Source organism: Eptesicus fuscus, chromosome 15 (genome assembly GCF_027574615.1).
Source record: "Eptesicus fuscus isolate TK198812 chromosome 15, DD_ASM_mEF_20220401, whole genome shotgun sequence".
Lineage (NCBI taxonomy): Eukaryota > Metazoa > Chordata > Mammalia > Chiroptera > Vespertilionidae > Eptesicus > Eptesicus fuscus.
This window is the reverse complement of record NC_072487.1, coordinates 54246509-54534866: the sequence shown is the minus strand read 5'-3', so window position 1 is coordinate 54534866 and position 288358 is coordinate 54246509. Positions and strand designations below refer to the sequence as shown.

General features: G+C 40.7%; 4 protein-coding genes and 1 non-coding gene across 12 annotated transcripts; 2 read left to right on the top strand and 3 right to left on the bottom strand.

Moving 5' to 3' along the window:
* Positions 1–18424: 18424 nt before the first annotated feature.
* On the bottom strand, positions 18425–41250 carry MSANTD3 (Myb/SANT DNA binding domain containing 3). Its single transcript, XM_054727479.1, has 3 exons — positions 41138–41250; positions 27880–28330; positions 18425–19841 (listed from the first exon to the last, which is right to left on the bottom strand). Exons 2-3 carry the CDS (start codon positions 28295–28297, stop codon positions 19432–19434), a joined length of 828 nt encoding a protein of 275 aa, XP_054583454.1. The 5' UTR covers positions 28298–28330; positions 41138–41250; the 3' UTR covers positions 18425–19431.
* A 20092-nt stretch (positions 41251–61342) lies between these two features.
* On the top strand, positions 61343–91460 carry TEX10 (testis expressed 10). 3 transcript variants are annotated; one of them, XM_054727475.1, is made up of 16 exons: positions 61343–61502; positions 65131–65319; positions 67089–67328; positions 67617–67801; positions 68182–68425; positions 71688–71800; positions 72474–72712; positions 73680–73815; positions 75325–75500; positions 76844–77021; positions 81011–81099; positions 83181–83314; positions 86993–87073; positions 88923–89104; positions 90015–90225; positions 91310–91460. In XM_054727475.1, the coding sequence occupies exons 2-16, from the start codon at positions 65140–65142 to the stop codon at positions 91448–91450; spliced, it is 2529 nt and encodes an 842-aa protein (XP_054583450.1). In that variant the 5' UTR covers positions 61343–61502; positions 65131–65139; the 3' UTR covers positions 91451–91460. The 3 variants fall into 3 exon arrangements, with proteins under 3 accessions (XP_054583450.1, XP_054583449.1, XP_054583451.1); XM_054727474.1 differs by having other exon boundaries at positions 67089–67801; XM_054727476.1 differs by lacking the exons at positions 90015–90225; positions 91310–91460 and having other exon boundaries at positions 67089–67801; positions 86993–87062; positions 88923–89034.
* A 45-nt stretch (positions 91461–91505) lies between these two features.
* INVS (inversin) lies at positions 91506–218390 on the bottom strand. Its single transcript, XM_054727480.1, is given in 18 exon segments — positions 91506–93097; positions 93099–93186; positions 95886–95960; positions 96716–96945; positions 106477–107194; positions 110499–110767; positions 122723–122935; positions 134857–134963; positions 136913–137142; positions 137561–137716; positions 143494–143665; positions 145551–145660; positions 148165–148345; positions 149168–149335; positions 152829–153002; positions 203076–203242; positions 214534–214663; positions 218117–218390. Coding segments are annotated over 17 exon segments (3231 nt in total). The 5' UTR covers positions 214640–214663; positions 218117–218390; the 3' UTR covers positions 91506–93030.
* Positions 218391–218512: 122 nt separating this feature from the next.
* Positions 218513–281036, top strand: ERP44 (endoplasmic reticulum protein 44). 6 transcript variants are annotated; one of them, XM_008141861.3, is made up of 12 exons: positions 218515–218757; positions 247532–247604; positions 249230–249269; positions 253446–253561; positions 259532–259716; positions 260961–261076; positions 261777–261834; positions 263407–263523; positions 266989–267100; positions 267995–268136; positions 278772–278874; positions 280819–281036. In XM_008141861.3, the coding sequence occupies exons 1-12, from the start codon at positions 218701–218703 to the stop codon at positions 280918–280920; spliced, it is 1221 nt and encodes a 406-aa protein (XP_008140083.1). In that variant the 5' UTR covers positions 218515–218700; the 3' UTR covers positions 280921–281036. The 6 variants fall into 6 exon arrangements, with proteins under 6 accessions (XP_054583694.1, XP_008140083.1, XP_054583692.1 ...); XM_054727719.1 differs by lacking the exon at positions 278772–278874 and having other exon boundaries at positions 218513–218757; positions 280819–280911; XM_054727717.1 differs by lacking the exons at positions 249230–249269; positions 253446–253561 and having other exon boundaries at positions 218516–218757.
* Positions 281037–284803: 3767 nt separating this feature from the next.
* On the bottom strand, positions 284804–284938 carry LOC114231750 (small nucleolar RNA SNORA20). Its single transcript, XR_003617747.1, has one exon. It is a non-coding gene; the product is annotated as a small nucleolar RNA SNORA20 (small nucleolar RNA).
* Between the last annotated feature and the right edge of the window lie 3420 nt (positions 284939–288358).

Here is a 288358-nt window from a genome sequence, read left to right as displayed (position 1 = left end):
TCAGGTATGATCCAGGTTCCTCACTGCTCAACTACAGCTGAGGGCTCCTCCCCAGTCCCCTCCTTCAGCAGCTTCTCTGGTAAACTTGACCTTCCCTGTGCTTCTTTCCTGCCCTACTATCTTGGTTCTCCCAGCCTCAGTATTCTGCCTTTCATTTGACTGCTAACCATAGCCCAGGCAGAAATACTAAGGGGAGATGATTCTTCTTTTTTTTTTTTTTTAATCCTCATCCAAGGATATTTTTCCATTGATTTTTACAGAGAGGAAGAGAGAGGGAAAGACAGAGAGAAATATCGATGTGAGAGAAACACATCGATTGGTTGCCTCCTACACGAGCCTGACCAGGGCCCAGGCTGGGGAGGAGCCTACAACTTAGGTAGGTGCCCTTGACCAGAGAATCCGGGACCCTTGGGTCTGCAGGCCGACGCTCTATCCACTGAGCCAAACCAGCTAGGGTGAGATGATTCTTAAATAAAAAGCAAAAACTCTGTAGCCATAAATGAAAAATTAATTTACACCTGCATCTTTCTACAAATTAGGTAAGAAAAATTCAACACAGATTCAAAAGTTTTCAAATTGAAAAGGACTCTACTTCAGAAACAGGATTTCTCTGACTTCCAGTCTCAGAGAGGAAAAAAGGTCTTAGTGGTCATCTAACACGACCCCCATCACATGCTTTAATATCAGTAACACCACAATGTCAGAGAGCAAAGAGTGAGGAACTTGCTACATAAAATCACCTCAGAGTGTTTTAAAGAATGTAGATTTCTGAACATCACTCCAGACATCCTGGGGGAAATTCAAGTCTCCCTTATGGATATTAGAGTTCTATAAGTAACTCAGCTGCACTGCCACTTTGGAAACCCCGGGCCTAACCTTGATCAGCCAGTTATTGTTGCTCTTTTACTAACAACCTCAAAATGTCAGCCTCGTGTCACAATAAACATTCATTTTTTATAGACCTGGGTGTTGACTAATCTAGGCTAGGGTTGGCTGAATGGCCCTGCTTCAAGCTGATTGAGCTCTGATCTGCTCCAGTATTATTCATTTTGGGGCCTGGCTGAAGGCGTAGCAACTATCCAGGAGGAATTATTCTCTTTATTTTGTTAATTTCATTTTCCAATGACAGTTGACATTCAGTATCATTCTGTATTATTTTCAGGTGTATAGCATAATGGTTAGACAATCATATACCTTACTAAGTGATCCCTCCAATATTTCAAGTATCCACCTGGCACCATATATAGCTGCTTACAATATTATTGACTATATTCCCTATGCTATATTTTATTTTATTTTTTTGATCCTCACCCGATGATACTTTTCCATTGATTTTTAGAGAGAGGGAAAGACAGAGAGAAATATTGATGTGAGAGAAACACATCGATTGGTTGCCTCCTGCACATGCCCTGACCAGGGCCCAGGCCAGTGAGGGGCCTGCAACTGAGGTACCTGACCAGAATCCAACCCGGGACCCTTCAGTCTGTAGGCCGACGCTCTATCCACTGAGCCAAACTGGCTAGGGCTATTTTTATATCCTCATGACTGTTTTGTAACTACCGATCTGTACTTCTTAATCCCTTCACCTTTTTCACCCAGCCCCCCCCCCCCCAATCCTCTTCCCTCTGGCAACCATCAGACTGTTCTCTGCATCTATGAGTCTGTTTCTCTGCATCTATGAGTCTGTTTCTATTTTGTTTGTTTATTTTGTCCTTTAGATTCCACATGTAAGTGAAATCAGATGGTATTTGTCGTTCTCTGTCTGACTTATTTCACTTAGCATAATATCCTCTAGGACCATCAAGGGAAAATCTTCTTATGGAGATGGCATTGGTCCAAGGGCACATGCCCACTGTAAAAGTACTTTTCACACCTCTGCTTGTACATGTCTGCTAACATCCCACTGGCTGAGGCAAGTCTCATAGCTGAGCTCAAAGACAAGGGGTAGGAAAGTCTATTCTTCTTAAGGAAGTGAGTGACAGTGAATACACAATTTTTTTAACAATCTATCTGAAAGAAATCCTATAACTGAACACTATTATTTTTTTTAATATGTTTTATTGATTTTTTACAGAGAGGAAGGGAGAGGGATAGAGAGCTAGAAACATCGATGAGAGAGAAACATCAATCAGCTGCCTCCTGCACACCCCCCACCGGGGACGTGCCCGCAACCAAGGTACATGCCCTTGACCGGAATCGAACCTGGGATCCTTCAGTCCGCAGGCTGATGCTCCATCCACTGAGCCAAACCGGTTTCGGCTTGAACACTATTATGTATGCTCTGCAGAATGTTTTCAGTTCCAAGTAACAGAAAACGTAAACCAAATTGAACCAGAGATTGGCTCAGCTTTTTTTTTTTAAACCAGAAGTAGTATCCTCTCCTATGAGTTGGTTTTTGTCCTCAACAAAGCTCTGCTCATGGAAAACACTGCATTCCTTCAAGAAATCTTTGTGAGCATCCACTTCACTGCATGCTAGGCACCACAGGGGTCTCTGGGGGCCAGAGACAGCCCTGCCTCAATGGGAGGAGAGCGGGGATGTGGCAGGTGGGAGAAGGGAAATCTAAAAATTAACAACTACAGCTCAGTGTGCTAAACGATAAAGCAAAATGGAGCAGTGTGTGTGTGTGTGTGTGTGTGTGTGTGTGTGTGTGTGTGTGTTTGGGGATGTAGGAGGGAAGAGTAAATGGCAAATCCTAAGTCACACTCCCAGCCCAGACAAAAGTCTGGCTTTTTTGGGCCTCCTGCTGAAGGGTTTTGCGGCATAATGGAGCCCTGATGCACAGTAATGAGGCAATCTGGGCCTGACAAATTGGCCCCCGTAGGAGCAAGTCACAGCACTTGAGCTCCATCAGGAACATCGGAATGATTCATGGTGCAGCGCTGGAGCAAGCCTGGGACTGGCCTCCGGCCCAGCTCGAGATATTGGACCTCACTTTCTAGAGAGAAGTGTCTTTAAAAAATTTGTTCAGTAATTTTTTAAATATATTTTTATTGATTTCAGAGAGGAAGGGAGAGGGGAGAGAGAGAGAGAGAAACATCAATGAGAGATAGAAACATCAGTGGTGGGCAAACTCATTAGTCAACAGAGCCAAATATCAACAGCACAACGATTGAAATTTCTTTTGAGAGCCAAATTTTTTAAACTTAAACTTCTTCTAACGCCACTTCTTCAAAATAGACTCGCCCAGGCCGTGGTATTTTGTGGAAGAGCCACACTTGAGGGGCCAAAGAGCCACATGTGGCTCGCGAGCTGCAGTTTGCCGACCACGGAGATAGAATCATTGATCAGCTGCTTCCTGTGCGCCCCCTACTGGAGATCGAGCCCGCAACCTGGGCATGTGCCCTTGACTGGAATCGAACCCGGGACCCTTCAGCCCTCAGGCTGATGCTCTATCCACGGAGCCCATCCAGCTAGGACAGTAATTTTTTTTATTGAAGGCCTATTCCTGGTCCCTGAAAATACAATGATGAGACTAACAGACTTGGTCCATGGTCCTTATGAAGTTTACAGTCAAATATTAAACAATTACACCAATAAAAGTCAAACTGCAACAATGTGGATAAATGCTATGAAGGGGAAGGTCAGAGGGTTTACCTGTTAGACCGGCACAGATCAGAAGGGTGAGTAGAACTTCACCAAGTGAAGAGAACGTGTTTCAGGCAGAGGCAACATCATAAGCAAAGGGCCTGTGAGTATAAGGATCTGAGTGCAGGCCAGTCCAATAAGGACAGAGAGCAAGGTCAACTTGTTTTAAATTTCGTTTATTGATCCAACAAATACTTACTGAGCACCAACTAGGATCTGGGCACTGTTCTAGATGCAGAGAAAGAGCAGTGAACAAAACAAAGACCCTGCTTCTCATAGAACTTTTAGTCTAGTAAGGGGGACCCCATCATCGTAATATTGGTGAGAGAGAATACTTGTTGGATCGAGCCATAATAATAGCAGTTATAATTTACTGAAGACCTGCTACATCCCAGGTACTGCTGGGCACTTCGTATTTGTTGTCACTAATCTTCCCACCCATCCCATTGGTAGGTATTATTTCCATTTTATAAATGAGGAGACGGAGATGCGTAAGAGTAAGTGACCTGCCCAAACCACAAAGCCAGGAAGTTGGAGTTACCTGGCTCCATCTGACCTCAAAGCCCCACCACATCACTAGCATGAACAGGTGGAGAAGCGTCATGACCCGATACAAGACGGAGCCAAGATTGGCATCACTAAGACTGCAGCCACCAAGGAGTGTGCTCGGGCCATCCTGAGCATCCCGAGCCCCCTGCCAATGTAGCAGGCGGCTGTCGCGGAGGCTTCTGTGCCTGCACCCAGGGACTGCTGTGATCGCATTGCTTATAATTACAACTCCAGTTGAAGGCACTGTCATTGCTACCCACATCCCCTTAATGGCCCTCAATTACATCGATGCACAGAAGCCAAGGAGCCAAGGATCACCAATATCTAAACAGGAAGTGCTGTGGGAACCCGGAGAGGTAGCCTCGCTCTGCCTGGAGGAGAGTAGGCTTCACCACTGTCGGTTTGAAACACTTAGCACCCAAACAGTCCCCGTGAGTGGGTGGCGAGACCGAGGAGGCATGTCTGGGTTTTTCCTACAGGTCTTGTCATCTGATTGTTCAGTATCGCTCTGAATACAGAATGAAGATATTTCTCCATCGTTCAGCAAATGGAAATTTTCAGCTGCAATCCAAGATTTCTCCAAGGGTTTAACTCATAAAGGATTATACCAAAGAAATAGTTTTTCTGACAAAGCTAATCAGACAGGAATGGTTAGAGGTACTGCATAATAATTAAGAGTGTAAGCGCTGGAACTGAACCATCTGGTTGTGCATCTGAACTCTGCCACTTGCCAGCTCTGTGACCTTGGACAAGTTATTCAACTTCTCTCCGCCTCAGCCCCATAGTCTGTAACATTGGAGCTAAAATCTGTACCCGCTTCAGAGGGTTGTTGTAAGGATAAAATGGGTCTGTATAAGTAAAGTGCTTAGAACCATGTTAAGTACATTGTAAGTGTACTCAATAAATAATTGGCTAGAAAGAATAGTGGCACAGTAAGCACATTATAAGCGTTAGCTATTATTAGTAGCAGTGGCCATTAACTGCATATATACGCGAGGCTAAGAGCTCCACGTGGCTTATCTAATTAATGCTCCCAAAAACCTAGTGGGGAAGGTGCTGTTATTATCCTCACTCGGTAGATGAGAAAAGTGAGGTTGGGAGAGGTTAAGGTAACTTGTCAGAGGTTACATAGCGAGTGGACAGCAGGACTGGGACTCACATTGAGGTCTCTCTGACTCCAAAGCTTATGGTCCAAAACAAAACCTAAGGACTGAAAGTCAGCAGTCAAAAGAGTTCATCTGAGCTGTCTGGCTACTAGAGACGCCTGCAGGAGGGCAGCCTGGTGCTGGCAGGGACAGCCGAACGACTGGGAAGAAAAGTGGTGACAAAGAGCCAGGTGGGTCAAAGGGAAGGACACCAGGTTACAGCCAGGAGCCTAGAAACTTGAGCCTGGCACCCACTGAGCTAAGAATTATGAAAGAGAGAGAAAGCAAGAAGCTAAGTACATGGAGGAATTGGAGTGAGTCAAATGGAGCTAAATAATTATATTTTACTACTGCATGTGTTTAAATATGTCAGCTTGCCTCTGTATGTATACATATGTATCGAACATATGTCCTTTGCCTGTATGTGTACATATGTAGTGAGTGTATCAGCTTGCCTTGGTACATATGCATAAGTGCCAAGCATATGTCAATTTGCATTCTGTGTACATATGTAAGAAATGAGTATGTATCAGGTTGCCTCTGTGAGAGCATGCATGCATGCATATTTGAGTGTGACAGCTGGGCCCTGTGTTTGTACATGCACACTTACATAGGTGTACCCATGCACATATTACGGTAAATAGCCACTCATCTGTACAGTACATGTGAACTTGAATCGTGACAGCTGTTTTCTAACGCTTCTCCCCTGGCTCCCAGTTGAAAAGTATTCCCTACACAGTCTGATGGCCTCAGGACTCAACTGCAGGGTTAATACCATTAGACTCGGCACTTAGTCTGGGTTCCTAATTAAACAAGTTGTAAAACAGACCACATTCTGATACTGTTCCTCTCAACACAGAGCAGTCGCGGTATGACTTAGAGCAGCTGTAGCAGTGGTGGCTTCAACAACAATGGAGCAGGGGTCAGGGCAGGGCACGGAGAGCGCTGACAGCAGCACCACCATTCATCCAACATTTATCTAACAAGCATTTATGTCCCGTGCCAGGCAACCATGTTTGGCAGTGAGGATGGAAAGGTGAACAATAGACACAGTGTCTGTCCTACAGTCTACCAGGAAGTCAGACTTTAAACAACCATTTACAGCTGTGAAGGGTTTTATGAAGGATGTGTGAACGCATCAGACAGGGACCCCCTAAGGTACCAGGGGCTGGGAGGTATTAAGGAAACTTCCCCCAAAGAAGTGATATTTAGCCTGGCCGGTGTGGCTCAGTGGTTGAGCATCGACCTATGAACTAGGAGGTCATGATTCGATTCCCATTCAGGGCATGTGCCCAGGTTGCAGGCTCAATCCCCAGTGTGGGGTGTGCAGGAGGCAGCCGATCAGTGATTCTCTCTCATCATTGATGTTTCTATCTCTCTCTCCCTCTCCCTTCTTCTCTGAAATCAATAAAAAAAAATTTTTTTTTAAAGAAAGAACTGATATTTAAACTAAGGCTAAAAGACTAATGAAGAGTTAGAAGCGGGTAAAGAAGGAACAGTATTCTATAAAGTTCCACATGTAAAAATGAAATAAAGAGTAGGGCAAGAAACAGAGGTAAAGCATCTGGGGCTGATCCCTAGTGAGTGAGGAGGCGAATCACACAAAGAAGGAAGTTGGAGACCCCCCGGAAATAAGGGCTGGTCACACAGGGCCTTTTAAGCCAGAATCCAGATTCAGACTTGAGCCTAAGATTATAAACAAGGTACAACCCTGCTCAGAATTGTGTTTTCAAAAGATCACTTGGTTAAATGTGTGAACTATAAGGTATGTTAATTATATTTCAATTAAGCTATTTTTAAAAAAACACTTGGGCTGCAGTGTGCAAAATGGACTAGAAAGGCAAAACATACCCAAGAAACCCGTGGAAGAGCTTTGGCAGTGGACTAGGTGAGTGATGATTGTGGCTCTGACTAGGGAAGATGGGGACAAGTCAATAAATTAGATTAAGAAGCTAAAATCAATAGAATTTGGTGACTGACTGGGAGGTGAGGGAGAGAAAGTGTCAAGCCAGGGCTATTCCTTGGTCAGCGGCACTTGCTAAAATATCCATCTTTGGAGAAAAAGCAGGTTTGGAGAGAGGATAATCAGTTCAGTTATAGGCATGAGTTTGAGGGGCCAGTGAAGTATCTGTACTGATCTGTCCCGCAGCAGTTGGATTTTAAGTCTGGTGGACTATAAGTGTAGGAGTCATCAGAGGATAAATTAATTGAAGTCATGGAAGTGGGCGTGATGACTTAATGAGATACCATAATATTAGAAGAGAAGAGGGCCTAGGCTGAAGCCCTGAGGAGCTCCAGTGGAGGGAACAATGAAAGAACCACCAGAAAATAGGAGGAAAACCAAGGAACAAAAGTCTTTCAAAAAGCAGGACATGGTCAATTGGTCAGATGCTGCTGAGAGGTCAAGCAAGATAATTACTGAATATGTCCAATGCATACAGTCACTTGAAGTCATCGGTGATCTTAGCCAGAGCCATTTGGTAAAGTGGTTGGGGCAGAATCCAGATTAGGGTTTACTGAGACATGAGTAGGAAGTGGGAATTGGAGACAGAATGTTTAGACAGCCTGGCTGTGAAGAGAAGAGAAACAAAGCTAGAGGTGACTATGGTTAGATGAGACTGTAACATTTTCAGGGGAGTGGGAGAGAGTTGATTACACAACACAGATAAAAGATAATTATCAGTAGTATAAGACATGAAGGGGTGAAATTCAAAGCACAGATGGAGGGACTAATTTTTTAGAGAAGACATTTTCTTCTTTGTAATAAAAGGGAAGGTAGAGAGAATGAAAGCTGATGCAGGTGGTTTTGAGGAAATTCTTGAATCCTGGCTTCTATGTTCTAGAGCAGTGGTCGGCAAACTGCGGCGCGCGAGCCACATGCGGCTCTTTGGCCCCTTGAGTGTGGCTCTTCCACAAAATACCACGTGCGGGCACGCTCATACAGTGCAACTGAAACTTCGTGGCCCATGCGCAGAAGTCGGTTTTCGGCTCTCAAAAGAAATTTCAATCGTTGTACTGTTGATATTTGGCTCTGTTGACTAATGAGTTTGCCGACCACTGTTCTAGAGAAAGGGCAGTAGAGTCAGGTGGGGGTAGTGAGGGGAGAGGGGGAGTGGCTGCATCAAAAGGTAGCTTAAGGTAGCTTTGATGCCACTATAATCGTCATCAGCCCCCTCTTAGCCTTTCCACCCCAATCTTCATCATCATCTTTTTTTTAAAATATATTTTATTGATTTTTCACAGAGAGGAAGGGAGAGGGATAGAGAGCTAGAAACATCGATGAGAGAGAGACATTGACCAGCTGCCTCCTGCACACCCCTCACCGGGGGATGTGCCCGCAACCAATGTACATGCCCTTGACCGGAATCGAACCTGGGACCCTACAGTCCGCAGACCGACGCTTTATCCACTGAGCCAAACCGGTTTCGGCTTCATCATCATCTTTGATGTAGGCAATTGCTTCCTCAATCTTATATAAAAAGTTACTTTTTAAAAAAATGATTTATAACATGCAATGTATATAACAGATACCACTTTCGACCAGATTACTGCCCCAAATCCCTATTACACAGAAATACATAGAAATTTTGGGTCAGATTTGAGAAGGGTGGAAAAAATTGAAGTGGTCATTGATGATAAGGGGAGCGAACGCGTGTGATTTCCCTTAGGAGCGCTCAGGAGAGATGGGTAGCACCGGTGACAGAAACTAGGTAGAGAAGCAACCTGGAGCAGGGGTGCTGAAGGAAGTCAGGAGCCTTCTTTCTCAGGTGAGCATTCATCCGCATTGGAGAAAACACTGCCCTTCCTACCACTCACCTCCAGCAAAGGAATTCTAAAGGGGATGATCTCTTCAGAAATTCGGGCAAAGCGGAGCCTTTGCTTTCTGAGTAGCCAGCGTGAGGTGAGGTGACCTGAATTCAGATGTTCTCACATCTGGCATACCTTTTTTTTTTCCATCTGAATCCTGGCAAATGGCAAAGGTTGATGTAATCATTTTGCAATCCCCGTGAAATAACTGAGTAATGGATGATCATCAATGGATGCTAAGACCGTTGTATGAAAGGTTGTTAGGGAAAAGGATATTCACAGTCTTAAAGTATTACTCCACAGACAATCTATTAACTATGAGTGAAAGGAAATAGCTTTATAATGGAGAGATCTAGCCTATATAGCCTTCACCAGGTGATCAAATGTAGCCTCACCAATGGTGGGGCAGCCTTTGCGCACGTAGCTCCCAAAATGATGTAATGAGAGGTAGGTGACATTATCTACATGATAGTTTTGCCAAAGGAGTTTAACCCGAATCTAATCACAAGGAGGCAATAAAATAAATCCAGAATGTCGGGTGCACTGACAAGGGCTGAACTAAAAAGAAATTGAATGTCATGAAAGACAAAAAAAAAATGAGAGAGGCTTGTCCTAGATTAAGTCAGACTAAAGAGACAAGACAAGCAAACGCAATAAGCCTGGATTGGATCCAAGTACATACAAAGCAATAAAGGCATTCCTAAGACAACTGAAGAAATTTGATGTAGACTACATATAGCTGATATTATTGTTGATGTTCTTTTTCTTAGGTGTCATAATGGGATTGTGATAATGTAGGAGAATGTGCTTAGTGCATGCACACTGAAGAATTTAGAGGTGAAGTGTCATACTGTCTGCAACTTTCAAGTGGTTGAAAGAGAAGAGAGAGAAAAGCAGAATGTTAACAACTGGTATATCCAGATGAAAAAAACAAAACATGAAAACAAAACTCGATGCAGTCTATTTCTTCAATACTTGAAACTTTTTTTTTTTGCCATGACCTTGGATCACTTTAGGCCTATAAGCATAAACTGTCCTTAATGTGCTAAATTAGATTGAAATCTTTAAAAGCATCATAGCAAGAAAATCGTTCTGCAAAGCTTTTCAACATAAAAGAACTTCTAATTGTGTAGCAGTGTAAGTGAGGATATGGTAAAGTGGGAGAGAAAGCCGTGAAATAATAAGAGGAGCTTTCCTGGAAGTCAGAAAAATCTTTGCATCCAGCACTTCACCACTGGAGATGTCAACTTCCTGTCTGCAGCGTGGAGCTAATGGTATCCCTTTCATGAGCCTGCTGTACAGGTTCAGGAGAAGCAGGATATGAAAGGCTTTATAAACTGGAAACAGGAATGCAAGTGAAGCGATTCTTGTTGTAAGACCATGGTGATGTCCTATTAGCAGTGATTCCCAAACTTTGATACCTGACAAGCAACTGGGAAGCTTGGTAAAAGTGTAGATTCCTGTCCTGCCCTCAGAGGTTCTGATTCAGTAGGTCTGGGTAGGGGCCCATTATTTGCCTTGAGAAAGCACCCCCGATTCTCTGGTGCAAGGGATCTGAAACCACACCCAGAGAGCTGCCCTGGAGATCACTGTGATCTAAAATCCTTGCTACTCAACGTGTGGCCCATGATGGTTAAATGCAAAATCTGGCTCCACCCCAGACCTACGGAATCAGAATCTGTGCTTATAACAACACTAGCGGCCTGGTGCATGAAAATTCATGCACGGGAGGGGAGTCCCTCAGCCCAGCCTGCCCCCTCTCACAGTCCGGGAGCCCTCAGGGGTGGGAGGCAACCCAGCCATCAGAGGAAGGAGACACCCCCATCACACCTCTGCTGCTGCCACTGTCGGCAGCACAAGCCTCAGCCGGCCCTGGTTACCTGAGCCTCAGGTGGTCCTGGGCGGCTGGGCAGCAGCCATCCGAGGCTTGCCTCCACCTAGGGCCAGCCCTGGGTGGCTGGGGAGCTGAGGGCAGGTCCGGCCGCACCGTACGCCTGCCACCCCCCCCCCAGGCGGGGCTGAAAGGACTGGGGGACTCTGGTGGGGCTAAGGGGACTGGGCGCCACCATCTTGTGGCTATGGGCACCACCATCTTTGTGACGGCGTGATGGTAAATTTGCATATTCCCTCTTTATTAGATAGGATGCCCAGGTGATTCCTTTGCACAGTTACAATACTGGAGAAACACTAATCTAAATGGCAAGACTGATGGATGACTTCTCCTTTTTGTCTTGGTCACTGATTCCCCGTCTGCTCTCAGACAGATTCGGGGTACCACCTTTGCCATTGCTGACATCTTCAACATCACTCATCTCTTCCCTCTGCTTCTCTTTGTTTCTGGCTCCACAGTCCTAACATGTCTTGATAAACATAACCAGACAAAGTGCTTATTTCCTTCCATACCTTTAACTGGCTAACCCCGTGGTCGGCAAACTGCGGCTCGCGAGCCACATGCGGCTCTTTGGCCCCTTGAGTGTGGCTTTTCCACAAAATACCACGGCCTGGGCGAGTCTATTTTGAAGAAGTGGCGTTAGAAGAAGTTTAAGTTTAAAAAATTCGGCTCTCAAAAGAAATTTCAATCGTTGTACTATTGATATTTGGCTCTGTTGACTAATGAGTTTGCCGACCACTGGGCTAACCAAAGCATACTGGGATCTAAATCTAGCTAAGTATGCTTTTTTATTTTTTATTGTGGTGAAATAACATAAAATTTACCATTTTACTTTTTTAGGTGTAAAGTTCAGTGACATTAAATACATTCATATTGTTATGCAATCGTCTCCAGAACTTTCGGTGTGTGATTTTGAATGTCACTTAACCTCTCTAAGCTTCATTTTATTATATTTAATACATGGATAATATTACCTACTCCTGCAGAGTACTTTAAGAATTAAGTAAAATAATATACAAATGTGCCTAGGACCCACAGACAATGTTCAATCAATGCTAACTTCCTTCCTCCCTCACATGTGAAGTAGGTTTTTAGACAGCCCTGGAAGTTTATAACAAATACCATCTACTGGAGTCCACTGATGAGTATTTTAAAAGCATATTCAAAAATGTACATATTCTGGGCACAGTATTGCCTTAGAACAGAGCAATTTATAAAGTAGAAGTATTCTATATTCTGCAGAATCGGGCAATTTGAAACAGATAAGTAAACAGCAGCCACTTACATTTTGTTGGGAAAATTATATTTTGGAAAACAACAACCCTTTTGTGCCCATTATATAGGAATTCTTTATAAACATCATTATACTCATATCAATGAATTTCATAAATGGTGCTTTCAACCTTGGGGCGGATCCACTTGGATAAAGCATTTGAATTCCATTTCTGTATACATTATTTTTTTTAAGAATTTTTTTATTGATTTCAGAGAGAGAAAGGGAGTGATAGAAAAATCAATGATGAAAAAAAATCATTGATTGGCTATCACCTGCATGCCACCTACTGGGGATTGAGCCTGCAACCCAGGCATGTGCCCTGACCAGGAATCAAACCATGACCTCCTGGTTCATGGGTTGATGCTCAACCACTGAGCCACACCAGCCAGGCAGTATACATTATCTTTTAAAGAGAATGTGAAATTGAAAACTTGGGTTACATTATGTAACTTTAGCTTCAGAATTAGACTATTTAAAATAGGTGAAGGGATGCCCTAGCTGGTTTGGCTCAGTGGATACAGCATCAGCCTGCAGACTGAGAGGTCCCTGGTTCAATTCTGGCCAGGGGCACATGCCCGGGGTTGCAGGCTCAATCCGGGGCATGCAGGAGGCAGCCAATCAATGATTCTCGCTCATCATTGATGTTTCTATCTCTCTCTCCCTCTCCCTTCCTCTCCGAAATCAATAAAAATATATTTAAAATAAAATAGGTGAAGGGAATTTAAATATCCTCTCTTCCAACACTTTTATTTTACAAACGAGGAAATCAAGTTAATATCCAGAGAGATGTAGCAAATTGTCCTCAATCACATGGTGAGTTACTGGCAAAGCTGGGACCACAGCCCAGGTTCCAGGAATGTTTCCTGATGTCATATGACCTTGAAGAATGGGTGACACTTCAGCAGCATCGATGATGAGATGGGGTTGTAGAGAAGCTGAGAGCACTCCGGGTAGAGGGATCAATAAGAATTTCACAGAGCCCGGTTCTGAAACCAAGAGACCGATGAGTATGTTTGGGGAGGGTCGCAGAGTGGGGAGGCTGGAAAGAGAGATTAGGATGAAGGTTTGTGATGGGAGAAGAGGGTCTTGGACTCCATTTCTTGGTCCTCCACTAGTTCCCTTCCCACTTGTGATACTGTGGTAGATTTGATTATTGTGCAAAAATATTCACCTCCTTATCTTACCTTCTTAGGAGGAGTCTACTTCTCTCCCCTGGACTTTGGGCTCAGGTATCAGACTTGCCTTGGCCAAGGAGATATTAGCAGGTTATACCACTGAAATTTGAGCTGTGCTTCCACAGCTGGGCTTGCCCTCTTGCACTTCTGCTGTCACAATGAGGAGCTTCCCTAGAGAGCTTCTACCCCTTTATCCTGGGGCTCCGAGTGACCACATGAGAGTAGATCCTCCCCAGCTACCCACCAGATTTCCCAATCACTGAGTGACTAGAGTGACCCCTCTCCAGTCCTGTAGAAAGTATAATACCAGCCCATCAAAGAAACTTCTGAGACTCAAAGATAAGAATCTAGATCCCTATGTAGCTTACCAGCACAGTACCAGCCTCTGAACTTCCTTCTTGGTTATTCTGGAAGTTGAATCAGATGAAGGGATAGAAGAGGAACTGGAATCTGCTATCACAAGTATCCTTTTGATTAAAACTAATCCATTTTAAGTAACAGAATTTGGAATTTTCTCCCCAACAAACCCATTCCAATGAGTGGTAACAGTGAGAGAAGCCTTCGCACACAATCTGGGGATCTGGATAATGTAGAAATAGAAGTTTCCCATCTAATAATGATAAACTGCACTGTTAGGTTAATACTCAGCTTGCAAAGCCAGCAATTACATTGTGTAATACAAGTTCAATAAATGTATGCTTTAAAAAATCTTATGCAAATCACCATTCTATAAATTGAACCTCATGCTAAATGCACCAAAAGGCTATTTAAGGAAATGCCATGTTGAAATTTTTCACAAATAATCACACTCTTGTATCTGCTATGGAATTCTTCTATCCTGGGTGTTCCTAAACCATGGCACACCCGGGTACTTCCCGCACAGGGCAGCATTTCTGCAGGAGGGCATCCATATCACAATGACAACAATAATGTTAAAATGCTTTACATCACTCTTTATTTCAAAAGTGTTTTGCTAACAGACTAATCTTCACAACATTCAAGGGAGGTAGATAAGTATTACACCACTTTCACAGATGGAAAAACTGAGGCAGAGATTAGTCAATTGTGTTGAAGGGCGTGATGTATGGCACAATTAGGAAAAGAATGTGTTGTAGTCACGGATCCTTGGCGACCTCTCCCATGACTTGTGAATACCACCGACACAGACGCAGCGGGTGCAGCCTGGAAGCACGTCATTGGTAGTTGGGCCAGTTTAAGGCTATACTTCACCTCGCTGACACCGGATGTTGCCTGCTGTCCTTCAGCAAGTTATTTCCCTCACACGCATTTTCACACGACTACATCTCTAAAACAGGGAGGAGTGGGAACGCTGTAGGTACAGACAGAGGGGTTGGAGAAACAGGGCTGGGAAGGAGGAAAGGAGAAGAAAAAACAAACATCTCCAAGTGAGGGCAAGAACGAACAGGACCAGCTGGGAAGTGGCCCAACAGAAAGGGAGGCCACGGCAGAAAAGGAGTGTCATTCCATTCGAAAAGCCCAGACATCCAGAAATGCTATTGAAAGGGTAATTCTTAGCAATGGCATTACAGAGCCACTCTTCCTGGCTTTGCCAAATATAATTATCGGGTCCTTCTGACATTCCCAGGAGGCAGGAGAACCACTCCTTTCCCCTGGTCCAGACCAAGTGCTGATGTGATTGATCTGACACCGCGGAGGCTGCTGACAACTCAAATGCACTCTCTCACTATGCCACCCCGCTTCCTCTGTTCTCTTTAAAAAAAAAAAAAAAGCCAATGCGTTTAGGGGCTGCAACAAGCATACGTGGGGAATAACAACCCCTCTCAGTCAGTGCTCCTTTATACAACATGGGACATTTTTTTTAAAAATGAGATTTATAGATACCATCTGTCTAGAAAATAACTAAAGCTCAAGGTAAAGAAATCATCTTTTCTGATCTTTCTAGTATGAAGTCATTATAAGAGAAGGGGACTGACACACCACCGGCTGCAATGGAGCTGATGATGGCAGAGGCAGTACCGAATGAGTGGGGTGACAAGGACCCAGTAGGGAGGGGCTAACGTGTCAGATGCACAGGCAGCTGAAGAGGCGGAAATCAGAGCACAGAGGTGACAGCCAAAGAAATGAGAGGAGATGCCAGTGTTTGAGGCAATGCAATAGTTTGTGCATAGGTCTCTCTTGAGATGGGTCAAAGCCAGAAATGCATCCTTTCTTCATTTCAAGAGGCAGCATCATTATTTTTTAAAATATATTTTTATTGATTTCAGAGAGGAAGGGAGAGGGAGAGAGATATAGAAACATCAATGATGAAAATCATTAATTGGCTGCCTCCTGCACGCCCCCTACTGGGGATCAAGCCCACAACCCGGGCATGTGCCCTTGACCAGAATCGAACCGGGGACCCTTCAGTCTGCAGGCCGATGCTCTATCCACTGAGCCAAACCAGCTAGGGCAAGCGTCATTCTTTCAGGCATCTAGCTTTAAACTTTATCGCTCTTCCCCAACAAAAGCAATCAACTGCCAATCCTGTCTGATTCCACTTCTGCAATGCCCTTCGAATTGGTCTCCCTCACTTTCTCTACAGCCTCCTCTGGGTCCTCCTATCATCTCATCCTAACCAGGACCAAACCCTCTTACCTCATCTCACAGATCCCAGTCTCCTCTAACCTCAGTCCGTCTTCTAATCTGCCTCCTGGAGCACAACCTAGGAACTGGGAGGTCACGGTTTGATTCCTGGTCAATGTGGGGCATGCAGGAGGCAGCCGATCAATGATTCTCATCATTGATGTTTCTGTTTCTCTCTTCCTCTTCCTTCCTCTCTGAAATCAGTAACAATATTTTTAAAAAATAAAATGAATTGGGATTAACCTGTTCTTGAATAGAAACACTACAAGTACCCTGTAACGTGACCTGGCTCTCAAAATATAACAAATCCACTATATAGCTTTGAGGGATGGGGCAGGGGCGGGTAGGTGGGACTATTTATTTATTTATTTTTGAGTCAAGAGACCTGGAACTGAGGTTCTGCTTTGCCATTCACTAGCTATGGGCCTGGTGCCAGGTGGTTCTTCTCTGAGCATTTCTTCCTCACTTCTGCATGACCTCACAGGATATGAACTCCACTCCAATGTTTCTCAATCCCCAATTATACATCATAGCCCCCTAAAAAGCTGACAAAAACTATAGCAGACCAGGCCCCAACCCAAGTCAACTGAATCAGAATCCTCCAGTAGCAGGACCCAGTGGGATTAATTATTTATAAAATACCGTTTCTAATGCATAGCCAAGGTTGAAAACTACTGTTAGAAACTCATAAATACCACTAATGGTAGAGCAAGGGGCTTTAGGCTGCTGACTCAATTATCCTTGATTTGCTCAGTTAGGAATTAGTTGGATGCTTTTATAGTTCCATTATGTGTGTGAGCATTTTCTTGTGTCCTACATTGTTGTTTGTGTGCTTAAGTGGTCAATTCTGAGCAAATAATACCCAGCACACTGTGTACACAAAAATGTACCTAACCCCAATTTTTTTTTTTAGAATAAATAAAAACATCTTCGGGTCCTCTAAAACTTTGCTACCGAGAAGGGTGGTGACCAGATAAGTCACCTGAGATAACCTGGGAGCTTGTAAGAAACGCAAAATCTCAGGTCCAGCTGCAGAATCTGCGTATTAACAAGATTTCCAGATGGACAGGTGAAGCAAAGGCAAATTTTTCTCATTCCACACCTGTGCTCCCAAGGGGGCGGGAGGGCATGGAAAGTCAAGTTCTGTCTCTCGTAAACTATTGAAGTTTGGGCCTTGATCCAGATGCTTCTTCACAAAAAGGTCCATTTGGTAAAAACGAAGTTACGAACACAGATCCTTTCTTTTGAAGAAGACTAGTCTTCACAGAGATCCTTTAAATCATCTATTCCTTTAAGAGATTTAAAATATGATCATGACCAGTCCGGCTGGCATGGCTCAGTGGTTGAGCATTGACCTATAAACCAGGAGGTCATGGTTCGATCCCTGGTCAGGGCACATGCCTGGGTTGTGGGCTGGATCCCCAGGAGGGGGCATGCAGGAGGAGGCAGCCGATCAATGATTCCCTCTCATCGTTGATGTGTTGTTGTTTTTTTTCTCTCTCTCCCTCCCTTCCTCTCTGAAATCAATACAAATATATTTTAAAAAAAATAAAAAATGATAATGTATAAATTGAATTGATACCCATTTGTTTCATGCAGTTCATAAATAACAAGGATTTGTGTACCTTACTGAACGTAAGGTCCCTACAGACCCAAATTCCAAAATTATGAGGGAGGGAAGCTTAGCCAATGCACTGAACTATTGGCCCATGCCCTGGGATAATTATGATGTTAGCAGTACCCATCTAAAACTGGGCAGCCCAGCCTCTAGTCAAGGAGTTGTAGCAAATTCTAAACCTTATCTAGAGCAACTCCCTTGCTTTATGGAGAGGAACGACCAGGGTCAAGGGTGAAAAGGAGTTACCCAAGGTCCCAGAGCACTTGAGGCAGAACCAAGCTCAGAATGCAGGCCCTGACTCCTAGTCCTACACTCCCTCTACCGCCTCTGCATACCTCCCCAACCCATGGCCTTGAAATCTCATCCTCAGAAGTTGCCGACCAGCCTTGCCTGTCACTTCCCTTCTGTGTCCAGCTACTGCTGTGTCCAGCTCTCAGGGCTGTTTTTAACACTAGGCTACAGGAGAAGCCATATCACACAGCTCAACCAAAATATCCATTTATCAATCCATCTTTCCAAATAAGTTGATAATGGATTTCTTAAAAGCCCGATGCTAACTGTGTAATGTAAACTATATAGCATTGCTATTAGCTAGCACCAGGAGCACCCTGAGGGAAGGGTCCTTAGGTGGCTAAAGATTAGAAACAAGGGCAACCATTAACTCAACAGTACAACGTAGGGAGGAAACTACAGAGGGAAGGCCAAACCTGGCACACAGTGGGGCAGGCAGCACCTTTGAAGAACATACACAGTGTGACTATAAAATTGCAAGTCTTTTCTTTTTAATAAAACAAACATGACAGAATGTAGAAATCTAAACGAAATTTCTCCCTCAAAGTAGCTACATTCTTAGTTCCAACAGTGCTCCCTTTGTTGGCGACATTATTTGAACTCCTCTTTGGGGAAAGACCTTAAAAAGTAAAAGGCAGTGGAGGAGCCACATCAGGAAATATCCTTCCACATGTTGGGCTGTTTAAGATCAGAAAGTCACCCAGCTGGCGTGGCTCCGTGGTTGTTCACTGACCTCTTAAACAGGAGGTCAGGGTTCGATTTCTGGTCATGACATATGCCGGAGTGGCGGGCTTGATCCCCAGTGGGGGGCCTGTGGGAGGTGGCCGATCAACGATTCTCTCCCATCATTGGGGTTTCTATCTTCCCCTCCCTCTCCCTTCCTCTCTGAAGTCAATAAAAATATATTTAAAAATAAAATAAAATCATACGATAAAATCAGAAAGTCCACACTCAGAGGATACGACTGAAAAATGAACGAGGTGCTGCAGCTCTCATGGAGGTTCCCTAAAGACCTCTAGCAAGTACTGAGCGACAGCTTCCCCACTTGGAGAGACGGGGGTGCCTCCTGGGACAGCCACGTTCAATGGGAGGGCATCACTGGGACAGAAAAGTTCTGCTGTCTAGTAAAAAAAAAAAGAAAAGAAGAAAGAAAGAAATCAGCCACACTCCTTTATAGTCTCACTTGCATTGGATTTTTAAAAAAATACAACACTCACACTTGGTTCTTGTATGAATTCTAATTAGGAGACAATACATTCAGAATGATAGCACTCATAGTGATAATGTTCTGAAGACTCTAACAGCTTCTTTGCCACGGAAGGGGTACAGAGGGTGCAGCTGTTCACCTGAACGTATTCTTAAATAAGTGACTACTACCACTCTACGTTTCCTAGTTGTAGCTGTTACAGGTTACTGACCGCAAGTTCATGTTCCAGACTTCCTTTGCCAATACAGATCAAAACCGCGAGGGAGCCACCCTCACAGTCTTAGGGTGAATTGGGAAAGGGCCGGTTAAATGAGGAAACAGGCCACTCCTTGGTAAAAGTTTGTAGTTTTCTTTCCCAATACATCTTCTTTTTATTGAGAACTTCCATTTTTATCCTGTGTTCCTCCTCTGCCATCTCACACTCTCGCTCTATCTGCTGGATTTTGGCCACATGCACCTCATTCATTTGTATCAGCTGCAGTTGTAAGATGGACATTTGTTGATGGTGTTCTTCCTCATGCATCTTTTTTAAAGCACCTTCCTGAGAGGTTTTGCTCCTGTAGTTTTTATTGGCTGTTATTCTGACAGCTGAACACGAGGGTTCAGGTTGAGAGGTCCCCTCACATACTGGAAAATGTATGAACTCTTTCTCATCATCGCACAGTTCTCTATTTGAAACAGCAAATGATTCTGAAAAACAGTAGCAGAAAACATATGTTCAAAGATTTTACAGGCAGAGAGTAAATCATCCTATTTCAAAGTCAGGGTCCCCCAGTACAGGCTGTATCTGAAATAGCATCTGCTTTGGCCTGCCTGTCTACACGCACCCTTGCCACACCTGACTTTTTAAAAACCCATAAATCCAAAGCAATTTTCCCTTAAGAAGTAATAATAAGGTGTTTCATCATGTCATTTCCAGGACTGCAGACTATGGGAACTGGGTCAGAGACTAATCAAGAATCGATGATCTTGTTATGTTGATGTAAGTTCTAAACGGAAGTGCGCACAACTCCGAAAGAGCAGAAGGCCACAGTACAAGGCCAACAGCGGGTTGTGAGCTTGAGTTCTCCCTCAGTCTGATCTCCTTTGCTCACTTTCTCATCCAGCCATGAACACATGTTCCAAGTCCACAAGGGTGTCATCGCTCTCTTTCCTGGGTAGTTATCTCAGAAATGTTCCTTCTTGCAAAATGAGCCTGTCCTCCCTGGCTTAGCTTCCTTCAATCTGTATCTGGCAGTTACCTCTAACACTGCCGCCCGGGGGTAAGTATTCAGATCCAAAGACCCTTGTCATTGTTCCGCTTAGGTAACCTCTCCCTAGCACTTGACATACTTTTTGAAATGTTTTCCCCTCTATTAGCTCCTGAACCATCACCCCCTCCTAAATTTTCTACAGCATCCTCACTGACTGCTTCTTCTCAAGTCTCCTTTCGGGGCTCAGACTCTTGCTCCACCCACCTCTAACCTTTTAATACTCCCCCGAGGTTCTTCTCTTTGGTTGTTTTCAATCTACCCTAAGCAACCCTTATAATCTGGTTCTAACCTTCCTTTATCTTCTTTCCTTACTCTTCAAAATATCCTGTGCACCCTTCAATTACCACAAACTACTCACATTCTTAAAGGCCATGCTTTTCTTCACTATTCTGACTCACTGTTCCTTCAACCTGAAGTTGGACTATCTGTCCCCCCAACTCACTCAAACACACACTCTTACGCCATTCTCCCTTTTTCAACCTCCCCCCAACTCCTACGTCCCTCGGGATCAATGCCACCTGCTCTGAGAACCCTGAGCTCTCTCCTTTCCCTACACTTACTCTTCTGTTACAGCACTGAACACACACAGGGTGGGGCAAAAGGAGGTTTACAGTTGTTCATATGGAAAATAATACAATAATTATTAAAGACTAATACAAGAATAAAGTCTGTGTTTTGCATACCCTGTACTGGTATTATTTTGGGACCATGCTTTATTCATGTCTTTTATCACTGAGACCAATGACTTTACCTGGTACACAGTGGGTACCTGGTAAATATTTACTGTCTGAAGCCTTGAACAAAAGGGGGGAAAAGCATATGATACAAAATTATGCCATTTTCGGTGGTGCCACGTTGACACCACTATTTTTATAGGGCAGGGACATTAGTAGGAATTAGGGAGTTTCAGTAAGGAAACCACTAACCCATGGAGTCTTCCCAAGGCTTTCTTGGGAAGTTTTACACTTTCAATAATGAGAACTGTCTCCTTGGAGAAAAATACTATCTATTTATTCACAAGAGTTGATTACATTATTATGTCCACGCCGTTATTCCAGAGGATGGGATGCTGTGCATGTTAATGGCTAGTGGGAGAAACCTAACCCATAATACTCTGTTAGTAAAAGGAAAATGGCTACTGTTTAAATCATTTCACTCCAAGGGGTTGGGTAACAAGCATAACTAGTCCCTAATTAAGGTTAAAGAAAAGGTAAAAATTTTACTTTTGAAAGAGAAGGTTAAAAAGAGTACTTCTAGCCGGCTGGTGTGGCTCATCGGTTGAGCGTCGGCCTATGAACCAGGCGGTCACTGGCAATTTGATTCCCAGTCAGCACACATGCCCGGGTCCGGGCTTGATCCCCAATGGGGAGCGTGCAGGAGGCAGCCAATCACTGATTCTCTCTCATCATTGACGTTTCTATCTCTCTCTCCCTCATCCTTCTTCTCTGAAATCAATATATATATTTTTTAAAGGAATATTTCTATATCATCAAGAGATAATGAAAATGTCTCCCTAGGACTCTTTCCCAAGTCCAATGGCCCCAGCCTCCACCAGATGTCCTTCCTTCATGTTGCCACTGCCTTCCTGAGCCTATGTCTGGCAGAGCACTTGTTAAAGCTGAAGGTTTAACTAGAAATACTTTGAACAAAGAGACTAGCTTTTATTCATCCTCATAAAGAAGCCAGCACAGGGCCCAATACACTGCTGGGCCTGTACGAAATGTGTGTGGGATGAACTGGCTCCAACACAGCACAGCTAGGTGGAAAGAGCCGAGGCTCAGGACAAAGCAATGGGACACACTTAACACTAAGAATAGGTCCCTCAGATATGAGCATCAACTGTGAAGAGGATTACCTCATCCGTTTCCTTTCTAGTCTTAGATCTGAAAGTACCTTCTTTGAAGACTGGACACAGATATTTTTTGGTACCTTTAGCCTCTTTTCTCTTTGATTTCATTCCAGAGGATACTCCTGAGTTTATGCCCTCACAATCACTTCTCTCTCCCAATATCTAAATGCTCATTTTTATCACAACAATTCTAGGCTTTAGGGAGGTGATGATGATGATGATGATGATGATGATGACGACGACGACAGCAGCTACTATTTTCAGGCATTATGCTAGTGTTTTACAGGCATTACCTCATTTAATCCTTACAACAACCCACTGAAGGAGGTATTATTACAGAACATCAAACACAACATCCAAAGCGGCTAGTTGAAAGAACCAGGATTCCAATCCAGATCTTCACCATTCCAAAATCCAAGGTCAACTAGCACAACACCTAGCCTCTCAGTACTTCACTTGCTCAGCTGATCACTTTCGTATCTTAAAATGCAGCCTCCGCACTGTATTCACTACAAAATTACCTATTATTAAGAATGTAGATGTAAAAAAAAAAAAAAAAAAAGAATGTAGATGTATATTCCAAATTTTGATCTCCAAATTTCTCTCTAGAGCTGTGAACATGAAAGACAGTATGTTCGTGTCTGGGAGCACGGAAATGACTGTAACAACAATCCTTTTTTAGTTTAAATGTGTGCTAACATACATATTTTAAAGAAAAAAGAAAGCCAGGCCTCTTGAGAAGACTCTAGCAGGAGCGGGGGCCTAAAACTAGAGAAGCCTGATGAAGTAGTTAATTAACTCTCACACAAATATTAGCTCCCATGAATGGAAGCTAGTGTTCAGATGGGGAGAATCTTTTCTTAATTGGAAAAAGACTACCCTGGGAATGGCAAACACACACCATGTAATCTCTCTCCCAGGTAAAACAAAGCCACCCGAAGCAGAAAACAACTCAATCTTGTGCAAAATGGATATGAAGGCCTAAGGGCTTTCCTGGGACCAGAGAACACAGTCAAGGGAGCGTTCTTTCATTTGGGCAACTCGGGTAAATTTAATATCAGCAGGAAAAGCCTACTATGGCAGTAAAAGAATGGGAAGGAAACTGTGTTCAGGCCAAACACCAGCTCTTCTCAACAGAACAAAGGAAACAGGACTGACTGGGAGGATCCTATCTAATAAAAGGGTAATATGCAAAATAACCATCACTCCATCACAAATATGGCGGCACCCATAGCCACAAGATGGCAGCCCCCAGTCCTCTCAGCCCCGCCAGAATCCCCCAGTCCCAGGGGGAGGTGGCCGCTAGGAGCGGGCATCATGAGCGGCCTGGCGGAATGCTTGCTTCATCACCGCAGCGACGAGGCAAGCATTCTGCGCCTGGCCACGGATGGGCCTCTGGGCAGCAGGCGCAGAGCGGCCAGGCCCCGCAGAGAGGTACTGGCTCACGGATTTGTGCACAGGGCTACTAGTGAATAAATAAAAGGTGATAGATGCACAATATACAATATTATGCATCAACTAAGAAGACAAATTAGACTGACATGCTGCAATGGGAATGGATCTTAAAAACATTATTCTAAGAGAAAAATGTCAAGAAAATGGTATCTATAGCACAATTTCTAATCTATTTAAGTGAGAAAAAAATACGTGCACAAAACAGCAATGCATGCTTTCAAGAACATGTGAGAGAACACACAATCACATTAGAATGATGAAGGGATAGGAGAAGAGAAGGAAAGTGCTGAATGGTGAATAAATATATAAGTAACACAAAAAGTGGGCTTTTCCCAGACCAGTGATGCCGGTGTGCCATGAGTGGCAATATAATCCAGTCCCCTATACTTGAGTTCTCACCCCAGAAGAACAAAGTTGGATTAAATAGTGATAATAGTAGAATTGATTAAGGAATGTTTTTGTGTTAATTACAGCTTTGAGTACCCATGTCTGCATTATTCAAATATAGCTTTATAATAAATAACAGCATATGAAATTAACTATAAGTTCTCTTAAAGATATCTAAATACTATCTGAAAGCTTAGTTTGCTTAAATATATTTGACATTTGTCATCCTACCTCCTGACCACTTCCAGAAAATTTTGTGGTTTCCCTTAGTTTGTTCTGCAAACATGTTCCCCAAAGATAATCTCACTTATCTTAAAATGGAAGATAAGTATCAAAGCCAAATTATCAAATATAAATCTACAGAATACAAAGTGTGTTTTAACATATTTAAGGGGAGAACACGGGTTTTTTGAAAATACATTCATAAGTGTTAAACTTACATTTTAAAATGACTGAGTTCAAATACAGATGTACATTCAAGAAAGTCATTGACAAAGCTAATACTATCCTGGGTACAGTGATCAAGATGACAAAAGTGAAATTATCTCACACACAAAATATTGTTGGAGGGAGGCCTCTAGTGGAATACTGTAAGGCTCCATCCTGGTTAATAAAGTCCCACAATTCTCTGAGTGCCTAATTCTGCAACAGGTATTCTGCAATGTGCTAGAACAGTGCTGTCCTATAGAAATAGAAGCTACCTATGTGATTTTAAATTCTCATACCACATTAAAGAAGTAAAAGGAGGTGAAACTAATTATAGTAACATATTTTAAGTCCCACATTTCTAAAATATTATCATTTCAACATGTAATTGATATAAAAATTATTAGTAAGAGATTTTACATTCTTTTTTTATATATATACTAAGTCTTCAAGATACAGGGTGTATATTTACAGCATGTCTCAATTTGGTCTACACCTATTTCAAGGGCTTACTAGCCTCATGTGACTTATAACTATTGTATTGGACAGCACAGTGTGAGAGATAAAGTAAAACACATACATACGCACGCGTGAGCACACATACACACACTCCAGGTGTCAAAATACACGTGATGTAATGAGAGTCATAACCCTATTGCATATTTTCAACCTTTTTCCCACAAGAACCCAGAAGGAATGATTGACAAGTTCAGCTTTCTTTTTATTTCCTAAAAGTAAATTAAATGTAAACTGAGTTGGGTAACACCAAAGCTGTTTTAATGTATAGAAAGAGTTCCAGTACCTTATCTACTTGTGTTAACGGATTACTTTGGACACACTCCCCAACTAACAAAGCACCATAGTTCTCTACCATACTACAAATTTGACCTGGATATAGGAATAGGTAACATTTGCCTATATTTTAATAATCACTAGCAAAATGAGAAGTCTCATGTGCCATAAATGTACAAACATCCAATTTAATATCAATCTCTTTTACAAGTTGGTGTCTAGCAAATATCATGACAGGAAGGACATTGAGAGTCCATATTTATCCCCTTCTTGCTGGAAACCTATAAATTGTGTTTATGAATACATGAATTATATCATTTTCTCCAAAAAGAAAGAGGAAAATACTTATGAACTTTCTAGATCCTACCCTAGAATTTGGAAATGGGGGAATGAGACTGTCCTCTTAGAACCACCCTTGAAATCAATACACAATAATACAGATCAAAGATTTGCAAAGTGAACTAGCAGCAGTCCACACCAGCACCTTCCTAGGTAACATCTCCCAGGGGACATAGACAATTTGAAAAGTAGCCCTGCTATTCACCTCCTCCCCTCCCACCCCAGCACCAGTCCCTTCACTGCCTCCAAGGCCAGCAAGATGGAGAGTAGCTGGCTGAAGCTGCAAACATGTCCAAAACAAGGACACTGCCTATTAGCAGTGGGCCGATCCCTACAGAAGCAGCAACGAGAAGGGGCAAAACAGAGAGCGGACGGGTGTCCACATGAACACTGTTTGCTGGAAGGGACTGTGGCTTAGGACTCAAGAATCAAAATTCAGACACAGGGCTCCTACACTGGAAAATGATGCATCATGCGCATGACATTAACCACCGTGTTTGCCAAACTGGCTCCCTGGACTTAACCTTGGTCAGATGATCAGCAAGCAAACTTCTTTAAAATATACATATTATATATATATATATATGTGTGTGTGTGTGTGTGTGTGTGTGTGTGTATGTGTATATGTGTGTGTATATATATATATATATATATATATATATATGTAATATATATTTTATTGATTTTTTTACAGAGAGGAAGGGAGAGGGATAGAGTTAGAAACATTGATGAGAGAGAAGCATCAATCAACTGCCTCCTGCACACCCCCTACTGGGGATGTGCCCGCAACCAAGATACATTCCTCTGACAGGAATCAAACCTGGGACCCTTCAGTCCCCAGGCCGATGCTCTGTCCAGTGAGCCAAACTGGCTAGGGCTAAAATATATTTTTATTGATTTCAGAGAGGAAGGGAGAGGGATGGAACATCAATGATTAGAGAGAATCATTGATCAGCTGCCTCCTGCACGTCCCCTTACAGGGGATTGAGCCCGCAACCTAGGCATATGCCTTTGACTGGAATTGAACCCAAGACCCTTCAGTCCGCAAGCCAATGCTCTATCCACTGAGCCAGCTAGGGCAGCAAGCAAACTTTTGATTGTAACTTAAGTTCCCAGGATAATCTGCCTATGGGGGGCGGGGGGGAGGCCGGGAGAGTGCTAATTGAAACGTGTTATTCAGTTCACTTGGTTATTATCTTTTTCTCCCTACACGGATAACACTCTGACTTTTAATTAACTAGTCCCTCAGAGCTCAAACTACTCTGGGGACACTAATAAGTGAATTTCTCATCCTGCAAGCCACAAATCAGATGTTCCTGTTGCTGGGTCTTTAGTGCACCCTATGAGCAACCTTCTGATCTTCCCAGAAATTATTAAGTGTGTCTTGTGCAAAGTGCAATGGATCTTCATGTAAACTAGCCATTCTTATCTTAAAAGAGGCAGGAATTATTGCATTCTCTCACTCTCTTCTTGCCTGGAGACATTTCAATAGCCCCTTAATTCCAACCTTTTAAAGCTATGACATACTATTATTACTTCCTTGATTATATGACATCTTTTCCTTCCTGAAGAATTCTATATAACCAACTTATCTTTTCAACGAAAGTATATTAAAAAGAAAATAATTTTTCCCAGAATTCCTCAAGTTACCAGGAGTGCCACAAACCAAAACTGTAGATCACAATATAATGGTGGGTGGAAATGCTGTTTTTTAATCTGGGTGAATGCTAAATGGGTATTTACTCTATTAGTCTCACAACTTGTGTTAAGTCTGAAATAGTTCACTCTTTTACTAGTAATGTGGCCTTTTGCATGACTTCATACAGTGCTTTGCACATTATTGGTCCTCCAGAAACACTTCTTTGGGGGGAAAAAAAAGATTGAATGAATGAAATATACCTTCGAACAAATCCACTTCATTATATTTGAAACAGGTTGAGATAAGCAACTAAAGTACTACACACTATATTGGTGTAGCCCCTTCTTTTTCCTTATTCTTAAGTAATAATAGCGATAAGAGAGATAGTACAAGGATATAAACAAGTACTCCTGGTTTTATGTACTATGTGACTTGAATGTTCTACGTACACGGGAGACTTTGAATGGGGAAACTCAGGTTTGGTGTGCAAGTTTCTTTTTTATCAAGTCCCCTAGAATTCAGGATTTTAAAATGCACACGGCGGACAGGTCCCCAGTGAGAACATGCAAGCCGAGCTCAGGGCCATACCTTGGGCGGCGGCATCAGGGTGGTACTCGGCCTCTTCCTCGGGAGGGCTCTGCAGGAAGTAGAGCTGCTCGGGCAGCATGCTGGCGATCTTCTCCTTCCCCAGGACGTGGCTGCTCAGAAGCGGGCTGACGCTCCGTTTCACCTTCTCTCTCCTTTCATGGGCCATAATTTTTTTCGTCCGGGCCTTGATGTTCTCCCAGCACTTCTTCAGCTGTTTGAAATCCCGCAGGGACACGCTCGGCTGAGAGTTGTACTCGTGGGCGAGCGCCTGCCAGGTCCGTTGCTTGAGGGCAATAGTTCGCGCATCACTTTTCTTACATTCCAGCACATACTTGTACTTTTCGACCAACGCAAGCAGGATGCTCTTTTCCAATTCTGAGAAGTATTTGGCAGGTTTTATAATTTCGTTGTTTTGCATTTTCCACTCTGTTTCTCCTGGCCGTTAGCTATCCTGTAAAGGGAAGTAGGAAACAATCATTACGAATGCCAGGAATAAAAATGTCAGCAAATCACTTTATGTAAAGCTAATCCCTGCTTTGATCCCCTTGTCTGAAACACAGCACTCCTTTCTTTTCTGCTAATGTTGACTTAGGACGGTCTCAGGAAAACAGAAGTTTACGAGGAGTGGGGTTTTACTTCACAGATGTTCGCATAGGTCCTGTGTTGGAGGTCTTGGCCATTCTGAGAATATCAGCAGAAAAATACAAGTTGGACATCCTTTATGGAACTTCAATATGGAACTCTAATCTGTTAATGTATCTATTTCCTACATCATGTGAGGACACTGATTACTCCCCGAATTCAGAATGTTAGGCAGCTTTCCAACTAAACAGCTTTCTCAACGTTTTGTCACAGCTGAAGACCGAGAAGCCACTGTGCAACCAAAAATAAGAGATCATGTAAACACTATCAAGATTTCAGAATCACCAAGAAATCACCCGAAACACCTGACATTTCCATCACTGTGTCTGTGACCTGGGATACAGCCAAGCTCCTAGGGGAACCTCAGGTTCTTCATCCTTAAAATGAGGGCTTGGAGTCTGTGATCCTTAAAGTCTAAAAGCCATGTTTAAAAGTGTACAATCCTATGTAAATAATTTATATCATTCCAGAGGTGAAAGGGCCGGGCACTTAGAGATTGAGCCTAATACCTCTCTTTTCTTTCTTTCTTTTTTTTCCCTGGACATTTCATACAAATGGAATCATACAATAGGAGGTCTTTTGTGACTGGCTTCTTTCACTTAGCACAGTGATTTTCAACCTTTTTCATCTCATGACACACATAAACTAATTACTAAAATTCTGTGGCACACCAAAAAATGTATTTTTTGACAACCTGACAGGCATTGGTATAATTTTTATTTCTTTAACTCTGGACAGCTCTTGTTGTGTTGGCTGTTGTCATTTTTTAAATTTGATCAGCTAAGGGAAAAGCGATCCATGCCCCTGACTAAATAGTTAGGTATTGCATGTTTTAAAAATTCTTGTAGCACACCGGTTGAAAATCACTGACTTAACATAATGTATTCAATGTATATCTACCCTGTAGCATGTATCAACACTTCATTCCTTTTTACTGCCAAATGATATTATGGATATAGCACATCTTATTTATCCATCTATCCATTAATGAATTTTTATTAAGATATAATTGATATAAAACATTTATTATTTTCAGGTGTACAACATAATGATTCGATATATAGAGAGCAAAATCACCACAATAAGTCTAGTTGACATCCATTAAACCACATAGCCACAATTTTTTCCTTATAATGAGAACTTTGAAGATCTACTCTCTTAGCAACTTTCAAATAACCAATACAGTATTACTAATGATAATCACCATGCTGTACATTTCATGCCTAGGACTTAACTATTTTATAACTGGAAGTTTGTACCTTTTGACCACCTTCACCCATTTTTCCTATTCTCTACCTCTTGCCTCTGGCAACCGCCAATCTGTTCTCTGTATCTATGAATTTGTTCCTTTTTAAAGATTCCACATACAAGTGAGATTACACATTGTCTTCCTCTGTTTGACTTATTTCACTTAGCATAATTCCCTCAAGGCCAGTCCATGTTGCCACAAATGGCATAATTTCCTTTTTTTGTAGCTGAATAATATTTCATTATATATTTATACACTGAGTGGCCAGATTATTATGATCTCTGAACGCATAATAATCTGGCCACTCAGTGTATATCCTATATAATAAAAGGCTAATATGCAAATTGTCCCCTCGACCAGGAGTTCGACCAGCAGGCAGGCTGGCCAACCGCCCATGTCCCCTCCCCCTGGCCAGGCTGGCCGGACTCCACCCATGCACAAATTCATGCACCAGGCCTCTAATATATATACATACATATATATATATATACTAGAGGCCCAGTGCTTGATTGAATCAGAAATGGAGAGATCTAGATACATGTCAATAGTAGCTTGGCCCTCTGGTCTTGGGCAAAACTAAATGAGGGGAAATTTATCTTTGCAGATGCATCCCTGCACCCCTAAATTCCCAGGCCTTCAATTATATTGCTCTACTGTTCCTACAATTACCTAATCCAGGCTCCTTCTTCCCCAAAGACCCAGAATTAATTTTTTGCCTTCATCAATATTCCTGCTTCCTGTAAATCAGTGTTCCCCAAACTGAAATTTATTAACACACATCTCCTACATCTCTTCACTATCATCTCTCTCCACCAAGATGTTTATGACTAACTTTACTTTCTATAGTTTTTATTAGGAAATCAGTAAGTTTACGGAATGTTCTTAAACAGCTCCCAGAGCAGATTCTGATCTGATCCCCCATCCCAACTCCTCTGCCCCAAGATGTCAAAATGCCTACTTTTCCTCATGCACGCACACTTTTTTGTTTTTGTTTTTAATATATTTTTATTGATTTTAGAGAGGAAGGGAGAGGGAGAGATAGAAACATCAATGATGAGAGAGAATCATTGATAGGCTGCTTCCTGCAAGCCCCCACTAGGGATTGAGCTCACAACCCAGGCATGTACCCTTGACTGGAATCAAACCCAGGACCCTTCAGTCCGCAGGCTGATGCTCTATCCACTGAGCCAAACAAGCTAGGGCCCACACTTTTTAAGAATCACTGTTCTAAGGATTGAGACTCTGATTCACAAATGAAAAAGTTATTGTTCCCTATTGTGTTCTATTATATGTAATGTTATTTATATTTTTATAAATATATGACATATATTTATAAATATATTTCATATATATAACTTTTTCTTTATTTCTTCAAGATAAGTCCCTAGGGGAGGAATGGTTGCCACAAAAGATGCAAACACTGAAGACTTTTGTTACATCACCATCTGTCCTCCAGAAATGGTGTACCGATTTACATTCCTACTATTAACACACGAGCATGTCTGTTTCCACACTTCATTTACTCTTGCTGTTAACATTTTTTAAAAATCTGTGCCAACTGTGGAGGTGAAAAGTGTCACTTCATTGTTTAATGATATATGAATTCCAGTTCTGAGGCAAATGAGTCACACTCTGAACAAAGTCCCTGTTATACTTGGTGGAATTCAAACTACAAGCAATTTAATTCTTCCTCACAATGTGCGCAGTACCACTAGCTGCCACCAGGTGGCGGTGGGCTCATGGGGGGGGAGTCTAAATTCGCAAAAGATCTTGCCCTAAGTGTGGCCAGTTGAGTCTCTAACAACTGTAATAACAGCAGATAACTTTTATTGAACCTTACAAGGTGAGTTAGACCCTACACTAAGTGTTTAATATGCAGTATATCATGTAATCCTCCCCCAAATAGCTCCTGAGAGCATCATTTGTTACATTATAATCTTTTCTGTTAAAAAAGCAACTTTATTAAAGTACCAGAAGAAATTATACAACTGCTCTCAAAAGCAAATACTCAGAATTGCCAACACCTGGGGACCATTAATAGCCTGTTAACTAAGCTGTTATTTAATCACCAGCTAAGTAAATCCAGAGTTACCAATTTACTTTGCTTAATTTTGTAGAACAGCAGGCCTTCCGGGACCATGTGGTTGCAGTCTACAGGACTATAAAGGGATTCTGGTGTGAGCCAGTGTACCCCAAAAGCCCCTATGGATTCCCAGCAACCTCGGAAGTAGGCTGTTTATCCCCACTAACCAATTATATTTCCCAGATCAGAAAAGTGAGGTTCGGTGACTAGCTGGTAGTCACACAAATAGTAAGTAGAAGAACCAGGATTCCAACCCAGGTCTTACTCCAATGTCCTTACCGCCCTCTGCTCTGCTTAGCTTTCTCCTTTCAGACCTGGTGACCACCTCTAGTGCCTTTGCTCAAATTACATGTCGAATTGCAGAACAATCTAACTGTCATCAGAGGAAGGTCCCGAGGTAGAGCAACTTTAGGGGGAGCTGTGCCTGCTTCTGTCTGGCTCCATTTGGTGGCTCTTCCTCTCCTCTCTCCATCCATCACCTCACCCCTCTATGTCTCACACCTGGGGCCCTTAGCCCCTCACTCCCCACCCCCACCCAGGTGTACCTCTCTCACTCCAACCCAAGCTCTGAAATAATTTCTGCTGTTGATCTGGTAAGAATGTATGTCTGAAAAATAACTGTAGGTATAATATGGAGCTTTAAAATGGTCCACCCCTCAAGGGGATGCTGGCATTCTGCTTGAGCATCTGACTGACAGTCCTAAGTAAACAAGCACTTCCCAAAAGAGATCTCCAGCCGAAGCTTATCAATAGAAACTTCAAGGCTAGAAAGCACATTCTAGATTACAGCTACTCGGCAACGTCCATAATGGGTTATAGATGACAACATAACAATCCTTCCCTGCTGTGTCCGCTTTTATGAGAGAGAGAGAGAGACGGGCCTTACTTGTGCCCCAAATCTGCTCAGTTCAGATCATTTTTTCTGTCTGCGGTTCTTCTAGACAGAGTGCTACCCGTTCCCACGCGTGGCTGTAGTCCAACAAGTCCAATGACCCTCATACAGTGGGCCTTCGGCAAACATGTAATGAATGACTACATTCTGATATGGGCGTAAAATGGCCTACTAGGCACAAGATGGGTATCATGCATGATAAAACAGTCAGTACACTAAAAGCTGCATTAAAATAAAAATGGTCAAATAAAATAGCAAAATCTAAATGCAATGGAAGTTCCCTGTGGGCTAGGCAAAGACCCATAGACAGGACTAAATAAAAGAACACAATCCCAATATGATAAAAGAACAAAAAGGAAAGAATCAGCACAATTCCCAAAACGCTAACATTGGTTGTAATAAGTACATTTAATATCCACCTAATACAAAAATGTATCAAACATTTGTAAACCCCCCTGCCCCCCCAAATTCATATGTTGAAGCCCTAACCCCCATCCATGGTGGCTGTATTTGGAGACTGGGCCTCTAAGGAAGTGCTTACAGTTAAATGAGGTCATAAGGCTGGTTGGAGATTAGTGCTCTTATGAGAAGAGACACCCCAGGGCTCAGAAAGTGGGCATGTGAGCACACAGAGAGATGCCAGCCCCTACAAGCCCAAAGAAGAGGCCTCAGAAGAAAGTCTGCCTTGCAAGCACCTTGATCACGGAGTTTATAGCCTCCAGAACAGTGAGAGATACACCAAGCCTGTGCTATTTTGTTATGGCAGCCCTAGCTGACTAATACAATATCTACTGATATTTGAAGTCCACAAAGGGTCAAACTAAGTCCCAAAATTCGAGCAAAGCCTAGAGAAACTTGGCCAGATTTTACTTCTGCTTCCCTTCCTGGAAAAGGGTGTTCTCTGAAATCAACATTCCGAACTGGAACCAGGACTAAAGATCTGTGGGATCGAGGCCTCGGGCAGATGTGAGGTCATCGGTGAACTACTGCTTTTAAAGTAAAGGGAATGGCCGAAACCGGTTTGGCTCAGTGGATAGAGCGTCGGCCTGCAGACTGAAGGGTCCCAGGTTCGATTCCGGTCAAGGGCATGTACCTTGGTTGCAGGCACATCCCCAGTAGGGAGTGTGCAGGAGGCAACTGATCGATGTTTCTAACTCTCTATCCCTCTTCTTTCCTCTCTGTGAAAAATCAATAAAATATATTTTTAAAAAAAATAAAGTAAAGGGAATGAATTAAACCAAAGAACTGGATGCGGAAAACCTGGGCTCAAATCCCGACTCCAGCATTCACGGAGCTGTGTGATTCTGGGCAAGTCAATTAACTTGCAGATCTTCATCTGTAAGATGAGACGTATGCCCCCTGCTCTGCCTTACTCTCTGCACAGATGCCCTGCAATGGGAGTAAAGAACAAGCACAGACTAGAGCTTCCAAAAATGTAGTTCTTTCTGCCCCTCCCATCCATATTAAACTGCCGACAGCTGGGCAATTATCTTGAGTTTCATCTCAAGAGTAACTGTCTTCCTCTTCTTCTCACCAGAAGTAGGAGACACAGATAGACATTTTTGTAGACATGATGGAATGTCAAAACACAAAATGCAATATCCAAAAAAATGCTGGCAACACAGTACGCTGTAGACTATCGGTGGCTTACCGTCGTGATTGCATGGCTGACAGGAGCCACTGCTCCCTGCCGCTGCCCAGCATCACGAGAGAGGAACATGTTGCAGATCACTAGCCCAGGAAAAGATCAAAATTCAAAATCCCCAGTACAGTTTCTACTGAGTGAACATCGCTTTTGCACCATCATAAAGTAAAAATAAAAATACTTATTGTACACTTTTACTTATTGACTGTATACTCAAATACTTATTGACTCTTTTATTCCATAGACGCACAATTCAACAACTATGTAAGGAACTCCTGCCAGAGGCTCAGTTCCTTCCTCAAATATGTGGGAGACATAAAGACAAGCTGAACCCTATAGCCTGGAAGGAGCGCTGGCATGCATAAACTGCTGACTGGCACACTGAAACAGACATCAGAATAGGGGACAAAGCATACTGGGTGTTCAGAGGAGGAAAGGAGTTATTTGCATTCCTCATGAACAAGTGGACATTTGAGCTAGATCTCATAAGAAGGTATAGGATATGAACAGAGAGATTTGACGGAGATCATTGAGGTAAATAATTGCTAAGAAAGGGCCTGGACTCCGAGTGGTGATAATGGAAAGAAAGAGGTGCACACCAGAGACTATTTCAAAGCAAGAAGTGACCGGGACACGTGTGTCCACACTAGGGTGAGAGATCAAGAGAAAGCAGAGGGAAAGGACACACGAGGATGAACTGAGCATGTGCAGACATCAGAGAGGGGACTGGACTGAGACTCCTTAAGATGGAGGAGATCCTAGCCCAGTGGTCGGCAAACTCATTAGTCAACAGAGCCAAATATCAACAGTACAACGATTGAAATTTCTTCTGAGAGCCGAAAACCGACTTCTGCCATGGGCCACGAAGTTTCCATCGCACTGTACGTGCACGCCCGCACGTGGTATTTTGTGGAAGAGCCACGCTCAAGGGGCCAAAGAGCCGCATGTGGCTCGTGAGCCACAGTTTGCCGAACACTGTCCTAGCCAATGCAGACATAATACAACACAGCGGACTGTGGATGGGCTAGAGCAGTGGTTCTCAACCTGTGGGTCGCGAACCACTAGCAGGGTCGCCTAAGACCATCGGAAAACAGATGTTTACATTACGATTCATTAACAGTAGCAAAATTACAGTTATGAAGTAGCAACGAAAATAATTTTATGGTTGGGGGTCACCACAACATGAGGGTCGCGGCATTAGGAAGGTTGAGAACCACTGGGCGAGAGGCGAGGCAGTGTGATAAGCAGTGATAGATGTGCCTAGGCACACTCCTCCAGGATTGGGGGGATCTAGAAATAGAACCATAATTCCTACTAGACTGGATTGGCATTAGAATTATCACTAGCACAGAGCAGGGCAAAGACTGAAAGGAGGAAAGTCTACAAAAATAGCAGGTGGACGGCAGGAAATGTGGCACCCATCCCCTGAGGGGAAGCCTGGCCACAGGTTATGGGTGATCAACTCGCTCTGAAGAGGTGAAAGGCTATTTCCGATCCTGGTCTACGGACTCTGTATCCTGACCACCTTTGGTGGGGACCAACATTGATCCTAACATGCTAAAACTAAAAAGGGACCTCAGTCCAATCCTCTCACTTTACAGATGGGGAAACTGAGGCTCAGAGCAAAACAGGGGGCTTCCAGGGCCCTAGTGACCGAGGAGGGCCTAAATTCATTTTAACCCCTGCCCCCTCCCTTCCCCTCTGGAAGCCTTTCCCCGCCATCCCATTGAAAACTCGAGGGCACTGCTCTCAATTCCAACACTCATTCTGTGAGGGTAGGCAAGTCCCCTTTCCTCCCTGACGGCCAACTCCTCCTCTCTACATTGTCAAGTTAGAGAAAGTGTTCTCTAAAGTCCGATCGACTGCTGGCCGTCCCGTCCATGTTAGCATTGCCGCAACATCGGTCTTTCTGCTACCTAATGTCCACATCTATGCCTAACATGCATAGATGCTATTTTCTGATTATTTATGAGGCAAGTGGAGCTACTGGCCAATGAAAGAGAACACTGCAACAGGATAAAGTTATAGACCATTTAAGGCCCATACCCAGCCTCTGCAGGTTAAGGAGCTCCAGGTGAAACGTCTAAAGCAAGTGATCGGGTTCTCTTGTTCATTCCTGTCACCCTTGAAGAGGGCCTGGTGCACAGTAGGCACTCAATAAAGGTTTGTGGAATATACGTTAAAATTAACCTGCTTGCCATTTGCAATTTTTACAAGATGTTCTGCCATCTTAAATTTCTCCTTTTATAAAGGATTTATCATGAATAATTCCCTGGCTTCTTCTTGTAAATATTATTATTATTGTATGTCAAACTTTTAAGAGCCCCACCACAACGCTGAGGCCTTCATGATTTCACTTTATCCAGAGGTAAGAGTAGTCAGACGTGTTCCCGTGCACACACCTGCCCGTGCCTGCTCTCAAATGTCCACACCTGGCTTCCGGGATGGCCACTCACCTGTGCCCTCCGCCTTCTCTCCCGCAGAGGGCTCTGCAGCCTGAAACCCAGGGCAGGACTGCCTTCCTCTAATGGGAACTGCCTTCCTCGTCTTCCCCTTCACCACCCACTCCGGGCGGTCCTGCAACTCGGAAGTGTTTATTTTTACCATCTGTGTCTTCGTGTGGCTGTGAGCAGGACCAGCCTGTGTTTAAGGCGAGAGCTCCCCCATCCCGTGCTTCCACCCCCCCAGTCCCCTCTGCCAGCCAGATGACAGTTCCTGAAAGTTCTGACCTCTTCCTTCTCCTCCCCCACAGCTCCGTCCTAAGCCATCTCCCCACCCCCACTCCGGTTTCTCTGAAATTCCCTCGGAATCATGATTAAAGTGTCCTCCCGGAAAAGTGCTTTTACGACACAGCGTCCCTGGATAGGTAGGTGTTCCCACTCCAGCCTGCGTCTGGTCGCTGAGGACTCTCTCTCTCTCTCTCTGCTACTCCCACCACTTCAGCAACAACCGTCAGCTCTCAAATCTCTGGGTCAAGGGCCCCAAGGGCTTACCTCTTACTGCAATGCTCAGAATCGCCCTGTACTGCGGCCTATCCATATCCATATCCTCAGAGGGTGAGTTTCTGAGGCTGGAACTACATCTCATTGGTATCTTCTGCACGCAGTAGATCCTCAGTGTTCGCTCAAAGGGGTGTCAGCCCCATCCTCTCTCCTCAGCACCACACACATTTCCAGTTGTCTACCAGCAACTTCTATCGAACTATCCATTATGGGCATCCCAGAAAGTTCCCATACTCCATAGCTTAAAGGACATTAATTACGGCCCTACCCCCAAACATCCTGATGTCTGATTTCAGCCACATCAACTTAGCTTCTCAAAGCAGAAACCGCAATGTGCTCCTTCACTAACATGTAACCAATCATCAAGCCCTCTGATGTTCTTATCTGAATATCTTCCTCTCCTCCCCCATTCTCACCGCCTATGTCTGAGGCCAGGTCCCAGTCCTCCACAATGATCTCCCAAACTCCCAGCCCCTCCTCCAACAGCGACCAAAGAGATCTTCCTAAAACACAGTGATCGTGCCACAGTCCAGGGTGTACACCTCTGACATCTCCCCACTGCCTCAGAGATAAAGTCCAAGCTCCCCACATGACACTCAAGGCCTTTCCGGATCTGGCCCTGATTACGCTACCCTCTTCTGTCCACCGCACTCCACCCTCTCCATATACTTTTCAACCCAGCCAGACCCAACTCACCTTCCTGCCCTTGAACCTGCTGTGTCTTCCTGTCTCCGAACATGGGCTTCCTCTGGCTGGAACCCTTTACTCCAAGGACCACTAAAAAGAGCTCATTTTCATCCCTCAAGGTCCAACCCCTGTGTAACTTTTGTGATGCCTTCCTCAACTAATGCTCAAGCGGTTATGCTTATTACATTTATAACACCTTCCTTCTAAGTTTGAGGCAGCTTACAAACTATGCCCACACAACTGCACCAAGATTTTTTTTTTTTTTTTAGAAAAAGACTATCAGGGCAAAGACAAGAGTTAAAAATAGATAGAATAAGGAAGTGGTCATCAAAACCTCTATCCTAAGGTCTCAACTCATCTTGTAGGAGGTAGGTTAGCCCTGAGTTTTCTGTCCAGAATGAATTAGTTACTCCTCGGTGAGCTCACTGGCAGTGGTGTATGACTGTACAGTAGCACTTCCCATATTGTTTTGTAATTTGCTCTCTGTGTCCATTGCTCTCACTGGACTGGGAAATTCCTAAGGGAATAGGTAATGTCTGACTCATCTTTGTGTTCCTGGCGTGAAGCATATGACTCAGCACAGGATCGGTGCTCAGCAGACATTTGTTGCATGAATGTCACCATGGACAGGGAAAAGGTACTTGTTGAAGTCCCTACCAGACAGTTAAAAAAACAGTTTTACTTTCACAGAAAAAAATTACAGAGCCAGATTCATACCCTCAACTGCCTCTCTCTCCCAAGCAACTGCTCTTTCCACTACACATGCTGCTCCCTATCTTCACCATCACCATGTACCCAGAGACCCTCTCCTTCAAGCCTGGGTTTAATCTCACCCTCTCCAGCCCTGGCCGCTGTGGCTCAGTGGACAGAGCGTCGGCCTGTGGACTGAAAGGTCCCAGGTTCGATTCCAGTCAAGGGCATGTACCTTGGTTGCGGGCACATCCCCAGAAGGAGATGTGCAGGAGGCAGCTGATCGATGTTTCTAACTCTATCCTTCTCCCTTCCTTTCTGTAAAAAAAAAAAAAAATCAATAAATATATTTTTAAAAATAAAAAAATAAACTCACCCTTCTCCAGCCCTGGCCGGTGTGGCTCAGTTGGTTGTGGGTTTGATTCCCAGTCAGGGCACATACCCAGGTTGTGGGTTCGATATCCAGTTGGGATGCATAAGAAGGGAGGCAACTAATCTATGTTTCTCTCTCACATCAATGTTTCTCTCCCTCTCTCTCTCTCTCTCTCTCTTTCACACACACACACACACACACACAAACACACACACACTAATAAAAATAAATAAATAAAACCACCCTCTCCAAGAAGCCTTTCCTGCTCACTCAGGAGAAAGGTGAGCCTGAGTCCAACCCCGACCTTCCACAACACTCAAGTAAGAAATGATCACCACTCAGGAGAGTTAAGGTGGCTCCTTGGGAGCTGAGAACTGAGCAGTCTGCTGGGGCCTTCTGCAGGCCGCGTTGTGAGGCCCTCAGCTCCTGCTTCTACTCCCTTCCCCAGGGCAGTACCTAGGCCTCCCATGCCTTTCTCTTGCTTCCTCAGGTTTCCCCCTTCCAAACTGAACCCCACAATCATCTCCTCAGGCCCACGCTTCTCTAACCAGGTGGACCCTGTTCAAAACACACTCCTTCACTACATCAGTCAGGTCTCTGCAATTTAAACGTGTCCTATCAAACTTTAGGATTGGTGAGCCTCCCAAACTCTTCAAACGCATTAAAAGAATGTCAGGAATCACACGAGAAGGGACAATGACATCTTGGGAGGCCCAATCACTTGCTCTCAACCCATCTGAATATTTTTGGGGTGGCCTGGGAGTAAGAAGAGACCTGTGTTCTCATCCCAGCATCTCTCCCCACACCTAACCTCCCCGCCCCGGAAGCAGGATGCTGGTCTCTAAGGGCAGGATGGAATCCTGGTCCAGAATGCTACTGGGGTGTTGCCCCCTGGTCCCTCCCTCCACATCCTCTTCCCCGAGCTTCTCAACCCCTCCCTCTCTCCACCACCCACCCCTTAACTCTTTCTGGCCCCAAACGCCCATAGCAGCCCCTCACTCCTAACTCAGGATCTATGTTTTTGAATTACCAATTCAACAATTTCCTTTTCACACAACCGACTTTTCAGACATGCTGAAATGCACACCCCTGGCCCTGATATTATCTTACGTCCGGTTTTTAATGTATTGCAAATCTATCCCCACACCCCACCACCACTGTCCTGATACTGCAGGAACGCTTGTAATCTTAAATGTTACCACACCTAAGAAACACCCAGCCTTCTGAATCAGAATAGGGAGGCTAAATTCTTCACTGTTTCCTACCCCTAAATAAAGATTATTCATGCCATCTACAGCAGCTACGTCACAGCGCCAGTGGGATAATTCAGACAACTCATGCCAACTGTTAATACCTAGGCCCTGGTGCACAGCAAGCGCTCGAATTTAGCTATTATCACTTCCGGGCATTAATTACGTACATTCTCTCCCACAATAGCACCTGGGGGTAGGTGTGACATTACCACGCACCCCACCCCCAGCCCCACCGGACCCCCGTTTACGAAAGCAGAGCCTAGGCTCGGAGTCGGGGAGCCTTCCCAAGGTCAGGCGGGCAGCGGTGCGATGCTCGGCCCTCGGCCTCCCAATGAGGGACCCCTCCCGGCGCACCCTTGGATGGGACACAAGGGTCTTCAAGGAAACAAGTATGAAAAGCGAGCACAGCGCCCAGTATAGGGTGGGGGGCCCCGGGGTGGTAAGATCCAGGCACTGAGGATCACAGGGATTCCTCCCTAGAGGCTCCTGGGCCCGGGGTCCAGAGTGCCCGACCCCGGGTGCGCCACTGAACCCCCCGAGGTCCGCGCCGCGGGCTTTGTACGCCGCAGGCCAACCCCGTGCACCGGGTCCCCGTGGCGCGCGCCGGCGGCCGCCCGGCCTGCGGGGCAGGGGTCGCGGCGGCTCGGCCCCGAAGCCCGCCAGGCCCGCCCGCGGTCCCCGCACGCCCGGCCCGCGCCCCCGCCCCCGCCCCGCTGCGGCCCGGCCGCGGGGAGCCTCCTACCTGCAGCGGCGGCGCGGCGACCGGGGGAGGGGCCGGCGAGCGCGGGCGGCCTCGGCTCCTCTCGCGGGCTGGGCGCCGGGAGGGCCGCGGGCTCGGAGCGCCGGGCAGACGGCGCGCCCCCGGCCGGCCAGGCCCCGCCGCGCGCGCCGCGGCCACAAAGCCCGGGAGCCGCCGCCCCCCGCGGGCCGCCCGCCGCTCCGGGTGCGTCCGCGCCGAGAGGGGCGGGCGCGTGGCCCCGCGCAGTCGCCACCTCCCCGAGCTGCGGCCGCCGGCCTCCCCGGAGAGGCTCGGGGCGGGGCGCGGGGTGTCCCCCACCTCCCCACCCTCGTTCTCTGGGCCGATGGCGTTCCCTTTCCCACCTTCGCGGGGAGCTCAGAAGGGCCTGAAAACTGTGTTTCATTTCCATGAACAACAAAAGGACGCATTTGTCACTAGGGATTTGGCGACCACGAGCACGAGCCAGCTCAGTGCGAGCCCCAGTCTGAGACAGGCCCCCTTTCTTTGGGGACTCCCTGATACTTGGAACGGCCAAGCCGCCCTGTGCTGGCTGCATCACGGAGGGGTGTGTGCGTGTGTGTGTGTGTGTGTGTGCGTGTGTGTGTGTGTGTGTGTGTGTTAATTGGCGGGATGGATGTGTCTCCCCCTAGACTGTGAGCTCCCTAGGGCAGGGACTCGGAAACCTACGGAAATATGAATAGGTATGAGCTTTAGTTAATAATGTATCAGTGTTCCTCTTCCCATCCCCGGAGTCTGGAAGGGAGGGGGAAAGGAGGAGAGGGGAGGACAGGCTGACTGCAGGATGGACAACTAATTGGATAAAAATAACAAATGAATATTTGTAAAATAATAATATCAACATTTGGTCATTACTTGTGACAAAGGTTCCATACTAATATGAGGTTAAAAATAGAACAAACTGTGTGTGTGTGTGGGGGGGGGGGGGGGGTCTATGGGAACACTTTACTTCAGTGTGACCTTGACAGTTTTAAGAAGAATTGGGTATTTTATAGAATGTCCTTCAGTTCTTCTCGATGTTCGACTGGGCATTTGGATTTGGGGGAGCTCAGTAGCTATGAGCATTTTTTAAATCTGCAGTTCTAGGTATCTAGAGAAATGCTACTTGCACATATGGAAAAGGGGGTATGAATTCTACTGAAGCATTATTTGGAAGAAAAAGGTTAAAACTTAACATCTATCCATAGAGACATAGCCTGGGCTTTGGGCTTATGGGATGAATAGCGGGGACTAGACTTCTTTCCATTGCACAAGAAATTAATTCCAGAAATATGGTAGTAGCTACTATGTGTAGGGACCCACCTAGCATGAAGACTGTCTTCCCTGGGGTCCTCACTTGATAGATACATTAGAGCATGGACTGGAAGATGTAAGAATGTTCCTTGAAACCCTGCCTCTTGTCCCCGCCCCCGCCCCCAACATCCTTTCAGGAGAATACCTAATGCAGAGGAGCACTAAGTCATGTCTGCACCTACCAAGGCAATGGCATCCAGGTTGTCTCTGGGCTTGCCATTCCATTCCCTTCTATACTCCAGGGCACATGTACTGACCCCATCCGCATTTATGTCAGTGTCAGGTCAGTCCTACCTTCTAGAAGCTTACACTCTGGGGGAGTTAGAACACTCCACCATAATGTAAGATGAGGAAAGGGGCACTCAGCAGGGCAAACCGCTAGAGAGGGGTCTTAGAAGGCAGACAATTGAGCCTTCCGAAAAGTTGATTAGTTTCTCAAATATGTAGCAACCTGGACCATCCTCCTAGATAATAAAAGGCTAATATGCAAATCGACTGAACGAGGCACGACTGGTTGCTGTGATGTGCACTGACCACCAGGGGGCAGATGCTCAACACAGGAGTTGTCCCCTGGTGGTCAGTGTGCTCCCACAGGGGGAGCGCCGCTCAGCCAGAAGCTGGGCTCATGGCTGGCAAGCACAGTGGCGGTGGAGGGAGCCTCTCCTGCCTCTGCAACAGCGCTAAGGATGTCTGACTGCTGGCTTAGGCCCACTCCCCATGGGAAGCGGGCCTAAGCTGTCAGTCGGACAGCCTCTGAGGGCTCCAGGACTGTGAGAGGGTGCAGGCTGGGCTGAGGGACCCCCCCCCCCCCGCCGAGTGCATGAATTTCATGCACCGAGTCTCTAGTTTTTACATAAATTCCTCTTTTCTTAATGTCTACTTTATGTACCCTTCTGCCCTCCCTCCCAGTTCGTTCTCTCCATGCTTAACACCTTCCCCTAACAATTGTTTAATAAATCCTAAATTGTAGAAAGGGTTTCTGCTCCCATTGTTCAGCTTTAAAACCAACTTCCTTTATCTCTGGAATATATAGTCTTTAACTCATTAAAAAACAGCCAAACTTTCCCTCCCCTCCTCCTCCTCCTCCTCCTCCCTTCCTCCTCCTTCTCCTTCTTCTCCTTCCCCTTCTCCTTCTTCTTTTTTAGTTTATTGACTCTTTTATAATTTCCCAGTTCCAAAAAGCTTTTCATCCATCCAGGCTTACAAGCAAGTAATCTAGTAGATTCTTGGACACTGTTCCCACTTCCACACACCCCTATCTGAAATATACTAAGTCTTGTCAATGTTATGTCCCCTAAATTTCTCAAACTTTTCTTCATCTTACCATCTCCATCCACCACCATAGTCCAAGCTCTTACTTAGATTACTGCTATACCCATCTCTGTTTGATTTTTGCCTCCCTGTCAATTCGCTCTCCCCAGAGTGATTTTCATATATTTATATATATACTAGAGGCCCGGTGCACGAAATTCATGCACAGGAGGGGGATCCCTCAGCCCAGCCTGCGCCCTCTTGTGGGTTTACAGGTCTAAACCGGCAGTCAGACATCCCTCTTGCAATCCGGGACATTGCATGCACCAGTGACCATATTTTTCATACAGGTGAAAGGCATTTTGCTGTTATATGGGCAGCTACATTTTTTTGCCCTGATTATAAAACGTAGTACATAGCATAATCCTTCTGAGGCAGTAGTACCATTTTCCCCATCTTATGGGTGGAAAAACTGAAGCAGAGAGAAGTTAAGTAATTGATTTTGTCACACAGTTATAAGTGTCAGAATCAGGGCTGACTACAAAATGTGCAAGCCAGAGTCCATGCATGTCATTGCTGCATCATCCTTTTTTTCAGTGTTAGAGTAGCCTTGCCAGGTATAAATTTATAAATCTAAGAGACTGTTCCCAATATATAGGGTAGGGTCCCTAGACCTGGCCAGTGATCAGGGCTGATCTGTGGGACAACAGGCTGGGCAATCGGGGGGCCCCCGCTGGCACCTGCCTTGGCTGGCCTGGCATCACTGCTCGCTGGCCCCGCCCCCTGCTGACCGGTCTCCACAGGTCATTCCGCCATTCGGTCAATTTGCATATTAGGGTTTTATATAGATAGAATACACACACACACACACACACACACACACACATATATATATACTAGAGGCCCAGTGCACAAAATTTGTGCACTCAGGGGAGGGTCCCTCAGCCTGGCCTGTGCCCTCTTGCAGTTCAGGAGCCCTCGGTGCATGTCCAACTAATGGCTTAGGCCTGCTCCCCACAGGTGAGGCTCCTGCCACCACTGCTGCACTTGCCCAGCTCAGGGCTTCTGGCTGAGCGGCATTTCCCTTGTGGGAGCACACTGACCACCAGGGGGCAGCTCCTGCATTGAGTGTCTGCCCCCTGGTGGTCAGTGCATGTCATAGTGACCAGTCATTCTGCTGTTTGGTCGATTGGCATATTAGCCTTTTATTATATAGGATATGTATACATATCCTATATAATAAAAATGTAGTATGCAAATTGTCCCCTCGATCAGGAGTTCACCAGAGGACTAGGGGGCGGGGCCGGCCAGGGGAAGGGAGGGAGGCTCCAACTGGCAGCAGCTAAGGACCCTACCAGTGCACTAATTTCCTGCACTAGGCCTCTAGTGTGCATATATATATATATATATATATATATATATATATATATTATTGATTTCAGAGAGGAAGGAGAGGGAAAGAGAGATAGAAGCATCAATGATGAGAGAGAATCATTGATTGGCTGCTTCCTGCACACTCCACACTGGGGATCAAGCCTGCAACCTGGGCATGTGCCCTGACTGGGAATCGAACTGTGACCTTCCTGGTTCATAGGTCGATACTCAACCAGTGAGCCATGCCAGCTGGGCCAGAATGATTTTCTTAATATGCATATCTAATCTATCATTGGATGCCTAATATCTATCAATGACTTATCTTTGTTTTAAGGATAAAAATAAAAATCCTTGCCATGTGGCCCTGCCAAAATCTTCCTGTCTGTTCTCCCCTTTTGTCTTCCCAGTTGATCTACGGCCCTTTCAGTTCCTTAAACACTCTCTCCCACCTCAGGGACTTTGCACATGCTATTCCCTCTGCCTAGTGTTTTCTTTTTCTCACTTATTACATTCTTTTTAAAATTAAAAGATTTCCCCAACTATGTTGAGGAATAATAGACAAATATACTCACATATATTTAAAATGATGATTTCATATACATAAACATTGCGGAATGATCACTAAGATCAAGATAATCAACACATCTCCTCACATGGTTAACTCTTTGTGTCTGTGTGTGGTGAGAATGCTTAAGATCTACTCTCAGCAACTTTTGAGTATACAATACAGTATTATTAACTATAGTCACCATGCTATGCATTAGATCCTCAGAACTTCTTGTAACTGAAAGTTTGTACCCTTTGACCTATATCTCCCCATTTTCCTCTCCCCCCAGAGGGTAATGGGGAGATCTGGGCAACCACCATTCTATTGTCCAATCAGCTTTTTTTTTTTTTTTTTAGATTCCACACAATCTTTATCGTACTCTGTCTGGCTTGTTTTACTTAGCATAATGCCCTCCAGTTTCATCCATTTGTTGCAAATGAAAGGATTTCCTTCTTTTTATGGCTGAGTAATATTGTATTACAAACACATATGGCACAATTTCTTTATCCATTCATCCATCAACAGACATTTAGGTTGCTTCCATATCTTAGCTATAATAAATAATGTTCCAATAAACATGGATATGCACGTATCTCTTTGAGGTACTGATTTTTTTTTTTTTTTTCGGATATATATCCAGAATTGAGACTGCTGGATGACACAGTAGCTCTATTTTGGCTGCCTGCCCCTCAAGTAAGTGCCTGTTACAGCTTCTATCAGGCAGGGGTCTCCAATGAGTTTTCTTCGTTTCCAGATTTAAGTTACTGCCCCCTCCTCCTTCCTCATGCCCTTAGGCTAATAGGTGCCATCAGCACCTAATCCCTGCCCCCTAAAGGATCTCTGTAAATAGATCCTGTGTTAAACAATCCTCAAATTACTCTCTTAAAGTGTGCCATCTGTCTCCCCCAGGGACCCTGATTGAGACATTGCTCCAGGGAATTTTTCCTGTAACTAAAATTTACATCACTGGTGCCAAAACTTTTCCTTTTGGCCAATATGAGGGATTTTCTAATTCTTTATACTTATAAAATTGAATGCTATTTGGTTATTGGACAATCATGCTTTTAAGAAATAGAAACAGAATACAAAGAATATGTTGAATTTTAAATATCAATTTCATAAAGCAAAACAAATTAAAACAAATGTTTGTGTGTATAAAAAATCAAACAGATAATGCTCCAACCTGGTAATAGTAATTCTTGGAGTACCAAGTATTTTTTTCTTTATGATTTTCTGTTTTCCTAGTTTTCTGCAATAATACTACCTTGTTATTATAATGAAAAATATACATATGTAGCGCTATTTTAGAACATTTTTATTTGATCCAACTATACAGATAAGCCTAGACGGGTGCTTCCAAGTACAACCGGGAGCTATGGAGGAAGAAGCAGTGGGATGTCATGCCCTTCCTTCTCAGGGTGCACTGCTGGCAGTATCACCAGCTCTCTGCGCTCCATAGGGGTACCCCTCACTGCCCCCTACCCGACCTGACCCGATAAAACGCACAGACTGGGATACAAGGCCAAGCCAAAGTTCTGTCATATATAGGATTCGAGTGCTCCGTGGTGGCTGCAAATGCCCAGTTCCTAAGGGTGGGATGACCTAAGGCAAGCCTGCCCATCATGTATTTACCAGCTAAAGTTTGCTCGAAGCCTTCAGTCTATTGTCAAGGAGTGAGGTGGACGCTACTGTGGGGCTCGGAGAGTCCTGGATTCTTACTGGGTTGGTGAAGATTCCACAAATTCTTGGAGTTGATCCTCACTGATCCACTCCGTAAGGCTATCAGAAGGAATCCTGACACCCAGTGGATTACCAAACCAGTCCCCAAGCACAGGGAGATGCGAGGGCTGACATCGGCAGGCCCCAAGAGCTGTGGCCTTGAAAAGGACCCACGAGTTCGCTGTCCAGCTCTACCGTCACCGCTAATATAAGTCATGTTTGTAAAATGTTTACCTAATAAACAACTTAGGACACTCATGTCTGCTTAAAGGTGTCTTTAATTTGTTAAAACTAGTTATCTGAAGATTGTTCATGAATGCATTGTCAAATTATGAAAGCTAAAGTGCAATAATGTTTGAAGACTATAAAGGGTGGTGTATCTCGTTCCTCATAAGATAAACGCATTTGTCTTTGCTTTATCTTATTAGGGAGTTTCTAGGTCAGTGTTTAAAGTGCTGTTTGGTGTAAGGTGTAAAATAAATTCTGTGAAACATGAAAAAAAAAAAAGAACTAAAATAAAAACAACTTAACCATCCAGCTCCTCCTTGACCCTTAACCCCTAATTCTCAATCTTTGCCTTTAAAATTCCTTAAGTAGAGCTAACCAGTTTGGCTCAGTCGGCCTGTGGACTGAAGGGTCCCAGATTCCATTCCAGTCAAGGGCACATGCCCAGGTTTCGGGCTCAAATCCCAGTAGGGGGAGTGCAGGGGGCAGCCAATCAATGATTCTCTCTCAATCACTGATGTTTATCTCTCTCTCTCCCGCTCCCTTCCTCTCTGAAATCAATAAAAATATATTTTAAAATCCTTGAATAAAAACCAATGGGAAGTTCAGATTTTGAGCTTTAGCTCTCCCGTTCTCCCGGCTGGGCGCCCTGCCAATAAAGTGTCTCAATTTCTCCACTGCAAAGCTCAGTGTTCAGTGATTGGCTCTGCTGTGTGTTGAGTGGAAGGACCCCTTTGCTTAGATAACACTATTATTTAACAGACAAGAAAACCTCTAAAATGGAATCATCCCCAGAGAGATTAAGTGGTTTCCCTGATGTCATGTGCAGCTCATTAGTTCACCTTTTCTCTCTAAAGACTTCCTCCAAGGTATCCTTCCTTTCCTCTGGAGAGATACCGCTTTTCCTGTATTTGTCACTGCCTACAGGTAATCCTATTAGTTAATCCTATTACAGGCTTTTTCTTTAGGTTATTAAGTCTACTTCTAGCTCTTTTTTCATAAAATTTATTTTTATTGTTGTATTACAGATGTCCCCCTCTTCCCCCCACTGGCCCCTTTTAGCCTGCCCCCCCCCCAACCCTAGGCCTTCACCACACTATTGTCTGTGTCCATAGGTTATACTTCTATCTTTATCATAGTATATCCCATATGATTTTTTCTTTTCTCTCCTTATCTCAGTTCTATTTTTTAAAAAATCCAAACTCTCTGATGATTTCTCATCAGGGTTTTCTCACAGGGAGAGTCTGATTCAGTCATCAGTGATGTGCTTTTCCTCATCAGGTTGTCTTGTGTGCCATCCAAAATGTAGCGATACAGCACTTCTTTAGAAAGCGTCCCTCTATTATCGTTTCTGGGACTTTCCACCAAGCCCCTGACACTCATTCTCAAGTTTTGATGCACATGTAAAGTCAGTTGTAAGAGATGTTCACATTAAAGTCTAAAAAATAGCCCTAACCGGTTTGGCTCGGTGGATAGAGCGTCAGTCTGCAGACTGTGGGGGGCGGTCCCAGGTTCGATTCTGGTCAAGGGCATGTACCTTGGTTGCAGGTACATCCCCAGTAGGAGGTGTGCAGGAGGCAGCTGATTGGTGTTTCTAACTCTCTATCCCTCTACTTTCCTCTTTGTAAAAAAAAAATCAATAAAATATATTTTAAAAAAAATAAAAATAAAATGTAAAAATCAGTACGCTTAAAATTGATGAAACATGTGTTATGCAGCAAGATCTCTTCCATTTATTAAAAAAATAAACATTTTTTGTGCCAAGCACTATAGATTGGCTCCCAGAGTTATTCCCAGTCCTCTCTTCTTTTTAACTTCTAACAGCTTTATTGAGATACAATTTACAGACCATGCAATCCACCCATTGTAAGTATTCAGTTTGATGACTTTTAGTAACTTTATACTGCTGTCCAACTATCACTACAATCCGGTTTTAAAAATGCTTTCCATGCCCTTGGGGGATCAAGGGCAGGGCCAGGAAGTGGGTAAGGTCTGGTTGGGACTGCAGAGTGGCTTTGGGCTTGCGGAATGGTGGGGACCAGGTTCTGTGTTGAAGGAGTGGCATAAAGCATCAGTTCCAAATATTTCCTTTCACTTCATCATTCTAGAGTATCTACAATATGTATCTACAATATGCAAGCTCCCACCAGGCAAAAGAGTGGCATTCCTTGTGTCTTCCATCTATAGGTGTAGAAGGAACAAACGTTGCAATGTGCTTCAATGAGTACAAAAACAGCAAGAACTTGAGGAGGGGTCAGGATGAGGATAGGAGGTGGGGAAGGGGAATTACAGAATGAGATGGTGTAGGTCAGCATCCAAATATGCAAATGCCCGGGAAATGGCATTCAGGGTAGCTTCTAAGCAATGTCCTGTGAGTTCACAAATCTTTACTTTGAATTTTTTAATTCTTTTTAAAATTTTTATTTTTATTGTTGGCACTATTACATATGTCCCCATTTTCCTCCCCTTTGCCCACCTCCACCAAGCCCTGCCCCCCTTCCCTCCGGCCTCACCACACTGTTGTCTGTGTCTATGGGGTTATAAATATATGTTCATTGGCTCATCCCTCCATCGTCTTCCTCTTTTATTCTTAATTTACATTATTTTTCTGTTTTCCTAAGATATTTTCTCTCTTACTAATTATTTTAATCAATTTTCTTTATCCTGATATATGTTTTAAAATTTGTTTAATTCATTCACTGAGACCTGTCTGGTGGCAGTTCTTTCTTTTTTGTTTTTATTATGTTCTTCTGTTCAATATTAGATTACTGGTTTATATAAAGGGATATTGCTCAGGAACAGTCAGATGGAGGAGATACATAAGGCAAGGTAAGGGGAAAGGGGTGGTGAGCTCCCATGCTCTCTGCGCAAGCTGCACTCCCTGAATCTCCACATGTTCTCCATCTGGAAAGCTTCCACAGATCGTAGATTTCCTTCAGGGTGCTCATCGGCATCCTGTACTAAACCCATCAGCTCTCAGAGTGTGCTGTACTTGCCAGTTTGGTTGTCAGTGATCTCCATTAGACTGCAGGCTCTTTGAGAGCAGAGACTGGGTCTGGCCCATATTTAAATTCTTAGCTCTAACCCAGTTCCTGGCAAAGAGTAATGCCAGGAAAATATGATGAGTGACCATATCCTTTGAGCAAAGGGTTGTGTAATGTATTCTATAGAATAAAAGGGTAATATGCAAATTGACCCTAATAGCAGAACAACCGGAATGACCAGTTGCTATAACGTGTACTGACCACCAGGGGGAAGATGCTCAACGCAGGAGCTGCCCCTGGAGGTCAGTGCGCTTCCACAGGGGGAGTGCTGCACAGCCAGAAGCCAGCTCATGGCTGGCCTGTGCAGCAGCGGTGGCAGGAGCCTCTCCCGCCTCCATGGCAGCGCTAAGGATGTCTGACGAATGGCTTAGGCCAGCTCCCCACCATTAGTTGGCTGTTAGTTGGAAATCTCCTGGGCTGCCAGAGGGATGTCTCACTGGCAGCTTAGGCCAGATCCCCCAGGGAGCGGGCCTAAGCCGGCAGGTGGACATCCCCCAAGGGATCCTGGACTGTGAGAGGGCGCAGGCCAGGCTGAGGGACCCCCACCCCCAAGTGCACGAATTTTCGTGCACTGGGCCTCTAGTAGAGTATAAAGATGACTGAGACTCCAGTCCTACCTTTTTGGAGTTGACATTTTAGTGAGAGTGCAAGACAGATGTTCCATAATAATAAATTGAGGAAAGGGGCATGCAATAACCAGAGAATAGGCCCCAAAAAGACCATTCATTCTCCTACTAGTCCTGAGAATTATCTCTGTGGTCCCAAAGTTATTAGGCCTAAAGATCTACAGGAAATGTAAAAACATGGAGGACTCTGCCTTAGGGAGCCCATCATCTAAAAAAGCCCAAGGCTGTGCTACAGAAGGTTGGACTATGCCTAATTAACTAAAGACTATACTCAGATGATTAATTATTGCACCAAGGTGGGGGAGGGGGCAAAGGGGACAGCCCAGAGGAGCCTGGAATGCTGTCAACAAGAGGGAGGAAGGCAGCATTTTTGTAAGTTGTAGTTTCCACTGAAGGTTCCTAGGATGGAAAAGGGAAGTGGGGATCAGTCCAGGATTGGCTGCTGTTTCTGAGGCAGGATCAGAAGTGGGATAAACCAGGGGTTGGGTGCTGTCTGTTGACAGGGTGTCCTGGTCAGTCATGGAGAGGACACTGTAAAGTGATCTAACATGAAAGGCTGGGACCAAACAATGGAAAACAGCAACAAGAAACATCCTAGAAGATGAGCCTGCAGATTGAAGTTCAAAATACAAATGGGAGGTGCACTCCTCAGGAAATGAATATAGAGTAAAAAAAAAAAAAATGTTTAAAATTCTCAAAGGAGTGAAGGAAGAACATCCGTAAAAGAGAACAGAATAGCCCTAACCGGTTTGGCTCAGTGGATAGAGCGTTGGCCTGTGGACTGAAGGGTCCCAGGTTCTATTCCGGTCAAGGGCATGTACCTTGATTGTGGGCACATCCCCAGTAGGGGGTGTGCAGGAGGCAGCTGATTGATGTTTCTCTCTCATCGATGTTTCTAACTCTCTATCCCTCTCCCTTCCTCTCTGTAAAAAAATCAATAAAAAAAAAAGAGAGAGAGAGAGAGAGAACAGAATAATAAAACACTACCCCTGGGAAGGAAAACCACAGTGAAATAGAAATCTCAATAAACAAGATGAAATCTGGAATGAACACTGTTAAGAAAAAACACTTGGGAAATTCTGTTGAATTCATCCAGAGCAACCACAGAGAAAAAAATATTGTTTTTAAAAGGTGAAAAAGCAGTTAAAAAAAACCAGGGAGGATAGTTTGAGACATTCCAACATATATTTAATAGTGGGTGAATGGTCACATGTGTTATGTGAATTATATCTCAATAGAGCTTTTAAAAATATATCTAGATCTAGGTATGTGGGAGATTCAGGAGAGAAGAGAGGGAATATTGGTGAAGTGTGACTGAACAAACAGCAGCTGATTATTTTCTAGACCTGAATAAAGTCTTAAGTTGTCAGAGAGAAGGCCTAAATACGCTCTAGTGAATCTGTAAAACCATATGGAATAAGAAAAACTGCAATACAGAATGATAAAGTGTATGCAGTTGAAGTCCATCTACCCCCTCAATACTACTTTCCTCTCCACAGATCATCCCTATTAACAGCTTGGTGTATGGGTAGACATCTATATTTATACTAGAGGCCCGGTGCACGAAATTCGTGCACGGAGGGGGGTTCTCCCTCAGCCCAGCCTGTACCCTCTCCAATATGAGACCCCTTGAGGTATGTCCGACTGCCCGTTTAGGCCCGATCCCAGATCGGGCCTAAACGGGCAGTCGGACATCCCTCTCACAATCCAGGACTGCTGGCTCCCAACTGCTTGCCTGCCTGCCTTCCTGATTGGCCCTAACTGCTTCTGCCTGCCAGCCTGATCACCTCCTAACCACTCCGCTGCCAGCCTGATTGATGCCTAACAGCTCCCCTGCCAGCCTGTTTGCCCCCAACTTCCCTCCTCTGCCGGCCTGGTCACTCCTAACTGCCCTCTCCTGCAGGGTTGATCACCTCCAACTGCCCTTTCTTGCAGGCCTGGTCCCTCTCAACTGCCCTCCCTTGCAGGCCGGGTGCCTCCCAACTGCCCTCTCCTGCTGGCCATCTTGTGGTGGCCATCTTGTGTCCACATGGGGGCAGGATCTTTGACCACATGGGGGCAGCTATATTGTGTGTTGCAGTGATGATCAATCTGCATATTATTCTTTTATTAGATAGGATAGAGGCCTGGTACAGGGGTGGGGGCCAGCTGGTTTGCCCTGAAGGGCATCCCAGATCAGGGTGGGGTTCCCTTGGGGTGTGGGGTGGCCTGAGCGAGGGGCCTGTGGTGGTTTGCAGGCCGGCCACGCCCCCTGGGACGCAAGCGGAGGCCCTGGTATCTGGAATTTATTTTCCTTCTACAATTGAAACTTTGTAGCCTGGAGCGGAGCCAAGCCAAGCCTGGGGCTCCCTCCGAGGCCGCAGCCATTGTGTTGGGGTTATAATTGAAACTTTGTTGCCTTAAGCGGGTGAGCCTGGCCAGGGTGTGTGGAAAGCTTTGCTTCCCCTATTGCCGGCGGCAACCCTGGCCTGCTCTCTCAAGCTCCATTCTGCCGCCATTTGTTTGAATTTGTTTACCTTCTATAATTGAAACTTTGTAGCTTGAGTGGAGGCTTAGGCCTGGAAATGGCAGGCGGAAAGCTTGGCCTCCTCTGTTACCTAGGAAACCTTGCTCTCTGTGGCTGTAGCCATCTTGGTTTGGGTTAATTTGCATACTCGCTCTGATTGGATGGTGGGTGTGGCTTGTGGGCATGGCTTGTGGGTGTGTCGGAGGTATGGTCAATTTGCATATTTGTCTATTATTAGATTAGAATTATACTAGAGGCCCAGTGCACATAACTTGTGCACTCGAGGGGGGAGTGTCCCTCAGCCCAGCCTGCACCCTCTTGCAGTCTGGGAGCCCTCAGGGGACATCTGACTGACAGGGAGCAGGCCTAAGCCAGCAGTTGGACATCCTCAGCGCTGCCACAAAGGCGGGAGAGGCTCCTGCCACAGCCGCTGCGCTCGCCAGCCTTGAGCCCAGCTTCTGGACGAGCAGAGCTCCCCCTGTGGGAGTGCACTGACCACCAGGGGGCAGCTCCTGCATTGAGCATCTGGCTCCTGGTGGTCAGTGCACGTCATAGCGACCGGTCATTCCACCGTTTGGTCAATTTGCGTATTAGCCTTTTATTATATAGGATCTTTACACAAAAAGATAGTTCAGTATGTTTTGGCTTTGTTTTTAATTAATAAAAGGGATCTTACAATACATTTGCTGTACAACTTCCTACTAATTTTGATTCTGTTTTCAGTGTGGACCTCAGGTAGCAGAAAACACAAATGCTTTCATCTATCTTCACGAATACAAAAAATACATTTTTGAGTTAATAAGCACACACCTTCACACACCCACAAGTATTTGCACATTTATATTTATGTCAGTTACAATCTAAAGCCCGAAAAAAAAAATTTCAAACTCATGTTTATCTTTGTCTGCACCATTTACTTATTCTTTTTTATTAAATATAATTACATATTTGTTTACATTAAGTGATTACATATGTAACTACTAGAGATTAAGAAAACCACCTGTCTGTAGCAAATGGTTCACAGATATTTCTTATTGATACAACAGCTACATTCTTTGTGAAACAGTAGGTCAGATGTTTGGAGCTGAGAGACCTAAGAATATTGTCCCTCTGCCCTAACATGACAACTCTCCTTCAGTTCTCCTTCCTCCTTTGGAATTATCTCCATTACCCAGGATGGTAAATGACACCTCAGCACCCAAAGCTTTGCAACAGGACGTTTAGGTAAAGCAAAGGGCACAAGTACCAAATTTATAAGATCATCTGTTCAGGCCAATTCTTTCTATTTATACACAATAAACTGAATTTCATAAAAGATATATAAAATATGGTAACAATACACATATTATAGCTTTTCTCCTAAATAAGCTATATGTGGAGAAGCAGTGTGTAATGAGTGAAGGCAGGCAACCAGGTAAAATTTTCTGCATCACAATTTGAAAGTTGTGTGACCTTGGAAAAATTATTTCATATTTCTGTATTTCAGTTGTGCCATCTATAAAATTTGGGTAATATTAGTACTTATTTAATCATTCATTGTGAGGATGAAATGCATATATATCTATATATATAAAAGGCTGACCAGCCAACTGGCCAGTAGGTATGGCATTCACTGACCACCACGGGGCAGATGCTCAACACAGGAGCTGCTGAGCTGTAGTGACTTGGCAGTGCGATTCTCAGGTGAGGGGTGACGGGTGATGCACCCCGGAACCAGAGAGGAGGGAGCCCGATTCCTTGCGGGGCGCATGGTTCCACCTTTGGCTGTAGGTTATGTTGTTGCTGGGGCACTGTTGGCCCTGAATGTGGTTTACTGCCCACTTGCATTTGCGTTCCACATCTTGTACGGCAGCAACTTCGCAGAGTGCCCTCTTGCACTCCGGGATCCCTCGGGGATGTCGGAGAGCTGGTTTCTGCTGAGTCCCTGCAGGCCAGGCCGAGGGACCCCACCTGCCAGAGGGACTCTGCTCACTGCTCACTCTGCAGACGCCCTTCGAGCCCCAGTGCCGCCCCAGGTGCTGCCGACTGGGGAGGGGCTGAGGGAGGTTGACTCCAGGTCGTGTCTGGCCATCTTGCTCAGTCCCGCCCCGCTGGCCACCTTCTAATTAATTTCCTTTCAATGTGCACAAATCCATGCATTTGGCTACTAGTGTGTCTGTGTGTGTGTGTGTGTGTGTGTGTGTGTGTGTGTGTGCAGTTCACTGCTACATGTACTTAAATTTTTTAAAACTTTGACATAATTTCAAACTTCTTTTTTTTAATTCTTTGTTTAAAGTATTGCATGAGTCTCCTTTTCCCTCCCATTGACCTCTCCCCAGCCACCCCCATGCCCCAGCATAGGCCTTCACCCCCCTACTGCCTGTGTCCATTGGTTATGCTCATATGCATGCATACAAGTCCTTTGGTTGATCTCTTACCCCCTCCCCCTCCCCAACCTCCCCCACCCCTACTTTTCTTCATAGGTTGGACGGTCTGTTCAATGCTTCCATGACTCTGCTTCTATTTTTGTTCATCAGTTTATGTTGTTCATTATATTCCACAAATGAGTGAGATCATGTGATATTTATCTTTCTCTGACTGGCTTATTTCTGATCTACAAAACCATGAGATAATAAATGGGTATTGTTTTAAACCACTACATTTGTGGTAATTTGTAACAGCAGCAACATAATGATATTACAGATGTCTTGTTCTTCTTTAAATTGGGCCTGAGCATGGCCAAAGCACTTTACATCATGGATGATAGGTACCCTCAAACATGTAGTATTATGCAATACCTACCTTAGATGTTAAATACATTCTTCAAAAATGAAAATAATGTTTCACTGAAGAATCTTTTGGTGGCTAGGAGCAGAAAGCCATCCGAGCAATTCCAATTAAAGGGAGTTTGTTGTAAGAATAGAGGAGGAAATCTCAGGGAACACAGGCATGGATAAAGAACCTAGTCACTCCACAGAGGAAGGGGGATCTGAGAGCATTCCTGGAAAAGTTCCCTCACACCTTCAAGCAAGAGCAGAGTGCGAATAAACATAAACACGGATAATGTCAACAAATTAACTGAAATTAAATGCTTCATTTCCCTCTACACTGCACATTCATGGCTCATTTGATAAAGTCCCCTAAATCTGGTTATGTATAAGCTATGTAATTTAGGATTTTTAAGACTATTTAGAACAGTGACACTGGTGGGAAACAGAGAAGGAGGGGTGCAGAGAGGTCCTCTGGCTGGAGGTGGAATTCACAGGTGTTCGTGGAGGACTGGGTGTAATGGTGAGAGAGAAGGAAGAGTCACATATGATTCCCAAGATTTTGGCTCCTCTGTAAGCTCCAGGAGGACAAATACAGAATTTTTATTTTCCTTATTATATCTACAATGTTCAGCACACAGTAGGTACTCAATAAAAATATTTGTTGTTCAGTGATAGAAAACCACTGCCTATGTTTCTTTAGCAGGGGAATGTCATGATCAGATTTGGGATTCAGATAATTAGCATGGACAGCAGTGTGGAGCATGAACAAGGCTGAGAGGGCGTGGCCGATGATAGCTGTCTATAAAAACCCAGTCTCCTCTTCTTCCTGAGCATGCAGTTATACTACATTTCCCAGCCTTGCTAAAGGTAAGTATGGCCATGGCCATGGCCATGAAAGTATGCTCTATGTCTACTACTGGGCTTCCAGCAAGGACATTTTTATTCCCACCCATTAACTAAAACTTTTCTTTCAGAAATTATTATAGTCCTAACCACACTCACTTGACTTCTAGGGAAGAAAAAAAGGACTAGGAATCCAAATCTAGAGACTTTTGAGAAACACAATACCAAAACAAATAGAGAAATTAGTGACAAGGAATAGACCAAGTTGTTGGAGCAATATAATAAAGGACAAAAGAACACAAATCCTAAGTAATAATTTCAAATGGAGAAAGATGTAGAAGGCTCTTAACATTTTTTTGAGTTGGCATTGTTAATATTTTAAAAGATTATTCCCTGCTCCTTCCTTACCCCAAATAGAAAAAACTGTGGGCTATTTATAATGCCCCAAATTTAAAAACAACCTAACTGCTCAACAATGGGGGTCTGGTTAAATTGATTACAGTAAAAAAATAAAGAAAATAAATTGATTACAGTAAATTCAAACAAGGAAAGATTATGTAGTCATTTCAAATTATCATGTACATAATACTTATTAAAATGAAAAGTTAAGAGTGACATTAAGTTTCTTTTAAATGGTTAAAACACAGTGAGTATAATATGCTCCCATTCATTTTTATGAGTATGTAGAATATAGTCTGGATAAAATCTCACCAAAATGGTAGAAATGGGTATCTATGCTTGTGTGATGGAAGTAATTTTCTTTTCTTCATTTTATTTAGATAAAAATTATACTTTTCTAAATTAACATGTACTAATTGAGCAATTAATATTGAAAATAAGAAGATGCTCATTATTACCAGTCATTAGGGATATAGCAACCAACACTACAATAAGATACCATTTCACACTGATAGGATAGCTACTATTCAGAAACACACACTGAGAAAATAACAAGTGTTGGTGAGGCTGTAGAAAAATTGGAATGGAATGTGAAATGGTATAGCCACTATAAAAAAACTGTATGGTGGTTCCTCAACAAGTTATAAACAGAATTATTATATTATTCAGCAATTCTACTTTTGGTTAAATCCAAAATAATTGAAAGCAGGGTCTTAAAGTGATATTTGGCAGCATTATTCACAATAGCAGAGGTGGAAGCTACACAAGAGTCTATTAATAGATGAATGATTAAACCAAATGAGATATATACATAGAATGGAATATTATTTAGCTTTAAAATGGAAGGAAATTCTGACACATGCTACAACACAGATGAACCTTAAAGAAATTATGTTACTTGAAATAAGACAGTCACAAAAACAAATATTGTAGGACTCCACTTATGTGAGGTAACTCTAGTAGTCAAATTCATTAAAAACAGAAAGTAGAATGGTGGTTGCCAGGGGTGAGGAGAAGGGAGAATGGAATTGTTTAATGGGTATAGAGTTTCAGTTTTGAAAGATTAAATCATTCTCAAGATCAGTTGCATAACAATGTGAATGTACTTAACACTACTGAATTGAACAATTAAAAATGGTTACAATGGTAAATTTTATGTTATGCTTATTTTACTAAACTTAAAAATATTATAATTGAAAATTAACACACATAAAGGAATGGTTTAAAGGAGAGGAAGTATATGAGAAAATGGCTCACAATCACCATTTCAGAAAACCTCCCTGGCCAAGCCGGCTTTGCTGTGATCAGTTTATTATGTGCCCTACTGAGTTCATTAGTAGAGTTGGAAAAAAGGCTATCTTTACGTACATACTTTTCATCTCTTAAAACAGAGGCTATAAATTGGAAATCTGCTCATAAGTATTTTGTTTGGCCCACACCATGTTTTTAGATCGGACACAAAGGTATTTGCTCATCAATTTTTATTTATTTATTTATTATATTTTTTAAAAATATATATTTTATTGATTTTTCACAGAGAGGAAAGGAGAGGGAGAGAGAGTCAGAAACATCAATGAGAGAGAAACATCAATCAGCTGCCTCCTGCACACCACCCCCACTGGGGATGTGCCCACAACCAAGGTACATGCCCTTGACCAGAATTGAACCCAGGACCCTTAAGTCCGCAGGCTGACGCTCTATCCACTGAGCCAAACCGCTCAGGGCTGCTCATCAATTTTTAAAGATCACATCTCTTATACACAATTCTGGATTTCTGGGTGTGTTATTTTTTCTTGAAAATGTGATTGCATTCCCTGAGGACAGGCTGCTCCCTTAGCCAGGCCACCACTACTTCTGTCAGCTACATCATCGCCAGGCCCACCTTGCTTCAGGCTGGAGCAGAGTGAACAAGGAGAGAGTGCTGGGAGGAGTGCTCAGAGGTTAAGGGACATGTCAGAATACGGCAGTCCTGGAGGCCATCATAGGGAACTGGCTTTTACTGCAAATGACATGGGGAGCAATTGAGGGGTTTTGAGCCAAAGAGTGACTTGACCTTAGATTTTTAAGTCACCACACAGCCATACTGCTGGTATTAGATTTTAGGGGGAAACTATCTAGACTGCAATGGTGGAAACAGGGAGACCTACTCCGAAGCTTTTAACAGTGAGCATGGGATGGCTTAGATCAGCCGGGGAGGTGGTGTCAAGTAGGGGAAGTCAGGATGTGTTTGAAGGTTAAGTAAACAGAGTCTCCTGTTGGATTAACTGTGAGATGTGAAAGAAAAAAGCCAGGCCAAAAAAACAAACAAAACACACACACACACACAAACCCCACAACAAAACAAAAAAACACCAAAGGCTTTGGCTTGAGAGACTGGAAGGATGGAGTTGCTATTTGAGATGAAGAAGCTGGAGGAAGAGTAGATTTAAGGGGGAAAATCAGGAGTTCCGTTTTGGACATGTTGACCTTGAGACATATAGTGATATCCAAAGGAAATGTTGAATAAGCTGTTAGACATAAGTGTGGAGTTCAGGGGACATGTCTGGATGGCAATAAGCCTTTCATTTTCTGATTTAGTCTCATACTTTTTAATACCCTATAATATTGGTGACTCCCAAATGTTTATATTTACAGTGGATTCAAGCAGATGATGGATGTATGGCTGTGTTGCCAGGAAAGAGAGGTGAGCACCTTGGTCTGCCACTTTATCTCTGATCATATAAATCACGTTTTTTCAAGAAAAAACAGAAATCCAGAAATGTTTATAAGAAATCTGATCTTTAAAAATTGGTGAGCAAAACGTCTTTGTGTTCAGTGCTTGGATCTCAGGTTACCTCTGAATCCCTACCCAGTAAACTGAGGCTCATACGGTGGTCAACTCTACTCAGTCGTGTATCTATCTGGTAAGCTGTAAAGAGAAATTTGAATCCAGGTCTAAAATCCATTAACTGGGGTTCTTTCCTCCACACCACCTGCCAATCTTGGGCAAGGGTATCCTTCAAAGATCCAGTCTCCTTGTTTTCTCATCCCCTTCCTAGGCATTTTAATCTCTCCCTTAATTTCTCTGGGCCCACTTACGGTAGGTTAGAAAAATCCCTGACAATGTATATCAGATTGCTTAAAGTAATTTCAGGAGCGGGAATCTTTAGGGAAAACCCTCCACTAAGGCTCCAGCTTCTAGGTGTATTTTGCCTTCTGTCACGTGATTCTTAATTGCTCCATCCAGGTTCCAGTCCCCAGGGATTCTATGGCCCTTGCAGTTCCAATGAAACTTTTTCTCAATTCCATTCAACGTATATTCTTCTTCGGATGTGCCTTTAGGTCTGAAGCACCGTGGTCTGGAGCAGGGAGGAAGGCAGCCGTCTACCCGCCGTAACCTGGGCAGCACCCCGACGCAGGTGCGAGAAGTTCAGGGCCGGACCACGCACCCCGCTCTGTGCTCGGGTCCAGCGCTCTCCATCCTCCGCTCCCGCAGCGCGGGGGCTTCCGGCGCCGGCCCCCGCCTCCCGGGGGCGGGACCTGCCGCGGCCGCTCCCGCCTCCCTGGCTGCGCGCGGCTGCGGGTCGCAGTCACGTGAGCGCGGGCGCGGCGGGGGAGGGGCCCTGGTTTCCGGGCGGCGGAAGGAGACGCGGCCGCGTGAGGACTCGGGGATTTGAAAACACGCTCCGGGAGCGAGAGGCTGAGGCCGGCGGCGCACGCTGTCCCTCCGAGGGCCTCTGCACCGACGCCCTTCCTCGCTGCCTCCGCGCCCCGGGGCCCCGCCGGACTCTCAGGTGAGGGGCCGGCGCCCATCGGGCCAGGCCCTCCCGGGGCGCGTTGACGGCGCGCGGGGCCCTCGCCCCCCTGTCCGCGGCCCAGGCGGGCAAGGGCCGGCGGAGGCCGGTCTGCGCCCCGCGGGCGCCGGGCTGGAGCGCCCCTGCGGAGCTCGCCCCGGGGGCCGGGCCGGGCCGTGCGGAGGCGGCTGCCTGCGGGCGTGGGAAGCGCCTCCGGTGACTGGGCGGGTTCGCGCGGTTTGGGTCCGGGAGACTTGCGGGCGCGTGTGCGTGGACCGGGCCCCTCCTCCCCGGCTCTGGTCCTGACCGCGCTGCCCGGGAGCAGAAGGAGCGATCGTTCCTCCACATCCAGGGGGTGTTCACTTCTGGGATGCGAGACTGAAGACCTGGGGAGGGGATGAGCCGTCGTCTCCCACTCGCCGTCCAGGCGTGGAGGGGGCCCGGGCCACCGGTTCTGTCGAGCTGCCGGGGTGGGGCATTGGCTTTACGGGAAGTGCGGTGTCTCCGATTGGACCCCTCGGTAGAGTTTGGGGGAGCTCATGAGCGGAAAAGGGGTTGGAGGGGACATTTTCAGAGACTTGAGTGCAGTGTGCTTTCTCCTTCCTACTTTGGGGGAAAAAGAATTTTGGAAGTTAGGGAGGGAAAAGAGGTGGCCGACAAATGAGCTGGAATGCGGTTTGGTGGGAATCCTGATACGCCAGGATCCCCCTTCTGTTGCAGTTAGGAGACCGGCGTTGGGAATGCGTGAGGTTCGGTTTGGGGGCTCCCCCACGTAGGCGCTCCCGGCATGGGAGTGTGCAGCCCCGGAGCTGGCGTGCCTGCCTTCTCTTCAGTCCGCGCTGGTGCGAAAGTGGCTTAGTCAGGCTGCTTGGTGTGCGGTGCTATGACAGTTTTTATCTCGAGTGAAAATAACAGAAATGGAACTTGAGTTCCTAGTATGGAAATGGTCTCCGTGTACCATAAAAATAATCTTACCAGCCTTAAAGAAGTCAAGGAAGGGCGTTCAGCCCTCTTAATTTTCCTAACCGAGGGAAAACACAAATGTTAACAACTACAGAATGATGGATAATATGGCATGAACTTGACTGCAGGCTGTTGGATATCCATTAGGTATTTAGTGTCTAAAGGTAGCACAGAGGATTTGGAGGGCTAGTTAATTCATTCGAATTTCCTGAATGTCTTATACCATTTATTTTTATCTCTGATACTAGTTAATAAATTGTAGGGAACGCTCACAAAGTGTACTTGCTTAATTAAAATTTTTTTTCTTTGGTATTAAAAGAGGCCAGGTAAGTATTAGGGACTTTTTTTTTTTTTTAAGTTTGACCCGTTTTGTTTTTGTGTTTTTTTTTTAGACTAGAATAACAAGAGGTGTGGGTGGGATGAAAACTTGGGAATGGGATAAGTGAAATAAGGTGAGCCCTTTTTCTACTCAGTTTTCCAATTTTCACCTTGATTCTAGTATATAAAACTGGTTATGCAGAACTGTCTTGTGTATGGGTCCCTCAACTTTAAAAAAAATATATTTATTGATTTCAGAGAGAAAGGGAGATGGAGAGAGAGAGAGAGAGAGAGAGAGAGAGAGAGAGAGAGAGAGAGAGAGAGAAAGAGAAAGAAACATTAATGATGAGAGAGAATCACTGACCAGCTGCCTCCTGCACGCCCCACACTGGGGATGGAGCCTGCAGCCTGGGTATGTGCCCTGACCAGGAATCGAACTGTGACCTCCTGGTTCATAGGTCGACACTCAGCCACTAAGACACACCAGCCAGGCCCTCTTCAACTTCCTAATAAAGGACTAACAAACCTTTCTGAGCCACATCTCTAAAATGGGTTTAGTTCCACCTTCCCTCATGGTTTTGTGAGAAATGAATGCTAATGTATGTAATGCATCTAATAGTGTGCTTGGTATGTACTAGTCCAGATACTTTAAGAAATCATACATATTTGTGCTTACAGCTTATATGTTTACCAGTGTGCCAGGCACAGTTCTGAGTGTTTTACAAATAATGAACTCATTTCCTCCTCATTCATCCTACCTCATAACAACTGTATGACGAAGTATGTATTATTATTATCCCTATATTGTAGATAAAAACGGAGGCACAGTGGTTAACTACAGCCAGAAAGTGGTGGCCTTAATAAGAACCTAATCACTCTGTCTCTAGAATCTGCCCTTAACTTATATAGCCAAATCCTAACCCATAGCTTATAGGCAAGTGGCTTCTGGATTCCTGGAACTTGAGCTGCTGGACTTGCACCAGCCATTTTTCTCCCAATAATGCAAACCTTCATTTTACTCAAATTTTTTGGACTCTCATGTATAGCATTAACTTAAAAAAAAAAAAAAAAAAGCCAGGCATAGGATAATTTTGATAGAACAGAAGATGTTTTATTTATTTTAGAGGTACTGTTCCAGTGGGGTATACAGTGGAAGGTAGAATTCATTATTTTTGTAGTGTGTAGAAAAGGCTTCAAGAAACGCTGAGCTGGTTCTAGGTACTGGAGACATTTTTTAGATAGAAGTTAGCTTGTAGGAAGAGAAAGCTGAAGAGGAGGTGGGAAGGACGTGATATGTCCAGCTAAGGCCTTCACAGTAAAGGGATTAGAGAAGCCCCCGAAAGCTCCTGAGCCTTGGTCACATGTGTTTAGAAATGGACTAGGGAGTAGACACTCAACAAGCAATAAAACCTGTGGGAAAACTCTTGAACAGTCTAGGTTAGAGATAAAGAGTGGAAGAAGTGCCCGGGGAGTGGGGGTAGGAAGCACAGATCAAAGATTTTGTGTGTAAGTGGTAAGGTTTGGATATAAGTTGAAAGAATATGGTGAAGAGGGGGAAGTCAGGATGACATGGTCATGTCCGATTTATTATAGTAATGGCCTAATTGGTCTTGTTCCTTATCCCGCTGTTACTTATTTCCTTTTATACTGTTTTTCATCCTGTTTTTTGGATACTATATTATGTTTATGTCTAGTATGAACTTGCCCCCGTGTTCAAAATGCTGGTATCTTCATTTTTTTGCCTATATCAGACTTATCCCCTACTCCTGATCTATACCATTTTCTTTCCTCATGAAATGCTCATTAACTCTCCTTGCTGCATATCTGTATCTTACCCATTTTTCAAGCACCCAACTTAGGTTCATGAAACTTTTCCCATTACAGGCTTCATTAAATAACAACTTTTGTTTCCAAACTTGGCTTTGTTTTGCTAACGTTCAGAGTAGATACAAGATATCTTAGGAACTCTGTGCTGCTTTCCAACCCACTCTCAGCCTTCACCCGCCACATCTCCATAGAAAATTTCAAAAGGTTTCCATTTAGCACATTGCTTTACAGAAGGTTCCATGGTTAAAAAAACCTTGACAAATCAGGGGCAAGCCGGTTGCCTTATTGTTAATGGCTTCTCTTTTACAAGTCTCCTGGCTAAATTAATTTTTTTTTTTATTGCTACTTGGTAAAGGTATTTTCCATTTAATATTTTGATCCTTTGGTATACTCACTGTTGGCCTTGATTCTTGATTACCTTTGGTATAAATGATAATGTAAATGTTGAAAAATACCTTTATTCTTTCATAGTTTATTTTGTCTTTATCCATCATTTTTAAATTAATTCTTTTCATTATAGCACTCAAGAATGACCAAAAAAAGAAAACGCCAAGATGATTTTCAAAAAGTAAAACTAAAAGTTGGTAAAAAGAAGCCCAAGTTAGAAAATGCTACTGTTACAAACTTTAAAACGAAGACTATACATCTGCCTGAGCAACTCAAAGAGGATGGAACACTTCCAACAAACAATAGAAAACTTAACATAAAGGTAAATCATAAATATTATTTTGATAAAATTAGATTTTTTTTTGAAATCACCTAGAAAGTTAGGTTTTGTGAGAAGTTGTTTTAACTCTTAGGGCTTATTGATGGCTGGAGTTTGGAGTTCATCTGGTCTGATACTGCCACTGCAGTTACCCTGGTCTGATACTGCCACTGCAGTTTTCCCACCTCCTCCAGAAAGACTTGCTCAACTAAATCCACAGTGATTTCTCCCTTGTATACTTAGTTGATGATTTAATATATCATTTGGAAATACCTTGTGTTTTACTCCTTGATATGTCAAGTTTTTGAAGTTTCAGTTTTCAAGCTGTTTTTTTCTCCAAGCTATTTATTATAGCACAATGAGATAAGATAGGCTTCTGTCTTGCTCATTTTTTGAACCCTTATAACACAGCTTATAGATTCACTAGAGGCCCGATGCACGGATTCATGCAGTGGTGGGGTCCCTCAGCCTGACCTGCGCCCACTCGCAATCTGGGACCCCTCGGGGGATGTCAGATAGCCTGTTTCGACCCCATCCCCACAGGCCCGATCCAGACAGGAGGGAGCCCGATCCTGTGTGTTGAGCGTCTGTCCCCTGGTGGTCAGTGCGTGTTATAGCGACCTGTGGACCAGTCATTCTGTTGTTTGGTCGTTCAGTCGCTTAGGCTTTTTATATATATATATATAAAATAATATATATATAAATGTGTGAAGTTAATTGAAGTTTGAGCAGTAGTTTTACTTAAAAATTTAACAGCTTTATTGAAATGTAATTTATATATAATTCACCCATTACAGTGACAATTCAGTGGTTTTAAAAATATTTACAGTTATGCTCTCACGATAATCTAATTTTAAAACATTTTTTATCACTTCAGAAAGAAATGCTATACATACTCTTATAAAGTCACTCCTGTTCCTTCCCTCTAGCCCTAGGCAGCCACTTATCCACTTTCTATTTGCATAGATTTGCTTCTGGGCATTTCAAAGAAATGGAATCATATAATACCAGGTCTTTTGTAATTGGTCTTTTAATTAGCATATTTATGAGATTCATTCTTATTATAGCATATATCAGAGCAGTACTTAATTCTTTTGTGTTGTCAAATAATATTCCAGTGCATGGTTATATTACATTTTCTTAACGTTGATAGACATTTGATTGTTCCCACTTTTTGACTGTAATGAATATTTGTGAACAAGTCTTTGAGATGATATGTGTTTTCTAGTTTTGCTTTTAAGCTCCAAAGGTTAAATAATATCAAAAGGTATTCGAAGTCATGTTTTTTTCACAGATTATGTAAATTATTCCACAAAGAAAATTGACACATGTTATAATTAAAAAAAAAAAAAATATAATATATATATATATATATATATATATACCCTGAAAAACCACTTAAAATAGAAAGGGCCTGTTAAATTAAGAGTATGAGAATGTACCCAGCATATGTTTAGTACATAGTAGGTCTTTAAATGGTAGTGATGATAGTGTGCCTAAGTCTGCATGCAGGTTATTTTCAAAAAGAAAATTCTAACAAAAATTATGTAATATTTGTATTAGTCTAGAAGTACTTTAAAGATAAAACTGTGTTTCTGATCTTAATAAAAGCTAAGTGTTATTTAGAAATACTTATTGAAGCAGTTTCCCCAAGAAGTGTCAGTTAATCAGAATAGTTTTAGATAGCATGTTTGTTTGAAAATGATATAATGCACATATATAAGTGTGTGTGTATATATACCTAAAACCTGTATTTTTGTATTTTTTTATAGGATTTGTTATCACAGATGCATCACTATAATGCTGGGGTTAAACAAAGTGCTCTTCTTGGACTTAAAGACCTTTTATCTCAGTACCCATTTATAATTGATGCACACCTTTCAAACATATTAAGTGAAGTTACTGCTGTGTTTACAGATAAAGATGCTAATGTACGATTAGCAGCAGTTCAACTTCTTCAATTCCTGGCCCCCAAAATACGAGCTGAACAAATTTCTCCATTTTTCCCTTTGGTAAGTGCCCATCTCTCTAGTGCCATGACTCACATTACTGAAGGAATTCAGGAGGACTCTTTAAAAGTTTTGGACATTCTGCTGGAAGAGTACCCAGCACTAATTACTGGCCGTAGCAGTATATTGCTTAAGAATTTTGTAGAACTTATTTCTCATCAGCAGCTGTCCAAAGGATTGGTAAATAGAGACAGATCCCAGTCCTGGATACTTTCTGTAAACCCTAATCGGAGACTCACTTCTCAGCAGTGGAGGCTGAAAGTCTTAGTGAGACTCAGTAAATTCCTTCAGGCCTTGGCAGATGGATCCAGTAGGTTGAGAGAAAGTGAAGGACTTCAGGAACAAAAAGAAAATCCCCATGCCACTAGCAACTCCATTTTTATCAACTGGAAGGAACATGCCAACGACCAGCAACACATCCAGGTTTATGAAAATGGGGGTTCACAGCCAAATGTCAGTTCACAGTTCAGGCTACGGTAAGAAGGATTTCAGTTATGTCCACATCAGTTTTCCTATATTGAATTATAACTGCTGACAATTGATGACTAATGGTGGGAAGACATGCAGTTGTCTTTCATAGTTTTCATAACAGTTATTCATGATTTGGTTTTATTTACTGATGGGAGGAGTCATTTGAAAGTATTAATTTATTCATTTTTAGCAAAGCCTAATGAGAAGTAAAGCTTGATAGCCTCTTGGCTTTGTCATCTTAGAATTTTATTTTTCTTACTAGTCTTGATTAATATAATTGTCAATTCATGGTTCTTTATTTTACTGGTACTTTATATTTAAGATTTACATTAAGCAAGGAATAATTTTTAATCTCTAAATATTTTTCATTCTCATCCTTTATTAGGAACCTGATTGGAGGACTAGGCAGTGTGGATGAAGGCTTGTCATCTACTGAAAACCTCAAAGGATTTATTGAGATAATAATTCCATTGCTGATCGAGTGCTGGATTGAAGCTGTTCCTCCACAACTAGCTACTTCTGTTGGAAATGGTGTAGAACGAGAACCACTGCAGGTTATGCAGCAAGTTCTTAATATTATTTCCCTTCTGTGGAAACTTTCTAAACAACATGATGAAAACCACAAATTGGTGAGAACTAACGGGTTCTTTATTTTCTTAGTGATACCCTTTATCATAAATGGGCAGGTTAGATATTAGCATATTACCACTAATTGGTTATACATTTTCTCTTCTTTTTAAAATCCTTGCCTGAGGACATGTTTATTGATTTTAGAGAGGGTGGGGAGAGGGGGAGAGAGAAAGAAAAACATGGGTTGCCTCACATACGCACCCTGATAGGGAACTGAACCTGAAACCTTTTGGTGTACGGGGTTGGTGATGCTCCAGCCAACCGAGCCACCTGGCAAGGGGAATTACACATTTTCCAAAAAATTCTTAGGGTTTAATTGTAATCTTTTTTTTTTTTTTTTTTTACTTTTGCTCCAAACAACAAATTAAAATAGCTTTGTGAGAGCGTTATCTGAATATTAAAAATTATTAAGTGAAATGCATAACTTTTATTATGCTTATTTTCATTAGTTATGATTCACAGTGGGGTTACAATTTATTGCTTATGGCAGATTGTTTATGTAGGAACATTCTAGTACCTGGCGGCCACTTCTAGGGATAAAAAATGTCTGATTAAGTAGTCTCTTCTGGTTTGTGCCACATTGCCAAGTTTAGTAGAAATGGATCACACTAAAGATCTAATAACCATCCTTGAGTTGTTTTTATACTACTTTTGTTTTAGAGAAGAAGCTACACACGAACTTGCTGAGTGTATGCTCTTTTATCTTGACAAAGGGTGTAAGATCAGAAAAATCTCTAAACATTACTTTTTAAAAAAAAATATTTTTATTGATTTTTTACAGAGAGGAAGGGAGAGGGATAGAGAGCTAGAAACATCGATGAGAGAGAAACATCGACCAGCTGCCTCCTGCACACCCACCACTGGGGATGTGCCCGCAACCAATGTACATGCCCTTGACCGGAATTGATCCTGGGACCTTTCAGTCCGCAGGCCGACGCTCTATGCACTGAGCCAAACCGGTTTCAGCTAAACATTACTTTTATTGTAGGTAAGCTGTACTTGCAGGTGTAGTGTGAGTGAAATTAACCTAAATGGAGTCTCAGAGTCAGTGTTCTAATTACACACTATAGAAATTTCATTGTGTCTTAGTTTTGTATTTTAATGCTTGCTACTTTTTGTCTCTAGGTCTCATAGCTATTGTCTTTTTCCCACAAGGGTTAGAATTTGTGAAGAATAGTCAGGTGTAATAATTTATCAAAGATTTATTGAGTGTCTATAAATGTGGCTGTTTAAATTAGTTAAGATTCAAGTCCTCAGTCACACTGCTATATTTCAAGTGTTCAATAGTTACATGTGGCTAGTGGCTACTATTTTGGACAACACATAAGGCATAGTTTCATCATTGCAGAAAGGTCTGTTGAACAGCACTGCTCTACAGTGAGCTAGGTGCTAGTCTAGGCTCTGGGAGTACAGAGATAAATGTGACTGACAAAGTGCTTGCCTTCACAGTACTTACCTTCTGGTGGGGTTGATAGATGGTAAACAAATATATAATGCCAGTACTAGGAAGAAAGAGAAAAGTAAAGCAGGGGAGCCAATATGTGCTGGAACAGAGTCAGGAAGTACCACTGAATGAAGTGAAGAAGCAAGTCTGGTGAAGACCTGTGAGAAGAACCTTCTGAGCATACGGAACAGCAAGGGCAAAGGCCCTGAAGTGAGAACAAGTTGAAGAGGAATGGCAGGAAGGGCTGTGTACGTAAGGTACTAGGAGAATGGTAGAAGATGAGGGAGAAATAGTGACAGTGGCCAGATCACATGAGACCATGTGGTCCATGGTGAGGAGTTTGAATTTTAACCTGAGGGTGGTGAAAAGACATTGGAGGGTTTTGAGTAAAGGAGTGACACAGTCTGAATTATGTTTATTTAACTTTAATATGTTGAATTTACACATAGAACACTAATGAACTCACATGGGCTCACTATCTAGCTAACTTGTAGAGCCCAAACTCAGACCATCTATCCCATAGATGAAAAGTTCTGCTCTACCTACATTCCTGTTCCCTTTCTCCCTTTCTGTATTACTATTTTGAAGAGTGATTTATGTTTTCTTATGTTTATAAGGTCACCCTGGATGCTTTGTGGAGAACTAACTTATGTGGGGCAGCAGGAAAAGCAGGGAGAGCAGTTAGAAGGCTATTGTAGTCTAGGTGGGAGATAAAGTGGCTTGGAGTAGAATGGTATCTAGTGGTTGAAATGATAAGTAGCATCTAGGTTCTGGTAAAGCCAGCAGAAAGGCTGATGTGCATAGTGAAGGAAAGGAGCAAGGATGATGCATGTCCAAATGGCAGTGTGGCTGCTGGGGAACGGGCGAGGAGTTCAGTTTATTCATGTTAAATTTAAGATGCCTATTAGAAGTCCAAGAGGAGATGTTGGGACTACATTTATAGGCCAGGAAAGAGAAGAATCTAGTAAAGGACACTTAAGGAGCTATATGGTGACCAGCTATTTTAGCACCTCAAGTCCCACATCCCAAGAAACCCCTCAGTCTGGAAAAAATGAAATGGTTGGTCCTCTGGATGGGAGGAAAAAAGTATTGTGATCTGGAATTAGACAGTGTTTCAGGTAGGAGAGAATGAATGGTACATTCACAAATACTGCTGAAGAATTTTAGAGAAGTGTCGACTACCTTTAATAGGAAATAATGAAATTGATGGAGAATAGTGTTATGATATAAATAGAACACTAGGTAGAAGACTGTTGTGTATTTTATAAATATGTGTATTTTATAAATATTGTATTAGTGGTTCAAGTTCAGGGTTTTCTTCAATCTTTATTCTCTCCTTCTCTTGAACAGTAGATAAAATTCAAGTAAAAATAATTATTAAGCACCTAAAGAACTGTGGGTGAAAACTAGATGCTCTAACAGTTTATTCTGATTTTTAAATGTATGTATTATATCATGAACAGAAGCTGTATTTTAAAAATATGTATGTTTGTATTGATTTCAGAGAGGAAGGGCGAGGGAGAGAGAGAGTGAAACATCAAGGACGAGAGAGAATCATTGATTGGCTGCTTCCTGCAAGCCCCCTACTGGAGATTGAACCCACAAGCTGGGCATGTGCCCTGAGCAGGAAACAAACCATGACCTCCTGGTTTATAGGTCGATAACCACTGAGCCACACCAGCTGGGCCAGAAGGTGTATTTTAATGGTAAATTTATAGTTGAATATTGACAGGTTGTCAAATTTATGCTTACAGTTTTATTGGTTATTTATAATTATTGTTTTTAGCAGGTTTTCTAATCTTTGCTCATTTTAATAGGAGTCTTGGCTTCGAAAGAATTATCTTGTAGATTTCAAACACCATTTTATGAGTCATTTTCCATATGCCTTAAAAGAAATAACCAAGCACAGGAAAAAAGAAACAAATAAAAGGTATTGTTGATTCTTTACCACTGTACAGACTTGAAAAGTTGCTTCACCTGAAATGATGAGAAAATAAATAGCTTTAAACTTGAACTTTCTACACTGTGAGGTGTTTATACCTAATATAGAGGCCCGGTGCAGGGGTAGGGTCCCTAGGCCTGTGTGGTGATCAGGCCTTTCTTCGTTACGTGCCACCCCCTGGTGGTCAGTGCATGTCCTAGCAAGCTATCGAACTCCTGAGGGGACACTTTGCATATTAGCCTTTTATATATATTTGTGTGTGTGTGAAATAAAAGTAGCAGTAGTTTGGCTGATCTTGAATAAGTCACTTTAAGCCTATGAACATCGTTTTTTTTTTTATTTTTTAAATCTGTGAAGTGAATGTTTTGTGCTATCCAAGTGTCAAATAGCAAATGACATAAATATGAATTTAATAAAATTTGCTGAGGTGGATGCTTTGGGAGAGACACTATGTAATTATCTTAAAAGTCATGTAGTTCTGCTCTCATTTATAATGAGGAAACTGGTAATGAAACTAATATTAGTATGTTATCAGTAACAGTAGCCTGAAGAAAGTGATACTGGAGAAAAATAGTTTTCTTTGACTCAGTGATTATTTAAGGATTGTAAGTGAAGTAGGCATGGTAGACACCAAACTTAATTAATATGTCTTTGTTTTTAGCATCAAGCATTGCACGATTCTCTCCAATAATGTAGACCATCTCTTGCTGAATTTAACACTGTCTGATATCATGGTCTCTCTGGCAAATGCCTCAACTTTGCAGAAGGATTCCTATTGGATAGAAATGATAAGAAAATTTGTGACAGAGACCCTTGAAGATGGCTCTAGGCTAAATAGTAAGCAGCTGAACAGATTGCTCGGGGTATCCTGGAGGTTAATGCAGATACAACCAAACAGAGGTAGGTGATGCTGCTTTATCTTTATGTGAGAGGAGCTCTTATGTATGCTATTTGAATTGATAACTTTCAAACATTCCATGTAGTTAATTACATTCAAGCTATAAAAGGTAGCTAGCATAGTTATGAAGGATTATCTACTTAAACACTGAAATTGTTTATGGTCCAGGGCATCCCTTTCTTTCTTTTTTTTTTTTTTACAGAGAGGAAGGGAGAGGGATAGAGAGTCAGAAACATCGATGAGAGAGAAACATCGATCTGCTGCCTCCTGCACAGCCCCTACTGAGGATGTGCCCGCAACCAAGGTACATGCCCTTGACCGGAATTGAACGTGGGACCCTTCAGTCCGCAGGCCGACGCTCTATCCACTGACACTCTATCCACTGAGCCAAACCGGTCAGGGCGGCATCCCTTTCTTAATGGATAGGTCCCTTCCTGAAGCAAATTGATACTATTTCTAATAGATTACAGAATGGGTATAAAAGGAGGTAGATATTACTAAGAGGAAATGCCATCGAGCCTAATGAAGAAATACTCTTTTCTGATGTTGGATTAGAATTTGGGAGCTTTTTCCTTTTTTTTTCTTATAGAATGAATCCTGCCTTTCTCTACATTTCTTAGCTTGAAGTTACATCACTTGGTCCATTTTTAGTGTGACTTACTAATTTTCTCATTCAAAAACAAAGCTTTTCCATTTGGTTTCCATCTTAGTCACCTTTCTAATATCCTGTTTTGTTATCTCTACTTAGGTTTGTTGTCTCTTAGGAAAGTTTATACTGTAATCTCTGGTAGGTTTGACTTTTATATTAGGCCATTGCTATAGGACTTCGATTGATAGTCATCAGTTTGTGGCTAAGATCTGCTTTGTTATAGGAATAAAGAAAACTACCCTCTGTGCTTTTAAGGAATTTGGGGGCTGATGACCAAATATTTTTGATTCATAAGTAGTTGTTTTTTTCTATGTTTTTAGAGGCTACAGAGTCTCTCATTAAGGCAGTTTATACATTGTATCAGCAGAGAGGCCTTATCCTTCCAGTTCGGACTTTGTTACTGAAATTTTTCAGTAAAATCTATCAAAAAGAAGAACTGAGATCTTACAGATTCAGGTAAAGTTTCATTTACTTTGCCTTTTTTACACGGAGTTAATTTTGTAGTTTATTTAAATAAGATGATAGGGTGATTAAATCCTAGATGGTTATGTTTACGAAATGATACATAATTTTATGAAGAAGCATATAGAATAGTGCCGGTAATCTTTATACACATAACTGAGCAGATAAAAGCCTCTTTGAGTATGTCTGCTTATAACTAAAGGATAGTTGGAACAACCTATAGCAGCCTCAGCCTTTCGTTGCTTCTCATAAAAATTAGGGAGATTGAGCCCTAGTCTGTGTGATCTGAGCCCTAGTCTGTTGAGCATCAACTTATGAACCAGGAGGTCATAGTTTGATTCCCCAGTCAGGACACATGCCCCGGGTTGTGGGCTCGATCCCCAGTGTGGGACGTGCAGGAGGCAGCTGATCAATGATTCTCTCTCATCATTGATGTTTCTATCTCTCTCCCTCTCCCTTTCTCTCTGAAATCAATAAAAATGTAAAAAAAAAAAAAAAGAATGAGGGCAATAGAGATGAGAGTTTCTGGCTTAGTTTGGTGCTATCAGTTGAGACAGACAATAGAAGAGTGGAACTAAGGAATTTAGTTTCTTGATATGGATAGTTTGATGTTTATTTGAGACAGTCTGGAAGAGATGTTTGGAAGATAGAGATTTGGGATACCTAGTTAAGTGTAGGGAGTTGTTAGAATATATTTGAGTCTTTACTATAAGCCAAATACTTTTCATAATTTTTCTGAATAATTCTCATAGTACTACTATGAAGGGTAGATACTGCTCCTCTCATTTTACAGAAGGAAACAAGCTTAGGTTAAATAAATTGGTGGTTGTCAATCAAATAATGGGTGATAGAGGTAGCTGAGATTTTAAATTCAGGTCTGTGATGACAGAAGTCATGCTTAAATCACTAAGTTTTTTGAGGTCAGCAAAAGTGATTGCTGTTACCTGATTAATGGAAACATTAGAGCTTTAGCAAGTATACTAAAGAACTGAAATAACACAAGTTCAAAGCCATTTTAGTGCAGGAGCACCCTACATTGACTGTATCCATAAGTTAATATAGTGCAATAATTAACACTACTTAGGACAAATAGTACATGTTAATGTTTTTATTGATTTCAGAGAGAGGAAGGGAGAGGGTGAGACGGATAGAAGCATCAATGAAGAGAGAATAATTGATTGTCTCTCTCCTGCACGCCCCCCTATTGGGGATTGAGCCCACAACCCAAGCATGAGCCCAGACCAGGAATCAAACCAGTGGCCTCTTGGTTCATGGGTCGATAATTTAGTGCTCCAAACTTAGTGGGTAAAACCTAGAAAATGCTGCCACTAAGTAAATGATGCTAGTATTTTCATAGGCTCTCAAAGGTTTAAATGAGTGAATGTGTTATTGCAGGTGACTTGTCACTTTATGGTGTATTTAGATTAAAAATTGTTTTTGTTTAAATTTATGTTCCTTGTCTTTAAATTATACTTTATTTTGTTCTTCCTTGGCCTTTCTTAGATATCGTAGTAAAGTGTTATCCCGTTGGCTGGCTGGTTTACCATTGCAACTTGCTCATCTTGGCTCCCGAAACCCTGAACTCTCAACACAGCTTATTGATATCATCCAAACTGCTGCAGCACGAGCAAATAAAGAATTACTAAAAAGTTTACAAGCTACGGCTCTTCGAATCTATGGTAAGAGTTTGCTTAACTGTATAGGTGATCATTGGTACATCCTGATTTAGAAAAGATGTTTCTAAGGGAAGCTCTTTAGGTTTGCCTTTCCTTGAAATTATTGTAAGTTACTTGTGCCATGATTAAATTACCAAAACAAAATCAACCATCAAAAGGTAAATTAATTTTCAATACTAAGTATTCTTTATTAGAATAGTTTTAGAAGTTTAATGGTTATAGGTGCTTCTTGCATTCTTAAGTTGTTTAAACTACCTGCTATTCACAAATTTAAAACTGTCAAGTATTTTAAATTCCTTTGAAGCTTTGGTGGGAAATTTCTTATTAAATCATAATCGATATCTTGTATGACTTCATATGTTAATATGCCTTACTGATCCCTAGAACTATCTCATATTTTAGGCAGAAATATCAATTAAAAGCATTCTGCGATATATACATATATAATTTACATTTGTTACTGAGATGTAATTCACATCCCATAAAATTTGCCATTTTATAATGTACAGTTTAGAAATTTTTTAAAAAATATAGTCCCACGGTTGTGCAAAACATCATTGCTATCTAATTCTAGAATACTTTTATCACCTCCAAAAGAAACTACCCATTGGTAGACCCTCCCCATTCTCGCTTTTCCCAGCTCCTGGCAAACACTAATCTGTATTTCTGTCTCTGGATTTGCCTATTGTGGACATTTCTTATAAATGGAATTATGCAATATGGGGCCTTTTGAGTCTGGCTTCTTAGAGTGTTTTTAGGATTCTTTAATGTTGAAGCATATTTCAGTATTTTATTTCTTTATTGCTAAGTAGTATTTCATTTAATGAGTATACCTCTTATGTTTATCCATTCATTAAGTGAAGGACATTTGGTTTGTTTCCATCTTTTGTGGGTATATTTTAAAATCTGTTTTCAGTATTGCTTATATGTAGGAGTATGTGTGTATACATGTGTACATGTATATACACACACAAATAGATCTTTTGCTTTAGGTTAGGATTATGCTGTAATTGACCCTGTTTAGCAAAAGTGCTTGTTTTTTACTGTTTTGCTTTGTATCCAATCCCTTTACCCCCATGAAAGTTCTTATTTCAAATAAGACACACTTGGATGGTACAAAATTATTGCAGTGTTAAATAAATGTATCTTTAAATAAATAATGGTTATGCTCAATGTTTTACTTTAGAAAATAGCTTAATCAATCATTATATGTTTTATGATAAAACTTTTTCATGTAATTGATATGTTGGAATTCATAAGTAAAAATAATCTATCTGCTTTATTAATTTAATCTCTGTGTTGTACATCTTTATAGTTGAATTTAATGTGTCCATCTATCCCACTAGATCCACAAGAAGGCACTGTGGTGGTTCTCCCAGCAGAGTCTCAGCAGTGTTTGGTCCAGCTTATATATTTTCTACCCAGTCTACCTGCTGATTTGCTTTCTCGGTTAAGTCGTTGCTGTATTATGGGAAGACTCAGTTCAAGTTTGGCTGCCATGCTTATCGGGATACTGCACATGAGGTAACATGCTCAAGTGAGCTGTATTTTAAGTGTATAATCTTTTCCTCTAAACATTGCTACTACCTTCATTTGCTCTTAATGCAGCAATTAAAACTTTATATTATTGCTAGATAAAGTTTACTAGAGTAAGACTGTTTCAAGTTGTTTAGTGATTTCTATAGCTAGATTGGAATAAGGGTTGAAATTATCAAAAGCATATAGTAAGGGCTCAATGGCAGGTGAGAATACTGTGCTTAAAACCTTTGGTGTTATAGAATTGCGATAAAGACCTTCCTTTCAGGGAGCTCAGAATTTAACATAGCTGGTGAGATAAGTAAATTTGTGGACTCAGATAAGGAATCACTTGAAATCTCGTGTGTTAAAATACATATAACATAAAACGTAACATTTTTACCAGTTTTAAGTATACAATTAAAACTTTACAGTGGCACTCAGCCGGTGTTACTCAGTGGTTGAGTGTCGACCTATGAACCAGGATTTCCAGGGCACATGCCTGGGTTGTAGGCTTGATCTCCAGTAGAGGGTGTGTAGGAGGCAGCCAGTCAATGATTCTCTCTCATCACTGATGTTTCTATCTTTCCCTCTCCTTTCCTCTCTGAAATCAATAAAAATATATTAAAAGGCAACAATGGCATTAAGTACATTTAGATTGTTGTGTAACCAGGACCACTATCTGTCTCCAGATTTTTTTCATCAACCTAAACTAAAACTCTGTGCCCATTATATAACTTCTCCACCCTGCCCCCGCCCCACCACTGGTAACCACTATTCTACCTTAATAATTTTTATTATTCTGGTTACCTTATGTAAGGAATCATACAATATTTGTCCTTTCGTGTCTTGCATATTTCACTCAGCATAGCTCTTCAAGGGTTATCCATGTTGTAGCATGTGTCAGCATTTCCTTCCTTTTTAAGGCTGAATGATACTCCATTGTGTATATAAACGACATTTTGTTCATCTCTTCATCTGTTGGTGGACATTTGGTTGTTTCTGCCTTTTGGCTATTGTGAATAATGCGGCCATAAACATTGGTGTATAGATATCTGTTTTAGTCCTTTTAATTCTTTTGGCTATATTTCCAGAAGTGTAATTGCTGAATCATATGGTAATGGTTTAATTTTTCAAGAAACTGCTGTTTTCCACAGTGGCGTTAACATTTTACTCTGAAAGTTTTATAACTGTTTCATATTGCGTGTGTTCAAAGAAGCCTTAACCGCCTCATGTTGGTATCATCGGGCATAGTATTTTAGTACTCAGAAATATTTATTACTGATTGTGGTTCATGGTCAGGGTCTGATATGGTTTTAGGCAGAAAGAAATTGAAATTTAGGCCATAGCTGTAAAGTTTAAAGACCAGTTTCCTTGTGGCTTTTTGTACAGATCCCCTATACCAGTAAAACAGGAGTCTCTCACTGTTTTGGTAGACTACCTTTCTTTGCCAGGCTTTTCATACCCGTTTAGGACATATATTTGAATCCAGTTCTCTAGAATTTGCTGCAAAACTGATGATAATGTTTCCTTTTAGCAGAAGAGAGCTATTTGCAACATGTTTATATGTGAATATTCAAGGTTTATTTCTTCTCTGTACATCTGCATTAGAGAGAGACTTGGTCTTATTTTAAGTATTTTAAACATTTATTTCTTGTGTTTTTCTTTGTTAGAAATTTTAAAAACCCTACTTTGTCTAGTGTAAGCAATTATTTAGTGCTAGGCCTTTAAAAAAATTAAGTGTATTTTTACTTGTGTATTTAAGTGTATTTTTATTTATTTTGTGTTTAATGACTTCCAGTAGAGGGCACTCTGTTCCTTTGAATAACTAATGAAGAGTCTGTTTTAATATTCAGTTAAAACCACCTTTTGAACACTTCCCTTTGAAATTTATTCTCTTTAGAAGGAATATTGTCTTTATAAACATCAATTATGCTTAACTTTTGTCAAGAATGTTTTCAAAAGTCTTTCTTTTTGTGGAGATTTGTGGTGACTTGTTGAGAAAAGATGTTAATTTACAGATAATGATACAAGGGGTTAATAATAACTAAATTAAAAGTTGATTGTCTTTATCCTTAGAAGTCCACCAAATTAAAGTTTGCCTTTTAGTATTTTCACAATCTGTTAGTACACTTCTCTTTCTGTAGGTGTATTGTACCCAAACGAATCTTTTAAAAAAATAATCCAAAATTAAGACTTAAACTTTTTTAGGCCAATACCACTATCAATATATCACTTTTCCTAGATTTAGAATAAGAACAAGCTTAGTTTCTTTTAGCATACACTGGGGTGATTTCATATCTTTCATATTCTCTTCAAAATATCCTCTTCTTTCCTTGACTGTGGCTACAACTTGCCAACTTTTTCATTATCTGTAATCTGTAGTATTATAGTCTTGCTTCTCAATCCCTTTATTTTGTGCACTGTTGCCAGATGGATTTTCTGAAATATTCCTTGAATCATTTCTGATTTTTGTCTGTCACCTTAGAGTTGCTGCCCCTACCTTTTCCCCCCACACATTTAGAGTTTTTTAGAGTTTGACTTTTCCCTCATACCAGTATACTGTGTTGTTCCACTGGACTTTGCTCAGTCATATCCTCTCTACCCCTAGTTTATTTGCAGCTGGATTGGGGAACATAAGTGTTAGATAAAAATCTCTCAGACAAGGGAGAGATTCTTGGACTTTAAGTAGAGTGAATATATGATCTGGTCTTGGAGGAGCAGTTCCAGTTTACTTCTTTTGTTCCAGCTTAATCGGCAATAACATCCCTTTACTCTCAGACATGTTCTGGCTTGAACAGTATACCAGTATATGGACATCATAGTTTTAAGGATAGTGTGATCTATTACTTGTCATTTGTCCAAAGTAGATTCCTAAATGGATGTGTACTCCTTTTAGCCACTGGATGGCACAATTGATTCCTAGTTTCACTGGGTTAAATACAGTTAACAGTAAAAATTAAGTGCTTCTAGTTGAGTTAGAAAGTCCTAATTTTGTCTGACATTTATTCAGATATCTGTGATAAAATTTGTAGTCTTGGCTGATTGGAACTGACCATTCTCAGCCTTTTGCTAGATTCCTGGTTGACATTTGTTATCTTTTTATCCTTATCTTGAAGAGAATTTTTAAAGGAGTCACTGGAAACTGAACTCATAGCAGGAACCAGATCATCCTCATTTAATGAGAAGCTGCTTTACATTTAGATATTCCCTTGAGTCCTCTTCCAATACTTTCGCTGCACTATTAAGCAGACCTAGTTACAGCTTTGCAAAGTATGGGAGCATATAGTTAGTTATCTTTGAGTGGCTTTAAATGTAAGTATTCTTTGCCTAATTAAGATACTTTGGCTTAGGTAGGAATCTGGAGCTTGTTTAAATAAGCAAGGTGAGACTTTATAAAAATCAAGTAGTAAATGCATAGCAGCTAAAACTACTGAAAAACAAAACTTGGCCCTAGTTGGTTTGGCTCTGGAAAAAGTGTCAGCCTGTGGACTGAACAGTCCCCGGTTCCATTCCAGTTAAGGGCACATGCTGGGTTGTGGGCTTGATCCCCAGTAGGGAGCATGCAGGCGGCAGCCCATCAATGATTCGCTCATCATTGATATTTCTATTTCTCTCTCCCTTCCTCTCTGAAATCAATAAAAATATATTTAAAAAATAAACAAAACCAAAACAAACAAAAACAACAAAACTTAATCTTGGCTTCTTAGAGTATGATTTTCAAATGTGTAGAAATTTTCTAAGTTATACCATATACTCTTTGGGCCAATTACGCTTTTTAATGAGACTTTACATAAGTATAAATATGTTAAAAGTTAAAATTTCCATATCATGGTAGTTGAGCTCTTATATATAAAGTTAATACATACTCTAGGTTTTTTTTAAGCTATTAAATCAGACTTGTTTTTAAAAAGAAAAAATGGTTATATTCTGTGTTGTTATTCTTGAGTTTTCAAGTTGGTCACTTCTGGTAATATTTCTCCCTTTGTTTATTGTAGATCATCATTTTCTGGTTGGAAATATTCAGTTAAAGACTGTTTGATGAGTGATGTGGATTATTTCAGCTTCTTATTTTCAACACTTACAGGTAACCACATTCACCTACCAAGTTAAGGAAAGAAAAATATCTAGTATGAAGATTATCCTAAAATTCACTGTCCTTTATGTTTGGTTCTAAGTTTTGAGGATGATAAATAAGATGTCTCTTAGAAGAATTTTATTGATTAATAAATGGAAATCTTTGCCGAAACCGGTTTGGCTCAGTGGATAGAGCATCGGCCTGTGGACTGAAAGGACCCGGGTTCGATTCTGGTCAAGGGCATGTACCTTGGTTGCGGGCACATCTCCAGTGGGGTTGTGCAGGAGGCAGTTGATGGATGTTTCTAACTTTCTATCCCTCTCCTTTCCTCTCTGTAAAAAATCAATAAAATATATTTTAAAAAAAGGAAAAAATCTTTGAAGGAATATTTGTACCCTACATTGTCAGGCTCTTGAGGCAGGAAGATGCATGATTCATCTTTGCATCTCATGCTACAAGTACCAAAATCTTGGGAAGTACTTGAATGTCATGATTGTTTTTTCATTTTCTGCTTAGTCTTATTTCTCAAGTTTTTTTCCCCAACTTTATTATCTTTGTTTACAGTGAATTGGACATACCTGACTCTTATTCAGATAGCCAGAGAAAGCCCCATTGCATACTTTTAAAAATTGATGAACAGAATATCCATTTTAAACATGTTCAAAATGTTCAGCTTGATAGGAAGAACATCAGATTTTGATTAGTTGTTTTTTACATTCCATTTGCCCTCAAAGTAAAATTGGTAAAATGAATATAGAAATGTCATAAGTTAGATATGTGAGTGTTACTATTGTTTAAATGATTGTACTCGTTAAACATTTCAGTTTTATACTTGGATGATGATGAGATTCTTTGAAATTTTTTGAAGACTTGTGATTAGGAGACATATAATTAATATGTTGTCAGAATCCAAAGAGAAGTTGATAGGTTCTGGAAATGAGCTGAATCTTGCAAGATAAATCCTATATAATAAAAGCTATAAATCCTATATAATAAAAACCTAATATGCTAAGTGTCTGGTTGTCCGTTCAACCAATCAAAGCATAATATGCTAATGATATGCTAAGGCTGCTCAACCACTTGCTCTGACATGCACTGACCACCAGGGGGCAGATGCTTTGGGACTGAGCGAGATGGGCTGGACGTGCCCTGGAGCCCTCCTGTGGTTCCTCCTGAGCTGGTCAATCTCCCACATCCCTCCCCGGCCTTGATTGTGCACCAGTGGGGTCCCTCGGCCTGGCCTGTGCCCTCTCTCAATCTAGGCTGAGGAACACCCCCCTCACCCCCAGCCCCCCAGTGCATGAATTTCGTGCACCGGGCCTCTAGTTTTATATAAAAGATAAATGTAGACTCCTACATGTTTACTTGATAGTTTGGATGTACACATTTGAGATGGAGGTGGGGGCTTTATGTTTTAGGAGTAGTACCTGTCAAAAGGTTTAATGGTATTTGAAAGCTCATTATGAGCCAGTAATGGGATGTAGCTATGAAACCAGATGCTCCTGCTTTGGGCTGTGTTCATGAAAATATAGTGATAGGAACATCAAAGCAGAAAGCTAGGATCAGACTGACTACATTGCTGGTATTCTGATCATCGTGAGAGCTATATCTTGAGAGGGATTGTGGATAGGTCAGGCCAAGTGTAATAGGGGTGGTAAGAGAATCAGATAGTAGTTTGAATGGGCTATTATGTAAGAGAATACAGAGTTTGGTATATGTATGGAATATATTCTTTTACTTGTTCATTTGCTTTTTAAAACCTACCATTATTTGGAAAAGTTGCCTTTTACTTTTTTTAGGTAAATGTCGTAAAGCCCTTTATATAAGGGGGAAAGCCGGTTTCTTGCTACACTGTAGATTGGGTCAGAGCACACATTTGTGTACATAATTATATGAATTTTACTGCCTCCATTATCAGCTATTCATTTTTTAAAAATACTATATGAAATGCAGAAATTTGGAGGCAACAAGATAGCTTAAAGAAGATTTTGTCTTAAAGATACATGTCATCTGTTTTTTAAAAAATATGAACAATGTCCCTTGCTTTGTGATTTATTTTTTTAATTTGACTTTCTTTGTACCCAAATTAGGGTTTTCAAAAGAGGAGCTGACTTGGCTTCAGAGCCTTCGAGGAGTTCCTCATGTCATCCAGACACAGCTCTCCCCTGTGCTACTTTACCTTACAGACTTGGAGCAATTTTTACACCATTGGGATGTAACAGAGGTAATAGTGCATTTATAAAGAAATTTCTAGCTATTAAAGTTCAATAGTATATATTAGGATTTCCTTGCGTGAGATATTCTTAGAGATACAAAGTAGTATAAGAGATGATCCATGTTCTGAAAGCATTTATGATCTTGGCCAGGAGTGTTTTTCATTATGGGTTATGCCACTAGAATAAAATAAAATAAATTAGCAATTTGAATGATACTGATTTATTTTCTTTTACCTAGCACAGGATAGATAGTATAAGTACATCTATGGAAAGAGGAAAGGCTTCATAGAAAAGGAAGAATTTAACTTGAAGTATTGAAGGATGAGTAAGACTTATGTAGGATTTGGTGTCCTTGAAGGTAGCTTTTTTTTAATATATTGTATTGATTTTTTACAGAGAAGAAGGGAGAGGGATAGAGAGTTAGAAACATCGATGAGAGAGAAACATCCATCAGCTGCCTCCTTCACACCCCCTACTGGGGATGTGCCCGCAACCAAGGTACATGCCCTTGACTGGAATCGAACCTGGGACCCTTGAGTCCGCAGGCCGACGCTCTATCCACTGAGCCAAACCGGTTTTGGCTAAAAACTTAGTTTTTTAATTACATCATTTGAACAAGTTATTAGTTGGTAGAGTGGGGTTTCTTAGTTGTAGTTTTATCTGCCTAGGCTGAAGTGATTTAAAAAAAATCAGACTTATTTTGAGTACGTGTTCAAGTATAATTCAGAAGAACAGAAGGATAATAAAAAGACTTCCATTCTCTCTCTTGCAGCTACCCATTTCCCCTCCCCAGTTTCTATGTATTCTTTTAGATACCTTCTGTCTTCACAAATGACTACCTATATTCTTAGGTTTTCTTCCTTTTATAGAAATAACATACTCTATACACTGATCTGGAACTTGCCATTAATGATGGAAACAGTAATTAACGGAAAAATCACAAAGGGAAAAGGAATCTTTACACAGAGATACTTTTCCCAAATGGAGATTTCTATACCAGAGCCAATGAAAGATTTTAAGGTTAATAATTGTCATTTATAAAATATTGAATGGTTGTAAAAAATAGTTTTAACATAAATAATCTCTGAAGGATAATAAAACATAAATCCAGTTTAAGAAAGAGAACATTTTTCATTATTTTTGAAATCCCTATGCCTTTTCCATCTCCCTTTAGAGTAACACTATCTTAAGTTTTATCTATCATATCTCTTACTTCAGAGTTTTATTTTTTCTTTATTTTTTAAAATATATTTTATTGATTTTTTACAGAGAGGAAGGGAGAGGGATAGAGAGTTAGAAACATCAATGGGAGGGAAACATCGACCAGTTGCCTCCTGCACACCCCCCACCAGGGATGTGCCCACAACCAATGTACATGCCCTTGACCGGAATCGAACCTGGGACCTTTCAGTCCACAGACCCGACGCTCTATCCACTGAGCCAAACCGGTTTTGGCCTTCATAGTTTTATTATATTATATTATTAGTATGTAATTCCAAACTACGTTGTTTAGTTTTACATGTTATTGAATTTTTAAAAAGGGAAATAATATATTATTCAGTAATTTGCTTTTCATTCAGTGTGCTAAGATACCTATATTAATTTATAAATGCTGTAGTATTTCATTCTTTTTTCATTGCAGTGTAGTATTCCATTGTAGTAAGATATTCTGACCAATTCACTTTTTCTTAGTTTGAGAATTTTTAGTATTCCATTTATATTTACTTTTGGCATATTACCAGTGCCTATTCATACCATAAGTAATGTGTAATGATAAATGAGGTCATTCTTTTCTATGTTTTTCATATTTTTTTCTCTACATGCTTTTTTTTTTTTTTTTTAACGTATTTTAAAGATTTTCCTTTAATCACTTTTTTCAGCAGTTTGTACCATGCTGCTATTTTGTGTTTTTTCTTAGCTCGGTGTTTACTGAGTGTTTGGAAAAAATGTCAGCCATTATTTCTTAAACATGTTTTTGTCCCCTTCTGGACTCCAGTTTACATTGTTAGATGACTTGATATTATCATGTAGGCCTTTTTTCCTGTGTTTCAGAAAGTGTGCTGTGTCTTCCAAGTTCACTGATTTTTTTTCCCCCTGCAGTTTCTAATATGCTCTTAAGTTCAACCAAACATTTTTTTTTTTAAATTAAGACTATTTTTTAGAGCAGTTTTAGGTTTACAGCAAAGTTGGAGGAAAGGAACAGGTATTTCCTATCCCCTCCCCACACACATGCATAGTCTCCTCCATTAGTAGCATCCCCTGCCAGAGTGTTAACATTTGTTACAGTTAATGAGTTTACATTGATATAATCACCGAAAGTATAGAGTTCACATTACGATTCACTGTTGTATATTCTTCGGCTTGGACAAAATGTATAAAGGACATGTATCTATCATATGGCATAATACAGAGTATTTTCATTGTCCTTAAGTCCTCTGTGCTCTGCCTATTCTTCACCCAATACCTGGCAACCAGAGATCTTTTTATTGTCTTTGTGGACATAAATTTTCAACTCTTCTGTTTGTAATCCATCTCCTTTTGGTGCCACCCCTGTCCCATTCAGGCCATCTTTCTCACCCCATTTGAACTCTCTCCTGACAGTCTGCCTCTATTTATTCATGGATAGCCTGTTCTGTCTGGGCCACTGCAATTCTTCCACCCATTCCAGTGCTGATGGTTAACCCACCCAGTGGCTTTAGAACTGAATTGTTCAGGAAGGAAAGGGGACGCAGAAGAGAAGGGATTAAGTTGCCATTTGCTATTGAATAGGGCTTTGCAACCTGATTTACTTTTGGCAATGAACATATTCACTATGCTCATTTTGAAGTAGAAAGATGGCATTGGAAGTGTGTTGTATACTTTGTTACTTAAGGTATAAAAGACTTTAAAAATTGCCACTTGAAAACTCTTGAGTGGTCTCAATCTATTAGAAGTTTTAGAGAGAAGTAATACATAGAACTATTGGTTTTTAAAGGGTGATTGACAGTTCTCTTGAATGTAGTGAGATTATTCTCTTCCTCGAGTGATGTTTTTCTTTCCACCAGTCTCATCTCTGTCTCTCCTTGTGGTTTTTCTACATGTTTCATTGTTGGCACTACACTCATCAGCTTTTGGCGTTTGTCACAGTGCCTCAGAACTCAGTGCTGTCCTTCCCTCTGCTTCTTTCTCATGCCCCTCATATTTTTCTTTTCCTATCAACTGTTGTCTTTTACCTTTGGAGAACAGGAGGCAGTGTTACAATTAATTCAAACGGGGTATTAATATCTGGATCATAAGTGTTTTTGTATGACGTTTTTCCACCAAATGGAGAAAAGGCTTTTGTCAGTCTTTTGTTAAAATCACTCAGTTCTTTTTATTATAGCATTTAACAGAAATACAATCTCTATCTTGGTAAATTATAAGCTACTTCAGGGTATGAGATAGAAGTTTCTTATTCTTTCATTCTTCGGTATGGCACCTGAAAGGACTAACTCAGCACTCAGTAAATGTTTAATAAAATGAATTATTTGGAAAATTAGTCCATATATGAGGCTTGATTGTTTGACCTTTGACATTTGCATCTTCAGAGTCATTTTTTGTTAAGTTTCCCATTAATATGTAGAGCAAGTAGGTTAAAAAAATCGGTTTAACTTGTTTCTGACCTAAAATGTCCTAATTTGGTTACTGGTTTTCTTCTTTTCTGACAGACAGTGTGTCACAGTCTATTGGTTATCCCTGCCCGAAGCCAGAGCTTTGACATCTTGCAAAGTGCCATCAGTAAGCATTTGGTAAATATACTTAAACTTTTTTTTCTGTTACGCAGAAAAGCATGTAGATTCATTGGTTAAGATTAGGTTTGTCATAGCCTAGGAGAGAGTGAGAATCAGGAATCCTAAGCTCAATAACCTCTCACAGCATGATGCTATGGCGAGAACTGAGAAATCTTGCTGTTTTTCCTGACTGTTGCTAATTAATTTTTGAACTTGAAAAAAATTGCCTGATACCAGAACCTTACTTTCTATTTCTACATCTGTGCAATGAAAGACCTTAAAATTATACCTCAGGTCCTTCTGACTTGTAATGCTTTAACATGTGCCTGATGTTAGTGTATTGGGAATCCAGTATCCAGACTGGGATCTAATTTCCACCCAGAACATTTGGGGTCTAAAGCAAGCATGTCAAACTCGTGGCTGGCAAGCCGAATGTTTTGACATGCTTGGTCTAAACTATAGGGAAGTCACCTAACTGGCGCAAGGCCTGGTCACTGGAGGCAGGGAGCTCAGCCCTGAGACTTACTTTTCTTCTGGCCAGTGAGTGTCTCTTGTTCCCATTGGTATTAAATTCACATTAGGTATGCCTGGGTTTTGCTTTTAATTTCCTCCAACACTTACACTTTGAATTTTGGCTTTTTATTATAAGAATGTATTATAGTACAAGGGAGAGATCTGAAATTTTATTTTCCAGAGACTTTGTTTGCATAATTTTATAGGCATGTCCACACCTCCTTTCCTTCTTTAAAATGTTATTTCCCTTGAGTTGGAAGAATCCTTATCCCTTTTGTCTCCAAAGATCCCCACCTTGTGTTTTTTAAACCTCTGGTCCAGAAATGTATACCCTCCTTTGACTACATTCATTATCCTCATAAAAGCTCAACATGCAAGTCAGTCTAGGCCCGTGGTCGGCAAACAGCGGCTCGTGAGCCACACGTGGCTCTTTGGCCCCTTGAGTGTGGCTCTTCCACAAAATACCACAGCCTGGGCGAGTCTATTTTAAAGAAGTGGCGTTAGAAGAAGTTTAAGTTTAAAAAATTTGGCTCTCAAAAGAAATTTCAATCGTTGTACTGTTGATATTTGGCTCTGTTGACTAATGAATTTGCCGATCACTGGTTTAGGCCATTATTTTCAGACAGCCTGATGGAAAGGTTAAGACCTCAGAGCCTGTAGACTTATTTGATTATCCAACGATAGTTTCTAAGAGATTTTAAACCATGTATATATACAGTTACAAGTTAGAGCCCACCTAACAGTTTATACAGTAGAATCCAGATGAATTAGGATTCCATGATCTTTACCTGGGGTTTGGAGCAGTGTAGCTATTGAGTGTTTAGTAGTTTCTTGATTCCGTTAGTCATTTCTGAATGACTAGCTAAATCAAAGGACAGGGGAAGAGTAATTGCAAAATGAATTCTGTTTTGTATAATTAATTACCTGGGGTGGGTGGGGTTGGTGCCAGATATTAGTGTTTTCCAGTTTGGATAACCTAAAGATCAGGTAAGTGTGATTGTTGGTATCAAGATTTTCTTTGGATGCATGAAATAATCCTTTTAAATAATGGTATTTCTAACCATTAGTAGACCTTGTAATATCTGGAAAGTTTTAGAAGACTTTGTCATGAGAGGAAGCAATGGATTGGGTTACTAGTATTTCTTGAATTTGCATGTTTTCAATGTATTTAATGTAGAGATTACATTTTTCAAAGGAAAACAGGACCTCAAGGTGTGGCAGGTGACATGCATTATGTACATACTAGTTTTCAGTAGATGTGTTGTAAGGTTAATGCTCCAGTTAATAGGACTTGGTTTTATCCTGGGAAGGGGCTGTTGTGTAGACGTCATTAATCTCATTTTTCTCTGCCTAGGTTGGGTTCTCTGTAATTCCTGACAGCACTGCTGGCTGTGTTTTGGGTGTTATCTGTAGGCTCCTGGATCATACATGTGTACTTAGTGAGACTCTGCTGCCCTTTCTGGCTTCCTGTTGCTACAGTCTTCTCTATTTCCTGCTCACTTTAGAGAAAGGAGAAGCAGAGCATCTAAGAAAAAGGTAATCATTTTTTATTCTTCAATTTACATTTTTCTCTAACCTGTTCCACTCTCCCCATCAATAAATCAATTTTTAAAAATTGTGAGTGAAGGAGAATTGGATTTTAGAAATATCCTAAAAGCTCTTTCAAAGTTTGTATAAACCTAGCTAGTTTTTTTCCTTTTATATTGACTTTATTGGGGTGACATGAATAAAATTATATAGATTTCAAGTGCATGATTCTACAGCACATCATCTGTATATTGTATGTGTGTGCATCACCCCAAGTCAAGTCTCCTTCCATCACTGGAGCTTTTTCTTTGTCCTTTCATGACTCCCTTTTATGGTTTGAAAATTTTTCAATTTCATTTTTTCTTTTAAGCAACAGATTTGAAAAGTTAGATAGCATTATAAGTTTTTTGAGAGCTTTCTTTATTAACCTTGCTACCTTTAGAAGGATGAGTTTACTAGTACAAGCCTTTGTATTTTGCTCTGGGCTTCATTAGAAATAGCCAGAGTGGAATTTTAAATTCTTGAACTTAAGGAAATTGTTCTAAAATACTAGTGTTTTAATTAGTCATTACTTTTGTTCTCATATGAAATTCGGACTAAAGCTTCTAGGGTAGTTTGGAATATTTCACTTTAATTTTTAAAAAGTGTTCTCATGCCTATGTTCTTATTGGTATGCCTATTAAAATTCATTGCAGGAAGTTTTGTTTTTTTTTTTAATCTTTATTGTTGAGATTATTACAGATGTCCCTCCTTTTTCTCCCCAGAGTTCCCCTCCACACGGTCCCCACCCCAGCCCACCCCACGCCCTCGCCACCCTTTTGTCTGTGTCCATAGGTAATGCATGCATGCTATAGAAGACCTTTGTCTAATCTCTTCTGAATGTGTTGGCTCACTGACTCGTTTTTGTTGCTTCTTGTAGGGACAAGCTGTGGGGGGTCTGTGTCTCTGTCTTGGCTCTCCTGCCTCGAGTCCTCAGGTTGATGCTGCAGAGCCTGCGGGTGAGCAGAGCTGCTCCCGAGGAGCTGCCTGTTGTGGGCCAGCTGCTTCGCCTGCTGCTTCAGCACGCACCCCTTAGGACTCATATGTTGACCAATGCCATCTTGGTGCAGCAGATCATCAAGAATATCACGGTAAGAGCATGGAACAAAGGCTTCGTATTGTTAGTACTAGAAAGGTTTCATGGCAAGGCATGGGGGTGCACAGGGTTCCTGTGCATTGACCAAACTCCTGGAATCAAGCCCAGTGGTGATTTCCCAAGGTTTCTCCTGTAGTCTAGTCACTTAACCTGTGGGATTTCCTTAGTCCCAAAATTGGCCATAAAAGCCGTAAAATACTTAAACCGAATTAAGGTTCAGGCAGCTTAGTTGGAAAAGGTACAGGCCTCAGAGTCATCACTCCTTGTATCTAATAGAGACTGATGATTAACTGTGATGATTTGATGTTTGTTTTTAAACCTAGCCAAGCTTGTTTTCCTAGGTGTAGAAGTGGGACTATAGTAATTTTGTTGGGTTTTGGTGACCATTAATGAGATCAGCCACGTAAAGTTTTTAGGTAGCTGTCATTAGCAAATTATTTAGCAGGAATAAACTTCAGGCCAATTTCTAGTTGGTTCCCTGGAGCGTAAGAAGTTGGAGAAAGAAGTTGTAGGCTTCAGCTTTGTCTAATGGTTGGTTGTCTGTATTCAGTTGTGTGTGTTTTGTGAGGGGTGGGGCAGTTCTGTTATCAGATTCCTTTGGCATTTTTAGTTTGGAAGAATTCGGGAGTTTTGGTGTGTTTTTTTGGTATAGATATTTGGTTGGGGGAGGTTATTGATTAATATATGTAATAGTAATTCAGAAATAGAAGGTTGAGGAAGAAATGACAGAAATTGTTGTCTGCTCTGGACAAAGATTGAGAGACTCTAGAATACCAAAGGGAGGAAGTCCAGTATAGGATAGGATGGTGGGTGATGAAATTTCATCAGTCCCTAGTATCTGTGGGAGGGAACAAACAAAATGAGAAACTGACATCACTTATATGAAAGGGCGTAACTAGGAATTTTTCACCGCCTAATAATGCCTGATTAATAGGTCCCCATTTGCAGTAAGAGTTCCTGTGGTGATTTACAGATGAGGATACTGTTGCAGTGGCTCTTGAGAAGTTTGGATGTGAAAAGCACTTCAGATAGCATAGCAATTTTAGTGGAATTCTCAAATTAATCTTTTTTTTTTACAGGCATTGAAGAGTGGAGGTGCTCAGGAGCAGTGGCTTACAGACTTACATTATTGCTTTAATGTGTATATCACTGGGCATCCTCAGGGGCCCAGTGTGTTGAATACAGTATATGAAAGAGGCACCATGGCACTTCCTGTTTAAAATTGTTTATTCACATCTAATTTTGAAGAGACTGATGTAAGAAATGTTTGTCATTAAAGCTGAACTTTTAAAGAAGTTGTTACGAACATTCTTTTGCACTAAGGTAGGAAAACCATGCAGGCTGGCTTCCTGGGGTAGCACGTGATATGTGGCAGGATATTTACATTTCATAGGAACCGACTATTTACAAAATACAGAGTGATAACATGGTACTGTCTATTATTTACCAAAAAATTAGCTAAACCTTTGAGATCCCATCCAGGCAAACCTCATCGTTTTGTTGGGGGGTGGTTACTCTTACCCAGGATGATGCTGAACTTCTCACTATGACGGTGTCATCTGCAGAGGTTTTGTAGCCCTTAGTGCAGGGGGCAAGGTTTCAAGATTGTTGTTTTGGGTTTTCCTATACCTAAAGGGTGGTTGGTCTGAGATAACTACTTTAAAAGGTATTTTCTAACCCATTACAGGTCTCCAAAAATTACCAGCTGTATTGTGTTTTCTATGATAGGTTGATTTTTCCAGTCAGGAAATAATTTAATTAGCAAACTATAAAAAAAAAAATCAAGGGGATTACATTAATACTTTGTTGCTTCCTATTTCTACTGTCAGGACAATGGTGACAGTAATCTTAAGAAAATGGAAGCAGTTCTAGAAGTATTTGTGAGCCTCCTATGTCACTCTTTGTGTCTGTCTCCATTCCTACATTAGCTTTGCCCTTAAAAATGTGAAAAAGCCCCACACTAGATTTTGTTTAAACTAGGTGTTTCTTAGAGAGCTAGAATGTATGTAGTTAGCAGTTTCCCATCAATAGGAATGGCATTTTGATATGATTGCTCACCTCTGCAAGTCGGGCAGAAAATACAAGTGGAATGTTAAGGCCTTGGTACCTGGTGCATAAATGCCTGGTCTGTACACCTGCCCGATTTCCTTGGTGTTGGCGATACCAGCATCTCTGTTCACAGAGGGCGTGGCAGCAGCCTGTGGCCTTCAGAGGCTAACACGACTGTAAAATATGTAAGAAGTCAGCAGAGGTGAACAGAGCACCTATTGTGATCTTACAGATAATTTCTAAAAGCAAACGCTGGATCATGATTCTGGTCTAAAACTTAAAACCGATAATGGAATAATAGGATGTAGCTTCTGTAATGAAATTTGTTGCATCAGATTCCGGAAAAACAGTGAAGTGAAGGTGGTTGCTGCAGGACAGGCTCCTTGCCGTCTCATTTAGGTTCTTCTCTGAAGCCAGAAAACCAGGCCTGGACCAGCTGGCTGGCAGAAATCCCAACCCAGCAGCCCTCATGTCCTTAGTTTTCCTTAGACTTGACAGAGTTATACATCCTCCTTTCTAGCCACACTGACAGGTGAAGGCAGACAGCTAGACAGTTTTGATTAGGCATAGTGTACCCTGGTCTTCTCAGTGCAGGTTAAGATAATATCCAAACAATGCTGTGTCGGAGCAGAAAGAAAGCATTCTGACATGTTCTTTCAGTTGTTACCACATGTTCAGGCTAATAAGGCTTCAGGCATGGATATTGAAGTTTTTCCAAGATGTAAGAGAAAGTCAACAGATAATTAGAACTCTATACTAGCTTATTCCAGTTACCCCGGGCACAGTCTTCCTCCATAGGCATTCGAGGCTTTGTTTTGTTTTGATTGAGTGGCTGATTGCAGGTTATAAGAAAAATTCTTTGATCTTCCACTGTTCTCAAGAAGGTGTATACACTGCAAATTGCTCACTGTTAAATACAGGTAAATAGGTTATTAATTTTAAAGAAAAAAGCGTTTAGGTTTGGATTACACATGGTGCCAAAAAAGGTGATGGCCGGTGTGTTGTAGAGACAAGATGCTGTATCAGCCTCGCGTTTTCCATCATCTCAAAGATACATGACATCTCAAGGAAGAACCATGAGTGGGAGGGGCGGGTGTGAGCCTAGACCTTCAGCCGGCCTGGAATAACTGGTATATCTTTCTCTCTGTGCATCTCTCTAATACAACAATACAAACTTAGACATACACATACATGTACATATCTTTTTAACTCCACACACTTGGCTATAGTCCATTCTATAAAATAGGTTTGAAAACTATTCAGATGATAGACTGATAGATATATCAAACTTGAAATGGATTTTTAGGCCTTTATACGACTTTGAAATTATAAAATTGTAGGACACCACAATTGGAAATATTAGTGGTGTACTCAACCCTCTCATTTAACAGTTAAGGATATTGAGGCCCCAAATGGTTAAGAGACCTTGCTGAGGCTATAATGCTATGTGCCCCTAACTTTCTGTGGAACAAAGGCAAACATGAAAGGTGAGTAGTTTTAAAAAGTTACACACACGTCTTACTTTTTCTGTCCTGTTTTGATTACTGTTGAACTACAGCTTTGGCACTCTGGCATGTTTTTTGGCTGCCTTTACTGTCTAAAGTCTTGAGTTTTTATCTGTATACCCTGCTGCAGGGGGGCAGGAATATTCTACATTCATACAAGGGGATACCATTACTAATAATCACTAGCCATGGTTATTTTATTCAGTGGAATGGGTTTTTTTTTTTTTTTTTAAGGGAGTTGTTTTATTTTTAAAGAGCTGGACCCCCAAATTTGGGAGAGCCTGTTTGTATTTGTACGTGTATACACACACACACACTCACACTCTGATCATTACTATGTGCTATTCTTTGGGGGTAGTTTGCAGGGTTGGGTGTGGAAGACGAGAGAACAGGGATTGTTGAACTGTCTCTCTAATACATGTAGAGAAACAGCCTGCTGTGAGTGCTGTTACTTTTATTCTATCCAGCTCACTTTCTGCTCCTCCTGTAAGGTTGGGAGCAACAGTCTTCACTCAGATATCTGAATACCTACAGTGTGCCAAACAATTTCTAAAGCAAAACAGAACTGAGCAAAATCAGAAGGTACTTAACCCTATGGAATTCTCAAGCAAAAAATGAACTATTTCTAGTCAAGGTTTGAAGACCAAAATTAATGATTTCTTCTTTTTGGTTCAATCTGATATCTGATTTCACATTGCAGAAACTTATATGTATGTTCAAGTCATACCTATATCATGGAAATTTATAGACCTGTTTTCAGCTAAACTAGCTAGAAGCTCTGAGCATCTGCTGGTTAATGGTTGACAAGGGTGGGTGAGCCTAATAAAAACCTTGTGTTGCCCAAGTTTAGGCTTAGGAAAAGATTCCCTTCAGTCCTTGTCCATTTTAAACCTGTCTGAATCATATGTATAGGGTAAAGCTGTTCATATGAAGTCCTAAGAAATGGTTATGCATTTCTTTCCATTTCTTTGTTCTTGAACTGTGAGTCCTTTAAAAACCTTTTGTACTACTAAATACCTTCATTTTTAAAGATTTCTGATAGTACTGGGTTTTTCTCTTGAGACATGTTTATCTAACTGCTACTCCTCTGGTAGTTAAATCTGACCGGTCTGTTTTGGAAACTATCCTTAATTCACTCAAGTATAATGAGTGGGTTTTTTTGTTTGTTTGTTTTTTGTTTTTTTTACATAGAACGACAATGGGCCTTAATTACTTGGAAAGTTTCCAACTACCCCACCCACCATTCCCTGATCAGCCTGCCTATATTACAGGAGTTGCCTGACTCTTCTTATTAAAGATTTGGCAGTAATTACTCTCCCCTTACCTCCAAGTTTTCCCCCCATCAAAAACTAAATGAATGTTAAAGTTCATGCTGACAGTCATTGTTCACCTTCCCAGCTGCACTCTGTCCTGCAGGATGACTGGATTGGGAGGATGGGGGCAGTGTTGTCACAGCCACCCACGAGAAACACCGACCTGGCATTAACTGCTGACAGCACTGAACTTATCACCCAAACTTAATGCTGGTGTGAATGAAGGGGCCCTGAATAAAATACCCTGCTTTGCAGCTGGAAAAGTTTCCTGAGCTGCTCCTGTGAGGGGAAGTGCACAGTTGAGCCTGAACTGGATATGCTATTAAATATTAATGTCTTCCTTGTGAGGCCCTAAAAAGCAAAAGCCAGAATTTGTGGTTAAGGGCCTCTTTCCATCTTTAGGAAGGAGGTGGAGGAGCTTAATGTGAAACCAAAATGGAACAAAAACTCCCAAGGTATGACTTTGAAGAACAGCAGTATTTTCATTTCCCCCTTCCTGTATGTGAACGAGTAAGTAAAGGTGATCAATAGCAGCTACAATTTATTTTTTCTACTGGAGGTAATTTTAACAATAGCTTTGGTTATAAAAATAACTTGCCTCCTATGGAGATAGAGGCTGACTGCAGTACTAATTCCAGGAAGGGGATGAAAAACGTGTCTATCTGAAATCAAATGACCATTGGAAAAGCCTGGCAATTAGTCTTCTGTCTTTGGGGATGAAACGAGAAAGGAAAGTGCTTCCCCACACTGTCTTACAATATACTTGGCCAGTGCAGGGGCTGCCTTACCTGAGTTGAGACGCAGCACAGAATGGGCTTTTGAAGATCTTGTGGGATGATGTACTTTCCCTTCTTGAGAGCAACCTGAAATCAGTAAACAATGATAGTCTGTCTCTCAACAATGACAGCTGTGGCCTGACCAAGATCTGAATTTCTTGAGTGAAGGCTTGAGCTTGCAAACAAGTGTCCGCCTAAATTAAGTATGGCGTGGAAATACCAGTAGTCCAGGGGCGAGTTCTGAGATTTTGCTGCCTGAGCCACAGATCTGTTAAAGGTGCTTTGGCTTAAAAAAATTTTTTTTTTCCCCTGTTGAGCTAGTCAGCCTTGTTCTCTGCTGAGTTTATTCTGATGGGCTGTTTACAGTGCTGAAAATGTTTTAATTTGCAGCAGTTCGTCTGCTAAACAAGTATTTACTATAGTGCTTGGGCTTGGGACATTCCCAGGTAGGCAGCCCTGTACTTTCTCAACAAAGGAAAGGTCAAAGTGAGGCAGGCAGGTGCTTGGAGTCCTCCAAATTGGTAATGTAAGGGGAAGACCCAAGTAGTGGCCTGAAGAGGTTACACTGGTAAAGCTTTCATTACAAAACCCAGCAGAAGAGCTTTTGGCTAGAAGGCGCTCTGGGCTGAGATGCCAGAATGCCTCATCTCAAACCAATTCTGATCCAGAATTTCTGGAAGCATGGCACTAAATGTGCTGAGATTCTCTTGGTGACTGGAAATATAATCAAGTTTCTACTTGAACGGAGGTTTGCCCAATGCAATTAAATCCCATTTCAGATTCTGATGTGACATGCTGGGGGTGCTTCCTGTAAACTACAAAGTGCCTAGAAAGACAGTTACCGTAGATTTGCTTGAGCACTGAGTGCCTGGTGGACTTTGTGCCCGAGCTGCTCTTGGATGGATTCTTGGTGGTCCTGCTTACTGCAGTGGCTTTTGAGGGTTTTAGTTCCAGTTCCTTTCTCCAAACCTGGAGGAGCAATGCCATGCATTCTCGGTTCCATCTGTCCTCATCTCTGGCTCCATGCTGCTTCATATGCAGAAGGTGGGACAGGTGCTTCCTGAGCTGGTAGCTGGTGGGATCAGAGAAGGGAAGATCACAGTATTGAGAAAACAAAATTTCTTTAAGGCTCCTAGAAGCTATAGGAATAGTATTTGTTGAACTTGGGAGATCTTTCAAGCTTCCATTCCTAATTTCAGTAGCAGTATGTTCAATGTTGAATTCTGCTTTTTTCCCATTGAATAGTTTCTGAATTAGGAAGCAATAAGATGATGAGTCCTTGCCTTCAAGATGGGATAGGCCAGAAGTACTGAGAGCAAGGAGCTGGATGGCATGAGACAGATGTGGGACGGATAATTAGTGATTTGGCTGTGCTGGGGGTTTTGAAGAATGAGTAGGAACTTAGTGAGGAAAGGGCATTCTAGGCAGAATTGGCATGAACAGAGAGATACAAGCGTTTGTACAGGAAAGTCAGTAAGGAGATGTGTATGAAGCATTGTGTATTAGTGAGGGAATGATATTGGAAGGCTGGGCTACACGGGAAAAAGCCAACATTTGTTCAGGACCTGTTGTATACTAGGCACTCTCCCTATGATTAAGCCTGAAACTAAATTTGTGAGGCAGATGTCATGAGTCTGATAAAGGCTGAGTTGAGGCGACGTTATCAAGATTGTCATTCCTGACTTCACTCTCCCTCATCAAAAGAACAACTAATAACTGTTCATGGATAAGAGACCACTGAGAAAATCCTAGAATAAAGGATTTCTAGGATCTAGCGGCTGAAGAACCCCCTGCACCACTGAGACCAAGACAGACCCCATTAAAAGGGTAAGAGGAGTGGCTACATGATGACAGCATTACCCTTTCCCCTGCTCAGTGCAGCATCATGCTGAGAGGTCTACCTTGAGCCTACAGCTCCTCCATTAGGAAAAGAGAAGCCAGAGCAGACATCCAGCTCCCCAGCACTGTGGGTTGCTTCTTGGGAGCCCCCATTCCAGTCTTTCCCCAAGAAGAGTGCAGGGGAATCTGTGACACAGAATAGGGGAGGGACTTACAACAACCAGCCCATGGATCTTTGCAGACTGAGTTCCTACGTACAGCATCCAAGTAGTAGTCCCAACCAGTGCCTTTGCTTATCTGAAGAGCCAAGGTGGTGGCACAGTCTGACCAGAGAACTCAGGATACAGGTCTACCTGATTCAGGCCCTTAAAGAGTTGCTGGAACCCAGTTTTACCTCACCCAGGCAGTGATAGCTGCACTCACTGCTGATTACAGCTCCTGGCCCCTGCCTGATCGGAGATGGTGGCCAGACCACCTGGAAGCTGCACAGCCCAGCAGCACTATGGCAGGCAGAGCTGATCATCTGCAGAGAAAGGCCAATAGCATCATTCCTCCAGGGAACTTGGGGAGCAGGTCGGCTTGAATCAAGATCACAAACAAAGCCTTGCTGCCCTTGGAGATCAGTTCTCCCACTATGCCTGGGCAGGGAAAGTAACTTATAGCCTGGCCATTGCTGAATACAGCCTGCCCTACCAGGGAATCTAACCAGAGCACAGAGGAACCTGCATAGCCCATCCAACAATCCTTACAGTGGTACTTGAGCAAACAGCACAGCCTGTGGCTTTCTCCCTCTGCAAACTAAGACCCATGGCCATGGTTGGCCAGGGAATTCAGTGTACAGTCTTGCCTGATTTGAGTACTCAAACATGGAGCTGTGCATGTTCTGCTTTTGTGCCAGGCAGAAAAGCTAATTCATTGCTAAGTAGAGTACCCAGTCCCAAATGACTATAAGCCTGCCCAGAGAACCCATGCAACCACGGAGCTCATCCTACAGCTTTGCTTGGGCAGGGAACCAAGCCAGCAGCCTTATCAACTGTTCTTAGCTAACCTATGCCTCTCCCACTCAGAACTTGGGCCTTGTCTAAAAAGAGACAGGACATTTCAACTGCCTAAGAACTTAACCAGCAGACATGTCCAGAAACTCAACTGGGCTGACTGGTGAATAACTGTCTCCATCAAAGCAAATCTGTAAGAGGAAATTGCTTACTCAAATGTGCAGATATCAACTTAAGTAATCAAGAATCGGGAAAAATCAGGTAATCATGAAACCACCAAAGGAAACTAAAAAAATTCTGATAACTGACCTTAAAGAAATGGAGATCTATTAACAGTAAGACAAAAAATGCAGAATAATCATATTAAAGAAGTTTAGGGAACTACAACAACACACAGGCAACTAAATGAAATTAGGAAGACAAATACATAAACCAAATGGAAAGAAATTCAACAAAGAAATAGAAACCACCAAAAAAGGCACCAAACAAATCCTAGCATAAAAAATAGGACTGAACTGAAAATTTTAATAGAGAATTGAGTTAAAATTGAAGAATTCGAAAGCAGACTTGACCATGCAGTGATCTAGAAGACAGGACATTTGAAATTATCCAGTCAGAGGAGAAAAAATAAAAGAGTAAAAAGAAGCCTGCAGGACTTATGGGACACAATGAAAAGAAATAATATCTACATATGGGAATTCCAAAAGGAAAAGAGAAAGAGAAAGGAACAGAAAGTATATTTAAAACAATAATGGCTGCAAACTTCCCAAATCCCAGAAGAGATTCATGAGGCCCAAAGAACTTAAAATAGGTTGGACCAGAATAGGGCTACACTGAGACACATTATGATTAAATTGCCAAAAGTCAGACAGAGAATTTTGAAAGCAGCAAGAAAAAAGACAGAGCCGAAAGCGGTTTGGCTCAGTGGTTAGAGAGTCAGCCTGCGGACTCAATGGTCCCGGGTTCGATTCCGGTCAAGGGCATGTACGTTGGTTGCAGGCACATCCCCAGTAGGGGGTGTGCAAGAGGCAGCTGATCGATGTTTCTCTCTCATTGATGTTTCTAACTCTCTATCCCTCTCTCTTCCTCTCTGTAAAAAATCAATAAAATATATTTTTAAAAAAAAAAGAAAAAAGACAGAAGTTACGTACAAGGGAACTTCCATAAGACTTGGCAGATTTCTCAACAGAAACTTTTCAGAAACCAGAATGAGATGGTATATTTGAAGTAATGAAAGGAAAAAACTGTCAACCAAAAACTCTATACCTGGCAAAGCTGTCCTTCAGAAATTAAGGAGAGATAAGGACTTTCCTGAATAAACAAGAGCTCACAGAGTTTATCCCCACTAGACCTGCCTTACAAAAATGCTAAAGGGAGATCTTTTAGTGGCAGTAAAAGGAAGCTAATTGACATCATAAAAATATAAGAAGGTAATATAAAATTCACTGGTTATAGTAAACATTGTCAAAGTTAGATTCTATAATATGGTAATGATGGTATATAATTCACTTACAACTCTAGTTTAAAAGTTAACAAATGTATGAAGATAACCATAACTATAATTTGTTATTGGATATACAATATAAGGTATGTAAACTGTGATATCAATAACTTAAAATGTGAGCAGGGGAGTAAAAGTATGAAGTTTAGGAATGCTATCAAAGTTAAATTGTTATCAGTTTAAAAGAGGGTGTTATAATTTTAAGATATCTTATGTATGGTTCTTGGTAACCACAAGGGAAAACCTGTACTTGTTACACAAAAGAACATAAAGAAATCAAAGCATATTGATACCAAAAGGCATCAAAGCAAAAAAAAAAAAAGAAAAAGAAAAGGACAGAAGGATAAAAACAAACAAAAAAAAAAACAATACAAAAAACAAGGAAAAAGAAATCTACAAAGAGCCAAAAACAATGAACAAAATGGCAATAGTAAGTCTTATCCATCAATTATTACCTTAAAAATAAATGGAATAAGTACTCCAGTCAAAAGACACAGAATGGCTGAATGGATTAAAAACAAAACAAAAACAAGATCCAACAATATATTGCCTATAAGAGATAAACTTTAAGTGTGAAGGGATGGAAAAAGCTATTTCAAGCAAATGATAACCCCTCAAAAGTTATTGGGTAGCTACACTCAGATAAAGTCAGATAAAACAGACTTTAAAAATGGTAAAAAGAGACTAATAATGATAAAGGGGTTAAGAAGATACAACAATTTTAAATATGCACCCAACATCAGAGCCTCTAAGTATATAAAGCAGAACTAACAGAGTTAACAGAAAAAATAAACATAATAGCTGGGGACTTTAGTGCTCTACACTCAACAATGGACCTATCATTCAGGCACAGAATCAGTGGATTAGAACAACACTGTAGACCAAATGGATCTAACAGATATACTGAACATTCTAGCTGACCATAGAAGTAGACACATTCTCAAGCACATATGGAACATTTTCTAGGATAGGCCATATGTTCGACCACAACAATCTTACCAAATTCAAGAAGACTGAAATCTTATTCAGTATCTTCTCTGACCATGATGGTATAAAACTAGAAATCAATAAAAGGAGGAAAACTCACAAATACATGAAAATTAAGCAACACTCTTCTAACAATCAATGGATCAAAGAAGAAATTAAAGGGGGGGGGAAGTATCTTGAGACAAACAAAAATGGAAACAACATACTAAAAGTTCTGGGATGCAGCAAAAGCAATTCTAAGAGGGAAGTTCATAGCAATAAGTGCCTACATTAATAAAGACCTCAAACAACCTAACTGCATGCCTTAATGAATTAGAAAAAGAAGAAACTGAGCCCAAAGGAAGGAAATAATAAAGATTAGAGCAGAAATAAATAAAATAGAGAACAGGAAAATAAGATTCTTTGAAAAGATAAACAAAATTTACAAACCATTAGCTAGAATAACCAGGGAAAAAAGATCCAAATCAACAAAATTATAAATGAAAATGATGACTTGTTACAACTGATACCACAGAAATACAAAGGATCATAAGAGGTTACTATAAACAACCAGAAGCTAACAATCTGGACAACCTAGAAGAAACAGATAACTTCTTAGAAGTAGACAACCTACAAAGACTGACTCAGGAAGAAATAGAGAATCTGGAAAGACCAGTAATGAGTAAAGAGACTGAGCCAGTAATAAAAAATCTAATGAAGAAAAGCCAGGACCAAATGGCTTCACTGATGAATTTTACTAAACATTTAAAAAGAATTAATGCCAATCCTTCTCAAACTCTTCCAAAAGTTCACAGAGGCAGGAACAGTCCCAAATTCACTTCATCAATTACCCTGACATCAAATGGGATTTATCCCTGGGATGCAGGATGGTTCAACATACATAAATCTATCAATGTGAAACATCACATTAATAGAATAAAAGAAAAATATATCACAAAAGACGCAGATAAAGCATTTGACAGAACTGAATATCTGTATGATAAAATCCTTAACAAATCAGGTATAGAAGAAATGGACCTCAACATCATAAAGACCATATATGAGAAGCCCATAGTTAACGTCAAACTCCATGTTGAAAGGATGAAAAAATGTCCTTTAATATCAGGAACAAGATAAGGATGCCTACTCTCACTACTACTATTCAACATAGTACTGGAAGTCCTAGCCACAGCAATCAGACAAAAAATAAAAATAAATAAAAGGCATCAAAAAGACAAGAGATGAATGCTGGTGAGGATGTGGAAGAAAGGGAACCCTCGTGCACCGTGGGTAGGATTATAAATTGGTACAACCATTACCTATAGAAAACAATATGGAGGTTCCTTCAAAAAATAAAAATAGAGCTACCATGTGATCTGCAGTTCCATACCTGCGCATTTAACTAAGGAAATTAAAATAGTACGTTGAAGAGATATCTACACCCCCAAGTTCACAGCAGCATTACAATAGTCAGGTGAGGGAAATAATCAAAGTGTCCACTGGCACATGAATGAAGAAAGAAGTGACATAAACAATGGAATATTATTCAGGTATAAAAAAGAAGGAAATCCTGCCATTTGCAACAACATGCATGAAACGTAAGGGCATTGAGCTAAATGAAATAAATCAGACAGAGAAAGACAAACACTGTATTATCTCCTTTGTGCAGTGTTAAAAATAAACCAAAGACAATCAAACTCATAGAAAAAGAGATCAGATTTGTGGCTATCAGAGGAAAGAGGTGGAAGGAGGGGAACTTGGGTGAAAATGGTCAAAATGTACAAATTTCCAGTTATAAGATAAGTAAGTACTGGGGTTGTAACGTATAACATGGTAACTAATTAACACTGCTTTATGGAATATATGAAAGTTATTAAGAGAGTAAATCCTAAGAGTTCTCATCACAAGGAAATAAAATCTTTTTCCTTTAAAAAAAAAATCATTTCACAATATATGTAAGTTGAGTCACTATGCTTTACACTTTAAACTTACAGAGTGCTGTGTGTCAATTATCTCTCTCAAACGGGTGGGGAGGCTGAGGAACTTGTAGAAGGCCGCACAGCTGGAGTCAGGTAGACCAACATTCAAACTCAGTGCTCTGTGGTCCAACAGCTAAGTGTGGCTGAGGACTTTGGCCTGTACTCTGCTCTTGGTGGGCGCCCACACTGGTTAAGAACAGTGGCACAGGTAAGAGCTGTATTTTACTAAGATCTGTAGAGCCTGGGGTGAGAGGCTGGGGGCATGCAGGTGATGGCTGTATTTATGTCTCGTGTTATCTGATGGTGTTCATCCACGTGCACTCCCAACCTTCACATTGAACACAGCTGCTCTGGAGCCTCGCAGGGAAGCTGCTAAGTCTTCCTTCTCTGTAGCTGACTGACTCCTGCTGGGCCCACAGGGTGCGCAGAGACGGCAGGTCCCGTGCCTGATTTCAAGGCACACCAAGTGGGCAAGAACCTTCCCAAGTCTCCTAAAAGCTCCTTGGAGCATCTGGTGCAGCCCCTCCCTCCTGCCCTAAGAGGCTGATTTCAGTCAAACTACAGGTCTGTCTTTACCTGGAGTGACAAACCATGCCATCCCTCTACCCCAGGATGTGTCCCACTTCCGAAAAGCCAGCTGTAGAGAAAAGCTGGAGTTACGGGGCAGCACCAGGAGTTCAGTTCCTTCTGTTTGAGATGCCAGGCGTCTTCCACACCCTCTGGGCTCCGGGCAGAGGACTCCTGGGAAGCCCAGGTGTTGGCTGAAGTGGCAGCGGCTCCGGCCTCCAGTGGGCACAGCCTCCCCCTAATCTCTGTATGGAGACTGAGCCTGTGCCCGATGGCCCCAGTGGCCCCATTCTCAAGGAGAACTTGCACTCCTGTTGGCTGAGAAACCTATGCCCACTCCTCTCAGCCCCAGGCTCAGGGCTCTCCTGGCCCACCCCCCTTGCTGGATAGGAGCTCAGCACACGCTGGCAAAGAGCTGACAGAAAGGTGCCTTACACATGTTGACGTAAAAATGTTTTACACAGTAACTTTCCAGCCAACTTAGCTTGTCCAGTATCTGGCTTCAATCTTTAAAACAGGCAAGGCTTGACTGGCAATAAAACTCACTGAGACTAAGCTTCATTTCCTCTGGGCCCCGAGGTTCGACCTCTCACCCCATCCCAGTACCCCCTGCAGCCTGCCTCTCCCTCCACACCGCCCCCCTGTACCAGCAGCCGCAATGACGGAGCCTCTGTGCCAGCCCTGTTCCCGGTCCCCCCACAGGGCTCCTGAGGCGAGGCGGCACCACACACCGCACTGCCCCAGACAGCACTCTGGGCCCCTGTCCTCACCATGGAAGGTAAGTAAGGCTGTACCAGCATCAGGAAGTGTTTTCACTGTCACCAGACATGCGGCTTCCCACAGCCTGCACCTCCCAGGAGCCCTGTGGGAGCTGATGTCCCAGGTCTCAGGCTGCACGGAGGCGCAGCCAGGGGGGCTGTGGAACTGCCTCCCCAGGGGGGTCCAGACTATGAGCCCATTGTTCTTGGAGCAATGACTGAAAGCTCATTTGCTGCTGTGGACACACTGACAGGACCTGTCAGCTTCCGACTCTTCAAAGGAGCCAGAGGCCAGCCTGAGGAGGCATGTCAGCGGGGGAGCAGCTGAGGGCACGGCGCGGTGTAAAACGCTCTGGCTTGTTTACGTCCCAGGTTTCGGCTGAAATACCTAATAAAACGTGCCTCTCAGGTGGCAGCAGGGCGGGGCCTGGCAGAGCTCCCAAGCAGGGGAGCAAGGCCCACTCCCACCTGTGGCTTCAGAGGCAGACCGAGCCCAAGCCAGCACGGGCACCTGAAGCCCTGAGACGGCGGAGAAGCTGGCTGTGCTTCAGTGTCCGCCCTCCTCTGTGGAACGGGGATGGGGAGAGGATCCACCTCTCGGCGTTACTGTGAAGACTAAGTGAGTTAACAGTACAGGTAAAGCTCAGCACAGCGTCCGGCACAAGTGCCCACTAAATGCCAAGGGCTAGAATTAACAACAGTAACAACATCCCCCGTAACGACGTTACCTTGGCGAGGGTGAGCACCGCCCGGCTCCCTTCTCCGGCCTGCTCCGAGATGCCGAGCACGAGGCCTGCCTCCACCTTCTTTACTGTGACCACGCAAACTCTACCTTTCCCACGAAAGTAAGGGAAAGGCCCTGGGCCTTGAGTCAGACACAGCCCCATGTGCTGTACCCGCACCCCTGGGACAAGCTATTTCCTCTATGACCATATGCTCATCTGTAAAACGGGGACGCTCACCCCTGGTGTGGCTGGGAGGCGACCCTGTAAACAGCCCAGAGCTTGGACAGACATGAAGGCCGAATTATAGCAAAGGCTGTGCAAGCAAGGGCTCTGGGTTAGGCCGCTTTGGCACAATGGACCGAGGCCTCTCCCTGCCTGGACCTCTCAACAATCGCCCTCCCTCACCACTGTTCTCGTCCCCCCGCCGACGGGAGGTGCGCTCGGGCCCTTTTATCTCCTGACAGGCACGTTGACATGTGGCACACCTGTGCTCACAGTGATTTGCTTGCTTTGTTCCTCCATCAACCTTCCTCTCTCTGGAGAGGGAGGCCACATGACTCCCACCTGTGGGAGACGGTCCAGCCTCCCCTGGGCACTGGCCAGCACTGTAAGACCTGGGCAGGATTTGGGCGCCAGTGAGGCTGCAATATGAAGGAGAGTCCAAAATATGTCAAAGGACTCCCTGGAGGTATCTGACTCAGCATTTTAGGAAGTCTCCACCCGTACTCCCAGCACCCTCCCTGCATTCTGAGCTTGAGAGACGCTAACACAGGTTTTTATAATTTCAGCCACTGAATCGACTATATCCAGGCCCTAGTTTTTATTTGGGGTATGACTAATTCCTGAATAGTAAAGACATAAAAAGAAGAAAAAGAAAATACCTGTGTGTGTGGCTTTAGAATTTATGAAGCACACATTATCTCACTCTACAATCTGTCATATAACAGGACAGGTGCAGCCATTGTTAAGTCCCGTTTCCAGATGAGGAAACAGGGTCAGGGAGGCCAAGTGATTTGCCCAAGGTCCGATCACCTGTTAGAGCATCCCCTGAGGACTCTTTTCTTTACACCAGGAAATCCTGGGTGCTTTCCTATCTTTCTTGGCAAAAACACCTAAGTAGCGTATCCAGTGTGAATGACTAGGGTCTACACGTGTGAATTTCATGGTTTGGCTCAACAATTGGCCTTGTCCGGCCAGCACACAGAATTCCCCGGAAAACACCAGCGAGCACAGGTGTTGCAGGGGTGTGGGACAACCACCGACGTCTCCTCACCTCCTCCAGGCCCGCTGGATGACCGCTGCCGCCTTGTTCTTTTTGCGAAACAGCTCTTTCCTACTTCTTTCTCTCTGGATGATCTGCAGCCGCAGCTCAACAGGAAGAAGGTCGATGTTCACACTCTGCCCAGAGAGGGGCCCGGGAGCTGGATGCATCTCCTTAGGTGTCTGAGCGTCCTCAGATGGGGTGGATGGCCCCACCTTCCTGACTCCTGGCCTCAACACCTCTGTCCGCCGGGGCGGATCTGAGTAGCTCTCTCCTTCCAGCTTGTCCTGTGTCCCTTTGTGTCTTGGTGTCCGATGGTGGAGAGGACTCTGCCCGGCATGGACCACCTCCCCCTTGGCACTGCCAGGCCGGCTAGAACCAGCTGGGGAGCACCTTCCTCCTCGGAGCTCCTGAATGCGCCTTTTCTGGGAGGCACACTTGACCTTGGGGGCTGCGTCATGCCGCCTGCAGGGCTTCCGGTGGCCGTCCTGCTGGGGAAGGCTGGCAGCTGCCCCGCCGGGGTCCTCTCCCTTCTCCTCGGGCCCAGCCGCCCGGACACAGGAGGGCTGCCTCACGGAGCCTTTCCCCTTGTCACAGTGCTGCTCGCCCACTGTCTCACCTCTGGACTTGTCAACAGAGGAGACTCCTGGGCACCTGTTCCCATCGTGGCCTTCATCGGGGCTGAAGTGGACACAGGCAGATCGGCCTTTAGAAGGTTCTCTGGACATTTCTTGGGAAAACAAGGAAAAGGGGAAACAATATTTATGGTTCAAAGCTTGCATAGTAGGGCAAGTCTGCCCATTTATGTACATAAAATTCAGACCCATCCTATAGCATTACCTTGATAGTGGTGATTATGATTAGCAAAAAGGTTAACTTCTAGTTCTAGCAAGAGTAGTTGGATAACCTGAAAGTCTCCCCACGACAAGTACCTAGAAATGCTGATTAAAATACTAGTAGAGTAAGCATTCTTTTAAAAGCACCATAGTGTCTTCAAGAAAATAAAGGTAATCTCTGGGAGCCAAAAACAAAGAGAAAACTGAAACTCAGAGTGGTAAGTGTGTGAGCTGATTTAGGCAGGCGGAAGGGGTGGAGTGCGCAGTGCTGGTCTTATTAAATATCTGGTTATGTTTTCACATCAAGATAAGTGCAGGCAGAAAGTTAACTAAAACCAGGACCCTGCATGAAGCTGGGATTCTTGATGTACATCCCGCTGGGAAATAACAGTCCACACAAAACGTCTGCTAGCCAGCACTGGGAGGTGCAGGAAGCTTGTCTGGCCTGGGTTCTGGGTGGGGGCGAGTGTCCCATGAGAATTTGTACTTCTTACTCCCTTTCCTTTTTCGCCTATCCTCTTAACCCCCCTCCCATCTGGCAACCATCAAAATGTTCTCTGTATCTATGTGTTTGTTTCTGTTTTGTTTTTCATTTATTGTGTTTTTAGATTTCCAATATAAGTAAAATCATATGGTATTTGTCTTTCTCTGTCTGACTTATTTGATTTAGCCTAATTCCCTCTAGGTCCATCCATGCTGCCTCAATGGCAAGATTCCATCCTTTTTATGGCTGAGTAATATTCCATTATACATATGTACCACATCTTCTCTATCCATTCATCTATTGTTTGACACTTAGGTTGTTTCCATATCTTGGCTACTGTAAATAATGCTGCAATGAACACAGGAGTGCATTTGTCTTTCTGTATTAGTGTTTTGTGTTTTTTTTTAGATAAATGGCCAGAAGTGGGAATTGCTGCGTCATATGGTACTTCTATTTTTAATTTTTTTAGAAACTTCCATACCGTTTTCCACAGTGGCTGTACTAATTTACAGTCCCACCAACAGTGCACAAGGGTTTCCTTTATCCATATTCTCGCCAACACTGACAAACCACCTGTTTGGAGGCATCACAGAGCAGGCAGAACAAACTGAGGCCAACCTCCGGAGAACCAGGACACCAACAGGGACGAGTGAGGCATTTGGAGGTCCACATCCCCAGAGGAATCGGCCCCCTGAGGTCTGGAGGATCAGAACCAGCCGAGCAGCATTTTCTTTGTGACCATGAAAGGGTCTGCCTTAGGAGAGAAGTTCAACTGGTGGTAAACTGACCCTTGCTGGGACTGAAGCTCAGCTTTGCATCATCTCAGTTCATCTATATTACAAATGTACTGCTCTGGTGTAGGATGTTGTAAATTTAAATACTAATCTAAAATGGTACAGCTTTTAGACACAGCTGTTACATGCAAAGGCCCCAAGCTAAGAAAGACCTTGAGGAAAGTCAATCTAGCTGTCACATCATGGGAGTTTAGTAAATGGTGACTGAATGAATAAATGAGTGAACACCAGAGCCTCACAACCTCTGTAAGGTGTACATCACTGATGCACTGTGGGTTATGGAATGAGAGGCTGGAAATGTTTGTGGTCCCATGCATACTTTCATGTGATTGTTCTTGGCTAGGTCAGTGGTGTGGCTTAATGATAGTAGTTACTGTTATGGGTCATGGTCTGAACAAGTACTCCACATTTTTATTTCTATTCCTAACTGCCCTGCAGGTGGAGAGTGAACCCCCATTTCACAGCTAAGAAAATGGAGGTTTAGAGAGGCAGATTTTATTGTCCACGCCCTGAATTAGGTGACCACAAGATTCCAGAGACCCTTTCTGGGGGTCCACAAGGTCAAACTATTTTCATAATAACACCAAGACATTATTATCTTTTTCACTTTCCTGTTATCTGTACTTAGATTTCTGTATCATAGTATGGCTCAATGTGCTTACATTGCTTTGTGAAAATAATATAGTTTATGCTGACTACCTGCTTTCCTTCTGGGCGTCTGGATTCTGGTGCATGCTAAGCAGAGGGTACCTACATGACTGACCCTGATAAAAATCTTGGAGTCCTAGGTTAGGTTGCTTCCCTGGTGGAAAATGTTGCCTAACTGGCTGTCACAACTCATTGCTGGTGAAGTAAAGTGTCCTGTGTGACTTCTCCAGGGGAGGGCTCTTGGAAGTTGCACCTGGTTTCCTCCAGACTTCACTCTCTTTGCTAATTTTGCTTTGTACCCTCTTGTTATAATAAATCACAGCCATGTGAACAACTATATGCTGAATCTTGTGTGTCCTCCTAGAAAATTACTGAACCTGGAATGGTCCTGTGCACCCCAAAACACTCAACAAACTCCAAACAGGATAAGCTCCAAAAACTCTTGAAAACTAAACATAAAGGAAAAATCTCAAAAGCAGCCAGAGAGAAATGACCTGTTATCAGGAACATTCCCGAGGAACAACAATTCGAAACCACGGAAGGCAGGAGGAAGGGGCACAGTCATTGTCAAAAGCTCAAGGAAGTACCAACTGTGGTCTGCAACTGGTTGAATAATTCTTCACGAGTGAAATAAAAACATTCTCAAAGGCAAACTCAAAGGATCTGTTGCCAGCAGACCCACCTTTACTAGTAAGTTGGCTAAAGAAAGTTCTTCAAACAAAGGAAATGGTAAGAGAAGGAATTTGGAGCACCAGGAAGAAAAACAAAACAACAGAAAAGAAATATGGGTACATAAAACAGACTGTCCTTCTCCTCCTGAGTTTTATAAATTATATTTCATGATTGAAACAAAAACTACAAAACTATCTGATTCCAGGCAAAGACATTTAAAGGTGGGAAAGGTACAGGCACCTAAATGGAAGTGAGGTTCCCACATTTCATTCAATGGTAAGATGCTGATACCAAAGACTGTAATGTCACTAATGTATATTGTGATATTCAGAGAAACTACTGCAGAAACTAGAGAGATCTACTCAAAAACACCATAGATCAATCATGATGGAATCCTAAAGGAAGTCTGAGTAACCCACAAGAAGGGGGGGAAAAAAAAGAGAAACAGGATGAGAACCGGAGAAATAAATAGAAAATAAATAATAAAACGGCAGGCTTAAGTGCTGACATAAGTACATTAAATGTGAATGGTCTGTGTACACCTATAAAAGGGCCCACAGTCCACAGGTCTGCATCGGATAACAAAGGCCATGCACCTACCATTTGGCTTTCTGGGGTCTGTTCCCTGCAAGTCTGGGGAGAGGTGTTGCTCCGGGGGGGCTCTGCCCGGAGACCCTCTGCAGGTTCTCTGCTCAGGGCTCTGGGCCGCATGGCTGGTGGGAGGCTGTTTGGTGAGGCCCCCGCTCTGCCTGTGGGGCTCAGCCTGGGTGGTGGGCAGACATGGAGGGGCCTGGGGCCTGCAGGAATCTGGACTCAGCCTTCCCTTCTGCTGTTCTGACTCTCTTCGCTTGTTTTCTTCCTCTCGTTTCCTAAAGCAAAGCCAAGGAGGAAGAGGAAAAAATTAACAGTTACCCACACAATGGTTCCTGAGTGAGATTTAAATTCTAAGGAGCTACCATATCACAGGAGGGACTTGGAGATTCACATTTTGAGAGCAGTCTTTTCTCAGAGCTTTATAGCTCGTAAGATGATGGAGCTGAAAAGAATCTTGTTGGTCAGCCCGTTGAGACACACAGGACAGACAACCAGGGAACAATCCCTAGGTGTGTGTCCCAAGCCTTTTCTCCTGTTCCAGAAAGTGCATCAGAACACAACTGAGAATGACAATCATATGATAACCTTTAATTTTCTCTATTAAAATGACCACTGGCAGACCTTAATGATCATACGAAAAAATTTCAAAGCACCTCATAACTGATCATAACACGCTTGTGAATCGCAACCCTGCCACTGAGATCTCTAGCTAATGACTCAAACCTACTCTTTTGCAGACGAGGCCCACAAGATGGGATGATTCTTAAAAAGTCTTTGGAGTCAAATTCACAAAATCACCTCTGAGACCAATGTCCAGAAGCTTATTGGTTTTTTTTTGTGTGTGTGTGTGTGTGTGTGTTTTTTTTTTTACAAATGTTCACTTTTAAATATCCCTGCTCTTCTGAAAAAGTGGTCAAATATATGGTAATGAAGAGAAACTAAACTTTTGATGGTGAGCATGCAATGCAGTAGATATTGAATTACAATGTACAACTGAAATTTACATATTGTTATTAAGCAATATTCCCTCAATAAATTTAATAATCATAATAATAACAAATAAAATAGCACCCAAAAAGAGTCATGTATGAGTAGCTGGTGGCTAAGCTGGATCCTTTGGATGGCAATAGAATAGAAGGGCTGGCCAGGGGAGATGAGTCTAGAAATGAGCAGTAGTGTGTGACAGGTGGTCTGAGGCAGCCCAGGTCCCAAAAGGGACAAAGTGCTTTAAGATAAAGGGGCCGAGTTAAGAACAGGATTTGCTTGACAGGCACCATTAATTTGCAGGGATTTCCGAGGGAAAGAGAGGAGGAAGGAAAGTACATTCTCTGAGCCTGTCCTGTGCAGGGCATCGACGAGACAGTAATGAGGAGCACAGAGTTCAGCCCTCCCTTGAGGACCCTTCTACTCAGAGGGAGCAGCTAGGAAAACCAAGACAAGGCACAGGGGAAGACATGTTATGATAGTGTGCTCGCACAGAGGAAGGTCCCAAATGTGGATTCTCAAAGATGTGGAGGAGTTTGCCAGGCAGACGGGTGGGAATGAGTGAGGATTTCAGTCCGAGGGAGCAGCTGGGGCAAAGGCAAGTGGATTGGGAAACTGGGCCCGTGTTGCCTCTTCTGATCTTTGAACAGTGCTTGCTATTCTCAGCAGGCATCCAGCATATATTTGCCTGCTCGGATGATTCAATTACTGCTCAGGAAGAGAATCTGGTAGCCATTTGAAGGATTAGTTAAAAGGAGAATGATTAGGGGAGAGAAGCCTGCCCAGGGATGTATAAGACCTTTTCTGGTCCTGCCTCTGCCAATAACCACAATGAAGGTGACCCCGAGTGAGTCACCTTCCTGTAGAAGACTCAGCTCCTCCAGGTCTGCACTTATATGATAGCTTGTAATCCTGGCTTGATTTAGGGGTCAGTTTGGAAACCAGGTATGTTTATAAAATCCAGGATATGTTTTGTAATGAGATGGAGAGATTTCTCGAAGTAGCTGATGTGAGAATCCCTCTCAGAATGGGACCTGGTTTAGACAAACACTTGATTACGGTTGGGATCAGGACTGAGGGCTGGTAAGGTGAGATCTTCAGAGCCACGTGGTGACTGGCTCTGAGGCCCCAGGGAAGAGGCCTGTTCTGTCATGACACAAAGAGTTTGTCTGTAGCTCCTTCAGGGAGGGAGGGAGATGGGAGAACAATAGAGGAAAGGAGGAGGAAGAGAGAGAAGATTAGAGGCTGGGTATGCACAGAGCAAGGGCCAGGGCCTGTGGTGAGATGACAGAAAAGGACTAGACCTGTGCTCCTCACACTGGAGTGAACTGAATCTCCTGATAGCCTGCCGAAATCTCGATTCTGAGTTAGCAAGTCGGGTGGGGCGCAAACTCCTGCATTTCTAACAAGCAGCAGGTTCTGCAGGTGCGGCTGGTCCTAGAGCATAAGGCTAAGAGAATAGGAAAGTCTCGTATGGTCTGTCAACTAGACCATTATGGGATAGGAAATGTGATTCTCCTCAATAGCACCCCAACTTTTTGTTTGTGTCTATCATGCTCATAGATGCTTGTTCATAATCAACCTGATAAACTGCCAAGCTAAGATACCAGAGATAGAAGCAAGAGCTGAGGCAGAGACCCCCCAGGCCCCAAGAAGCCACAGAATTCAGATTTCCACAGACTGCGGAATTTGAAGCTGAGCTCATTCAGATCTCAAGGGACAGGGGAGACCCAGGTGATAGCTCTCTGGGTCTTTGATACAAAGCCTTGTAACCGTCTGAAGGCCTTTCTTCTGGTGGTGAGACCTCTGATCTGGGGTCCAAGCTTGCTTCTCTTCTAGTTTCACACCGAGTCCCTTCCCACAGAAGTGGCCAGATGGGCCGAGCTAACCCCTGTACAGCTCCCATGTTTCTGTGACTGGCTGTCTTACATGCTTTGCCAGCGGCTGACACTTGAGTGCGCTGCAGTGCAGGCGACAGGCGAGTGGGATGCTATCATCAGTGCCTGAGCTTCATGGGGATGCTGGTGCCATTTCAGTGCGCAGGGACTGGGAGGGCTGCTTTGCAGAAGGTGGGAGCACGTGGTGGGGGAGGGGCTGCTACCTGATCGAACAGCCTGGCTCCTGACAGGCAGAGGGAGTGCTGCTCTTCCTACTCGCACTGAGGAAGAGAACTGCTCTAGGAGATGTGGATCCTCTACAGACACAGGCCCACGGTGGTCTGGCTGGGCATCTACATGGGTCTCACTGCCACGAAGAGGAGCTTTGAGATGATAAGTTAAACTCCATTATACCAGCAGTCGTTTCTCTTTCTCTTAGGAAACCAAACAGCTCTCCTTTTCCAATTGCAAGGAGTGAATGTGCAATCAGCCCCTGGGCAGACCTTGTCACTGTAGACCATTGTGGCCTGCAGCACAGGCAGCCACCAGACAACAAGGGGTCCAGCTTCTCAGAGTGACCGGATGTCCAGAAAGCAAGGGAGCGCTGCTTTCTGAAGACTTCTTGAAGGGGGATGTTTGCAGGGCGTTGTTTTTTCATTTTGGTAGAACTACATAGCAGATTTGGGAGAAAGAATATAGTCATCGGAATATATAACTGGACCCCCCAGTTTATTAATAGAAGTATATTAATATTTTTTAAAAATTGATGCATTTAAATTTTTAAAAAATCTTCCAAGTGGCAAAGTTCTCCAGAGCTGTGGTTCTTGATGTAAAAGTGATAATCACTGCAGTAAAGGGGGGTGGGACTTATGCATAAGCTACATCTACTATTTTTATCTATACTGATACCTTAAAATAAAAGCAACAACACACACACACGAGACAGCTCCTGAGAGTGGAACATGATCCCACAGGTATGTGTCTAATCTGGGGGGAAAGGTCCAGAATCACTACTTATAGTTAAGAGTTTGAAGGAACCTCAGGTTACTGAGGGTGACACTCTTATTTGGTAGACAAGGAAACTGAGGCAGAGAGATGAGTGACTTACCCGAGGCTACATCATAAACCATACACAGAGCTGAGACAGAACTCAGCTGCTCTACTCGTCCCTGTAAAAATCCATCTCAGTGATAACATTGTTTTTTAAAATTTCACTCAATCTTCTTCCATCATCTACAAATCAATTGGGTCATTTAAAGAACCTGGTAATATAACACCAAAGTAACCATTAATAGCATTTCAAACTAGCTTCCAGTGTGGCTATTAGTCCTAAACTCTTAGGCTCAATAATTGCCCTGAAATTTAAGTGTTTTTTCCCTCCAAATAATTTATTATAGAATACCAAAGATCTTTAATCTTCACAGTGGGCTATGCTATACACTTGACCTATTTTTATAAAGTTCAGGAAACAAATACCAGAAAAAGAACCAATGTTTGTGGGGCGCGGCTACAGTGTTTGGACAGGTTCAAGCCTTGGACTGATGAGAGGGCACAGTCCTCTCGTGGCCACGTGCAAGTCCCAGCTTGGAGGGTAGAGCCCTCCTAGCGCAATTATAGCCAACAGCTGGAGTTGTAAGCTTGAACCTATGGTCCGAACACGTGGCCCCACGTGCCTAAGTGATATAGGCTGCAAGTAAACAAAGCTTGATCAGGTGCATGTAATTGAGTAGGATCAAAACTCACGAGAATGCTGTAAACATCTTGACCACGCCCTTACTTTGCCTCGTGCATCTGGCGATAAAATAAAGACACGGCTCATAGTCTGTGGCGCTGCTGGCTCCCCACCAGGGAAGCAGCGTCCCACCAAGTCCCAGCTTTCATTCTCTTGTCTGTCTTTTCTAAGCCTTCACCGCCCCCACTCGGGTTCACCCTTGGCCGTGCTGTTGTGGCACAAATGTTATTCTAGTTTATATGAAAATTTAAAGAGGAAGAAAAGGGTCCTGCCCATGACACTGCAAGTAACATGTTAGCAGGGAATGTATTAGCAGGGCAGAATCTTAATGTATAAAATAGTCACATTTTTCTCTCCTTTTTTCTATTATCTTCAGGGAGAATGGCCAGACAGCAGCTTTTGATGGGCTGCCAATTAGTCTGGTTTGTACTGTCTTTTCTAGAACAATTTTTGCAGCTCCCCAGAGGCTCACAGTATAACAAGGTGAGCACATCAACTGGGGATCAGAGCTTTGACAACATCTGCTTTGGGTCCTGTGCTTCAGAGGGGAGAGGGTCTCCAGGTGATGGGCTGAAGGAACTGGAGCCATTTCATCTGGGGAAGAAAAGATTTAAAGAACACATGGCTGCTGCAAACCTCTAAAGCAGGCGTCCTCAAACTACGGCCCGCGGGCCACATGCGGGTGTTTTTGCCGTTTTGTTTTTTTACTTCAAAATAAGATATGTGCAGTGCGCATAGGAATTTGTTCATAGTTTTTTTTAAACTACAGTCCGGCCCTCCAACGGTCTGAGGGACAGTGAACTGGCCTCCTGTTTAAAAAAGTTCGAGGACCCCTGCTCTAAAGGGCTACAGTGGAGCAGAGATGCACCTTGAAACCCCCCACCCCAAACCAGACCTAAGACCCAGTGATGGGAATTTCTACAGATTAGTAGCCTAGATGACAATTGAAAAAAAAAAAAAAAAGGCCAATAAGAAACTAAGGAGTCAAAGCTTGCGTGATGTGCACAGAACCAGGTCAGGGCAAGAACAACTTGAATGTCTAACAGCTACGGCTTCTCAGCACTAGATGCAACCTCACAACATGGCATAGACCCGACTCCAGGCCTAGAGAGTCTGAGTCCCAGAAGTTGACATTTTTTCCTACCCCACTATATGGCTCCCAGAGTGCTGTACTGTGTTTGCCAAGTTTTGACAAAAGAAATTAATTACATCAGACACTGCAGAAATAGGCAGGCTTTTTCTATTCAATGAGTATTCAAGTTTGCACCAATATAAGGCCTAAGAGAAGTTTGAGAGATGTAATTAAAATGGTTCCCACAGATAAGGGAGATCTAGTGAGTGTGTCTTATTGGACCAATTTGAACCAGCTTTGCCCTAATGCCATTCTTGTTCAGAGCCCTGGTATAGGCTTGGGGCCAACTAATTTTCTTAACTTTTTCAAGGATGTAGCAGATATTGGTGTGCTCTGCTGTTTGCCGTGAGAGTAAGAATTTTATGGAACTCTGTTGCAGAATTGATGATGGTGACTTGGCACCACTCTTGTAATCACTGGAAACCACACTGGCACAAGTGACTAGGCATTGGGTTAGGAGGAAAGCTGACTTATGGGCTGCTTCTGCCACCCCCAAGTTACACTTATGGGTGGGAGTCAGACAAAGAAGCCAGAGCTGTTCCATGTGGCCTCGCAGGAAGGTGCTAGTAAGGGAGCTGGCCTCTAGCATAAGCATGAACCAAACAATGCAGGAACCTGGATCAGGGCAGAATGAGATTCAAGTGCCACCTTTCGCCCCTACCAGCTGTGTGATTTTAGGCACGTTAACCTCTGTTATTTTCCCATCTATGAAATAAGATTAAGGAGTAATGCCTGCCTACTTAATTGGTTTATTGTACAGATTTAGTGAATTAATGTGTAAGAACTTTGCAAGCTTATAGCAGTATAAATATAAGTACCGGTAATCATTATTACTTTCCTGTAGAGGTAAAGCTATTACAATAAGCTTCCCTGTGACTGGATCTGATTGGAAGTGAAGAAATCTGGGCGTGACCTGAGTGACATGCAGTCTAAGAGCTACAGGGCTGGGCATAAAGATATTTTTAGCCAATGCTCCTGGTTGAAACCTCACTAATCCCTGTTCCATGAAGCCACTTGAATCACATCTCTGAAACCTCACTTAGGTCCTATACTCATGGCAATGGGAACCTGAATATTCATGGAATGTAGTATCTGATAGACTAATTTCTTCTTGTCAAAACTGGGCAAATACAAGTCTCTGTGGAAGCCACAGAGTGGGGTCTCGTGCTCAAGTGTGTGCAGTGGTAAGCCCCCTTGCTCTTACGTTCCTTTTTATTTATTTATTTATTTATTTGTTTATTTATTTATTTATTTTACGTTCCTTTTTAAAATCACAAACCTGTCAAATGTAATCTGGTTATAATAAATAAGGAGGGGGTTGGAAAACCAAATGCATAAATATGTAAGCCTAGTATGAGTTGTGGGGATAAATGGTATATAAATGTGTTTGCTGCCTGAGTAAGGCAAACAAGTGAAAGTAGTATCACAGAGAGTTACTGGACTAGAACTGAGGGAGACCTGAGAGAGCATCTGGCCCAGCCCTCCCACTTGACAGAGGGGAAGCTACGGCCTAGAATGATGAATTACTTATGTAAGGTCTCGGCCTGGGGTGGGGAACCTTTTTTCTGCCAAGGGCCATTTGGATATTTCTAACATTATCCGCGAGCCATCCAAAATGATCAACTTAAAAATGAGCCTGCTATATTTGGTCAAATATTTAATTAACTCACCCCTCATGCCTTGGCAGGGCCAGACATAATGATTTCTCAGGACTTATATGGCCTATAGGCCGGATGTTCCCCACTCCTGGGCTAGACCCAGGCTAGGTCAGTTATTGAACATTTATTATTAATGTTCAATCAAGTGTTCTAGGCCTAGAGATGCATACATAACACAGTCCCTGCTCTCAAGAATTGACAATCTAGTGGGGAATCTGATCCAGGTACTCAGGGTAGTGAGTTTTGGATGTGATGAGTGCTAAAATAGAGGTATCCACATAGAGCTGTGGAGGATATGGGACTATTTACACTGGCTCCACAGAATGTCAAAATGAGAGGAGGGAAGTGAGAGGTTATTTCAGCAGAGGAAAGAGCATGAGCAAAGACATGCAGCCTACCTCCAACAGAATGTTTGACTCAGAGGAGACCTTCGAGACCAGCTCTTTATATAACTTTAGAACTCCTTACGTATCATCCTGCAGAGATGATAATTCAATTTCAGCTAGAACATTTCCAGTGAGGGGAAGCTGGTTACCTCACAAGACAGAAAAGGTTTAGTGCTAACCTTTTCAGTTGGCACTGCACTGTAAGGAGGGGACCTGTCAGAGTCTATCTCTTCATTGTCGCTGAATAACAGCCCTAGTAATACTTGGTCTCTGACTTCCTCTCAAGGGAATAAGAAAATGCCATGTGTTTTAGAACCTTTGACTCATAGAATGTTAGAGCTGAGAGGGACCTCAGATAGCATTTAGTCCTATTTTTAAGAATCTCTCTGTGACTCATGGACCCTCTTTGAGATTGTGATAAAAATGTAGAGATACTCTCCCTCAAAATTCACATGTGCGCATGACATAGGAAATGCTTCGTGGAGTTTCAGGGAATTCATGGAGTCCCAAAGCCTGTCCTTTTATTTTACTGACAGGAAACTGAGGCTCAGAGCAGTGGAATGGCATGTAGGAGCACCATGGAAGTGATTTCCCAAGGGTCAGACCACAGCATGAGCAGAAGAGTCAGACCTATGAGTCCGCCCTGGAGACAGGCACTGACAAAGTGAAGATGTTTGGGGAGCAGGCTGCAAGAGGATCTGCTATGCGGCCAAAAGGAGACCTAGGTTAGGAGTGTGAGTGTCATGAACACTTCCTTTAATGATCTGAAGGTTGGTTTATAGAGAGGATTTAGACTTTTATCTTTAGCTCAAAACCAAAAGGTAGAAAAGAACTTCTGCCAGATAGAACTGCCCACTAATGGAATGTACTGCATGAGAGGCACAGAATTCCTTGTCATTTGACTTTTTGTGACACAGAACAGCCTCCTGTAGAAGGGACTACAGCATGACAAGAGTCTGAATGGAGTGACCCAAACTGGACTTGATTATGTAACTCTGAGAGTAATACTCACTCTCATACTCTAGCCAGAGGCAGCTCAGGTCTCCCAGAGAGTGTGGTTAGTAAAGAAAGTGGTAAGAGAGGAAGCAAAGAAAGTTCAGGATGGCTGAGACCTCAATTGGAAGGTGTGGGAGGGTGGGAGTAGCAGAGAGAAATGAGACTTGGAGTTATAAGCGGAAGTAAAATGTTGAAGGGTCTTACACAATTTCATGCCTGATATTCAAGAATAAGGGCTTGTATTGAGTAATGGGAACGAGAAGGAAAGCAAAAGGACATAACAGTACATTTCAAAAGAGGAATGAACAGAATCAGTGGTGGCTGCACTAGCAGGGAAGTCAGGAGGCGAGAGAAGAGACAGGCTGTGGTGATGAGCTGCAGGTTTCACACAGTGGGTCTGCAGTGCTGGTGACAAGAGGACACACAGTGGAAATGTCCAGTGCTCTGAGATGCTGGCAGTGACCAAAGGACAGTGAGGTGGAGATGCCCAGAGGCAGCTGATGAGCCTGGATTAGAGTTCCAGGAGGTCAAGGTATGAGACAGATTAAGGGGTTATCTACAGAGATGAAGTAATTTAAGTCTTAAAAATAGATACATTTTCAATTTAAAAAAGCATAACAGGAGTAGAGGTCTAAGGAGTTTGCCCGCAGGGCTGACCGCAGTGTAGAGATGGTATAATTTAAAAATGTGAGAAGGAAGAGTTGGCAAGTTAGAGATCTGTGATTAGAGAGTGAAATAAAAACCTGGCAAAAAGAAGCTCCAGGGAGGAAGAGTGATCCACATACACACGGTCTTAATTTAGTGTGCACTCAACGGTGTGCTTCGGCAGACAAATTATGCTAATGTTCATTTTGGCAACAACACAGGTGGAGCAGTATGAGTTACAAAGTGCTTTTGAATGGATTATAGGTATTCTTTAAACAGTATTTTCTAAAAAAAATGCCTTAGAGAATATGACTAAAACATCTCTCCCAATTTCTCTATCAGTAAATGAAAAATCACTGTAAGTTAAACAAGTTGCTTTCACACCCGTTCTTTAAGGAAGGTGATTTCTGCTAGGACTCCTGGGAAAGGGTCACGGAGGTGCCAGGACGTGCCTGGGCCCCGCGTCAGCGAGGCAGCCGGAGCACAGACTGAATCTAACATTCTGATTTCTGCTCCTTAAAACAAAGACGAAACACAAAATTAAACACCGACTCAGATTTTAAGAACTAACTCTTGAGAAATAAAATTAAAACAAATTAAGTCTGGCTTTTTTCCATTTAAGTATTTCCCGTGGGGATCTATTCAATGATGACTGTAGGAGGTGATGGTTAAAGTGTACAAAACTTGTTTATGTCCAGTAATGGCACCCGATAAAGGAAAGACTGTGATTGAGAAAAAGTAAAGTTCATAATTTTTTCAGTTTTGCCAATTTCAAATATCATCCCAGTAAGCACAGTTCCCATTTAAAAGGGTTTTTAAAAATGAATTTCAGAAACTAAGAATTAAGAACAAAGAGGACCTATCTTCCACAACAGTGAAACGAATTAGGATAGCAAGTAAGAGGGTTAAAGGAGAGGAGAGAACCAGATGTTCCCTAAATCTCCTTGTGGTTCAAACCCTCTGGGCTGAATGTTGCAAAAAACAAACAAACAAACATATCGGGGAAAAATATCATAAACATTATGTACTTTATGTAAGCATCATTATTTGAAACCCCTCCCTCTGTACAGCAGGTCTTCTGACAAATGAATCTTAGTTGCCAGCTCTACACTGAATCCAAACGCTTGGCCCAGGTCGGCCTCTGGGCAGCACCTCAGGCAAGGAGAGGAAGCGGAGGCTGAGATCACCAACGATGAAGACGTGGGTTTCCACAGAGCTGGACAGTGCCTAGAAACCACTGGCCTGCTCTGGCCTGTTCTACGGATGAAGAGCCTGAGGCCTGAGAGAGAGATGCTGTGTGCAATTCACCGCATGGAAACATTCAAGGCTGGATTTGAACTCAGTCTACTTTCCACTCTACCACACCCTTCCATTCCTCTGGAAAGGTAGTTTGGGGGGAAGGAGGACTCCAGGGTCCACTCTCCCCAAAATCAAAGTGAGTTGTGTTTGGATTAATATGCTCCTTTAGGGAGGACATACAAAGTCAGTCACGTTGCCTTAGAGTCGCACTTCGGGTAGATATGACTTGGAACGCTGAAAACAGATACTCACATATTAAACTGGAGTTTATAGAAACACCAGTGGAAGGAAATACAATATTCCATCCCTTGTAGAAAATATTTACTTGCCTCTCAGGATAATTTGTCATGTGTATTACCTACTTACATTGTCACTCACACGCAGAGGACTTGGATAAGAAGGCTGGAAACAGGCATGTAGAGGCTTTAGGTTAATACTGGATTCTCTGGCACATGTGCTGCAATGGGCCTCATTAATAGACCAATGCAAAGGAATGTTTCTGAGGATGCCACCTACTTTGATAGCTTCAGAGTCACAGAAAAGAATGTGTTTCTGTCAATCTTGTCTGGCAAAGGCTGCCTCATGGTCAGTAATTCCAGTTCATGGTGGTATTTAACTTCTTGCTGACATGGTTTATCCTGCCTTTGATTATTATTTTTAATTGCTACTTATTACATGTATGCTTCCCCCTTGTGGGCAAGATATGGAAGGAATTAAGAGTTGGAATGATCCAAGGTTTGGAAACATTCAAGATACAGCCTGGGAGTTGTCTCTCAGGAATCTGCCTGTTGTCTGCATCTTTATCATCAGAAGTTTTGGTCTCTATACCCACTAATGTGATACCTCCTGCTACTTAAAATACCCAACACGGGTACCAAAGAAAAGGCAAACCAAAGCCTAATCTAAAATCTATCACTCACGGTAAAGTAATCACAATGTATAATACGTGCCTGTGACTATTTTGCACATTTTGTATCATTATCCAAAAAAGTGTGAGGTTCTTGAAGCAAGTATTTTCCTTTTAGTTACTATTTTCTCTGTAGGCTCTAGCCAAAAGTTTTGTATGTACAGTAGAGTTCAACCAATGATTATTGAATAAATTACATTATTTAGTATAAATTTGTCAAGGAATAGGTGGGGGAGAAGCAAGTTATTTATATAAGTTGGTTGCTTTAATCAAATCAAAGCTCGATTAGTCTAGGGGAAGTAGGCAGGCACTGGTGGAAGTTTCTTCGGGAAAGGCAGGAGAGGTGAGAAGACCAGCTTTCTCTCTGCAGCTCACTGAGGGAGCATGGCCACCCTCCACTCCTTCCCGGGGAAACAGAGGAACAGCCACCACGCAGAGGTTAGATCTTGTCCTTCATTTCAGCCTCAGTCCTCCGAAGGACTGGTGAGCAGAAGGAGGAAGGTGGCTTGGGTACAGGGATCAAAGCTATTTCAGATTCTCTCCCCGACTCCCTCTCCGCCCCTTCAGCCCTGACCCCGAGTAGTGAGAACCCGTCGCTAACAGCTGGGACTTACTTGGCAGCAGCATCTTTCCTCAGCTGCTCATGCTTCATGAGGAGGTTCTTGCGGTCTCGGAAAGCTTTCCTGACCTTGTAGCCTTTGTACACAGCTTGGATTTTGAAGGCAGCGATGTCCTGGATGGCTGCGATGGACAGGGCGCCGTGCTCCAACATGAACTGGATCACTTCGTGGCGCTCACCAAGCAAAGCATAATCGAGGGGAGTGTACCTAAGGCAGGGAGAGTTGTTCAAGTGTCGGAATGTAATTCAAGGTACAGCTAGCTGGCAATACATGCAGGAAAAGGAAACATGCGAAGACATGGAACATTCCTCAGGCAAAGCAGCTCCTCTGTTCTCTGAGGGGCACAAGCAAGGGGGAAGCTGGGGTCAGGTGCTCTGTGCTGCTGACCGCATCAATTCCTTTTTGCTCACTGGCTCACAAATTGGGGGCTGTGAGAACATGATCCCTTTTCCTCTTTCCCATGTTCCAAATAATTCTCATTCCTATCTGAAAGAGTACTGCAAATAATATTCTGTGAGATTCATAATTTGAGTGTTTATGAAATAAAAAATAGCTCTGGCCAGTGTGGCTCAGTTGGTTGATCATTGTTCTATGTACCCAGAAGTCGTCAGTTTAATTCCAGGTCAGGGCACATGACTGGGGTGCAGGCTAGATCCCCAGTAGGGGGCATGCAGGAGGCAGCTGATCAATGCTTCTCTCTTATTGATGTTTCTCTCTCCCTCTCTCTTCCTCTTTCTCTAAAAAATATCAATAAAACATATTTTTAAAAAAGAAATTAAAAATATACCTCCAAATGGAGAGATTTAGTGTATGATAAGGATGGCTCTTTAGCTGAAGAAAGGATGAATTATTAAATAATGCTGAAACAACTGGGTAGCCATCTGGGGAAAAAATACTTATATCACATTTTACTCTAAAATAAATTATGAATGAGGCAAAGATCTAAATATATATACACATAAAAGAAGTCAATGATGTATCATAAGAAATCATGGAAGATTTCTTAAAAATTGAAGAGGGAAGTCTTTAAAAAAAAAGGTACAAAAGTCAGAAACCTTATGCTTGATAAATCCAACTACATAAAAAAACAAAAAAACAAAACACACACACAAAATAAAACTTTGCAGGGCAAAAACATCAAAAACAAAGGTAAAAGGGTTCCCATAACAGGAAATACTAATGGCTCCTAAACATATGTCCAATCTCACTAATTTAAGAGAAATACAAATTAAGACTCATGTGAAAGAGCATTTTAATAATTAGATTAGCACACACCAGAAAGTTTAAGAACCTACTGTGCTGGCAATCTCTCACACACTACCTTAATCTTTAGGGAGATCAATTGGGCATACCTATCAAAATTATTTATGTATCTGCCTTTCAACATAGCCATTTCACATACAGGCATTTATCCTCCGGATCTGCTCTCCTTTGTGAGCTGCTTTATGTGCAAGGATATTCACAGAAGTACAGCTTGAAATAGTATAAGAATGCAAACAACCTCAACGTGCATCAACAGAGGACCAGTTAAATAAAGCACAGGCCACCCATGCAACCAAGTCATCAGTGTATGAACAAATAAGGAGCAATCTCCAGGATCTCTTGTTAAATGAAAAAAGAAAGAAAATAGTAAGAAACAGAAGAGTATTATGGCATGCTTCACTGTGCAAAAAAGAATTTATCTGTGTGTGTTCACCTATATAAAACATATCTCCAGAAGTTTCCCAAGAAACTGGTGACAGTGATGCCTGAGAAAGAAACTGACCGTCTCAGAGGCAAGCGTAGGAGGGACAGTCAGTTTTCACTCAATGCCCTTTTATGCCTTTTAAATTTGGTACAGTGGACATATAGCCCCTTTTTGATATATTATTATTATTATCAAATATATTATTTAGAAAGGGTAAATATTATTGTCATGTAGTTATGTGTTTCAAATGGCACTAATTGTGTGATTGTAGGCAAATTCCTTTTTAAAAACACATTTTTCTATTTTTGGAAATATAAAATAAATTAGATAAATACACAGAAGAAAATAAGTCATCCAAATCACCACCCTCACAATTAACCACTGTTACTATCTTGGCAGATATGCTTTCCTTTTTTAAAGAAAAATGACTACTTCATGAAAAGGACACATCTAAGAATTTAAACAATGTGAAAAATAAAAAATAGTGAAGTAAAAACACCCCAAATCCCAAATTCCACCACCCAACAATGGTGATGGTAACTGTCACTTCTTAAACAACTTACTCGATGTTTCTAAGCCCCAGCTTTCCTCATCACAGACATGGCATAAAGAAAAAAATAAGAATGTAAAGATTGGCATTGTGCCTGGCACAAAGGAGTTCATACGTATTGGCTACTACTGTTATTATAGGACATACATTGCAGTATGATTTGTGACACCATAATCACTTATCATAAATATTATTTCCATTGGACCCAAACTAGTATTTATGGCCACCTAATGGCTGCCACTGATCTGATTCCTCTCTGAGTGACTGTTTCTAATTCAATGCAGTAAGAGATGTTCAGAGAAAATAATAAGCTGATACCTGAAGTGGAATAAATTATGATTATATGAAAGCATCATTAGACACAGAAAACTATCATCTAATAGCTACAGTAAGCCATAGAAGGACAAGGTTTTTAGTATAAGTAAAGGGTGGTTTGGCCACTTCAATAAGGAATTGAATTCAGAAGGAAGCCCCAAGTGCTAAAGTTAAGGAACCCTCATTTAAGGGCAGCTCAATCTGCCACTACTGTTCAGGGACCAGAAGGCCTTAAGTAGAGGTGCCTACGTAAACTTTAAAACATTATTTATACGTAGTTAAAAAAATTTAACTACATATTAAATGGTAAATATTATCATACAATAGTAGAGCTAAATTGAATTTTAGAGGACATTTAGGGAAATAAAGTCAATAAACAGACTCGGAATAATGAAGCAACTTGCTAAAGGTTATATAACTAGTAACCTGCAGAATCTAGACTGAAACTAAGATCAAATGTCTCCCTGTTCAGTAATCTTTCTACAGCACATCTATCAATTATTGAGATTAAGTCTCTTAGAGAATGAAACTTCTAAAATCAAAGTGAAATAACCTATATTTAGTAAGTTAATCATTTCTTCTATAATAAAATGTAGTGTCTTTCACATAGCACACAAGCAAGATTATAAAAATCTGGTTTATGAAAGTAAGACCCAAACTATGCCTATACTTACAAATATGACAAAAGCAAAGAACAGGTAGCATAAGACACCCTAAAGAATGCTGAACCGGGAGTCAGAGACCTGTGAGACCTGGACATTCTCTTCACTTCTCTGAGCTTCTGTTTTCTCATTTGTAACAGGTGAAAAGGAGGTGGGAAGAGCTAGATCTCTCAGGCAGTTTTTGAATAGAAATTGCATTTCAAATGTTTTTAATATTTTTAATATGAAAAAAGTGTATTTTTATTAGGAGACAACTCAAACATAAACAAAAGTAGAGGATATAACGCCATAATGCTTTGCACACTCATCATCCAAATGTAACAATTAGCAAGATCCTTGCCACATTTGCTTCATCCAAGCCCTTCCTTTTCACTTTTGCTAAAGTATCTTAAAGCAAATCCCAGAATTCCTATCATTTCATTTCCCTGCATTTCAGTATTCATCTATAAATAATATGAACGTAACCACGCAACTATTATATTAACAAAATTAACAGGAATTCCTTAGTAAGATCCAATGTCAACTCCCCATTCAAATTCCCCCCAATTTCCTAAAAATAAATTTCCCCCCAACTGGTTTATTTAGGATTCTCAGTCAATTTTTGCTCAAAGACACACAATCCAAATACCTAGCAAGGTTTTAAGATTGAAAGTCTGTATATCTAGAGTTCAAGCAACTGACCATATTGTGATTATTACTATTGAATCTTTCTTCACCCCCAATTCAATTTAGAAACATTCAAGTGCTGTGAATATTCCCATCAATATCAGAGTGTGGCTGTCAGAGAGTTATTGACTGAAAGCCAGCAGGAGCTGGCAAAAATTATGTCTAAGCAGTGCACATCAAAGGGTTAGTGTCAATGCATGAGAAGTAAAAATTAGCCCCACATTGATGGTAACCAGTCAAGAAACAATGTAGATAAAGATGAGACAAGATACAATTGGACCTGCCAAGTGGGAATGGTCTGCTGGGATGAGCAGAATGCCTAAACTAGAATGTCAATAAACATAAAAGGCAGTGCCAAGTTCTGACATTTGTACATCAAGGTGCATTGCTGATGAAACATTAAAGGGGCCTGGAATATTGCCACTGTCTCTTTTCATTTATAGATTGGCAAGTTCAGTTAGGCGGGCTTTTCCTATGGTCTTTTGGTCTGTAATTAACCTATTCTTTCTCCAGGAGGCAGTAAGCACCTTAAGTCATAGGTTTACTTAGGTCTGGAATTCAATGCTTCACATACAAATGGGAACTGAATTGCAAACAAAATGTTTTTTTACTGTTTCCTAAAAAATAAGAGGCATGTGGTAAACACTGTAATAGAATAAATGCTTTACAGAAATAAAACATCACTAATTCTTAGGATTCTTAAACCTTCCCTTTGGAGGTTTTAGGATTTCAGAAGGAGAAATCATCCCTCTCACACATCTGCTTTCATGTCACAACCTCAGCCTTGAGAACTTGACTGGGCTTCCAGCTTCCTTAAATGCCCAACCCCCTAAATCTTCAAATATTTTTTGTTTTGTAGTTACCATATGACTATAATAGAGAGTGTGTTCTTTGTATAATTGCTCCTAAGGTAAGGCATACTAGTCTTCTTTATCTAATTCTTCATGTGCTCTAAGAATTCCAGAAGTTTCTAATGCAGGTATAAAGCAAGGCGATGCTTACTAAGAGCCTGACAATACCAACTTGACAACCAACACTTATTTACTGAGCATCCACTTCATAAAAAGCGCTGTACACTGTACAGAGATGACCATGATCCTTAGGAGTTCTCTGCTAATAGGGAAGACAGAGGACACAAAATTATAATAGAAAGTGAAATGTGCCAACTGCTGTAAAAATACAGTGTAGGGAAGTACAAAGTTTGGGACACATGACTATGGGATCAGAACAATCTCCTTAGATGAGATGGCATTTGAACAGAGGAGTGACATGATTAACAATTACATTAGAAATATGATTTAGCAAGGCTACTTTGGAAGCCGATGAATTGAATGAGGAAAGATCAAAGGAGGGAAAACAGCAAGGAGACATTGCGCCAGTCCGAGAAAGAGTCAAAGCGAGTTTGATTTAGACAATGATGCTGGTAATGAAGAGAAGATGACTGTGAAGCAAGGAGAGATCCCGAGTCTGAAAAAGTTTTAGAACCCATCAGGACCCAGGTGATTGTTGAAGCATCAATGGTTGGTCAGATCACCAAAGGAGATAGGCTGAGAGAAGAGATCCAGTCCTTGAAGAATGTTTATATTAATAATAAATAAAAAAACAGAAGAGAAGCCAAAAGAAATGAAGAAGGAGCAGACATGATTAGAAGAGACAATAAATTGTCATAGAAGCTTAGAGAAGATAGAGTCTCAAGAAGGTAAAGAAGAGTAGGTAACAGCAGGATGCAGAAAGGCCAATGAGAGTGGACAGAAAGGACAACTATCACTTTTCAACTAGGAAAAGACAGATTTCAGTAGACGTGAGATGAAGCCAGACTGCAATGGCATGAATGGTGAGCATGAAGAAATGCAGGCAGTGAAGACAGTCTGAGAGAAGGAAGACTTTGGACGCAGAGAAAGAGTTGGAAGATAATGGATGGAGGATGTAACTATGGGGAAAGGTTCTGGAAGAGGCAGAGAAGATGACGGGGTTGGCCCCAGACCGGAGGAGCATGTTTCCGCTGAGACAGCTGCCCTAGAGAAAGTCCTTCCTTCTCTTCAAAGTTTCCAAGACAGAAAGGAAGGACCGGTGGTGGTGCTAAGAGGATAGGGATGGTGAGATAGCATGGGCCACTCTAGTTAGAGCATCCACAAACAATGAAATCTAAAGCACAGACCTGGATGGGGGAGTTCAGGTATGGATGTCTGATTACAAACTTAGTTGTTACCTACAAATTACTAGACTCTAGATCCAACACCACCATGAATCTCTTCTGCTTAGGTTTCACACTATGTCTGGTCCTTTTCATTAGGCCTGGGTCCTGGGGGAACAACCCCAGCCTAATTCTGTGAGTCTCCTATTATTCAAGCATTCTGTATTGAGACTAAAATCCTGAACTTTCAGCTTAGCTTCTCATTTTTTCATGCTACATGGTGGCACCTTTGTCCACTAACTGATAATATCCATTCATCAAGAGAAACTTCTTGATATATAGCACGTGCCACTGGCCTAACCGAATTCCTAGTCCTGGTCAATCAGGTCCCCTGTCTTTATGCTAGCCACCAGCTAGAAGAAGGCATGTTGTTTCCTCATCTGTAAAATGTGAGCTGACCCTAGGTGATATCTAACGTCTGAATAGCTTTAAAATCCAGAGATTCTAAGTTGATACTGCATAGAACTTTTGCTCTTTTTTTTCTGGTTCAGGATTTCTTAATGTAGTGTTTCCTTAGGAGTATACTTATTATATCTGAACCAGTATCTAAATTTGAGATTTTAAAAATCTGGCAGAAAGGATGTGATATGAACAATACATTCTTTTTGGAGGGAAACCAAGATGGCGGCATAGGTTAAACACCTAACCTGCAGCCGGGCACAACAATTTCAAAAATACAACTAGAGGTCAGAACGGACATCGTCCAGAACCACAGGAGAGCTGGCGGACTGAAATGCCCACAGCTGGGGGGAAGGAGAAGGCCACGGGGACAGTTGGGGAAGCCGTAAAAGCCTGAGGTATGGAGAAACGGGCGGAGACACGAGCACACGCGCCTGCGGGGAGGATGGAACCAGAGAGGAGGGGGCGGCTGATGACCTGGCCGGAGTTCACTGGCAGGAAGGAGATAAAAGCTCCGGAGTGCGCTGAGCACCGGCTCCGATTGCACTGAACCCCATTCCGGGCGAAACCCTGGGAAACTCACTCACTTTCGCAACTCCGCCGCCCCCGCAGGCTGCCCGGCCCGGGACGCCGGGGACGCCGCCGCAGCGGCGGCGCCCGGAGCCCGGCGGCCTCCCAGCACCCGTCCCTGCCGCGCAGCCCCCGCGCGCCTGGTGCCGCGGGCCGCGCGCCCCGCACACCGGACGGAGGCCCGGGCGCCCTCTCCGTGCACCTCCCGGCGGCGCTAGACTTCAGTAGAGTTGACTGAATTCAAGGGATTAAGAAGTATAAATTGGGGGGACGCCGCGGCGGCGACGTCCGGAACACGGCGATGGCGGTGCCTGGAGCTCGGCGGCCGCCCAGCGCCCGTCCCAGCCGCGCGGCCCTCGCGCGCCTGGTTCCGCGGGACGCGCGCACCGCGCACCGGACGGAGGCCCGGGCGCCCTTTCCGTGCACCTCCCGGCGGCGCTAGACTTCAGTAGAGTTGACTGAAATGAAGGGATTAAGAAGTACAAATTGAGAAGTTTGAAAAAGATGGCGGCGGAGGTTAAAGGCTGTTCTGTTGCCTCGCACCCAGCGAAATCGGAGGGGATGAGGTGTGGAGGCGCGTGGGTCTGGCTGGTGGCGGGGGAAAGGGGCTTTTGTTCCAAACCTAAGGGAGATTAGCTCTCCATCACCCTGAAACCCATCTTCTGGCGAACCCCGGGAGACCCAGATGCCTGCGGGGAGAGGCGGGACTCTTGCAGAGGTGCGCCCAGCAATCAGTGTTTGCTGCGCTGGAGTGCAGAACGAGGGGACTTAGATACATGGAAGGCAGAAGGACCAGACTCACAGCCATCGAGGCTCGCCGCACCATGGCCTGTTGGCGCCCTGAGACCCCGCCCCGCCCTGGGACCCGCCCCGCACGTTTTGAAGACCTGCCCCGCAAGTCTTGCAGGCACACCTGCGCCCCAAGCAACGGCTTATGCATGTGGGTGGCCTGCCCTCTGGCAGCGGACCAGATGATCTGCTGTTCTAGTCGGACTGCTCCAGGGCCACTCAGACAGGAGGAAGAAACTACAGTTTTTGCTGTAATCCTTGCTGAGTGCCTAAGGCAGTAGCTGATCTACACCCCATTGGAGACCCAGAAACGAGGGCATCTAGTGGTCTGTGGGAGATGACACCAGATTTCAACCACGTGCATAAGGGACACATTCAACGGGAATATTCAGTGAGCGCCAAAGCTTTGCTGCACCAAGACCCGGCCCATAAACGTGTCTCCTGCACAGCAACTCTTCCTTTATAGACAAAGAGAGCCCCCCCAGTGACACCAACAACAATCAAGACTTAACTATACAAAGGAGGACCAAGATGGAGGCATAGGGCGGAAGCCTGATTGTTGCCTACCACAACAACTTTGAGACTACGACAAGAGAGCAGAGCAGACACCATCCAAGACCACCATAGGGCTGGCTGAGTAGATGCTCTACAACTAGAATAAAAGAGGGGTATGTGGGATGATGCTGATGCCGGTGACCCAAAGACCACACTTTAAGAACTACAGCTCAGGCGACACAAAAGAACTATGGCTCAGGCGATACAACAGCGGCCTGGAACGTACTCGGCGCAGTTCCCCCGGCGGTCTCCGGCTGAGGGGACGGCTCCACTGGCAGCCAAGCACGGACAGACGAGCCCCTATGAGACATGGGGTGGGAGACTCCGCGCTTGCTGACCTCTGAGTCCGTCAAGAATCTCAACGCCCCGGAAGCGGCCAGGTGCGCATCCTCGGCGACCGGCCACCGATGCAGACCCAAGGGCCGACGCAGCGACGCCAGACTGGCCCACCGCCATGCACCGGGTGCACCGGAGCTTCGCCGAGCCGCCGCCCGACGAGTTCTGCAGCAGCCATACTGGAGCTCCGGAAGGATGGCCAGGGGAATTGCTGAGGGGGGATTGACCGGCAGGAATTGGGATCGGGAAGACGGGGCCCCGCTGAGACCCGGGTGCGGGCGGGGTTGCGCGCCTCTGGGCTCGGGTGTGTCACACGCCTCTGGGTATAAGTGAGGCCTCACGTCCCTGGGTCTAGCTGAGGCCACATGCCCCTGGGTCCAGGTGAGGCCGGACTCCGGGTCCGGGTGAGGCCAAGTGCCCCTGGACCCGGATGACGCTGGATCCCGTGCCCGGGCGAGGCCAAGCGCCCCTGGGTCTGGGAGAGCCCACACACCCCTGGGTCCAGGCGAGACCATGTGTCCCTGGATCCGGGTGAGGCCGCGTGCACCTAGGCCCGGGTGAGCCCAAGTGGCCCTGGGCCTGGGAGAGGCCAAGCGTCCCTGGGTCCGGGTGAGACCATGTGTCCCTGGATCCGGGTGAGGCCTCGGGCACCTAGGCCCGGGTGAGGCCACGTGCCCCTGGGTCTGGGAGAGGCCAAGTGTCCCTGGGTCCGGGCGAGACCATGCGTCCCTGGATCCGGATGAGGCCTCGTGCACCTAGGCCCGGGTGAGCCCAAGTGGCCCTGGGTCTGGGAGAGGCCAAGCGTCCCTGGGTCCGGGTGAGACCATGTGTCCCTGGATCCGGGAGAGGCCTTCTGCACCTAGGCCCGGGTGAGCCCAAGTGGCCCTGGGTCTGGGAGAGGCCAAGCGTCCCTGGGTCCGGGTGAGACCATGTGTCCCTGGATCCGGATGAGGCCTCGTGCACCTAGGTCCGGGTGAGCCCAAGTGGCCCTGGGTCTGGGAGAGGCCAAGCGTCCCTGGGTCCGGGTGAGACCATGCGTCCCTGGATCCGGATGAGGCCTCGTGCACCTAGGCCCGGGTGAGCCCAAGTGGCCCTGGGTCTGGGAGAGGCCAAGCGTCCCTGGGTCCGGGTGAGACCATGTGTCCCAGGATCTGGGTGAGGCCTCGTGCACCTAGGCCCGGGTGAGCCCAAGTGGCCCTGGGTCGGGGAGAGGCCAAGCGTCCCTGGGTCCGGGTGAGACCATGTGTCCCTGGATCCGGGTGAGGCCTCGTGCACCTAGGCCCGGGTGAGCCCAAGTGGCCCTGGGTCTGGGAGAGGCCAAGCATCCCTGGGTCCGGGTGAGACCATGTGTCCCAGGATCCGGGTGAGGCCTCGTGCACCTAGGCCCGGGTGAGCCCAAGTGGCCCTGGGTCTGGGAGAGGCCAAGCGTCCCTGGGTCCGGGTGAGACCATGCGTCCCTGGATCTGGGTGAGGCCTCGTGCACCTAGGCCCGGGTGAGCCCAAGTGGCCCTGGGTCTGGGAGTGGCCAAACGTTCCTGGGTCTGGGTGAGACCATGTGTCCCTGGATCCGGGTGAGGCCTCGTGCACCTAGGCCCGGGTGAGCCCAAGTGGCCCTGGGTCGGGGAGAGGCCAAGCGTCCCTGGGTCCGGGTGAGACCATGTGTCCCTGGATCCGGATGAGGCCTCATGCACCTAGGCCCGGGTGAGCCCAAGTGGCCCTGGGTCTGGGAGTGGCCAAACGTTCCTGGGTCTGGGTGAGACCATGTGTCCCTGGATCCGGGTGAGGCCTCGTGCACCTAGGCCCGGGTGAGCCCAAGTGGCCCTGGGTCGGGGAGTGGCCAAGCGTCCCTGGGTCCGGGTGAGACCATGTGTCCCTGGATCCGGGTGAGGCCTCGTGCACCTAGGCCCGGGTGAGCCCAAGTGGCCCTGGGTCTGGGAGTGGCCAAGCGTCCCTGGGTCCGGGTGAGACCATGTGTCCCTGGATCCGGGTGAGGCCTCGTGCACCTAGGCCCGGGTGAGCCCAAGTGGCCCTGGGTCTGGGAGAGGCCAAGCATCCCTGGGTCCGGGTGAGACCATGTGTCCCAGGATCCGGGTGAGGCCTCGTGCACCTAGGCCCGGGTGAGCCCAAGTGGCCCTGGGTCTGGGAGAGGCCAAGCGTCCCTGGGTCCGGGTGAGACCATGCGTCCCTGGAGCCGGATGAGGCCTCGTGCACCTAGGCCCGGGTGAGCCCAAGTGGCCCTGGGTCTGGGAGAGGCCAAGCGTCCCTGGGTCCGGGTGAGACCATGTGTCCCTGGATCCGGATGAGGCCTCATGCACCTAGGCCCGGGTGAGCCCAAGTGGCCCTGGGTCTGGGAGTGGCCAAACGTTCCTGGGTCTGGGTGAGACCATGTGTCCCTGGATCCGGGTGAGGCCTCGTGAACCTAGGCCCGGGTGAGGCCACGTGCCCCTGGGTCTGGGAGAGGCCAAGCGTCCCTGGGTCCGGGTGAGACCATGCGTCCCTGGATCCGGATGAGGCCTCGTGCACCTAGGCCCGGGTGAGCCCAAGTGGCCCTGGGTCTGGGAGAGGCCAAGCGTCCCTGGGTCCGGGAGAGACCATGTGTCCCTGGATCCAGGTGAGGCCTTGTGCAACTAAGCCCGGGTGAGGCCACGTGCCCCTGGGTCTGGGAGAGGCCAAGCGTCCCTGGGTACGGGTGAAGCCAGATCCTGGGTCCGGGTGAGGCCGTGCGCCCCTGGATCCATCCGGGTGAGGCTGGGTCCCAGGCCCGGGTGAGACCACGCGCCCCTTGGGTATGGGTGAGGCCACGTGCCCCTTAGTCCAGGTGACGCCGTGCCCCTGGGTTCGGCCGAGACCAAACCAGAGGGAGTCGGACCTCCATTACCACCATTTGTCCACCATCCAGAGCTGAGGGGTCAGTGCTGACATGTACACATAAGGAACTACTGGACATCGAAATTGGGTCTCAAAAGAACTGTTGGCCCAGGGGGAAGCTCGCTACAGATTGATTCATTTGCCTGTCAGCATAAATATTATTGCTCGTCTCACATTCAGTTCTTATTAGTATATATCTAGTGACATTTGATCTCGCTCATCTAGGGGAAATGATGAACAACATAGACTGAGGAACAAGAACAGAACCAGAAGCAAGGAGGCATCGATCGGACTATCGGGCCTCAGAGGGAGGATAGGGGAGGGGAGGGGGAGGGTGGGGGGGAGGGGGAGAGTTCAACCAAAGGACCTGTATGCATGCATATAAGCCTATCCAACGGTTAAGTTCAACAGGGGATTGGGGCATGCGTGGGGAGAGGGGTGGGATGGGAATGGGGGGATGAGGACAAATATGTGACACCTTAATCAATAAAGAAATTAAAAAAAAAAATACATTCTTTTTATCAACAGCTGACTCACCTCTCTTCATTGTTTTCCATCTGATTAGGAAAAGCAGCGAAGTCTAGTAGTAATTTAATGGCATCAAGGTATCCGTTGTTACAGGACCAGTGCAAAGCTGTTCTTCCCTACAAGTATAAGCAAAAATCAAGTACATCTGGAGTAGGTATTTTTGGACACATAGTTAATTATACTAACTCAAAAAATAAATAATTCTCTCCTCAAATTGCTTAATTACAATAAGGAAACATATCAAGTGTACAGTGGAGAAAAGGATGGTATCATAACCAAGTGACCAAAATGATCACTCCATTACGTGGCATCATTTAAGGAAGAAGTAAGACCAATCTTACACAAATTCATTAGGAGAATAAGAAAAGAGGTACTACTACCTAACTCTTTTTATAAGGTCAGTGTAACCCTGCTACCGAAACCTGACAAGTATAATACAAGAAAGAAAAATTATAGGTCAAACTCTCTCATGAACATAGATGCAAAAATCTCAAAATATTAGCAAATAAAATCCACTAATATAAACATTTTAAAAATATATAAGTGGCGTTAGCATCTGAAAAACACACACAATGTAATCAGTCAATGTAATTCACCCTATTAGCAGCAAAAAGGAGAGAAATAAACTATCATGTTAATACATGCAGAAATAGCATTTCAGAAATTAAACAGCTATTTGTGATTTTAAAAAGCTCTTAGTGACTAGAAATATAAGAGAACTTATAGAAATATCATATCCAATGGTAAAATATTTAAAGCTTTGTCCTTGAGAAACCAGAATGAGTTAAGAATGTCAACTATCACCAATTCCAATCAACATTATATTGGAGGTCCTAGGTAGTTCAATAATTTAAGACAAGAAGTGAAAGATGTAAGGACTAGAAAGGAAGAAAGAAAAGTGTTATTACTCACATACAGCATGATTGTTATGTAGATAATCCAAAATAGTACACATAAAAACACTACATATAAAAATAGAACTGGAAAGTAGATTAATATAGTACTTATGTAAGAAACTGGCAACTTGTAAAAAAATGTAAAAGGTATAGCAAATTATAAAAGATGTATTTCTAATAACTTAGGTATAAGGACCATATTTATATTTTTTGATTATGTTAATTTTATATAGTAACAATCTTGATAAATATTTATTGAAGGAATTAATAGGACATACATATATTTTCTGACTTGGAAAACATAATATACTAGGATATTTAAGGAGTTAAAGTAGCAAAAAGTCAATATTGGCTAAATTGAAAGAAAGAAATATATTACTACACAGCTGGGGGAAGCATAGATTAACCCACATGCTTTAGAAATCAGTTTAACAGTATATATGAGAGCATAAGCATTCATATACCATTCATTCTTTGGTTCAATAATCTCACTTAGGGGAAATTATTCCAAGGTAATAATATAAATAAATAAAGTTAAATGCACAAAGATGATTAATGAAACATGATCTGTAATAAAGAAAATGTGTCCAGCAATAGGAAGTTACTTATTTAATTCTAAAATCTGGGTAACAGGTTTGGACCCTGACTCCCTCCAACCTGCCACTGTAGTCACCTTAGGGTAATTATTTAGGCTCCATGAGCTTTAATTTCCTCATCTGTAAAATGGGGATAATAATAGTAACTAGTCAATAGAATTTATGTGAGGATTGAACTCTTAAAACTCTTAGAACTTTGAAATATTAAACATCCATGATTATGAAAAAGATTATAAACCAAATAAGAAAATATTGGTGATAATTTTAAGTGAACAAAACCAAATGTGGTTTGTATAATCCCATCATATATATTTATATACATACATATCCATATGCCATGTATATATATTTTACAAAGTTATAGAGTTATTCCCATTATGACTTTGTTAAATTATATAGGTATATGGGCAAGGACTTGAGAGCATGGGCAAATTAAAATAATTTTTAATTAACAGATTTGTGGGGGATCTTTTCATTTGGCAAACTGTCGTTTTACTTAATTTCAGTGAACAAAGAAAAAAATACTCTAAACACTTCGGAGCAGACAATATAGAAAAGACCCAGACTTTCTACCTCTTTGTCTTGAATGTTAGGGTCTGCATTATTCTCCATGAGCACTGCCATGCAGTTGATGTATCCCCCATACGCAGCACACTGCAGAGGGGTTCTTCCTGCGTAATCTTGCACATTTGGATTGATCTTATTTTCTATCAATATCTGGCAAACATCGGCATTTCCTCCCAGCGCTGCCCAATGAAGAAGAGAATGTCCGTCTTGGTCAACTAGATCTACCCTTGCTCCACCTGAAAAAGCAAGAATATAATGAAAATGACTATCAGAGAGAACAAACAGACCCTTACATGCTTTATGCTTAGCAAAATGCTTCCACATATATATTATCTACTTCAGATTTTTACAATAAGCCTATATACATTGGTCAGGTTTGTCATCATTTCCCTTTTACAGAAAATAAAACAGGATCAGGCAGGTGAAGTAACTGCCAAAATCACACAACCAATAGGTGGAGGTAGGCCCTTGTGCTTCTTGATGCCAGGCGGGTGCTCTAGCCTCTATCCTTCTACCCAGGCGGCTCTGCTATGTAAGGCTGTATAACTCAAATGGTGAATGCAAGAATTCCTACATTTTGAGAGTGACTTTTTTTTTTTAAGTTGTTGACACTATTACAGATGACTCCATTTAGGAGCACTCTTAATAACTAACCTTTAATGAGGGTCTGAATCACATCTTTGTGTCCCATCTCACAGGCTCGGAAAAGTGGAGTATGTTTCATGACATCAGTAGCATCTACTTGAGCATTATTTTCCAATAATAGCTTCACGGTGCTGACATGGCCAGAAAGGGCAGCAGCATGTAAAGCTAAAAAGGGAGCAAGAGAAGGTGATAAACTCATTAATTTTTTATGTTTTTATTGATTTCAGATAGAAGGAGAGGGAGTTGGGGAGGAGAGAGATAGAAACATCAATGAGGAGAATCAGCGATAGGCTGCCTTCTGCATGCCCCCTACTGGGGATCGAATCCACAACCTGGGCATGTGCCCTGACTGGGAATCGAACCCTGACCTTCTGGTTCATGGGTGGACACTCAACCACTGAGCCACACCAGCTGGGCTGATGAACTCTTTAATAACAACTTTATATTTTTATTATTCTAACTATGCATCTTTTCCTGTTTTGATTTCCCTATCATTTTGGCTAAATGCAATCTGATCTTCAAGATTCTCCTTTTCACTTTTGTAGATTTCTATCTTCCTTTCTATTCATAGTATTATTCACTTTTCCCTTTCTCATCTCACTATTTTCTTCCTTTGCATCCTATAGGTCTGAAATTGTCCCTTCTTCTCTGTTACTAGTTTACTATCTTTTCCTCTTTTTGAGAGAGTGAGAGATAAACAACAACAAAGAAGACAAATAATTTAAATGATGCAGGCAATACTGCCCACTGACCCCTCAATAAGCATATGCCCGAGGGATGGTGGCAGGAGACATCAATCCTTCCTTCAGTGGTTACACGAGCTACTCCTGCGGCTGGTACCCACATGCTACTGAGAGCTCCCACATCTTACTGCATTGAGTGCCTTTTTCATACAACATGGCTCCAGAGGCACATCAGCAGTCTCCTCAGGGCCCAGTTTAGGAAACAGCAATTCCTTTCAACATTGGAGAAAACACTGAGATGGAATGTGGTCTCTCTTCTGGTGCTTTTGGAAGAGGTTTCAAAGAGTGGCTGTGACTATATGTTACTCCACTTTAGTGCTTGTCTCATCCCATCACTCTTTAAATTCTATTTAAATTCACTCTATAAATTCTGCTGAATTCTAACTATCTAGAAGCCTGGGCCAATTCTTTCTAAGTGTTATGGCTCTATAGTACCTAGAACAAACAAACAAACAAACAAACAAATAAACAGAACCCACTGGCCCTATGTACATAAACAAGAAAGTATTAGATAGTGATGAATGGTATAATTAAAGTAGGAAGTAACAAAAGATATTTTGATTTTAGAGTGACTGGTGGTTAGGGAAAGCTTTGCTAAGGAACTGACATTTAAGCTGAGACCTGAATGAGAAATGCGGCAATTTGGAGAGAGAGTAGCTTGGGCAAAGGGAACAGTCAGTACAGGGACAGGAATGGGTGTGTTTAGGGAAGGCAAGGAAGCTGCAGCACAGCAGGTAGAAAAGGCCAGGTCATGAATGGCCATGCAGGTCAGAGTGCTGGAAGACACTGAAGGGCTTTGAATAGGTGAGTGATATTGTCTGATTTATGGTTTAAACAGAAAACCTCTAGCTGTTCTGAGGAAAATGCATTGTAGTAGACTAGGATATAAGCAGGGAGATCAGTTAAAACTATTGCAGTAGACTGGGTGAAAAATGATGGCTCAAACTAGGGTGGCAGGAGTGGAGAAGGAGAGAAAGAAAAAGATATAGAATATATTTTGGAGGGGGAGTCAACAGGACTTGACAGGATTTGAAATAGGATCTCTGTCCACATCGTCTGGAAATCTGCATTTTGACCAATAGCCCTAGTAATTCTCATGCATACTTGAGTTTGAGAACTCTGACCTAAATGGATAAATGTTGGTGTGGCCTAGACAAGTTTCAGATGGGTGTGTGAGATTTCACATATCTGAAGTTCTGTCACTTCAGATATGTGAAGAGAGCACAGAGTGGATCATTCAGGTTGACAAATTTTAGCTCAGTATAAGGAAGAAAAGTCTAGAAGAGTTAGGTGAAAAGTAAAGCACTGGGTTCCCTATATTGGAGCTGTTCAAACAGAGGCTGAAAGACAACTACTGAAGAATGGTGTCATGCAGATTAGAGCATGACTTACCTTGATACTCCAGTTATTTTCACATTTTAAGAGCATAAGAATGTTTTTTCCCAAAATGAAATTTTATAAAACATTCAACATATAAAAAAAAAATTAGAGTTGTTCTGCTGAAACAAGGGTAGAGGGTTATCCACTTAAGCACCTACATTCCCAGTTCACCTGTATAGAAGCCTGCTGTCCCAAAGAACATGGTTGAAAAACTTGGGACTAGGACTAATTTTAAGGTACTTGCTAATTCTGAAATCCTATAATTCTGTGATATGGCATGAGGATGCAATAGATACTCTTCAGATAAACATCAATGTCAAATAAAAACACACACAGCACAAGTTAATTAAGTAAAGAAATAGAACAAATGATTTTATTAAAGGAATTTCCCCATTTCTAAGTATTTGCATTTACTTTATTTTAAAATGACCTTAGACTTAAATATTGTTGCTTCCTCTTTGAAAAAGTGCCACAAGTTTACATAGAAGTGCTATTTTTTAAAAGTTAAATTTATGCTATGGAAAATTTAAACATATTCAAAAGTAAAGACAGTAAGCTCAATATAGCCATCATCCGGCTTCGGCAATTATCAGCACATGGCTTATTGTGCTCCCTCTAACTGCCATCAATCCCCCTCACTTCTGATTGCTTTTATTGAAATTTTAGAATCATATCCTTCCATTTGTAAATATTTTATTTTATTTATTTATCTAAAAAATATTTATATTGATTTCAGAGAGGAAGGGAGAGAAAGAGAAAGAAAAAGAAGAGAGAGAGAGAGAGAGAGATCAATGATGAGAATCTTTGATCACCTGTCTCCTGTACACCCCCTACTGGGGATTGAGCCCAGCACCCAGGCATATGCCCTTGACAGGAATCAAACCCGGGATCCTTCAGTCCGCAAACTGACACTCTATCCACTGAGCCAAATCAGCTAGGGCCATTTGTAAATATTTTAGTAAGTGTATCTGCAAGACTTGTGTTTTTTAGAAACACAACCACTATATTAGTCAGGGTCCATTTAGGAGACACACACCACACTAGACATTTTAACAGAGATAATGCAATATAAAGAATTGTTAGCTATGTATTGAAGAATGGCAAAAGCCAAAAGGGAAGGCTAAGGTATCAAAGGTAGTAAATGCAGAAAACAGCTACAAATTCTAGGACTGCGGGAACAAAAACAAGAGGAAGGGATTATTAAAACTTATCTGTAATACTATCAGCAATAAAAAATACATTAAAAATAAAAAAAGACAGAAAAAGATATTTTGCATTCTACTTTGGCCCAATCTCATTGTACATTCTCCACTTATAAGAGGAAAAAAATTAAAAAGATTTTCAGCTTAGAAGAGGAGCCTTGAAGAACCGAAACTCAGACCTCTGGTGCTGATGTCTGAGGAGGGCGCTGAGGGTGCTCTGCGGTGAGTGATGGAAAACTGCAAGGTGAAATCAACGTTGCCATTGGAATGAAATACCACTGCTGTGTTGAAGAAGACTTACTACAGTGATGTCCACAGGAGCAGTAAACTAAAACAAGAACAGCAAGCAAACAGAAAGATGCAATCCCCTGCTGCTCACTCAGCTTCCAGTCTCCCTCTACTGCTCCCTATGGGTTGATTCTAACAGGGCCCTTGCGGCAAAGGTGAAATGCAGATCCCCAGCCCCAGCATTCCAAAGAAAGGTTAGTCCCGTTACCATACCTAAAAAATTTAACAAAACTTCTGTAATATCAAATATCCAGACAGTGTTCATATTATCCTGGTGGCTTTACCATTTTTTATACTTTATTTATTTGAATCAAGATCCAAATAATGTCTGTATATTGCGGTTGATAAGAACGCCTTTTTTAAAAAAGCAAATTTGAATCTACTGATTATTATTATTTTGTTGCTTTTATATTTTTATTTTTTTATTATAGTTTAGAACTCTTTTTCTCAAGGGGGAGGATAAAACAACCCTGTAGAGGAATGATGGAGAGGAAATACTTTCACAGACAAGAAATGTCAGGAAGCATCTCTGACATGCAATAAAACCCTAGGGAGAAAGAGCCCAGGGAACTATGAAGCTGAGAAGCATTTATGTATGAACCCCAACCATGGTGCACATCAGAAAGACACGTTTGGTCAGAAGGATGCAAGTACTCTCACCTATACTTTATTAAAATACATGAAAAGTTAAACTAAAAGTAAGGCTAGTGATAAAGTGAAAGACTGCATTCTAATGGAAGTCAGACAGAAAATTAAATGTTCAAACCATTTATAAACTCAGTGTCCTATGTATCTGCACTATACCTCTTAAGAAGTGTAAGGTTGCCCAGCTGGGTGGCTCAGTTGGTTGGAGCATCATCCTGTAAACCAAAAAGGCTGTGGGTTCGAGCCCCAGTCCGGCACATAGGAGAGGCAACCGATGGATGTTTCCCGCTCTCTCTCTCGTTCTCACTCAATAATAAAAATTAAAAAACAAACAAACATATCCTCAGGTGAGAATTTAATATTTAAAAAAGAAGAAGCTTAAGGTCTACTGTGAGACTTTATTAAGAAATAATTTTGAAATTTAAGCCTTTATCAAACTTTATATTACCTAAAAACTCTTTAAAAATAATTTAGAGGGTGTGGTGGTATAGGTATAGGAAGAAATTATTATTAGGTGTAGCTACTTCCCTCTCCACTCTTCCCCCAGTGCTGAATCAATGATTTTAATGGCAAAGAAAGATCTTAATCAGGATAATACATAGATGCAAATGGCTCTGGTATGTTTCTACAAATAAGAGAACATAACACCGAGAAGCCCATAGCTGAGTGTTTATTCTATTCCGTGTTATTGTGCTGTTGTGTGATTTTTCTTTTTTGACTTGCAATTAGGATGTAGTATACAAGAAAGAGACCTCCAGCTGACAGTGAACGCTAAAAACCTTGTACCTTTATTTTTTTTTAAACAGCTTTTTAAATATATATATATATATATATATATATATATATATATATATATATATATATATTTGAGTTTTTACAGAGAGGAAAGGAGAGGGACAGAGAGTCAGAAACATAGATGAGAAAGAAACATCAATCAGCCGCTTCCTGCACACCCCCCAATGGGGATGTGCCTGCAACCAAGGCACATGCCCCTGACCAGAATCGAACCCGGGACCCCTCAGTCCACAGTCCGACACTCTATCCACTGAGCCAAACCAGCCAGGGCAACCTCATACCTTTCTTATTAACCAGCACACAGTTAAAGGACTTTCTTATTAGAGAAAGAGATTGAAAGAAGCATCTAAGAGCTTTTGATGCAAAGCTGACTTGAAGCTTTGAAGCTTCTAGAGTCTGGGAGGCTATCTTTAAAATGGCAGGATGAGGTCATGCTAAATCTGAGAAAAGAGCACATTAAATGAGACTGGTGAGACTATCCTTATACGGTGAGAATATACTTAGATGTGTGCATTCCTTAAAATAACTCTAAATTTTTGAAAATACAATTAATAACTACTTAATATGCATAGTTTTAAAGTATGGGTTTATGCTTTTTTACAATAAGATAATCAGGTGAGTTCCCATAATCATGTGTAAGGAGAAACCAGGGTTTGAAACCAAAGGCCACCATTCACCTGGTAGAAACAGGCTAATTTTGGCCATAATACTTGGAGGAAGTAGGCCTTTGAGTGATCTCCTGGCAACCTAAACTGAAAAAGCAAAGATGAAAGTCAAATAATATTATATTAGGAACAGTGATTTTTAAGGTTCTGTTGTACATTTTATAGCATCACTTACATTTTGGAGCCTGAATAAAAGAAAATCAATTATGTTTACCAGTTCTTACCTGTACCTCCATATTTGTCTGCCATGTTGATATCAATGTCAGATTTTAAACTCAGCATAGTCCTGAGGACATCATCACTGCCTTTCCCAGCAGCCCACATAAAGGATGTTCTTCCTTCGAGGTCTGAGTCATCTTTTACTGAAGGATGTTTTAAAAAGACCTTAACTGTTTCCTGTAAGAAAACTTCATTTAAAATTTTGAGACAAGAGAGCAGTATTTTTTATGGTAACAAAGCAACTGTTATATGTGACTTCTACTAAGAAGCAAAGTATTTTTCCCTACTTTTGAATCAAATGAAATGATTGTAGGTTTTTTTTTGGTTATTGTTACTGTTTTTCAAAAAGAAATAAAGCCTCAAAAAAAAAAAAAAAAAAAAGAAAGAAAGAAAGCCTCTTATAAATTAACAAAGTCTAAGAAAATCAATGGGCTTAACATTAAGCTTAGAATTTTGCATAATTATTAAAAAATAATTTCTGGGATTGGCAGATTATCCCAAACAAGTATTTCTTTGAATGAACATCCATAATGTTCTACAATTTTTCTTAGTCCCATTAGCATAGTTACCTAATTACTGGTATCTGTACATACGTTACATTTGTAGTCTAGACTTGGGTTCAAGATCTTGGGCAAGTCATTTAATCTCTTGGAATCTTGGTTTCTTCATCTGTAAACAGGGCTAACACGTTCTATCTCATAGTCTTGTGGTGAAACATGGATTGAGTTCTGATTTTTATAGATTGACTAGACTAGGCCTACTTATTTTCTTATCTATTTTAATAAGAAAGATATCCTCTTCAAAATCTACTTTGTATTTTTTCTGAGATCTTGGAAGATAAAAGAAGATAATGGTTAGCCAAAACTCTAGGTGATAAATAAAATAAATTTTTATGAATGTCCGCAAGAAAGGACTATAGCTATAGCGGAGTACCAGAGAGAAAGAAGGGTGGAAATATGATTTTGGCAATCTGAGTACTCAATGTATTCAATGGTGCAGTTGGGGAGGTCAGGAAGATAGAAGCATACTATGCTGATGACGGCATTCTTATAATTTAATGAAACCAAGGGTTTCACTACGCATACCATGTAGAAGGCATCAAAATCAACCGTGACTGCTTTAATGCTCACATCTTGGGTTCTTGGTGGCCACTCATGCTCAAGGAGCTGAAGCAGCCTACACACTATCATGGTCTGGCTGGACTGAGTGACAAAATGGATGAGAAAGTGCTTTGTAAATTATAAAAGGTGGTCAGTGAAGAACTTTTAATATTATTCAATATCTTTGGAAATATCAATAATTCATATGATTGCTTTCTCAAGTATATAAAGGACACAATTATCAGCACTAGTAATAATAAGAAGGCATTCCATTTTTTGAGTACCTGCTCAATGCCAAACTACAGTAAGCACATGTCATAAATTTTCCCTAATCCTTACAACAATCCTGAAAGAAAATGTATAATTATCATCGTTTACATATGAAGAAACTAAGACTCAAGGAGGTTAAGAAATTTGTGCAAAGTCGCATGGCTAGCAAATACCACAGTCAGGAGTGATCCAAAATTTATCTAGTTCCCAAGCTTTGCCACAGTGCCTTCAGAACAACTGTAGATTGCTGAACACTAAGTTTTCCTCAGTGCCATAAAAGTAACAAAAAGATGAAGTATACTTACAGTAAAGCAAATGTTACACTGAGAAGTTAAAATAAAAACTGCATAAAACTTCAAACGTAACAATTTTATAAAAGCTCAGACTATCTTTTGCATTACAGAGTTAACAATATGGACAATTGTTGAAAGATAACTACTGTACAAACACCTACATATATAATAAGCACATGTAAAATGGTGAAATTTGAATAAGATCAGTGGGTTGTATCCATGTCAATTTCCTGTTTATGAGACTGCATTACATTTTTGCAAGATGTTACCATTGAGGTAGATGGGGTGAAGGGAACACTGGACCTTGCTGTTTCATTTCTTACAACTGCCTATGAATTTACAATCATATAAAAATTAAAATTTAACTAAGAAAAAAGAAAATTGTCATGTTTTACTTACAGCAAAGTTACTCTGAGCTGCATAGTGCAAAGGTGTTGCTCCTTGGCTGTCGGATGGGATGGTTCCAGACTTATTTCTTTCTAAAAGGAGATGGACAATCTGTGCATGGCCTGAAAGCAGACACAACAAGGTAGCGATCACATACAGAGGGCGTTAATTAACTTATAATCTACTTAAAGGAAAGGGGTAAGAAAAATCACTAGCACATACATATAACATTCAAATGGTTTCTGAGGAGCAGCCCTCAGTGCAGCCTCTTCTAACTTCTCATTAAAATACTATGATCGTGTAGGACAAAGGCAAAAACTACCACACTAAAAACTTAAACCTTCAGTCAGGAAGGAAATGACATTAATGACTATTTCCAGATTGTGAAAAAAGAATGTTAGGGTATCGGCTCATTGCATTCCCTGGCTTCACTTCAGAAACTGCCCATCGGAAAGGCGGAAGCTGCACTAGAAACTAGAAGCCAGCCCCACTGGGCCGTCAGTGCTCCTGGTCTCCGGGTTCCAGTGCACAACCAATCCGAACTGCACAGCTGTTCTCTCCTACTGTCTGGGAGCACAAACTGTCATACAATCTCCTGTGATCTCTGAGGCCTCCTATCCACCCCCAATCTTTTAACATCTAAGCAATGATTTCAAATCCCCAAAAACAAGTGGGCAGGAATGAGGAGGTGGTTGGTAGTACAGAAAATATTCTACAATGCATTCTGGAGGATGTGGTCTCCACAAGTGAAGAACTGTGGAAAGAATCAAAGAATGAACACACCTGCTAGTAGTGTATCCAGGAAACCTGAATTTCATAAATCCTCTTTCTCCAGCATACTGAAGGACCAGGCAGCCAAGCAGACGCCACATTAGTAGGGCAAGGACACGCTGCACGAAAGCCAGGCAGGAGGAAGGACTTTCGTGAGCACTGTGCTCATCGCCCTGCTCTCCAGCTATGGTTGGAGATGGACTGCTCCAGCACAAAAACAGACAAAGCAGGATCAAAGGCAAGCTATGCCACGTGGTCAACTGAAACACATCCTATCTTGTTTGAAGGATAAAACACCATCAGAAAGATGAAGCGCATACCTCAGAAAGTGATCTAGAGAAGATCCAGAGGAAAATTTCAGGAAACTGCTTGGCATCTTCGACTAAGTACAAAGAGATGGCCTCTATGAAACAAAACAGAATATCCTAAGAAGAAAATGGACTGGAATGAAAAGGTAATGGAAGGGAGTAAAAAGGGAAATAGACAGAGATAAAATGAAATATGAATGAGAGAAGGAAATCCAACTACAATCTGTAAGAGGCAGAAAACAAGCAGAATTTATGGAACAAAAAGTCAATTTAATGACATGGAGACAAGTTTGTGAAGTCCTCCCAGAATGCAGAAGAAAAGGAAAAAGGGATGAAACTGTACATTGAAATGAGCCCTAAATAAATAATTTAAAAAATAAGACCACAATAAGAATTGGGGAAAAAACATCAGGTTATATTAACAAATACCAAAAGAGTGGTAAAAGTGTGCTAAGTTCCTTGTTTTAAATAGGTTGGAATCAACATATACAGTTTTGCTTTTGAGTTTGAGACTTAAAAAGTTTTTGACCAATTTAAAGGTAACCACTAATAAAACTTAAATAGGCTCCTGAAACATTAGGCAATTCAAAACCAAATAACAACAAACCTAATCCACACACCAAAAGGCAGAAAAACAACAACAGAAAAACAAAAGAAAATTTAAAACAAAAACACCAATAATACTCAAAGAGCAGAATAGCAGGAAAAATAGCAAATAATATATAAGAATAACTATGTAAAACTCCTGCACTAAAAGAGAAAGACTCTCAGATTGTCCCCCAAATCAGACACATATACGTACTCTCTTATCTAAAGAAAGTGATCCCCAAAAAGGTTAAGTAAAAGGCATATCAGGAAAACATAAAGAAAAAAATCAAATATGATTGTATTAGTACAAACATAAACTTAAAGCTCTCCTCCCCCAAAATAAAGTCATTGAATGTGAAAAGAGGATTATTTTACATTGATATTTGTCAATAAATGTGCACTACTTTTATGATAAAAACTAGAGGCCTGGTACACAAATTTGTGCATGGGTGGGGTTCTTCAGCCTGGCCAGCAATCTGGCGAGGGACCACGGGAGGTTGGCCAGCAGTGGGAGGGTGGCTGTGGGAGTGCAATGACCACCAGGGGGCAGCTCCTGCATTGAGCGTCTGCCCCCTGGTGGTCAGTGCACATCATAGTGACTGCTTGACCGGTCATTCGGTCGACTGGTCATAACGGTCACATAGGCTTTTATATATAGATTAAAAGACATGATATCGAGCCCTGGCTGGTGTGGGTCAGTGGATAAGCGTCGGCCTGTGGACTGAAGGGTCCCAGGTTTGATTCCAGCCAAGGGCACATGTCTGGGTTGTGGGCTCAATCCCAGTAAGGGGAGTGCAGGAGGCAGCCGATCAATGATTCTCTCTCATTATTGGTGTTTCTAGCTTGGTGTTTCTAGCTCTCTATCCCTCTCCCTTCCTCTCTAAAATCAATAAAAAAAATATTTTAAAAAAATTTTCCTATATTCACACTGTTGATCTTCTGATTCACATTCAACTCACCTAGTAGAGCTGCCCAGTGAAGTGGAGTTCGAAACAAGTTATCATAAGATGTTATATTGCAGCTTTCATATGAGGTCAAGACATCAACCACTGTCATGTTCCCATCAGCAACTGCAAAGTGAAGAGGTGTTCGCCCCTCATAGTCTTGCCAGTTCAGTAAAGACTCTGTTGGAGCAGCATCCTATTTTTAAGGAACCAGAGACTTCAGACACATATATCCTCAATAAAACACATTTGACATAAGTATTAACTGAGCAGTCTTCTAAATCTTATGTTCTCTCTCAGCATAGTAAAGTGATACAATTTTATTTTAATATTTAACCATAAAAAGTATAGAAAATATATAATAAATACCATACACTGACTATCTAGATTGAATAGATTTAATATTTTGTGCTTGTGTACCTGTTATGGACTTGAGCTAAAGCTGTATGTTTTGTTCTTTGCTCCCTATGTATACATCCATAAACAATACATAAATTTTGTATGTGTGTTTTTTAAATATTTACACTTATGCACTATACACTGCATATCCTTTGGCAATTTTTCTTTTAACACTATATTTTGGGGTATCTATGTTGATACTAGTTAATTTTTAAGCTACAATGTAGTCACCCATTCTCCTACTGAAGGATACTTAGGTTATTTACATTTTTCCACTATTAACAATAATGCTGCAATGAACACACTTTCTTTACATGTCCCCTTATAATCTTGAGATTTTTCTCTAGACTAGAAACCTAGAGGGGGAATTACTGGCTTGAAGGATATCTGTATCTTCAACTAGGAATTGTTAAGCTGTTCTTCAAATGGTTGTTCCAATGAACACATCCATGACAATGTGTAAAAGTTTTTATTTCCCCAAATGCTGGCACAAATTAACCATTTAGTATTATCAAGTTTACTACACTTTCCCCTTATAGGTATGAAAGGCATTTCACTGTTGTTTTAATTTATAGTTTTTGGAAAAGCCATCCGGGGCTAGCAGCACCATGGTACTCACCAGAATGCATCGCACTGTATGCACAGCGCTTGGATCTTTGTGGTTGGCTGCCCAGTGAAGCGGGATCTTGCCTTCAACATCGGGAATCCCAATGTTGGAATCATGCTTGATGAGCAGCTTCACGTGCTCAGGGTTGTTGTAGTAGGCACTCCAATGCAGAGCTGTTTGCTGCAAAATGGAGATTCTTAAAGTAGTAACAACAGTAACAATAACATGACCCGTTGTTCCCAGGCTTTTACTGTGTAACAGGCACTGTTGTAAGAGTTTTATGTATTTTATCTCATGTAGTTGTCATGACAATTCTGGGAGAAAGTACCCTTGAATTTGCACATGATTGATAAGGAAACTGAGCACAAGGAGGGTAAGTATTCTGCTCAAGGACATAAAGGTAGTAAGTGACCAAACTGAGATTTAACCCGGGCAGTCTGCCTGCACATCTGCCGTCTTTTTCATGGCAGGCATTTAGGTAATCAGAAACTAAGGAATGATAATACTGAGAAAGAGAAAAGCAGCCTAACAATTTATGAATAATAATCAACGAAGTGATGATCTTCATATTGTATCAAGCAACTTAATAATTTGATACAATGTTTTGAATTTTATTATCTATTAAAAAATGATTCATGCATAGGAAATCGTAGATCTGGAATTATTTTCTTATATCAAAGAATAAAAATTTAGCTATAATTTTACATGATAAATTGTTAGACCTACTTACTGATGAAAGATAGATTTGGAAAATACAGCAAGATTTGCTTTATTTCAGATAAAAGTTAAAAATGAACAGCCTGAATGGGTTGACATTACTTTAAGATCTCTTCTTCATTCTCATCAACATACCATAGTAAGACTGCTTTCTCTGCCAAGAGATTTATTAAGGAGACACAAGTAGCACTGTCATCAAGCCAATCTAGAATAAGGTCATCTAACGGCAGGAACCAAGCTCATTTGTCACAATAAACACTTTATATATACACAAGATCGTGCACTGATGGGGTCCCTTGGCTTGGCCTGTGCCCTCTGGCAATCCAGGACCCCTTGGGGCTGGTCAGGGCCAGCCGGGGAGGGACCGTGGTAGGGCTCCAGGGCATGTCTAGCCCATCTCGCCCAGTCCCCATTGGCCAGACCCCAGCAGCAAGCTAACCTACTGGTCTGAGCGTCTGCCCCCTGGTGGTCAGTGTGCATCATAGTGACTGGTTGAACAGTCAAATAAACGGTCGGACACTTAGCATATTAGGCTTTTGTTATATAGGATGGTATTCATTCAGAGTGTACTTACAGGCATTTAATATAAAGAGCCACTATTTAAATTACTACCTTTTATTTAGTAATAACTGCAGAACAAAAAAGTCACAAATAGCAATGAATTGCCTATAACAGTGGTCGGCAAACTGCGGCTGTGGCTCGCGAGCCGTGGTTTGCTGCTCTGTTGACTAATGAGTTTGCCTACCACTGGCCTATAACTACATTTTCAGTAAACAACATGTGCAGTTTCTGTAATTCTTTTCTTTTCCCATGTAAAGTTTGTTCTGAATGTATTTATTGAAATGTAATATATTATGTCTGTTGAATCTAAGAGTAAAAAATTTGGGGTTGCATCTTTTCTATTTTTGCTTTTATTTTTCTAGTAATTATTTTTTTACTCTGGTAAAATATATACATAACATAAAATTTACTATTTTAACAGTTTTTAAGTATACAGTTCAGTGGCATTAAGCACATTCAAATTGTTATGCAAACATCAGACCATACATCTTAAACATTTTTCAACTTCCCAAACTGAAACTGCATACCCATTTAACAATGACTACCAATTGCCACCTCCTCCCAGGCCTTGGCAACCACTGTTCTACTTTCTGTCTCTAAGAATTTAACTATTCTAGGTACCTCATAAGCAGAATCATACAGTATTTGTCCTTTCGTGTCTGACATTTCACTTAGCCTAATGTCTTCAAAGTTCATCAATGTTGTAGCATGTGTCAAAATTTAATTCCTTTTTAAGTTTGAATACTATCCCACTGTATGTATACACTGCCTTTTGTTTATCCAGCCATCTGCTGTCAATGAACATTTGAGTTGTTTCCATTTTTTTGGCTATTCTGAATAATGTTTCTTTGAATGTGGATGCACAAATATCTGTCCTAGTTCCTGATTTCAATTCTTTTGGATGTACACCCAGAAAGAGTATTACTAGGTCATATGGTAATTCTATGTTTACTTTTTTAGGAACTGCCATATTGTTTTCCACAGTGGCTGTACCAACTTATATTTCTACCAGCATTGATTGCTCAAGGGTTCAAATTTCTCTGTAGCCTCACCAACACTTATTTTTGTTTGAACATAATAACTGCATCCTAAAGGGTATGAAGTGCTATCTTATATCTTATTGTGGTTTTTATTTGCTTTTCCTTAAAAATTCGTGATGCTGAGCATCTTTTCATGTGCTTGTTGGCCATTTGTATATCTTCTTTGGAGAAATGTCTATTCAAGTTCTAGGCCTATTTTTAATTGGTTCTTTTGTTGTTGTGCATTTATATTGTATGTCATAAAATTATTGCTCTGTGACAGATTGAAAATGAAAGAAACTGATCCTTCCCCTCAGATACTTTGAGAATCACTGCTCTAGGCGTTTGTCTCGCTTTCTTCTCTGTGCCTGCCTGGACTGTGGAGTTCCATTTTCCATCTGTCTCACTGGATAACTTCCCATCCCTGTTCCATACAGAATCATATACAAATATTGGAAGAGAGTAGAAAGTTTCTAGAATATTTGGGGAAGACATTATAAAGCCCAAAGAAATTTGTAGCTTCTTAAGTGACTAGTGTTCTTTCCAAAGTGCTTTTTTTCAGTAAAATATCAGCACTGTGGAGATGCTGTGAGTTAGGAATAATATTAGTTTACAGTTATGCTGTAAAACAAAGTTGATTACAGAACTCTGGATTACGTGAGCGACTACTAAACAAAATCTGAAAACTACACAAAGAACACCATGAGAGTGAACGGATTATTGAATATAAACATTATGGATGTAATCATAAGAGTTTTAATTACATGGGAGTGTTACAGTTAGCAAGACTCTATAATTAAGTGCCTGGTTGAAACAAAGAGGATTATTGCACTTGTCTAACTAAAGACCACATTTTTTCCCTGTAAAAAACGATCAGAGCAATAACCAGTCGATTACAACAATGACCAATGTGTACAATATGTTAAAATTCAAAAGCAGGGAAGATAGTGAATCCTAGCAACAAATGCCAGGGCGGCTGCTAGAACCAAAAGGAAATAACTATGCACTCAGTACACTTCCCCAGGCATCGGCCATCACAAATCTAACCACCATGGTCGCTATCACAACCAGCTGTTCAATAAGGGGTTTCTGTTTGAATTCTAGTCCCACCACTTGGATCTTGGGCAGAATTTTAATCTTCTTGAGGTTGTTTCTCCATCTGTATAAAGGAGATAGTACTATCTACTACACATAGTTGCGAGGAGGATAAAACGACAGACTTTAAGTGAAATACTTTACTAGGGCATGTGGGGACTTGGAATTCTTCTATCATGTGTATGAGTGGTAATTCCTGCCTTCTTCCTTGAGGTTTCATATTATAAAAGGAAGCACTTGCTTCCTGCTCTTATTTGTCTTTTATTTTGGCGCTCCATTACCTTGTTTTTATCCTGTGTATCCACCTCTCCTGGCGCCATAAACTTCAGCAGAAGTGCTAAACACTTGGGGCTCTTGTGTCGGGTGGTCAAGTGCAGAGGAGTCATCTCTTCTAGATCCTTCTGCATCCAATTCGCTCTACGTGTGAGTAAGAGTTTCATGAAACGATAATTTCCCTAAATAAAAAACGAGAGATGGTAAGAGGAAATTTAGTTTGGGGCCATATTTTTATTGATTTCAGAGAGGAAGGGAGAGGGAGAGAGAGATAGAAACATCAATGATGAGAGAGAATCATTGATCAGCTGCCTCCTGCACGCCCCACAATGGGGATGATACCTGCAACCCGGGCATGTGCCCAGACCAGGAATCAAATTGCGACCTCCTGGTTCATAGGTTGATGCTAAACCACTGAACCACGTCAGATGGGCAAATTTTTTTAAAATTTTAAAGTGTTTCAAGTATTTTAATTATTCTGTTGCAATAATAACATTCAGAATAATAAGAGGAAAAATACTTAAAATTCTACTACTCTTTCAATTGTTTTATTTTTTCATGTTTCCTTCCAGCCCCTTTCCATATGCATCTAGTTTACATAGTTCTGGCCAATATTTCATTGTATAAAAGCAACATATTTTATTTAACCATTCTAATATTATTTCCAATGTTTTCTTTATAGAAGAAATCAGGGTTTTTTTCTTAAAATTTTTCTTAAGAATAAATGATCAGGAACCAATTTACTGGGTCAACGGAGTTTGTACATTTTGTGTGCTTTGGTGTATTCTCCAAATTGCTATATAGTAGCAGCAATAAGTATATTATCTTTAGCACATTCTGACCAATATAGCACATATTATTTATATTCAAAATATGGTAACTTTGTAAAATAAGCAGAGATTTTAAACCCCAATTTATAGGTGAGATTCAAAGGGGTTAAGTGTGATGTTCACAGACATCTGGTTGATAAGGAGGAGGTGGCTGGTTTTCTGGAAGACAGATATTTACAGGTACAACTAAAGTAGAAGCACCTTGTTCAAACCTTGGGTCCCTGACTCATGTCACCTAAACACCAACTCAGAAGTCATTGCGGGGCATCCATCTGAGGCAATTCTCTCCACATCAGTTAAACCTACAATTTGATAGAATCAACTCATCTGGAAAAAGAAACAAGGGTAGAGCAACACACTGGAGGGGATCCTCGTCAATCATTATAGAATAGTACCTCCTTATCCTCAGTTTCATTTTCTGTGGTTTCCGTAACTGCAGTCCAAAATATTAAATGAAAAACCACAGAAATAAACAATTTGTAAGTTCTAAATTGTGTGTAGTTCTGAGTAATGTGATAAAATCTTGTGCCATCCAGCTCTGTCCTGCCTGGGATTAGAATCATCGCTTTATATAGTGAGTCAAGAATAACCCCTTTGTTTGGTGTATTCATGCCACATACCCTACCGCCCTTAGTAGCCATCTTGGTTATCAGAGAGAGAGAGAGAGACCACATTCACATATCTCTTATTACAGTACATTGCTATAATTGTTCTATTCTATGATTAGTTATTGCTATTCTCTTAATGTGCCTAATTTATATATTTAGATTTATCAGAGGTATGTATGTATAGGAAAAAACATAACATATAGGGTTCAGTGCTAACCTCAGTTTCAGGCATCCACCCGGGGTCTTGGAATGTATTCCCCACAAATAAGGGGGTACTGTTGAATAGTAGAGTATGTCTGTGTAATATGGTAACCTTGAAACAAACAAACCAAAAGAACCCTACAAAAAATAGTTCTTTTGAGGTTTTTCCGAAGATGCTTAGTACCACAAATATTTCAAAGTCAACGTGACCCAACTGTATTGCATGACCAGGGTCTCTGCCTACTTCATGCCTCTTTACCTCTCCCAATCAAAGTTAAAGCACAATGGGCAGGGTTATCTGTCCTTTTCACTTTCTGAGATCCTCTCCACCTTTAACCTTATCGGAAATCTGGCCGTTTAGGATTATAATACATTGATGTTCTACAATGAGGGGTTATCAGTATAAGTAAGGAAGACATTTGTTAATTAAGCACCCCCCCCACCCCCCGCAGGTGAAGACTGTGAGGCTCTAGGGTGAAGGAGACCAGTTAGAGCAACAATGAGGTGCAGAAGAATGAATGAGAGTTGCCTGCTTGTCCAAAGGGCAGAGACAGGATTCAACCCAGCTCAAGAATTGGGGCAGCATAAGCCAGTCGGAAAAAGACAAGTATCACATTATCTCACTCATATGTGGAATCTAATGAACAAAATAAACTGATGAACAAAATAAATCCAGAGACATAGAAGCATGGAACAGATTGACAAATCTCAGAAGGAAGGTGGGGATGGGTTGGGTGGAAAGAGATTAACCAAAGAATATATATGCATATGGGCATAATCCGTGGACACAGACAATAGTGTGGTGAAGGCCTGGGGCTTGGGAGGGGTGCAGTATGGAAGGGGTCAATGGGGAAGCAAACAAAAGGGAACATCTATAATATTTTCAACAATAAAAATAAATTATAAAAACGAATTGGGGCAGAGATAAGGAAGAACAAGGCTAGGAAAAGGGGTCCATAAGACTGTCTAGGGTGGGTGGGTGGGAAGAGATTAACTGAAGAACTTGTATGCATATATATGCATAACCCATATGTAGTGTTGTGAAGGCCTTGGGGTGGGTGAGAAGAAGCCAATGGAAGAGAAAAGGAGGACACACGTAATACTTTTAACAATAAAGACTAAAAACAACAATGACTGTCTCTATCAGATGGGCAGACTTGGAATACACCAGAGGTGGGGAACGTCCAGAGGTGGCAGTAACAGGCCCGAGAAATCCATTTGGTCTGGCCCTGCCGAGGCAACCGCAGGTGGAACTCGAAATTCAATATATCTAGGAGCTGTTTTCATAGCAACATACATTTATATTAAGTAACTATATTAAGAGAATGATGTTATAAATATCCAAATGGCCTCTGGCAAAAAAAAAAAAAAAAAGGTTCCCTACCCTTAGAACAGGCTGAAAAGCAAACGGGCTCAGCTCAGCTATTTCCTCTCAGAGAGGCTTGTCCTTGACCACCATAAGTAGACCAGCCTTATGTTGTTCTTCTTTATTGTCGCACCCTTTCATACCATTCATATACTTTTCTCAGTTTATAATGACCTGTATATGTGTTTGTTCCCTTCACTGGGATCTTCCTCACAAGCTGTCAGCGACAGAGGCTATGTTTTAATAACCTCTGTGCTTGGCAGTGTTCTTGGCACAAAATAGGTATTTAATAAACATCACTTGAAATTCTGAGTGAATAAGAGGAAGTGAGATATCTTCTAGAGGTTTTGTTTTTATTTAAAAATTCTTACAGTTGCTACATCAAATCACAACAGAATCTTAATTCTCAGATATCTGGTATTTTGTTACTCTTATTTTTTTAATGCTTCATGTATCTGAGCCTCATTCATAGCGGACATCATTTATCAGGACTTCTCATTTTGCCCAGTGTCAACTTTTGAAAAGAAAGGTGCTAAATTTTCCTCAAGAGGGCACCCTGCTCTAAATCTCTTGCCATCTTTTCTTTGAAAGAAGCAAAGGTGCCCAAGGAAAAACAAATCTATGTGGTATTTCACACCAAAAAATAAAAAGGTTGACCTTTTTGAGCATAGCATTTCAAATATTACAGAATAATTTATCATGACCTTTTAAAGATATTCAATCAGACAACCATTTTGATACTGAAATTTAGAGAAAAAGGGAAGGAAAAGGAAATTAGAATATGTTGATGGGGGTAACTACTGAGTTACAGACACAGTACTTTGCATATTTACATTTTACATTATTCTGGGAATTCTACCTACATGGCTCATCTCAGTAATAACTAATTTACTCATTCATTCAACAGTTATTGAGCCTTGTTCTGAAGCAGGCAACAGTAAAATGTTTGCACTTGACTTATTACAAAGATCTTTCTGTGCGTCTACTTCCTAATCTATAAAATAAGAATAATAATAGTACCTGAGATTATTTAAATGAAATGATAAAGATAATATCTGTAAAGTTCTAACAACAGTGCACAAAGCAATGCTCAGTAAATGTTTGCTACTTTTATTATGAACAGTTTTCCAGTGTGGAGCAGCTAACAAAACATAGATGGTCAAGTGAAACCAAGAGTAACCATGATAGAGGGCTGGTAGGTAGACCAGGAGATATGACTGTACATGGTATACATAATTCAGCTAGTGATTAAGGAGAAAACCAAGGTTAGGAGAAGTAAGAATAAAAATAGTTGGAATGTTATAAATAATGATATTTCTGATTTTTTGTTTTGTTTACATTGAGTAGGATGTCTATATTCTACCTACAGATAACGATGCTGTAGAAACAACAAGGGCATACCCAATAGGAATTTAGCTGGTGTCATGGGAGAGGTCAGCTATTTGTTCAGGCCAGCTTCTCCTATTTGATAGGACAGAGACACATCAGAAAGCTGGTACTAGAAACAATATAATCCAGTTGGATCAAGGTCAACTTCCTTGGTCTCATGAACAAGTATTTATTAAATGCCCAGTGTATGCAAATTCAATTCTAAAAATGAACACTGGGGAAGGACAAGTCTTAGAGCCAAAATCAGGAGAATATTTCTAGTGTCAGTGGGAAAGGGGAAGACATTAGTCTGAGACAGAAAGCTGATTTTATGATTCTGGGGACCCTGTAACAGGCTACTTTGCTTCCTATAAAACAAACTATATAAACATTTCCTCACTATTGCTTGAAATTGGGACTTCTTAGGTTTATTCTTATAACACAAATACTTTGGGGACAATTTGGAAGTTAATCATCTCTTAGGACCACCTGGGGCCTCCTAATCCTGAATGTAGACTACTTTAGGATCTCCTTTTGCCATTTTTGACTGGATAGAAAACAGTATAAGAATAAGGAGATAACAGATCAAAAGAATGTATATTCTTAAGAAACTGATGGTTCACATAGAAGTGAGAGAGCTGAAGTTACAGGAAAGCCCTGATTTAGTCACTAAATGGACATTAACTTAGATATGACCAGGTCTGTTATGTCACTGAAATGTGAAAATTTTTCCTCATGTCTCTGGCACATGGAATGTTTTGCTTTGTTTTTGTTAGGTAGTCATAATCCTCCTCTTATTTTCCCATAATTATTAACTCCAAGAACTTCTTTTGTTTATAATACAGATGATTATAACATTGGGTTTCCCCTAGATGCATAAGGAGCATAATATCTAAAAGTGTTAAAGAGGATGAAAAATTCTCTGACCTGGAGAACAGAACTGGAAATGAACCTGGGAAACCAACCCAGAATGCCACTTTCAAACTCGCACAGTATTTTGTCTGCCCAGTTCTCTAAGATGAACTCCTTTTTAAGGAAAAAATATAGTCATTAAATCTTAATAAAAATAACATAGACCTTCTGGTGAAGTACCTTGATATTTTACTTTAGATTTTCCATTTTTAAAAATTGATTTCAGAGAGGAAGGGAGAGGGAGAGAGAGAGATAGAAACAGCAAAGATGATCCATTGCCTTCCGCACACCCTACACTGGGGTTCCAGCCCACAACTCGGGCATGTGCCCTGACCAGGAATCAAACCCCGTGACCTCCTGGTTCACAGGTTGACCCTCAACCACTGAGCCATGCTGGCCAGGCTAGATTTTAAACAAACAAACAAACAAACAAACAAACAAACAGTAACAGATATGCTTAATGTTCCCTTTTTGCACTTTCCCAATTCCATTACCTTCTCTCCCTCTTTAGATACTATTCTCTTAAATTTGTGTGTATCATTCCAATGAATGTTTTAATACTTTTATTTCTTACAAATACATGTACCCATAAGGTACACAGTATTGTTTTACATGTTTCCAATCTTTATATAAATAGTGCTGTACAAATCACTAGGCACCTTTTACTCAAAGCAATATTTTTGAGATTTATACAAGTTGCTTTGGTTTATACATTTTTACTGGAGAAAGTATCCTGTCATATGAAAACAATATATTGCATTTATTTATTCTCTAGAGGAATGTTTAGCAGGTTTCTCATTTTTCACCATTATGACAATATTGTAATACATTTTCTTATACATATCTCCTGGTAAATGTACAAGAATTTACAAAACTTCTGGGTTAAAATTGCTCTCTAAAGTAGCTACTCTAATTCACATTTCCACAAGTAAAGTATGAGAATTTTTACTACTTCACATCCTTGCTACACTTGATTTTGTCAGACTTGCCAACTTTTGCCAAAAAATGGGCATAAAATTGTGCTTTACCATGGATTTAATTTTCATTTCCCTGTTTGAGTTGAAATTTTTTTATATATTTGTTGGCTATTTGTTTCTTCCTTCTGTGAATAGCCTTTTTGTGTTGTTTACTCATTTCCCATCTTAGCTATTTGTCTTTCTTACCGATCAGTAGGATTTATTTACATATTCTGGATACTAACTCTTGTTTGGCCTTGCAAATATCTTCTCTTTGTGTGGTTTGTCCTTTTGCCTTGTGTTCTTCCACTAAGATTGAATTCATGATCTGAATAATGATATTGTTAGCTTCTTTATCATTTGCTTTCTTCATATATTTTTGAGTTTTTGTTACAGGCTCATTTTAAAGAGAAGATTGTTTGCTGTTATACTTCATTTTCTTTCTCTTTGCTCACCCTTATAACTGCTAATACCCAGCTTCCAATCCATTATAAGAATCTATTCTTGCCCTGGCTGGTTTGGCTCAGGGGTTAAAGTGTCGGCCTGGGTTTGATTCCTGGTCAAGGACACGTACCTCGGTTGTAGGCTCGATCCCTAGCCTGGGTTGGGAGCATGCAGGATGTTTCTCTCTCCACCCCACCCCTTGGCCCCCTTCCCTCTACTCTCTCTAAAAAAATCAATGCAAGAGAGAGAGAGAGAGAGAGAGAGAGAGAGAGAGAGAGAGAGAGAGAGAAGAGAATCTGTTCTTATACGATCTTTTGCAATCCTATGTCTAGTGACATGAGGGATATCATAGTTATTGTCACTGAACTAGTGGTAGTTTCCTGGTCCTCACTCTTGATCTTTGTCCCGCTGCTGTCATTTCTCTAGATAAAACAGCTTCCTCTAAAGCAATAGCTGCTATTAAGGCAAAGAATACCCCCAGATTCTCAGTATTTTCTTGGCTTTAGTATGAATATGACTACTTTCACTCACTGAATGGAAAAAAAGGGAACATATTTCTGCACCAGCAGTATCTGAAATCATAGTCTACAAAACTACTGTCTGTCCCTGGCAAGTGCCTTAATCATTAACTTCTAGATAACTGGTAGATGATTGTCAAAATATTCTGGATCCCCATCTCTACATTTCTCCCCAAATGGCTACCATCGTTTCTATATCTGGCTCCTAGGAGCCTTTGCTATTTGCTTCTTCTTCAGTTGAAACAATTACTTTAACAGACTCCAATGCTCAAGACTTGGCCAACTCTACCTATAGCAACCCCTTTCCCCCCTGGAACACCACGTTCCCCGATTAGTATCTTTGCATTCTCTCTGCGTCCTCAGCACATATATTTACTCTCATTGTAGTTGGGGAGAAAATAATTGTTAACTATATATACAAATGTGCACTACATTTTTTGTTCACTTATAGGTTGTGTATAATTTTGCCCTGGAGCTATTATAACGATGCAAATAGCACATGACAGCACACATGAGTGTAAGGCAGGCATTCTGCCATATTTCATTCTGAATCCTAATCATATCAGGCAGTGGTCGGCAAACTCATTAGTCAACAGAGCCAAATATCAACAGCACAACGATTGAAATTTCTTTTGAGAGCCATATTTTTTAAACTTAAACTTCTTCTAACACCACTTCTTAAAAATAGACTCGCCCAGGCCATGGTATTTTGTGGAAGAGCCACACTCAAGGAGCCAAAGAGCCACATGTGGCTCGCGAGCCACAGTTTGCCGACCACGGATATTAGGCACCAAAAGATACATTTAAAACTGAAGCAGAAAAAAAAAAAAAAAAGAAAAAACTGAAGCAGAAACATGATGTTATTATTAATTTTAATGATCCTATATAATAAAAACCTAATATGCAAATCGACCAAACAACGGAACAACCGGTTGCTATGATGCACACTGACCACTATGGGGAAGATGCTCAATGCAGGAGCTTCCCCCTGGTGGTTAGTGCGCTCCCACAGGGGGAGCACTCCTCAGCCAGAAGCCAGGCTCACCGCTGGCGAGCACAGTGGCAGTGGTGGCAGTGCTAAGGACTCCTCAGGGGATGTCCGACTGCCAGCTTAGGCCCGCTCCCTGCCAGCAGTCAGACATCCCCTGAGGCATCCCAGACTGCGAGAGGGCACAGGCCGGGCTGAGGGACCCCCTGATTCCCAGTGCACAAACGTTGTGCACCAGGCCTCTAGTATCTATATAATTAGACTAGAGGCCTGGTGCATGAAATTTGTGCACAGGTGGGGTCCCTAGGCCTGGCTGGCAATCAGGGCCTATCGGGGCTGTCTTGCCCAGTCCCGATTGGGGCTGGGCCAGCTAGGGCCTGCTGGATGGGGCAAGGGACTGTGGGAGGTTTGCTGGCTGGCCATGAGAGATTGGCTGCGGGAGCACACTGACCACCAGGGGCCAGCTCCTGTGTTGAGCGTGTGCCCCATGGTGGTCAGTGTGCGTCATAGTGACTGGTCGACGGGTCGTTTGGTTGTAAGGGTTTCTTAGGCTTTTATATATATAGGTATTTATAAACTCTCAAGGCACTTACCATATTAATGTTTTAAAAGAATCACTATCAGTCCTAATTGGTTAGGCTCAGTGGATAGAGCGTTGGCCTGCAGACTGAAAGGTCCCAGGTTCAATTCCGGTCAAGGGCATGTACCTTGGTTGTGGGCACATCTCCAGTAGGAGGTGTGCAGGAGGCAGCTGATCGATGTTTCTCTCTCATTGATGTTTCTAACTCTCTATCCCTTACCCTTTCTCTCTGTAAAAAAAAGGAATAAAATATATATTTTTTAAAAAAGAATCACTATTAGTATATAGGCCACAAATGTCAGTAATCTCATTATATCAAACTTTTCTGTAATGGCTACAGACACAACTGAGTCTTGGAAATACCACAATAGCCTTGGGAGAGGCAATCTGCCATCAGGCCTGATTGTCTCTGCGTGTACTTACAGGGTATCCCAAGAATGCAAAGTTTTGATTCCTCTTTACCTGGGCCATTATTCTTAGAGCTGGGTTTGCAGTGAGCAATCTAAGATCTGACAGTCATTCAGGCAATGAGGATGAGATGCTGACAGAGACATAGTTTTCTAGAAGAGTAAGGACATGGGCCCTGCAGGTCAGGTTCAGGGATGAGAAGCCTCCTGAGATCATGCCTAAGTGGTGGGCAAGGTTGGGGAGGTAAGGCAACCCACTGTCCTATCAGTTAATGCTGAATGGTGAGGAGCAGAATTAAAACCAGCAGCTTGAATAGTGGAATGGGTCTCTGTGCAGGCAGAGGAAGGGATGTTAGCATGACAATGGGCAGCAAGCTGAAAGGCCATGTGATTGTGGCTGCTGAGCCAAGAATCTCCAAAGTGGAAATCAATAGTGAGAGCAATGAGGACCTTGCTCTCTGATATAAAATGTTGAGTGGACAAAAATATTAGATATTCACTTGAGTGAGCAGCTGCTCAAAAGTGAAAGTGAATGCAAAGCCTAGCACAGAGCCAATTGCACTATGTACCTCATCCCTGCTGTACCCTGACCTGTCTGGCATTGAGGACAAAGTGTGGGGTGTACAGGTGGCCACTGCAAGCAAAGCTGCTGGCTTAATGTGAGGAAGTTCTGCTGAAATCCTAGGCCAGGTTGAATGATCATTTGGCTAAGTTACTAGTAAAAGCTGGTTCATTGGGAGGCAGTCAAACCTCAACTGGGAAGTAGTCCAGCTCTGTTAGAATGCCTGTGGTCAAGGCCAGTCAGCCCAGTGGCCTGAAATTAAAGCCATCTTCCTTACCTTAAACACTGCTCCTAAGGACAGGACCTGTTTTTACTAACTCATGGGCTGTTGCCAATGCTCTAGCCATCTAGTCTGTCACTTGAAAGGCTAAAGATGGTAGATTAAAGACACCCCTCTTTGGCTGGGGGGAAACTGTGTAAACATTGCAGCTGCAAATTGAACAGTCTGGGTCACTCATTTAGATGCCCATAGTAAGCGTCTATTTTCTGATAAGAGTGACTAGAATCAGGTTGTTAAATATGCCTGCATTGCCCAGGTTGTTGGCCACTTGCCACCTGGATCCATCACTGCACTGAACATGGCAATGCATACATCGTCATAGACTGGGCACAAAGTAAAAGTATGTGTTTGTAATATAAATTAATACTTATATATATTTAATCTTAAAATGTAATTTTATTATAAAAACATTTTACACAATAATTTTATATTTATTTATTTTAAAAAATTTTGTTAATCCTCACTTGAGGTTATTTTTCCATTGATCTTATAGAGAGAGTGAAAGAGAAAGGGAAAGACAGAGAGACACATCGATGTGAGAGAAGCAAATAGATTGGTTGCCCCCTGCACATGCCCTGACCAGGGCTGGGGCCAGTGAGGAGCCTTCAACCAAGGTACATGCCATTGACTGAAAGTGAACCCGGGATGCTTTGATCCGCAGGCTGACACTCTATTCACTGAGCCAAACTGGCTAGGGCTATATTATATTTATTTATTAAATTTATAAATTTTAATATAGAACACAATTTCATTCTATATTATGTAATATAAAATATAAATTTTAATTAAAATATAAATTTATATTTTAGATTAAAACATAATTATTTAAATATATCCTATATAATAAAAGGCTAGTATGCAAATCGACCAAATGGCAGAACTACCAGTCGCTATGATGCTCACTGACCACCAGGTGGCAGACACTCAATGCAGGAGCTGCCCCCTGTGGTCAGCCAGAAGCCAGGCTCACGGCTGGCGAGCACAGATGTGGTTGTGGGAGCCTCTCCTGCCTTGGCAGCAGTGTTAAGGATGTCTGACTGATGGCTTAGGCCCGCTCCCTGCGGACCTAAGCCATCAGTTGGACATCCCCCAAGGGCTCCTGGACTGCGAGAGGGCACAGGCTGGGCTGAGGGGACCTACCCCCCCCCGAGTGCATGAATTTTGTGCACCGGGCTTCTAGTATTTAGATAACAAAGCACATACCAGACTTGTATATTCTCCTAAGTTGGCCTACTTGTCATGCGATGAAGGAGGCCACATCACACAGGGCACTGCCCTGTTTTTTTCTGGAAGGGACTTCTGATCACTCCCTCTTGGGGCCACCTCATGCCTTATCATTGTAGACATTTTTGAGGTCATCAAGTTGCTGTTGCTGTCTGATTACCCACACAACCAAGGTCCTTGAAACATAGCTGTTTCATGTTTTGGGGGTTTCATACCATCTTACTGTCATAGACTGACTATGCTGTGCCTTGTCACAAAGACCATCCAACAATGGGCTGATAGTTAAGTAATTTGATAGACATTCTATGCTCCCTACCATGCTCAAGCATCTGAAATTGTCAAGACCTGGAATGGCCTTCTTGAAAATAAACTCAAAAAGACATTTCACTCTATCTCAGGTACCTTTTCCTGGTTCACACACCTAGGTGAGGTAGCTTAGTTACAGAATGTGGCCACTCCCAGAATGAGTTCACCTCCCCTTGGCAGCCTCTTGGGAAATAATCAGACAAAAGGATGGGGGATTATATACACCTATTTAGAAAATTTGGGATTCTGCCCTGCCCATTCCTGGTTATGATGTCTCTTTATTTCCCCTAAGAGCAATCTCAGCTGGCCTGGTTGGCACCCCTCTGTGCAGCAGCCCAGCCAAAAGGGGCTTAGAGATCAAACTTAATTCTGGTTCAGCCACTTGGATTTGTTTTCTCAACTGACATGGTCCTAGATCATTAACATCCATAATGACCCGTGATTGAGAACACTGCTCAAGTCCTCCCACAGTGCCCATGTGGGCTAAGGTGGAGGGTATCATGGGTCTCTGTAATTTGTCCCACACGCACCTACCCTTCTAAATATATGTTATTGATTTTTTTTACAGAGAGGAAGAGAGAGGGATAGAGAGTTAGAAACATCGATGAGAGAGAAACATCGATCAGCTGCCTCTTGCACAACCCCTACTGGGGATGTGCCCGCAACCAAGGTACATGCCCTTGACCGGAATCGAACCTGGGACCCTTGAGTCCGCAGGCCGACGCTCTATCCACTGAGCCAAACCGGTTTCGGCTCACCTACCCTTCTAGATGAAAGCAATAACTTCAGCACCTGAGAAGGGTACCCCTCAGACGAGTGATTTTCAACCTTTTTCACCTCATGGCACTCACAATTACTAAAATTTTGTGGCACACCAAAAAGTATATTTCTTGCTGATCTGACAAAAAATAGGTATAATTTTGATTCATTCACACCAGATGGCTATTGTTGTATTGACTGTTGTCATTTTTTTAATTTGACAATCTAAGGAAAACAAAGGTGAGTGCCCCTGACTAAATAGTCAGGTATTGCATGTTTTACAAATTCTTGCGGCACACCAGGGTGCCGGGACACAGTGGTTGAAAATCACTGTCTTAGACCATGGGAGTTAGATAAGAATTAATGCTCTCTTTGTCCTCTGGAGCCATCTTCATCCTGGGATAAAAAATATATCCTATATAATAAAAGCCTAATATGCCAAGTGTCTGGTAAATTGGTTGGCCATTCAACCAATCAAAGCGTAATATGCTAATGATATGCTAAGGGGACCTCAGGCCACGCCCTCCACCTGGCAGGGCTTGACAGGGGACCTCAAGGTGTGCTTCCTGTCCTGGTGCTGGGCTAGGGGATCTCAGGCTGCTCCCCTTGCCCCAGCGCCAGGCCGGGGGACCTCAGGCCTCGCCCCCCACCAGGTGGGGCTTGATGGGATTTCAGGCCGCACCCCCCACCCGGCGGGGCTTGACAGGGGACCTGAGGCTGCACCCTCCTGCCTGGCTGGGTTTGACAGGAGACCGACCTCACACTGTGCCCCACACCCAGTGGGGCTTGATGAGGGACCTCAAGGTGCACCCCCAGGGCTGGGTTGGGGGAACTCAGGCCGCGCCCCTGCCCAGCGGGGCTTGACGGGAGACCTGAGGCTGTGCCCCTCTGCCGATGCTCGGCCGGGGGACCTAAGGCTGCGCCCCCCTGCCTGGCAGGGCTTGACAGGGGACCTCAGGCCGTGTCCCCCACCTGGCAGGGCTTGACGGAGGACCTCAGGGCATGCCCTCTGCCCTGGTCTGGGCTGGGGGACCTCAGGCCACGCCCCCCATCCTGGTGCCAGGCCAGGGGACCTGAGGCTACACCCCCTGCCCGGCAGGGCTTGACAAGGGTGTGACTGGCTGGGTCTGGACCTAGCCCAATGTGGGGGGGCCCGCTGGGTCTGGGTCTCATGCGATTTTGAGGTACATGTGGGTGGGCGGGGTGAGCCCCAGGCTCTGACAGGAGGAAGGTTTTCATATACATTTTACTAATTTTCTTTCATCTCTGACATTTCTATTATAGATAAAGGGCAAATAGCAATATTAAATTATTTCCTCTAATTAATCCCCTTTTAATGTGCATGAATTTTGTGCACCAGGTCACTAGTATTATTATAATATAAAATGTAGTATAAGTGGAAGAAAAAATATGACTAGAGGGGCTAGAAAATGGAGAGTCTAAAACAGCTTGTTAAAGAGTCTAAAATTTATTCTCTGGGTAATGGGGAGCCAGAGAAGAGTTTAAGAAGGAAATTACACGAAAGGATTTGTGTTTTCAGAAAATATCTAGAGGCTATGCAAAACGCTGGTTTAAGTGGAATGAATCTTTAGGCTGGGAGATAGGGAGTTACTATAGCAATCCAGAATAGAAATACTGAGAGCTAAGTTAAAATAAAGAGACAGATTAGTAAAATATATAAGAGGACTCCTGAATGAGTAGAAGATGGAAAATGGTGCCAGCAACTGTAAAGATGGAAGGAAAAAGGGGTGAGGGATGAAGACTTATGAGTCCTGTTTTCTTTCACGTGTGGAGTTTGGGGCATGTGAGGGAAATCTATATGAAGATGCATAGCAAAAAAAAAAAAAAAAGTACATATATGGATCTGAATACTGGAAGGGATGGCTAAATTAAAGATACAGGGTTATGTATCATCTATATTCATAGTTGCTTTAACTGTTTTATCCAGAGACAGCAATTTCTGGAATAAATGAAAGTGTGTAAAACTGGAAAAATGAACCTTCACATCCTAACTGAAATAGAAACATAATTTAAATATCCACATAAAGAGCTCAGTACAATGCAATCTAGTATTACTGTTCTTTTATCTAGACCGGTGGTTGGCAAACTGCGGCTCGCGAGCCACATGGCCTCTTGAGTGTGGCTCTTCCACAAAATACCACGGCCTGGGCAAGTCTATTTTGAAGAAGTGTCGTTAAAAGAAGTTTAAGTTTAAAAAATTTGGCTCTCAAAAGAAGTTTCAATCATTGTACTGTTGATATTTGGCTCTGCTGACTAATGAGTTTGCCGACCACTGGTCTAGCCCATGAGTTATCACTATCTTATCAAATACAGAGTATGAATGGGTTGGAAAGGAGAAGGGCCTTTCCACATTATTCTTATCTACTTGGATAATTTTCTTGTCTGAATTGGTTTAGGTGCCTGGTTATACTCTGGTTTCTTGGACTTTTATTGAACATACATATTTATAGGAAAGGAAATAGTTACAAAAACCAAGTTTTTGGATGACACTGAATTCACTGAGCTATATAAATGAAACTGAATCTGCACTGCTTTTCCCAGTCATGGACATTCTGCCTCATTCACTAAATTTCTGATTGTCATGCCTAAATGCTGTGTTCATAGATAAAATTTTCAATTACTCAACAACTATGATGGTTACATTACTAACCTGCCATCTTAAACACATCTTTAAAACTTTACTAACCTGCCATCTAAAACACATCTTTAAAACTTTTAAAAAGTTATTTTACAATTCTCTAAGGAAAGGCTATGAATGGCACTTCAAAGACAGAAGAGGAGCTTTATTTGTTATTTTCCAAGTTTAAGATGTTCATCCATTTGGCAGAGCAGCTAGACAATACATCAGCCAAGAACATCTCTCTGGCTTAAAACAGACTCTGGCTCCCAGAGAGGATTTGACTGAAGGAAAGACAACATCGTTAGCTGCTCTGTGGCTGAACTCTTCTAATATTTCTCCCCAACGCCTCCTCCAAGCTTGGCTCTATCCACTAACTTGGTTTCCATAGGAATAGACAGAGCTATCAAGTGGCGCAGAGTCAAACAATACAACAGAAGGAGAAAATGTTACTGCTCCAAAAAAGGTAGAGAGGCTTTTCTCTAAGAAACTATGGAAAGGTATCCTTGACTCTGAAGCTTCCTTACCCAATGCCAGACTTTTCCTGTGCTCTTACTGCCTAATATAACCATTTTTATTTAGATTATTGCACTTCATACAAAAAATACATATTTTAAAAAGTGCGTGTGTGGTACCCCCATTTATTTAGAATGGTCCTTTAAACTGTCACAACGATTTGGGATAATTATAAAATGCATTTTGTTTCTCATAGTTGATATTTCACTTATATGAAAACATTTCTTTGATCTTAAATCAATAGTCCTCAAACTCCAGCATGCTTCAGGGTCATCTGGAGGGATTGAAAACACAGATTGCTGAGGCCTTCCCTCAGAGTTTTTCATTCACTAGCTCTGGTGCGGGTTCCAACAATTTACATGTCAAACAAGTTTCTGGGAAATGCTGGTGCTGCTAGGTCCAGGAGTCCACACTTTGAGAATCATTGTTTATACAAAGGACCTAACATCAGAGTTCTCAATCCTGACAAACTTTAAAAAAAAGTAATAACAACAAACTGCCAGAAAAAGAATGTGTGTTCCATCCCAGAGCAATGAAATCAGAATTTTTGAGACTCTGTAATTAATATTTCCTTAATGCTCTGCAGGTAATTAAAAAATGTTATCAAGATTGAGAAGTATAGACCTAATCCACTCATTCATTCAACATTCACTAGTTATTTACTACGTAATTACTCTGAACCCAGCAATATGCTAAGGGTTTTTGGAAACTTTACAAAAATAACTAAAATACACTCATATACAATATAATATATAGTACAAGCAATGGAGGGGGGGGTGTGTAGGTGCATAAAAACAAAAACAAAATCCTGCCTAAAGACAGGCAAGATATAGGACGTACTTTCAGCCTTTTGTGGTGAGGGGGAAAGTTAGATCAGGAAAGAATCCATGAAGAAGATCATAGTTGAGCTGGACTGGATTTTGATTTGGGATCACTGATCCTTTAGCACCCCTCCATAACTCCATCTTGTTCTGCCTCCCCATTTCTTTGACATGGACAATAGGTATTTTCTGAATTTTATGCAAAGTGCTAAACAAAGATAGCTTTGGGTCTTATTCCCACTCCTTCCAATTAATTTGTACCGACATAAGCTCCTCTTTATAAAAATTCTAAAGCCAACATTAGCTCAGTTGTGTATATCAGGTCTCCTGTATCTATTTATTACACAGTGCAATAGTTCCCACACTATCTCTCACTTTGGCCATAATAGACAGTAAAGCCATTTGCAAATAGTATTCACTCTTGTAATACAACGAATGAGATCAGTCGCATGAAGGACAGACAGTGATCAGAACTGTGGAGATGGGGCACCTAACCCAGACTCAAGGGGCCGATAAAGGCTTCTTGGAGAAAACAGTGCCTGTGCTGCTCCTTCAAGTGTCTATACAAGTAATCCAGCTTCAGTGGGGAGGAAGGTGAATGTGCAGGGCGGGGTATTGTGGGTGGAGAATGAGGGGGAGGAGGAGGCGACCAGAATAAAAGCTTTAACTAGTTAGTGTGCCTGAGGATAGAGTAGAAAGGGGAGAACATGAAGCTGAAACCAAAAAAGTTAGCAAGGAGTAGACGATGATGGAAGGAGCTTAGACGTCTTCCTTGAGTTTTCTAAAGCAGTACTGAAGGATTTAAATAAGGCAGTGACACCAGAGAATTCTCAGCCAGACCACCCACACCCACTGAATCCTCCCTAGCCTGTTTCCTCCCATGAAAAACGAGGAGGTTGGATTATGATCTGAAGACTTGTCAGCTGGCCCAGCTGGTGTGGCTCAGTGGTTGAGCATCGACCCATGAACCAGGACATCACGGTTTGATTCCCCATCAGGACACATGCCCAGTTTGCAAGCTCGATCCCCAGTAGGGGGTGTGCAGGAGGCAGCCAATCAATGATTCTCTCTCATCATTGATGTTTGTATCTCTCGCTCCTTCTCCCTTCCTCTCTGAAATCAATAAAAACATTTTTTTTAAAAAAAGACTCATCCAGGTTAATGTCTTTTGACTCTATTATTCTAAGATGCAGAAGACCCACTCTTTATAGCTACTTCAAAACTGAATGTTTTTTATTCTAGCTGCCTCAAAAATAATTTAATTTCTAATAATTTTTACTTTTCTTAACCACAGGGCAACAGCTTTTGAGTGAATTCCCTTTTCCCTGATACAAACATTCATTTTCCTAGCGTAAGGAAGTTCACCACAGAGATAGGCTCAATAAATATTGGTTTCTTTCTCTGATAACATTATGGTTCTCCTCTCATCATAAAAGTAGTCTTGATAAACAAAACATTTTCTTTATTTGACCATGTTTATCTTAGATACTGAAAAATAAGAAAGAATTCATTCTTAATTATTCTCAGTGTTTAATGTCCATTATAATCTGCCTGGCCTGTTCTCCTCACTGATCCTGACCAGCCTCTGCATTACAATGCAAGTAGTTATTTTAAAAATCATGTTTTACTATTAAATTCAGAAGTGAAATGCAACAAATCTTGCTTACCTCCTGGTTCCTTTGAAACACCCCCAAGTCTTGTGGTAGGCCTATTTTTAGGTTTTCAATAATGTATTTTAGTTTTATTGATACTAATATGCAGTTGAGAAAAATCAATTCATCTATTTGGATAAGATATGTGCCTCTGGGGGAACTATTTCAAACAGCTGACTGAATCCATCTATTGCCTTTTCTACCTCCGTTCCACACTGTGGATTGGATTTCTTAGATAGTGGAAAAGATAAATGTACAGGTAAATGTATAAATAAATTCAATTAAACTCAGAAATTCTTAACAAACCTCTTTCAGGCTATGCATGAAAGCTTTTAATGAAATGCTGAGCACTAACTACTAATCTGACTTAATAACTATTACCTATTTTCAAAATGGTAGCAAGGTCCTTACAGTGGTTAATACTTGAGTCAAACCTAACTCTTCTAGTCTCAATCTAGTCATCTTTTAAAAATCATATCACAACCTACCTCCATCTACAAATCAATCCCTGAACTCTATACTGCTTCTCATCTTTCTGCTACCACTCTAGTCCCTTTCTCTTTGAACTGAAGAGAAAGGAAACTGAGTTGGTAAAAAATAAGGCCAAGGTTTAGTGGTTGGAGTGGGGAAAAAAGATGTGCAAATCAAAAATGTGCAATTATTTCAGTTGTGCCATTTTGTAACCTATCCCAGAGTAGGTATTCTGTTTGCCACAGCTATGTTTTAATTCTGCTCTAACAGGTGTTCTAAGTTAAAGCACATCACAATTGTTAAATCAACATTTAATACCTACCACAAGATCTTTGTGGACCAACTGGAAATAAACAAATATATATTTTAGAAAGCCATTCAAAAATTATGAATTATATTTTTGATATGTATTAAAAAACTTGGAAAATTATTGAAAATTGGGAAAATAAAGTAAGAACAAAGATAACCTATAATTCCATTACCCTAAGCCTAAAATAACCTCTGTTAGCATTTTGACACAATCTCTTCCATTCCTTCTTAGTTTTCTTGTTTAATGTGAGAGGTTATTTTTATCGTTTCCATCAAACTATATATCTAATTTTAGATTTGGAATAAGCAGTGATTTTAAAAATAACTTTTATCATTTGGCAACCATCATAATAATAATTAATTCAGGTGGGAGTGTTCAAAGGATGCTAGCACTAGTGGGTAAAAGTTTGAGGAGTAACAGGATATTTCCATGGTTTCAAAGTAACTATTCACAGAATATTTATTTTTTTAAAAATATGTTTTTATTGATTTTTTTTCTTTTAGAGAGACAGGAAGGGAGAGGGAGAGAGAGATAGAAACATCAATGATGGGAGAGAATCATTGATTGGCTGCCTCCTGCATGACCCCCAGTGGGGATCGAGCCCACAACCCGGGCATGTGCCCTTGACCAGAATTGAACCTGGGCTGATGCTCTATCCACTGAGACAAACCAGCTAGGGCCACAGAATACTTATTAACCCCAAAGGAAAAAACAGTAATGTTACAGTGCAATACCAAGTGATCAAAGTTGACATCACCATGTGCTATTGGGTATTATGACTGAGAAGAACACAACATGGCTCTTGTTGTATTCTTACTAAAAGTGCATAACCTGAACTAAATATGAGGAAACAGCAGATAAATCTGAAATGAAAGACAGTAAGAGTAATTCTGTTCTCTTAGAAAAAGTCAATGTCATAAAGCGCGCACATACACACACAAACACACACACACGCACACACACACACACACACACACACACGACTGAGGAATTGGTACTGATTAATGAAGATGAAAAAGATACAATTGACCATAGTCGGTTTGACTCAGTAGATAAGAGTGTAGGCCTGCGGACCAAAGGGTCCCAGGTTCAATTCAGGCTCCTCCCTACCCCAGGCCCTGGTTGGGGCTTGTGCAGGAGGCAACCAATTGATGTGTTTCTCTCACATCGATATTTCTCTCTGTCTTTCCCTCTCTCTTCCACTTTCTCTAAAAATCAATAAAAAAATATCCTCGGGTGAGGATTAAAAAAAAAAAAAAAGATACAAGTGAATGCAATGCCTGATCCTGGATATCCTCTTATATAGACAACATTACTGGGGAAATTGGCAAAATCTAAATTAGGTTCATGGATTATAGTGTTTATGTTAATTGCCTGATTTTGATAATTGAACTGTAGTTATATAAGAGAATGTCCTTGTTTTTAGGAAGTATGAACTAAAGATTTTGGGGCAAAGGATTATCACATCTGCAACTTACACCATATGGTTTAAAAGATAATGTCTACACACTCACATATACTGAGAGAGAAGAATAAAGCACATGTGGCTAAATGTGTACATTTGGGGAATTTGGGTAAAGGATACATGAGAATTCTTTGCACTATTCTTACAACTTTTCTGTAAATCAAAGTCATGTCAAAACATCAAGTTAAGCCCTAACCGGTTTTGCTCAGTGGATAGAGCGTCGGCCTGCGGACTGAAAGGTCCCAGGTTCAATTCCGGTCAAGGGCATGTACCTTGGTTTGCGGGCACATCCCCAGTAGGAGGTGTGCAGCAGGCAGCTGATCCATGTTTCTCTCCCATCAATGTTTCTAACTCTCTATTCCTCTCCCTTCCTCTCTGTAAAAAATCAATAAAATATATTAAAAACAAACAAACAAAAAAACATCAAGTTAAAAGAAAGCAGGAAAAAAACCCTAATTTTTATATAAAGGTAATAACACATTTATTAAAAACATTTCAAAAATGAAGAGAAATATAAAGAAGAAAACAGTGACCAGCCTGCATCTCACAAAGCCAAGGTAACCATGGTTTACACTGTTATAACACTCTCTTCCTGTCTCTTATCCTCAGGGAATGTTTCTTATCCTCAGATTGCATTTACATTGTGAAACACTCCATAATTGCACCTTAATTAATATTCAAGATATTGTTGTTGTGAAAGCCAGAATTATTGTCACGTCATAGATGAGGAAACATTAATTTAAAAAAAAGTTTAAAAGATGATCAGTTTAGTCCTAACTGGTTTGGCTCAGTAGATAGAGCGTCCACCCGCGGATTGAAGGGTCCCGGATTTGATGCTGGTCAAGGGCATGTACCTTGGTTGGGGACTCGATCCCCAGTAGGAGGTGTGCAGGAGGCAGGTGATGATGTTTCTCTCTCATCGATGATTCTAGCTCTCTATCCCTCTCCCTTCCTCTCTGTAAAATCAATAATATTTTTTTAAAAAAGATTATCAGTTTATATTATAAAACAGAAAATATAATGTCACTAAGTAGCTTGACCATTATTCACAAACTGCAAGTTAGGTTCTGTAAAATGATAAGTTTGAAGATGGTATTCTGGGAATCCTCCTAACACTGAAATAGTACAATTCCAACCTCTTCTATCATCACCAACTTTCTTTCTTTCTTTTTTGTATACAGAATCTGTAGTGCCTAACACAGTGCCTTATATATAGCAGGCATTAAATATTTTTAATGAATAAAAAATTATTAAATAGATATTTTATAAAGATTATGAAGATTAAATAATATATATAAAAGCAGTTTGTAAAGTATAATTTATAATTATAATCAGTTGTTATTATTGATGATTTAGAATAGAAAACAATATAAAACTAACTGGTCATTATAAAATAGAAAATAAAATTGACATGACACCTTTCTGAAATAAAGAGATGTCACCTTTTTGTAGGAATCTATGACATTTATTATGAAGTTTATTTCTACATGACTCTTGTTTCAAATATAATTCACCTTATTCTCATCTATAACCAATTTAAGTGACTGTTTACAGACAGATGGAGAGACAAATGACAAATTAGTACTCCCCAGGTTTGTGGCATGGACATAAAAAGTGAATTTATTTTTCAAATACCTTTTATAGCCATAGCCTTACAAGTAGAAGACATCTTATCTGGTTTACTATTGATCCAAATGACAAGGCTGAGCATCAGATTAAGGATATGTCAGAAACCTGAAAGGAGGCTACCAACATATTCAGCAGAATGGTAGCTTCTTTCAAAATGATCTATTAAGGTTACAGTGTTTACAAAGGCAGTTGAGAAAACATAGCACAAGATACTGGGTTGTATCAAGCAACCAGCAGAGTACCCATAAAAACTTCTTATACTATTGTGATCCCCCCTTACACCAATCATGATTCATGTTTATTTCCAGAAATAAAAACTATGCACAAATTTTTGATGATAAAATAATAGATAAAGCGTTTTTCTTTATCTTAAATCCCTTTCCGATTGCCAGTTTCCTCAGCAATGGTAGCATTCCTAACAAACAGATGGTAGGTATTTTAAGACGATGGGAGGTACCAATCAATTTAAATAACTGCCAACCAAAAAGGTCAAGCATAGTTCAAGAATTTAATTCCAAGGTATCTTCTTTGGTGATAGTGAAATAAATGTGACTTAGCTAAGTATAGTAATGAGCAAAGAATATGATGCCAAAATAGAGTCCTGAAAAGTAAAAATTACAAGAGTGCTTCTTATGTATAATACTAGTGGCCTGGTGCACGAATTCGTGCACACTGAAAGGAAATTAATTAGAAGGTGGCCAGCGGGGCAGGACTGGGAGAGACAGACGGGCTGGACATGCCCTGGAGCCAACCTCCTGTGGTCCCTTCCTGGCTGGCCACACCTGGGATGGCACCATGGCTAGAAAGGTGTCTGTGGAGTGAGGGGGTCCCTCCAGCAGGTGGGGTCCCTCGGTCTGGCCTGCAGGGATCGGGCGAAACCGGCTCTCTGACATCCCCTGAGGGGTCCCGGAGTGCAAGAGCGCACTGCAAAGTTGCTGTTGTACAGAGTGTGGAACGCAAACGCAAATGTGCAGTAAACCAGAATCGGGCCGACAGTGCCCCAGCAACAACATAAGCCATGGCCAAAGGTGGAATTGTGTGGCCCTGCGAGGAATTGGGCTCCCTCCTCTCTGGTTGCGTCACCTGAAAACCACCGCTGCCAAGTCACTGCAGCTTGGCAGTTCCTGCTTTGAGCATCTGTCCTCTGGTGGTCAGTGCACGTCATAGAGACCAGCTGACGGTAGGAGGGACACTTAGCATATTAGCCTTTTATATATATAGATAATATTTTATGGGGGGAAAAGAAACAACTTGGAGATAAAACATGAAGCATGGAGGGAGGGGATTTAGCCAAACAAAAGAAGAAACCTAATCAGATGTGGGAAAACCTGTTTCTTGTGATCACTTTGGGATGAGCATTTCTTTAAGGAAGATCTAGTACTTTCTAGAGTAGAATGAATTGAAGTTTTGTGAGAATCATGGGAAAAGAAAAAGCTTCAGAAAATTCTCCTTTCAGGTGGCTTTAGAAAGGCTTGAGCTGGTTTTGCAAAACTCAGTAGTGCTCTAACCAATTTCAAGGGACTAACATTTGACATTGTTATAAGACCAAAGAGACAGAGAGCTGTAGTCTAAAACTATTTAAAATACCAGCAAACTACACAGCTTTTTGTTAACATGTAACACTTTTTATAGCAATAACAAAATCTGTTTTGATTAATCACCAGTTTAACTGTATTATCATTAAATGCTGTAGATATACTAGTAAATACTAAGTTTTGGTCTAGCTCTAACTTATATGAACATGAGCATATCATTATTGGGCATCTACTTTGTGTAATGTAAAATACTACCTTTAAATGTAATGAGGGCAACTTTCTGGGCCTCAGTTTCCTCAAATATGAAATAAAGTGATCAAATTAAGTTAAAATTATATTTAGCAAAGGATTTTATAAATCGCCACTTCCTAAGATACTATTAGCTTATGCTAAAAAAAAAAAAAAAAAGCACTGAGATTAAATGATTCTGAGACATCCTGGATAAAGAAAATAAACAGGTTTCTTTATTGCATAACTTCTCAAAGCCTTCAGGTTGCTAATACGCACTGTAACTTTCCAAGAATAATCATGTAGTATTTCCCAAACTTTTTTGACCATGAGACCCAATTTTTCATGCAATATTTTTCATGAGAATATTGTGCTAATGGAGGAGCTTTGGGAAATGCTGCACAGAATTATTTTTAAGGTCCTCGTAAGCTTTTTATAATTTGTATTGTGTGCTTTTTTTGTTTGTTTGTTTGTTTGTTTTACAAGAAACATAGAGCTGCTTAATACCTAATCTTATTTTTCTTGGATGAAATAAACTTGGGAAACTGCTTGAAAAAAAAAATTCTCACAAAGCCAAGGAGAAAGTTACTTGAGACTGCAGTTAACACAAGTCCAACTACAGGAGAATGGGCAATATCAAACATTGGGAATAAATGCCAGAAAATGTGGCAGGAAAATAAAACTACAAAAAAATTACAAAACAGAACAACACAAAAATACCAAAAGCAGGGATTCTTTCCAATCAGGCCTTCTTTCAATCTACTTTATCAAAAGTAACTGAAAGGTACTTTGTAATGACTTACCAAAAGCTAAAGGTGCTAAACATCAACTATATATTGGACTTCATGTTTTCTATCTTAGGAAATTTAATTTGCCTATAGTTATGGTGAAATACCTATTTTATTGCCTCCAACATGCCTTGCATTCACTCTCCTCAACCCCATCATATTACTTTTATGCTCAGGCTTCCATTCACATCCTTAACTCTCCCCTGCCAATGGATAAGAGATATTGCTCTGGTTGGAATCAGGTGGCAGTAAACCGGACCGTAAAGCTCAGAGCTTCCAAGAGCAGTCATGCACATCTGAGGAGGATTTCTGGTAGCCCACAATAAATCTAGTTAGTCCAAGGAGACTACATTTATGAATGAGTCTCTCAGTAATAGAGCCAAGTTCAAGAATGACTCTGCTGCCCTAATAGTGGAATAGTCAATGGAAAGGACAAAACCTGGGAGATGCAGCAATTTCTTTAATTTGGGAGGCCACCAAAATGAATGAGCAATGTCTATAGATTGTACTGTGAAACTGGAAGGTTTAAGCTATGGACAAGTGATATGGGGGAAGAAAGGAAAGGAAGGAAAGGAAGGAAGGGAGGGAGAGAGGGAGGGAGGGAGGGAGGGAGGGAGGGAGGGAGAAAGGAAAGAAGGAAGGAAGGAAGGAAGGAAGGAAGGAAGGAAGGAAGGAAGGAAGGAAGGAAGGAAGGGAGAGAAAGACAGAGAGAAGAAAGAAAGGAAGGAAAAAGGAGAAATGAAAAAAATTAGAATTAGATAGGAAAGAAAGAAATTTGTATGATAGAAAAACCTAATCCATCTCTCATTCTCTTTTGTAATCAGTTTCCTCATTGTTTCTAAAATTCCATGGTCACTTCTGTCTTTTAGTCTTTGCTCTATTCCCTCTGCCTGAAATTCTATCTCCCATTCCCATTCCTTGTCTAAGTCTGAGCACTTCCTTAAGGCCCACCTGAAATTTCAATTCTATCATGTATTAGGCAGGTTCAGTACAAAAAACAGTAGCTATTTTAGGTATTTTAGGCAGGAAGGACTTTAACACAAGGAATTATGTGCCTATAAAATAATTGGAAGAACTCTAGTTAGCTAGGCTTTGAAGAATGACTTCCTGAACAATGCAAAGCCCCACTGTGACTGGTTCAGTGCATATTTGTGGCTGCACCAGTAAATCAGAATGAAAAAGCTGATATAATAACTGCTTCTCAACACGGCGGAGGAAGAATAATAGAAACTGAAATGCTCCATAAAAGTTTCCCTTGATGATTTCTCCCACCTAAGAAACACTTACAGCCTCACTTTCTTATGAGACACAGCATACCAACACTGTTTTGTAATATTATTCTTCAAGTATAGACCCATTCTCCTTATCTTGAGTATATAAGGTCCTTGCAGTTAGAATTGATGTATAGCTCTAGTCTTTCCCTCTTCTATTCAAAACTAACTCAAGTCCTTTGGTTAATTGCTCAAAGTATTAATAACTGGCTAATTATAAACAGATAATGCCTTTGTAGGCCACACCTTTACTGTTTAGTGTAAAGCAAGCATGTCAAACTCGCGGCCCACAACGAATATTTTTGCAGCCCAGCCAATATAACGGTATGAGCAGTTATTTACAATTATGAAAGGAAATAAGTCAGATCCAGAATTACTGACATTCACCTTGGGTCAGTTTTGAAAGTAATCACTGTGAACAAGATTTCCCCCAAAGTAGGAAAGATATAGTAGCAGAGAAGAGATGCCAAGTGTCAGAAGAAAACATTAATTTTATCATTGCTTTTATTCTTTATTTATTTATTTATTTATTTTTTTTTTTTTATTTAAATTACTTCATTGATTAAGGTATCACATATTTGTCATCAACCCCCTCCCCCCATTCCCCTCCCAATCCCCCCCACACGCAAGCCCCCCTCCCTCTGTTGTCCGTGATCATTGGTTAGGCTCATATGCAAGCACACAAGTCCCTTGGTTGATCTATCTCCCTTGTCCCCACCCTCCCCTACTTTCCCTCTGAGGTCCGACAGTCCGATCATTGCTGTTCTTGTTCCTCAGTCTATGCTGTTCATCATTTCCCTATTCTTTATTTTTATACTAGAGGCCCAGGGCATGATTGAATCATGCACGTGTAGGGTCCCCTACACGCTTTCGCTTTCGATCACGGGGAGCTGGGTGCCTGTCCGCTGGTGCACCAGGCGCCGGAGGCTTCTGAAAGGCCTGCAGCCTGAGCGGACAGGCACCCAGCTCCCACGCTTTCCCTTTCGATCGCTGGTGCACCAGGCCTTTCAGAAGCCTCTGGCATGGCTATGGACAGGTCTAAGGGATTCAACTAAAGACCAGAAAAAAAATTGAAACACTCAACAGGTTCAGTGTGAGTAGCCATTTTTAACTGCCAGATAAAACAACAACAACAACAAAAAATTAACTTTCTATAAGAGAATGAAAAATCCCTGCAATGTATCATCCAAAATTCTGAGTATACAATAAAAAATTACTACAAATGCAAAGAAACAGAAAAATAGGACTCAGTGTTAGGAGAAAAATAAATAAATAAATAGATTTCAAGATAATCCAGATGCTGAAATTAGTACACAGGACTTTAGAGCAGCTATAAGAGAAAAGATGATCACAATGACCACACAGATAAGGAAATCTCAGCGAAGGAAACAAAACTATAAAAAGAACCAACTGTAGCCGAGACCGGTTTGGCTCAGTGGATAGAGCGTCGGCCTGCGGACTCAAGGGTCCCAGTTCGATTCCGGTCAAGGGCAACCTTGGTTGCGGGCACATCCCCATTAGGGGGTGTGCAAGAGGCAGCTGATCGATGTTTCTCTCTCACGATGTTTCTAACTCTCTATCCCTCTTCTCTTCTTCTCTGTAAAAAATCAATAAAATATATTTAAAAAAATAAATAAATAAATAAAAAGAACCAACTGTAATTCTAGAACTGAAAAGCAAAATGTCTGAAATGTAAAAATCATTGCTGAAAATCAAAGCTAAAAAAGAAAATATTGAAAGAAACTAGGAAAACAAACAGCAACAACCATTACATATATGGGAAGGATAGGAATGATAGTGTATCAGAAACAATGGAGGCCAGAAAAAATCAAAATAAGGAGAAACCAAGATGGCGGCATAGTTAAACAACTACTCTGCTGCCTCACACAACAATTTCAAAAACACAACTAAAAGACAAAAACGTCTACCACCCAGAACCACGGGAAAGCTGGCTGAGTGGAAGACTGACAACTAAGAACAGAAAGGAGCACAATCGCTGAAAAGCTGAGGTACGGAGGCACATGAATCGGGCCGGCGGCGGGCGGCTGGGTGCGCGGCTTTTCTTCAACCCGCAGGGAGACAAGCTCCCGATCACTGAAATCCAGTTTCTGGGGACACTCGGGGGACCCAGACACCTACGGGGAGAAGCTGGGCTCTCGGCCATCGGGTCGGAAAGTGAGAGTGACTTTTTTGCAGTGGTGCGCCCAGCAATCATTGTTTACTGCGCTGGACCGTGGGGCGCAGGGACTTGGAAACGGGAAAGGCAGAGACGGCTGACGGCAGCCATCGCTGTTGGCCACGCCCCAGCCTAGTGACGCCCTGAGACCCCGCCCAGCCCTGAGGCCCCGCCCTGAGGCCCCGCCCCGCCCCGCACATTCTACAAACCCGCCCAGGCTCCACACAGCGGCTTTTGCATATAAATGGCCTGTTCTGTGACAGCTTAACCAACTGCAGCTCCAGTCAGACTGCTCCAAAACCGCCCAAGCAAAGGAGGAGAAAACTAGCCCTTGCTGTAGCTCCTGCTGGGGAACACACAGTACATAAGGGTACACCAAGAGTGTCCACCTCAAGTAACTGGGAGGCTGACCCGTTGAACCAATAGGACACCTAGTACACAAAATTACCCTACCAACTCAGGGAAGCAGAGAATATGAGAAGGCAAGGAAACAGATCACAAACCAAAGAAATGGAGGAAAACAAGCGATTGGACATAGAGTTCAAAACCACGGTTATAAGGTTTTTCAAGAATTTCATGGAAAAGGCCGATAAATTCCATGAGGACCAACTAGAAATTAAACATACACTGACTGAGATAAAAAATATTATACAGAGACCCAAAAGCAGACTAGAGGATTGCAAGAATCAACTCAAAGATTTGGAATACAAAGAGGCCAAGGACACTCCTCCAGAGAAGCATGAAGAGAAGAGAATTCAGAAAGTTGAAGATAGTGTAAGAAGCCTCTGGGACAACTTCAAGTGAACCAACATCAGAATTATGGGGGTACCAGAAGAAGAGAGAGAGCAAGATGCTAAAAACCTATTTGAAGAAATAATGAACGAAAACTTCCCCCACCTGATGAAAGAAATAGACTTACAAGTCCAGGAAGCACACAGAACCCCAAACAAAAGGAATCCAAAGAGGACTACACCAAGACACATCATAATTAAAATGCCAAGAGCAAAAGACAAAGAGAGAATCTTACAAGCAGCAAGAGAAAAACAGTTAGTTACCTACAAGGGAGCTCCCATACAATTATCAGCTAATTTCTCAACAGAAACCATGCAAGCCAGACGGGAGTGGCAAGAAATATTCAAAGTGATGAATAGCAGGAACCTACAACCAAGACTACTCTACCCAGCAAAGTTATCATTCAGAATTGAAGGGCAGATAAAGAGCTTCACAGATAAGAAAAAGCTAAAGGAGTTCATCACCACCAAACCAGCATTATATGAAATGCTGAAAGGTATTCTTTAAAAAGAGGAAAAAGAAGAAGAAAGATAAAAATTATGAACAACAAATACATATCTATCAACAAGTGAATCTAAAAGTCAAGTGAATTAAAAATCTGAGGAACAGAATAAACTGGTAAACTTATTAGAATCAGAGGCATAGAATGGGAGTGGATTGATAATTCTCAGGGGGAAAGGGGTGTCTGTGTGGGAAGTATGGGAAGAGACTGGACAAAAATCATACACCTATGGATAAGGACAGCGGGGGGTGGGGGGAGGTAAGGGCAGAGGGGGGGTGGGAACTGGGTGGTGGGGAAAAAGGAGAAACAATTGTAATCTGAACAATAAAGATTCATTTAAAAAAATAATAATAATAATAAAATAAAAATCAAAATAAATAAGAAATCTAATGAAAAAAAAAAAAGAAACAATGGAGGCCAGAAGGAGAAATAGTACAATATTCCAATGTGATAAGTAAAAGATAAACATTGTCAACCCTAAAGTGCCAGAAGCCAATTCCAGCATGTCAGTAGGGCTGAATCATCTGGAGATGGCTGAGGGCATTTCCCCAAACCAGAAAAGGATGCATAAAATGATTGCTTGCTGCCAGACAGCTAAGGGCATCTTAATCTACATGTTATTCCTCCTCCTGGCCAAACACCTGAACAGCCAGAGGTAATTCTTCCAATCTGACAATGGAACCAAGCCCTGGCCTTTGAAGTGTATATCTACCTTGCCTTAGGAGAATTTGTGTTAATAAAAAGCAAAGGGTCCTGAGACAAGGGAGAACTTGGTTTCTTTAGCCAAGCTCCTCTGGCCCCCAAATGCCTTTCAAAATTATGTTTCATCTCTGGACTCTTGATTAATTTACACACAGCACTTCTCCAGATTCCTGAACCCTTCTAGATGTTGGATTAAGACCACGGGCACTAAAGCAACCTGTTAAAAATAATACATAGGTATAGTTAAAAATTTTAGAAGAACTAAAATTTTAAAAATTTTCATTATTCTGAAAAAGAGCAAGAAAACAGGTTGAAAAGAAAAAAGATGGCTCAAGCAGAAAATAAAATAAAATGGAAGACTGAAACTCAACCACATCAATAATTCATTAAATGGAAATAGACTAGCATTTCAACTAAAATACAGATATTGTCAGACTAGGTAAAAAAGGAGTAACACTCAACTTCATGATGTCTACAAGAGGTGTACTTTAACTATAAAGACACAGATAAGATGAAAGTAATGCTGTGAACAATAATCACAAGAAAGTTGGAGTAGCTACATTAATATCAGATAAAGTAGACAATAAGGTTTTTACAGAGTTTCAAATACCTCCCCACAAAATATTTATTCATTACAAAGATGAAACAGTACCTCTACAGTAGAGAAAAGCAAACACTACCTTAATCAAGTGAGCAAGTGAACATCACCAGGAATGGGAAAAATCAAAATTCTGTAACACCTGATAGGATTCAATGAGGACACAGCATTGCTTCTATATCTCTTCCAATATGAATAACATAAATCTAATTATGAGGACATAGCTAACAAACCCAAATTGAGGGACTTTTACCTAGCCTGTAATCTTCAAATATGTCCTCACCATTGAAGTTGAGGAAAGATTAGAAAATTTTCCAGATTGAAGGAGACGAAAGTGACTTGAAAACTAAATGCAATGAGTGATTTTGAATGTAATCCTTAAGGATATTATTGGGATAACAATGTAGCCTGAGGATTATAGACAGTAGTTCTCTATAGATGTTAATTATTTTATTTTGATGATCATATTATGGTAAGGTTGAGGAATGTCCTTGTTTCTAGAAAATACACACTAAAAATTTTGGAAGAGGTGAGGTATCAGGTCAGCAATTCACTCTCAAATGGTTCAGGAGGGAAAAGTTTGTTGTACTGTACTGGCAATTTTTCTGTAAGTGTGGCATATGTCTAAATTTTTAAAAAATAAAGCCAATTTGTACATAAAGGATTTGAATATCACTATCAACCACATCTGCCTAATTCATAGTTTATAGAATACTATACCCAACAACTGCAGCATACAACTGGACTTGTATTATGTGTGCTGTGTGTGTATGTTTTGCATATCCAGGCTTAAAGATACCATTTAAAGTTACATAGATTATTATCCAAAGGGATATCTAACTGAATAAAACAGGGAGCTGAGTGGACTTTAGGATCTGTTCCTTTGTATAATGGGCTTTCACATGCCTTCCTCCTCAGTTCTGAAAACACACGGTTCCTTATTCCCTTCACCATGAATAAGGCTGACATTTGACAGCTTCACAAGGCTGACAGGGTTACCCCACAGCCCACCCTCCCTATTCTCAATCCAATTAGACCTCTAATCCTCCAGATGAAAGGCCCAACTGCTCACGTTCCTCATGACAACGACAGCTATTGATTATTTGTCATTGCAGCTAACACCTTCCCTGTTGAGGCTGCTCTGACAGAAGCAAACCTACCAAATTAGACAGCACTTTATCTGCCCTGGAGGCCAAATGGCACAACAAGTAAAGGCTAATAAATGGTATAAAAATGAACAAATCATAACATTATGACAAGCTGATCGTTGCCAGCAGCCTCCTAGCTCAAGTTTGATGTTCTGTTAGACTTGCTCCTTCTCTTTCCCCTCTGCTCTAGCTCCAACTTTGACTGAATTAAAGGCCAGAACAATTAAGGCATTTGACCAGCAAAGATAAGCCAATTGAAGTATCACCAAGGGACATAAATGTCAATAACTGACTGCCATTTGTCAATACAAACATTCTAGAGATGCAAATGCTGAGGCCACCGCTCTCCACTAGGCTGCACTGACTCACTTTCCAATGGACAGTCTGTGGCTATTTAACCAGGAGGAAAAAAAGAAAAAGAAGTATACAGTCCCAAGAGAGGAACTGTTCTATGAAGAACAAGTAAGAGTCATTGGGCTGAGGGTGGAGGGTTGTATCTGAAAAAGAGATAGCAAAGCAGAGCAATTCTTCCTTCTAAAAAATATCCTAATATTAGACAACTGGAATATTATTATATATTTTTAGTCAAGATACATGCAGATACATATTAAATACTAAAAATGTATTTTTTGAACAAATGAGTAAATGAATTTCATACTCATCAGAATTGGAACAAATGAACTCTGATACAATTTTCAAGAGGCTTCGTTACCACTGATGACATTGTTTAGACAAGTATAAAGAAAGAATAAAACAGTATTTTATATTGGTGAAGCTAATTTTAGTAATAGTGTGTTTCAATGATTAAACTTTTCTGCAGGCAGGATCTATTCTGATATCAAAGGTTAAGGTGAAAATTCTGGTGACTTGTATGTGGGAGAAATGAGAGCTACACTGAATGACAGGCTCAAGAATCAAGAGGACCTGGACAGCTTGCATGATAAGCCCAATTCAGTTCACCAGCATTAACTGAATATTTGTGAAGTACTTGTCACTAGAAATAAAAAAAATGATTATGACACTCTTCCTGATATTAAGATGCTCATTGTCCAAGGTTGTGTGTTCGATCTCCAATCAGGGCACATATAAGAATCAACCAATGAATGCATAAATAAGTGGAACAACAAATTGATGTTTCTCACTTTCCCTCCTTCCCTCTCTCCCTCCCTCTCTCTCCCTTCCTTCCTTTCCTTTCCTCCTCCCCTCCCTCCTCCCCCCTTCCTCTCTCTCTCAAAATCAATAAACAAAAATTTTAAAACTTTTAAAAAAGATACTTATTGTCTGTGGGGAAATTAAATGTGTAAGTATTTTTCACCATGATAGGTGATATAATGATATAACAGTGGTTGAGTACATAGGTACCAGAGGAACAAAGGAGGGAATGGTAAACTCTACCTAAGTAAGTCTGAGAAGTTCAAAGAAATTATTAAATATGGATATAATAAGATACTACACTTGGGTCCAAAACCATAACTATATGAATATAGAATTATTTCAAGCAGTATTAAGTATAAAGCAGACTTGGAGCTGTTATTTGAAAAAACCTAAACATAAATCAACTGTATTTGGTTGCCAAAATGTTAATGGTTATCAGACCAACATTGTATTCTACTCCAGGTGTCTTATTTCAGAGAAATTTAGGCAACTGTGTGCTTACATGGTAAAAGGTATTAGAATTGGAAGGAGACTTGAAAGCTATTATATGACAAAGGAATAGATAAGAGTAACACTAGAGAAAAAATTCCTTCACTTGGCCAGAACAGTCATTAAGATATACGTCAGATCATGTCAATCCTTTGATCAGAACCTTCCAATGCTGCCTCATCACATTCAGAGTAAAAACACATTTGTGAGCCCAGCTGGTGTGGCTCAGTGGTTGAGCATTGACCGATGAACCAAGAGGTCACCAGGTTTGATTCCTGGTCAGGGCACATACCCAGGTTGCAGGCTCGATCCCCAGTGGGGGGCCTGCAGGAAGTAGCCAATTGATGATGTTTCTCTCCCATCAATGTTTCTATCTCTCTATCCCTCTCCCTTTCTCTCTCTCTAAAAATCAATAAAAAAACATTAAAAAACAACAACACACATTCCTGACAATGGCCAAAGGGCCCTATAGGATCTGGCAACCATTTCTTTCATGGCCTCATCACCTACTGCTCTCCCCTTGCTCACTCAGAATAACCACATTAGCCTCCTTGTTATTCCCCAAACATTCCAGGTGTGCTCCCACTTTAAGGTATCTGTCCTGAATATTCCTTATGCCAGGAAGGAAAGAAAGTTCTTCCCTCAGCCATTCACATGACTAACTTCCTCATCTCCTCAAGTCTTGCTTCAAATGTCAACATCTCAGTGAAGATGATTGTGATTGCCTTATTCAAATTTACAACCCTGCTCACCCCAGTCATCTCTTCCCTGGCTTTCTTGATCTCTCTTACTTTGGCATTTGGGTTAGATTTCTGTTATCATATTAGTAAATGATTATTTGTGCTTTGTGAAAGCTTAGCAGTCAAAAGACGTTTAAAGAGCCCTACGATTGGTCATGAGGAAAATGTTGTGCCCAGGGGCTGACAAAATTCACACTACAGAAATAGTAAGCTCCCCCCACGCCCGGCAATTCCTTCTCACTCTCTTTACAACAGTAAAACATGAATAGAAAAAAAGAGAGGAAATTGTATGAACAATATGGTCTTATGACATAAGAAGGTAATGAGCAAATTAATGCTCACATTTTCTTTGGAACTGATGTTGAAGGGGTTCAGAGCAGGCCTCCCCACACATGTGCCACTTTGGCATGTGAATTATTTTGAGCTAAAGGCAATCAAGACCCTGTGAACTCATGAGAAATTTTTACCTTTTCCTTAAAGAATGTAAATTTGGAGCCTTGCCCATAATAAGCATTATTACCAGAAATAACTTTATTATGATTTATCTGCACGTCAGGGCAAATTTCTAATTACTGAACATCTGCTCTTATCCTATGAATGACCTTCCTTTCCTCTGAAGCCCCAAGTGCCTTACCTCGTCCTCAGCTCAGAATGCCATATATACCTTATTTAACTTTCTGTCTCTGAGCCTCACATGCAATGTGGGGTCTCTGACTCTATTATGTATGTGGGGTTGCCATACATATGTAATTAAATTTGGTTATTTTCTCTTGTTAATCTGTCTAATGTAGATTTAATTATTAGACCAGGCAGAAGAACCTAGAAAGATAGAGGAAATTTTGTTCCTCCCCTACAATTTTATATACAAAATTAATATTTAAAAGTTTAAATTAAAGTAAATGGATCTGGAGTTCCTTTTTATTAGCTGTAAAAATATTCGCTGGCCTGTGCCCAGAGTTAAAAAGAAATCAGCATGACTCTAATGAAAAACAAGCTGTAGGTCTCAGAGAAATTCAATATATACCCTTTCTTTTCTTTTTAGCTTTTGATTGGTTTCCATGGGAATCTAGGCTTGTGGGATCTTTAACCTATTCATGGAAAGCAGATGCTTGTATTTTCATGACTTGGTAAAAGTAAGGGCCAGTGAAGAGATAAAGATGATTAGAAAATGAATGTGGTTGCAAGAAATAGGATCATGTTCAAAACAAAATCCTGCAAGCCACAGAGATTTTAAAATACAACCTGTGAGGCTGCTCTACTGTGTCTGAGAGGTATTATATGGTAAAGAAAAAAACACTAAACTGGAAGGTAGAAGCTCTCAGCTCAAATTCTGAATCTGGCTCATGAGAAAGAAACCCTTAGGTACTTCTTTGGGGTTTAGCCTGGGAAAATGGATTTGGGAACCACCCGAGGACAGAGAACAAGAAAGTAAGCCCCAGAAGAGCATGTAAGTTCTCAGGAGCACTGAGCTGGGAACCAGAAAAGCAAGATGATTCCTGACTCTGCACGTGACAAAGTAGAACTCAAACTATCCCTGTTTACTTAATATAAAATATAGACAATTCCACTATTCTAACTGCTGTGACACGAATAGGAAAGTAAAATATTTTTTCCTTACTAGAGTCATGTTAGAAAAGTTCAAAGCAGTGATTTCAATCAAGATTTGTTGATATGTTGTTCCTTGTGACTATGAATTTCATCCACGCAAGTAGAAGTACATTAAGTATAATCAGAGTATTAAAGGACAGACAGATTTTTATTTCAATTCTCAGATTTGTTTAAAAACAGACCAACTCCAGTTTTGGTTTGAACACTCATTTGAAGGTAGGATCCTAAATATTGGAAACCAGTTTCTAAACTGGAAAACCAGAGGACAGGTTTAGGGTGATAGCTTCCAAATACCCACAAGGGGACAAACTTGATGCTAGTTTGGAAACCTCAGAAGTCAGAATGTAATGAAGCCAAGATTCTTTAGACTAGGACTCAGCCTACTTGGAAAGGACAGCCTAGCCAGGGTTAAAGTCGAAAGGGCTAAAACTGCAAGGGCTAACATCACTCATCTCAGTCCAGAGATTTCATTAAGATTCCTGAACATAAGCATTTCATACATTCAGACTTTCCTATGTTCCTAGGTAATGGCATTGCAAATGCCTTTTGGTACTTTTTTTTTTAAAGCACACCAACAGCTAAAACCTCATTTGCTTACTCTTCAGATACCCACTGGCTACGCAGTTTGTGGTAGAGTGTGTACTTATTAAATTGTTTTAAAATTCACTGAGCGAATACAGCCACGGAGAAGCCTGGAAGTACTCACTACAGACCTCCAGGTGATTTGGATGCATGCTCAAGTTTGCAAACCACTGGATCAGAGCACAGGCACTGCTTTCACACAGCTCCTCAGGCAGATGCTGGGAAGCATGACCTGAGTGCCTAAAAGCTTAGGCCAGAAACCATTCCTGATTCCATTCTCTCTTACCCTACCTACAAATCATGGTCACCAAGTTCTGGCCATCTTACCATTTTTAAAAATATGTTTTTATTGATTTTTAGAGAGAGGGGAAGGGAGAGAGAAGGATAGAGAGAGAGAATTATCGATGAGAGAGAAACATCATCAATTGGCTGCCTCCTGTATGCACCCTACTAGGGATCAAGCCCACAACCCATGTGCCCTGACTGGGAATCAAACCAGTGACCTCCTTGTTCATAGGCCAATGCTCAAGCACTGACCCACACTGGCCAGGCTCTTACCATTTTTTTGTAATAATTTTTTATTGAGGTATAACAGATAGACAATATAGCACATCATTCTTAAGTACAGCGATTGAGAATTTTTATATAATCAACATGCAGATCAAGACATAGATCATTTCCAGCACTCCTGAATGCTTCCTCATGTCCCCTTTCAGTCAGTACCTATCCCAAAGTAACGACGGATCCGAATCATCATATAGTTTTGCCTGTTTCTGAAATGTATATAAACAGCATGACTTCTGTCACTTAAAATGATGTCTAGGAAATTCATTCATGTGGTTGAATTTATCAGTAGGTCATTTTTTTTTATTGTGTAGTATTCCATTGTAGGAGTGAATACACCACGGTTTACCCATTTTCCTCTTGATAGGTATTGGGTTTTCTTTCTATACTATTAAAAATATTTTCTATTATAAATAAAGCTATCATGTACATTCTCATGCATGTCTTTTGGTGAAAAGAAACACTTATTCTCTTAGGTATTACTGGGGTTGGGGGTGTGAATTGCAGTGATATAGTGTGTGTGTATGTTTAGATTTTATAGACATAGTTTTCTAGAATGCATGCACCAATTTACATTTCCACCAAATATTTGTTCCATGTCCTTACCATCAACTGGTCCTGTCAGACTTTTTCTTTTTTTTTATTTTTTTAAATATATATTTTATTGATTTTTTACAGAGAGGAAGAGAGAGGGATAGAGAGTTAGAAACATCGATGAGAGAAACATCGATCAGCCGCCTCCTGCACACCCCCTACTGGGGATGTGCCCGCAACCAAGGTACATGCCCGCAACCAAGGTACATGCCCTTGACCTGAATCGAACCTGGGACCCTTCAGTTCGCAGGCCGACGCTCTATCCACTGAGCCAAACCAGTTTCGGCAGACTTTTTCATTTTATACATTCCAATGGCTATGTAGTGGTATCTCATTGTAACTTTAATTTGTATTTCCCTAATTAATAATTATTGAACACCTTTTCATGTGTCTTTTAGACATTTGGATATAATTTTTTGTGAATATGGTAAATCGCAAAAACATAATATTAAGTAAAAAAGCAAGTTGGGAGTGACACACAGTATATTACCATTATATAAAGATTTTAAGCATGTAAAACAGTATTTTCATATATATATATATATATATATATATATATATATATATATACACACACACACACATGAATTAAAACCACAATAATTAAGATATGCTGAAGAGACAGTAAAAAAGGGGAATGGGATTTTGGAAGTTTGTTTCATTTCATTTCAAAAAGTCAGAAGAAGAAATTTTTAAAATTCAGTTTTCTCTCTTCTGGGAATTAGGTACCTCAGTATTTTTTATATTATTTTCTTTTCTTATCTGTAAGTCTAAAATAATTTTAAAAACAGAACAAAGTGCATTCAGGCACATGCAAAAAGACTGATGAATAATTTATTGAGAACTGAAAGGAGAATAATTTATTGAGAAGTGACTCAACCTGCTCCTCCAATGATGAACTGGACCAGAAGATCCTGAAGGCACCTACTGATTCTTAAAGGGTAATGTGATGTTCACACCAGTTGCAGTATGATTAGTAGCAATAATATTGGTAACTTACACTCTTAGAGAGTATATTTCCCCATCAAGCAAAAAACATTATATCTAAGAACTTATCTTTCCTACATAGCAGATAGGAAAAAGTATTATCCCATTTTATAGATGAAGAAATTGAGTCATACAAGAGTGATATTTATTGAGGAAAGCTCACAGTCTTATAAAATCCTACTTATAAAATTGTAAGAGGATGGAGTAGACAATGAAAAGGAATAAATATAATGATTAATTTAAACTTCAAGTTTTAAAGACCATACATACCATTCATAATTTATCTGATGTTCACATTTATTGACTGATTGATTCATCCCCTCATTCATGTATTAATTAAATAATCATTTACTGGTTATTAAGTGGCAGGAGCTGTGCTAAGACTGGAACTATAAAATCAAGTAAGACATGGTCTCTTCCCTCAAATAGCCTTAGTAGGGGTGAAATATAGATAACGGAAATGATTAACGGTGGTAGGTAAGTAGTTATGGTAAAGGGGTATACTAGGTGTACCGGTGGTTAATAATGACGGATTTTGTAATCAAAGAAAACACTATAATTTGAAGAGAAACATCGAAAGTGCTTTATTCAAAATAATGTCCATCGCTAGCTACATATTTCCCCATCTTTCAGGTAATTTGTGGATACTGTCCCAATAGAACTTTTCTTGTTTTGAGGCAAATCATTCAGAGACCCAATTTTCCACTTCGTATGTTTTGAAGTGCTGCTCAGAAAGTGCATGTGCCGAGATTCAGTCCCTGGAGAGAGAAAAGATGGCGGCGGAGGTGAAAGGCTGATCTGTTGCCTCACATGGCAGTTTCGGAAATACAACTGAAACATGGACTGCTGAGGGTGGCGACGGCTGCTCGCGTCTCCCCAGACCGGGCAGCTGCTCCCCTCAGTCATTACCGCAGCCGGGGCCATGGGCTCGTGGGGGCCGCGGCTGCTGTGGCGGCGGCCGCGGACTCCGCGCAGCGGCTCTCGGTGAAGAAAGAGACCATCTTTCTGCAGGAGGGGCTCACCCGCACCACCAACCTGGCCGAGCTGCGCACTGAGATCCTCGGGGCCCCGGACGCCGCCAACACCGATTAGGAGGATTCTTAAGAGTTCTCATCTTACATTCAAGTCCTCTAGCCATTTTGACGGAGGAGAATCAAGAGGACGGCTGGGCCGCGCGCAGCGATTTCAGGGGCGCGACTGGAGGACGGAGCGTCTGCAGCCCAGAACTACAGGAGAGATTTACAGCTAAGAGGGAAGAGGAAACCAGCGAAATCGGAGGGGACAAGGTGCGGAGGCGCATGGCTCGGGCTGGTGGCGGGGGAAAGGGGCTTTTGTTCCAAACCTAGGGGAGATTAGCTCTCCATCACCCTGAAATCCAGCTTCTGGGGACCCGTGGGAGACCCAGATGCCTGCGGGGAGAGGCGGGATTCTTGTGGAGGTGCGCCCAGCAATCAGTGTTTGCTGCGCTAGAGCGCGGAACGAGGGGACTTAGAAACTTGGAAGGCAGAAGGAGCAGACTCGCAGCCATTGTGCCTCACCGCACCATGGCCTGTTGGCGCCCTAAGACCCCGCCCCGCCCTGGGACCCGCCCCGCCCTGGGACCCGCCCCGCACGTTTTGAAGACCCGCCCCGCAAGTCTTGCAGGCGCACCTACGCTCCAAGCAACGGCTTATGCATGTGGGTGGCCTGCCCTCTGGCAGCGGACCAGATAAACTGCTGTTCTAGTCAGACTGCTCCAGGGCCACTCAGACAGAAGGAGGAAACTACAGTTCTTGCTGTAATCCCTGCTGAGTGCCTAAGGCAGTGGCTGATCTACGCCCCATTGGGGGCCCAGAAACGAGGGCATCTGGTGGTCTGTGGGAAATGACACCAGACTTCAACCACGCGCATAAGGGACACATCCAACAGGCAGATTCAGTGAACGCCAAAGCCTTGCTGCACCAAGACCCGGCCCATAGGAGTGTCTCCTGCACAGCAACTCTTCCTTTATAGACAAAGAGAGCCCTCCCGGTGGCACCAGCAACAATCAAGACTTAACTATACAAGGGAGGACCGGGATGGAGACATAGGGCGGAGGCCTGGATGTTGCCTGCAACAACAACTTTGAGGCTGCGACGGGAGAGCGGAGCAGACACCACCCAAAACCACCGTAGGGCTGGCTGAGTGGATGCTCTGCAGCTAGAATAAGAGGGGTATGCGGGATGATGCTGATGCAGATGACCCAAGGACCACACTTTGGGAACTGCGGCTTGGGCGACGCAGGGGCGACCTGGAGCGTGCTCGGCGCGGTCCGCCCGGCGGTCTCTGGCTGAGGGGGCGGCTCCACTTGCTGCCGAGCACGGACTGACGGGCCCCTGTGAGACGTGGGGTGGGTGACTCCGCGCTTGCTGGCCTCCGAGTCCTTCAGGAATCTCGGTGCCCCGGGGGCGGCCGGGTGCGCATGCTCGGCGACCGGCCGCCGCTGCGGACCCAGGAGCCGGCGCGGTGATGCCGGGCCGGCCCGCCGCCACGCACCGGGCGCACCGGAACTTCGCCGAGCAGCCGCCCGACGAGTTCTGCGGCAGCCGTCCTGGAACTCTGGCAGGATGGCCGGGGGGGTTGCTGGGGGGGGTTGACCGGCGGGAATTGGGATCAGGAGGACGGGGCCCCGCTGGGACCCGGGTGCGGGCGGGGTTGCGCGTCCCTGGGTCTGGGTGGGGCCACGTGCCCCTGGCTCCAGGTGAGGCCGGATTCCGGGTCCGGGTGAGGCCAAGTGCCCCTGGATCCGGGGGAGGCCTCGTGCACCTAGGTCCAGGTGAGGCCACGTGTCCCTGGGCCTGGGAGAGGCCACGCACCCCTGGGTCCGGGTGAGACCATGTGTCCCTGGATCCGAGTGAGGCCTCGTGCACCTAGGCCCGGGTGAGGCCACGTGCCCTGGGTCTGGGAGAGGCCAGGCGTCCCTGGATCCGGGTGAGACCATGTGTCCCTGGATCCGGGTGAGGCCTCGTGCACCTAGGCCCGGGTGAGGCCACGTGCCCCTGGGTCTGGGAGAGGCCAAGCGTCCCTGGGTCCGGGTGAGACCATGTGTCCCTGGATCCGGGTGAGGCCTCATGCACCTAGGCCCGGGTGAGGCCACGTGCCCCTGGGGCTGGGAGAGGCCAAGCGTCCCTGGGTCTGGGTGGGGCCACGAGCCCCTGGCTCCAGGTGAGGCCAGATTCCGGGTCCGGGTGAGGCCAAGTGCCCTTGGACCCGGATGACGCTGGGTCCCGTGCCCGGGTGAGGCCAAGCGTCCCTGGGTTTGGGTGAGACCATGTGTCCCTGGATCCGGGTGAGGCCTCGTGCACCTAGGCCCGGGTGAAGCCACGTGCCTCTGGGTCTGGGAGAGGCCAAGCGTCCCTGGGTCCGGGCGAGACCATGTGTCCCTGGATCCGAGTGAGGCCTCGTGCACCTAGGCGCGGGTGAGGCCACGTGCCCCTGGGGCTGGAAGAGACCAAGCGTCCCTGGGTCCGGGTGAGACCATATGTCCCTGGATCCGGGTGAGGCCTCATGCACCTAGGCCCGGGTGAGGACACGTGCCCCTGGGTCTGGGGGAGGCCAAGCGTCCCTGGGTCCGGGTGAGACCATGTGTCCCTGGATCCGGGTGAGGCCTCGTGCACCTAGGTCCAGGTGAGGCCACGTGCCCCTGGGTCTGAGAGAGGCCACGCACCCCTGGGTCCGGGCGAGACCATGTGTCCCTGGATCCGGGTGAGGCCTCGTACACCTAGGCCCAGGTGAGGCCACGTGCCCCTGGGGCTGGGAGAGGCCAAGCGTCCCTGGGTCCGGGTGAGACCATGTGTCCCTGGATCCGGGTGAGGCCTCGTGCACCTAGGCCCGGGTGAGGCCACGTGCCCCTGGTCTGGGAGAGGCCAAGCGTCCCTGGGTCCGGGTGAGACCATATGTCCCTGGATCCGGGTGAGGCCTCATGCACCTAGGCCCGGGTGAGGACACGTGCCCCTGGATCTGGGGGAGGCCAAGCGTCCCTGGGTCCGGGTGAGACCATGTGTCCCTGGATCCGGGTGAGGCCTCGTGCACCTAGGTCCAGGCGAGGCCACGTGCCCCTGGGTGTGAGAGAGGCCACGCACCCCTGGGTCCAGGCGAGACCATGTGTCCCTGGATCCGGGTGAGGCCTCGTACACCTAGGCCCGGATGAGGCCACGTGCCCCTGGGTCTGGGAGAGCCCAAGCGTCCCTGGGTCCGGGTGAGACCATGTGTCCCTAGATCCGGGTGAGGCCACGTGCCCCTTAGTCCGGGTGAAGCCGTGCCCCTGGGTCCGGCCGAGACCAAACCAGAGGGAGTCGGACCTCCGTTACCACCATTTGTCCACCATCCAGAGCTGAGGGGTCAGTGCTGACATGTACACATAAGCAACTGGTGGACATTGAAATTGGGTCTCAAAAGAACTGTTGGTCCAGAAAGAAACTCACTACAGACTGATCCATCTGCCTGTCAGCATAACTATTATTGCTCGTCTCACATTCAGTTCTCATAAGTATATATCTAGTGACATATGATCTCGCTCATCTAGGGGAAATGATGAACAACATAGACTGAGGAACAAGAACAGAACCAGAAGCAAGGAGGCATCGATCGGACTATCGGGCCTCAGAGGGAGGATAGGGGAGGGTGGGGGGAGGGGGAGAGTTCAACCAAAGGACTTGTGTGCATGCATATGAGCCTATCCAACGGTTAAGTTCAACAGGGGGTTGGGGCATGCGTGGGGAGGGGGGGGGATGGGAATGGGGGGATGAGGACAAATATGTGACACCTTAATCAATAAGAAATTAAAAAAATAATAATAATAATAATAATAAATTTAAAAATATATATATATATAAAAAAAAAAAAAAAAAAAAAAGAAAGTGCATGTGCCATCAATCAGAACAAGTGGTAGTCTGAAGGAGCAAGGTCTGGTGAATATAGCGGGTAGGTTAATACTTCCCAGGCAAGATCTTTTAACGTGTCTTTAACTGGTTTTGAAGTGTATGATGAAAAAAAATTACTTTGCCATGTCTTCTGGCCCATTCTGGTCATTTCATGATCAAAGCGTGGTTCAAATTGATTATTGTTGTCGGTAGCAATCAGTATTAACGGTTTCACTTGGCCTGGTTTAGAAGCTCATAATACACCACACCTTCCTGATCCTACCAAACTCTGCAGAGCACTGTGTTCTTTCTGAAGCGATCTGGCCTTGCAGTCGATGTTGATGGTTGACCTGGATTAACCCATGATTTTGTGCATTTGGGATTCTCAAAATAAATCCACTTTTCATCGCCAGTCACAATTCGATGCAAAAAAGACTTTCTTTCGTGCCATTGAAGCAACATTTTACTGATGACTTTTTGGTTTTCCAGTTGTCCTTCATTCAGTTGATGTGGCACCCATTTTCCTTCCTTTAAAATCTTTCCCATTGCTTGTAAACGATTGGAAATTGTTTGCTGAGCAATGTTTAATCTTTCAGCAAGTTGTTTTTGAGTTTGACATGCATCTTCATCCAATAATGCTTGTAATTGTTGGTCTTCAAACTTTTTCGGTTGACCTGGACATTCTTTGTCTTTCACATTGAAATCATCACTTTTAAAGCGTTTAAACCTGTGTTCACAAGTATCTTGAGATGGAGCATGTTCACCATAAACTTCCCGAAGTATACGATAACTTTTTCTTCAAAATAAAGTAATGAATTAAAATTTCCCGCAAATGCTCTTTTTTTGGCACAAAATTCAACATTTTTAAGCATAAAAATATCTGATGTTAATACCTTCAGAAAATTTGTCATATGAAGTTTTGAAGCTTGCTGTCAATACAACAAAATAGCATACATATCAAATCACATATATATCAACATATGTGTAACTCCATCTATTGAAAAAAATCCGCATTATTAACTGGTACACCTAGTATGTACTGAGAGGGAATATGAGAATATAGAGTTGTGGCCCAGGGAGTGGATTGTTTGGTGTATATGTGGTAAGTGTGAGTGTGCGCAAAATAAGGAAATCTAATACTGTATTAAGTTTTCCTAAAAAGTTTCAGAGGTATTCTACTCTTCTTTACATTTTGTAAATTAATATAGAAATAACATATTTTGAAAGATAAAAATTAATATTCAGTTTTCATTGATGAATGGAGAATTCTGTTTGTGATTTTAAAAAGAAATAAATGACAACACAACCATAACCTTAAGCTTATTTAATTTTTGAGTATAACATGATATAATTTTTCAAAGTGGGTAGTCTTATTCTTCTTAAAGCCAAATTAATAACCTTCTGGAAGATTAAAAATGTGTAACTATGGATATTTAGTAAGGCTGCTAATGCTTTTTTATCCTTATTAACAAACAAATGTATTTGTGGAAGTCAGAGAAATAGTAGTGTCCCTGGAGCAAACATTTCTAACCATCAGATGTCTTTTGTTAGAAACTCAGAAAACGTATGACTGATTGCTTTCTTGGATTAAACTGAGGGTACTAAATGAAAAACAAATTAGGTACAGATGTTGAGTATATTGAGATTAATTTTATTCTCATGGGCACCATTTCCTTAGCTGCTTGGACTAATAGCAATTTGTTTTCAAAAAAGTGAGTATGTCAAAATAACTAAGCCAATCACCACAGTTCAATAAGTTTTTCCCATATATGTATTTTGAAAGTGGATACATGTTTCTAATAAACAAAATGTCTAGCATTTGTATTAATAATGACTTTCTATATAAGTAATGTAATATATGTTCATTCATTCAACCAAGACATGTCAGACACTGAGTCAGATTCTGGGGGATTAAAAAATAAATAAAGCAAGGTTCTTGCCTGGAGCTCTAATCTAGTGGGAAAGAGACGAGTAAGAAATAATTACAGTACAAGATAATGGGCTCTGATAGAGACATGAACAAAACGCTATGGGAACATGAGTTTTTCCTACTAACCAGTCTACAGAAAGATAGCATAATATAGTCCACTATCACACAAAAAGCAAAAACTAAAAAAATAACAGGAGAATGGTTGCTCTTCAGGTCAAAAATAATAACAATGATTATTTACGTGTAATGGCTATTGAAATTTTATAAAATACTTAGGTACTCTAAAGTAGACAGACCAGCTTTAATTATCACTTTTATCTTTATCCATGATTTTTGTAAACAACTTAAGAGCAGGAATCATGTCTTTCACCTTTGTGTTCCAAGGCCTAGTGCAGTACCTGTTACACAGTAACAGTTTTAACATGTTGAATGAATGCATGCACAAATACATGAATATTGATGATTACATAAATGGCACACTTCTGAGTTCACAGTAAACAGAATTAAGTGGATAGGCCTTTTGAAAAGAATATTTGACATCTGATATATCAGAGAGGTCTACTAAACAAAGAGAAATGAAGTTTAATAGGGATTGGTACTGACATTATTAGTTATAGCAGATCTATCTAACTCATTTCTTTATAATCTCTCTAGGTGGATAGTCATGACTACAGAGTAGACATTTGGTAACTACTTACTGAAGGAACAGTTCTACCTCCGCCAATATATCTCTTGAATCCAACTCCTCCTTTCTACACAGCTTTCTATGTACCTCCACCCTCTTCTTCCTAAGTGGCTCCCTAGTAGTCAGGACCCTTCATTTAAAAAATGTAATAAATTAAAAAATAGCATAGGAGTACATAGTACAAAAGCCTGGCACACGCCCACATCAGATACTAAATGGCTGAAAATTAATGAGCGAGGTTGTCCTGAGAAAATTAGTTATTTGTATGTTTTAAAATGAGAATGGATGGATCCCTACACAAAAATCTATTTGTTATATAATAAAAGACTTGAAATAGGAAAGAAAATATGGGCAGATTTTAAAACAATCTCTGCTTAGCTCTAGCCTCCCAGATATTGTTTACTGATGGGTTTTGAGAGTCTTACCCTCTAAAAGCACAGTTTAGGAATCTGCTAATGATGGGTGAGGGATCTGTACCCAGAGTTTTGGGTTCCTTCTCTGCAGTTCCCTTCTCTCCAGGATTTGCCCTTCAAGTTCCAGCCACTGCTAACTCCAAACTCTATATGGGTTTATCAACCTACTAAGATTACAGTTTCCTGCTAGAGTTGTATTCTTTTGCATTCCAATTTGGAAAATGCCTTAAAGGTAAAAGGCAGGATGAATGTGGAGCTAATTTCACATGTTCCCCTTCTCTGATGGTCACATTTTCTTAGATCCTGCCTATGTCGATTGTCCTCAATGCCTTCAAATAATGTACTGTATAAATTCTGTTCAGTTTTTAGAGATGTTTTTGGCAGATGTGTTATTCTAAAATAAGTGGTCACAGTTAGAACTTAGGCCTAGTTATGAAAGTTCCTTATTGGTTGCTCAATTTTTCTGATTTCTTCTTTTATAACTTCACTAGAGGCCCGATGCACGAAATTCGTGCAAGAGTAGGCCTTCCTTCCCCCGGCTGCCAGCACCGGCTTTCCTCTGGCACCTGGGACCTGGGCTTCCCTCCAGCTGTTGGCAGGCACCTGGGAACCGGGTTTCCCTCGCAAGCCTGGCTTTGTCTGGAAGGTTGTCCGGAAGGACATCCAGTCTAATTAGCATATTATGCTTTTATTATTATAGATATCTTCTTTTAAAATAACCATCAACGATTATTTTATACTAGAGGCATGGTGCATGGGTTGGGTCTCTAGGCCTGGCCAGCGATCAGGGCCGATCAGGGCCTTCCTTTGTTCTGTGCTACCCCTTGGTGGTCAGTGCATGTCATAGTGAGTGGTCAAACTCCCGGTCAGTCAAACTCCTGAGGGGACAATTTGCATTATTAGCCTTTTAGTATATAGGACTGTGCTTTTAATGACGACAAAAGCTAATGTTTTTGATGGAATAAATCTGTTTATCATTTTTGCTCTCATTCATGGTAGATTGCTTTCCCATGTGTTTCACTGTGAGATCATATTTCATCTATTTTAACATGAGGGAATCCTAGAAGTTTAAAGTGAAGATATTTTCTCTAAAGAGAATTAGTGCTTGTGTCTGCTCACAGGCAAGGTGTGCTAAAGACCTAGAACATATATCATCTACAACTATTCTTTGAAAATTATTTCTAGCCCCTTCACCATCTTGTTCCTGCCTGATGCATACAAACTTTAATTTTTTAATAATGGTGTTTTTCTATGAAGCACATAATCAAACGCAATACTCAAGTATGATCTGGACAGAGTACTAAAGAATTATTACCACCCTTATTCTGGAAATTCTACTAATGCTAGGATAGCCTAAAGATATAGTACTGCTTTTGGCAAACAAGGAAAAACAAACTGTAACACAGAGATGGGGATATGCATAAATATGAAAGAGTTGGAAAAACGTGAAACTTGTTATTTATGAAGTAAGCTCTGTAAATTGCAACATGTAAACCATAGTTCTATTTATTCCTTGACATTAAAAAATCACATAAAAATAAAGAAACAAAAAGCAAAAGAAAACTGCATCTTGTGAAGAGACTTACAGCTAAGCTAGCATGCCTGGCTGTGCACTCCCCTTCTCTCAACCTTTCTCCTATAATACCTCCACAAAAATGTCTTACTGTTGGATCATCAACTTAAATCCTCATTTTCCCACATGACCTACTGATACTAAGTTAGGTTCCTCCAACCTTCATTTTTGAAGTTGAGTTTTAAACCTAAATGAATCACAATAAAAAAAAATCTATCAAATTCTTAATATTGGGACTATTCCCAATCTAAAATGTTTACCTTATGAAAAAAAAGTTAAATGGATGAATAACTTTAACAGCTGACAAGCCTAGGTGAAAGGTTGTAAGTACCCAAGCTGTAATTAAAAGTGGATTAAAAATTAGAGAGATTTTTACAAAATTACTATACTGAAAAGCAAATTTGAGAGCAATAACTGTTTTGTTTTTTAATAATGGAAGACACTTTATTTTTAATCATCTCTCAACATTTCAACTCTTGGTAGAAATCAAATGCAAAACATCTGCATTTTAAAATTAGCATATATTTAACTTTCTCATTCATAGCAACTTTATACAGTAAGACACACACCAAGGAGGAGGACGGTCAGAGCATTTCCTGTTCAGTCCATGAACACTATTTCCATGATGATACAAACTCTGGACTTTCTCTCCTAGAACGAGTTAGCCGTTTGTTTGTTTGTTTGTTTGTTTTTAAATATATTTTATTGATTTTTTACAGAGAGGAAGAGAGAGGGACAGAGAGTCAGAAACATCGATGAGAGAGAAACATCGATCAGCTGCCTCCTGCACACCCTCTACTGGGGATGTGCCCGCAACCAAGGTACATGCCCTTGACCGGAATCGAACCTGGGACCTTACAGTCCGGAGGCCGACGCTCTATCCACTGAGCCAAACCGGTTTCAGCACGAGTTAGTGGTTTTATATGATGATACAAACACTGGACTTTCTCTCCTAGAATGAGTTAGCCGTTCCCTCTTTTGTCCACTACATAAGTTACGTGGCATCACAGCTGGTTAAAGTTACTGTGGTGTTGGAGTGATCTGGAAATGGAAAACTAGTGCTCTCAGGAGTGGACAGGCACTGACACTTCTGAAATGTGGAAAGGAAGAACATCAAATATGAATGTTCCAGAATAGGGTGGTCTTAGTAATAAAGTTGGTTGAAATTCAGCTTTATATACACATCGAATATCTACATGTGATCTACTAGATATATAAAAAAGCCATAGAGGATTTGAAAAACCTTAAAATCACTCAACTGAGTTGGAAAAATACCAGCAAATTCACAGTGGCCTCAGGATTCAGCCATAGAGAGCAATAACTTTAGAAATAACCTGACAGACCTAACATACAACCAGCATATTCATAGTACTTCTTAATGTCAGTCTCCTTTTATGAATTCAACTAATGAAAAGGCATTTTTCTAACCCCTCAATAAAAATGCTATGTCTGTTCACATTTTAAAATGGGAAATAACTCTAATAGTTTCTGCTGGATCTAACTAATTTTCATTGCTTTTTACACAAAAAAATACACAAGTCTAAGATAACAAAAAGAAAAATACCAGGCACTAGAAATACATTTTATAGACCAAAAATTTTTGGTGGGAAAATAGTTTTCCAATAAATAAATCTTTGAATAAATTTGAAACTTCCCATTTTATTTTTTTGATATGTGTAATTCCAAAAATCTGAGCTCATGACAATGCCTTTAAAAACTTGAAATCATTTAAACTGGCAATATAGTTTTAGATTTTTCAAAAGTTGAAAATATATTCAGAAAGTAATTTTCTTTTATGTCCCCTAAATACCACTTATTTTAAGGGAAAATACATTTTTAAAAAATATATATTTTTATTGATTTTACAGAGAGGGATAGAGAGTCAGAAACATTGTTGAGAGAAGAACACCAATCAGCTGCCTCCTGCACATCACCTACTGGGGATTGAGCCTAAAATCAAGATACATGCCCTTGACTGGAATTGAATCTGGACCCTTCAGTCCGCAGGCCGATCCTCTATCCACTCTATCCACTGAACCAAACCGGTTAGGGCGAGACTACATATTTTTATTGTAAAAGTAATACTCATCACAGAAAAAAAATGTTAAACAGTGAAAAGTACAAAGAATGCCTAATATTCCCAATATTTAAACCCAACCACTATTAACATCTTTGTGGGATGTTGTTTCTTTTTCCCTTTGCTTTTTCCCATGCATAAAGTAATTTGTAACATAGTTTAATCATATTGTACATATAATTTTGATTTCTTTTCCCTGACTTAACCTTAGATCATAAAACGAATTCTATTATTCAAGGAACTTAGATGAATGAAAGTAGCCACTGATGGTTATCTGTGCTTTACTCTGCAGTTTTACAAGAAAACGTATGAAACTAAGAGTCATATACTTGTGATTTCTTTATCATCTGTCCACTGTATAGTTCCATGAACCAAGTAACAACTACCACACAAAAGGCTTACACTTCAAAGTGATTTTATGTCTCACCTTTTGAGCTGCAAGATGGAGGGCTGTTCTTTGGCTATGGTCCGTTTTATTAACGTCTGCTCCTGCCTTCAGGAGCGTATCTGCACAGTCCAGTCTGTCAGCCAGCACACAGTACATAAGTGGTGTTCTCCCAAATTGATCCTCTTTGTCTTTAAGGGCAGCATTTCCTGAGTGTAAGAACATATGTTGATATTTTATAATTGTTGTTATTACTAATATGACTAGGAAGTACATTTACTGTTTACCAAGTACTGTGCTAAATGCATTAAATATATTTTCTCATTTTCACTGACCCTATGAGATAGATATTACCATCCCCATATTATAGGAAACTGAGACTCAGAGAAGTAAAGTAAGTTGTTTACATGACACTGAGAGTAGGTGTTGGAGCTAAAATTCAAAATGACTGTTGACTCCAAAGGCCATATTCTTAACTACTATGTTACGCTAAATTAACATTTTGAGATATGAAACTACTTATTTTCCTCCCTCACTCCTTTCTTTTGTCAACAAATATTTACTCTGTGCAGACCATACACAAGGCAATGTGGTATGTTTTTGAGAGATAAAAAAATGAATCCTGGTTGGCTTTCCGTTTTAGACAATACGATGCATGTGCATTCTACCCTGATCCTCCTGCTATTTACAACTAAGCTCCCCAGGAAATACATATGAACGATGGAGAAAAGAAGAGAGCCTGGTTAGAGAACTATGAAACTCCAGGAACAACCTGATAGTGAGTTCCCTTGAAGGTTTTGTTTTTTATCTTTATTTATTTTTTATTGAATTTATTGGAGTGACATTGGTTAAAAAAATTATATAGGCTTCAAGTATACAATTCCATAATACATCATCTGTATATTGTATTGTGTGTTTACCACTCAAACTCAAGTCTCCTTCCATCACCATTTATCCCCTTTACCCTCTTCTAGCTCCCCTTCCCTCTAGCAATCACCATACTGTTGTCTGTGTCCATGAGTCTTTCTCCACCCCCCCCCCCCATATATAGTCAGCCTGGGTGCTAAAGTAGCCCACCAGAACACTAATAGCCACAGACACAAAATTCCTCAAGATGCCTACTCTCTCCAGTCAAAAGACTGGGAAGTGGGTAGCCATGTAGCACTGAACCCTTTTGGCTGTACATGCTCTACACAAAGCTCATACAGTACAACAAAAGAAACTGCAATTCTTTCCTCTGCAGAGACTGTGGGGAGAAGCCCTATGAACCACTGTGCCCCAAATTAAGCAAAGGATGGCAATGAGGCGGTATCTTACCCCTTCCCAACTAGAGAGTGGGGGAATGTTGTGGAGAGGAGAAAGCTGAAGAAAACAATTCTTTTTAAAAAATATTTTTTTTATTGTTGATAATATTACAGATATCTCCCATTCCTCCCCACCCACCCGCCCCTTCCGAAAAAGCAATTATTTAAATAGGTGCATGAAGTTGTGGACAACTTCTGGGCAGCTCATGTATGAAACTAACCAGAATCAAACCAGAAAAACCTATGGGAAACTGTCAGTTTCTTATTAACTTAGTTACTGGGTTACAGCCTGACACAATAATCTCTCTTCTAGGTGTTTACTCAGGGAAAACAGAAGCATGAAAACGTGTTCACATAAAAACCTGTATGTGGATATTTATGGAAGCTCCATTTATAATTGTTAAAAACTAGAAACATCTCAACTGACCTAAAGAATGACAAAAGAAACTGTAGCACATCCACACAATGGGATACTGCTCAACAATAAAAACAAATGTACTACTGATCCACTCAACAAGATGGGAAAAAATTCTCAAATGCATCCAGTAAAAAACTCAGCCTTGAAGGATACCTATTGTTTGATTCACTTATATGGAATTCTGGAATATGCAAAACTATAGGGACAGAAAACAGAGCAGTGTTGGTTACCAGGGCTGAGATGTGGGGAGGTATTGGTTATACAGGGACATACAGGAATTTGGGGGTATGATGGAACTGTTCTATATCTTGATAGTGGTGGTGATTACATGACTATATATTTGTTAAAATTAAATAATTGTACAAGGGTGAAGTTTATAATATTCACTGCATTACAATTCAATAAACTTTATTTGACAAGAACAACAACGAAAGATGCCATGGTTCCTGCTATGCACTTGAAGTGAAAAAATGCTGCTACTTTCATCACAGATAATGATCAGGTATGTATATACTAACTGAGGGCAATATCATGGGAGTTGAGAAAAAGGGAAGCTGGTTACTTTTTTTTTTTTCTGACAAGCAAACTAAGAAATTTTACCTTTAGTTTTTTTATTTTTCAATTACAGTTTACATTCAGAATTATTCTGTATTAATTTCAGATGTATAGCATAGAAGTACTTGACAAAATCATGTACTTTACACAAAGCTTTTGCACATCATAGGAAACTATCAACAAAACAAAAAGACAACCTATTGAATGGGAGAGGATATTCGCCAATGATACATCCAATAAGGGGTTAATATGCAAAATTTATAAAGAACTCTGACAACTTGCCTTCGCTGGTTTAGCTCAGTGGATAGAGCATCAGCCTGCAGACTGTAGGGTACTGGGTTCAATTCCAGTCAAGGGCACATGCCTGAGTTTCGGCTCCATCCCTAGTAGGGGGCATGCAGGAGGCAGCCAATCAATGATTCTCTCTCATCACTGATGTTTCTATCTCTCCCTCTCCCTTCCTCTCTGAAATCAATAAAAAAATACTTTTTAACAAAAGAACTCAGACAACCCAACACCAGAAAAACAAACTATCCAATTAAAAACTGGGCAGAAAACCTGGACACTTCTCCAAAGATGGCCAATAGACATAAGAAGAGTTGCTCAATAGCACTAATTATCAGAAAAAAATGCAAATCAAATCCTAATGAGATACCACCTCACCCCTGTCAGAACGGCTCTCATTAATAAATCAAAAAACAGTAAGTGTTGGTGAGAATGTGGAAAAAAAGCCAGCTACTTTGAAGATATTTTGGCATGAACTCGGCTAATGGGGGGTGGGAGGAGGGGGGAGAACTGACCAAATGAAATACCTTCTTTGGGGAAATAAAAATGTTAGATGAAGAAAGAGAAGGTGTAGCAGTTCTTTCTGAATTATTTTGTGCCTGTAACTAAACTGTGTTTTAGTTCTAAGTATTTCAATATATATTTACATCTTGGATCTACTGGAATCCAGAAGTACTTTCTAGCATTTCAGATAACTCACTTTGCTAATCTATGTTTCCTCGTATATTCGTAATAAAGCAAGAAAGGTCATGGCTCTTGAAATTTCAAAGAGCCTTACAAATATATTCAGATTGCCTCCCGGAGGAAGCAGGTGTTCTTTTTCAAAACTTTGGTTTTGAGACGGAGGCAAGTTTTGCATTTGATCAACATATGGGATCATAGAGGCCCCTGTGCATAAGTCTTGTGAGTGGTAAAGTTCTGCAAGATATTATTTTGTGCATAAGGGCCTCCAATATCTAATCCAGAAGATTCTATCATTGCCTTTATAAGATAAGGACTCATTTAAACCCAAACTCATTTACAAAACTAAAGTGCATTATAGGTAGAGCATGTTCCTTGGAGCTCTTCTGGAGTCAAAATGACACTAACAGAGAACATGTGGGAGTAAGGCCAGTCTCCAGTTGTCTTTCACGATTAAACGACTCTCTCTACCAGCATCTCACTTGTTAATGTTAAGCAGATAGTAGTGCCTAGAATTAGCAAGATGTCAGCAATTCTTATAATTTCCCCCTAGAGTGCAATTCTCCCTTTGGTAAGGGAGGGGACTCGGGAACTGTGGTCACATGTACAAATGCTGAGAAATGGAGGCAATCATCACATCCTGGGATAATCCTAACAGTTAGGATTATGATATAGCAATAAATGGACCTAACTGGTTAAGTTTCTCATGGACAAAGCAAAATCAGCAGCATGGGGTTAATAGGTAACTCTACCACCAGGACACAGAACATTAGGCCGATTGCTATGCTCTTCCCCAGTCTGTAATGAACAGGAAACCTTCAACCTTCTCGTCAATCCCTGGAACACTTTGTTTTTGTATAACTGGTTATTTATATTTCCCAACAGAGAAGATTTTCCTAGGTTATGTCACCCATTTGATATGTTATGGCTATAAGGCAAAATCTGTGTATTCGAGGAAACTGAAGGCATAGATCCCCTCTTCATGATGAGAAAAAGCAGCATTCAGCCTCAGTTCAGTCCTGTTTTGAGTTGCTTAAGGAGGATGGTGACTTTATGGCTAGTTTCTGAGTAACAAGGGTCGCTTCAGGTTCTGAGCTTCCTGGCTGAGAGAGGCCTGTGCCTTTACATACCTGACCTCCCATCTTCCTTAGTTTCCTCAATTATAAGATTCAGCCAATACCTGCCCAGCCTACACAATAGTTTATTTTGATGTTTGAGTGAAATGACTGGTAATCACAACATGTACAAACGTAGGGCTCGAGATGTAAACTGATATGTACTAGATGACAGGCACCTGTATTTGCATTGCTGTTGGGGACAGCTAATACGGAAAGCAGCTGCCTCATGTGCTATGTTGTTTTATTCTGGCAACTGTAGAGAGAGCGCCTCTAATCCATGGCCATTTGGTGCTTGCTTAACTGGGCTGGCATTCTGCATGTGCTCAGCCTGCACATAGCTCAGAAAGCTGAGCTGAACCATGACTGGAAAGCCACTGCTCTACTGCACTCAGTTATTTTTAAGTCTACTTGGTATAAGCATAAACAATGGACGCAAAACTCTGGGGGGTGAGGGCATGTATGGATGTGGGGTGGGGGGTGGTAATGGTAAGATATGTACACATATAATACCTCAATAAAAAAAAAAGTCAAAAAAAAAAAAAGGCTACTTGGAGCAGAAGAGTCTGTATGGTCAATAGACTCAGATGTGCAGACGCCAGAGCTCCAGCTCTAGCAGTTAGAGGAATGACTGCCACTTGTAATGACACCATAGCTATGGTGCCAGTCCACACCATAGCTATGGTGCCATACTCTCCAACACAAGTAAATCCAGCATTCTCTACTGACATCTTATTTGCTTGTTCTGAAATGCTACCTTTGTGTGGCATGAGAGATGCACTTCATCTGCTTTCAGCCACTCCCAATGTCACATCTGTTGTACTATCAATCTTGGGAAGGCATTTAAAAAATATCTGCTTATTGTTTTAAAGGCATCCTAAGAACAGTGGAAAGAAAATAGGATTCATAATCAAGAGATTGGGATTGACTCTCAACTTTAGAGTTATTAGCTCTACAACTACATTTCTTAATTTCTAAATCTCAGTGTCCTAACATATGAGAATAACATACATATTTTGAGGACACTTGAGATTTTATAAAATATTTTTACATATTACCTCATTATAATTGTTGTGGTATCTTAATATGTCATTTACACGTATTGCTATTTTGAAATTGTCATCGTTGTTAGATCTGCCACTAGATCTTGCTATTTAATGTGTTAATAAAAAGTAATTATAGGTTTATTGCTATGTCATAATTTAAAAGTACTTTGATAACTATCAGTTAAAATATAACTGATTTTCTTTGGATTCCTATATATTATATTTAAGCTCTTAAAAACATAGTTCTGAGAAGGGCCATAAGCTGTACCAGATTGCCAAAGGGCCTGTAGTAGAAGAAAAAAAAAGTTAAGAAAAATCCAATCTAACCATTAAGTTCATCAATCAGGTGTACACCTAATCGGTTTTCTTTCTTGTCTCTCTCATTCTCTATGCATTCATACATATGAATGTGCATGTGTCTGCAGGAATAGCCCCATAGTTTAGTATTTAAAAGCATGCATTTTGGAATTAGACTTTCAGGCTTCAATCTTACTTTTGCTACTTATTAGAAAAGTCACTTAATCTCTCTATGCCTCAGTTTCCTCACATATAAAATGAGGACAATAATGGTACCCAAGACTCTTTGTGGTGCTTTACTATTAAATGAGTTAATGGTTGCATAACACTTCATACAGTGCCTGGCACATATAACATACATTTGTAAATGTTGGCTAATTTTATTACTATTATTAGTATGGATGCATATACATGTAAGTATATTGATATACACATATGTATTAAGGAAGCATTTATAAAATATTTAGTGACCCTTAACATTTAAGGTCAGGGTTGGGGTAAAAGAAGTATCCTGAAATAATGCCACTATTCTACCACTTATGAAGCTCCTTGCCATACCTAACTATTCTGTTGGGAGATGCCATAAACTAAGAGAGAAAATGATTCAGAGAGACTCATACTGGCTCAGAACATGGGGGTGGGGTGGGGGAAGGAATTGTGGTAGAATCAGAATGTTGCTGCCTGGTCACTTAACCACTGCCAACCACCCCAAACACTATTAGCAACAATGACAATATTAATCTTGACACACTGTGCGCATTTACAAATGATTTAGTTTGGTTTTCACAAAGAAAACAGTATTATTCTTTGTTGCATCACCACCCACAGTCACAATTATTTTTCTTATGATGAAAACTTTTAAGATCTAATCTCTTAGAAACTATCAAATATATATTAGAGTAATATTATAGTCACCCAAATGTTTCACAGTCATTATCCAATTTAATTCTCACAGAAACAGAGTATTATAGCTTATAGTTTACAGAGGAGGAGACTTAAGCCAAAAAAGATTTAAGTGGCTTAGCCAAGGCAATACAGCTAATAAATGACAAAGCCAGAACTCAAAACTCAGGTTTATCTGACCCTAAAATCCATGTCCCTTCTACTACACTACATTGTACAGTATCAAAATGAATGTACTAAATTCTATTAGCAACTATATCTCTGGTATTCATTCAAATTATTTACAGTTGATGTTAAGAGATAACCATATCTATAAATGATAGCCATAGCACATAAGGATTTTACTATGTATGTTTATGCTTTTAGGACCCAGAACAGAGCTCTAATTCATCTGAATCTAGGATGTAATGAGTTAAGTTAAAACATTAACGCATTGTATTAGGTTAAACACTAAAAACTGCTACTAAAATGATGTCTCAGGGAAAGCCTCTTCAACCCTCCTCCGGGATACTGGGCAGCAGAGAAAGTGTTCGATTTAATTAGCTGTGTATGTAGAAAGAGATGCTCATCTGTTTCCATGGAGGCAAACACATCACTGACATACTTCTCCATGGAAACAGAGAAGGGAAAATAGAAAATGCTAAAGTGAATGAATTCACTGAACAGTTGGTGAGCAAAGATTCAAGAAAAACAGAAAACATAATCTGTAGTACTATGTTACTAGTTTAGAAAAAAGAAGCATGTGCTACATAAAAGAATATATACGATACATTTAGTTTATATACTTAAGATGAAACAGTTATTATTTTAGTAGGAATATACAAATGTTGAGAAATAACACAGAGCAAAGGTATGACTGCTTTGCACAAAAGACATAATGGCAGAATTCTTAGAGATGAGCAGTGTTACAGCTCAAAGTCAGTAATGAGACAAGATGATAGAAAACATAGGGAACCGATTTACAAATAAATTTATCAACTTTATACTGGTTTCACAACATCATTTTGCTTAACTTATTTGTTTTAAGGATTTTTCTTAGGGGCTATAAAATTATAGAAATATTTCAAGTTTTATTTTATGGCATATTAGTTAATTTGTATGACTGAGCCTATAAAAGTATTTTTACTTTATAAAATACTACATGCTCTGTTTCCTTTCAAAATTATACTTTTCATTAAAACAATAAAGAATCCCATTTTATAAGATATTTCCTCTTAGGTATTCTGACTTAAATTTTTTTCCATTGAAATTTAGTCGTAATCTGCCTCTCAATTCAATTCGATTCACTTCAATGCACATTTAGTGGTCCTCAAGATGATTATAGACTTCTTAGAAGGTAAGATATAATATTTATTCATTTCTTTAACAATTATAATATTTTTTCATTTCTTTAACAAATATTTCTGTTGTGCTTACCGAGTGCCAAGTACTGTGCCAAATTTTGTGGATGTAGTGGTAAATTAAACAGACACTGTTTACTCATGGAGGCTACTAGCTTATAGAGGAGAAACATAGTTATACATATAAATATACAGTTACAACCTGAGACAAGGTCTATGAAACAAAACTACAGCGTTCCAAGAGAGAACACAATGAGCAACTCACTGAGATTGGGTGTTCACAGCAGGCCTCTTAGAAGAAGCGACTTGAATGCTGAGATCTGAAAGATGACTAAGATTTAGACAGAGGATGGAAGACCAGAATTTCAGGCAAAAGTCCTGAGGTGGAAAAGGGCTTGGTAGGATTGAGAAACTAAAAGAAAACAAGTTTTTCTAGTATAAGAGTGGTGAAAGGTGAGGTTGGAGAGGGGAAAAGGTAGAGGCACACTTTTAAATTTTACTCCAAATACAATGGGAAGCAATTAAAGAGTTTTTGAGCAAGAAAACAACAAAATTATATACACAATTTTCAGTACAAGTGAACATGGAACATTTAGCAAAAGTAAGTTCAGAAAAGCAGAATGAAACTATAGTATTTAAGATCTATATTTAGGTGGTAAAACTACAATGTAATTATTACCATAAAAGTCGATAACAATTATTCTAAGGGGAGGGAAGGATGTATTCGGGGCTTCTGGGGACCAATGTTCTGTCTCTTGAGTGGTTACATGGATGTTTGCTCTATATTTATTTGTTAAACTGCACATTAAAGTCTTGCGTATTGCTCTATATGTAAATTTCAAAATAAGAAAATATGTTTTGTTTTCCTTTAATACAAAGTGGTAAAGCAGTAGGGACAATGGGTACAGACAGCTCGAGAAGCTTGGTTTGGTGAGGGAGTGATAATTGCCTCCATACACATTCTCACATTTTTATTTTCACGAATTAAGCACCCTGAGTTTTAGCTGGGCATGACATCATCCAGGCAGAGACTTTTTTTAGTCTCTTCTGTCCTAGGTGTGGCTCTGTGTCTGAGTGTAGTCCACCTCCTGCATGACAAATTGCTTTCCTGCCGGCTGGGCTATGACTACAATCTATCTGCCTTTGACCCAGAGATGGAAGCACATGTTGAGAATGGCACAGCCAAGCCCGAACAGCATCCCTGGAATTGTGTGAAGCAGAAATGTCTACTCACCTTAGATTGCCCAATTACCTTTGTACTATTATGAGAATGAAATATACTTGTATCTTATTTAAGTCACTTTTATTTTTTACTTTTTAAAATAACTCTTTATTGTTGAAAGTATTACATATATCCCCTTTTTCCCCCATTCACCTCCCTCCAGCTCGCCCCATCCCCCCACCCCCAGGCCTTCAGCACCCTATTATCTGTGTCCATGGGTCATGCATATATGCATACAAGGTCTTTGGTTGATTACCTCCCACCCACCCACCCTCCCCCACCTTCCCTCTGAGATTCCACACTCTGTTCCATGCTTTGAGTCTCTGGATCCATTCCATTCATCAGTTTATTTTGTTACTTAAGATTCCACATATGAGTTCGATCATGTGATACTTGTCTTTCTCTGACTGTTTAAGTCACGTTTATTAGTGTAGCAGCTTAGTCTGGGCACTGATACAGTTATGAAGGAAAGTTGAGAGATATGGTAATACCTAGAGGGGGATGAAAAAACAGGGAAGGAATTTCTAAATAATGGATACAACAGACATGTTTAAAGTTGATGGGAAGAATTATAGTAGAAGGAAAGGTTAAAGATATAGTAATAAGATTTTTTTAAAATGGGGCAGATGGGAAGATGGGAAGAGATAGAACACAGAGCATGTGTGAAAGAAGTGACCTTTGACACAAAGGGATATTTGCTCTGTTTTAGCAGAAAGAGAGAAGATGATGGGTGCAGAGGTAGGTTGATTTGTAAATATCTTGCTGAAAGATGAGAGTTCCTATTTAAAGTCTTCATTTCCTGTAGGAAACATAAAGCATTAGGTGAGTATGGAGGGAGGGAGAACTGGCAGTCAGAGGTTTGGTAGAGTGAGAAGATATGAAACCCTTATTATGGAGAAATGTGGTATTATGAGTAGAAAGTGTCGAGTAACCATTTGAAGAGGGTAATCATGAATTTAGGGTACTACCAGTCTCCCAGAAAGGTGAAATTGTTCAGGAGTTGGCAGATGTAGATGGATTAGGTCCATCCAGAGCTGGGATTACAGCAGCTAGGTGCAACAGAGGTGAGGGGGAAAGATAATTTTTCCAAGAAAAGGATTTTAATAATAGGCCATGGAATCAGGGTTGAATACAGAGGAACATAAAGACAGAAGGAAACTAATAGTTTAAATTAAAACAAAACAAAACAAAAAAGAATGTGGAAGTCTCAATGACATTGAAAAACTATTGCTCTTATTAGTAAGTGAGCTGGAAGTAAGAGAGTTTTAGTTGAATGGTGAATGTCTGAATGATTGATTCAGAAGTAGTAAAGATGTCAAGTTCCCAGGAGTAACTGTGAATATAGGAAGATGAGGGGTAGCTAAGTTATCAGGTGATAACATCCCTAACAGAGAAGAGAAATCTTCGCAGTGTGTGGTAAAATAATTTTGTCTTTAAAGATAAGTAGGAGATTATTCAGTAGAGAAAAGGGTAAGGCGAGGAGAAGGTAGAAAAGAGGAGAGGGAACAGATGTACAGGGAAAATAAGATAAAATTCATGGCATACTGGGGAACAGAAAGCCTAGTCAGGAGTTAGGGTGCCTGGGTAGAAGTTCGTGGAGAAACTGGAAAGGTAGGATGAAAATACATTCTGAAAGAATGGGTATGAAAGTCCAAGTAGTGTGGATTTTATTTTTAAACCCAAGTTGTCAATCATGATGTCACAGACACTGGTGTGTAAAATGATCACAAGTAATATACATTTTTTAAAATTTATTTTCTTTAGGGCTAATGACTTAAGAACAGGTGAATTTGTGGGTTTTATGACTTTGAAAAATTCTTACCCATTTTGTCCTTGAATACTGTCCCTCTTCTATTCACTTTGTTCTCTTTCTAGAACTTCTATATTGGACCTATCTCTATACAAATGCTAGGCAGGACACTGAATGAGTGTCAATCAATCAATGATAGGAAGACCACTAAATCAATTTTAAATCATCATAACTTAAAATATTTGTAAATGTTAGTACCTTTGAAATATATTAAATATAAAGATCATTGTTTACTATCTCATTCTAGATCTCTGTTATTACAAAGATGAATTACCTTAGCAAACATATCCAGATTCAAAGTCAAATACACAGATATTTTTCAAGTACTTTTCACCTAATTCTAATCCATATTTTTAAGTTCCAGGACTTAATTTATTTATTGTTCAAGTCCTGGAACAAAAGGTAAATAATAATGTGTTTTCATTAAAATGTGTAAGTACAGTGCAAATTAAAACTAAGATTAACAAACCTCCTTAGGACAAAGAGTTATTTTTAAAGTTTCTGTATTTACAGGGACTGCTTACCTATGATGAGCCTGTGAAGAGCACCCTTATCTCCGTTAATAGCAGCAGCATGAACTTGGGATGCTAATGAGGAGCCAGTAAAGCACAAGTTCTCTGATCTGTTCATAGTCTTCTCAGCAACTGAAGGAACCTGAAACAATTATTTAAGCCATGAGCATACGCAGGAAACATTTCTAAAAGCTGTCTCATTCGTTGGAAATAGATATATTATAAATACTAGAGGCCCAGTGCACAGAAATTCGTGCACTGGGGAGTGGGGGGTTTCTCAGCCCAGCCTGCCCCCTATCACAGTCTGGGAGCCCTCAGGGGATGTCCTACTGACAGCTTAGGTCTGATCCCCATGGGGAGCGGGCCTAAGCCACAGTCTGGCCTCCCTCTGTGGGAGGCGACCCGGCTGATCAGGAGAAGGCACCACCCCCATCACCCCACTGCTGCTGCCACTGCTGGCTGCTGTGGCTTTGTCCGGATGGATGTCCGGAAGACGTCTGCCCTAATTAGCATATTACCCTTTTATTAGTATAGATGCTTTACTAGAATCTGTGACTACGATTCAAAAAATCTGCAGCCCTAGTCCTAGAATTGCCATAATGTGGCAAATTGGGTGACCCTTTGTGCAAGTTGCTCCTCTTTAATATGAAGGGATTAGATGCTCCTAAAACCCTTCTCAGGGGCTATCCTGGGGGAAAAAAATGGGGGGGGGGGGAGACTCGATATTTAACATTAGGCACAGTGCCCCAAAACCACATTGATTTTTAAGTTAATATAAGTAATTTAACTCCACATAATATTAAACATTAGAATTGATATTGGGAATAAAGGTAATGGCCAAGCCACAAAATAGGTATGATGTGAACTTGTTAGGTCAGAATTAACGAGATTTGAGTGCTAAATTAAAACCTAGTTCTTTTTTTCATGCAGATAAAAGACAGAATTTTTTTAAGGCAGAATTTAAAATTTTTATTTGTTGTTTCCTTGTGCCCACCAGGGAAATACACCTAGCTTGAGACCCTGACCTTAAGATCTTACTTGGAACACCACATCATTAGAATTAACCATGTTTCATTAAGGAAATTTTTGTTCTGATTAGTAGTCTGATATGGTTGCTAGCACTATCTAGAAATGCACTCTATGCTTAGGAAAATAGTGAGTTCTCTATCATGATTGTTTAAGCAGAGGCTGGATTATGTCAGAAATGCAGCAAGAATTCAAGCACCTGATGGGAAAGGAAGAGGGGGTAGCTGCATCAATGAACTTAAACTTCCTTCCTAAACATGTTCCATCAAAGCTGAATGCCTAAATGGAGCAGAGAGGTTAAAAACTGTCAGAAACCCAGGGAGTCATGGGGTTCAGGCTCACTGGAGCACACATGCAGCTATTTAAAGAGAGCAGCTGTTAATGAGCTCGTTAGTAGCTTCTGTAAGGGTAGGCAAGGCCCTCTTTTGATTTTACCAAGGAGCATCACTCCAATCTTTGTGACTCCCGAGAATCTGAGAGTTTTGTAAGATAAGTGATCACTACTGATGAGCTGGTACTTGTGTTGTTACCGACAGGGATTTTTGGTTCAGATGCTGCCTTAGAATGGAAGTGTTTTCTTAATTTTGGATAAAGGTCAGCTCTTTGTGTCTTTATTTTCATGGGCGTTGTGAGACACTTGTCATGTCTGAGCATGTCTGTCGTGTCAGAAAAACCACTGTCATATGCAGGCTATATTAAAGTGCCTTGAGAGAAGCTACAAAACAGGGGTGGAGGTAGAAACACAGCAGAGGAATAATTGCACTAGGGCTGTAGGCTCTATTCCATTAGTAATAAGCAGCCCTTTGGCTACCTCAGCTCTCAGACTTCCTATAAAATATGAAAATGGAAAAGGGAGACCACGTTGATTCGCTCAACAAGTACTATGGATGGGAAAAAAAAAAAAAGGCCACATGCTAACCTGACTAGTTCAGGGAAGGCCATGTGCATGGCGGTTGTGCAAACTCAAAGACCTAAAGTACCACAAAGGATGGTCTGAAATTAAATATTTAACTGGAAGCAGTTTTTAGTGGGTAGTCATGTCCTAGGCCAGTATTTTCCCTGACAAAAATCAATGTCGATCTTTACTGAGCCTATTATCTTTTTGCATCTAAGATAACATACCTGTGAAATGTCTGGGTAACTTGTAACTTCCCTTTTTTTCAGGACCCCTCAGGGCACAATAAATGGCACCAGGGCTGGAAACCACAAATTCCCTCATTGTTTATTGTTATCATATTAATTGTCAACTGTTAACTATGTTAACTATCCTGTATCCATCTATGTAAAAAAAGCATATGTGCATCATTTCACTTTTTATCCAATCTCAGAGGTTTCCCCACCCCATTTGCTTTCTCCCACCTCCCTAATCTATCACCAATGGATTTCATGTAACCCACTTACGTCTTCCCCTTTGATGGTAATTTATAAAAACAAGGTCAAAACAAAACAAAACAAAAAACAGCCATTCTCCGGAGCATTATCCCAATCTGTTGAGATTTTGCTTCCCGGCAATTGATGTCAGTTTGGCTCAAATAAACTCACAAAAATTCTTTACAGGTTTGAATGTTTTTACGTTAGGAGTACCAACTATGTGCTAGGTATTGTTCTGAACTCTAATACGTGTCATTTTAGATTCTAAGTGTTCAGAGTTTTACTAGACAGGACACTTAACTATAAGTCTTGATTCTGCCACTATCTAATTTTGTCACCTTGGGAAAGTGATTTCCTAGGTTTTTTGTTTTTGTTTTTGCTTGTCTTTTTGGCTCAAATGTATTACTTTAGCGCTGTTTTTTGTAATCATACTTATAGGTGAAAATCAAAACCACTTTGTTAATTATAAAATGCAAAGGCATCGTCATCACTACTAATTGTAAAACAAGCCAGTGTAATAAATGGTCTAATAATTTATAACTGTACAAAACTAGTGGTGCTGTAGTCACAAGCAAGGAAGAGTAATTCTGATTAGGACTAAAGGGTTGGCTGCGTGGGAAGTTCTCAGAGGCTGTGACATTTTTAGATGAAATTCCAAATAGAAAAGAGGTTAAGGCCATTCCAGGCAGCAGGAAAGCTGGAGCAAAGGCAAGGCATAGGGAGAACCACAATAAAGAAGAATGCATCCAGGTACTTAAGTCGTGATTGATTGGCTACCATTTGGGGCAGGTGACCCGGCTGGGTGTTTGTGGATGAGACTGGAGAGCAGAGGCCAGGTTAAGATCCTCAACTGGCTAATGAACTTCGTTAATTGTCTTGTGGGGAGTGATCGATCATGCGCGTTAGCAGCACTCTCACGCTTGAGCTTCTGTTTACAACGTGCTTTCCCATGCTATCCCACATCTACTCCTTTTACGAGCCCAAAGAGACAATTAGGGATGCGTCGTTTACTTATTCAACTGAGGCCCCCAGAAGTGGCTCCGACTTAGCAGGAATTAGCGCGGAAAGCAGAGGCAGCAGGCGGGGAGGCCAAGGATGGAGGCTCAGGCCACAGGCCAGGCCAGGAGGACCATGAGTCTCAGGCAGGGGCCAAGGCGGTGCGATTGGAGCTTTCCCAACCAGGCACCCTACTACTCACCCTCGCCTCCGCCAGGACTCGCGTCCCGGGGGCGGCTCCAGGAGGCACGACCCCCACTGGGCCGCCCCACCCGCCAGGAGCCAAGACCGTACCTACATCCGGCCGGGGCAGATCCCCCACTGCGCTAACACTAACGGGGTCCCTCTGAAGGCCGCTGACTCTGGACCGCAGAACCTTTTGGGAAGTGTAGTTCCCATCCTTCCGAAAACACAGGGTTCTGCTGCTCTCCGCCCTTTCTATCCCACAGGGCCTCGCGCGCAGAGAACCCAATAGACCTGGGCTGAGAGCCTGATGGGAAAGGAGTTCTGGCTGCGCGATGACGTGCTCTGCGGAAGTAGCCAAGGACTACGTTTCCCGACGTGCTCCGAGGTGGGCGGGACCCGGAAGTGAGGGTTGAGAGGCCTCTCTGGAAGTTGTCCCGGGTGTTCGCCGCGGGAGCTCCGGGTCGAGAGGACGGGGTGTCGCTGCCGGGAGATTCCTCCGCTGCCGCCGGCCCCCGGAGCCCATCCCTTTCCTAACCCAACCCAACCTTTACCCAGTCCCAGCGGCCAACGCCTGTCTCTGCCGCGGATCCCAGCGTTACCATGAATCCTGCCGTCTTCCCAGCCTTCCCCGACTTGAGATGCTCCCTGCTGCTCCTGGTGAGTGAGGGAAGGAATGACAGACCCTTCGACTGACGCGCGGACGGCGGGAGGCCGTCGCCGAGGGGGAGCACCTCGGCCCCTACCCCTGCTTTCCTATTTTTTTTTTCCTTCGGTGGCGAGGAGTACACCCTCCGCTGCCGCCTTCACTCTCCGCATTCGTCTGTCCTCGTCTGTCCACTTTTCAGGCCCGGAGTCCCCGAGGCCCGAGAAGCCGTGGCCGGCGCTTGGGACCCATAAACGGGAGGGTTCGCCCCGGGGAAAGGATACGTGGGAGGGTCGCAGCCGGGCGCTCCTCCTGTGCCCGGAGAATGGAGGTTGTCTCGGTCTCGAGGGCTCCTGGACCTGGTGGTAGCCCGGATCGAAAAGGACGGGGGATAGACCTATACTGTTCCTTCTCATCACCTCCTTTTGGAAAGGGTGAGGCCGACAGTTGCTGGGGTCGTGTGAATCTCACTCTGGAGTCCTGAACCGGTGCCCGGGTTGGCAGTGCTCTCTGTTGTGGCTTGATATGATTGGTTGGGAACCCGGAACTGGAGACTGGTGTGGTGTCCAGTGGGGAATAAAGGTTGGAGGCTGAAATTACTTGAAGACCCTGGGCCCAAGACCTCCCTCAATTTTTGTTACAGCCCCTCTCCCAAATTTAAGCGGAGTTGTTCTTTAGTGCTTCTGATTTGCGAATGATCACATTTTTTTTTTTTTGCATACATATGTACTCATTCCTTAACTTCTTCCCCTGCTCAGCTCCATCCCATCTTATAAAGGAATCTTTCCTCAGTCCCTTTTCCTCCCAAGTACATCTTTGAGTGTGCAACCTAAGTAATCCATCCATGCTGCAGGTCAAATTGAGACAAAAGTGAAGGACTAACTCCCTATGGAAAAAAAATGACATACCTTTAATTGCGCTGTTATATAATATTTGAAAAAACTTTAGTTGCAAAATTTTTTAAAAATATAATTTTATTTATTTCAGAGAGGAAGGGAGGGGAGAGAGAGAGAGAGAGAGAGAGAGAGAGAGAGAGAGAGAAGAGAGAAGAGAGAGAGAGAAAGAGAGAGAGAGAAAGAAAGAAAGAGACAGAAACATCAATGATGAGAAAGAATTATTGATCAGCTGCCTCCTGCACCGAGCCTGCAACCCGGGCCCTGACCCGAGTTGAACTGCAACCTCCTGGTTCATAGGTCGACGCTCAACTACTAAGCCATGCCGGCTGGGCAATTGTGGATTTTTTCAACACCAAATTTAAGATAGACATTAAGTCAAAAATCACTTTCTTTACAATTTAAAAAACATGATTAAGTCACTCAGGAAGTCATGGTTATCAGGAGAACTGAGACTTCAATCAGGTCTCTTGACTTACAGTGCTTATTTCACCATAGTACATTAAATTTTTAATATTTGTGTTTAAAATAGTTTCTCTCCCTTCCTCCCTCTCCCCTTCTTCGCACTTAACTCTGTGATTTACAAGTCTTACATGAAAACCATATACAGTATTAGCTTGAACCTTTTCAGTGGAAGAGCACCATAAAAACTAAAGGGGCTGGCTGTGAAAATACTTTTGAGAACTAAAAACTATATAAATGTGTTAGTATTAAATGATAAAGTGTCTTATTGCCACTTATACAGCAATGAGTGATTTCTGTATATAGGAAAATATTCTGTATAAAGTTGATTTTTGGTAATTTCATTATACACTGATTCTCTTTTCCTTCTCATTGTTATTAGAGACCAGTCTCTCTTTAAGGATACTAGATAATGTTATTTTTTATATCCATATAATGGCCTGAAATATGAGTTGTCTACCAGAAATCACTTTTTGGTTACCAAAAAAAAAAGCAAAGGGAAAAAAAAATCATAAAATAGTGGAAAGAAAAGTTGACACTGAATAGAAAGCTGTATCAGATATACTTTTTTGAAATGGTATGTTTGATTGGAGAGCTAAGTTTAAGAAGGAGCAGGAATTTGTTTTGAAATAATTCATGCTTTTTATAGAAAACCTACAAGTCCAGTTAAAGATAAAAGAAGGAATTTTTAAAAAAATATATATTTTATTGATTTTTTACAGAGGAAGGGAGAGAGATAGAGAGCCAGAAACATCGATGAGAGAGAAACATTGATCAGCTGCCTCCTGCACATCCCCTACTGGGGTTGTGCCCGCAACCAAGGTACATGCCCTTGACCAGAATCGAACCCTGGGACCTTTCAGTCCGCAGGCCGACGCTCTATCCACTGAGCCAAACCGGTTTCGGCAGAAGGAATTTTTTTTTCCTGGTAATTCTAAAATCTAGTTAACATTTTGCATATTTACCTAAGTAAATGTAGAGAAATAGAAACTTAGAAATCATTTTAGAAAATACCTGTAAGATTAATGGGCTGGAAAATAAAGTTTAATAAACCAGAATTACAAGTCATGCTAGATTCAGTTTAAACACAGTGTTTTGTTTTAGCAATATATACCAGTTAGCAAATATTTGTAAAACATCTGTCTAGTCATAATGAGTTATTTATCTAACTGGAAATTATGTCTCAGTGATGGATCTTGCTTACTCAGTACCTGTTTGAAAATATGTCCTTTATCTTTCCCAAGGTATTTTATTCCTCCTCCCTCACTTCTGTCAGAGTGTTTATTCCCTCTCATGTACAGCCATTGAGTATTCAAGTTTCCACCTAGCTGAGGTCATCATTTTTTCCTTAAGTAGCCAGTTCTAAAAAGCCACATATTCTCTTACAACAATAATTTTTTTCAGGCAAACTATACCTCAGCCCTAAAGGACTAGATCTATCCATACTTAGTGGTGTTCATAAAATAACAACTGAAACATATAATCCTAAACTTCTGTAGGGAAGTGGTTTCCCCTGATCTCAAAGGCATTTTGGAATATCACTCTGTGCCTAAAACGTTCATTGTGTCCCTAGCTGATTTGGCTCAGTGGATAGAGCTTCGGCCTTCGGACTGAAGGGTCCCAGGTTTGATTCCGGCCAAGGGCACATGACTGGGTTGCGGGCTTGATCCCAGGAGGGGGCGTGCAGGACGCAGCCAATCAATGATTCTTTCTCATCATCGATGTTCCTATCTCTCTCTCCCTCTCCCTTCCTCTCTAAAATCAATAAAATATATTTTTAAAAAACCCACAAAACTCATTGTGATCATTTTTCCCTGGGCATAAATACAAAATTATAAAAAATGTACAAAAGATACACACAATGATATTTACTGCAAATCTTCAAATATATCCTCAGCTAACTTTTCTAGAATTACATTTCTTGGATCCTATGGTATGTCAGTTATTTAGGATTTCTGATATATTGTACCAAATTGCTCTACTTAAAAGGCTACCAATGTGTATTTCTACCAATGGTGTATGTGTAGTCTTACTTCCTCACACTAAACAATCAGTAGGTGTTTTTGTCATATGTGCCAATTTTGTAGTCCAAAAATGGTATCTGACTTAAAATTTACATTTATTTGATTACCACCAAAGTTGAATATTTTTTCATACTTATTAACCATTTATATTTCTCCATGTGTATGTAATGTACGTGTTCACGTTATTTGTCCCCTTTTTAAAAAATAATGTTTATTTTTACTTCCTCGGGTAATTCAGAATAGAATAGTAAGTCAGAATAATTCACAAGATACAGTTTGAGGACAATGGAAAGTGTCATTACTTTGTTCATTTAGTGTCCGTTCAAGAGGTAGCATAGTACAAAAAATCCTGAACTAGATGTTTGGGCATCTATACACAAGTTCCAAGTCTTCCATATACTTAATACAGTAACTAATCTAGGATAAATCACCTACCTAACTTTTTTGTAAGCACATTGAATTTGATGATTCAGTGATTCTTTGTGTCGTCTATCTTGTTTTTTAAAAAGGAAATTTCTCTAACTCCCCTAATTAATGGAGTTACTATTTGACTGGGTAATTCCTCAAAAAAAAAAAAAAGAGTCTGCTAGCTTTTCAACATGTTGCAGGTCTGTGCCCCCTCACTCTGTTATTCAGTGTAAAGAAAAGCATGTTTTGGTCACAGCTCTCCTGATATTGGCAATTGCTGTGCTCCATTTCATCTAACCAAGTAAGTGATTAAAAATAGTTGGACTTTTCACAGCTTTTATTGATCTTTAGTCTACCTTTCATTCCATAGAGAGGCGTTTTCTGTGCCCTAGGCTGCAGGAACTTTATTTCATTGTTATTTTTACTTTCCTCTTGTCATTTGAATGCCTGTTTGCTATTTTCTATGAAAGAAAAATATATTTGATATTCATATCATGCTTCCAAGAAATTTATAATTTGGTGGGGTAGAGAAGATGTGTATGTCAATAATTAGAATTCCAAAAGGGAAGTGGTAGGTGCTCTAATGGACTTGTAGAAGTGGGTTATAGATCTTGCTACATACAAGTGTGGTTGTGAACCCAGGCATCTGCATCACCTGAGAGCTGCTGCTAGCATCCTTACACCAGGCCTACCGAGTCAGAATCTTCAGTTTAACAACGTACCTAGCTGACCCATATATACCCATTATAGAGGACAGCTGTAGATGTTTGAAAGAGGCATTACTTATTTGTCAGTGGGAGAATAGAAGTCTTCAAAAAAGATAAGAGTAGGACCTTGAAAGGTAAAATTGGTTAATTTTCAGTCCTGAATGGAATGAATAAAAAAAGTTTAATAACTTAATAAATCTTTAACACGAGTACCTGTTTTGTTTTGCTTTTTAAAGAAGTCTTGCTGTCTGGCTTGCTGACATGGCCAGATGTTAGAATTGGCCCTGAAGAGGCTTGCAAACCCCTTGGCTAATTTCCATGAGGACAGATTATTATTTTCTTAGCCAAAATAAAGATCGTGGTCTTTAATGGATTCTCACAGCATTCCAATTACTCCATTCAAGAGAGGAGGGATAACTCTGTGACTGAGTTTGCACTCACCGCATATGGATCATTCATTTGTAATGTGCCCAAATGCAGCTTCATTTTCCAGACACCTTGATGCAGAACAAAGTTTTTCATAAAAAAAAAAAAAAAAAGGAGGGAAAAATGCTACTTTGCAGAAGTGTCTTATGTAATACTGTAGATCTCAGGTCTTGGTTTTGTCTTTGAGGAGATTACACTCAAATTCTAACTGCTTTTATTCTATTGGTGATGTTCTTAAGAGCTCTGATTTTTCCAGCCCTGTGATTTTTCTCATTAAGAAGAACCTTGAGCATTATATTTTAATGTGTCTAACTTTTAGTCAGCTGAATTTGTAGACATGAACATTATTAATATAATAGATAAAAGCAATGAAAATAAGGAAGAAATCATCTCAGAAAAGCATTCCAGTAGTATATGAGCTAAGGAAAACCGTTGGGAGAATAGCCGAGTGCCAGTTCTTTTTCCTTAAGATGATCAGAATCCATTTGTGGGACTTTTGGTAATTGGATTTAAGAACTTTTTTAGAAAAAGGTCTTTAGGAATCAAGAATTTTTGACCCTGGTAAAAGTAATTGGGGCCCTTTTTATTTTTGTGGGACTCTACCATCAGTATCTTGCTCAGTTCAGTAGTCAGGAAGGGATATAAAAACCATTCAGTTACAATGACTGACATTAGAGTTGTGCTGTAAATTTAAATTTATTAAAATAAAGGAAAATATAAAATTCCATTCCTCAGTTACAGTAACCACATTTCAAGTGCTCAATAGTCATGTAGCTAGTGGCTACTATATATATCAATACAGATTACGGAACATTTCTATCATTGCAGAAAGTGCTGTTGCGTAAGGAGAGCTTCACTTTCCTCTGTCTCAGAAAGAAAGTCAAGTTGAGGTTAAACAATGAGGAAAATGCCTCAAGTAGTGTTTCAAAACTTGAACATAGATCTTGTCTGTCCAAGGGCAATCACCAGGAGAATGTCCGCAGATCTTATCAGTGAGCACAGATTTGCCTTTTGATTGGCTGTAGCAAATTTATGGAAGCACCAGAGAATACTAGTTAAAATTAGAAAATAAAAGTTTGAGTGTTAGTATTGATTCTTCTAAAAGGGCAAGTCACTTTCCTTCTTGAGACCTTAGTTTTTTCAACTAAAAATTGAGAAAAATTGAATAGACTGTTTTGGGCTTTCTGATTTAAGAGGCTGCAATTGTCTCTGTGGTAAATCCCCTTTGAGGCGACATCTTTAGAAATGATAGAGTAGTGATTTTTCAACTGGGGTGTCACAAGAATCTTTTAAAAAACTTCACCCAAGGATATTTTCCATTGATTTTTTTTTTTTTTTTTTGAGAGGGAGAGAGAAACATTGATGAGAAACATTGATCTGTTGCCTCCCATACTTGCTCTGACCCAGGAATCAAACCTGCAAACAGGGTATATATCCTGATTGTGAATCGAACCCACAACCTTTTGGTGTATGGAATGACAATCCAACCAAATGAGCCACTTGGCCAGGGCATGCCACAAGGATTTTTAAAACATGCAAAACCTATCTGACTAGTTAGGGACACTGACATTTTCCGCCTTAGATTGTAAAATAAAAAAACTGACTACAGCCAATACAACAATAGCCATCTGGTGTGAATAAATCAAAATTATACCCTTTTTTTTTTTTTTTTTTGTCAAACCAACAAAATATATATATTTTTGGTGTGCTGCAGAATTTTAGTAATTAGTTTATGAGTGCCAGGAGATGAAAAGATTGAACATTGTTGCTTTAGAGGAAATTTTATTTTACTTTATTATTTTAAAAAATATGTATTTTTATTGCTTTCAGAGTAAGAGAGAGGGAGAGTGATAGAAACATCAGTGATGAGAGAGAATCATTGATCAGCTGCCTCTTGTGCACCCCACACTGGGGATCGAGCCCGCAACCCAGGCATATGTCCTGACTGGGAATTGAACTGTGACCTCCTGGTTCTTAGGTCTATGCTCAACCACTGAGCCATGCCAGCTGGGAAAGAGGAATTTTTATTGACTAAGAACATACCTACATTTTAATGGGGAAATTACCAGTAAAAAGATCGCCTGTTGGTCTGTTTTGTTTTTCTCAGGTATCAGAAGGATACCTTTTTCCAGGAGCTAATCTTCTAATTAGTGAATGTGCATCTCTTACTGCCTACTTTAAAATAAATGGCTAGAAGTTATATGAGCTCATGAAGATAGACTAATATTTAATATTTAAAGCAGCTTGCTAAGAAATTTAAGCCAACTCTAAAGTATGATTTAGTGATGGAGTAGAGCTCATGAATAAGTTTTAAACAGTTAAAATTTCTTGGTACTTGGAACAAGATACTCTCATAGTTAAATGCCTGATATTTTACGGTTCTGTTGTGTTTGGAGTTTTTGGAAAATTCAACTTTTAAAAAGTTACTCACACAGCAATGAAGTCTATCTCTGCAGAAAGAACAGTTTCAAGTGAAGTGTGATTTAGAGTTATCCTGAGAGAAGAAATTTAGACATTCTAAATTCTTTTGATTTCTGGCCCAACTGCAGTAAAATCTCTGCTAGCTGGTGACAAGTTCACACTTCTGTAATGACTTCACATTCTGAAAGAGCTAAGAGAATAAAGAAGATCTATTTTTTTTTGTAGTCAAAGTAATTTCTTAGAAAACATCTACTTAAATTGACTCATTCATCAAACTTTCTAGTACCCATTTTTACTATAAGAGTAGATACTAATTCTCTTAGTCTTATGATCTGCTTACAATTAACAAAAGTATCACAGTATTGCAAAATACTTGGCTCTTTGCTTAATCTTTGAACAAACAGTTTCAGAGACCTTAATTTCACTTTAGAGCTATAAAAACTATACTGCATTTTTTCTCATAGACTTTGCACCAGTGATAACATTTTAATGTATAGTTGACCCATGAGCAATGTGGGGATAAGGATCACTGACCCTTCCCCCCTGACACACACACACTGTTGAAGATCTTTGTATAACTTTTGACTCCCCAAAACCTTAACTAATAGCCTACTATTGACCAAGAAGCCTTACCAATAATATAAACAGTTGATTAACACATTATTTGTATTATGTACTGAATTTTTACATTAAAGCAAGCTAGAGAAAAAATGTTAATAAAAATCAGAAAAAGAAAATACATTTACAGGATTATATGTATTTATTGAACACAACAACAACCATGTATGTATAAGTGTACCCATGCAGTTCAAACCTGTGTTGTTCAAGGGTCAACCGTATGTCCTTCTGTTTTTTTCTATGTATATTTGAAAGGACTTTTAACAGTAACATGTACATTTTGAGCAAGGTAGGATTGGGCTCTTGCTCTTGTTTGATCCTGGTATAGAGTAGTAGACCATTGGTGACCTGGATTATAGAAGCAAAAGATGCCAATGCGTGTACACGTGCTTGTACCCATATAACTTGAAAATGACACCTAATTTGACCACTAAACTTAAAAAGTTATTTAACCTTTCTGAGCTTCCATTTTCTCACCTATCAAATGGGGATAAAGACCTCTTCTGCAGAGTTCTGGGAAGACAAAATGAGACTCTTTGTGAATGTGTCCATGGCACATTGTAGTAAACTTTTCTGGTTTCTGCCACATATTAGGTGTTCAAAAAATGTTTAGATGAGGGACAGTGAGTGAGTGAATGAATGAATCGTTTCTCTTTTTTGTAATTTTCAAATTGTCCATCCAGTGATATTGAAATTGGGTGAGCTGAAATGATGAACTGGCATGACTAGTGTCCAGCCTCTGTGGTTTTCTAATGCTCATAATTGCACTGTCATAAAAACAGCCTAATCATGTGACTACTGAGTGAATAAGTTATCTGCCTAGTTCTGTTTTATAGCTGTACTTAATTTTGTACTTATATTTATTATGTAATGATGAACCCTGTGTAGACACTTGTTTGGAGAAGTCACTTAGCCTATTTGAGTCTTATCATTTAACAAATATTTGCACTTATCATATGTCAGACATTGCAAAGTTTCATTTCCCTTATTTATAAAGTAGGAATAATATAGTTCCTGCTTCAGCTTCAGAGTTGCTGTGAAAATATAAAAGATAATATATGTGCTTATGAACAGTAAATATAAGTTGTTACATTAGAATATTGTTGCATGCTTAAAACATGCTTATTACTTGGATTCTTCCACTGCAAGCCTAGGTATGCAATGTGTATTCCTTTCAGGGAGAGTTGGTGCATTATGAAATAGTTCTAGATTTCCAGGATAACTGACAATACTAGACTGTAGATTGACATCAAAGCTAGAAAGGCCTACTTCATTCCTGGCTTTAGCTATGTGATATTAAGCAAATTTCCTTATCTTTCTGACCCTCAAATTTTCTATTTTAAAAGTGAGGATAATTCTGCAAGGTTGTAAGGTTAAGGTATGTATAAAGTACTTTGCATCACCTGGCATATAGGACATATTTTTGTTTTGTAAAGTAATGAATTGAGAAGGAAACCTTGTCAAACTGATGAAGTCATCATTATGAAATGGAGAAAGTATCTTGGAGGAGAATAGTGCTTGTGCTGGCCATCTTTCTGTGCTTTTACTATTTTTTTTTTTTGACCTTCTGAAATGGGTAAATGGACGAGAACTTCTATTTTAAAAGTCTGATTGTAAATATTAGTGGTTTCTTAAAGTGCTTATTAACTTGTCTCTTTCCCCTGTAAGTTATTACATAGTTTTATTAAAATAGTGACAAAAATAACTATGATTGATAGAAATAACTAACTTGATATGCATGTCTGCTGTTAATACAAAAGCAAATAAATTCCTGTAAGTGGTATAAATGAAGTGGTGAAACATGCTTTATGCTTTACTCTTTGAAAGGTATCATTTGCTCCACATAGAAAAATATCATTTCTATTACTTTGTACACTCAAAATCATTCAAAAATATATCTTTGACTGTTGTAATTGACGAGATTTGAAAAAATGATGACAATTTTTTAAAAAGTAAGTCTTTAGTTGAATTTATAAGGGAAGAGAAGATTATCACAGCAGATTTTTGGTCAATGAAAAGATGCAAAAATAAAAATACTATTTCTGTAAGTGTGGAAGGTTTTAAATTGCTGGTTATATGGTTTCATTTGCCCCTATAAGCCTAACTTACATATACCAAACTATACCTTAAATATTGCTTTCAGTAGAGTGTAAAGTTATTTACACATAGTATGTATAATATTTACTACTTTAGTAAGTTTTGGCCATTAAGCTAAATTACTGTTTATTAATTTGATGGAAACTGAGGCTATGACAAATTCTCTTTAATTTAGATACTGTGATGAAGGTATTTGGTAAGAACCTGTTGGTATATAAAGACAGATCATGATGGGTATTTCAACTTAGATCAGGAAAATGCTACTGTATGATTTTGCTTTTCTAATGTCTTGAATACATTTACAGATCCCTTCCATTGGGAAGATGGCTACTGGGTTAGAAAAGAAGGTTACATTGTGTTTTCCAGTCCATAATGCTAAGTTATAAAGGTTTCCTTGATATACACTTGACCAAAAGAGTGGTTTAAGGTATATAAAAAGATGAGCCCTCAAGAAATAGCTTTTAAATCTGAGAAGTGCCTAATATTCTGTAGCAAAATAATCAGATTTTCAGTCTTTTCTTTCTCATTTGACCCTCATGAGGCAAGAGAAACCACCTGGCTAGGCACGACTGAAGTAGTTAACTATGCGCAAGGCTGTTGTGTTTGATGCCTTAGTGGTCTTTTTTAGCTTCCTTTATTTGGGGAATACTGCTTTGTACTGTAGTAGTAACTTCCCTTGATCATCTATAGCTGTGACTTCTAATGCAAAATGAATTGTGATATTAGGAAATTAGCAAAGAGCTTGTCTATATTTCCACATGACATGATTTTTGAAGAATCTATCGCTTCTTTTGGAATATTACAATGCTTTGAAGTACAGCAAGCTTTTGAATAATTTTATTTTGTTCAATGTTGTTTTGTTATAAAGTTGATGAGATGCTGTAGGAACTTAACTCTTGTTTATATCAATTAGCTTATGATAAAATTGGTTTGTTATATCTTGTTTCCCTTAAAATCACAGAACAACGTTAAGTGGAGGCTTACGGTACTAAGTTAATAAATATACCTGAATATTGTAAAGATGAGATAGAAGATACTTTCTTTTTTTTAAAATATTTTTATTGACTTTTTACAGAGAGGAAGGGAGAGGGATAGAGAGTTAGAAACATCGATGAGAGAGAAACATGGATCAGTTGCTTCCTGTACACCCCCTACTGGGGATGTGCCCCTGCAACCAAGGTACATGCCCATGACCAGAATCGAACCTGGGACCCTTGAGTCCGCAGGCTGACGCTCTATCCACTGAGCCAAACTGGTTTCGGCAGAAGATACTTTCTTAAAGGCTTATAATGCACTTTTTATTCAGGCTGTTTAAATGGTTTCAGGAGGGAACAAGAGTGTCTTCAGGGCATATTTTCTTCTAAGAGAAGTACAGGATATTTGTATTATCAAAGTTTATTAACCCATTGTCAGGGCTGGGGTAATTCATATCGGTAAATTTTTTAAATGGTACTTAAAGTCAGTACTACTCATACAAGCCAAATGGAGTGTGAGTGTAACCTTTTTTGTTTTTCTGGAAGTCATTCAAAAACATAAAGAAGCATTTTCATTATGTTTAGGTTCTGAAATGTTTGCTAATGTTCTAGTTCATAGGTACAGAAGGACACATCATACATGGGATGACTAAGTTCATCTCTTGTTGGCAAAGACTATGTGGTTCTGTTTGATTAGCATGCATGGAAACTTTTAGATTGAAAGTTTGTAATTAAAGAAGTTGGTGTCTGCCTTACTGGAGGCTACCAACATGATTGAACTTTTTAAAAATGATGATTGTGCTCCCCAGGTAATAGTAGCTACCTAATTGTGAATTATACTATCCTTTGGTAAGTCGTCTGCTCATAATCTTTATAGCATTTCATACTTTTCTGCATTTCTTTTTGAAATGCTGTTCTTCCTGCTTCTTTATGCGCCTGTAGTTTGTTCTCTCTGTTTCTCTGTTTCTTTCTCTGTTCCTCACTGGTTGGGGGAAGGAAAAAGGCCTACATTTAAGAGACAGAAAACAGTAAGGAGGTAAATGTGGATATTCTCTAATGTACTAACAGCTTCTTCCTTTTCCATCACATCTTGTCATCCAGTCATTTTAACTCACAGCTTTAACTGTTGCCTCTCTAAAGATTGGAGAAGATTGAGGGCCTGTTAGCACTTTAGTGCCTTGGGCTCAGTTACTTTCTTGGTGCTTTAGTCCTGGGTATATGAAAAGTGGTCAAATACAATTTCCAGATTTTTCATGCTAGTTGGTAGAAAGCACCTCATCTCTGTCAGCTGTTTTCTCATTGACTGGGCAAGGCATATAAATAGTGAAATTGCTGTAGATCAGTGATTACAAAGAAATTGTTTCTCCAAAATAGTCTTAACTCCTCTTTTAGTTTCACCAGTCACTTAGGTTTATGACTTTGGCTTGTTGAACTTTTAACCCTTTAGCTTGTCATCATGACCTGTTTGTCTTTGGAAAGTTTCCCCAAATCTCCTCCATCCCAGTCCAGGCCCTTGTTTTCCTTCCATGTTACCATTGCGCTCTTTGTCATAAAAGTATGGAACACTAATCTTTCTTAAATCCTGAAATTACTCTGCTCCTCCCTTCATGAGAAGTCTCCTTTATTATTTTCTGCTACAGTAGATATCAACCCCAGTATCTGATTTTCAAGGGTATTATACTCACTCTTCTAAGACTTTGGTTTTTTCATTAACAATCTGGCTCCAACTTCATCTTCCAATATGCACTACATGAACTTCCATAGTCAGGTTTTGCTACTGACTGACTTCATCCACAGAAACCATTCTGTTTAACCCACAGAGTGCACTTTGCCTTTTTCCTGCCTTCTCTCTAAATTTTTGTAGTTTACTTTCTATAAGCCTTACAGTACTTGCATCATATATCTTGTGTGCTAATTTTTCATGGATGGTCATGAAGCTCTTGAAGGACGGAATATGCCTTTGAACTCCCTACAGGTCCTACATGGTTCAGCACTTCCATCCCCATAGGTTCTCATCCAGAAACTGCCATAAGCTTGTGGAAGAATAGGAGGATATGTTCTTGTACATGATAGGATTGTGATGAATGTGTAGAATGGAAAGGTGAGTAGATGCTCAGCCTGGTGAGGTAAAACTTTGCAGTGGCAATGCTTTTACAGTAGATTGATTTGTCCTGTACTAGGTGTACTGGTTAATAAAGGCAGATTTTGTAATCAAAGAAAACATGATAATTTCAAGAGAAACATCAAAAGTGCTTTATTCAAAGTAATGTCCATCGCTAGCTACACATTTCCCGCATCTTTCAGATAATTTGTGGATACTGTCCCAATAGAACTTTTCTTGTTTTGAGGCAAACCATTCAGAGACCCAATTTTCCACTTCTTCATACGTTTTGAAGTGCTGCTCAGAAAGTGCGTGTGCCATCAATTGGAACAAGTGGTAATCTGAAGGAGCAAGATCTGTTGAATATAGCCAGTGGGTTAATACTTCCCAGGCAAGATCTTTTAACCCTTTGCACTAGCTTGCTTTTTTCTTGATTCCTTTATTCTAATGCTAACCGTGTCGAGTCACACTCGACATCCGAGTGCAAAAGGTTAAAGTGTCTTTAACTGGTTTTGAAGTGTGTGACGGTGCGTTATCATGAAGCAAAATTACTTTGCTGTGTTTTCTACCCATTCTGGTTGTTTCACGATCAAAGCGTGGTTCAAATTGATTGATGTCGGTAGCGATCAGTATTAACGGTTTCACTTGGTTTTAGCAGCTCATAATACACCACACCGTCCTGATCCCACCAAACTCAGAGCATTGTCTTCTTTCTGAAGCAATTTGGCCTTGCAGTTGATGTTGATGGTTGACCTGGATTAACCCATGATTTTGTGCATTTGGTAGTCTCAAAATAAATCCACTTTTCATTGCCAGTCACAATTCGATGCAAAAAAGACTTTCGTGCCATTGAAGCAACATTTTACTGATGACTTTCCGGTTTTCCATTTGTCTTTTATTCAGTTGATGTGGCACCTATTTTCCTTCCTTTAAAATCTTTCCCATTGCTTGTAAACGACCAGAAATTGTTTGCTGAGCAACGTTTAATCTTTCTGCAAGTTGTTTTTGAGTTTGACATGCCCATTGCTTTTAAACGACCAGAAATTGTTTGCTGAGCAACATTTAATCTTTCTGCAAGTTGTTTTTGAGTTTGACACGTCTCTTCATCCAATAATGCCTGTAATTGTTGGTCTTCAAACTTTTCCGGTTGACCTGGACGTTCTTTGTCTTTCACATCGAAATCATCACTTTCAAAGTGTTTAAACCTGCTTTCACAAGTCTCTTGTGATGGACCATGTTCACCATGAGCTTCCAAAGTATATGATAACTTTTTCTTCAAAATAAAGTAATGAATTAAAACTTACTGCAAATGGTCTTTTTTTTGGCATGAAATTCGACATTTTTTAAGTGTAAAAATATCTATGATGTTAATACCTTCAGCAAATATGACATATGAAGTTTTGAAGCTTGCTGTCAATACAACAAAATAGCATACATATCAAATTGCATATATATCAACATATGTGTAGCTTTATTGGAAAAAATCCACATTATTAACTGGTACATCTAGTAAGCTTCCTATCATAGCAAATGTTCAATTTGAAGCTAACTGACCATCTTGCCAGTGATGCTGCAAGAAGATTGCTGTACGAGGGGGAATTATCACATTCTATCCTATATAATAAAAGCCCAGCGACCAAACAGCAGAACGACCAGAACGACAGGTCTACCAGTCACTATGATGCACACTGACCACCAGGGGGCAGAAGCTCAACGCAGGAGCTAGCCCCTGGTGGTCAGTGTGCTCCCACAGTGGGAGCACCCCCTCGGCTGACCCGGATGAGCGGCTGCTCCCACTGCAGCCACTTGGCTGACCGGGATGAGGGGCGCTCCCCTAGCGGGCCGATCTCCGCAGGCCATGCCCCCCCACCAATGCATGAATCCTGTACACTGGGCCTCTAGTAGTTAGATAAATTAATGCCCTTTCAATTTGGTAATTCTAAATAACTACTGTTTTGACCTAATAAAGTGGAGGCCAGAAAGGTTGATAGGAACTGAGGGATTGACCAGGGTAATGGTAAGTTAAACAATAATATTGATAATTTATAGCTTAGTAATCTTTATAGTTAATGGTCCTATATTTCAGTTCTCTCTTTAGAGCTTATGTTGAAAATAAAATTTGAAATTATAAAATATATCATTGTGGCCTTCATATTTGATCATCTATTTGACTACTGAGATAATTCAATTTAGGAGACTGTCTATCCTACATAGATTCTTTATCTGAAAACTTTATTGTTTTGAATTACTAAAAACAGAATGTACATTGGAATTGCTGCATTCGTTTCACTTACTGATAAATAGGAAACTTATGCTCATTCCACAATAGTAGAGGGTATGAACTTCAGTTGATTGAGACTTGCTTTTTTCTCCCTTTTTAAATAGAAACCAATGGTGTATTTTCTGTATTCATTCTCTTAATTTGACGGTGAGTTGATTTGTCACTTCTTTATTTGCTAGTTTATCCTAAGGCAGGTCAAGTATTTTAGTATTTTTCTTAAGTTGTTTTTGTTTTTGAGGGGGTGGAGGGGTTGAGAGGCCTCTAGAATTCTTGATGACTTAAATTATTTATCAAATTTGGAAACCAAAAGTCTGAAATCAAGGTGCTGGCAGGGCCACTGTCCCTCTGAAGGCTCTAGGGCAGAATCCTTCTTTGCCTCTTCCAGCTTCTGGTGGCTCCTGGCATTTCTTGGCTTATTTATAGACACATCATTTCAATCTCTGCATCCATCTTCATTCATTATCTCCCCTGTGTGTCTCTGTATCATCTCCTCTGCTTGTAAGGACACCAATCAGTGGATTTAAGACTTAGTCTAAATCCAGGGTGATTTCATCTTGAAACCATAAACTAATTACATCTGCAAGAACCTTATTTCCAAATGAGATTACATTCGGAAGTTCTGGCTGACATGAATTTGGGGGGGACCCTGTTCAACCCACTACAGCTGATATGCTTCTTTTTTACTCCAAATCTATATTTACATAGGACTGTAGGCAGAAAGAAATAAGCTATTAGTGTGCATGTGCATACATCTGAAATATTATTCCTTAAACTATAAAATAATAAAAGTAGGGAATTAAATATTTTTGTTGCATAAAGGTATTTAGGAAAGTGACTATTTGCATTGATAGTGAAATAAGGAATAATACTTTTAAAAATATACTTTGTTTTTTAGAACAATTTTAGGATCACAGTAGTATTAAGTGCAAGGTGTACAGAGATTCCCTGCCCCATACACATGCATAGCCTCCCCTATTATCACCATCCCCTATCAGAATGGCACATTTGCTACAGTTGATGAGCCTACATTGACAACATATTATCACCCAGAGTACATAGTTTACATTAGGATTTATTCTTGGTGTACATCAGTGATGGGCAACCTTTTGAGCTTGGTGTGTCAAACTTCGACAAAAAACTGAGCATAACTTGGGGTAGTGTGTCACTTTGAGGGAAAAACTAACTCCAAGATTCTAGTCGCAAATGTTTCATCCTCAGGAGCAGCAAATGTTTCATCCTCGGCATGCGGCCACATGTCATCAGAAATGGCTATGTGTGTCAGTGCTGACACGCATGTCATAGGTTCGCCATCACTGGTGTACATTCTGTGGGTTTGGACATTATTTACTATTATAATATCAAACAAAGTAGTTTCACTAATCATTTTACTATTTCCGTAGTTTTGCCTTTTTTTCCGCCTCATATAATGTCATCTAGTTGGAAACAAACAGTATGTAACTTTAGCAGATTGATTTTTCTCACTTAGTAATAGGCATTTCTGTTTCCTCTATATCTTTTATGGCTTAATAGCTTATTTCTTTTTAGTGCTGAATAATACTGCATTGTATGGATGTACCACAGTTTATCTGTTGGTCCATTGAAGGACATCTTGGTTACTTCTTGTCTTGGCAATTATGAATAAAGCTGCTATAAGCATTCATGTGCATGTTTTTGTGTGGTTGTAAGTTCTCAGTTCCTTTTTTTTTTTTTTTTTAATATATTTTTATTGATTTTCTGCAGAGAGGAAAGGAGAGGGACAGAGAGCTAGAAACATCAATGAGAGAGAAACATCGACCAGCTGCCTCTTGCACACCCCCTACCAGGGATGTGCCCGCAACCAATGTACATGCCCTTGACCGGAATCGAACCTGGGACCCCTTAGTCCGCAGACCGACGCTCTATCCACTGAGCCAAACCAGTTTCGGCAGTTCTCAGTTCCTTTACGTAGATACTAAAGAGTGCAATTGCTGGATTGTGTGGTAGGCGTATGTTTAGTTTTTTAAGAAACAGCCAAATTGTCTTCCAAAGTGGCTGTATCATTTTGCATTCTCACCAGCAATGAATGAGAGTTTCTGTTGCTCCACAACTTTGTCAGCATTTGGTGTAGTTAGTGTTCTAGATTTTGGCCATTCTAATAGGTACGTAGTGGTAATCTCATTTTAATTTGCATTGAATCTATAGTTATGTCACCTCTTTCTTCTGATACTATTAATTCCTAATTGTGCCAATGCTTGTTATTTCTTTTACTCTTTCTCATAGCAACTAAGACAAGAGTGTGCAAGGGCAAATGACTTCTAAATTCAGATTTCCCTTTAATAAACCATGGTTATTCCTTGATTATGTTTTTGGTAGAGTGCTTAGAAATTGAAATATTACATGGTAGTGTGGTGGAGGTCATGAGGTAATAACCCTTAATATATATTAAAGCTTGGAGACTCACTGGGAGGCGGTGGTGTATTTTATTTTCTTAAGGCATTTATTTGTTTGGTTAATAAAATTATATAGGTTTCTGATGTACAATTCTATAATACATCATCTGTATATTTTATTGTTTGTTCACCACCGCACATCAAATTTCCTTCCAATCACCATTTAAACTCCCTATACCCTCTTCACCTACCCCCAACCCTCTTTCCCTCCGGTAGTCACCATACTGTTGTCTGTGTCTATGAATTTGTTTCCCCTTAAGCCCTTCACCTTTATCACCCAGCTGTGCAAACCTGGGGTGCGGGGGGGGGGGAGGAAGGGTTGGGGTAAGACCGAATGAGGGAAAGACAGACCCATTTGCTTTACAAAGTTAATTAAAACAGTATGTGGCATACGGGGAAGTATTAAAGTTATTCTAATGATACTTAATTAGAATAGGTATCTCAGTAAGTGTATGGCCTTTCAAGGACTAATTTTGAATGACACTTAAGAATTAGTTTGGTTAGAAGTAACAGTATAATTATGAAGATACAGATTTTTAAAGTAAGCAGCATATACATTAGACATAAATAGTAATGGAGTTATTCTTGAATTTGGTAATAAAAAATATTTTTACCCTAGAACATAGTATTCAGGAATAAGAAACTAGAAAGCTTGAAAGTTATTCTAGAATTAAGTGAATGTGGAAAATGAGAAACCCAAGGTTTCACTGAACATTTTTCATTGAAGGCTTTTTGACTCACCAAAAAACAGGATAACTTGTTTGCTGGTGAAATAAAGGCATTCTTTAACATATGTACAGATATTTTCAGCACATTCTACAGTGTAGAAATGCATATACTATCAGCAGAAACTGGTAATAAGAGATTTAAAGAATTTAAATAATATAATTTGGGAGGTATTACAGTCTATTTGTTAAAAACCTTGAAATTTTTTTCCAGAAGTTAACTGAAAACATTTAGTTCACTATATTGTATTGTATATTGGCTTTCTTCCCGTCGTACTTCCCATTTCTTTTATGGGTACTTCCTTTTTCTCCCAAGTAAATTGCTTGTCTCAAGATTCACTTCTGGTGGAGCCCAAACAAAGAGAGGTTGTCATTTTTCCTATAAATTTTTCTATATTTTGACATGGCTACTCGCATCCTCAATGATGTCATTTTACATGTTCCTTTATATCTATTGTTCCTATACACTAGCTGTTGGGTTTGATTAGATTGATGTGTGAGGTTTGGATTTTTGGGTTTAAGAATACTTTACAAGTGGTGCTTTGTGTTTCCTATTGCCTCATATAAAGAAGCATTAATATCTGGTTGCCTCACTTTTAGTGGTTAAGATTGTTTAATAACAGTGTCAATGCAGTTTTGTGCTAAGATGAACTCAAAGCTTCTTGAAAGCCTAGGCAAAAGACAGCATGACATATACTGTGTAATTCTCAGTGTTCAGATAATGACTTTGCTGGAAATGTGGATGGCTCTTAAAATACTTTAGAGACAGAATCTTTTCTCACTCTCCTTTAATATAGAAATGAAAACACGTTTAAATTGTATCTTTATTGTTGAAAGTATTACAGATGTCCCCCTCTTTTTTCCCCATTGATCCTCTCTCCACCCCGTCCCCACTCCTCCAGGCCTTCACCACACTATTGTCTGTGTCAATGGGCTATACATATATACATATAAGTTCCCTGTTAATCTCTCCCCAGCTGCTCCCCACCCCAACCTACCCTCTAAGATTTTCTTTTTTTTTTCCCCCTCTAAGATTTGACAGTCTTGTTCCATGCTTCTGTGTTTCTAGATCTGTTTTGTTCATCAGTTTATTTTGTTCATTAGATTCCACATATAAGTGAGATCATGTAATCATTATCTTTCTCTGACTGGCTTATTTTGCTTAGCATAATACTCTCCAGGTCCCTCCATGCTGTCTCAAAGGGTAAAAGATCCTTCTTTTTCATAACTGCATAGTACTCCATGATGTAAACATGCCATCGCTTTTTTATCCACTCATCTACTGATGGGCACTTGGGCTATTGTAAATTGTGCTGCTGTGAACACAGGGGTGCATATATTCTTTCTGATTGGTGTTTTTTGGGTTTCTTAGTATATATTCCTAGAAGTGAGATCACTGGGTCAAATGGCAGTTCCATTTTTAATTTTTTGAGGAAACTCCCATCTGTTTTCTCTAATGGCTGCACCAGTCTGCATTCCCACCAGCAATATACTAGGGTTCCCTTTTCTCCACTTTAAAAGTGAAATTAAGTTGGATGATCTTGATAGATATACTATAAACATCTATATTTGAGAAACCACACACCATCTCCAGTGCCTAGTACAGTGCCTAGCACGTAAGCGATGACTCAGTGAAATATTTGTGGAACAAATGAGTAACAAACAAAAATTATGTACCAACGTGTGTGTAGGCTCTTATGGGAACTTTCTTTCATCAGGCATCCTGGGCAAGAATTACAGTGTAGCACAAAAAGAACATTTTTTTCTCTTGGCATCTATTTGTAAGTATTTGCTCTGGACTCTTATTTATAAGATCTAGTGTAAGGTTCTAATTGGGAGACAATGATGAAAGTAATATTACACACACGTATACCCCCACATGACTCCTGGGCTTCCAGAGTGTAAATGGAAGAAGAAGTAAACAATTATCATCTTGAATTTTCTCCCAGTTCCCATGCTTTGTTATTATTGCCATTGCTAGAAGTTTGGATTTTAGAGGAACAGTATGTAGTGAGAATAAGACAAAAATCCTTTCCACATATTGAAGTTCATTCCTGGTTCTGAAAAGCTTTTTATAATAAGAGTGTTCTCTGAAGGTCAAAGAAGTACATTGTCTATTCCAGATAAATTAGTTCATCCCATTTTTAGAATACAGTGAAGAACAAAACTCAGATGACTTTAGTTTTTAATGGAAACCCATGCATGATCATATAATTAATATACTGGGGAAAGTATGAATTGCAACAATTTTTAAAATTTTTTTATGGTTGTTTTTACTGGCAGAATTTGAGTTGAGGGATTGTATTATTTATATTTGAATTTTTTGCATATAATTTGTTTTTCCAAACAAGTCTTTGCCCACCATATTTTAAGTTATTTAATGAAGAACGTTGTAATTGTTTTAATGTTTCTTTATAAAAGCAGATTGGTTCTGACTTATCCAAATGGATTTCACTGATATTATAGGAATGTTGGTTGTTATAACTGGGCAATTTAAGGGTTAAAGTAGCTTCCCAGTGTTATTCTATAGTTAGTCCTATTTTCCCCCTCTCTTTGAACTTCTAGTTCATTATAATGCTCCTGGGAATACTAACAGTGAGATGTGCCTTGATTGATACCCAGCTTCAAGGCACTTACAGTGCCTGTCAGCCTCAGCTTTTCTCCTGGGACCTTTCATATCTTTAGCTCCTTGCAGCCAACTGCAAACCTCTAGCCTTCTGCTGCCTACCAGCTTAATACAAAACAGAGGGTGAGAGAAGTGGTCCCCGGAGGAGAAGCAGCCTGGGTCTCATGGCGGGACGTCAGGTGGGAGGCTGCTTTGTCAATCTGGATTAGAAATGGAAGGGAGCTGGTGCCTTGTACATTACTTATTTCTTGCTACAGGAGAGACATAGTTTGTAAAGGGCTTTGAGAAGCTCCCAACATAAAGCAGGCAAATGAAAGATGTCACAAAAGTACACTAAGCTGTTACTGCAAAATGCCCAGCAGATGTAATGCCAATTGAGAACAGAAATGCCACAGGGAAGGAAACATTCTCTATTGAAGCTTCTATTTTATGCCAATAATTTTGATGCAGAAATATCTAAGGAAAAGGCAGAATACTTTTAAAAATTAACATCTACGTGAATTTCCAATAAGGTTACAGTTTCCAAATTTTTCTAAAAATCTGTGTAATTTGCATGTCAATACATAATTCTCACAAATGAGTCTTACTTGTTCTTGTGTTCATATTTGAGGACCAAAAATTGTATAACATTTAAAATGAATTTCCTACATGCTTGTTTGTAGAGTAAAAAAACTTTGTTCTCTAAAGCAGTGCTTCTTAAACTTTAATGTGCATAGGAATCTTTGGAGATCTTATCAAAATAGAGATTCTGATTCAGTAGGTCTGGGGTGGGGCCTGATAGTCTGCATTTTTCACAAGCTCTCAGGTGATGCCAAAGCTGCTGGTTTAGGACCACTATTTGAATAGCAAGATTTTAAGGTATTGAGCTTTAAAACAAACAAACAAACTCACTCACTGGAAATACTTCCTTGTTTTCTAAACTGATTTAACTATGATTTACTAATAAAACACTTAAAGCAACACCTGTTGTGACTATAAATCTTGCTAACAGAAATAATACTTAATAACCTCTTCTGCCTGACACCTGATTAGCTTCTGATCCTGAAAGTCTCAAGTCATTTATTTTCATGACTGACTTAACAACCTTAAAATAGGACAATACAAAAAGTATTGGAGTTTGATCCACTAGTGCAGTGATGGTGAACCTATGACACGCCTGTCAACACTGACACACGTAGCCATTTCTGATGACACGCTGCCGCTGAGGCGGCCGCATGCTGAGGATGAAACATTTGCGAAATAATGTTTTTTCCTCAAAGTGACACACTACCCGAGTTATGCTCAGATTTTTGGCGAAGTTTGACACACCAAGCTCAAAAGGTTGCCCATCACTGCACCTGTGTAACATGGCTGTTCTTAAATGTGGGTGTTCTATGTGCTGAAGTATCTGGAAATCATGCCAGAGAACTATTATGAGGGGTTCATGACAGCTCTTAACAGTGAGGTAGAGGCGTTTCTGCAGTAGGAAGATCACTTTCTGCAGTAGGAAGATCACTTCTGAGATCCCCTCTAAACCTGAGTATGAATCATCACCTAGCGTTGTGCTTTTTGCCACTACATTATTAAAAACACATTTTAATGTAGACTTCATTCCTATTTGATAACCTGATTGTCTTCACATTAAAAATGTTTATTGGCTATTTTCCATTTCTAAACATTTTTCCCTCTTTTCTCAACTCTTAACAATCCCTCTAAATTCTTAGTGTATTGACAAAATCTATCCATTCATTCACTTAGCACATATTTTAGTGTTTATTGTATATTGTAAGTGATCTGTGGCATACAGAATTGAATAAGATAAAGTGCACTTTCAAGTTACTCAGAGTTACCTACAGGAGGTAAGGTAGCACACATAACTGGTGTGAAAAGTAATATTAACACCCTACAGACAGTGCTCTAAGGTTTCAGAGAAAAGAAAAATGAATCACTATTGTCTGAGACCGTCAGCAAAGCCTTAGAAAAGATAGCTTTTTAATCGGGTTTTGAAAATTAGATAGGCTTCCCTCACTGTTCCAAGCAGAAGAATCTGAACAAGCCAAGTATGGAGGCAAGAGTAAGAAAATACATGTTAGGAATTGCAGGTCCTCTAGGTGTCTTACATGCTTGGATTGGTAACTACCGGATTTGGACCATTTGTGAGTTATGGTTGAAGGGTCATGTAATTTTCTGAGTAACTGATTTGATACCCTGGGTAAGAGCCTAGTGTTTCAAGTCAGTGAGTGAGGCTAGTGATTGGTTTAGCATTATATCTTAGTTCCTATTTATTCTCTTTACTCTCATTCCATTTGTCATTTTACTGTATGTTATATGGGGGTACATTATATGTTTATTAAAAATTTAGGATTTGTGAAGAGCTTATTACAATTCCTCTCAGTTGCCAGGGGACTGCTGCAAATAGGGTGGCCATATAACTTATTGCTTAAACCCCTTTTGAAATGGGGTAGTGCTATTAATAATATTCCAAGGCAACAGGCGTAAACAGGATTTGTCTCAAGCTAGAGAATATGGCCAATTAGATTGGTTACTCTAACTACAGTTCATGTTGGTTGAGTATAGATTATGAATGGGGGGCAGTAGGTTGTGATTTAGGAAAGCCACTTTGTGAATGGTTCTAATGCCAGGCTAAGGAGTTAACAGCTTTTATATTGTAGACAGTGAAAAACCTTTGGAGGTTTTTCTTGGGCAGAGGAATTAATATATGCAAATCAGCATTCAAAAAGATTAGTCTGACCTCTATGGGCCAGTTGGATTGAAGGGAGTGTCATAGTAGTTCCCATTAAGGGTATATTTGAATGGTAAAACTTGATCTTAATATACTAGAAACATTTATTTATAAAATTATTAACAGAGAAGCTTTAGTAATCTACTGCCAATAAGTGTTATTGATGTTAGTGCATACTCTGAAGAAGGTCCAGTTGGGTTAATGACTTATTCAGTTAATATTTTTTTGAAAGGAAATAACACTGGGGCTTAGAGAGTGCCAGAGCATTTTTTATGTGCTGGTGGTGTTAATACTATAACAGAGTCTGGCCTAACATTGAGATAGAGTGCTTAATAAAAAAAATCTTTCCAAAATTTATTTCTAAAATACTTTAATCATGTAATCAAATTTTCATGGTATCTTATTTTAACTTGATGACTAATCTAGAGAGAATTTCAATTTCACAGTAACTTCTGTTTCCCTGCCCTACATTTTCCCTTTTTCTATTCCTGTGGAGTAGATTAGGCTTTTGAGAAAGAAAATGCATTTTCTACCAGGAAAAGCACACAAAGCTCCATGGAAGAGGGAATCTATGACTGAAGGATTAATTATGCATTAGTGGAGCAGAGGACGTTCCGGGTAGAGGGAACCATGTACAAAAAGAGACGGAAGCAGAACATTTCTGGGTGTCTTTTGGGAAAAGCAGCTGACTACTAGGTGGCTTTAAATATGCTATGGAAATACCACAGTGAATAGGCATCACTAGGGGGGTTATGGAAGGTATAGAGAAATTTAAGGAGAGGGAAGCTTCTTAGTTCCCAAAGATAACTCAATGTTTAAAATCCGTGTAATGGAAGAAAATATTATTTACTTGCTGCAGAAGCTCCTATTTAAAGCTAGTCTGTCACTATTTTTTTAAATGAATGTGGTGCAGTATTTACCATTTCACTGATGTGCCTTTTCTATAAGATCATATCACTAGACACATCTCAGACTGGAATGTTTAGTAGTTGGTCCAATAAATGTACGTAGAAGCAATTACCTAACAGATTATAGAAGATGATTGGAGATGCCTCTCGGGGGTTTTTTTTTTTTGTGTGTGTGTGTGTTGTTGTTGTTGTTGTTGTTGTTGTTGTTTTGTGTGTGTTGTGTGTGTGTGTGTGTGTGTGTGTGTGTGTGTTTGGCAAGAAAATGAACTAATGAACTGAAGAGAATGACTAATTTGTAAAATAGTTCATGTTTATGTTTATATATTTACATATGTCATTTAAATATTCCATCAATAAACCATATTCTCCATGACTATTAAGATCTTCCATTCAAAATTTCTGTATAGGTTTCATTGTTCCTTTAAAAAAAATAAATTTAAAATCTTACCAGTCTAAATTTAAAAATTAAATTAATGACTACCCTCATCCCTTCCTGGTTTAGAGCGACTTGTCTTTATTTTGCTATAGCATTTGACACATAAAGATGTTTCCCCAGGAGAATCTTGTTCCTGCCCAGGGCTGACATGAAAAGAAGCAATTTGTCAGACTAGTGGAGCTTGCTAACAATTCAAATAAACAACCTGTCTTTCCCTTAATACTGCATATTAATAGAAATGTTAATGATAAATGCCTCCTTTACACCCCAAGTTGGCTGAGGAGAGATTATTGGGTGACAGTTTTTTTGCTGTGGGCCCTCTTAACCACAATAGTTGGCTGTATAGTCTTATCAATTGCATGTTTATTAGCACTATGTTTCTTAAGTAACTGTTATGCATTTAGTATAGCCAAATTGATCCTTGATTGCCTCATTTTTGTTGTTACCTAGCATGTAAAATAATTAAATTTAGAATATAGTTCTCTGTAAACATATATTTTAATAGGCAATAACTATTAAAAAATGAGCTTCTTTGGATTGTACAACTAAGATTATTATTGCATCTTTTCCACACTTTTCTCCCTTCATTACACCACTACTACTTTGAGAGTTCCTTGAGGGAGAGCATACCTATGTACCTTGCCTGATGCATTTGTGCCTTCAGTACCTGCAGACACTCCATAATAAAGACTGTTGAGTTATCTAATAACTTGACTTTGGTAATGACCAATTTTGTTGCTTTATGATAATTTTGCATCATCTTCTTAAATTATTTTTAATATACAATCTTGCTGACCAATATAATTGGTCAACGGGCTCCAAAATGAAGTCACTATGCCAAGTCCCACATCATCAAACTGAATTATGTTTCAGCTCTCAGAAATGGAATCTTGAACTAGTCAATAAGGAATTGCCTGATCAGCACTAGTTAGGTAACCTGCCTGATAGACCTCTGTCATCCCCTAAAGGAAAGTAACTTTGCAATAACCAACTCCTTTTTTTTTGCCTAGTATAACTTCCTTGTTCCCACCCCCTGCTGCCTATAAAAGTCTTTCCTTTTGTACAGGTCCTCAGAGTTCTCTTTTACTTGCCAGGTTAGATGCTGCCTGATTTGAATTGATATTTGCTCAAATAAAGTCTTAAAAATTTTAATAGGCCTCAGATTATTTTTTAAAGGTTACACTGGGAATCTATAGAGCAGGTTGTACATTGATGAGGGAAGGACCTGATGATTGAAGTATGGATGGTAAGTAATGACTTGTGAGGGAAGTCTCATCTTTACAGTTTTGAGGTGTTGAAATAATGCAATTAGTTATATGGGCCAAATATTCAGGGATTTTAAATTATCTAGCTTACTTTTAGGATAGTATAATTTATTGGTTGCTAAAAGAAATACTAGTTAGCTATTGGTTACACTATTGTAGTAACTTGAAAATAAGTGTTATTCCTAGGCTTTTTCTAAGAAAATAATAAATTTAGCTTTGGCTGATGTGGTTCAGAGGTTAGAGGGTAGGCCTGTGCACGAAAGGGTCGTGGGTTCGATTCCCAGTCAAGGGCACATACCTGGGTCAAAGGTTTCATTCCCAGCCCAGTTGGGGCAGTGGGAGTCAACTAATTGTTGTGTCTCTACCACATTGTTGTTTCTTTCTCCCCCTTTCTCTCTCCCACCCCCCACTCTCTCTAAAAAAATTGATGGGAAAAATATAGTGAGGATTTTTAAAAAATAATAAAGAAAACAATAAATTTATAGAAATATCCTATCTAATAAAAGAGTAATATGCAAATTGACCATCACTCCATCACACAAGATGGCTGCCCCCATGTGGACACAGGATGGCCACCACAAGATGGCCAGCAGGGGAGGGCAATTGGGAGGGACCAGGCCTGCAAGGGAGGGCAGTTGGGGGCAATCAAGCCTTCAGGGGAGGGCAGTTAGGGGTGACCAGGCCGGCAGAGGAGGGAAGTTGGGGGCAACCAGGCCTGCAGGGAAGGGCAGTTTGGGGGGACCCAGGCCTGCAGGGGAGAGCAATTAGGGGCAAACAGGCTGGCAGGGGAGCAGTTTGGCATCAATCAGGCTGGCAGGGGAGTGGTTAGGGGGTGATCAGGCTGGCAGGCAGAGCGGTTAGGGGCAATCTGGCAGGCAGGCAGGTGAGCAGTTGGGAGCCAGCAGTTCTGGATTGTGAGAGGGATGTCCGACTGCCCGTTTAGGCCCGATCCTACCAGGGATCAGGCCTAAACAGGCAGTCAAGACATCTCTCGAGGGGTCCCAGATTGGAGAGGGTGCAGGCTGGGCTGAGGGACACACACCCCATGCACGAATTTCGTGCACCGGGCCTCTAGTTTCAAATAATTAGCTGGGCTTGTTTACATACCAGCATCATCATGTCTCGTGATACCATTTAGAATTTGAACTGTAGGTGAATTATAAAATTTCTGAGTTGTAACTGTTGTGAGTACTGGATTGTCCATGAAATGGATGGGCAGAGTAGTGTTTAGCACCTTAAGGCTTGACATTAATTGTTATTCAATAAAGAGCAATGGTTCAGTGAATGAATTTCCATACACAAACTCTAGTTTGAACAAAAAAACTGTCCAGGCCTCAGAACACATAATGTATTAAAGATGGGCACATAGCCCTGGCCGGCTTGGCTCAGTGGATAGAGCGTCGGCCTGTGGACTGAAGGGTTGCGGGTTTGATTCCAGTCAGGGGCATATGCCTCGGTTGCGGGTTCTATCCCCAATAGGGGTTGTGCAGGAGGCAGCTGATCAATGATTCTCATCACTGATGTTTCTATCTCTTTCTCCCTCTCCCTTCCTCTCTGAAGTCAATAAAAATATACTTTAAAAAAAGATGGGCACATAAAGATAAAAATACACAATATATTTTTTTAAATAAGTGAACAGTTACTAGTTTAGTTTAACATTTTCTTTTTTCTTTTTTTGTGGATAGCGAGCTGTGATTTTCTTTGGTAAACTTGAACTTTATGTTTCAGACCTGTTAAAGTGGAAGCAGAACATTCTTATTCTCCTTTTAATAGTCTCCCACTTACCATATTGTACCACCAGTAATGAAGATGAGGCAAGAAGGGCTTTTGGGTCACAATTTGAAGTCTTTTTGAATTCTCTTCATTATTTTATTTTGTCTTAGAAACTTGGTAGGATAGAATCAGCAAACTTAGCTTTGGTTTTATATTCTTCCAAAACTGAAAGTCATCAGGCAATTTTTTTGTGTTGCTACAGAGATAAAGTTGTTGAAAGTGTTTAAAAGAATGAATAATTCTTAAATTTTTTAGAATTAACCTCTTTTATGTATTTGAAAGCATAGGAAGTCTTATTCAACCAGTTTCTAGGCTTTTGAAGTTGTACTTCTCCAATTTCATTGATCTAGTGCAGGGTTAGAGTAGACAATAATGCTTAAAACCAATTTTGTAACTCACAAATGGAACCAACTTTATTCATAAATTTTCTCTTTAGATTTTTTTTGCCTCTTGTGGAAACATTTATTAATTTCACTTTTTTGAAATTTCCAGATAACTTGGGTTTTTACTCCTGTAACAACTGAAATAACAAGTCTTGATACAGAGAATATAGATGACATTTTAAGTAAGTACCTTGATATTAAGTATATTTTCTGCTCTATAAAGAGTTCATTGAGATTCTATTTTGTTTTTGTGTATAATCTATCTAGAACAACTGAGGAGCTGGAATTCTGATTCACTCTATGGTTTACTGAATTAAAGCACTGTTGGTTTCAGTTTTTAATAAAATTTCTTGAAGTGTGTTACAAGTAAAGTAAACTTGTAGTTCTGTTTTATTTCTTGCCTTGTCGTAAATACCACTCCTAACAATTCTTAAAGTATTTTCTAAAAGCCTACTTAGAGGCCAACAGTTTTCACTGTGCAGTACTAAATGTTAATGACTTTAGGACACAGCTAAAATTTTTGTCTTTTTAAACTTTTTACTAAGTCACCTTCTCTGATTTCTTTTATTGTCATTGGTCCAATTAAGTTTAATAAGTGTTTTACTGAATGCTTTGCTCCCTGACAGTGTTTAGTTAACGTTGGGGAAAACATTTCTTGTTCTTAAAGGTAGTAGAGGAAAGGTGGAGATCACAACTTAGGAGATTTGAGAAAATCTACAATGTGTACAAACGATTCTTTTAAGCACTCCTTTCAACCCACTGCTTTAAACAGAACAAAACAAAAAATAACAGAGGTAAAGGAGTATATTCATTGAGCATCATCATGGTTTTAAGTTCTTGGAACTGGTTTTAAATGCTAAAAGTCTACCCCCACTTTATGAGATCTCTTTAGAGCAATGGTTCTATAAACTTTAGCATATATCAGAATCACCTGGAGGATTTAATACTATCTGTACTGTAGACCTGACCCTCAGTTTCCGATAGAAACTGCTAGACTCCACCTAAGAATTTGCATTTCTATAAATTCCTGTGTGATGCTGGTGCTTCTTGGTCAGGGGACCACAGCTTGTAAACCACTGCTTTAGAGAATAAGGAAAAGGTAAAAGAGGAAGAAGAGAATTGAAAATCTCACATTTTCACTTCTTTATTCTTCCAAATTCTAGAATATCTTCGTGTTTTATTTTTGTGAGTACTTGAGGAGTTTCTGTTTGTCTGTATTAGGTTTAGGAGAAAGGAACAAATATATCTTTCTGATGTCTTCATATCTGGATATGCAAGTGATACTAAGTTATTTTTGCAACAGAGAATAACTTGTGTGGAGAGGAAAGAGTACATTTTACCCAATATTATTAGTAGGTTACTTGTTGCAACTAGGTAGGGCATCAGATCTTGGTTATTCAGGTCTGTTCTATGAAATAGGATTTTACTTACAGAACTAATTCTCAGTTATTCATAAGGTCAGAAGTGAATTATTAAAATCCAGATCATTCCACTTCACTTTTTATGAGAGTAGGCTATTAGCTTACTTGCCTGATCTGTGTCTGATTCCCTTTTGTTTTATATTCATTCCATGAAGGTTTAAAGGTGCAGGATATAGAGAGAAGGAACAGGGACTCATACAAATAATATTAATTGTCCATGACTATACATATGGGTTTCTGAGCAAGAGATAACTTAATTGTCATTGTGTATTTTTAGTGGACCCTTATAGTGGAAACAGACCATGATGAAACCCACATCTTCAATTATGTCAAAATTATGCAGACACAAATAACTTAGGTTGTTTGGTTTTGTTTTTCAATTTCAGGAAATGCTGATGTTGCTTTAGTAAATTTTTATGCTGACTGGTAAGTAATCTTATTTCTGTGGTTAAACTTGGTAAAGGTGAATTTTTCTTTGTTAGAAAGGGGTGAGTGGGAAAGCCTTTCTCTTTTGTGAGATAATATTCTGTATACAAAATCAGTTAAGGTTCATTCACAAATGAAGTAGCTTAATGTGGTGAGCAGTTATGTTTTAAGAGAAATATGCCTGATTTCATTATCCCACATCTTAAAATAAAAATAGGTAACATAAAAACTCAAATCTCTCTTTCTCTTTCTCTCTCCCTCCTTCTCTCCCCCTTCCCCCCTCTTCCTCCCCTCTCTCTCATACACACAAATTTGAGTACATATTGCAATTCTGTATTTTTCCTGATTGAGGAAGTAGGGCAGTGTTTGGAGGTGAGGATGTCGGTGTGGCAAGTTTAGAAGGGAAAATAATATTGACATTTAAAATATATACCATCTATTACTACTTCTAGGAAGCCTCCCTCCCTGTCTGAATCAGATTCTGTCTTCTCTGTTCCTATAGTACTGTGTTTACCACTTTCTCTTTCTTACTACAATGTTCTGTCTTTTATCTTTGTGTCCTAGCAAAAAAAATTTGAGGGCAGAGATAGTCTTACTCAGTATTCCCAGCGTCTAGAGCAAGAGCATAATAGGTAGTAGATGGGACAGGACAGAGTTTCAGCTAGAGAGAAGTTTGAAACACTCACATAATCCTTATACCTAAACTGTCTGTACCTTATTTGGCCCTCTTAAGTTAACCACCTACTAATTAGCACTACCCTATTTCAGGCTATAGTCCTGCAATTTAGCTAGATTCCTGGGACAGCCTCCTAATTTATTTTCTTTGCCTCTAGTCTTCTGTGTCTCTATTCTGTTTTCTACAAAGGAAGCCATAGTAGCCTTTCCTGAAGTGCAAATTGGTTCACTTTACCCCCATCTTAAAACTCTAAGTGATTTTCTTTAAGTAGACTTAAGTCTCTTACTTGATAACCTGGTCCCTTCCTACCTCTGTAGCTATTATCTCTTGCTTTCCCCACCTCTTTATTCTGTTCTAGTTATACTTAATGTCTTTCCGTTTCTGTAGTATTCTATAGACTTCATCACTTTTAGTCATGATATTTTCTCTGCCTGAATGGCTCACTCTTCTCTTACCTACTTATTTACCTGCTTAAATTTTAATCATCTTTCATGCCTTAGATTAGATATTACTTTCTTTAGGTCACTCTCAAGTCAGTTTAGGAACCCATTTTATATCTTCCCACAACACCTTGCATTTACCCAACCATAACACTCGTGTGCTATAGTGTAGCTAGTAGCTCCCTACTATTGTTAGCTTTGTGAAAAGTTATCACATCTTTTTTCACCATTAATCCCCAAGCACTTTGCATAATACTTGGCAGATAAATATATCATTAATACTTACTGAATGAATGCTCGATAAATGTTTAATGAACAAATGTTTAAGATATACAGAGAAAATGCCATTGATAAAATATATAATAAAGGTAGCATTTTCAAGGTAAATTAGGTAGAAGCTTATTTAATCCAATCCCTTAAGAATAAAATTGAGATCCAGAGGAACATTTTCCCAAGCTTACCTGACTAGATTGTGACAGAGTTAAAACTAGAACGCATTTCTCTTGGTTAAGAGATTTTATGTGTTGTAAGGAAGAGAACTAGAATGTGCCACTGACCTTGTTGCAAAAACTGAATTGGAAATGTGGGCTAATTGCAGTTACTAGGGAAGACATATTATCCCCCCAAATATCTCAAGCTATTCATGAATTAGTACTCTTTTCATTCAACTGAAAAAAAGTTAGGTAATTGGCTGTAGGACATAGACATACATTGTATAGCCTCAAAGGCTAGTTCCGAGTTCCCTCTGGAAGATATGCATGTGACACAGTTTAAGGAAGAATTCTATAACAGAGCTGCCTAAAAATACTGATATGCCTCAGAAGGTAATAAACCTTAGGAGGTACTTAATAATGCTGTTATGGGCCAGGCTCTTTACATACATTGGTTTTGATGCTCAGAACTACCCTGCAGGCAAGTATTTAATTTCCATTTTAGACTGAGAAATTGAGGCTCAGAAAGGTCATATGGCTAGTAAGTAGTGGAACCGGGATGTAAACTCAGGTATGTCTGACTCCAAAGCTTATTATTTTTCTTCACTAGATCATACTAGTAAGTGTCCCCAAATTGTTTCCGCAAAAAGACTTCTACCCATTTGGTTGATTTGTAAAGGGTTGATTCGAGCATTAGGTTGGATTCAGATGACTCTTAGGTCCTTTTAATAGATATATTACTTTTGTTATGTTACTTTTATAAATGTAACTGTACATGTGTATGAAAGTTTAGTAATATTGCAACTGAACTTGTATTTCATCTTCCCCTTCTGCCTTTTAGTATTAAAACAGATCCTACTTTAAATAAGAATTGTGCTTAAATGCTTACTATGTAGCAAACTGGACAATCCAGGGAAAAGTTCTTAATGTATGTGTTTATCTTGCCTTTAAGCCAGGAGCCTGTCTACTGATTCTTTACTAGGCCATAACCTACTTCTTCAAGAAACTATTAATTGCCCTGGCCGGTGTGGCTCAGTTGTTTGGGCATCTTCCTGGGCACCAAAGGGTCTCTGGTTCACTTCCCATTCAGGGCCCGTGCCCAGGTTGTAGGCTCAATCCCTGGTTGGGGGACACTTAGGAGGCAGCCAATCGATATTTGTCTCTCTCTATCTCCCTCTCCCTTCTTCTCTAAAATCAATAAAAACATATTTAAAAACACACACACAATCAGTCAATCTTTACCCCTTGTCTTCTCTGCCCTCCAGCACCCTATTTTTAGCAAACTGTAAGGACCCACAAACCTGTAGTCTTAGTCTCTCTAGTTCTGCCATTCTGTCAATTTATTCATTTAACAGACATCTATTGAAATGCTTATTAGAATATGTAGTCAAATAAGACACGGTCCCTGATGTCCACAGACCCCACCCACCTATCCCAGATGGGAGAGATTTAAGAATGCTAAAAGAGGAAAGAGCCACTTGAAAGCAAGAGATTGAAGATTACAGATTTGTCTCCTTGATATATTCTAGGACATCTCCTTAGGAAGTCAGGTGAGTGGGTTAGAAGAGATATGTACAAAAAGAAATAGGGAGGAAGTATAAAGTTTGCATCCTTTCACAGGCTTTATAATATTTTTGTTGAATTATAGTTAATATATATGACCTGATCACATATGGATTAAAGAGTTTATAGGCTTCATTTAAGTAAATTTCTTTGGTAAGGGCTCTGGAAGCAAAGAGTAACAATTATAGTTCTTTTTTTTTTATTAACAAATTCTCAATACCTTTTTCATATGAGAATGACCATTCTAACCCAGCTGGTTGTACGCTAATTCTGATTCTTTTGTCTTTCTTATTAGGTCCCTTTAATGGCCCACAGCATATATTTGTGAAATGGTTAGCCTGATTAAGTAAGAATTAGAAGTGTTGGGTTTCTAGAATATTGATTGTGGACTTTGTGCCCCTTTTTAAAAATAAAAAGGAAACAAACAAAAATGACAAAGGAAAATAGACAGGAAGCCTTGTTTAGGAATTTAAGATTTTTTTCTCCTGGACTTAGTACATTTAACGTGTTTATAGATACAAAAGCCCATTTTAACCAGGGATAAATCTTGAGGGGATGCAGTTCATTATATACTATATGTCTTTTTCATATAACTTATTTATATAGTATGCTAACTTGCCTCTAAAATTTGATTGAACTAATTATGAATTGGTCTAGAGATTTTGAACAGTAGTCTAAAAATATGTTCATTATTTAGAGGAAGCTAATTTCTTTTATAAATGTCTAAATCTCAGTAGTTGCAAGTACCAGTAGCTATATCTTAGAGGGTGTATTTCAGGCTCGTTTCATGGCCTTTATGTGAGAGCTTTAGCTGTGTGTTCCATAATATTGGCCATTTTCCTAAGGTGAAAAGATAAACCAAAATATTTTAATTACTTGTACAATCTTTGAATTCAAAATTGTCTTCATCTCCAGTGAATGACATCAGGATTCATCCCTAAATTAACTGTGCTTGTCTGTAAAGCTATTTATTGTATATATGCTAAATAGCAATGGATAAAAAGCTGAAATAAAATTTTATTGAATCTACTTTTCAGTTTTAATTGGTATCCTTCTCTGTGCATAGGTGTCGTTTCAGCCAGATGTTGCATCCAATTTTTGAGGAAGCTTCCAATGTTATTAAGGAAGAATATCCAAGTGAAAATCAAGTAGTGTTTGCCAGAGTTGATTGTGATCAGCACTGTAAGTACCTCAGTAGGAAGTCTGGAAGAAACTGTCTCAATCCCACCTCCTACACACACACACACACACACACACACAATTCTTTTTCAAAAATGCTCTGCTTCAAGTGGAGAACAAATCAAAAAAGTATTAGTGACCTTGCTCAAAATGTTAATAGGTTTTTTTTATTCTTACAACACTACTTTCCATTTTGCCTGCGTGAAGGGTTTAAAAATTTATTTTGTTTTTTCATCAAAATATAATAGGACAAGCATATCGGTAATTAACTTGTATATGGTATTATAGTTTCTACTAGAGGCCTGATGCACTAAGATTCGTGCAAGAATGGGCCTTCCTTACCCTGGCTGCCGGCACCACCTTCGCTCCGGCCAGGAGCCACCTTTCTGCCTTCCCACGCTGCCCAGAGGCCCGGAGTGGCTGGGGTGGTGCGGAATTACTGTCCCTGGCCGTTCTGTGCCTGTGTATGCAAATTAACCTGCCAGCTTTGTTGGGTTAATTTGCATACTCACTCCTTATTGGCTGGTGGGCATCGTGAAGGTATGGTCAATTTGCATCTTACTCTTTTATTAGTGTAGATTCTTGTTTCTATACTCTGTGGCCCAGCTCTCTACTAAGGTAGAATCTTTTGTTGTAGAACCAGAAGCCCCCTACTTACTGTCATATGGAGTTGGGCAAGTTACTTAAAAAAAAAAAAATCCCTCAATTTGTTTCGGCACTCACCATAAAAAAAATGTGTGTGTGTGTGTAGCAAGAAAGAGAAATATGGTAACTAAATATTGTAAAATTTTAAATCTAGGTGAGGGTATTCTTTATCTTTTCTGATAGAGCAATGAACCAAACTCTGTAAGTATGAATATTTGCAAAATAGAAAGTTGTTATAAAAAGTCACTGAACCTGTAATTTGTCATTGGTTAGGAAAAGAGGTAGAAGGAGGGCTTTGTTGCTTTAAAGCAGTGGTTCTCAAACTTTTTAATGCCACGACCCTTTAATACAGTTCCTCATGTGGTGACCCCCAACCATAAAATTATTTTTGTTGCTACTTCATAACTGTAAATTTGCTACTGTTATGAATCGTAATGTAAATATCTGTGTTTTCCGATGGTCTTAGGCGACCCTGCTAGCGGATCTCAACCTGTGGGTCACGACCCACAGGTTGAGAACCGCTGTTGTAGAGCCTAAGACCATCGGAAAACACAGATATTTACATTACGATTCATAACAGTAGCAATATTACAGTTATGAAGTAGCAACGAAAATAATTTTATGGTTGGGGGTCACCACTACATGAGGAACTGTATTAAAGGGTCGTGGCATTAAAAAGGTTGAGAACCACTGCTTTAGAGATTTTGAGAAGATATGTGTGTGTGTGTGAAAGAAGCTTCACATCTCTACTGTACAGGTGTACTGTGACATTGTTAATTGTAGTTTCTGCTTAGTTTCACTATGATAAAAGGCCTTCAGCAGTCATTGAGTTTAAAATTTTCTTGAATAGACTTTTACTGGCGTTTTGAGGAATACTTAGAGCCACTCTATAGCTTTTGGAAACTGACCAGAGTTCTGTTGGTTTTTCAGTGAAAACCTCCCATGGATAGGCTTGGTAATTGAGGCCATTTTGTTGCTTATGAAATCCCCCACTTTCATATATAAAAATGTGTAGTGGGACTAATTTTCATAAAACATTCCAAGTGAGTATTTTCACAGTAGTTCCAATGGGTGGCAATGCATGGATTCATTCCTTAGAATGTGTTGGGAAGTCCTCTGTGCCAGTTTGCTAGTTTATCAGGAAAACCCATGTGAGTACATAATTATAGGAAATGCTTCTTTGGTTTGCTGCCTGCATTTCTTTCTGTCTAGCAGCATTCAATGGAGTGCTTTCTGCCTTACCTTGACCTTACTTTATCTGCTTTCCTAGGACTTTCTTTGTTGAAAGGTACAGGTAAATAGGCTGAGAACTTAGAACTGGGGTAGGAAAGAAGGCAAAAGTGGATACAACAGGCTGATTTTACCTAGTCAGCCCTTTTGCTTCTGTGTATGAGCTGGATATAGCCACTTTGATTCCCTCCTCCACCACCTTGCCACCTCACTGAACCTCCCTTCCTCCCCCCAAAAAAACGTTGGGAAATGTAGAAAGAGAATTTTGATCTCAGACTGATGCTGGAGTGTCATCAGGAATGGTACCTAGCACGTAGTAGTATTTCAATAATAGTTGTTGAATAAATGAATGGATAAATGAGTAATAAATACTATCTAATATATATGAACTGTTAGTTTTGTAGATACTACATTAAGTACTTTAAGTAGATTATTTCATTATCTTCTAACAGTACAATAAAGTATTCCTGAAATGTTTTGTCAAATCTAAATTGTCATGAATTATAAGTCACACTTTTACCTATAACTGGAAAAAAAAAAACACCCAAAACTACAACACAATGCTTTCTTATCACTTAGAATATAAGAACTATTTTAGACTTAATTAGATACAAGCTTTTTATCATATTATTATATATACCTAAAAAGGAAAGCAAGTTTGTTCAAGTATTCCTGAAACAATTTTACATCCCAAATCTGACTCTTGTGTATCCCTTTCCAATTCTGAGTTATTGATTTTTGTGTTTTTCTATAAAACTAGGGGTCCAGTGCACAAAATTTGTGCACTCCTGGGGGGTGGTCCCACAGCCAGGCCTGTGCCCTGTCACAGTCTGGGAGCCGTCAGTCGGACATCCTTAGCTCTCCCGCCACTGCCGTTGTGTTCACCAGCCATGAGCCCAGCTTCTGGCTGAGCAGCACTCTCCCTGTGGGAGCGCACTGACCACCAGGGGGCAGCTCCTGTGTTGAGCGTCTGCCCCCTGATGGTCAGTGCATATCATAGTGACTGGCCATTCGGTCGATTTGCATATTAGCCTTTTATTATATAGGATAGCAGCTTCTGTGCCATTAAGAGTGTTGGTAATACCCTTGATTAAAGAATGTTACTCTTTCTAAGATTTTCTTCCAACCTGCTGATATCCATTCTGCAAGTCTTAATGCTGTCATTTTATTATTTGACAAATCTCAGTTTATTTCTTTCTCAATTGAAAGGTCACTGCTGGTTAAGCAACTTTTATTCAAAGTTAGCAAAATATAACCAAAACATTAATAGTCGTTTTCCCCAGTGGTGGTTGGATTACAAATGCTTCTTCTTCCCTTCTTTGTAATTGTCTTTGTTTTCCAAAATTTCTACATATGCACACAGTTAAAACTTACCCTTGCTTCAGCTGTGGATTATCTCACTTTATCTCATCTTCTTCTGGCTTTTCATTTGGGGAGTTTGGGAGAATTCATCACTCTCCCTAGTGGTGGTCATGCTGCTTTAAGTGCAGCAAGTTCCATCATCTGCCCCTGGTGAGACTGGGTTCTCTGCTGACCCCCAGTGGCTGTAGGCTGTATGGCAAGGGACATTCATAAAGATTTGCTGGTCAGTGCAGAACTCCTAGCATTTTTAGGAGAGTAGTTTGTAATTTTCCTTGAATTAGACAAGTTCTTGCTCCCAAATATCCTAGTTACTCTTACCTGTCTTCTTTCCAGCGCTATCTTTAACCTTCCACATTGTAAATTGAGAACTTTATAAGAGCTGTGCATAAATGAGGCATTAAGAATAATAAAATAATTATAGACAACAATATTGTATTAAAAACATCAAACTTGCCCTAGCTGGTTTGGCTCAGTGGATAGAGCATCGGCCTGTGGACTGAAGAGTCCCCCCCCCTCCCCACCACGTTCGATTCCAGTCAAGGGCACATGGCCAGATTGTGAGCTTGATCCCCAGTAGGGGCATGCAGGAGGCAGCTGATCAGCTGATCAATGATTCTCTCCCATCATTGATGTTTCTGTCTCTCTCTCCCTCTCCCCCCTCTCTAAAATCAATAAAAATTAAAAACAAAACAAAAACACATCAAACTTGCTAAGAGACTGGGTCTTAGTTATTCCCACCACAAAAGAAGAAATGTCAGTTATGTGAAGTGATAGAGATGCTAACTAATGCTACAGTGACAAGCATTTTGCAATACTGCAATATATAAATGTATCAAACCAACATGTTTTACACCGTAAACTTGCACAATGTTATATGTTAAATACATTTCAATAAATTAAGTTTAAAAAAAGAATAAGAAAAGATACGGTAAAGAATTCATGTGCATAAAACAGAACTTGGATGTGTAGACTTAACCTGAGTCCTGAATAAGCATCCTGGCTTTCTCTATAATATTTTCGTTTAGGGTTTAGTTTGTTGTTGTGTTTTTATTTTTGTTTTTTTCCTCATTGAGGGGAAGGCATGGCTTGGGAATGAAAAACGATACCTAGGTAGCAGTGGTTTTCATGCTGGAATCACAAGAACAGTAAGACCTATCTGTTGAAACCTCTTGCCTCTTTGTACTGTCTGCCATGGATAATCATGGCAGGGTGGACACTGCTGAGACAAGAGCTTGAGGCAGTTTCCCCATTTGGAACCCTGCTGGGCATGGCTGAGGTAGGCAGGCAGGCAGAACCCATCAAGGAGAAGTAAGTGACCATTGAAGCAAAAGTATATGCTAATTTTCCAATCAGCAAGCTATTAACCTTCTGTAATTTTAATTCCTTTAACATCCATTTTAACATTTGACCTATCCAGTTAATAAAAAAAATTATTACACCCCTTAAGTCATTCTTTGTTATATTGTTAAAATGTCACATTGTAATTATCTTAAAATCACTTTTGACCAAAGCTTGTAAGAAGTTGCCTTTATGTCTGAGATTATTGATCAATGTAATTTTAAGGCTTTTGCTTTTTAATAATTAACAGCCACATAATTGTGCAGCACACCTGCTGTACGTGATGTCGTTTGAGGATTAAGCAAACCTCTGCTCCCTGTAATTTTCAAGTGTTATTTAATCTTTTTCTATCCGTAAGTAGAATTTTAAGACAACCTAAAGGTTGCTGTGTTTAAGTTTGTAGACAGACTTCTTCGTTACTTCTGCCAGGACCATTGCAGTAGCTTCCTTACTGGTCTCCCTCTATAGCTGTTTCTACCATCAAATCTCCTAGAAAATTAAGGTGGTGAACAGAAATTTTTTTGCCATTCTGTTTGTTGTGTTTTGTTTCTGTTTTACAACTACTAGAAATGAAGGAGGGTTAGACACTTTTCCTGGTATTTTGTGTCACCATTTTAGAATTTTGCCTTCTAAATTTTTGTTCAGTTAAGAAAAAGAATTTCACCTGTTTTAGACCACTTCAGTGCTCTCCCAGGTCACCTTTATTCTAAAAATTCAATGCATCTTTTATCAATTTCATACATGACATAAGGCATCTTAGTAATTGTGATTCCTAAAAAAAATGACATCAGCATACATCTTGATTTAAGTTCTTATTTTCATTTCCTGAGATTATATCTATAGGTCATAATAAAGGGCTTATTATTATTTTGTGTCTGTGTGTGTATACTGCTGAGTTTTGGGTTTTATTAGTTTACATAAAATTTGCATATCTTCAAAATTGGCATTTTGTGCATTCTAATTCCTTTCTGGAATATATTTATGATAATGTTTACTAACAGTTATTTAGAGTTTACGGTGTCATGCACCTGTATTATCTTATTTAGTCCTTAAAACAATCCTGTGTGGTAGAAATTATTGTTCTTACTTAACAGATGAGAAACTAAGGCATAGATAGTTGATTTGAGTTACAAGTTCAAAGAGCCAGTAAATAGCAAATGTAGGATTTAAACCCGGTAACACATGTCCAGATCTTGCCTTCTTACTCAGTACAAATGCATCATGATTAATATTTTTTCTCTAACACTGAAAAACAACTATTGAACCAAAATGTCTTCACTAAGTCACTGTAAGAATGTCTTCACTAAGTCACTGTAAGAAGCTAATTGGTTTGGCTAATGGGCTTACCCAGATCAAGTATGAGAGTGAAGTTAATTTTTTTTCTTTTCATTCTTTTAGCTGATATAGCCCAGAGATATAGGATAAGCAAATACCCAACCCTCAAATTGTTTCGTAATGGGATGATGATGAAGAGAGAATACAGGGGTCAGCGGTCAGTGAAAGCACTTGCAGATTACATCAGGCAACAAAAAAGTGACCCTGTTCAAGAACTGCATGACTTAGTAGAAATCACCACTCTTGATGTAAGTTGTTAACTTTTGCTGGATCAAAGAACATTGCTTGTTTAATTAATGTAAACAAATTCTTATGCAGTCAAGGAATCTATACATTTTCTTATAGTTAATTGCAATGGATTTCACATATACATACTTTTAGCAAATTGAGTTTTTCTTCAATTATTACTTAAGGGAAATGCTAATGTTTTATTGACCCTTTGGGTAAAATGTATAGCATACAATAAAATTGCACTAATTTGAATTATTGAGGTCAAAGGGTAGCCTGAATTATGAAGAAATAGATGCTAATGGCAGGCCTGCACAACCGAATTTCCATGTTTTCCTTGGTGGAGATCCTCTGGGTGTCTGCTCTGATTACTCCCATATCAGCTCTTTGATATGTGTTTTAGTGTCCTCTAAAATAGCCCCTTTTAATAATAAGCTTAGCAAACTCTTTTCTTTGTACACTAAGCAGTGTTTAATAAAATAAAAACAATTGTGTTTGGGCTTTAGATTGTCATTGTCAGGTTTGAGATTTTATTTGTATCCTACTTACAAGCTAATACGTTAAGCAATTGTAGTTTCATGGATGTCAAAAGACATAAGGCTTATGGGTCAATAACAAAGGGCTTTATTGCTCACATTACAGCCACCAGTGTGAACATGTTTGCATTTGTTTCTTTGACCCTCAAGTCTTATGGAGGTGACATAGAGCGCCCAGTTAGATGCCTATGTGTACAGTAGATTGTGTTATAGGAGCACTCTGGGCTCCGAAAACGCCCATGTTGGTGCTAGAAGTAAGCCAGCTCTCTGTCCCCGAGGGAGACATTACCTCATACCTCAGTGTTGCTAGCTGCAAACACAACCCTGAGAAATGGTCCGGGTAAAGAGTGGTCAGGGTTTTGCAGATTGTGTAGCAGTGTGAGAGACCCATGGGGGAGTCTCTGCCTACAGTCAGTCACATGTTATGAATTGATGTACTAGTTTAAAATATTTTAGAATTAGTCACCTTAATTAGGAAAAGACTGTCATATAATTACTACTTATTGAAATTTTAACATAAAATGCTAGAAGGAAATGTTCATAATTACATTAGACTATAGTTAAGATTGCTTTCAAACCAATGTAATCTAATAGTTTTGGACTAGGTGGTAAGTCAAATGTGTATTTATAGTCATACTTCATTTGGAGATAATTGAACAAGCTGGGTAAATGAAATAACATGTTTATAGAACTGCATATGTTTGTAAAATAATTACATTATTTTACAGCGCAGCAAAAGAAATATTATTGGCTATTTTGAGCAGATGGATTCAGAACATTATAGAGTTTTTCAAAAAGTAGCAAATATTTTGCACGATGATTGTGCCTTCTTTTCTGCATTTGGGTAAGTATGTTGGTTGAGAGTGTGTCAGTTTGGCTCAGATATTAAAAGTAAAAAGTAGAAAATTCATGGATGAGTCTGACTTACAAGCAAATAATGTATTTCTTGGTTGGTCTATGGGATCACATCAATGACCTTGATCCCAGTTAGTGGTTACAGTCTAGGTTTAAAAATAGCATCTTATCCCTAGCCAGTTTGGCTCAGTGGATAGAGCGTAAGCCTGCGGACTGAAGGGTCCCAGGTTCGATTCCGGTCAAGGGCATGTACCTTGGTTGCGGGCACATCCCCAGTGGGGGGTGTGCAGGAGGCAGCTGATCAATGTTTCTCTCTCATCGATGTTTCTAACTCTCTATCCCTCTCCCTTCCTCTCTGAAATCAATAAAGATATATATATATATTTTTTTTAAATAGCATCTTAGTGCTTAAACTACCAATCCAAACTTATAAAATACTGAGTCATAAAAGCAGGAAACTAAAATTTCCCTTTAAAAAATCTGCCTTGCACTAAATTTTTGTTCAGTAAATTTTAAAAATATATGCATTAGTTGTGTAGTGCATAGTCATAAGTAGGAAAGATGATGGATAAGTATATGTTTCAAATAGATAATTCATACATTGCAAAACAGCTAATTCTGCTTCATTCAGGTGAATTACTGCTATTATTTTTCTTAAAACTTATTAGTACTACTTCTCTTCCTATTAGGACTATTTCAAAACCAGAAAGATATAGTGGAGACAATATAATCTACAAACCACCAGGGGTAAGTTGCTTTTTTGTAGTGTATATAATTTTAAATATAATTTAAATTCATAAATTGTTTGTCATTGCAATTTTTCACACATAACTAAAAATAGAATATATTTTTCAGATTTATAATTTTCATTTTAATGTTTGCACTGTTTTGACACTGAAGTTTTTAATGTTTATGTAGTCACATGAATGAGATTTTTGTTTAGAAAGCTCATTTCCTAATTCTGAATTCAGATAAGTATTTGCCTATTTTTTTTTTTTTTTGCAAGCGCATGTCTTTAGCACTAGCTTACATAGTGTGCCCTCTAGAATCCAGTAGAGTGTCTCACCATGTAGTTTGGTTGTGAAGAGCATGGGCTCTGGAGTGAGGCTGAATTGTAATGTCAAATCTGCCACTTTCCTAGGTGTATAACTCTGGGGAAGATTCTTAGTTTCTCTGTGCTTCAGTTGTTCATTAGTAAAAGCAGCCATGATAATAATGGTCCTGCTTTAGGGGATACTTCAGGGATTAAATGAGTCAACATATATAAGGCACAGTGAATCCTCCATTTTGCAGACCTTGATTTAATGGACAAAATTTCCGATCCGTATATCTACAACTATAGTTTACATATTTAAATCTAAAAGTCACCTCTCATAAACATTAGCACATGATCACACTGCATCGCACTTGGTAATTGGTTCTGTTTTCACCTGATGTGACTTTCTGCAGTAGTTTTAACAAGTGCTGGCCAGTGTTCCACTTTTCACTAAGCCACACCCCAGCCGTGTGCATTTATTTACTCGCAGTGACTGGCAAATGTTAGCATTTACTAGACCAATTCAGTATAAATTTAAAATTACAATAATACATATAGAAAACTTTTCTGTGAAATTAAACTTTTCATACATACTTAACTTTAAATACACAAACCTGTCTACATAAGTAAAAACAGATAAACTAATTTGTCAGTGTTTTGACATACCCATTCAGAAAACCTACTTTATTACATAATGGACTTTCAGCTTTAACGGACAGCCCTTTGCCTGAATTTGTCTGTTATATCAAGGTTTGACTTTACTCACAACAGTGTTTGGACGTGGCAAGTTTACTCAGATAATGTTGGCTGTTATTCTTATCATCATTTTAGGTACTTCATAAATGTTGATTTTGAGTCTATATGGCAGTAGATACTGTAGATAATTAATATTAGAGATAGCCATGACTTAGATTTACATAGTGTCTTATATTTTTCACTAGAAGTCTCCGGATTTTCTTCTAATATCTTCAACTCTAAGAATAGATAACTTAATTTTTTTAATAACTTTTTCACAATGCCTGCCTGCCATTGGTGAAGATACTGATAAACAGTTAATTAGCCCAAATCCAAGGAAAAGCAGAAGACTTAGGCATCACAGGGTGAATAATCACAATATTATCAGCTTTTTACTATTTATAGCCCTGTTTCTCAGAAGTTCCATGTTTTTTGCTTTTGTATCCCTTATAGATTTTCTGGGCTCATATAGACGGCTCTAAGGATGCATTTTTGCTAACATAGGTTAGATTTGTTTAATACAGTATTTTTCTCTGTTTTTGTAACAGCATTCTGCTCCAGATATGGTATACTTGGGCTCTATGACAAATTTTGATGGGATTTACAATTGGATTCAAGATAAATGCGTTCCTCTTGTCCGAGAAATAACCTTTGAAAATGGAGAGGTATGAGCTTTCTAATGTGGGTCGTTATTTTTAGTTTTTTAATTCAGATTTCTGAAAAAGCAAACTTTGTCCACTCTTACTATTTTATCACATACTTACCTGTAATAAAAATCATACAGTTAAACATAATGACATCATAACTATTTCTGTAATACAGGCCAGTGGCTCTCACCCGGGCCATCCCAGGACTCCTCTATTGCATTTCCTACAGTGTCAGTGGGTCATTACAGTCTTGAAAATGCCTCAGGATTCTGATAACCACCCCTGTTGGAAGATTCTTGTTTAGGGGTATCCTTTAGAAGCATAGTTACAATCAGTTATATAGTGTGAATAATTCTTTGCCATCTGAAGGTTGTTCTGATTGCTTTTTATACTAAAAGAATGAAGTCATGAAAAACAATTATCAGTTATCATGTAATTGACCTCAGTGATTCCATGTGTCTGAAATAAAGCAAACTTACAAAAACAAAACACAAAACTCAGAGATCGAGGAGCTTGTACAAAGGGCTAAGTGTGTGAGATACCTCTCTCTGTTCTTCACTGTGCTCAAAATATATTTTTCTTTTCATTTCACTCCATGTTTAAGACCCAGTCTAATAATGCAATTTTTAGAAAACATTATCACATAGTAAACACATCCACCTAATCACCATCTAGTCAGAAGATGACAATTCTGTAAAGGAATCAGATGTTAAGTATTTTAAGTTTTGCAGTTCATACAGTCTCTGTTGAAACAACTCAACTTTGCAGTTGTGGCACAAACGCAGCCTCAGACAATGCATAAATAAGTGTGGTTGTGACCCATTAAAGCTTGCTTGCTTGTGTTCTTTCTTAGCTTATCTATCAAATGAACATCGCTGCTACTTTTCTCAGTTCTCTAGGCTTCAGCTATGCTTGGTTGAATTACTTACATTTTTATTGTATTAGCTCAGTTAGTCCTCAGAGGCTCAGAAAGATTTAGTAACTTGTCACAATTATCCACCTGCTTTGGCAGGAATAGTTTGAAAAATAGAGTTTAAAGGTATAGACTGGAAAAATCTTAAATAGTAATACAGGAGTTCCACCTACCCCTCAATCAGTTCCAGGGTGAGGAACCTTTTTTCTGCCAAGGGCCATTTGGATATTTATAACATCATTCGCTTAATATAATTCACCTAATATAAATTGATGTTGCTATGAAAAAAGCTCCTAGATTTATTGAAATTCAAATTCCGCCTGCGATTGCCATAGCAGGGCCAGACGAAATGATTTCTCAGGCCTTATACGGCCCGGGCCAGATGTTCCCCACACCTGACAGTGGGGAAATGTCTGAACCTGGTTGTTTGCTGTCCCTCCCCTGAGTCTTTTAATGCCTGCTCTGGAGAGAATATGTTGATGTGGACATGGGAAACTTAAAAAAATCCAAGCAGCATAAACTACCAACTGCTATGTTAATGTATGTAAGTTAGTTTAGCAAAAAGATTTTTTTCAAACTATTAATCTACTTATTACTTTTCTCCTAATAGTTGTTAGTTCACCCATACTTTTGTTTGGTTTAATAAAGTAATACTAGTATGTTATATTTGTTTTTACTTTTAACTTTCTAGCTCTTAACGTTTTCTAAAATGTGACTGTTGTCTCCTTTCCCAATTATATTTATTCAGAAACATTGTGTCCTCATGTCATAGGCTTATTGCACATTATTGCGTATAAAAATCTATGAGCAAAAGAGAAGTGAAATAAGATTCTCTGTGTTTAAGGGGTTCAGTCCAGTGGTTCACATATATAGATAATGTAATATAAAGACATGCCCCAGGCCACCTGAGAGGCACTGGGAAAATGTTCTGGGAATTCAGAAAGAGAATTCATTTCCACTTTGGGCAAAAGTGGGGCAGAATCAGGGATGGTTTTCTAGGCAAGGCTTCAGTCCTGAAATGAAAGGACTAAAAGAGAAGCGGAAATACTAATGGAAATAGGGAAGTAAAAAAGGAAGCTGTGCATTAATATTGAGTGAAGGTTGGTTAGACGTTGTAATGGAGATATTACACAGGAAGTTGGAAATCTAGACTTGGATTCTGAACTGGAACTGGGCATGAAGAGTTAGAGAAAATGGACGAATTAGAAGTGCTGATTGAGATTGTTGAACTAGTCAAAGTTGCCAAGCTGGAGCAGAGAAGTCCAAAGATAGACCATGGGGAAAAGTAAGCAATGTGTGAGGGAAAGAAAACAGTGTGAGCCCAAGAGATAAAGAGTGGGGAAGAGGAAACTTTAAATCAGCTTGCAGAAGATCAGTGTAATGCCAGGAGCTGGGGGGGAGGAACGGTGGGAGTGACTGCTAATGAGTATGGGGTTCCTTTCAGGAGTGATTAAAATGATGTGGAATTAAGTAGTGTTGATGTTTGCAGACCTTGTAAATATAATAAAATCCACCAAGTTGAACACATTAAAATGGTGAATTTGGTGGCATGTGAGTTATATCTCAGTTTTTAAAAAAGTAAATGTGACAAGAAACTTTATACTTTATTCTGTACATGAGTGTAACAGGCTTTAACATGGAACTAGGAACCAGAAGAAAACTCTTGTCCTATAAGATGGGTTCCAGATTCAGTTTTTATAAAGTATAGGACATTTGAACTTTCTGCTGAGGCACTTTCTAAATTACAGAGACACACACAAAAGGATAGTTGATGGAAATAATTTTATTAGGCCATTCTGGACTTATCCTTATGAGCCAGAACTTAGCATTTGTTAGAGAGAATAAATCATTAAAATCTGTCATCACATTTCTCATATTATTCTCTGATAATAAAAAATTTAAAGCACTTTATAATTTTCAAGATGCTTTTGTGTATATATATATATCCACAAGGTATATAAACACACACATATATAGTGGTGTGTATTTTTTAATGTTGAAAATTGTGTATTGGTTGAAAACTGGCTATGTTATGGGAGTTTCGTTATTTGCTCTGAATCAAACACTTTTCAGCTCATCTAAGTTTTTGCATACACCTTAAAATGAACATAAGTGTGCAAAATCAGATTTATTTACTGCTGGTACATTCAGTTTTTCAGTGTTATCTGTGAAGACCGTTTACCCCACCCTAAAGTCTGTAGGGAAAACATGTCTACTCCACCCTAAAATTAAGATCTTGATAAAGACCAGCAGTTTCTCCCTTGGTCAACTCATTTATCAAATGCCAGGGCTTCACCCAATACTAGCCAACAGCCCAGCCCAGTGATTACTTTAAGGCATGTCAGTTCCTGCAGGCGAGCAGGATGAGTGGGTCCTCTGAGTGCCCGGGTACTTCAGGTGGAGGAAATGTCTTTGGACTTCTGCATTAAGGCTAATGTTTATGTACACCATTGGGCCTTATTTTTCCCCTGGGATGTTGCATGTTGGGTTGAGTTCTAAATTGTTCCTACTTAGAAAACAGCTACAAGTGGAGAGGCCTGATAATTCTCATTGAATACTTCTCTACACAGGAATTGACAGAAGAAGGACTGCCTTTTCTAATACTCTTCCACATGAAAGAAGATACAGAAAGTTTAGAAATATTCCAGAATGAAGTAGCCCGACAATTAATAAGTGAAAAAGGTAGACAGATGAAGGTGTTTATTTTCATCTTTTCTCTGTTTCTTTCTCCCCAACCCCTGTCCCCATTACAGCCTCAGAATTTACATGTAAACATAGGGTAGGAGGCATTAGTAGAGAGATAATACGAAGCAGTGGCTTTTTAAAATAAACCATGGCTGTTTTAACTCCCTAAGTCAAATAGCATGGAAAGTGGGAATCATAGGTGGACACCGTTCGTTTTAGGCACTTTCTTTTAGCACGTTGATACTTGCCTGTTCCCTTTCTAATAGAGACAGTCTCGGACATATTGCTAAGATAACTTACAGTCTGGTTAATGTTTATTTCTAAATGAAAGAAAGTGTGTTCTTTCCAAAGCATCAAAAACATTTGAGGTATGACCAACTTTCCCTTTGTAGTTAGAGAAGAAAATCAAGCATAATAAACAGAAGGCATTGTATAGAGCTATACCCTTATTAGTGATTTAATAAATATTTTGGGGGTTCAATTAGATTGAAAATCAACCAGTAGGGACTGGAAGGGCTCCTTAATGAAATGAAAATGGCCCTGGGAAGACAGTTTATATGTCAGTTTCAGGAACTTGCTCCCCAGACCTGGGTAATCTGCAGAGCAGAGGAGCACCCATTCAAGAAAAATGAAAAATTCACTATGGCATTTGAGTTCAGATTGAGTTCAGATAATTTGTGAGAAAATTATACTTTCTGCCCTAAGAGCTCAAATCCTACTTCCTTTCAGTGTTGCAATATTTAGGTTTTAGTTTTTGTGATCTCTGTTACTCTAAAGCATTTTGGTGTTTTGTTTTTTTTTTAGTCTGTTACTTTTTATGAACTTGCAATCTTATGAGAATACAATCAAGAAAATTCTGATCTACCTTTTCCAATTCTTTTTCTTTCAAAGGTGCAATAAACTTCTTACATGCGGACTGTGACAAATTTAGACATCCTCTTCTGCACATACAGAAAACCCCAGCAGATTGCCCTGTAATAGCTATTGACAGTTTTCGGCATATGTATGTGTTTGAAAACTTCAAAGATATATTGTAAGTATTCATTTTGGTATTTTTAATTATTGATATATGTCTTAACCTTTTGCACTCGGATGTCCAGTGTGACTCGACACGGTTAGCATCGGTAGCAGCTTGATGAAAAAAGCGAGTGCAAAGGCTTAAAAATGAACTGAAACAATTGTTTGGATATTTTAAATAATCTTATGATGGAACACTAATACTTTATTATTTGGATAGAAAAGGTGTTATTTTTTCACTCTGAAATGTGGTATAATAATCCTATATAATAAAGAGGTAATATGCAAATTGACCATCACTCCAACACACAAGATGGCCACCCCCATGTGGACACAAGATGGCCGGCAGGGGAGGGCAGTTGTGGACAATCAGGCCAGCAGGGGAGGGCAGTGCAGTTGGGAGGGACAAGGCCTGCAGGGGAAGGCAGTTAGGGGCAACCAGGCCAGCAGGGGAGGGCAGTTGTGGGCGACCAGGCCTGCAGGGGAGGGCAGTTAGGGGGGACCAGGCCTGCAGGGGACGGCAGTTGGGGGGACCAGGCCTGCAGGGGAAGACAGTTGGGGGACCAGGTCTGTAGGGGAGGGCAGTTGGGGGCGACCAGGCCTGCAGGGGAGGACATTTAGGAGCAACCAGGCCAGCAGGGGAGGGCAGTTAGGGGTGACCAGGCCGGCAGGGGAGGGCAGTGGGGGCGATCAGGTCGGCAGGGGAGGGCAGTTGGGGGCAATCGGGCCAGGAGGGGAGCAGTTAGGCGTCGATCAGGCTGGCAGGTAGAAGCGGTTAGGGGCAGTCAGGCAGGCAGGCAGCGAGCGGTTGGAAGCCAGCAGTCCTAGATTGTGAGAGGGATGTCCCTTGAGGGGTCCCAGATTGGAGAGGGTGCAGGCTGGGCTGAGGGACACAACCCCCCCCCCCCGGCATGCAAGAATTTCATGCACTGAGCCTCTAGTTGATTATAAGAATTATGATGTATCCCTATCAAAGGGCCAGCATTAAGTGATCCTAATGCTTGGAAATTAATCTCTGAAAGAACATTTTTGAGAAATTAGTTCTGATTGAGTTTGGTCTTTACACATCAAGGTAAGCAGAATATAATTCTAAGTCAGGTTGAAGGAAATTGGTAATATTGCTGCTTAGGTGCGACTGTCTAGCAAGCACACTAGTGGTACTTAAGACCCAGAAGATGGCTATGACTAGGCATTTCTAAGGGCATAAAGCTATGAATTTTTGAAAGAACAGAGAAGCTTTCTAACTATTCTCAGCTATTTGTTGTATTAATAAACATAAATCTTGTAACTACCACAGATATTAAATTTTTATCAATTTCTGAGATTTAAATACAATGGTAAAAGTGGAGATGTTTCTTCATATATGAAAAATTTAAACAATACTGTGGTATTAATTCAAATTAGATCTAATTAATTAGATCTTTTCTTTTAAAAATCATTTACCTTTTTATGTCCAAAGATTAAATTGCACATTTAGAGGATGATTTACAGTCCTATTTCAGAGTGAATTGTCTTGCTCACTTTTACATATTTCAATAGAGTTGTTGTTTGATAGAAGAGTCTCAGTCCTAACATGTAAGAGGCCCAGAATTGAGTCCTGCCTTTGGCAAGTCAGTTAACTTCTCCATCTTGTTTCTTTACACTTAAAATATGGTGGATGGTACAACCTACCCAATGAGATTATTACAAAAATTAATGTGTTTTAGGCCATAAAGTACTAACAAACATTAGTTGTTTTAACTTTACCTACACTCAAAAGAATACCATTTAGCCTATTAACTCATTAAATATTTATCCAGGTCTTCTATATGGCAGTCACTTTATAACATAAACCAATCTTTTTGTTTACTAAGACTAGATCCCTGCCCTCAAAGAACTCCCAATGAAGTAGAGAAAGGAAACAAGTAGGGTAACAGGCAGTTGTTTTGTGATGTGATAAGTACTCTGTCAGAGTTCAACAGAGAAGTACCTGTTCTAAGATTTCTGGAGATAATGCCTAAGGTAAGTCCTACAGGTCTGTAGATGTTTAACATGGAGGTGAGAAGGAATCGGGCTTGGAGAAAGGGCACATTGGCAAAAACAGGTACAGACTGTTGGCTGAATGTGAGTGGAGGGAGGAAGAGGGACCAGGTCAAGGGAAATAAGCAGGGGCTAGCTTCTGAAAGCCCTTATAAGCTGTACTGTGGAAGTTGACATTGTCTTGAAAACTATGAGGAGCCAATGAAGGGTTTTAATGAGGGGATTATTTTTTTAAAGATTATTCAGGATGCAAACTAGAAAATAGATTAGAGGGGGTCAAAGTAGAATCTAGGAGAGACTGTTTAGTGATCCAGAACAGTTGATGATAACCAGTAAGTGATTCTTGAGTGAATGAATTACCTAAATAAATTCTGGCAGTAGCATTAAAACTGGAGAGACATTTTGTAGGTGGAATAGGAAGACTTAGTATATTAGTAAATGGGGGAGGGGAGGCCAGCCTTAATGGCCAGGAATCTGACTTAGACATTAAAGGGTTGTGTTGCCATTTAACTGAGCTTGGGAACTCAGTGGAGGAGCACCTTGTGGTAAAGGTAATGAGTTCCTTTTCTTGGTATATTGAATCTGAGGTGCCTGTGGGCTACAAAGAGTGTCCAGTAGGGAGTTCACATGGCTCTGGGATTCAACAGTGAGTTGAGATAAGGGCGGGTCTTGAACACATGAGGATATAGCGAAGTTGTAGAAACAGATGAGATGACCTAGAACAGGGCTGAGAATGGAACCCAGAATGATACCAACACTTAAAGGGAGGACAGCAGAAGGAATATGAGCAAAAGACTAAGGAGGAAAAGAAATCAAAGAAGGGGGAAAAACCACCAGAAATGACTAATATGCTAATTGAGGGAGGAGCAATTCTAACACAAGGAATGCACAACCAGAAGGAAAGGATGAAGCATCTGTTAGATTTGATAAAAAATGAACAAACAAAAAACCCCCACTGTATTGCAAAGAATAGAATAATGAGTATGCTGAGGAAATGAAGATTTGACATTAAAATTCTTGCAAGAAGCTAGCTTCTAAAGAGGAAGAAAAATAAGGAGATAGTTGGAGAGATACATAGGACAAAGTAAAGTTTTATCTTTTCTTTTTCTCCCCCCTTTGGATACAAAAAATCATGATTAAATTTTTGTGGGATGGAATCAAAAGGAGCAAGGAGTTACTTAAGAGATAGGGGCAAAGGAATAAAGCATTGATTGTTGGGCTAAATGGAAAGGTCTTAACTGGTTGGGTGCCCTCTTCCTCTCACTTCTTCCTGAAGCTGCAAGCTCGAGCTAGGAGAATGAGACATTTAGGGGAGAGGGTAGTTCGGCGGCAGGGCTCACTCACTGCTGGAGCTTCCAAGTAGAGTGGCTGTGGTGGGCATTACAGTGCTGCCTTACTCAGGGTCAGTTATATGAAGTTTTATCAGCACACTTCCCTATCTTTAATAGTGGGTAAATGCTGGGTTGTTTCCATACCTCTTCCTTTTTACTGGAAACTTACAGCCCTACTCAAAGTTTCAAGTTAGTGGAAGTTAACAGGATGCTGACTAAAACATTAGGTTTACTGATGGTACCCAACTACAGGGTGGGGCGAAAGTAATGAGTATGCAAAACACAGTTTATTCATGTATTATAACTTATTTATTGTGTTATTTTCCATATGAACAACTGTAAACCTACTTTTGCCCCACCCCCACCATGTTGGGATGGATTTTATTCCCAGGAATGTTGTTACGCCTCCAGGGAAACCTGTGAGGAATTCCATTTTGGATATCTTTTCTCCTCCAGCCAGATTTAAAACACATTAGCACTTCCTTTTTTTAAAAAAAATTTTTTATTGATTTCAGAGAGGAAGGGAGAGGGACAAAGAGATAGAAACATCAATGATGAGAGTCATTGATCTGCTGCTTCCTGCATGCCCCATACTGGGCACACTGGGGATCGAGCCCAAAATCAGGGCATGTGCCCTTGATTGGAATTGAACTCCCCTTCAGTCCTCAGGCCGAGGCTCTATACACTGAGCCAAACCAGCTGGGGCACACTTGACCACTTCTGATTCCATTTTGGTGTCTGTCAGAGAAGCTGTATTACAAGATGGTTGTATTTACCACATGACCCAGTCCCCCTCCTCACCTATTGGCTGGCAGCATTTTACCTAAGAGGAAACTGAGCCAGTAAGATTCTCCAAAGAAATCTGGAACTGGGAAATGTTCCTCTCCCATCCTGCAAGTAATTAGTCCTATCCGTAGGGAAGGAGGTAAGAGAAGTGACTATATTTGAAGCTCTTTGAAACAAATTACTTCTTTCATTTCTCCCTTAGGTGCCTGATTTCCCTTCTAGGCATTGTCCCCACTAATACTTTTTAACTGTAAGGAGGCACATGCTGTGTGAACTACAAACTGAGCCTATGTGTTAGTGTTAAAAGTCAAATAAAACATGCAGCAAAGTGAATCTGACACATTTAATGGTTTGCATAATTGTTATTGTGCTGCATAGTAATTAAGGCTTAAATGATAAGCAGTTTTCATAAATTACTGTAATTACTATTACTTAGTACCTCAGCATTCCGGGGTCATATGGTGGAAGTATGGTTTTGGTAAGGAGAGAGAAAGCAGATTTATGGTATAGTCCCCTCCCATGCCAGAAGTAGGCATTGGTAGGGGAGGGGAGGAGGTTCTACCAGCATTCTTTTTGCCTCTTCCTTTCTGAAGAAACTGAGACTGAGGAGGTAACTTAACCAGCAAGGCCACATAACTAATTAGTAGTAGGGCTAGGATTCATGTCAGAGTATGTTAAACCCCAAAGTCCCAAGCTCAAGTCACTTGATCCCAAACCAGTAACATTTTCAGTACATGTAAAAAGCAGTATAAGTAAAGTTTGGGAAAGGTGGGGGAGTTATGAAATCAAACGAAGGACTTGTATGCATGCATATAAGCATAAACAATGGACGCAAAACTCTGGGGGGGGAGGGCATGTGTGGGTGTGGGGTGGGGGGGGTAATAGTAAGATATGTACACATATAATACCTCAATAAAAATATTAAAAAAAATAAAAAAAAAAAGCAGTATAAGTATGAATGTGAAAGATGTTTGAAGAGACCCAAAACAAAGTCACAGATTGGTTTCTTGTCTAATGTAAAGGAACATATTCTGTGTGGATATGGGAAAGGAATGGAGGGTAATTTTGGAACCTAAGAGCACCTAGGGACAGGTCTAGGAAATGCTCTACAGCACTGAGAGAAGAGAATACATGGTAAGGTATGGTTTAAGACGATTGAAGGACTTTGAAGAGAAACTTAACTTCTAAAAATTGTGGCCATGTGTATGTTTGCCCAAAGTTCTTAGGTAGCTGCCGTGGCCCCAGTGACGGGGGAAAGCAGCAAGCAGGACAGGCTTCAGGTTCCCCTGGCGAATGTCACAGGCTACTCTAAAGCTCATGAGTTCCCCATTCTGGGCTCTAAGTAATTTCCCCGTTATTTTAATGGCTAGCTGATTTGCCTTTGAATGGATTATTTTGTGATTTAACCCCTGTTGTTTGAACCCAGGTTTTTCCCATGAAAAAATAACACTGCTACAATGGGGCTTTCCCAGACTCATCCTCCTTAAGATTCTCAGTTTTGGGTGCTATAGAACATTCTTCCTTGGGTTCTATGATAACCATTATGGCTTTCCTTTTCTCAGCCCTTTCATTGTCTTTTACTGATTGTGTTTTTTTTCTTTGATGGCTTGTAATAATCATCATAGTGCTCTGCTCTCCAACAGGGTAGCTACTAGCCATAGATGAATACCTGAGTTTTAATTAATCGAAATGATATAAAATTTAACGGTTAGTTTCTTAGGCATTCTAACCCATTTCAAGTGCCCAATGGCCACATGTGGGTATTGGCTACTATATTTGACAGCACAGATAATACAACAAAAGATACTGTTAGGATGTAAGGAAGATATATGAATGGCAAATAACATGAAAAGGTGCTTAACATCATCAGTCATTAGAGAAATACAAATTAAAACCACGATGAGATCCAATTTTACATCTTTTAGAATGGCTAGGTTAAAGTACTGATAATGCCAGATGTTCTGAAGGATATGGGGCAACTGAAACTCTTATACATTGCTGGTGGGATTGCAAAATGGTATAGCTACGCTGGAAAACAATTTGGTAGCTTCTTAAAAAGTTAAACATATACCTCTCATATAACCCAGTATTTTTTCTACAGAAATAAACTATGTTCACACACAAACCTGTGCACAAGTGTCTGTAGTAGCGTTGTTCAAAATCACTAAAACCTTGAAAGGACCCAAATGTCCTTCAGCAGGTATGTGGATAAACTAATCGTACTCAATGGAATACAATTCAGCAATAAATAAAGAAAAAAACATTTTCACACATGTAGCAAAAACAGATGAATCTCAAATATAGTATGCTAAATAAAAGAAGCCAGTCTCATGGTTACATACTGTATGATTCTATGTACATGACATTCTGGAAAAGGCAAATTATAGGAACAGAGAACAGATCAGTAGTTGGCAAGTAGTTAGGGGGAAGAAGAGGGCCTGACCAAAAAAGGGTGTAGGAATTATTCTGTATCCTTTTTGTGGAGGTGGTAACAAGACACTTACATGCATATGTTAAAACTCATAGAACTGTAAGCCTGAAAAGCTGAATTCTGTATGTACTTCTAAAAAAACAGTACAAATATTCCTCACCTTGCATGCAATTCTCAAAGCTTGTTTAATGATACACTTAACATTTGTGCATCTCACTGTGTCTAAATTTTGCATCACCTAAAAATAAAGATTGTAAACAAATAAATGTGTTCCGAGGATGGGAGACATCTAGTTAGGAAATTTTACCCTGAAGTATGAAAATATAATTGAAATTATTATGGCAAAGGCCCATTTATTTTCCTTTTCAGCAGATAACTATGTTGTCTGTTTTCTTGACAATATATTGTTGATTCACTGATTGTTTCTTAATAATGATGGATAGTTTCTGGCCACAAGCTAGATAAGAGCTCTTCCATCCTATTTCCCTTGTCTTTGCTGCTCACGGTTCTTTTTCTCTTCTCATCTGTTGACAAGTGGGCAGGGGGGTGGGGGGCAGGGAGGTGGTAGAATCAAATTAGGGACAAGTCTGTTTTGAGTGTTCTCTAAGAATTTGTTACATTTAAGATTTAATTATAAATCATTTGACTAACAGGAACAATTCACACTCTGTTGGTTGTGATCATCTTGGACCTTATAAAATAACAAATTAACTGGGGCTTTATCTTAAACATTGTAGACCATTTGCAATTCTTTGAATTGAATGGTTATATTTTAGTACTTTGCTGTGGGTGACAGTAGATGATGTCAGATTAACTTTAAATCGATCTCCTCTCAGTGTTTGTCTCTGGTGCGTGGGCAATTTCTTCAGCACCAGAGAACCTTTCAGGCATTCTGTCAATACGGCTACCTGACCGTCATTTGTATTTGTAAACTGTGCATTTGGCACCTGCTGTTCTCTGTTGCTTTGGAGCTAGTGGGGAGCTAAAATGGGTGTACAATGAAGTTATTGGTTGGTACATCTCTGTGGGAATTATTGAAGGGAAGAAAGAAACAGCACTTGCAGAACCTTCGGAAAGGATAAAAAGAGAAAGAAACTAGTAATACTAACACTAGCCAGCTATTCTTTGCTACCAAAAAGTCAGTCAGTTCTACTGAAGCTATTAAGTGTTTGTTGACCTGTATTTTAATTCTTGTAACAGATATGTGAAACAAAGGGTTTCTATTTAAATGTATATAATGAGTTTTTTTAAATATCACAATCTCCATAGACGACAATTCATGTGAGCAGAAATATAAACTAAAATAAACAATGGAAAAATGCTTAATTTCTGAAGAAATGGAAATTAAAATGCAGGTGTCTTTTACTTATTAAATTAGCAAGACTAATTTTTAATAAAAAGACAGAGGTGCTGTCAAGATTTCAAAGAATAAACAGGTAGACAAGTAGTAGCAAAAACTGGCTGATGTTTTGTATGTGTAATTTGCCCACACTTTGTCAAAAGTTCTTATTATTTAATCCAGTACTCCTGGCTACAATTCAAGGAAATAATTTTTTTTTTTTTTTAAAGGCTCATACTGAAGGCCTCACTTAGTGTCATCAGTAGGTTCTTGGAAACTGGAACTTACAGCAAAACAATGTATAACGAAACCAATTTTATCATAGGCTAATCCTATATAATAAAAGGCTAATATGCAAATGACCAAATGGTGGAATGACCAGTCACTATGATGTGCACTAACCACCAGGGGGCAGACACTCAATGCAGGAGCTGCCCCCTGGAGGTTAGTGTGCTCCCACAGGGGGAGTGCCGCTCAGCCAGAAGCCAGGCTCATGGCTGGCAAGCACAGTGGCAGTGATGGGAGCCTCTCCCACCTCCGCGGCAATGGTAAGGATGTCTGACTGATGGCTTAGTGTGCCTAAGTCATCAGTCGGACATCCTCCCAGGGCTCCCGGACTGCAAGAGGGCACAGGCCAGGCTGAGGGACCCCTGATAATAGTAAAAGTTGATAACAGTAAGAGTTCTTATGGTATATTTCTGGTCACCAAAACTTCTAAATGAAGACCCAAAACACTTCTAATATTAAACATTGAAATAAATGTAAGCCTACATACATTTAGGAAAGATTAATAAAAACAAGAAAATCATTTTCCATCCCACTCATTCCAGTTCCGGGTGACGGATGGCCAGAGCCTATCCTGCATTTCAGGGTGCAAGGCGGGATCCAACTCCAGACACACTGCTCTTCCATCACAGGGCGCACTAACACACCCACACTCACACTAGGACAATGTAGACACACCTGTTTACCTCACCTGCACATCACTGTGGGAGGAAACTGGAGTTCTCAGGGGAGACTCATGCAGGCACAGGGAGAATGTCCCAACTTCACACATCTAGAGAGGCCCCAGCCAGGAATCGATTTTCTTTTTCCTCTCTAACATTATAATGAAACTAGTGGCCTGGTGCACGAAATTAGTGCACATTAAAAGGGAATTAATTAGAAGAAATATTTTAGTATTGCTATTTGCCCTTTCCCTATAGTAGAAGTGTCAGAGATGAAATAAAATTAGTAAAATGTATATAAAATCTCCCTCCTGTCAGAGTGTAGGGCGTGCCATGGGACCTAGAGTCAAGTCCCCACCCACCACCCACACGCACTTCGAAAACACAGGAGACCCAGACCCTGCTGGCCCCACCCCTGTCAAGCCCCTCCGGGTGGGGGGCGCAGCCTCAGGTCCCCAGCCCGGCGCTGGATGGGGGGCACAGCCTGAGGTCCCCTATCAAGCCCTGTGGGGCGGGAGGCGTGGCCTGAGGTCCACCGTCAAGCCCAGCTCCCCTCTCCTCCCTCCCCACAGCATCATGTCAGCGCTGAACAGGGACGCACGCAGGCTGTCACATCCCTAGCCAGGGATGCAGGCAGGCAGCCTCACCTCAGTGCTGGGCGGGGACATACGCAGCGTGACATTAGCACTGGGGGCAGAAGTCCCCACCCCCGTCCTCACCCACAGACTGGTCGTGACTGGGACACCATAACGGACAAATTAGCACATTACCTCTTTATATGTATAGATGACGTTATTCAAGCACCAGCTGTATATGTATCTGCTTAGCTTTATAATGGTCTGTTTTACTACAGCGCAGGTCTCTGTGCTAAGATTTGCTTATGCCCTGATTAGTAAGTAGGGGAATGATGTCAATATACAATGAGTTGTGTTGGTTCATTTTATTTTCCTCAGAATGTTTTGAAACCACCCAAGAAAGCGTTTTCACCATTAAAGAGAATGCCTTAGTGGTGTGTGAAGACATAAACAAAGCAAAACAAAAAACATACCAGTTTCCTGGCCTTGAGAAGTGCTTTTGCTTTTGCTTTTCACAGTGTTAAGCTATCCAGAGAAGCTGCCCCTGTGGTTAAAGAAGTTGTGAAGAAATTTCCCCTGTGCTTAAGGGGGCAGGGGGAGAGAACCACATGAAAAAGCTACACCCTGCCTTAGATTATTTGATAAAACTGGTTCTGCTGACCGTAAATGCCCTCCAGGGCCTACCTCTCAAAAAGGATTTAGAAGCTCCAGGTTACAGCCACGGAGGATTATCTGGCTGACACAGGCTCCAATGCTGGTGGAGGCTAAACAGTGCTAATATTTCTGTTCTAGGCTTTTTGTAGGACTCTGTTATAAAGCTACATAGTTTTGATTGGGTAATACTATTTTTTCCCGAGCCCTGTTATTTTCAGGGTGATATTGCAGGACATAAGTGTTTTTAGTTACATTAACTCAGGAAAAAATGCTTAAAAATAAGGGATGGTTAATTAAGTTTTAGGATAACATCTTGACAGACTGATGCATCTGTGAAAACGGTAAGCATAGAAAAATTTTTATGTAACAAGTGCAGGAATTAGAACACAAAACTGAGTATCTCGATAAGATTACAACTGTATAAAAATGTTCAACATATACCTGGTCTGTAATAGTTACGGTAGGATGGTGGGATTATAAATAAAATTTTTTAAAAATTATGTGAAGTTGATAAGAGTTAAGTCCATTTTAATAGCTTAAGCTAAATTTTTATTTGACTTTGGTTTTAGAATTCCTGGAAGACTCAAGCAGTTTGTATTTGACTTACATTCTGGAAAACTTCACAGAGAATTCCATCATGGTCCTGACCCAACTGACACAGCCCAAGGACAGGTAGCACTCATGTTTTTCAGTGGGAGCTTTTTTTCTTTTTCAACAGACTCTAGACAATGTACAAACTATGTTCCTTTTAAAATTAAAAGTAGGAGATAGGAAATGGAAGTAGATGGATCAGTGAAATCAGAGAATTCCATTAATTGTTCAGGTGTCCTCTGTGGCTGGAAGATTGACCTCACTATGAAGAAAATAATTTGGTATTCTTGCAAATCATCCTAAGAGCCTCCTTTACCAATACATGTTTCATAATGCTCAAAGCTTATAGTTTAGCCCTAACTGGTTTGGCTTAGTGGATAGAGCATCAGCCTGCGGACTGAAGGGTCCCAGGTTCAATTCTGGACAAGGGCATGTACCTTGGTTGTGGGCACATCCCCAGTAGCGGGTGTGCGGGAGGCAGCTGATCGATGTTTCTCTCTCATGGATGTTTCTAACTCTCTACCCTTCTCCCTCCCTCTCTGTAAAAAATCAATAAAATATATATATATGTATTTTAAAAACTTAGTTTAATGCAGCTTTCCAATTGAGATTTAGATTGCTTGACATTTTGTATTTAATATATATATATATTTCTAAAAACCTGAGAATTTTAATATTTCTGTGTTCCTCCTTTGTTAAACACCCCTAAATTTGCATTTTGATTCATTAGCGATTTATATCCCCCACTATACCAAGAGGGAAGATGATATATACCAAACTCTATTTTATATGTTCAAAACTTCAATCTACTCTTGTGCCCAAAGAACCTCCACATATAAAAGAAAAATAAAGACTAAGTGAAATTTTCTTCACTTTGAGTCAAATTAAGTTGAGTCAAGAGTTCTCTTTAGGAATCTGATGACATGCTTTTTCCTTGAAATCTGCGGTCAGACTTTTGATAATTAAGCAACTGTAGAAGCAGGCATGTTGTTGGCAATAATCCAGGTGATTGTTTTCATCAGAAAAGTCAGCCTGCTTAGTATTTTATCATATTACGAAAGGATGTAGCTTATCATTATTGTATTATCCTGATTTGTTTCAACATCTCCATTAGACAGTTGAATTCTTTATATTTTGTCATCTTTGTGTACTAATGGTATTAAATACATGTTTGTTTATAGTAATATAATTTCAGTTAAATTAAACCAAACATATTTCAACAACAACAAAAAATTAAAAATATATTGGGGAAGTGAAACATGGCCAAGTTATATGGGAAGTTTGTAGGCACATTGTTCACCATTATAATGCAGTTGTGCCATTAGATATAGGATGTAACATATGTACTGTGTGCCTTTGTTAACTACAGGGGATATTAAAAGAATGACAATCATACTTGCTCTTGAAGAGCTCACAGTCTGGAAATAAAATATAGAATACACTGCCTTTTCTTAGAAATTCTTGGAAGTCACTCTTAGAATTCCAGTATTTTTATCTACTGTATGTGCACAAGTAAAATAATGCAGAAATTAATTTCTTAAAGTATTATATTGAAGTGTTTGTTTTCCTCCTTATGTTAATTTAGTTTTGATCATTTCTGGCATCCAGGTAACTAATTCTGGCTACAGAATAGGTGCCTTTAATTTTCTTAGTTATTTGTAAGAGGGAAGGGTTGGGGCCAACTTAGTCAAGTGTTGTGCTGGCTCTATAGAATATTCTAGGAATGCGCCCAGATGTCAGGTATTTTGTTTCCTTCCTCTGCACCACTGGAACTGTCAGCAGGTCCATATTTAGTGGCTTTGTGGCAGCCCTGCCTTGCCCTGGAGAATCTGAGTAAAGGCATATATGAAATGGGGAAAGCAAGATTTCAAACTTAATTAACTCTTTATCTCTGGCACACAGTAGCTACCTTTTATTGATTATTAAATAATTATAGGGCAACTACCATTCATCTAATGCTCTTATTGAAATATTATAACTCCATAAAATATATTGATATAAAAATGTTTTATTCTTTCTCTTTAGGACGCCCAGGATGTAGCAAGTAGTCCCCCCGAGAGCTCTTTCCAGAAACTAGCACCCAGCGAATATAGGTATACTTTATTGAGAGATCGAGATGAGCTTTAAAAACTTGAAAAACAATTTGACTTTCAAACAGCAGCATCAACTTACGTGGTGGAAATAGTAAACCTATATTTTCATAATTCTGTGTATTTTTATTTTGAATAAACTGAAAGAAGTTTTGGGTTTTTAATTTTTTTTCTCCCCCGACTCAGAATGCATTGTCACTTAATATAGCCTCTTTTAAAAACTCTTTTAGGGTCCGAAAAAAAAAAAAAAACAACCACAAACAAACAAGAATTAGAGGCCTATCTACTTTAAATCGGTCCTGTAAAATTTTCATAAATTAAGTGCAAGGTGACATTGCCAGAAACAACCATTAACTCGCACTATTAGATCAGGGAGGACTTAGGGATGTTTCCTGTGTACTATGTGCTTTTTTTTCTTCTCATTACATATGACCAGTTCTGTTGGTATTTTCATTATCACATTTCTCAAAGTTAAAGGGGCACATATTCTGGATACTTGGGTGGGGAATAAATTAAAATTTCCACACTGTGTACTGTGTTTTACTGATTGGTTGGCTATTGCTTATGAAAATTCCATAAGGGTATATTTTGGATTCTTAATGTATAACTTAAACATACTTTGAAGAGAAGAAGAATCATAAGCCAGATCATTTGGCAGGAATTCTCCTTATGAATTAAGAAAAAGAAAATGAAAGGTGTTATTAAATTTCTATGTTTGTCTAACAATTATACTTAAAGCTGGGAAAGGGAAATACTAGTGGAGCAGGTTACCAGTATTGAACTATATGACTTTTAAGGCTCCTCCGATCATGACACTTCAATTTCCAAAGAGAAAAACCAGCAAATTGTACTTCATAGTTCTAACCTCCTTTCTTGTAATCTTGTTATTAATTGTATAGGTCAAAAATGAAGACAATAGGCACATAAGTTTTTAGTTTTTTACATTGTGAAATTATCAGAGGACCCTACCCTTTAGATTCTCTGATCTCCAGGCCTGCAGTGTACAGTCAGATGGGTCCCTGTGCCAGGCCTCAGTACTGCCAGGGAACAAAACCAGAGGGCAAGGACCCTCAGTATCATATCAGGAAGCCCAGTGCCAGAGGACAGACAGGTTCAAAACTGGCTTTCCTCTGGGCTTGGGTTGGTGCTATAGGCCAAGAGTCATTTTATATTTGGAGTCTAAGTCAATCCCAGTTTGGGGAGAGATTATTTTTAAGCTTAAAAGGCTGACATGTGCCATTATATGTAGTATGTAATATATGTAACATCTTCCAATTCTTTCAAAATAAAGTGAATATTTATAATGGATATTTAATGATTGTTATTTTTAAAAATCAGCCTAGAAGTCTTACTTAATGCATGACTTATCCATTATTCCATTCACAATAATAAACGTCATCAATAAGGTGATAAGGGGCATATTTAGTGTATTTTATCAGATTAACCAGAAAAGCAGGACAGCTTCCTAAAGGTTGGACCTTCATTACTTTTAATCAATAACTTTGAAATGAGAGTTGTAGTTTTTAGGTCAGAGGGTGGACCAAATCTGAGGTGGCCAGAATGAAAATTCACAAATAGTCAACAAGCTATAGTACACAAAACCATAAGTAGCATATGCAATTAACTGGAATAATTTGTAATCTTATAATCGTCTTTAAAAAGTAAAAGATAACACTCAAGTATTGGGTTGCAGAGCCCTGGCTTGAGAGCATTTAATTTGAAAAGCCTCAAGGAACACATGTCCATTGTGATCTAAGATAATTGGGTGGCTGTTAAAAAATGAGTGGATTTGAGGCTGCATTATTTAGCTTTCACACATACTGGGACTTAGTGCCACTACCATTATCTTTTCTAGACTGAAGTCACCGAGGGTAAGGATACTGAATTTTATGTCCACATCTCCAATAGCTAGCATTTCTAGATACTTAGCAGTCATCATCAAAATGTTTATTGAATGAATGGGATGCAAAATGACCTTGGGTACTTTTTGTACCCCTGAAGGACTCGGCACCCATCAGGAATTTGCGACAATTTATACAAACTCATTAAGCTTAAGTGCAAAACAGCAAAATGTATTGCAGAAAATAAGTTCTTGTCACAGAGCTAGTGTGTGGTGGGTGGGGAGGTGGCTAGGGAAATGATAGCTGATTCTGCAGGGCCTTGTATGCCAATCTAAGGGGTTTGTACTGTGCCTTATAGGCAATAGAGATCCATCAACAGATTTTAAGCAGAGAAGTATATTCATGTTTAATTCTAAGAAAGAATACTATGGCTGCTGATCTAGGTATAATAAAATGAGTCTAGCAGCAGAGATGGACAGGAACAGATACAAGAGATGGCAAAGATATAGGTTCCATGGGGGTTTGTCACCAGTTGGATGTATAAAGAGAGCTTCCAGAAATCTAGAACTCACAATTTAGACTCCTTCCCCTCTGTACCATGAATCGAGTATTGTAGGTGGAAGTCTTCTCATTTTATCCCATCTACCTTGAGCCACAGGCTCCTCCTCAGCTGTGAAGAGGGGATGAAAAACGAACACAAAGTTGAGTGCAAAACCAGAACTAGAAGCAGACCCTTTCTAGTTTTTCAAAAACCGTTCCAGTAGTAAGGGGCCATAAAAGGATGAAAACTTTCTTTATATGAAATTCTCAACATTTAGAGATTGGGCATCTATACATCTGGCCCAAGGGCCACATAGGGCCCTCAAAATCATTTATTTGGTCTGGCCCTGCCAAGGATTAGGGGTGAGTTAATTAAATGACCAAATATAGCAGGCTAATTTTTAAGTTGATAATTTTGCATGGCCCATGAATGATGTTATAAATATCCAAACGGCCCTTGGCAGAAAAAAGGTTCCCCACCCCTGATCTAAAGCATCTCAGAGCTCTTTGATGAAGTCTAGTTGTCAAAAATCATGTACAAAAGAAGAAAAAACTGGCACGATAAAGGCCAAAAAGAGGAGAGTAAAATGTATAACTGAAATGTTAAAGCTCAGAATGAACTTAAATTTGAAGAGCATGCTAAAGTTGCCAAGAAGGCATGGGGAAAAACACACAAAAAAAACACCCAACAGCAAAAAAGAATGGACAAAATAGTAATGGATTAACAACAATCGGGAAAAGCAAAATAACTGAACTTTTGGGTTTTCTCTCTGACGAGATATAGTCTGCTGGCCACAAATAAAATCACAGGAAGAAAAAAAAATGAAAATCTTGCCTTCTTAAATAATTCCAGGACTCTTAGGCCCAAATTTCAGTATTCCAGAGAGCTGCTGAAGTTATAAGTGCTTTCTCTGTTAGCAACTATTGGGAATTTTTGAGAAACCATGGAGAATGTGAGGCAATAGGAGAGTAGAAATGGACATACAGTATTTCAGTTTTCAAAATCTAGTAAAGGGTTTTACCTGTTTTTCTGAATGAAAATCTCATGAACCAAACTGAAATGTTAGTCTATATTTAGGGAAAAGATTTAAATAGGTGTAAAGAATAAAACAAAAACCAGTTTTTAAGTCCAATATTTAAAGACCCTGAGGACAATAAGTTGTTTCATGTCTTAAAATTGTTTTATGCTGATTATAACTGTTCTATGTGTTCATTAAAACCGGTTGGATAGGACCTCTGCTTGGCAACTGTTATTTTTTTTAAGCTGTGTTTGAATTTTTGTATGTACTTCCAAGTAATAAAACTATATTTATAAAATACTTCTGCATTTGAGATTTTACTAATTTAATTCATCATAAATAAATATCATATTGTGAACATTTTACTCAGAATACAGATAACCCAGAGTCACAAGCTCTTCCAGTTTGTTTTTTAGATTAATTGAATCAGAATGAGAAGCTGTATGAATCCATGTGCCTTTAGTTGAAGTGTCAAAGCTCACTATTTTTTAAATTTAATTTAATTTTATTGTTTTTTTATATATGTCTAGACCATGCATGCAGAAGAGATGAAATGGTTACTCCATCTCAGTTGACAATGGTCTAATGTTATTTTATCCCATGCGTATAACTGCTCATACCATTGAAAAGACTATAGCAGCAAATAAATGGGAAGCAAAGCTCACTCTTGCAGAACACACTGGGGAAGGCCCAGTCTGCCATAGATAATAGGTTTTTGTATCACGAGGTGAGAAAAACTGCAGCTTACAAATCACTTCACTAAAATGTCCCTTTTCCTCTCCCCTCCCCTACGTTTAGTAAATTCCTTCTATCCATTCTCCAATGCCTAGGACAATGATCACTCCTGTGGTCCAACAGCCCTTTGTTTGTGTTTTAGAGCACCCAGTCTAATACAAAGTTGGAAGTATATGTACCCCTTTTCCTTATCACTGTATGAGTGCCCTGGAAGCAGAACTCTGTGTTCTCAGCAGCCTAGTCCTAGAGCACTGTGAGTGATCACTAAATCTGATGGTGGGAAGGAAGGAGCCATATTACATAGGATGAACGAATGAACAAAGGACAAGAAAGCATCACCATAACTCTGCTGGCTCATCTGTGAAACAATTACCTGCTGTCACCTTTAATTCTATATCCTAAATTGGTTAGGGAGTCCTAAGTTTTAGCCTAGAATTGATTAAAATCTTACACTATCAGAACGACATGCGAATGCCCCCTTGGGCAATGCAGAGTCCTGCAGAGGTGCTGGAAACTCCCATGAACACCGTTTTCTGTGAGGTAGATCTGACCCCTAGCTTAGTCACTCAGCCTTGGGGAAAGACAGACTATACCGAGTTGACAAAATTCATTGTATGGTTTATAAAACATTTACTATTCAGCAAGCATTATCTACTGTTGCCAGGCTAAGGATACAATAGTGAACAAGAGACTGCCCCTGCCATCACAGGGCTCACAGTTAAAACAGATGGGTGAAAGGGTGATTCTAACAGCACTGTAGGTGCTGTGCTGTGCTGTGAGTTAACCACAGAGGGATGGAGGTGTGTGTAGCCTTGGGGTTAGGGGAGCCTTCCTACAGGAAGTGGTTTCTTGGCTAGGAGCAGAAAGATGTTTTCTATGTTTTCTTAAACACATCAGGCTCCTTCCCTCCTCCCCACCCCCCAGGAGAGTTACAGTAATAGAAGCTGTCGCTATTCTCTACTAGTAAGTACTATTATAGCCAAGTATTGCTGCCCTGTTGTTTCTCTCCCAACTCTGGACCATTCGGGTAAAGCGTCACAGGCTTGCCTATCTGTGCTGTTCTACTTGTTGGGATGGATGCCAAGGAAGAAGCTGTATGCTCTCTTGATGCCAAGGGTACACTTGCCTGGGTAGGATCAGGTCAATCTTGGAAGCTGATAACTACATTTGTTTTCTTGCCCTAACCACTGCCCAGGAGAAGGAATAGAGCAGGGCATTCCTGGTTGTGCACACAGTGGGGAAAGTAGAAGAGAGCATCTATTCTAACTTAGCAATTCTTCATAATTCACAATTACCCATGTCTTCATAATGAGCATGGCTTTCTGATGTAAAACCTTAAGAGTCCATTTCTGAAATTGTCTAGGCTTACAAGGTAAATTCCCTGGTCTGTGGCTTCTGGAATCCAACTTCGCTCCTTAAATTTTAGTTTTGCCCAAGCTCAGTGTTCTGGCACCTCTTCTGTTTTCTGGTTCCTTAGAGATTACTGATGGAACTTGAAAATCATATCTACAAGTTCCCACTAAACCTAGAATGTTTTTTAATCTGAGCCTACAAATGATAAATTCTTTTAAAACACGAACGCTTTAAAAAAAAAAAACTTCCACACCTTATAACTAGGGTGACCATGTAATTTTTTCATGCAGACCAGGACATTTAACAGTGAAAAGGGCCCTGGTCTGGTGGCTCAGCTGGTTAGAGCATCATCCTGATAAGCCAAGGTTGTGGGTTTGATTCCAGGTCAAGGCAGACACAGAAATCAACCATCTTTCTCTCTCTTTCCCTCTCTTAAATAAATAATAATAAAGAGGGATAGGGAACATTAGTAATAATATCACCAACACAACAGATATAAATAAAAACTTTAACAGACAAACTGGGATGTATGATCATCCTACTCCTAACCAGATCTTATACATTTTCATGTTTGAATATTATTCTTAATAGATTAAAAATATTATTTTTTACCAGGCATCTGTCATCATTATACCACCTTATTAACTGAGCCTTTTTTAAGTCATTTTAAGCATTCTTGATATTTTTATCAAGTCTCCACTCATTTTAGGTATCTCCCTAACACTCTTCTTGGAGGTACATGATAAAATAATAACAGTAGCAACTAACATTTATACAGTACTACAAGCAAAGCTCCATTCTAGGCACTTAACATGTTATTAATTCTTTTAATCTTCACAGCCACCCTGTAAGATAGGCAAGGTATCAATGGGGTCAGGGGGAGAGTGCAAGAAGGGAAGACTAAGAATGTCCTGAGTTGTTGACCCCCACCTTAACCCAGATAAGAGGCAGCAATCTGTTATGAACAATAAAGAACAATAAAACCTAGAGAGGAAAGAAAGGGAACTAATGTCAATGAAGAATTAGTAAGTGCCAAACACTTTATTCCTTTCCATTCCTATCAGGTAACTGAGAGGCTGTTTAGTGGAATAAGTACATGAGCCTGAGTATTAGAGACCTTGGTTCAAACCCTGTCAAATGCCACTTCAGCTCTGCCTTTGCCTAAGTCCAAACTCTGCTTGTCTATTAGAGCAATTAAATTCCTGCTGCTACTGTTTCTACAGTATACTATAATCAGATTATAAATCCTTCTTGGATCCCTATTATTCTGACCACACCAATCTTATGGTAAAACAGGAGGTAAACTCGGTTTTTCCATACCATTTATTTCTTCAATGATTCAGTCCCTGGATCCTCTCTCTTCCAAGTCATGATTTATAATTGGAAAAAGAGAAATATCTTTACCTCCAAATTCTGAAAGTTTCAATTCATGACTTCCAAGTCCTAGAGACGTTTTTCCCCATTTCTTCTGCTGCGTCATTCACTCCTATGTTAACATACAAAAGTAAGTACTGAGCAAAGGCTTGATTCATCTTAGAAAGTGTTTTCTCATTTCAATACATATGCCTGAGACACGGCAGAACACACATACCGTGACTGCATCTGGGAGTCACTAACGGGAGTGTAGTTTCTTTTCCTCTTCTCATCACTGTATTCGTACCATGAAATACTCCAAGAAGCAGATGACATGGTCCCTGTCACAATCTAGCTTGGGAGATCACACCACCGCAAATGAAAGAACTGTATACCCAGGCAGTTGTAAAACATTACAGAATGCGCCACAAGTGAAGATGGGAGCCCCTGAGTTGCAGTGGTCACCAGATACTCCTGCAGAGATGAAAAACTGGACCATAAAGGTCTTGGACACTGAGGAAACGCGTGACTATTTTCTCGGTGGGTTTTCAATTAATATTTATGGAGTAAATAGCAGGATAGGAAGAAAGCAGGCATGAAATATTAAGCAGGGGATCTCACAGCAGAGAGACAA

Coding starts and splice junctions, on each gene's coding strand:
- TEX10 (XM_054727474.1), top strand. CDS start 65,140: ATGACCAAAAAAAGAAAACGCCAAGATGATTTTCAAAAAGTAAAACTA. Junction 77,022..81,010: donor ATCGGGATACTGCACATGAG/GTAACATGCTCA, acceptor TGTTTATTGTAG/ATCATCATTTTCTGGTTGGA. Junction 89,105..90,014: donor GCAGAGCATCTAAGAAAAAG/GTAATCATTTTT, acceptor TGCTTCTTGTAG/GGACAAGCTGTGGGGGGTCT.
- MSANTD3 (XM_054727479.1), bottom strand. CDS start 28,297: ATGCAAAACAACGAAATTATAAAACCTGCCAAATACTTCTCAGAATTG. Junction 19,842..27,879: donor CCCTGATGCCGCCGCCCAAG/GTATGGCCCTGA, acceptor ACTGTTTTTCAG/AATCATTTGCTGTTTCAAAT.
- ERP44 (XM_008141861.3), top strand. CDS start 218,701: ATGAATCCTGCCGTCTTCCCAGCCTTCCCCGACTTGAGATGCTCCCTG. Junction 218,758..247,531: donor GATGCTCCCTGCTGCTCCTG/GTGAGTGAGGGA, acceptor TGAAATTTCCAG/ATAACTTGGGTTTTTACTCC. Junction 268,137..278,771: donor GAAAACTTCAAAGATATATT/GTAAGTATTCAT, acceptor CTTTGGTTTTAG/AATTCCTGGAAGACTCAAGC.